Below are 288,358 nucleotides of genomic sequence, written 5' to 3'. Positions count from 1 at the left end.
GCAACTCATTCTGTTGACAATTTTATCCCTATCACTGGGATCCAAGTTCATAGCTCCTTGAAAGTGGATAGGATGGTTAAGGATGCTTATGGAATGATTGCATTTATTAGTAGAGGCATTGAGTTCAAAAGTCAAGAGATTATGTTACAGCTTTATAAATTAGACCACATCTGGACGACTGCATACAATTCCAGTCAACCACTATATGAAGGATGTTGTGGCTTCGGAGAGGGTGCCGAAGTTTACCAGGATGCTACCTAGTTTAGAGAGAATGTGCTATCATGAGAGACTGGATAAACTTGGGTTGTTTTCTCTGGAGTGGCGGAGGCTGACGGGAGATCTAATAGAGGTTTTTAAGTCAGAGAGTCATGGATGTTTGGAATGCACTGCCTGGTATGGTGATAGAGGCAAACACATTGGAGGCTTTTAAGAGTTGTTTGGATGAGCACATGGATGTAAGGAAGATGGAAGGATATGGTCATGGTGTAGGTTGGATGGATGTTTTTGATTTGCTGTTTACCTGGTTCAGCACAACTTTGTGGGTCTAGTGGTCTGGTCCTGTACTGTACTGTTCTATGTTTTAAAGTCCTAGAACTCCCTCCTTGACAACACTTTGAGTGTACCCACAGATGAGGAACTGTAGTGGTTCGAGAAGGCAACTCACCACCACCTTCTCAAGAGGAAGCAGGAATGGGTGAATAAATGCTGGATTTTCTGAATGAATAAAAGAAGAGGCAACACTACCTTCTGCCACAGGGAGCTTGAAAACAAAGCCCTGTGCATTCTTATAGACGGCTTGGAGACCCTTCAAGCCTCTCTGGTGGTTGAAGTCTAGAAAATTGGACAGCAGCAGTATTGGGATAAACATGACTACAGAGTATTCTATTTACTTCTAGAGACAATAGACAGGGACAGAATTAATAGTTACTTAGACAAGTGCAAATTGTTTAGAGAAAGCCAGCATGGAAATATCAAGAACAAATTGTGCTTATCTAACCTGTCCACATTTCCCCTGCTGAGACTGTTCTGTTCCAGATGATGGTTTGTTTCACTAACAAAGAGATTGATTGTAAGCTTGTATGATTAAGTGCCGAAAAGATTGATGAGGAAATTGTCTCTGATGTATGAATAGATTTCCATAAGGACTATGATGGAATGTAGCATTATAGATTAGAGACCATCAATAAATGAGGTTGCAACAGCACAAACACAAAAATGGCTCAGTAGCAAAAGGTTACCTGTAATGGAGGGAAATATGTACCAGTGTCTCCCTGGGATCAGCAAAAATAACCTAAGGCTAAATTTAAGTATATATTAATGACTTGCACTGTATACAGGGCAGGTGGCAGTGTATTTGGGTGAATAGCAACAGACAACAAGAGATTGCAAGTGGGCAGGTGGAATGAGTAAGTAACATGAGAATTGTGGCATAACATTTAGTAGTAATAAACTAGAAGTCACAGTTCCACAGGAATATGTGGGGGCATGATTGATAAAGATTAAAATTAACTGTATTTGTCATATGTAAACCGAAGCTTTGAAACTTATAGTAACATGCATCATTTGTGTCAATGGCCAACACAGTCCAGATTGTCCTGGACAGCCTACAAGTGTCACTATGCTTCTGGCGATTCAGCCATGACTCGCTAAACCAACCTGCATGTCTTTTAGGATGTGGCAGGAAACTGGAACACCCAAAGTAAACCCACATGGTCACGATGAGAATGTACAACCTCCTCACAGAGAGTGGCGGGTATTAAACCCAGGTCACCATTGCTGAAAACATTATGCTAACCACTACACTACCATGCTGTTTACATCAGTTGTTGAAAGTGGGAAGTGAAGAAGGCAATGAGAAAGTAAATAAATACAAGAAAGGGAGAAAATCATGATGCGCCTTTATGAAACCCTTGATCAAACATAAGGAAATTAAGAGGGGCTTTAGAGACTGTGCACTCAAGATATCTAAAAATAATTCCTGAGATGAAGAACTATGGATAAACTGGTGAGATAGGGAGTTAGTTACTTTGAAATAGAGGGTCTGCAAGGGGACATGGCAAAAGTATTGGAAGTCATGGCAATTTGGATATTCAGACACAGGAATGGCAGGATTGTACTGGATATTTACCATATTGTCTAGATTAGAACATTTCCATTAGGAGGTGAGACTGGAATGGGCTAGAGCTGTTTTCTCTGGAGTGGAGGATGATGGGGGTTGCTGATAGAGAGGCACAGCTATCAGGCGGATGGTAAGAAACGTCTCCTCATAGAAAAGGTGCATATAACCAGAGGGAATAGGTTTAAGGCAATGGGTAAGCGGCTTAGGGCGATTTGAGAAATATTGTTTCATTTCAAGTTCAAGGAAATGAAACAACATTCCTCTGGACTGCAGTGCAGCCAAACAAACATATATCACATACAGCACATAAAGCAAAATATTACCATAAATAAGTTAATAAAATATAATTCAGAATGCATGTAGTGCACAGCACAGGTAAATAGTAAACCATACAGTAAACAGCAAACAGCTCATTATCTTAATGACATGACCTCAGTTGTGGCAGTGTATTCATTAGTCTCACAGCCTGAGGGAAGAAGTTGTTACTCAGTCGGGCAGTCCTAGTCCTGATGCTTCTGCACCTCTGTCCTAATAGAAGTGGGTCAAAGAGATTGTTGGATGAGTGGAAAGGACCCTCAACAATGTGTCAGGCCCCTCGTCTCAACGTTCCCAGTAAATGTCACAAATAAGAGGGAAGGAGATCCAGTGATCCTCTCAGCAGTTTTTATGATCCTCTATAGGGTTTTATCTCACCTTACTGCCTGAATGTCTGGTGCAGGCAATTATTCTGTCAAGGTTTATGAAGTATTTTGACGTACTCACATCACTAAGAATTTGAAGGGTGCAGACCAAGTTCTGGGAAATGGGATTTGTCTCAATGGGTGCTTGATGGTCAATATGACCTAGCTGTCCTGTTGTTTCTATGCTCTAAGACTCAAGGCAGAGTAGGGAGAAACTATCATTGATCTAAAGAAGATGGAATGTAGGTACCGGGAGAAGAAACAAATTTTCATGTGGACGGAATTTCAAAAAAGTGATGTCCAGGATCTGGAACGCAATACCATGGGAAATCATTACTGTTCCTCTCCATGTCTTGTGGTGCATCGGATGCCAACCATACCATTTCTTTATCTTTATTTTAAATCATTTGTCTATTTTTACAAGGCCAAGATGCTAGCTTGATGCTTAACCCAGCATAGATGGTAAGTGTGCAAGGACAGCTGGATTCAAACTCAGGACAACTCCCCTCCAAGTCTGGTGCAAGTGCCGCTGCATCATTGGCCATTCAAGTAGAATTGGATAAGGATCTGAAAGGAAAGAATTTGTAGGCTGTGTGGAGAAGGAGTGAGAGAATAGAACATGCATCGTCTTAATGGTTTTAGGGCAGAATAGAGGATTTCTCTGTGGCCAATCAACATTACCTAACAAAAATCTATCTCATGTTGCCTTGGTGTGTGCACAAATGATTCTTCCTTTGATTTTTTATGTGGAAATAATTGGCTGGTGGTCTTCCTCTAGTTTAATCCTGCCAGTAGGAATGGTAGACAATTCTTCAGCATCATAGGGCCTCCTCCAATTTTGAAATGTTCTGCATTCTCTATTGGAGGCCAGATATCATTCTAGAAGGACCAAGTTACTCACAAAGGTTCTAGAATAAATGGGGCATGGAGGTTTAAAGTGGGTAAACTTTGTTAGGAAGTATATCCAGACAAAATTCTTTGATATCTTGTTAAATGTATCCTAAACATGATAGAGTGCAGTTTATGTTCCCTTTTACTCAAATTTCCTTACAGCAGAGAAAGAGGCCATTAAGGTCACAGTAAAGACCTTTCCCTCCTACATGTTCATCAAGTCTTCCCAGTTGATCTTCCCTCCCCTTATGTTGGAGGGAACATACAACAAGTCAATTAAACTATAGGGCAGTTCATTGTTTGAGATGTGGGAGAGCCGTATGAGGTCACAGGAGAACATAAAAACTCCCTACAGCCATCACTGGAGGTCAGGATCAAACCTAAGCCTTTAGAACCATGAAACTGCAAGTCTACAGCAGATGCTAACTTATTGACTCTTCACACAGCCCTGGAACATCCGGACAGCAAAGCTGCATAAATCAGGGTGCTCTTTATCAATTACAGCTCAGCATTTAACACCATCATCCCCTCAAAACTAATCAGTAAATTCCAAGACAACGCTGTTGTGGGCTCTATCAAAATCAGCATACAGGAGGGAGATAGAAAACTTGGCTCAGTAATGTAATAATAATCTCACTAAGACCAAGGAACTGATGGTAGACTTCCTGAGAAGGAAAGCAGAGATCCATTACCCAGCAATCATTGGAGGATCAGAGGTGAAGAGGGTTAGTAACATTAAATTCCCGGGTGCCACTATCTTAGAGGACTTGTCCTGGATCTATCATATAAATATTATTACTAAAAAAGCGTGACTGCACCTCTACTTCCTCAGGAGTCTGCAGAGATTCGGTATGTCAACAAAAACCTTGGAAAACTTCTTTAGCTTTGTGGTGGAAAGTGTGCTAATTGGTTGCATTACAGCCTGGTATGGGAACACCAATACCTTTGAGCAGAAAAACCTACAAAAGATAATGGATTTGTCCCAATACGTCATGGGTAGAACCCTTCCAAACATTGAGCACATCTACATGAAACATTACTGTAGAAAAGCAGCATCCATCATCAAAGATTCTTACCACCCTGGCCATGCTCTTTTCTCACTGCTGCCAACAGGTAGAAGGTACAAGTGCCTCAGGACTCACGGCACCAGGTTCAAGAATGTTTGTTACCCTTCAACTATCAGGCTTTGAACAAAAGAGGGCAGCTATATAGGACCCTGTTCAGACACCACTTGGAGTACTGTGCTCAGTTCTGGTCACTTCACTACAGGAAGGATGTGAAAGTCATAGAAAAGGTGCAAAGGAGATCTGCAAGGATGTTGCCTGGATTGGGGAGCATGCCTTATGAGAATAGGTTGAGTGAATTTGACCTTTCCTCCTTGGAGCAAAGGAGGATGAGAGGTGACTTGATAGAGGTGTAAAAGATGATGAGAGGTATTGATCGTGTGGATAGTCAGAGGCTTTTTCCCAGGGCTGAAGTGGTTGCCACAAGAGGGCACAGGTTAAAGGTGCTGGGGAGTAGGTACAGAGGAGATCTCGGGGGTAAGTTTGTTTACTCAGAGAGTGGTGATTGCGTGGAATGGGCTGGCGCAATGGTGGTGGAGGTGGATACGATAGGGTCATTTAAGAGGCTTTTAGATAGGTGCATAGAGCTTCATAAAGAGACTTTTGGATAGGTACAGGGAGCTTAGAAAAATAGAGGGCTATAGGTAAACCTAGTAATTTCTAAGGTGGGGACACGTTCGACACCCCTTTGTGGGCTGAAGGGCCTGTATTGTGCTGTAGGTTTTCTATGTTTTCTAATTAAGGACTCTGTTATATTGTTATTTCATGCTTGTTATTTATTGCTATTTATTTATTTGCACCATTTGTTTACAGTTTACAGTTACTATTCTATAGGTTTGCTAAGTATGCCCGCAGAGAAATGAAAAATTTCTCAGGGTTGTAAGTGGTGACATGTATGTACTCTGATAATAAATTTTACTTTGAACTTTGATCTCTTGCACCAATGTGCAGCCTTAAATGAGAATGATTATTTTTGTTCTAACTAGTCATTCCATCTGCTGTGTAATTGTTACACCCTAATCACGGAGAGGAAGCATGGAGACTAGATAAAATAGACAGCCAGAGACTTATCCAGAGCAAAACTGGGCAATGCAGCGGCTCTACTGATTGCACCATTTGGCTGCACCAGACTCTGAGGTACAGTGCATTGCAGTGACTTCTTTGTGATATTCACTACAAGTTTAAATGCAGTGAAACATAGAAGGGTTGTGTTCTCAGGGATAGTAGGTAGAAAAGGATAAGGACAAATGGGACTAGCTTACATGGGAATCTTGGTCATATGGACCAGTTGGGCCAAAGGGACTTGAATTCCATGTGGATCAGTAGTTCTTTTCCCCAGAGATGTCCACTACTTCACTCCAAAGATGAATCAATATGGGTTCAAAACAATGCCTTTTATTCATAGTGGAAGAAACTATACCTCACTATCTGTTGATTTTTAAAACAAGCTGGAATAACCAGCTTGTGAATTTGTTGCTGAGATATTCTTCCTATTGTTATCCAGTCGGACAGCAGAGTGTAAAATACTGAGAATTTAACAAGAGTGAACTTGACAAATTAAGTTAGAGATCCAGTCAATCAGGATTCAGTGCCTCATTTATGGGGATTTTTTAGTTTAAATGGAATGGATACATTCCAACAGAAAGAAAGATTCTGGGAAGGGGAGTCAACATCTGTGGTTAACTCTAAAAAAAAGTTAAAATTTGTACAAATAAAAAACAAGTGCAATTCAACAAATTTGAATATCAAAACATCAAAGAATTTCTGAAAGACTAATAAGGAAGTAAATCAAGAGTATAAAATATAAGTTGGCTGGGAATATAAAGGTAAATAGTAGGAATTCTACATATATTTAACAAAATGAGAATTGGGCTTGCAAACATGCAGTATGAATTTATAAATTAGAACCAGGAGTAGGAAACCAGCCTTCAGTTAATTCTGCTGTACAATATCATGTCCCATCCTATTATAATCTACTTGTTGCAATTATGCCTACCCTGCTCACCATTTGCAGATTGAGCATGTATCTGCCTCAATCTTAGACATGTCAAAGGTTTGTGATTGCATGGCTCAGAGGGAAAGGAATTGTAACATAAGCTCTGATATTTAGAGTCATGCTCTGGTCAGCTCCCACTCAGTTCAAGCAGAAAGCCTGTACAGAGCAGCAAATGCAGTGTATTTCCTGTGATCACTGGGGAGTGATTCAGTACATTGGCAGTGATTTGTAGCAGCTACAGTAGGAAAGAAAACCATAAATCTGAAATAAAAATTCTGGAAACACTCAGCTGTTGGGCAGAAAATTAGGCAAAGTCAATAAAACTAAAAAACAGAGCTGTCCCAGAATTTCAGAACAGCCCTTTCTGACATCGCTGTCCTCCATGCCCTTCTCTTTGGTGAATACTGATGTAAAGTACTCATTTAGTACCTCACCCATGTCCTCTGTTCCAGTCATTAGTTCCCTCCTTCATCCTTGAATGGTTCTATCCTCTCTCTTGTTGCTGCCTTGTCATTAATGTACACATAAAAAGTCTTGATTTTCTCTTTAGTTCTACTCTGCAAGGGAATTTCATGGCCCCTTTAACCCTCCTAATTCCCTGTGTAACCTCTCTCTTGCTTCATTTATATTCTTCAAAAACCTTTGTCCAATTTCAGCTTCTGAACCTTACATGCTCCCTTTTAACTTTTAGCTAACTTTTCAACATCTTTGACCATCCAGGGGTCCTGAACCTTGCCATCCTCATCTTTCTTCCTCATAGGAACATGTTGGACCTGATTTCTGACCAACTAGCCTTTGAAATAATGCCCACGTCTTATGTGGACTTGCCCAATTCAAGCTGCACCCATTTTTCTATCCTAGGCTCTTGCCTAATACTGTTGTGATGAGTCCTTTCCCAATTTAGCAATTTCACTCTTATCCAGAATTTACAGACTTGTGATCACTGTTTCCAAAATCTTCCCCACTGTTTCTGATCACTCATTACGGTTTAGTATGGCCCCTTACCTGAAAGGATAATGTACATCCTATCTCAAGAAACCCACCTATTATTTCTTGTCCCATCTAAGCCTCTTGCACTAAGAAGTTGCAGTCAATATTGGGGAAGTTAAGTTAGTCTACTATCTTGTTGCTTTTACATCTTCCCATGATCTGCCAATGTATCTGTTCCTCTGTCTCCTGCTGGCTATTGGCAATCTCATCACAGTGATTAGACCGTATTTATTCTTGAGCTCTAGCTATATTGTCTCATCAGATGAGCCTTCAAGGATATCCTCTCTAAGTATCACTGTGACATTCTTACTGATCGTTACTGGAACTCTCCCTCCTCTCTCACATCCTTCTCTATTGCACCTGAAACATCTGAGTCCTGGAGCACTGAACTGTCAGTTCTGCCCTACTCCCAATTCCTCCACTTGTAGTCCTCTCACTCTCACAATACTTTAAACCCTCTTGAGTGGCACCAGTGAACCTCCGTGGGAGGATATCTGGTTTAGGAGTAAAATACTTTCATGTACTTGTTTCTTTCCCTGGAAGAGAGTCCAGTAAAACATGCATCTGAAACCCTCCCTTTTGTACCAGCTCCTTAGCTCCATTTTACAATACTATTTTTATATTTCTTTCCCAGGATGTCATCCTGATATTACAATCTTAGAAGTTCTGTGTTCTAATGTATTTATTTTAGAGACACAGCAAGGCCCTTCCAGCCCAATGAGTCCATTCCACTCAAGGAACCTACTAACCAATATGGTTTTGTAATGTGAGAATAAATAGAGCATCCGGAGGTCATGCGTGCATTCATGGGGAAAATGTACAAACATCATGGGGGAAATGAACCCAGGTTGCAGGCACTGTAATAATGTTATGCTAACTATTATGTTAGTGTGTCATCTGCACACTCTTTAAATTTTGTTTGCACAATTTCATCTCTAAGTCACTTGAGCCAATATGCAGAATTTGGCTGCTCACCCTGTTATATCTGTGCACAACTACGTATCAATTAAATAAAAGCACGTATGCACGAGATGACTTTAACTGGTGTGGTAACATTGCAGTGAGAGAGAGAACAATGTATATGGGCAGACAATAGATCAACACATAGTACTGGGGTGGGTCATTGCTCTAAAAGGAACAGATCCATACATTACACTTTCTCCCCTTTTAGATTAATGTAACATAAAACTATATATACAAAACATTCAATTTCCCTTTCATAAACCCATATTCCAAATAAACATACTTTCACAATAACAGTCCATAACTCATCTCAGTTCTAAAGGTTCAGTCTTTTTCTTTCAATATAGCACCTCTGAACCTATGCAGAGGCATCGGGTTTGGTAGGTGTCTTATCTAAGACAGCATTCTCGGCTTCTGGTGTCATGTTGTTGTCAGTGACATAGCTTCACTGAGTGATATGTCCAGTGACTGTAATGTATCTGTCTTGTTGGATGTAATCGACTCAGACGTATTCTTCAGTTGAGCATCCAGTATCTGGTCCACATGACGTCTCCACATCTGATCTCCAACATCCACTGTGTACATCAGTGGTCCAATTCTTGCAGCTATCCTACCAGGTGTCCACTTGTCTTCTTGGTAATCATGCGCGGACTTCCTGTCCAATCTTAAAGCTCCTTGCTGCTTCACTTGGCAACTGGCTGAACTCTTTATTCTGTACTTTCCTGTAGAGGTCTGATTTCAGGAGGTCTGTGCAAAATCTCAGATTCCTGCTCAAGAACAGCATTTGCAGGCGTTTGATTTGATGTCGCATGAACAGAGTTCTGATACATGTAAAGTAAGTTGTCCACCTTGTGTTGTAGAGAAATATTTTCCTTGTCCATTGCTTTAATGGACTTCTTGAAGGTTTGGATAAACCTTTCAGCTAACCCTTTTACTGCTGAGTGGTAAGGAGCTGACTTGAAATGTCTGAAGCCATTTGTCTCATCAACAATCTGAATTCTACTGACATGTATTGTGGTCTGTTGTCACTCACAATTTGTTCAGGTAAGCAGTTTCTGGCAAAGATAGTCCTCAGAACAGAGACTTCCCTTTTTGAGGTGGTTGACTTCATTGGTATTACCTCTGACCACTTCAAACGAGCTTCCACAGCAGTCAGAAACATGGAGTTCATGAATGGCCCAGCAAAGTCAATATGCACTCTTTGTCATGGTGACAATGGTCACTCCCATTGGTGTAACAGTGCCTGGGGGAGGGATCTATTGTGATCAAGATGATTTTGTGATATGATACTATGTAGTACTAGGTATGACAGTTCACCTTCGTCAGACTCTATGCTATTTGACTCTGTTTTACATTTGGCAACTTTATACATTTGCTTAGTTTTGTGTTTGAATCTTTTCACTTTCTGCAGACTTTTTCTTTGAACCAAAAGTTATTTCCATCATGGGAGGGTTTGCCATATCAGTAACATCTTTGGCTTTTTGCACCATTCAGGAATATTTTGTGCATTTCACATTCCAGCCTTTTCTGTAGTTCTGCTGCATCCTTTGATGCAGTCTCAAACTATATTGCAATGGTCAATGCCCGTTCTAAGGTCAGGTCTCTTTCCAATAGTAGCCTCTTTTGAGTGCTTTGACTATGCATGCTAAATACATGTCTGTCTGTCCCTTAATGCACCAGTAAGTCCATCTCTACAGTCACAGTACTGGGTAAGTTTGTACAGTTCTGCAATGTATTCAGAAAGACTTTCATCTTTTGACTAGTTCCTTTTGTAAAATCTAAATCTCTTAGCTATTACCAGTGGCTTAGGGATCAAGTGATTTTGTAAAATTGTATCAATTTTGTCAAATGTCTCGCTCGCTGACTTTGCAGGGGTTGCTAAGTTGTGTAGTAGTCTATATATTCTTGGGTCAATTAAGTTAAGAAGTGTAGGAGCTTTCTTTTGCACCACCACGTTGTTCACATTACAATGCAGTTCAACCCTCTCAATATACGTTTCCCAGCCTTTGATAGCACTATTAAATTCAGCAACTTTCCCAACTGAAGCCATCAGCATGTTATTTTCACTTAAAATTCAGCATGTCTTTCACTGTTACTCACAGGTCCTTTGGAGTTCTTGTTTTGTTTAACTCTTGTTGTTTCATCCCATAGCTGTCAGTGCAATTTGTGATATTTCCTGACATTCAGGTTTCTAGCACTGAGGTGGGGTGGGGGGGGGGGGTGTCATTGCTCCAAAAGAAACAGACCCACACATTACACACCCTTCCCTTTCAGAATTTCCTATGCCCATTCAAGACATTTTTGACCCCAGTGTGGCAACACATCATCCTGGAGACTTACTCTTTCTGTGCCTCTGACTAAAGAGCCCACTATCACTGCTGCTAATGCAGATCCTGATGCACCCTGCTGTAGTGTTGCCCTGATCTGTCTGCTGCTACTATTCTCTGAAGAGAGGTTATTCTCCTCAATCCAAAGCAATATGAATGTTTGAGAGAGGGTCGGCCACAGAAGATTGCTGCACTCCCTCTCTGCCTCTCCTGGAGGCCACCAATCTATCTGACTGAACCATTGCTATGACCACCTTCCTGAATCTCCTATTATAAAACCCTGCCTCTTCAGTGAGTTCAATTGCTGCTCCCACTGATCCTTAGAGTCAGACGGACTGGAGCTGTAGCTGGACTCACCTCAGGAAGACACAGTTGTCAGGAACACCTAAAAGGTCCCTAATCTCCCATATCTCACAGGAGGAGCACACCATTACACTGTCTGCCATCCTACCTGCGTAACAACTAGTGAAATCAAGGAAAGGAAAAGGAATCAGCAGGAAAACCTTATTTTATCTCATGGTGCTCACCAACAGCAAGTGTTCACTGATACCCCATGTTCACCTGATGCTTGGTGTTTACTGAAGCCACTCTTTAACCTCAGCAGCAACACTTCTACCTCAGGGCTACCCTTCTCAGAATGGCTGCTCCACCAGATGGTGCCTCCTCCTTTATCAGTGCAGGGTCTCAGAGTGAATGATTACACAATTCCACAGCTGTTCACATTCCATTGTGAACAGTTTCTGCTCCTTTCTGTGCCTCTCTCCAAGCAATTCACTGGAACAAGATCAAATACATTTGACTTCAAACACAATAACATGAAATTTATAAAAATGATAGGATGCAGAACGTAGAACACAAAAACAGAGTACAGGTCCTTTGGCCCACAGTATTGTACCAAGTTATTAACCTATTCTAAGATCAATCTAACCCTTCCTTTCAACATTGCTCTTCATTTCATTTCATTCATGAACCAATCTAAGAGTCTCTAAATGTCCCTAATGCATCTGCCTCTACCATCACTCCTATCAATCTGTGTAAAGAAAACCTATCTCTGACATTCCCCCCAATACTTTCCTCCAATTGCCTAAAATTTATGCCCTCTTATATTAACCACTTTCACCCTAGGACAAGGTCTCTGGCTATCCAATCTATCATCTTACACACCTCTACCAAATCACCTCTCTTCCCTCCTTCACTCCAAACTCTCTGCACCCAGTCTCAACACCCATTCCTGAGGCAGCAACAGAGGTGTTAGTCACAGGGTAAAGCTCTTTCTACACCATCCTGTCACTCACCAGCAAGGCAGAGACAGGGGTTGCCTGGCTTCTCTCAAGACCTATTAAAAGTCTGCAACATGGGTCCCTGCTCTGTTTGCAGATGGTGGTGTCCTGGCTGAGGGAACGGCCCATTCCTGCCTTACCTCATCAGTTGTAGTGTGGCTCAGCTGTGCGGAGCAACTCTGGCTGGGCTCACCGCCACTCAGCTGGAGTTGCTTATTGGATCTCAACTGTAGAATCTTATTAGGGAGCTGGCTCAACTTCAGTTGTTTCACATTGACACCTATAGTCTCTTTCAGAAACACAGGTAGGAGGTATGGGCTGCTTCTCCATTCCCTCCATCTCCTAGCCCTTATCCAGCATTCTGACATGTTGTGCTAGTAATTATTTCCACCTGGAAGTGAGGGGGGTCCCCAGTGGAAGTCCTAGTATGAGGTTTCCTTCACATGTATATTGGGGACCTGGGTGCAGTCTGCTGAACAGAATGTTCCCTGTAATTAATTCATCAATTTGTACATAGATCTCCAAGCCCTGTCGCTTCTGCAGGAAGCAACCATACACCACATATATATGGAGTATGTAAGTGTCCAGAGGAGGTTCAAGACGATGATTCCAGGAATAAAGGGGTTAACAAATAAGGAGCGTTTAGCAACTTTGGGCTGTGGAATTTACAAGAATGCAGGGCATCTCATTGAAACCTACTGAATGCTAAAAGGAAAAGGTAAGATGGATGTGGAGAGGATGTTTCCTGTGGTGAGGGTATCCAGAACTAGAGGGCCCATCCTCAAAACTGAAGGGTGACCTTTTAGAACAGAGGTAAGGAGGAATATTTTTAGCCAGAGTAGTATATCTGTAGAATGCTTTGCCACAGACTGCAGTGGAGGCCAAGTCTGTTGGTATATTTAAGGTGGAAGTTGATAGCTTCCTGATTGATCAGGGCATCAAAGGATACGGCAAGAAAGCAGATGTATGGAGTTGAGTGGGATCTACAATGAGCAATGATGGAATGGCGGAGCAAACTCAATGGAGTGAATGGCCTAATTCTGCTCCTAGGTTTTATGTTTATATCTCAAACTGAATCATGGGACAATTTACATTGACCAATTAAACCACCCGTATGTTTTTGGAGTGTAAGGAGGAGATACAGAGAATCCTTACAGAATGTCCCTGGAGTTGAACTCCAAACTCTGGAACACTCTGAGCTGTAATAATGTCACACTAACTGCTATGCTACAGTGGTCTTAATGTAGTTTGTTACTATCTCTGTGTTTGTTGTAATATTCTAGAATTATAAAGTTGCAATAAACATAAGTTTGTAATAAAACAAAGGGGAGAGGCAGTACAGAATCAATGTTCAAAGCATATATTTATCAAAATATACCACCCTGAGATTTATTTTCTTGCTGGTATTCACAATAAATACAAAGAAACACAATAGAGACATTAAAGTATGTCTCGGGGTCAATAAAGTATGTCTGAAAAACTGTGTGCAACAAAGTTGGGCAAGTAACCAATGTACAACATTCAACAAGCAGTGCAAATACAAATATAAGAAGAAATGATAATAAATAATGAGCAATAAATTGAGTTGAAGAGACTTTGAAACTGAGTCCATAGGTTGAAGGAATAGCTTTGAGTTGGGGTGACTAAAGTTGAGTGAAGTTATCCCCACTACCTCCCGGTTCTAGAGCCTGATGTTTGATGTAGTGTAGCAGTCAGCATGACATTATTACAGCTTGGAGTGTTCCAGAGTTTGCAGTGTAATTCCGATGCCGTTGTGTAAGGAGTCTCTATTCATTCCCCCCACGGAATGTGTGGATTTTCCCTAAGTGCTCCAATTTCCTCCCACAGTCCAAAGACATATCGAGTGGGTCATTGTAAACTGTCCTGTAATTAAGTTTGGATTAATTGGGGTTGTGGAGTTGCTGGGACAGCGGCTTACTCTGCACTGTATCACTAAATAAGTAAAAACTGTTTCTGAGCCTGGAGTATGGGACCTGTGACTCTTGTATCTCCATCCTGATGGCAGCAGTGAGAAGAGAGCTGTGAGAGTGCTGCTTTAGATGTGTTCAGTAGCGGGGAGGACTTTACCCTTGGTGGACTGGGCTGCATCCATTAATTTTTGCAGGCTGCTCTGATCATGGGCATTATGTTAGATGCTTGGACTCCACTCCCCACGTCAGGGTCAGTACTGGTTGGATATGTGATCCTCTGAGTCCAAAGACTCGTATCTGAGCCAGTGTCCAGGTTCAGCATTAAATTCTGCTGATTAAATCATCATTGCTAGATTAGAAAACTAAAGATTGCAATTGCTGCAGAGGGCAGCTGTTGATTAAATAAACAGAGACCAGGCAGGAAGCAGACTTCATTAAAAAAAGCGAAATGACTAAGGAGAAAAACTCAGACAGGATGAATACTCAGTGCTGGAAGATAAGGGGAAATAATAATGATCTTTGAATGTCAAAGCTCGAATTTGGATACATTATTATTAAAGTTATTCTGTACTATTATTTTAAACTACCCAAAGGCAATGACTTCTCCTTTGGTTTCTAATTTGCTCTTGTTCTCATCTCTGAATGGAACAAACTCTGGGTAATCTTGCAACTAATCACCTTGTCGAAGTTGAGCATGAAACTCACCTGGGTGGAGCTCATACTGATTGTTTCTCTTCTGCCCATTTTGTCAGGATTTATAGAAGTCAGTGTTTCCAGTCTGGGGAAGAGAAAGAAGATGATAATCAAGCACCAACCCTGTACAAACATTCTGTGTCAGATTTAATTTGTGCAGCTTAACACTTCGAGTATCAAATTAAATTTTGAACTTGCCAATTCAATGAATTGTTCCTTAAATTCTTGAAAAACATTATAGTAATATATTCTTTTAACATTAAAAGAATAAAACATTTAAATTTAAAGAGTACCTTTAACACAATTTTCAGGAATTCTAAAGTACTTGACAAACCTTCCAGTAAGATGGTGGTGCACTCAGTTGCAGAGGCTTCTATGGAGCTAACCAAATATGTTATAGTCTTTTTTAACCTGTTTTTTTTTATCACAAGTCCCTGCTGGATATTAAGAACTTAAAGTATTACAGGTCTACCCTCGAAGCAAATTGCTTGTTGGTGGAGAAACTGAAGGAGCTGGACTTGGTGCAACTTGTACTGGTGTCTGCATCAGACAGTCCATGCACCAAGGTGGTGTGCAGTCCAACAGCGAGTGATCATCTCAGTTGCTTTTCTTGGAATCACAAGACCCTGTTGGGCATTGTTAATGTGGAATGTGGGAAGTCCAATTCACAAATTTATTGGAGGACAGCAGGGGTGAATGATGGGCAAGCTGCATGGCCCAGATTGTAGTGAGTACAAGGTCTCAAACTGTGGTGTTTCCTGTTTACAGCTGCCCAGAAGAGAGGCGTTGGAGTTGATAGGCTCCACTGGGTTTCTGTGGGTGGTGTGAAGTGATACCCAAGCTGGAGTCGGTGCTACACCTCCAGTGTTTACTTGACAGAAGACAAGCCATATTGCATTTGACGGCAGACTTCTATAACATTCATGAACTCAGTGTCTTATATAGTTTTTGTGGGACTATATTCCACTGACATCTTTATATTGTATGTGCTTGCTATCTTATGTGCTATATGTGCCTTGTGTATGACTGTTGGTAGTGTGTTTTGCCCTGAGTAACATTGTTTCATTTGACTTCATTTGTATTCATGGGTATTCATGTGGAATCAAACAGGGAGTCCATTTGAGTTTATGCAGATGAACTAGAGATTGTCTGAGCATTGCCAATTCAGTAATAGATTCAATGATACATTGAGGGATCATTTAGTTTGTGGAATCTTTCAAGAAAGCATGCAGGAATGGCTTGTAATGTCATAAGTCAGGTGTTGAATCAGGGCATAGACATTGGAGTCCCGGAAACAGGATTAGATGGAACCCAAGGATGGAACGGGATGCAGGCGAGGCAAGGGAAGCAGGACCAGGACAAGGGACTGGGAACAAGGAGCCTGGGGTGGACTCCGAGACTGGACAAGGACCCAGAACCTGGGTTTTGCCTTGGGCTTGGACCCCCAAACTCAGGCGAGGACGTGACAAGGCTTGGCTAGGGACTTGGGGTCAGGGCTTGGGTCGGGGCTTGGCTGGAGACTTGGGGGTCTTGAGGCTTGGCTGGAGGCTGCAGTCCTGGAGCTTGGGGAACACGGAGGCTGGAGCTAGGGGCAGACTAGGAACTGTACATCAACATGGAGCCAGGGCTTATCCTCCAACAAGCCAGGACTCATCTTTAACAGGACACTGACATGAAACAGGACAGTACACAAACATAGAGCTGGGACTTATCCACCAACAAGCTAGGACTCATCTATAACTCCACACCAAGGTGGGGCAGGACCATCCATCGGGTAACAGCAGAACAGCCTGACCTACCCAACAGAGGCAAAGACAAGACAGATTCCCCCCGCAGGGCAATGGCAGAACGGCCTGACTTACCCCACGGAGGCAAGGACAGGAAGAGACAAACACCAAAGAATGGCAGACAGTTCCACCTCTGCATTGGGGTAGCTCCGAGTAGCCATTACAGTCAGCAGCCTTGGCTAGCTTCAGAAACAACCGGATCCCCGCCTAACTCGGAGTGGCTGACAGCCACCCAGCTGGCCCAGGAAACAACTGAATCCCTACCACAATGGCAGCTCCAACTATTGCCAGCAAGGCTCCCAGAAGCCATGGTTCTCCAACACAGCCCCCAAGGATGGCAATAGCCCATTCTAGCCATCTGTGCCATGAGTATTTTAACCAACCAACCACACTCAATGCCAGGGCCACTTATATTCCCAGTTCCAATATGAGCCTCAGGTGTTTCTGGTTAAGTCCAACCACAGCAAGGGACCGCCGGAAAACCCGGATTCCAGAGTCCACGGACTGGACCACAGACTTCGGACTGAACCACCACACCTAACTGAAGCACACTTAGATTTAAAAGAGCAGGTGAAATTACTGTGAAAATGGAAATGAAATGGAAACAACAGACTGCAGCCAGGAATGAAAGTGAGCATGAATAAAATTAAGGCATCTAGATGTTTGCCTGCCTGGTTGAACAAATTGTGTTACTGTTATGGCAGGGGCTCTTATACAGCAGACCAGTGCAGGTTTAAGGTCATAAGAGATAGGAGCAGAATCAGGACATTTAGCCCATTAAGTCTGATCTCAATTTTATCACAGATGATCCATTTTCCCTCTCAGCCCCCTTCTCCCCATAACCCTTCATGCTCTGACCAATCAGGAATCTATCAATCTTTGCCTTAAATATATTGTACCTATTGTGGCAACAGATTCCACAGATTCACCACTGACCTGCTAAAGAAATTCCTCCTCATCTCCATTCTAAAAGGACCCCTCTCCATTCTGAAACTGTGTCCTCTGATCCTAGACTTTCTCGCAATAGGAAACATCCTCTCCACATCCAGTCTATCAAGGCCTTTCACCATTCAATAGGTTTTTAATGAGGTCACCCTTTATACTTCTGAATTGTAGTGAATACAGGCCCAGAACTATCAAGCACTCTTCATATGACAAGCCGTTCAATCCTGGAATCACTTTCATGAATTTCCTTTGAACCATCTCCAGTGCCAGCACATCCTTTTGAAGATACAGGGGCCCAAAATTGCTCACATTACTCTAAGTGAGGCCTCACCAAACTTTTACACCATGTGAGGCATTTAGAATACTTCTTCCTCTTTGGGCTGTATATATCCTGTGCCTTCCGAATTGCTTCTAAAAATTTCAGCTATTGCTGCTCTGTCTTCATCCTTGCCAGTGTTCTTTTCCAGTCAATATTGGCTAACTCCTCTATCATGCCTCTGTAATTCCCTTTACTCCACTGTAATACTGATACATTTGACTTTAGATTCTCTGTCTCAAATTTCATGGTGAATTCCGTCATATTATGACATATTATGATCACTTCCCTAGTGGTTCTTTTACCTTAAGCTCTTTAATCAATTCCGATTACTGCACAACACCCAATCCAGAATAGCTGACCCTCTAGTGCGCTCACACAGGAACTGCTCTAAAAAGCCATCTCACAGGGTTCTAGAAATTCCCCCTCTTGGCATCCAGCCAACCTGATTTTTCCAATCTACATGCATATTAAAATCCCCATGATTATTGCAACATTGCCCTTTTGGCAAGCATTTTCTATGTCCCATTGTAATTTGTAGATCACATCTTTACTACTGTCGGGGATCTGCATACAACTCACATCAAGTCATTTTACTCTTGAGGTTCCTTAGCTCTACCCATAACAATTCCGACTCTCTGTCACCTCTTTCTAATGATTTGATTTCATGTTTTTTACCAACAGAACCACTCCTCTACTTACTTGCCTGTCCTTTTGATACAATGGACATTAAGCTCCCAGCTATAATGTGCTTTTAGGCATGATTCAGTGACGCTTATGACACCATGCATCTGTAATTGTGCTCCAAGTTCTGTATACTGCATGCATTATAACATCTTCTGTGCTGTACTCACTCATTTCAATTTTGTCTGCATTTTAGATTGCTTCTCATCCTGTTGACTGCAATTCAGCCCTATCATCAGCCTCTCATTACCGAGAGTCTCACGACATTGTCTTTGTTTATGTGTTGCCTTGTTCATATTTTTACATTTATGCTGTCTGTATTTCATTTAGCAGTTCTGTAAGAGCAGTCTGTTCTGCTTTCAGCCTGTTTGGGTTATTGTTGAAGATAAGGGATGATGAGGACTGTGATCAATCCAATTAAGATGGTGGAACTGGCGGGAGGTTTTTCTGGTGAGGAACATCAAGGTTAGTCTTGGGGCTTTTGTTCAATGGGGGATGAAGAGAGAAGATGCTGGAGAGAACAGGTCGTAGGATTCAGCCCGGTGCAGGATAGTGATTTGATGAAGCTAGGTTGATTGAGAATCAGTGAATATGGTGAAATGTTGAGCTCCAATGTACACATTTGACTGTTTAATTAAAATGGGCCCTTTTTTTGTTTTTCATTACTAACTCTTTAGTTAAGATTCATAAATATAATTCCTTTGCTCAGATACAGTGTACTGTGAGATTGTTAACTATCTCATCCTCAGCATTATTACTCTGGTTTTCATCCTTCTGCCAAATTAGTTTAAACACTCCCGAACAACCTAGCTCACAGGTTCAGGTGTAACCCATCCTTTTTTTGTGCAGGTCATACCTTCCCCAGAAGAGATCCCAATGATCCACAAATCTGAATCCCTGCCCCCTGCACCAGTTCCTCAGCCACACATTCACCTACCAAATCATCCTATTCTTACCCTCACTAGCAGTAGCACAGGGAGCAATCCAGAGATTACTACCCTGGAGGACCTGTTTTTCAGCTTTTTTTCTAGTTCTCTAAAACCTCTCTTCAGCATCTCCTCACCTTGTCTACAAACGTCATTGGTACCAATATGCACCAAGACTTCTGGCTGCTCACGTTCACTCTGGAGAATGCCATGGACATGATCTGAGAAATCCCTGACCTGGGTGGGCACCAGGAAGGCAACATACCTTCCGGGTCTCTCTATCGTGCCCACAGAATCTTGTCTCTGTTCCTCTAACTAAGGAATCTCCAGAAAATCCAAAAATCTGAGATACAAAGGGATTTTGGAGTCCTTGCTGCAGAACATCCTAAAGATTGACTTGCAGGTAGAGTCAGTGTTGAGAAAGGTAAATACAATTCTAGCATTCAATACAAGAGGCTTACAATACAAGAGCAGGGATGTGATGCTGAGGCTTTATAAGGTATTGACTAGGCCTCACCTTGAGTATAGTGAACAGTTTTGGGCTTCTCATCTAAGAAAAGATGTGCTGATATTGGAAAGGGTTCAAAGGAAGTTCACAAGGTTGATTCCAGGAATGAAAGGACTATCATATGAGGAACATTTGGGAGCTTTGGGTCTGTACTCACTGGAGTTTAGAAGGAGGGGGGGATCTTGTTGAAACCTTTTGAAAGATGAAAAGCATAGACAGAGTACTTTAAAACACAGAAAGCAAAACAACTTAATCTTACAAAATGGAGTATATAAAACAGTTCCACAAAATGGCAGCCTCCATCTCCAAATACATAGCAGGAATAAAGACAATTGACCTGTCTGCTTTTACTGTCCTTGACCCATTTGAGTCTGACAATTTTTCCATATTTTAAATCCACCATGGCCAACAATACTCAAATGGAGAGAGAGAATACCTTACCAGATACTTCACCTGATCTCGCATAAGCCTGATGAGCCAAAGCCCCTGTAAAACTGCACACTCAAAAGAATGGCCACTTCACTTGCAGCTGAATTATTCTTATTGGCCCTTCTAATAAATCTTCTTTTTGAATTCGTTGCTCCTCAACTCAGAGAAATTGCAATGAAACTGTCTTTAAAATCTCAATTGCTGCCCTGATCAAAAAGTAGCTCTTTTTCATCTTTCATTTCCAAGGGGCATGGTACTCAGCTTGGAATGTCGGCAAGTACTGAGCTATTATAGTAATCTAGCAGAAACATCTCTAACCATCTACAATTTTCTTTACAATGAAATTCAGTTTTATCCCAATTGATAAGTTACAGAACCTGGGCCTCTGTACCTCCCTCTGCAAATGGACCCATGACTTCCTAACCGGAAGACCCCAATATGTGCGGATTGGTGATAACAAACAGACAGACAGACAGACATACTTTATTGATCTCAAGGAAACTGGGTTTCGTTACAGCCGCACCAACCAAGAATAGTGAAGAAATATAGCAATATAAAACCATAAATAATTAATTAATAAGTTAATCATGCCAAGTGGAAATAAGTCCAGGATCAGCCTATTGGCACAGGGTGTCTGACACTCTGAGGGAGGAGTTGTAAAGTTTGATGGCCACAAGTAGGAATGACTTCCTATGACGCTCAGTGTTACATCTCGGTGGAATGAGTCTCTGGCTGAATGTACTCCTGTGCCTAACCAGTATATTATGGAGTGGATGGGAGTCATTGTCCAAGATGGCATGCAACTCTTTTCAGATACCACCGTCAGAGAGTCCAATTCCACCACCACAACATCACTGGCCTTATGAATAAGTTTGTTGATTCTGTTGGTGTCTGCTACCCTCAGCCTGCTGCCCCAGCACACAACAGCAAACATGATAGCACTGGCCACCATAGCCTCGTAGAGCATCCTCAGCATCGTCTGGCAGTTGTTAAAGGACCTCAGTCTCCTCAGGAAATAGAGACGGCTCTGATCCTTCTTGTAGACAGCCTCAGTGTTCTTTGACCAGTCCAATATATTGTCAATTCGTATCCCCAGGTATTTGTAATTCTCCATCATGTCCACATTGACCCCTTGGATGGAAACTGGGGTTACCAGTGCCTTAGCCCTCCTCAGGTCCACCACCAGCTCCTTAGTCTTTTTCACATTAAGCTGCAGATGATTCTGCTCGCACCATGTGACAAAGTTTCCCACCGTCACCCTGTACTCAGCCTCATCTCCCTTGCTGATGCATCCAACTATGGCAGAGTCATCAGAAAACTTCTGAAGATGGCAAGATTCTGTGTTGTAGCTGAAGTGCGAGGTGCAGATGGTGAAGAGAAAGGGAGACAGGACAGTCCCTTGCGGAGCCCCAGTGCTGCTGACCACTCTGTCTGACACACAGTGTTGCAAGCGCACGTACTGTGGTCTGCCAGTCAGGTAATCAATAATCCATGGCACCAGGGAAGCATCCACCTGCATCACTGTCAGCTTCTCACCCAGCAGAGTAGGGCGGATGGTGTTGAACGCACTGGAAAAGTCAAAAAACATGACCCTCACAGTGCTCGCCGGCTGACGAGCTCCTCCTTGCTGAGGATCAACTCTGGTGCACCCCAGGGGTGTGTGTGCTTAGCCCACTGCTCTACTCTCTCTATACCCATGATTGTGTAGCTAGGCATAGCTCAGATACCATCCATAAATTTATTGATGATACAAACATTGTTGGTAGAATCTCAGGTGGAGACAAACAGGCGTATAGGAGCAAGATAAGCCAACTAGTGGAATGGTGTCTCAATGTCAGTAAGACAAAAGAGCTGATTGTGGACTTCAGGAAGGTTAAGACAAAGGAACACATACCAATCCTCATCGAGGGATCATAAGTGAAGAGAGTGAGCAGTTTCAAGTTCCTGGGTGTCAAGATCTCTGAGGACCTAACCTGGTCCCAACATATCGATGCAGTTATAAAGAAGGCAAGACAGTGGCTATACTTCATTAGGAATTTGAAGGGATTTGGTATGTCAACAAATACAAATACAAAAACTTCTATAGATGTATGCTGGAGAGTATTCTAACAGGCTGCATCACAGTCTGGTATGGGGGCAGGGCTATTGCACAGGTCCGGAAGAAGCTGCAGAGGGTTGTAAATTTAGTCAGCTCCATCTTGGGAACTAGCCTACAAAGTACCCAGGACATCTTCAAGGAGTGATGACTCAGAAAGGCAGTGTCCATTATTAAGGTGCCCAGCACCCAGGACATACCCTTTTCTCACTGCTACCATCAAGTAGGGGGTACAGAAGACTGAAGGCACATACTCAGCAATTCAGGAACAGCTTCTTCCCCTCTGCCATCTGATTCTGAAATGGACATTGAACCTGTGAACACTACCTTAATTTTTAATATATATTATTTCTGTTTTTGCATGATTTTTAGTCTATTCAATATATGTAGACTGTAACTAAAAACATAGAAAACCTACAGCACAATACAGGCCCTTTAGAGCAAAATGCTGTTCTGAACACATGTATTTACTTTAGAAATTACCCAAGGTTACCCATATTCCTCTGTTTTTCTTAGCTCCATGTTCCTGTCTAGGAGTCTCTTTAAATACCCTATCATATCCGCCTTCACGACTGTCGGTGGCAGCTCATTCCACGCACTCACCACTCTGTGCAAAAAAAATTACCCCTGACATCTCCCCTGTACCTACTGCCAAGAACCTTAAAACTGTGCCTTCTTGTGTTAGCCTTAACTAACTAATTAATTATTATTTTCTTCTTCTATATTATGTATTGTATTGAATTGGTGCTGCTAAGCGAATAAATTTTACGACAGATGCCGTGATAATAATCCTGATTCTGATTCAATCCAAATGACCAACCCTTTATGCTATGTAAATGTCCTTACTTCCTGTACTATCTCTAAAGTTATTCCTTAACACCTTACCTTAGAATCTTGACCATGCTTTGAGGGCTAAATATATCCTGGGACAGTGGTCAAAGTTCCATCTTTGACTTCACCTGATGACCCTGTGATCTCTGTCTCAGAGGCTGATGTTAGGCTGTCCTTAAAGCGAGTGAAACCTTGCAAAGCAGAAAGCCCTGACGGAATACCTGGCAAGGCTCTGAAAACTTGTGCCAACCAACTGGCGGGTGTATTCAAGGACATTTTCAATCCTTACTGTTATGGGTGCAAGTTCCCACTTGCTTTAAAAAGGCAACAATTATACCCATGCCTAAGAAGAATACTGTGGGCTGCCTTAATGACTATCACCCGGTAGCACTCACATCATCTCACATCTACAGTGATGAAATGCTTTGAGAGGTTGGTCATGACTGAACTGGACTTCCGTCTCAGCAAGGACCTGGACCCATTGTAATTTGCCTATTGCCAAATGCAGGATGGCAGATGCTATCTCAGTGGGTCTCCATGCGGCTTCAGAGCACCTGGACAACACAAACACCTGTGTCAGGATGCTGTTCACAATTAGTACCATCATTCCCACAATCCTGATTGAGAAGTTGCAGAACATGCACAATTTTTAATCTATTCAATAGACATATACTGTACAAAGTATAGTGAATAAGATTTAATTATTTATTTATCATTATTTTTTTTTTCTTCTATATTATGTATTGCATTGAACTGCTGCTGCTAAGTTGACAAATCTCACATCACAAGCCAGTGATAAAAAACCTGATTCTGATTCTAATCTTCTGCACTGGACTCTCATTTTGTGACCCCTTTAAAGCATAGCATAGCACTCTGTCAGCCAAGAGTGTATTCAAGATGATGAGTGTATTCAGTGACAACAATGTCATCAGTGGGCTGTTGTGGGCTGCATCAAAGGTGGTGATGAACCAGCATACAGGAAAATTGGGCTGACTGGTGTAATAACAACAATCTCTCACACTATGTTAATAAGACCAAGGAATTGATTGTAGACTTCAGGAGAGGGAAACAAGAGGCCCATGAGCTACTACTCAGAGGTGAAGAGGGTCAGTAACTTTAAATTCCTGTGTATCACTGTCTCAGCAGACCTGTCCTGGACCCATTGTATAAATACAATTGCAAAGAAAGCACAGCAGCACCTCCACTTCCTCAGGAGTCTGGAGATTCAGCAAAAACACGGATGGTAGAGATGGTTGTAAAGAGAGGTTTTGAAAGATTGGCCTTTATAAATCAATGTATTAGGCACAGGATTTTGGATGTTATGTTGAAATTGTATATGACATTGGTGAGGCCTAATTGTGTGCAGTTTTGGTCATCTACTTCCAGGAAAGATGTAAATAAGATTGAAAGTTCTTACGAATATTCAAATCGAACTCAGATTCACCACTTGTTACACTCTCAACACCATCTGTTCCTCTGAAACATTTCACCTTTCACCCATAACCCATGATTTTTAGTTATAGTATCACCCAACCTAATTGGAAAAAGCTGCTTGCTTTTACCTCATCTATACCACACATGATTTTGTATATCTCTATCAAATCTCTCCTCAATCTTGTATGTTCAGGGGAATAAAGTCCTGATCTATTCTCTCTAACTCATGACCAGGCAACATCTTTATAAATTTTCTCTGTAGTCTTTCAGCCGTATTTACATCTTTCCTGAAGATGGGTGACTAAAACTGCACACAATTAGGCCTCACCAATGTCATATACAATTTTGAAATAACATCCCAAATCCTGTGCCTAATACATTGATTTTTAAAGGCCAGTCTTTCAAAACCTCTCTTAACAACCATCTCTACCATCTGTGCTTCTTTTTCATAGACACAGAATTGCCTATCTGTCCCCTAACTATAGAGTCCCCTATTAATGCTGCCATCCTCTTCTGTTCCCTACCTTTCTGAGCCACAGGGCCAGACTCAGTTCCACAAGCATGGCTACTGTTGCTTCTCCCAGGTAGATAACCCGCTCCAACAATACTCAAAATGGAGTACTTATTGTTAAGGGGAATGGCCACAGAGGTGCTCTCTACTCCCTTCCCTCTCTTGACAGTCACCCACTTAGAAACATAGAAAACCTACAGCACAATACAGGCCTTCAGCCCACAAAGCTGTGCAGAACATGTCCCTACCTTAGAACTACCTAGGCTTTACCCATAACCCTCTATTTTTCTAAGCTCCATGTAGCCATCCAGGAGTCTCTTAAAAGACCCTATAGTTTCCGCCTCCACCACCGCCTCTGGCAGCCCATTCCACGCACTCACCATTCTCTGTGTAAAAAACTTATCCCTGACATCTCCTCTGTACCTACTCCCCAGCAGCTTAAACCTGTGTCCTCTTGTGGCAACCATTTCAGCCCTAGGAAAAAGGCTCTGACTATCCACATGCTCAATGCCTCTCATCATCTTATACACCTCTATCAGGTCACCTCTCATCCTCCATCTCTCCAAGGAGGAAAGGCCGAGTTCACTCAACCTATTCTCAATAGGCAAGGCCCCCAATCTAGGCAACATCCTTGTAAGTCTCCTCTGCACCCTTTCTATGGCTTCCAAATCCTTCCTGTAGTGAGGCGACCAGAACTGAGCACAGTACTCCAAGTGAGGTCTGACCAGGGTCCTATATAGCTGCAACATTACCTCTCGGCTCCTAAATTCAATTCCATGATTCATGAAGGCCAATACACCGTATGCCTTCTTAACCACAGAGTCAACTTGTGCAGCAGCTTTGAGTTTCCTATGGACTCGGACCCCAAGATCCCTCTGATCCTTCACACTGCCAAGAGTCCTACCATTAATACTATATTTTGCCATCATATTTGACCTACCATAATGAACCACCTCACACTTATCTGGGTTGAACTCCATCTGCCACTTCTTAGCCTAGTGTTGCGTCCTATCGATGTCCCGCTGTAACCTGTCAATTTTTGCAGGATCTACACTCTGTGGCCACTTTGCTTGGTACGCCTGCATAGGTTTGTCTGGCAGATGGCAGCAGAGACCTCTTCCAAATTCCGCAAATCATCATCAAAAGGTGACGTGCATCAGGAGGTTGTCCAAATAGATGACACAGTGACACCATGAAATGTCAACCAGGACCCTCTCTACTTTGAACGTGGCCAGGACATTATACAGGTGAAACGGCATTACCTGGAAGTGTCACAGCCCTTGACTAGTGGTGGAAGCAGTCTTTGGCTGGGCCTCTGGGGCGAATTCAACCTGCCAGTAACCACTGTGGAGACTGAGAGAGCTGAACCAGTTTGAACCCATGTTGCAGTCTCAGGCCATCATCTATTTGGGGTTGTGGCAAGGAGTCCTTCAGGGTCATGGTGGTCTACATAGAACTGCCACGACCCATTTTTTTTCCTGACCAACACCACTGCAGCTGTCCATGGGATGTTGGAGGGGTCGATAATGCCAGCTGCTGTCAGCTCTTTGATCCTCTGCGCCCAAGCGGATGGGTGGTCATCGTCTGTGTTAACATTGTCCAATGTGTCTGAAGTCCACACCATTCACTGTGTCACTGACACACCACACAGCCCTCACGGTAACAATGACACCGCACACCCCTTACTGTAATACTGACACACCCTAACCCCTCACTGTAAAAGTGACACTGACTCAACCCATACCCTTCATTGTACCACTGACACCCCAAATTCCTCACTGTATCACTCTGACACAACTCACCCTCATTGACATGCCCCAAACCCTTCACTGTATTACCGACACACCCCACTGTAATACTGAAACACCTCAGAACACTCTCGGTAACACTGACACCCCATAAACCTTTCTATAACTCTGACACATCTGTAAAAATAACTCCCAGCATATCCCTCACTGTGACACTGACACACCTCATACCTTTCACTGTGACACTGACACACCCCACCTCCCTCCCACTCAAGCTGACACTCTACACCTTTTTCTATAACACTGACACACACCATACCCCTTAGGGTGACACTGACACGCCATACCCGTTTCTATTACACTGATACTCCCAACACCCCTCACTGTATTACTGACACACTGCATACCCCTCACTGTAACACTGACACACACCACAACTGTCACTGTAACAGTGACACAGCCCACACCTCTCATTTGACACAGTCAGACCCTTTACTGTAACACTGTAATAAACCACAACCAACACAGTGAGACTGACACAACCCACAGACATCACTGTAACACTGACACCCCACACCACTTTCTATAACAGTGACACATTGCACACAACACACTGTAAAAATGACACACAGCATACCCCTCAGTCTAACACTGACATACCCCACACCCCTCACTGTGACACTGACACATTCCACCTCTTCACTATGACACTGACACCCCCACACCACTCACTGTGAAACTGACTCATCACACAGCCCACACTGTAACATTGACACCCTACACCCCATACTATCACACTGACAAACCTCACGCCCATTATTGTAACTCTGACACACACCACACCCTTCACTGGGTAACACTTACACACCCCACAGCCCTCACTGTAACACTGACACATCCCACACCCCTCGCTGTAACACTGACACCCCACACTCCCCGCTGTAGCACTGATATATCCCACACCCCTCACTGTGACACAGACACACCCCACCTCCTTCACTGTGACACTGCCACTTCCCAAATCCCTCACTGTGACTCTGACACACACCACACCATTCACTGTAACACTGGCACACACACACACCCCTCACTGTAACACTGACACCCACACACTTTTCTTTAACCCAGACACATCACACATCCCTCAATGTATCACTCTGACACAACACACCCTTCACTGTAAACGTAACTCCAAGCATACCTCTCAGTGTAACACTGACACACCGCACAGACCTCACTGTGACACTGACACACCCCACCTCTCTCACTGTGACAGTTACACACCTCACACCCCACACTGTAACATTGACGTGCCCCACAACCCACACCATTCACTGTAACACTGACACACAACACATTCCTCACTGTAACACTGACACACCTCACACCCTTCATTGTAACTCTGACACACCCCACAACCCTCACTGTATCACCCTGACACCCCAGATCCCTCACTGTAACACTGACCCTCCCCACATCCCTCACTGTAACACTGACACCCACACACTCTTCTTTAACCCAGACACACCACACATCCCTCAATGTATCATTTTGACACAACACACCCTTCACTGTAAAAGTAACTCCCAGCATACCCCTCAGTGTAACACTGACACACTGCACACACCTCACTGTAACACTGAACACACACCACCTCTCTCACTGTGACCCAGACACACCCCACACTGTAACACTGATGTACCCCACACCCCTCACTGTGACACGGACACACCCCACACCCCTCAATATAACACTGACACCCGACACCTTCTCACTGTAACACTGACATAACACTCACCCTTCACATGTAATACTGACACACCCCTCACACCCCGCTGTAACACTGACGCAACCCACACCCCTCACTGTGACACTGACATACCACGCCCCTTTTTATATCAGTGACACCCCCCACACCACTCACTGAAACAATGACATACCCCATACTCCTCACTGTATCACTTTGGCAAAGTCACACTCCGATTCACCCACAACCCTCACTATAATGCTGACATCCCCACACCTCTCACTGTTATACTCACACCCCACACCTCTTTCTATAACACTGACACACCCCACACCCTTCACTGTAACACTAACACACCCCATACACCTCACTGTATCACCGTGACATAATCACACTCCTCACTGTAACACTGACACCCCACACCCTTCACTGTAACACTGACACCCCACACCCCCTTTATAACAGTAGCAAGAGCAAATCCCTGTCCCTGCCTTTGCAATGTGTTTGGTCTCTCAGTTGATTTAAAGCTACAAAGACATTGTGTACAGGAGGTATTACTGGACGCCTTTGTGTTTCAATTTCAGTATACCCACAGCTGAAGATAGTTTCAGGATTCAGTTATTGAGTAACTCTTTGTAAATTAGGAGTGTCTAGTCACTCTGGCTACACATGCAAAATCTTTCATCAGCTGCCTCTTCCTGTAAAAACACCAAAAAGTGTTGGCAGGAAACTTCCTCCCACATCACACCCAACAGTTCTCTGAGTTGTGCTCAAAGTAATTAAACTGGCTAACTCAATGCTCGGACATGAATGCAGGAAATATGACCAATCTCTTTCCTTGCCACCTGGATAAATCCCATCTTTTCTGGGGTTATTTCAATGGGACACTACCACAAACACATCTTTACCCCCCCCCACCTCCCATAGAGATTGCTCCCTCCACTCTCCCTTGTCCATTCATCCCTTCCCACTAATCTCCCTCCTGTTACTATCCCTGCAAGTGGCAGAAGTGCATCAGTTGCCCATTTACCTGCTCCCTCCATTTAAGGTGACGAATAGTCATTCTCTTGCATTTCTTATACTCCTCAAGTACCTCATTTGTTCCTGCCTGACTATGCCTGCTATGCACCTCCTTTTTCTTAACCAGGGCCTCAATATCTCTCAAAACCAAGCTTCCCTAAACCTGTTATCCTTGCCTCTAATTCTGACAAGAACATACAGTACAAACTCTGTACTCTCAAAATTTCACATTTAAAGGCCTCTGATGCACCATCAATAACTCTCTCTGAGACGTGAAGACGAGATATCGGCTTTTATTGACTGGAAGAAAGAACAGGCAGTAGTTGACCACCATACTACATCCTGGAGACTGAGGGCTGGGTTCAGGCCTCAATCGCCTTTATACCGGGGTCTGTGGGAGGAGCCACAGGAGCAGTCAGCAGGGGGCATGTCCAGACAGGTATATGTAGTTCACCACATTCACCCCCCCCCCGTTGTTTTAAAAGAGAGTCCCCATGGGGCGAAGTTTCTGACAAGTATATTTACAGGTTAAGTCTATCAGGTGGTCGAATCTGTCGCTGTGATCTATGTAGCACTGGCTGTGATTGCACAGGTGCTGGTGGTGATTGCACCGGAGATGGTGGTTGTGCTGGTTCCGGCCTAACTGGAGGTGTCAGCCCACTAGGCATCAGTGATCCCTCATGTGTGTGGCGTTCTCCCTCTCCACCTGTCCATTTCCCTGGGGATTATAACTCGTATATGCCTGGTATATGCGTGTGCGAGGCGCCCGGTATGGGAGTGTTGTGAGGAGTCTGTGTAGGGCACAGTGTGCGCGGTGTCACCTCGGGTACAGGGTTCATAGTCACCATGCAGTGTTCGGGGTAGTGGTTTGCTGCTCCTGCAGGCGCCAGGTCGCGGACGGAGACCGTGTCCTCCCGCCCATCAGGTAAGACCACATAGGCATACTGGGGGTTCACATGTAGAAGGTGAGCCCTCTCGACCAGCGGGGAGTATTTATTGCTCCTCACATGTTTCCGGAGCAGCACTGGCCCTGGGGACGTCAGCCAAGCTGGTAGGGTGGTCCCAGTGGCAGACTTCCTGGGAAAAGAGAATAGGCGCTTGTGAGGGGTAGCATTGGTGGACGTACATAACAGAGAGCGGATAGAGTGGAGTGCCTCAGGGAGGACCTCCTGCCATCGAGAGACCGGCAACCCTTTTGACTTAAGGGCTAAAAGTGTGGCCTTCCACACTGTGGCATTCTCCCTCTCCACCTGTCCATTTCCCCGGGGATTATAACTCGTGGTCCGACTAGTAGCAATGCCCCTAGCCAGCAGGTACTGGCGCAGCTCGTCACTCATAAAGGAGGACTCTCTATCACTGTGGATATAGCAGGGATATCCGAACAGAGTGAAGAGCTGGCGCAGGGCTTTTATGACGGACGTGGTAGTGGTGTCGGGGCAGGGGATGGCAAAGGGGAACCGCGAGTACTCGTCGATAATATTGAGAAAGTAGACAAGGGGGTCCTTAAAGTCAACACTCAGTCGCTCAAAGGGGCAGGTGGCCTTGATAAGTTGCGCATTTTCAGGACGGTAGAAGTGCGGTTTGCACTCAGCGCAGACTTGGCAGTCCCTGGTCATCGTCCTGATGTCCTCAAGGGAGTACGACAGGTTCCGGGCTTTCACGAAATGGTAAAATCGGGTGATCCCCGGATGGCAAAGATGTGCATGGAGGGCGTATAGCTGGTCGAGCTGTGCGCTGGCACACGCTCTCCGGGATAGGGCATCAGGGGGCTCATTGAACCTTCCAGGCCGGTACAGGATATCATAGTTGTAGGTGGAGAGTTCTATTCTCCACCGCAAAATTTTATCATTTTTGATTTTGCCCGGCTGTTGGTTGCTGAACATGAACGCAACTGAGCGCTGGTCGGTCAGCAAGGTGAACCTTTTGCCGGCGAGATAGTACCTCCAGTGCCTAATAGCTTCCACTATGGCCTGGGCTTCTTTCTCCACTGCGGAGTGCCGAATTTCAGAGTCTTGAAGGGTACGAGAAAAGAATGCTACTGGCCTGCCTGCCTGATTGAGGGTAGCAGCAAGCGCGAAATCGGAGGCGTCACTCTCTACTTGGAAGGGAATGATCTCGTCCACCGCATGCATCGTTGCTTTGGCAATGTCCCCTTTAATGCGGCTGAAGGCCGCGCAGGCCTCGGCAGAGAGGGGAAAAGTGGTAGACTTGACCAGGGGGTGGGCCTTGTCTGTGTAATGGGGGACCCATTGGGCGTAATAGGAAAAGAAGCCCAGGCACCGTCTGAGGGCTTTGAGAGTGGTGGGAAGAGGGAGTTCTAACAGGGGGCGCATACGGTCGGGATCAGGGCCAATGACCCCGTTTTCCACGACACACCCAAGGATAGCGAGTTGGGTGGTTCTGAACACACACTTGTCTGTCCCTATTATAAGTAAGGTTCAGGGCCTTGGCCACTTGGAAAAATTGTTGGAGGTTGGCGTTGTGATCCGGCCAGTCGTGACCACAGATGGTGATGTTATCCAGATAGGGAAATGTGGCCTTCAGCTGGCACTGGTCCACCATCCGGTCCATTTCCCTCTGGAAGACAGAGACACCATTTGTGACACCAAATGGGATGCACAGGAAGTGATAGAGCCTGCCGCCTGCCTCGAAGGCGGTGTAGGGGCGGTCCTCTGGGCAGATGGGGAGCTGGTGATAAGCGGATTTCAGATCTATTGTCGAGTACACCTTGTACTGAGCTATCTGGTTGACCATATCCACGATGCGGGGTAGGGGCTACGCGTCAAGCTGCGTGAACCTATTGATGGTTTGACTATAGTCCATGACCATCCTATTTTTCTGCCCGGTCTGAACAACAACCACCTGGGCCCTCCAAGGGCTTGTGCTTGGCTCAATGATCCCCTCTCTGAGCAGCCGCTGCACCTCTGACTGAATGAAGGCCCTGTCCCCCGCGCTGTACCTCCTGCTTTTAGTTACCACAGGTTTACAGTCAGGGTCAGGTTGGCGAACAGCAGTGGGGGAGGGATCTTGAGGGTGGAGAGGCTGCAAGTAGTGTCAGTGGCGCAGCTGTCGGCATGGTGCTGGGTGGGATGTGTGGTTCGGTGTGTGTGTGTGGTCAGTAGCGGGGTATATGGCGAGGTTCCACAAAACTGAGGATTCATCAATAACTCCCTCTGAGACGTGAAGGCAAGATATCGGCTTTTATTGACTGGAAGAAAGAACAAGCAGTAGTTGACCACCATACTACATCCTGGAGACTGAGGGCCGGGCTCAGGCCTCAATCGCCTTTATACCAGGGTCTGTGGGAGGAGCCACAGGAGCAGTCAGCAGGGGGCGTGTCCAGACAGGTATATGTAGTTCACCACCGCCTCCCAGTTACAAAGTACACCCTTCCCAGAAAACAACCTGTCTCAATCGACTCACAAGAGAAAATCTGCAAATCTGGGTAACACACACAAAATGCTGGAGGAACTCAGCAGGCCAGGCAGAATCTAGGAAAAGAATACAGTCAACATTTCAGGCCAAAACCCTTCAGCAGGACTGGAGAAAAAAGCTGAGGAGCAGATTTAAAAGGTGGGGGAGGGGAGAGAGAAACACAAGGCGATGGGTGAAACCTGAAGAGGGAGGGATGAAGTAAAGTGCTGGGAAGAACATAGAACATAGAAGAATACAGCACAGTACAGACCCTTTGGTCCACAATGCTGTGCCAATCCTTAAACCCTGCCTCCCATATAACCCTTGATGCACCATCAATAACTCTCTGAGACGTGAGGCGAGATATTGGCTTTTATTGACTGGAAGAAAGAACAAGCAGCAATTGACCACCATGCTACATCCTGGAGACTGAGAGGCAGGGCTCAGGCCCCAATCGCCTTTATACCGGGGTCTGTGGGAGGAGCCACGATCAGTGGGAGGAGCCACAGGAGCAGTCAGCAGGGCGGGCATGTCCAGACAGGTATATGTAGTTCACCACATTACTACACCTTAAATTCCTCCATATACCTGTCCAGTAGTCTCTTAAATTTCACTAGTGTATCTGCCTCCACCACAGACTCAGGCAGTGCATTCCACGCACCAACCACTCTCTGAGTAAAAAACCTTCCTCAAACATCCCCCCTGAACTTGAGCAGTGGTGCCCTGGGGAAGAGGCGCTGGCAGTCCACTCTATCTATTCCTCTTAATATCTTGTATACCTCTATCATGTCTCCTCTCATCCTCCTTTTCTCCAGAGAGGAAAGTCCTAGCTCCCTTAATCTCTGATCATGATGCACACTCTCTAAACCAGGCAGCATCCTGGTAAACCTCCTCTGTACCCTTTCCAATGCTTCCACATCCTTCCTATAGTGAGGTGACCAGAACTGGATATAGTACTCCAAGTGTGGCCTAACCAGAGTTTTATAGAGCTGCATCATTACCTCGCGACTCTTAAACTCTATCCCTCGACTTATGAAAGCTAACACTTCATAAGCTTTCTTAACTACCCTGTCTACCTGTGAAGCAACTTTCAGGGATCTGTGGACATGTACCCCCAGATCCCTCTGCTCCTCCACACTTCCAAGTATCCTGCCATTTACTTTGTACTCTGCCTTGGAGTTTGTCCTTCCAAACCTCATACTTCTCTGGGCTAACCTCCATCTGCCACTTCTCAGCCCACTTCTGCATCCTATCAATGTCTCTCTGCAATCTTTGACAATCCTCTACACTATCCACAACACCACTGACCTTTGTCTCGTCTGCAAACTTGCCAACCCACCCTTCCACCCCCACATCCAGGTCGTTAATAAAAATTATGAAAAGTAGAGGTCACAGAACTGATCCTTGTGGGACACCACTAGTCACAACCCTCCAATCCAAATGTACTCCCTCCACCACAACCCTCTGCTTTCTGCAGGCAAGCCAATTCTGAATCCACCTGGCCAAACTTCCCCCGGATCCCATGCCTTCTGACTTTCTGAATAAGCCTACTGTGTGAAACCTTGTCAAATGCCTTACTAAAATCCATGTAGATCACATCCACTACACTACCCTCATCTATATGCCTGGTCACCTCCTCAAAGAACTCTATCAGGCTTGTTAGACATGATCTGCCCTTCATGATCTGCCGTGCTGTCTATTCCTGATCAGGCCATGATTCTCTAAATGCCCATAGATCCTATCTCTAAGAATCTTTTCCAACAGCTTTCCCACCACAGATGTAAGGCTCACTGGTCTATAATTACCCAGACTATCCCTACTACCCTTTTTGAACAAGGGGACAACATTCGCCTCCCTCCAATCCTCCAGTACTATTTCTGTGGACAATGAGGACATAAATATCCTATCCAGAGGCTCAGCAATCTCTTCCCTTGCCTTGTGGAGCAGCCTGGGGAATATTCCTTCAGGCCCCGGGGACTTAACTGTCCTAATGTATTTTAACAATTCCAGCACCTCTTCTGCATTAATATCAACAAGCTTCAGAACATCAACCTCACTCATATTGTCCTCACCATCATCAAGTTCCCTCTCATTGGTGAATACTGAAGAGAAGTATTCAATGAGGACCTCCCTCACTTCGACAGCCTCCAGGCACAACTTCCCACCTTTATCTCTAATCGGTCCTATCTTCACTCCTGTCACCCTTTTGTACTTCACATAATTGAAGAATGCCTTGGGGTTTTCCTTTACCCTACCTGCCAAGGCCTTCTCATGCCCCCTTCTTGCTCTCTTCAGCCCCTTCTTAAACTCCTTTCTTGCAACCCTATATTCCTCAATAGACTCATCTGATCCTTGCTTCCTAAACCTCATGTATGCTGCCTTCTTCCCTCTGACTAGATTCTCCACCTCACTTGTCACCCATGGATTCTTCACTCTACCATTCTTTATCTTCCTCAGCGGGACAAATTTATCCCTAACATCCTGCAAAAGATCCCTAAATATTGACCATATGTCCATAGTACATTCCCCTGCAAAAACATGATCCCAATTCACACCTGCAAGTTCTAGCCTTATAGCTTCATAATTTGCCCTTCCCCAATTAAAATTTTTCCTGTCCTCTCTGATTCTATCCTTTTCCATGGTAATGTTAAAGGCCAGGGAGCGGTGGTCACTGTTCCCCAGATGCTCACCCACTGGGAGATCTATGACCTGACCCGGTTTGTTACTTAATACTAGATCTAGTATGGCATTCCCCCAGTCGGCCTGTCAACATACTGTAACAGGAATCCGTACTGGACGCACTTAACAAACTCTGCCCCATCTAAACCATTGGAACTAATCTAGTGCCAATCAATACTAGGGAAGTTAAAGTCACCCATGATAACAATCCTGTTATTTTTGCACCTTTCCAAAATCTGCCTCCCAATCTGCTCCTCGGTATCTCTGCTGCTAGCAGGGGGCCTATAGAATACTTCCAATAGAGTAACTGTTCCCTTCCTGTTCCTAACTTAAACCCATACTGACTCAAAAGAGGATCCTGCTACATTACCCACCCTTTCTGTAGCTGTAATAGTATCCCTGACCAGTAATGCTACCCCTCCTCCCCTTTAACCCCCTCTCTATCCCTTTTAAGCACTGAAATCCAGGAATGTTGAGAATCCATTCTTGCCCTGGTGAAGTTTCTGTAATGGCCACTACATCATAATTCCATGTATGTATCCAAGCTCTCAGTTCATCACCTTTGTTCCTGATGCTTTTTGCATTGAAGTACACACACTTGGCACGTTTATTCTGTTTCTCTTTCCTCAAAGCCTATTTATATGTTAGATCTGGCTTTACTCCATGCACTATACTAGCAGCTCTCGCATGACCTTTATCCTCCTCTACCTCACCATCTGCTCTAACACTCTGGTTCCCCTCCCCCTGCAAATCTAATTTAACCCCCCCCCCCCACCCCGGAGCAGCACTAGCAAACCTTCCTGCAAGGATGTTAGTCCCCCTCCAGTTCAGGTGCAACTCGTCCCATCGGAATAGGTCCCACCTTCCCTGGAAAAAGGCTCATTTGTCCAGAAACATGAAGCCCTCCCTCCTGCACCAACTCCTTAACCACGTATTTAGCTGCATTATCTTCCTATTTCTAGCCTCACTGGCACGTGGCACGGGTATCAATCCTGAGATTGCAACCCTGGAGGTCCTGTCCTTCAACTTTGCACCTAACTCCCTAAATTCTCTTTGCAGGACCTCCTTCTTCCTATCCAAATTATTGGTCCCTACATGGACCATGACATCTGGCGCTCACACTCCCTCTTGAGAATACTGAGAACTCGATCAGAGATATCGCGGACCCTGGCACCAGGGAGGCAACAAACCATCCAGGATTCTCGATCTCTTCCACAGAACCTCTTATCTGTCCCCCTAACTATCGAGTCCCCTATCACTACTGCTCTCCTCTTTTCCCTCCTTCCCTTCTGAGCTGAGGGTCCAGTCTCAGTGCCAAGGATGCAACCTCTGCAACTTGACCCTGGTAGGTCGTCCCCACCAACAGTATCCAAAACGGTATACTTATTTTTGATGGGAGCGGCCACAGGGGTGCTCTGCTCTTCCTGTCTATTCCCCTTCCCTCTCCTGACAGTCACCCAGCTACCTGTCTCCTGACTCTTAGGGGTGACTATCTCCCTGTAACTCCTGTTTAGTTCTGCCTCTGCCTAACAAAAGATCCGAAGTTCATCCAGCTCCAGCTCTAGTTCCCTAATTCGGTTTGTCAGGAGCTGCAGCTGGATGCATCTTTTGCGGGTGTAGTCATCAGGGACAATTGTGCTTGCCCTGAATTCCCACATACTGCAAATGGAGCACTTGACTGCCCTACGTGCTGCCTCCATTACCTACTCCTAAGCTAATTAGATTAATTAAAGGAGCTTACCTGTCTTTACCTCACTGGGAGCCAGCTCGTCCTCAGCCTCTGCTCGCCGAAGCCTCTCGAGCTAAAGCCTCCATACTCTGTCTCCCACTACTCCGTTGCCTGCTACTATGTCGCCCGCTCCATTAATCTGCTTGCTTTTTAAACTCTCCTGCTGCCTCATGGGCTGACTTTCATATGCTTGTGCAGTCGTGCCCCGTTCAAACTACCAAAGAAATGAAGTAAATTGGTGAAAGAGACAAAAGGCCAAGGAAGCTAGAAAAGGGTGGAGGAGCACCAGGGGGAGGCAATAAGCAGGCAAGTAGATAAAGTGAGAGAAGAAAAAGGGGATGGGAAATGGTGAAGAAGAGGTGGGGTGTGGTGGTCATTCCCAAATGCTCGAGAAATCGATGTTCATGCCATCAGGTTGGAGGCTACCCAAACAGAATATAAGGTGTTGTACTGCCAACCTAAGTGTGGTCTCATCACGACAGCAGAGAAGGTCATGGATGGACATATTGGAATGGGAATAGGAAGTGGAATAAAAATGGGTGGCCACTGGGAGATGACACTTTATCTGGCAAATGGAGTTTAGGTTCTCAGCGAAGTGGTCTCCCAATCTACGTCGGGTTTCACCGATATACAGGAAGCCACATCAGGAACACCAGACACAGTATATGACCCCAACAGACTCACAGATGAAGTGTCACCTCACCTGGAAGGACTGTTTGGGGCCCTGAATGATAGTAAGGGAGGAGGTGTAGGGGCAGATGTAGCACTTGTTCTGCTTGCAAGGTTAAATGACAGGAGGGAGATCATTGGGGAGGGACAAATGGACAAGGGAGTCGCAGGAGTGATCCCTGCGGAAAGAAAAAAGTGAGGAGGAGGGAAAGATGTGCCTGGTGGTGGGATCCCTTTGGAGATGCAGAAATTTTAGAGAATTATGTGCTGGACGTGGAGGCTGGTGGGGTAGTTGGTGAGGACAAAAGAAAGCCTATCTTTGCTAGGGCAGCAGGAGGTAGAGTCCCTATCCTCCTGCCATCCTACCAGGGATAGGATTTCTCTTGACCCTATCCTACTCTATCAGGGAAAGGGTTCCTCTTTTCCCCCATTCTCCCGCCTGTGAATCTTTGGGGCTCATATAGCCATATAACAATTATAGCACGAAAACAGGCCATCTCGGCCCTTCTAGTCCGTGCCGACGTTTACACTCACCTAGTTCCACTGGCCCACACTCAGCCCATAACCCTCCATTCCTTTCCTATCCATATACCTATCCAATCTTACTTTAAATGACAATGTCAAACCTGCCTCTACCACTTCTACTGGGAGCTCATTCCACACAGCTACCACTCTCTGAGTAAATAAATTCCCCCTCGTGTTACCCTTAATCTTTTGCCCCCTAACTCTCAAATCATGTCCTCTTGTTTGAATCTCCCCTACTCTCAATGGAAAAAGCCTATTCACGTCAACTTGATCTATCCCCCTCATTATTTTAAATATCTCTATCAAGTCCCCCCTCAACCTTCTACGCTCCAAACAATAAAGACCTAAATTTTTCAACCTTTCCTTGTAACTTAGCTGCTGAAACCCAGGTAACATTCTAAATATACTGTGTTCAATACTCCCAGTGTGGCCTCCTGTATATCGATGACATCCGACGCAGATTGGGAGACTGCTTCACTAAGCACCTGCGCTCTGTCCACCAGAACAAGCGGAATCTCCCAGTGGCCACCTGCTTTAATTCCACTTCCCATTCCATTTTGATATGTCCATCCATGACCTCCTCTTCTGTCATGATGAGGCCACACTTAGGTTGGAGGAACAACACCTTAAATTCCATTTGGGTAGCCTCCAACCTAATGGCATGAACATTGATTTCTCAAGCTTCTGTTAATGCCCCCCATCCCCCTCTCCTTCACCATTTTCCATGCCTCTTTTCCCTCTCTCATGTTTTCTCCTTGTCCACCCATCGTCTCCTTCTGGTGCTCCTCCCCCCTTTGCTTTCTTCCATAGCCTTCTGTCTCTTTCACCAATCAACGTCCCAGCTCTTTACTTCATCTTTCAACCTCCAGGCTTCACCTGTCATGTTGCATTTCTCTCTCCCCTTCCCCCACCTTTTAAACCTGCTCCTCGGCTTTTTTCACCAGTCCTGCTGAAGGTTTTTGTCCCGAAACATCGACTATACTTTTTTTCCTAGATGCTGTCTAGCCTGCTGAGTTCCTCCAGCATTTTGTGCATGTTGCTGTCTCAGTCCACACTTGCCAGAACCTTTCTGAAACTATCAAAATTTGTCACTCTACAATTTAGAATGCCAGCCTGTGGATCAGACCTATCCTTTTCCATAATTACCCTGAAACTAATGGTATTATGATTACTAGATGCAAAGTGTTCCCTTACATAAACTTCTGTTTTATTCCCTAATAGGAGATCTAGTATCACACTCTCTCTAGTTGGGACTTCTATGTACTAATTAAGGAAGCATTCCTGAACACACTTAACAAACACTTTCCCATCCAGCCCTTTTGCAGTATAGGAGTCCCAGTCAATATGTGGAAAGTTAAAATCACATATTATCACAACTTTATGTTTCTTACAACAATCTGTGATGTCTCTATAATTTGCTCCACTAAATCCTGTGGACTGTTGGATGTTCTATAATATAATCCCACTGATATGGTCATACCTTTCTTATTCCTCAGTTCCACCCATAAAGCCTCACTCGAGAAGCTCTCCAGTCTGTCCTGACTGAGCACTGCCATGACATTTTCCCTGACTAGTAATTCCACCGCTCCCTCTTTAATCTCTCCCTCCCTATCATGTCTAAAACAATGGAACCCCGGAACATTGAGCTGCTAGTCCTGCCACTCCTGCAGCCAAGTCTCACTAAGGGCTATAGTGTCATAATTCTACATCCCTAAGCTCATCTGCTTTTCCTACAATACTTATTGCATTGAAATATACACAGCTCAGACATTAGTCCCAGATTGCTCGGCCTTTTGACTCATGACTTTGTATGTAGGCTTAACAACATCTTTCTCCTTAACCACTCTACTATCTGTTCTAGTGTTCTGATTCCCACCTCCCTGCAAATCTAGTTGAGAACCAGCTCCCCCCACCACCCTCCACGTTTGCAGCACCAGCAAATCTTCCCACTAGGATACTGGTCCCCCCTCCAGTTCAGATGCAAACCAACCCTTCTGTATAAGTACTACGTTCCGTGGAAGAGAGCCAATAATCTAAAATTCTCCATCCTACACCATCTCATTAGCCATGTGTTAATCTGCAGGATCTCTTGTTGCTTGGTTTGTCCAACCTTAAGCCTGCTGAGGCTTATAAAAAGCCTTTAGGCTTACCTTAATCCTATCCAGTGTTGATTTCTCATGACCCATCTCAACCTTCTTAATTTCCCCTTTGAGGTTCTTCTTTCACTTTTTATACTCATGATATGTCTCTCTCGTCATTAGTTCCCCATACCTGTCAAATAATTCCTTTTCTCTTTTTATCCAACCCTCAAAATCCCTTGACATCCAGCATTTCCTATGATTATCACCACTGGCTTGTATCCTGACAAGACCACGTTGGCCTTGAACTCTTGTTATTTCTTCTTTGAAAGCTCCCCACTAAGTAGAGCTTGTTACAAATAGACACCTCCAATCTACATTTGTCATGTCCTACCTTCAGGATGTCCTGAAGGTGAAAGGTGAACAGCCAGAGGTCATGGTATATATTGGTACCAATGACATAGGTAGAAAAAGGAAGGATGTCCTGAAAACAGACTACAGGGTGTTAGGAAGGAAGTTGAGAAGCAGGATTTCAAAGGTAGTAATCTCGGGATTACTGTCTGCCATATATTAGTGTGTATAGGAATAGAGTGAGGTGGAGGATGAATGTGTGACTGAGGGATTGGAGCAGAGGGGCAGGGATTCAGATTTCTGGATCACTGGGACCTCTTTTGGGGCAGACGTGACCTATACAAAAAGGACTTGAATCTGAGGGGACCAATATCCTAGCAGGGAGGTTTGCTAAGTCTAAAGGGGAGAGATTAAACTAGATTTGCTGGGGGGGGTGGGGTGAGAACTGAACTGAATAGACCGATGAAATAGAGAAACTTCATAAAAGAAGTAAGAAACTAAGTTGGCTTACAAGTAGAGAAAGCTTGGAGACAGTGTGAGAGGGAGGTGATAGAGAAGGGATGCACTCAGACTGATGATCTGAGACGTGTCTATTTTAATGCAAGAAGCATCAAGAACAAAGCGGATGAGTGTGGATCAGTACTTGGAGCTATGATGTTGTGACCATTACAGAGACTTGGATGGCTCAGGGGCAGGAATGGTTACTTAGAGTGCCAGGTTTTAGATGTTTCAGAAAGGATAGGGAGGGAGGCAAAAGAGGTGGGGGTGTGGTACAGTTGATCAGAGATAGTGTCATGGCTGCAGAAAATGAGGAGTCATGGAGGGATTGTCTACTGAGTCTCTGTGGGTGGAAGTTAGAAACAGGAAGGGATCAAAAACTCTATTGGGTGTTTTTATACACCACCCAATTGTAACAGGGACATCAAGGAGCAGATAGGGAGACAGATTCTGGAAAGGTGTAATAATAACAGGGTTGTCATGGTGGGAGATATTAATTTCCCAGATATTGATTGGCATCTCCCTAGAGCAAGGGGTTTAGATGCGATGGAGTTTGTCAGGTGTGTTCAGGAAGATTTTCTGACACAATATGTAGATAAGCCTACAAGAGGAGAGGCTGTACTTGATCTGGTATTGGGAAATGAACCTGGTCAGGTGTCAGGTCTCTCAATGAGAGAGCATTTTGGAGATGGTGATCACAATTCTATCTCTTTTACCATAGTATTGGGGAGGGATAGGAACGGACAAGTTAGGAAAGTGTTTAATTGGAGTGGAGGGAATATGGAGCTATCAGGCAGGAACTTGGAAGCGTAAATTGGGAACAGATGTTCTCAGGGAAATGTATGGCAGAAATGTGCCAAATATTCAAGGGATACCTGCACAGGTATGTTCCAATGAGACAGGGAAAGGATGGTAGGGTACAGGAACCGTGGTGTACAAAGGCTGATGAACATCTAGTAATGAAGAAAAGAAAAGCTTACGAAATGTTCAAAAAACTAGGTAACGATAGAGATCTAGAAGATTGTAAGACTAGCAGGAAGGAGCATAAGAATGAAATTAGGAGAGCCAGAAGGTGCCATGAGAAGGCCTAGGCGAGCAGGATTAAGGAAAACCCCAAGGCATTCTACAAGTATGTGAAGAGGATAAGACGTGAGAGAATAGGACCAATCAAGTGTGACAGTGGAAAAGTGTGTATGGAACTGGAGGAGATAGCAGAGATACTTAATGACTACTTTACTTCAGTATTCACTACGGAAAAGGATCTTAGCAATTGTGGGGATGATTTACAACAGATTGAAAAGCTTGAGCATTAAGAAAGAGGATGTGCTGGAGGTTTTGGAAAGTATCAAGTTGGATAAGTCTCCGGGACTGGACAAGGTGTACCCCTGGCTACTGTGGGAGGTGAGGGAGGAGATTGCTGAGCCTCTAGCAATGATCTTTGCATCATCAATGGGGATGGGCAAGGTTCTAGAGGATTGGAGGGTTGCAGATGTTGTTCCATTATTCAGGAAGGGGAGTAGAGATAGCCCAGGAAATTACAGGAGTCTTACTTCAGTGGTTGGTAAGTTCATGGAAAAGATCCTGAGAGGTAGGATTTATGAACATTTGGAGAGGCATAATATGATTAGGAATAGTCAACGGCAGGTCGTGCTTTACAAGCTTGATGGAAATTTTTGAGGATGTGACAAGTTTTTTATGCAGAGAGCGGTGAATGCATGGAAGGGCTGCCGGCAACAGTGGTGGAGGCGAATACAATAGTGTCTTTTCAGAGACTCCTGAATAGGTACATGGAGCCTAGGAAAATAGAGGGCTATGGGTAACCCTAGATAATTTCTAAGTAAGTACATGCTTGGCACAGCATTGTGGGCCAAAGGGTCTATATTGTGCTGTAGGTTTTCTGTTTCTATGTTTCTACCTTGAAATTGCCCTGTTTCAGCCCTTTTCTATCATCCATCTGCTTTACTATAATCATCTTCAATTATATGGAATTTGTCGTTATATTTAAATGACTCCTCTCTGACACTCTGTCCACTTAACCAGATACTCCTTCCCTTGCTGGTCTGCTTAGGTCTATTTTCAACTCTAACTTGTTGGAGAATTCCTGAGAGGAGATCACCAGTGAGACCTAATGCTAAGGTTCTGCTCACCATAATGGAAAAGCCTGATGAAAGATTTTGCTTCAAGGCTTCCTCAGCAGTGTCCACGTCACTAGGAGTGCTAACAGGAGGAGACTATTTTCCACTCGTGGAATGAAGGCATTGGAAATATTCAGTATTGTAGAGAGAGTGAAGCAGTTATTGTGTTGAGTCAATGACCCTAGAAGACCAACATTTCAAATGTCTGGACATCTGACCATTAACAAATGAAATATGAATAATGAAATCTGTAGGTCAGCACAGTAGGAGAGACCAGTGATTAATCAAAATGAGTTTACACACAAAAATAAAAACAGAAGTTTGCTGAGAAAAAGAAAAACTTGTAAAGACTCATAAATTTCATGAGTAAGGGAGGTGATTTGACAACATGGCTGGGCAGAATAATTCACTCCAGGTAGAATATGTTAGAAGGTTGTTGTAACTGGTGGCTGATGTAACATGGACGACCATGTATCTGACAGAAGAATCATAGACTAGCAACTATGGCTGTCATGATAACTTAATGGAATTTGTTCAGCCAAGGGTCCCCGGCCTCTTACTGTAGCTCGCATTTCCCATGAGGTTGTAATATCCAGAGAAGTAAGAGTACCATGTGACTACCTTACACCTGGAATACACCAAGAAACATCATTTCCCATTGCATTGTGAATTTCTTGTCCCTGTCCAATCTATCAATTAGAGGGATGGATTTTATCAAACCCAGATCGATAGATTGATAAATGTAACACACTCAAAATGCTGGAGGAATTCAACAGGCTAGGCAGCATCTATGGAAAAAGTACAGTCGATGTTTCAGGCTGAGACCTTTCAGCTTGGATTTCCAGACCCTACAGATTTTCTCTTGTTTGTGAGTAGATAGATATAGTGGCAATAGAATAGTTACATCACTGTTTCATGCAATTCTCTTATCACATTCAACTCTGACTGGAGCACTTGTAAGAGGTGTTGAAACCGAGGAACCCAAATCAATGTACTAAACAAATTAAGGAGAGATCCCTCAATTGGGGATGACTCATCCAAGTGGGATATTGGCAAGGATATTAAATTCTTCCATTCATTAGGATTCTGTTCCATACATTGGTCATGATAAAACTATTCATTGGATTGTTAATTAAAAACGATCTTGTGGTGAAAATGGTGCATGCAAAAATTTTGTTGGCATTATGGTACAATGTAGCCCCTTAATTCTTTAAACAACTCCCTGCCCCCAAAAAAGATGATTATTTTTAAGGCCAAATGAATCAATAAATGATATTTTACAACCCGAAAGCAATGAAATGTTTTCCACAGGACATATCTCAAGCTGGCTTGGTGCCACCTATACTGGTTGCAAGAACACATGATATTGGATGATACGTCCTGAGATCCTCGCAGACCTGATGTACAATGGTTACAATAGCAATACTATTAGAAATGATGTTATTTTTCAATTCTCTTTTTAAAATATTAATATTAATAATTTTTGAACAAGCTTTTACTGCTAAGGAAGGTTGACTAAAAAGTATGTTAAGCTGGGAGGATCAACAAGCATACATTTTCAATGCTGTTTAACTCTATAACTTTACAAATCATTCTACAATGAAAGCATCACAGGTTCCTTGTTCAGATGCAAAACAGCGCATCAACTAATTAATGGCGATAAGATCAATATGAAGCCTAGGAGATGGTGAATCATCAAGTGATGTGCACAGTCACTGTGCTGTAAGCTCTGGTAGATGTATGCTGTATGATGTGGACTGGAAGCATTTACAGCAAATGTTTCCAATTTTGGACATTTGTCCACTACCAGCATAACAAAATAAAACCCAAAATGTCTTCACTTGAGCATAGTAATCAGTGGTGAGATGTGCATTATATGAATTGTTTGTCATTTCCTGGATGTTCTGGATGTGTTAACTCTGGTTATGCTTCAGAAAACATGTAATTTTTGTTGGCAGCACTTTAAGATATCCCGTGAGTTTGCAAGCTGCTGTGGAAATGCAAATGTGTCCTACTCCAAGAGTTGGCTTTCATCTGTTTCTGACTGAGTTTTGTGGTGTACTTTCTACTTAACAATGAGTAGGACATGGCACTGTAATTCCACAGAATATCCACAGATGTTTCCTAAAAGTGTAGAGGAGAAAATTCTGATACCATAAGACTATAAGACATAGGAATTCAGCCATTCAGCTTACTGAGTCTGCTCCGTTATTCCTTGTTTATTATTTCCATTCTCCTTACTTCTCTCTGCAACCTTTGACACCATGACTAATCATGAATCTATCAATGTCATTAAAGACACCCAATGACCTCACTTCCACAGTCACCTGTGTCAACAAATTCTACAAATGCAGTACCTCTGGCTGAAAAACTTCTTCCTTATCTCCATTCTAAATGGACATCCTCCTATTCTGAGGTTGTGCCCTTTGGTCCTGGAGTCCCCCACGATAGGAAACATCCACAACCACTCTATCTTGGCCTTTCAACATTCAGTAGATTTCAATCAGATCCCCTTTTATTCTTCAAAATTCTAATGAGTACGGGCCCAGAGCCATCAAATTCTCCTCGCATGAAAAGCCTTTCATTCCTGGAAGCCTTTTCTTGAATCCCCTTTTAACCCTCTCCAATGTTAGCACATCTTTTTTTTGATAAGGGGCCCAAAACTCCTCACAATATCCTGTGAGGCTTCACCTCAGCATTACATCCTTGTTTTTTATATTCTAGTCCTCTCAGAATGAATGCTAATTTGCATTTCCCTTCCTCACCACTGACTCAACCTGCAAGTTAACCTTTAGGGAATTCTCCATGAGTATTCCCAAATACAATTGCACCTTGATTTTTGAATTTTATCCCCATTTAGAAAGTATTCTAGTTTTTTTATTCCTTTTACCAAGTTGCTTGACCATATACTTCCTGATATTGTATTCCAGTTGCTGCTACTTTGCCCATTTTCCCAAACTTTCCCTGCAGCCACCTTGCTTCCTCAATATTACGTGCCCTTGCTCCTACCTTCATATCTTCCACAAACCTGGCCACAAAGTCATCAATTGCATCATCAAATTCATTGATGTACAACATACAAAGAAGTGATCCCAACACCGACTCTTACGGAACACCACTAGTCACTGGCAGCCAATCAGAAAAGGCTCTCTTTAATGACAAGAGGCCAAAATTTCTTATCCAAAATGCAGAATAATGGTTTGATACATGCTAGATGAGCTGAAGGACCTGTTTCTGTACTGAAGTGTTCTACAACTCTTACTCTGTGGATATCCACATTCAATTGAATTGAGATTTAACGGATTCATTAAAAGGTGATGCCTTAAAAAGGTGGCTTCCATCATTAATGACCTCTTCTACCCAGGATATGCTCATATATAGTGGATTCCGGGACAACTCTTAAAGAAAAAGAAACTAATCACGGAAATAATCTCTTTGTTTATTTGGGTCACTATGCTACTTAATTATGACAGGAGACTGCTGGAGAACTGTTTTTAACTAGCATCAGGGGCAAGCACTTATTTGATCATAATACACCATGCTTAGAGCAAACAGTTTTTAAATAGTGTCAGTTGTGCGCACTTATGTTCAAAAAGCAGTGATTTTTGACACTGACCATTGACAGGAAATAGGCATTAAGAACTGTTCTGCACCTGTGGTTTCAAGCATTCATGCTTGGAGATCCCAGAAATGGCTGGGAATGAAAATGGAAGTATTTCATGACTTCAATAAGTTAGGAAATATGAAAAATTTGAAGGTATCAACAATCATCATGAATGTTACAATGAAAAAGAAGACTTTTAGTATGCAGTCGTCGATAGCATTGCATGAAGGCTAATTGTTGTTTACACCAAATTTTGTTCATTTACAATCAATCAAATGCACATGGCATCCTCCTTCAAAAATATTTAAAACTGATGTATAGTTTTATAGCACAGGAGTAGTATTGATAGTGTTATAATTTATACATACATACATACAGTGCCTATAAAAATTATTCACCCACCTTGGAAGTTTTCATATTTTATTGTTGTACAACATTGCAACATTGAATCACAGTGGATTTAATTTGGCTGTTTTGACACTGATCAATAGAAAAGACTCTTTCATGTCAAAGTGAAAACAAATTTCTACAACATACATGGAGATCATGAGTGAACAGCCCTTTACAAATCCAGCCACAGATTTTCAATTGGATTGAGGTATGAACTCTAACTTGGCCACTCCTGGACTTTAACTTTGTTGTTTTTAAACCATTCCTGTGCTTTATACTTGGGGTCATTGTTTTGCTGGAAAACAAATCTCAAGTCACAATTCTCTTGTAGACTGCATCAGGTTTCCCTGTATTTTGCTGCATTAATTTGACCCTCTACCTTCACAAGCCTTGCAGCACTTGCTGCAGTGAGACTCCCCTACAGCATGATGCAGTCACCATCATGCTTCATGGTAGGAATGTGTGTTTTTGATGATATGCGGTGTTTAGCTTATGCCAAACATAGCGTTTAGTCTGATGACCAAAAAGCTCAAATTTGGTTTAATCAGACCATAGAAGCTTCTTCCAGCTGACTTCAAACCCTCTGCATGCCTTCTGAGAAACTTCAGCTGAGATTTCATGTGAGTTGTTTTTCAACAGTGGTCTTCTCTTTGTCACTCTCCCATAAATCTGCAATGAGAGAAGTACACAGGCAACAGTTGTTGCACGTGCACTCTCTCCCATCTCAGGCACTGTAGCTTGTTACTCCTCCAGAGTTGTCATAAGTCTTTTGGTGGCCTGCCTCACTACTCTCCTTCTAGCATGGTCACTCAATTTTTGAGGATGACCTGATCTAGGCATGTTTACAGCTGTGTCATATTCTTTCCATGTTTTGATGATTGATATAGTTGTTCTCCAAGAGGTATTCTGTGACTTGGAAATTTTCTTGTATCCATCTCGCGATTTGTGCTTTTCAATAACCTTTTCATGGAGTTGCTTGGAGTGTTCTTTTGTCTTCATGGTGTAGTTTTTGCCAGGATACTAACTCACCAGCAGTTGGATCTTTCAGATACAGGTGTATTTTAACTATTGTCAATTGAAATACTTTGACTGCACACAGGTCTCAAAAAAGAGATCTCTGTTTAACTAATTATGTGACTTCTAAAACCAATTAGCTGCACCAGTGATGATTTGGCATGTCATATTAAAGGGGGGACTTATTTTCACTTTGAGACAAAAGTCTTTTTCTATCGATTATATCAAAATGCCACATTAAATCCACTGTGGTTCAATATTGTAAAACAATAAAACATGAAAACTTTCAAGGGGGGTGAATACTTTTTATAGGCACTGTATATTATTGTAATTCATAATGTAGTATTTTATGTATTGCATTGTACTGCTACCACAAAACAACTCATTTCATGACTTATATTAGTGATAATAAACCTGATTCTGATGATGACATCTAATACAATGGCCAACACCATGATACCCCTGCCTCTCTCTTTCTCATTTATAAAGGTTAATAAGTGAGGCTCTACTGGGTCCACTGGATATGTGCCATATGAAGTGTGATTACCTCAGATAAGTGCAAAGTGATGTATCTTGGGCAGTTCATGCACAGCTGTGACATGACACAAAATGAACAAACATACGCAGATGCACAGTGAATGACAGGACCCTATATACTTTACAGAATGGAGAGATCAAGAGGAACAGGTGCATGTAGCTCCCTGAAAGTTGAGATACAATGTGGTGAAGAAGGTGTATGGAGTACTTGCTTTCATCAGAAGGGCACCGAGTACAAGAGTTGGGATTTCATGTTACAGTCATATAAGACATTGGTGTGACTGTACCTGGAATATCGTGTGCGGTTCTGGTTGTCACACAATAGCAAAAATATGATTCAGCTGATGAGGGTGCAGATAAGTTACATAGAAAGAAACGTAGAAATTTAGAAAAACCTACAGCACGATACAGACCCTTCAGCCCACAAAGCTGAACATGTCCTTACCTTACAAATTACCTAGGGTTACCCATAGCTCTCTATTTTTCTGAGCTCTATGTACCTGTCCAGGAGTCTCTTAAAAGACCCCATCATATCTGCCTCCACCACCGTCGCCGACAGCCCATTCCATGCACTCACCACTCTCTGTGTAAAAAACTTACCCCTAACATCTCATCTATACCTACTTCCAAGCACCTTAAAATTGTGCCCTCTCTCGCTAGCCATTCCAGCCCTGGGAAAAAGCCTCTGTCTGTCCACACGATCAGTGCCTCTCATCATCTTATACACTTCTATCAGGTCACCTCTCATTCTCCACCTTCCAAGGAAAAAAGGCCAAGTTCACTTAACCTGTTTTCATAAGTTATGCTCCCCAATCCAGGCAACATCCTTGTAAATCTCCTCTGCACCCTTTCTATGGTTTCCACATCCTTCCGATAGTGAGACGACCAGAACTGAGCACAGTATTCCAAGTGGGGTCTGACCAGGGTCCTGTATAGCTGCAACATTATCTCTCAGCTCATAAACTCAATCACATGTTTGATGAAGGCTGGGTTGATCTCCATCCGCCATTTCTCAGCCCAGTTTTGCATCCTATCAATGTCTCGCTGTAACCTCTGACAGTGCTCCACACAATCCACAACACACCCAACCTTTATGTCATCAGCAAATTTACTAACCCATCCCTCCACTTCTTCATCCAGGTCACATAAAAATCACGAGGAGTAGGGGTCCCAGAACAGATCCCTGAGACATACCACTGGTCACTGCCTTCATGCAGAATATGACCCGTCTATAACCACTCTTTGCTTTCTGTGGGCAAGCCAGTTCTCAATGCACAAAGCAATGTCCCCTTGGATCCCATGCCTCCTTACTTTCTCAATAAGCCTTGCATGGGGTACCTTATCAAATGCCTTGCTGAAATCCATATACATTATATCTGCTGTGCTACTTTCATCAATGTGAACACCCTCAAAAAATTCAATCGTGACCTGCCTTTGACAAAGCCATGCTAACTATTACTAATCACATTATGTCTCTCTAAATGTTCATAAATCCTGCCTCTCAGGATCTTCTCCATCAACTTACCAACCACTGGTCTATAATTTCCTGGGCTATCTCTACTCCCTTTCTTGAATAATGGGACAACATCCGCAATCCTCCAATCCTCCGGAACCTCTCCCGTCCCCATTGATGATGCAAAGATCATCACCAGAGGTTCAGCAATCTCCTCCCTCGCCTCCCAGAGTAGCCTGGGGTACATCTCATCCAGTCCTGGTGATTTATTCAACTTGATGCTTTCCAAAAGCTCCAGCACATCCTTTTTCTTAATACCTACATGCTCAAGCTTTTCAGTCCACTGTAAGTCAATCGCCAATATCCTTTTCCACAGTGATTACTGAAGCAAAGTAGTCATTAAGTACCTCTGCTATCTCCTCCAGTTCCATACACACTTTTCCACTGTCACACTTGATTGGTCCTATGCTCTCATGTCTTATCCTTTTATTCTTCACATACTTGTAGAATGCCTTGGGTTTTCCTTAATCCTGCCCACCAAGGCCTTCTCATGGCCCCTTCTGGCTCTCCTAATTTCTTTCTTAAGCTCCTTTGGGCTAGCCTCATAACCTTCTAGATCTCTATCATTATCTAGTTTTCTGAACCTTTCGTAAGCTCTTCTTTTCTCCTTGACTAGATTTTCAACAGCCTTTGCACACCACGGTTCCTGTAGACTAACGTCCTTTCCTTGTCTCATTGGCACGTACCTATGCAGAACTTCACACAAATATCCCTTGAACATTTGCCACATCTCTTCCATGCATTTCCCTGAGAACATCTGTTCCCAATTTATGCTTCCAAGTTCCTGCCTGATAGCCTCATATTTCTCCTTACTCCAATTAAGCGCTTTCCTTACTTGTCTGTTCCTATCCCTCTTCAATGCCATGGTAAAGAAGATAGAATTGTGATCATTATCTCAAAATGCTCTCCCACTGAAAGATCTGACACCTGACCAGGTTCATTTCCCAATACCAGATCAAGTACAGCCTCTCCTCTTGTAAGCTTATCTACATATTGTGTCAAGAAACCATGTTGAACACACCTAACAAACCAAACCCCTCACTCTAGGGACATGCCAATTGATATTTGGGAAATCAAAATCTCCCACTATGACAGCCCTGTTATTATTACACCTTTCCAGAATCTGTTTCCCTATCTGCTCCTCGATGTCCCTGTTACTACTGGTTGGTCTATAAAAAAAACACCCAGTAGAGTTATTGATCCCTTCCCACAGAGACTCCGTAGACAATCCCTCCATGTCTTCTTCCTTTTCTGCAGCTGTGACACTATCTCTGATCAATAGTGCCATGCCCCCACCCCTTTTGCCTCCCACCCTGTCCTTCCTGAAACTTCTAAAGCCTGGCACTCATTCCTGCCCCTGAGCCATCCAAGTCTCTGTAATGGCCCCAACATCATCGCTCCCAGTACTGATCCATGCCCTAAGCTAATCTGCTTTTGTTCATGATACTCCTTGCATTGAAGTAGACGCATCTCAAACCATTGGTCTGAGCGCATCCCTTCTCTATCATCTGCCTATCCTCCCTCTTGCGCTGTCTCCAAGCTTTCTCTATTTGTGAGCCAACCGTCTCTTCCTCTGTCTATTCAGTTTGGTTCCCACCCCCCAGCAATCCTAGTTTAAACTCTCCCCAGTAGCCTTACATTAAGCAGTTGCCAGTGTGGAAATTGTGGGGAGGCTAGGGTTAAGTTAGTGAGCTTTCAGAGATAGTGTGTAGACTGTGAAACTCAGCCACACTGAGTGTGAGACCTGAGAGACAATCTTCTCTGTGTACAGCCTGAGAGCCAGGGGCCCATGTACACCAGGAAAACCAAGACAAGGATACAAGTGAAGTATTGGAAAGCACGCACACTAACGATTGGACAATTGTCTTACCAGCACAAGGGTCTAATTGGCCATTAATGTTTGGGTTTTATTGGTTTTTAGCACCTGAAGAATGTATTGTGATTGGTACTTACTATGCAGATACTGAATTGGAAAGTGCATAAACATAAGAGATCCTGCAGATGGTGGAAATCTTGAGTAACACACACAAAATAGTGGAGGAACTCAGCAAGTTTGGCAGAATGTACAGAGAAGAATAAATAGTCGATGCTTCATGGTAAGACCCATCCTCTGGACTGAAAAGTAAGAGTTCAGAAGTCATAATAAGAAGGTGGTGGAAAGGGGGAGCTGGCAGGTGTTGGGTGAGACCAGGTGAGAGAGAAGGTGGTTGGGTGTGGGAGAGACTGAGAAGTAAGAATCTGAAAGGTGATATGTGAAAGAGGAAAAGATAGAAGAAGGAACCTAATAGGAGAGGGCAACTAGAAGGAAATGATGGACAGGTAAGGAAAATGGTTCAGAGAGTAAACAAATTGGGGAATAGAAAATTTGAGAAGTGGAGGGGGGCAAGTAATGACAGGAAGTTTGAGAAACTGATGTTCATGCCACCAGGTTGGCGACTACTCAAATGGAAAATAACATGTGGCTCCTCCACACTGAGTTTGGACATATCATGTCAGGATTGCAGAAAGAAAACCATGGACCAACATGTCAGAATAGGAATGCAAAGTCAAATGAAAATTGGTGGTCACTGGGAATCCTGTCTTTTGCAGTGGACAGAACCAAGACACTTAACAAAGCAGTCCCCCAATCTATGTCAGCTCTCATTGATAAAGAGGAGGCTGCACTGGGAACACCGGATACAGATGATGACCCCAAAAGATTTACAAGTTAAATCACTAACATGAGAAAACCTGCAGATGCTGAAAATCTAAAGCAACACTTACAAAATACTGGAGGAGGTGATAGTTGATGTTTTGGGCTGAGACCCTTTATCAGGACTGGAAAGGAAGGGATGAAGTCAGAGTAAGAAGGTAGGGGGAAGGGTTGGAAGAAGGAGAAGGTAGCAGGTGAAGAGTGAAAGCGGAAGGAGAGAGGTGAAGTAAAGAGCTGGGAAGCTGATTAGTGAAAGAGATAAAGGGTTGGAGAAGTGGAAATCTGATAGCAGATAACAGAAGACCATGGAAGAAAGGGAAGGGGGGGGGGAGAACTAGAGGGAGGTGATGGGCAGGTAAGGTGAGAGAGGGAAATAGGAATGGGGAATGGTGGGTGTGGGATGGAGGAATTACTGGAAATTCAAGGAATTGATGTTCATGCTACCAGGTTGGAGGCTACCCAGATAGAATATAAGGTGTTGCTTCTCCAAGCTGAGCGTAGCTTCATTGTGGCAGCAGAGGAGGCCATGGACTGACATGTCGGAATGGGAAGTAGAACTGAAATGGGCAGCAACTGGGAGATCCCGCTTTTTGTGGCAGACAGAGTGAAGGTGCTTGGTGAGGGAGATCAGTGGGGAGGAATGCGTGGATAAGGAATTCATATAGAGCATGACCCCTGCTGAAACTGTAGAAGGAGTAAGGGAACAATGTGTTTAGTGAATCTATATTGGTTCACATCAATATACAGGAGGCCATACCGGGAGCACTGGATATAGCAAATGACCACAACAGACTCACAGGTGAAGTGTGGCCTCACCTAGAAGAAATTATCGGTGCCCTGAATGGTGTTGAGGGTGGAGGTGCAGGGGCAGGTGTGGCACTTGGTCCACTTTTAAGGATAAATGCCAGGAGGGAGATCAGTGGGAAGAGACGAGTGGACTAGAGAGGCGCGTAGGGAAGTGATCCCTGTGGAAAGTAGGGAGTGGGGCATAGGGATTTCTTGAAATTCTGGTAATTGCCCCTCTCACAGCATTCCCCATTTGTGTTTCCCTCACTTATCTTAACTCCTTACCTGCTTATTACCTCTCTCTGGTGCACCTCCCCTTCCCTTTCTTCCATGTTCTTCTGTCCTCTCCTATCAAATTCCTCCTTCTCCAGTTCTTTAACTCTTTCACCAATCAACTTCCCAGCTTCACTTCCCCCATCTTCTTCCTTTGTTTTCCAGTCCTGATGAAGGATCTCAGCCTGCAGCATCAACTGGATATTTATTTCCATAGATGCTCCCTGTCCTGCTGAGTTCCTCCAGTATTTTGCATCTCACAAGTTAAATGCTGCCTCATCAGGAATGACTGTTTGAGGTCCAGAGCAGTGGTGTGGGAGGAGATGTAAGGACATATGTAGCACTTGTCACGTTTGCAGGTATAAGTACAAGGAGGGACATCAGTGGGGAGGAATGCACGGACAAGTAAGTCATGTAGAGCGTGACTGCTGCAGAAACTGGAGAAGGAGTGAGGGAACAATTTGTTTATTGGTAGAATCTGGTTGAAGATGGCGGAAGTTATGGAGAACGATGTACTCAATACAGACTCATGTGGTGGTAGGTGCAAGTGGAACCGTATCCCTGTAATGGCAACGGGAAGATGGGATGAGGGCATTTGTTGGGAAATTGAGGACACGTGGGTGAGGACAGAATTGATGGTGATGAAAGGAAATCGCTTTCTTTGGAAGAAAAAGTGGACATCTCAGATGGTCAAGAATGGACAGAAAGGCAGAAGAAATGAAATTATCCACCACACACACAAAATGGTGGAGGAACTCAGTAGGCCAGACAGCATCTATGGAAAAGAGTGCAGTCGACATTACAGGCCGAGACCCTTTGGCAGGACTGGAGAAAAAATGATGAGGAGTAGATTTAAAAGATGGGGGGAGGGGAGAGAGAAATACAAGGTGATCGGCGAAACCTGAAAGGGGAGGATGAAACATAGACACATAGAAAACTTACAGCACAATACAGACACTTCAGCCCACAATTCTGTGCCAAGTATGTACTTACTTAGGAATTACCCAATGTTACCCATAAGACCATAAGAGATAGGAGCAGAAGTCGGCCATTTGGCCCATTGAGTCTGGTATGTCATTCAATCATGGGCTGATCCAATTCTTCCAGTCATCTCCACTTCCCTGCCTTCATCCCATACCCTTTGATGCCCTGGCTAATCAAGAATCTATCTGTTTCTGCCTTAAATACACCCAGTGACTTAGCCTCCACAGCCGCTCATGGCAACAAATTCCACAGATTTACCACCCTCTGACTAAAGTAATTTCTCTGCATCTCAAGTTCTAAATGGTCGTGCCCCCTTGTCCTAGAATCCCTTACCATGGGAAATAACTGCCATATCTAATCTGTTCAGGCCTTTTAACATTTGGAATGTTTCTCTGAGATCGCCCCTCAATCTCCTGAACTCCAGGGAATACAGCCTAAGAGCTGCCAGACGTTCCTCATACTGTAACCCTTTCATTCCTGGAATCATTCTTATGAATCTTCTCTGAACCCTCTCCAATGTCAGTATATCCTTTCTAAAATAAGGAGCCCAAAACTGCAGACAGTACTCCAAGTGTGGTCTCATGAGTGGCGTATAGAGCCACCGTATCACATTTCTGCTCTTATATTCTATACCTCTAGAAATGAACGTCAACTTTGCATTCGTCTTCCTCACAATCGACTCAACCTGGAGGTTAACCTTTAGGGTATCTTGCACAAGGACTCCCAAGTCCCTTTGCATCTCTGCATTTTGAATTCTTTCTAAATAATAGTCTGCCCATTTATTTCTTCCACCAAGTGCATGTTCATACACTTTCCAACATTGTATTTTATTTGCCACTTCTTTGCCCATTCTCCTCAACTACCTAAGTCCCTCTGCAGGCTTGCTGTTTCCTCAACACTACCCACTCCTCCACTTGCCTTTGTATCATTGACAAATTTAGCCACAAATCCATTAATACCTTAGTCCATTGACATACATCGTAAAAAGCAGCAGTCCCTGTGGAACTCCACTGGTAACCGGCAGCCAGCCAGAATAGGATCCCTTTATTTCCACTCTGTTTTCTGCCCACCAGCCAATGCTCCACCCATGCTAATAACTCCCCTGTAATTCCATGGGCTCTTATCTTGCTAAGGAGCCTCATGTGTGGCATCTTGTCAAAGGCCTTCTGAAAATCCAAGTACACCATCTCCTTTGTCTACCCTACTTGTAGTTTCCTCAAAGAATTGCAGTATGTTTGTCAGGCAGGATTTTCCTTTCAGGAAACCATGCTGGCTTTGGCCTATCTTGTCATGTGCCTCCAGGTACTCCATAATCTCATCCCTAACAATCGATTCCAACAACTTCCCAACCACTGATGTCAGGCTAACAGGTCTATAGTTTCCTTTCTGCTGTCTTCCACCCTTCTTAAATAGCGGAATAACATTTGCAATTTTCCAGTCAACTGGTACAATGGCAGAATCTATCGATTCTTGAAAGATCATCGTGAATGCCTCTGCAATCTCTCCAGCTACTTCCTTCAGAACCTAAGGGTGCATTCCATCACGTCCAGGAGATTTATCCACCCTCAGACCATTAAGCTTCCTGAGCACCTTCTCAGTCGTAACCCATAGCTCTCTATTTTTCTAAGCTCCATGTACCTATCCAGGGGTTTCTTAAAAGACCCTGTCATATCCACCTCCACCACCATCGCTGGCACCCCATTCCATGCACTCACTGCTGTCTGCGCAAACAATTTAGCCCTGACATCTCCTCTGTACCTGCTGCCAAGCACCTTAAAACTGTGCTCTCTCATGTTAGCCATTTCAGCCTTGGGAAAAGCCTCTGCCTATCCACATGATCAGTGCCTCTCATCATCTTATACACCTTTATCAGGTCACCTCTCATCCTCTACTGCTCCAAGGAGAAAAGCAAAAAGCTGGGAAGTTGGTTGGTGAAAGAGATACAGGGCTGGTGAAAGGGGGGTGTCTGATGGAAGAGGTCAGAAGGCCATGAAAGAAAGAAAATGGAGGAGGAGTGCCAGAGGGAAGCAATGGGCAGGCAAGAAGATAGGTGAGAGAGGGAAAAGCAAACCAGAAGATTTTCTCTTGTTTGTGATTAAATTATCTGCCAGTTAGCTTACTTCAATGGTTGGAAGGTTCAATTCATTCAAATGGTTGTTTGAATTCTATTATTCAGGATGAGCATTTGGAGTACCCGAAGACAAAGTCAGCCTGGTTTTCTAAACAGAAAATCTGCTGGAATTCTTTGAGGAAACAACAAGCAGGATAGACAGAGCAAAGCTAGCGGATGTTGTTTATTTGGATATTCAGAAGGCTTTTGACAAGGTGCTGAATATTAGGCTGCTTAACAAGATAAAAGCCCATGGTATTACAGGATAGATACTAGCACAGATAAAAGATTGGCTGACTGGCAGAAGGCAAAGAGTGAGAATAAAGGGAACCTTTTCTGGTTGGCTGCTAGTGACTAGTAGTGTGCCACAGGGGTTGGCGTTGGGACTGTTCCTTTTCATGTTATTCATCAATGATAAAGGTACAGACTATTTTCTAAATGGGAAGAACATTCAAAAATCAGAGGTGCCAGAGGTTTAACTTGCAGGTTTAGTTGGTGGTAAGGAAGGCAAGTACAATGGGAAAGTTGGAATGCATATCGGTGAGATGCAACAATAGACAATAGGCGTAGAAGTAGGCCATTCGGCCCTTCAAGCCAGCACCGCCATTTAATGTGATCATGGCTGATCATCCACAATCAGTATCCCCTTCCTGCATTCTCCCCATATCCCTTGACTACGCTATCTTTAAGAGATCTATCTAACTCTTTCTTGAAAGCATCCAGAGAATTGGCCTCCACTACCTTCTGAGGCAGAGCATTCCATAGATCTACAACTCACTGGGTGAAAATGTTTTTCCTGAACTCCGTTCTAAATGCCCTACCCTTCCCCCAACATCCCAACGTAGATTGGGAGACCGCTTCGCCGAGACCTACGTTCCATCTGCCAGAAAAAGCAGGATCTCCCAGTGGTCACCAATTTTAATTCCACTTCCCATTTCTATTTTTACACTGACTTAGTTAAATATGCTCTTGCTTCAGATGTAGCCACAGAGCATGAATGGAAGCCATGAAGGCAGAAAGGTATAAAGGGAGACATTCTAGAGAGCTGGTTTCAGCAAAGACACCAATGACTGGGGAAAAGATGAGCTGGGCACAAGGTGAGAAATTTAGATACAGGGATTAACTATTATAAGTTCATTGTTTACAATGTTGTTTTAAGATTTAAAAGACAATTTATCAATAAAACACTTTATTTAATTAGATACATTCTGCTGGCAATATCAAAAGCACTGAGGTAAGGCAATATTGCAGAGCTAAAGTGATCTAAACAACTAATACTACAGCATCGTTGGTGGGATGGAGCTCTGAGATTCATCTTGTCAGGTTAGACCTGGAGCTGGTTACAGAGAGGTGCAGCATGGTGTCCAGTGAACTGAAAGGGGAAAAGCAAAATGCTGCAGAGTGCCATTAATGCTGAGCTGTTTGGGCAGCATGCATGGACCATTAATATTCAGGCCAACCACTGTTAGGATTTGTACTTGTTTGTGACAGTGATATCACTGGCAATGCCAACTTTCATTATATGGAACTGAGGGGCAGTTACACACACACATTAGTGAGCTTGGGGGCACAAATAGTCTAACCAGAAGAAAGGAAATTTGTAAATTTGATGGGGTTTAGTGAAAAGCTGGAGGATCCATTGTTATCATCACTGGGATCAAACTCTTACTGAATCATTTGATCTTAATTTCGACCATTGCTGTAGCAGTGGTGGGATTTGAACTGCTGTATCTGGATTAGTGGTGCAGAACTCCACTACCTCAGGAAGTAAATCCCTGCACTGCTGTATTCCTGTCTCTCTAATAGGGTAACAAGCGAGGTGAGTCCAATTGCACCAAAGTTTAAAAAATATATGTTTTGACAGAGAATAATTCACTGGGTGAACGGAAAATGGTGTTTATGAGATCGCAACCACAGGCATGATAATCTTTACAGCCTCCTACTCTTCAGTAACAATTCTAAGAGATGTGAATGAATGAAGAGATGAATATGTTTCTCTATGTGTTGGTACATTGGCCTTGAAGAGGCAGGGATTTGGGAAATAAAAAAATCCCATGTTTAAGTTCCAGAGGGCAGCAATTGCTAAAGCAAGAGGTTTTAAAAATTATTTTGCATTCACTTCAGCATGAACTCAGAAACACTTCACAAAGGTTGCAGCTCCTCCAGTTCTGTGCTGCAAAATGCTGCAGATCCCAAATTTACTGGAGCTCCTCAGACTAACTTTGTTTGATTTTTCTTGTGTGGGTTCATGCAAATGGCAGGGAGATGGGCTTGAGGTGTAGACAGATGATAAGCAGTGTGCTGAGACCACAGGTCTCAGATGAAGAAGCAGAAAGTTGTTTAAGTCTTTGCAAATTAATTGTCAGGCAATCACGAACCAAAATCCATAGATAATAGAAACTTGGGTTGAACAATGGGTTAAAACAATATTTTTTCTCTGGTCAATGAACAATGAATGGATATTAACAGTCCAAGCTTATGTCATTACAAAATAAACTTCCTTGACTTAAATTTTACAAAAACTATTGGAAGTATTATACTCGACAGAACTTGAGAGGATATATTTTATCAGTGACTGATGCCCACAAATTCACTCATAGGTTGCAGAGGTGCCAACTTGAGAGGAGGAGGAAGGCTGGAACGAATCAGCAAATGACGAGTACTTTGATACCTTCAGGAAGTTGCAGACGTTTACAAACCACACTCGATACTCACTTCTCACCTAAACCAGCAGAGCAGAAGATGGATAAGGAATGTGCAAAACATATTCTCATCATAACATAGACTGTCTAGTATTGCAGTTGTCTTATGGATGGGACATACACATGGCCATCATGGGGACATCATTCCTGTTCACGCACATAGTCAGTGCTGGGACACATGGTGCTTGTGGGACACACGGTTCCTATTGCACACATGGTCAGTGCTGGGACACAGTCCCTCTTACCCACATGGTTTCTCTTACTCATACATTCTATACTGGGAAATTAATAGGAATACAGTGAATGTAGGAGCAGGATTTAACCATTTGACCTTTGGAGCTACTTGTCAGTCCAATGCCTTATGATGCTTTGAGCCTCACCTGCTTGTTGATGACACAGTGCAGAATGAAGATGAATGTTCCCTGGAAGCTGTTGAGGATTGTGAAGATATATGCCAGTGCAATGGTTCTCCTTTGGAAATGGAAAACTCCAAAAATCCAGGCAGAGCCCAGAAACACCAACTGAGCAATTGCCGTTATGACAAACACTCTACACAGGAAAATAGAAAATACCATCATGAATAGCCACTAACCAACTGTGAGCACAGAGTGAGAGGGAGGTGGGGTAAGAAATGGGGAGGGGTTGGGGTGGGGTGGGAGAGTAATTGGCAATGCATAGAAGAAAGGTACACATCTGGATATAAGATTTTAGACAGGCATGATGTTTGGGATGTGAACTTTAGGAGGGCTGAACATGATTTTCTGCAGGTGGAAGTGTGGTTGTTTCAAGGATCATTAGCAATTTTGAGCTTGTACGGACATTTTGGGTCCAATACCAGTCTTTGAGGAATGTAGCCAATGCTTTGATAGAGATGGGGCAGGTGAGACTGTGTATGTGGGTGAACATAGTGTGGGACTGTGTAAGACATTTACGAGTGGGCATAGTGTTGGAAGGGGAAGGGAAGTATGTGTGCAGGTAGGCACAGCATGGAACAGGGTAAGGCATTCTGTGTGTATGTGGGCACATTGTTGGAAAGTGTGGGACAAGGCAAGGCAGTGTGTGAATAGGTGAGCACAGTGTAAGACAGGATAAAGAAATAAACAGGTCGGGCAGCATCCGTTGAAACGAGCAGTCAACGGATGCTGCCCGACCTGCTGAGTTCCTCCAGCATGTTTGTATGTGTTGATTTGACCACAGCATCTGCAGTGTACTTTGTGTTTAGGATAAAGAAATGTGTGTGCAGGTGGGCACTGTGCGGAACAGTGTGGGAAAGGTGAAGCCAGTTTGTGCTGGTGGGCATGACGTGAGACAAGGTAAGACATGTGGGTGTTCACAGTGTGGGACAGGATAAGGTAGAATGTGTGGGTCAGCACAGAGCAGGACAAGATAAGACAGTATTTGGTTGGATTGGTCCTGTGTGGGACAGAGGACAGTGCCAGTGTGAGGGTTTAGCTCACTGTGAAGAAGTGGTAGGTGGAGTATTGTGACAGATTGGGAGAACTGGTGTGAGAGGATTTGAATGGCCCACAAGTTCAAGTGTGTGATGTTGGGTGTGTGGCAGGAATGTGTGGGTGGCAGTTGTGTGTGGGAGATGTGAGGTGGGTGTTGAGAATCTGTGAAGGATTGAGTGGGTGGGAGAGTCTGTTGAAGGCGGGTTGGCGGGAGCATGTGTTGGGAAAGAGGAGACCATGGGGGGGTAGGTGAGGGGGGATCGGGGCACATGGTGGAAGCCGTGTGGAGGGGGAGGGGTGGGGGAGGCCGTACTTGAGGGGTGGGAGTCAAGGAGAGACCGGGGAGGGGAGGCGAGTGGAGACTGCAGGGTGGTATTTGAGGGGCATGTACTGGAAATGGAAGGGTGTGCACATGTGCACATTGTAGGCAGGAGAGATTACCTTAGTTAGACATTTGATTGCTAATGCAATTAGTTCAGCATAACATTGTGGGCCTAAGGGCCTTTTCCAGTGTTGTTTTGTTCTATGTTATATGCGTTGTGGGTTGAAAGAGCATTTGTGGTCTGAGTTTCTCCTGTACAGGTTGAATGTGGCAGGAATCCATTGGGCTAAATATTAATGTAAGCCAGGCTCTGCTGAAATCTCCACATACGACATTTAATATTTGAAACATGATTGAGCAATACTGATTGAACTTAGTACCTGACTTTCTGTAAGACTGTTAAATCTGGACTGAGGGAATGGAATTTCTGAATCAGTTTCCATATTGTCACAATGAGGAAAATAAGATTTACCTAGGAAGCATCAAGAAATAATGGTGATCAGTTAGTTGACTGTATGTTGCTATTTTTGTGTCCACATGCTTGTGTGTCTGCATGGATATACTAGTGTCTATGTGAATAAGAATCTAAGTACTTCTACCCCATTCCCTTTCTTCATGGTCAAACCTCCCTCTACACTGTGCTTGGTCATTGAGCAACCCAGAATGGATACAGTCTCTTTCACCATAAGACATAGGAGCAGAATTAACCAAATTGGCCCAATGAGTCTGCTCTGCCATTCCATCATCCCCCATTCTCCTGCTTTCTCCACATAACCTTTGATGCCCTTATTAATTTGGATCCTATCAACCTCAGGTTTAGATATACCTTATGACTTGGCATTAATAGCCGTCTGTGGCAATGAATTCTGCAGATTTGCCACCCTCAAGTTCAAGAAACTTTTCCTCACCTCTTTTAAAGAGATGCTCCTCTATTCTGACATTGTGCTTTCTGGTTCCAGACTCACTCACTAGAGAAAACATTCTCTCCACATCCACTCTATTTAGGTATTTCAATATTCAATAGGTTTAAATGAGATCCCGCATCATTCTTCTAATCTGCAGTGAGTACAGCCCCAGAACCACCAAATGTTCCTCATACTTTGAACCTTCCAGTCCCAGAATCATTCTCGTTAACCTATTGGATGCTCTCCAATACTCCAGTACTATCACATCTTTTCTTAGTTAAGGTGCCCAAAACTGCTCACAATACTTGAAGTGTAGTCTGACCAATGACTATAAAGTCTCAGGATTACATCCTAGATTTTGCATTCTAGTCCTCTCGAAATTAATGCTATAATTGCATTGCCTTCCTAATCATCAACTGAACTTGTAAGTTAATGTTAGAGAGTCCTGCATGAGGATTTTTGTCCCAAGTCCCTTTGCATCTCTGATTTCTGAAATTCCTTCCCACTTAGAAAATAGTCCATGCCTTTATTCCTTCTACCAAAGTGCATGACCATACACTTCCTTGCACTATATTCCAACTGCCACATTTTTGTCCATTGTCCCAATCTATGCATTTCCTTCTGCAGACTCCTTGCTTCACTAACGCTACCTGTGCATCAACCTATCTTGGTATTATCCACAAACTTGGCCACAAAGCATCAATTCTGTCTTCTAAACTGTTGACATAAAATGTGAAATGAAGTGGACCCAATACTGACCCCCCCAGAGTCACATGTGGCTGTGGAGGCCAAGTCATTGGGTGTATTTAAGGCAGAGATAGATAGGTTTTTGATTACCAGGATGTCAAAGGATATGGAGTGAAAGCAGGGGAATGGGGATGACTGGAAGAGCTGGATCAGCCCATGATTGAATGGCAGAGCAGACTCGATGGGCTGAATGGCCTACCTGCTCCTATATCGTATGGTCTTATGCAGCCAATCAGAAAACCCCTTTATCCTGACTCTTTGCCTCCTGACAGTCAACCAATCTTTGATCTATTCTATATCTTTTCTGTAATTCCATGGGCTCTTATCTTGTTTATCAGCCTCATGTGCAGCACCTTGTCAAAGACCTTCTGAAACTCCAAGTAAGCATCATCCATTGACTCTCTTTTGTCTATCTTGGCTGTTACTTTCTTAAAGAATTCCAACAGATTTGTTTGGCTAGATTTCCCCTCACGAAAACTATGCTGAGTTTGGCCTATTATCATGTGCCCCCAAGTACCCTGAAATCCCATGCTTCATAATGAACCCAAACATCTTCCCAACCAACCTCTGAGGCCAAGCTAACTGGACAATAATTTCCTTTCTTTTGCCTCCCTTCCTTCTTAAAGAGTGGAGTGGCATTTGCAATTTTCCAGCACTCTGGAACCATTCCAGAATCACATGCTTGAAAGTTCACTACTCATGCATCCACAATCTCTTCAGCTCTTTCAGAGTGTAGTCAATCTGACTCAGACGACTTTTCTGCCTTTAGGACTTTCAGCTTCCTGAGCATCTTCTCCTTAGTAATAGCAACTATACTTTTGCTGCCTGACCCTCTCAAACTCCTGCTGGTGTCTTCCTCAGTGAAGACTGATACAAAGTACTTAAGTTTGTCCACTGTTTCTTTGTACTCCATTGCTACCTGTCCAGGGTCATTTTCCAGTGATCCATTATCCATAAGACCATAAGAAGCAGAAGTAGGCTATTCCACCCATCGAGTCTGTTCCGCCATTTAATCATGGGCTGATTCAATTCTTCCAGTCATCCCCACTCTCCTGCCTTCATCCCATACTCTTTGATGCCCTGGCTAATCAAGAACCTATCTCTGCCTTATCCACTCTTGCCTCTCTTTTACTCTTTATGTATCTGAAAATCTTATGGTATCCTCTTATATTATTGGCTAGTTTACCTTCATATTTATTTTTTTTCTTTCTTTCTTGCTTTTTAGTTGCTTTCTGTTAATTTTTAAAAGCTTCTCAATCCTCTAGCCTTCCATTATTTTTTGTTATTTTATATGCCATCTGTTTTGCTTTTACGCTGTCTTTGACTTTCCTTGTCAGCCACAGCAGCCTGAACTTATTAGAATACTTCTTTGGGATGTATCTGACTGGAGCCTTCTGAATTGCTCCCTGAAACTTCAGCCAACCCTGCTTTGCCATCATCCCTGTTAGGGTCCCTTTCCAATCAATTTTGTCCAGTTCCTCTTTCACACTTCTGTAATTCACTTTATTCCACTGTTATACTGACGCATCTGATTTTAGCTTCTCCCTCTCAAATTGCAGGGTGAATTCTACCATATTATGATCACTGCCTGCTAAGGGTTCCTTTACCTTAATCTTCCAGATTATATCTGTTCATTGCACAACACCCAATGGTGAAGGGGGAAGGTTTTCATGTTTGGGGCAAACAGTCAATGCTGACCATGGTACCCAGCCAGCTAGTCTCAGTTTCCCTAGCCAATTCCTCATGTGACCTGGTGTAATAATATGAACACATAATTAGCAGGAATAGGCCATTTGGTTCTTTAAGCTTGCCCTACCATTCAGTAGGGCAATACCAGATTTCAGATCCTCTCCTTGTCAATTCCCATTGTGCTTTTCAGAAGTTTATTTACTTCCTTTTCAGATACCCTCAATGATACAGCCTTCACATCTCTTTGGGGCAAAAAATTCCAGAGATCCCATATCCTCTGAGAGAAGTTCAGTTTTAATCAACCAACCCCTTCATAACTATAACCCCTCATTCAAATTTCCATCACTGGAAACATATCGCCTTGCCTCCCCAAGCACCACCATGCCATCAAGGATCTTTTAAACATTTCACAATTCTCTAAGCTCTAAAGAGTATAGATTTAACTTCCTTAGTCACTTAGGAGAGAGCAAATGTCACAGCAATTCATCAAGCAAATCTCTTTGGGATTGCCTCCAATATCAGGTACACCTTTTCTGAAATAAGTGGACCCAAAATGCGCATATGACTCCAAGTAATTTAAATGCAGATTCTTGTTAGGAGCTCTTGCTACAGAGTTACCACCTTTACAGTTTGGCAAATTTAACAACACTTACCAGGAAGATGATACACATGGGAGCCACAAAACTCCAACGAAATCCCTTCTCCATTGTCAGCCAACAGCTGAGAGGGAAAGTAAGTACAATTAGAAACATAGAAAACCTTCAGCATAATACAGACCCTTTGTCCCACAAAGCTGTGCCGAATATGTCCTTACCTTATAACTACCTAGGCTAGCTAACTCATAGCCCTCTATTTTTCTAAGCCCATCTGTCCATCCAGGAATCTCTTAAAAGACCCTATCATTTCCACCTCCACCACCACCCCCAGCAGCCCATTCCACACACTCACCACTCTCTGTGTAAAAAACTTACCCCTAGCATCTTGTGTGCCTACTTCCAAGCACTGTAAAACTGTGCCCTCTCCTGCTAACCATTTCAGCCCTGGAAAAAAGCCTTTTGCTATCCACATGATCAATGCCTCTCATTGTCTTGTACACCTCTAATCCTCCGTTGCTTCAAGGAGAAAAGGCTTGAGTTCACTCAACCTATTTTCATAAGGCATGCTCCCCAATCCAGGCAACATCTGACCAGGGTCCTATATAGATGCAGTGGTGTGCCTCAGGGATCTGTTCTGAGACCCTTACTCTTTGTGATTTTTATAAATGGCCTGGATGAGGAAGTGGAGGGATGGGTTAGTAAGTTTGCTGATGACACAAAGGTTGGAGGTGTTGTGGCTAGTGTGGAGGGCTGTCAGAGGTTACAGCGGGACATTGATAGGATGCAAAACTGGGCTGAGAAATGACAGATGGAGTTCAACCAAGATAAGTGTGAAGTGGTTTATTTTGGTAGGTCAAATATGATGGTATTGTTACGCCTGTGCCCAACTCTGAGGGGTCGAAGGGTCCCAAAGCAGCCCCCTCCATTTTGAGAATCGCAAGATTGCTATTAATTCAGGTCAGGAGACCCAGGAAATGAGAGAGAGACGTTTGGAATGTCTTGGCCCCTCGGCGATACAAAGCTACGGGAAACGGCCATTGTCTCTTGGAGATGGAATTGTGTATTAAGTACTGTGCTTCGTGGAAGCCCTCAGGCAACGTGGGCTGGTTGGGGGATGGCATCATTCCACCCTGATTGACATCTGAGACCCCGTGAGTGGGGATAAATGAGGGTCTGTGGGAACAGCCCCTCAGACGCACCAGAAGAAACGCTAGAAATCCTGTAACAGCGTAATAGCGAAAGCTGGTGGAAAGCCACGTGCGTCCTTTTCCATTTGCCTCAGAATTGGTGGGCCTTGCCACAGAAGAACGGCTTTAGCTAACAACAAAGGAGAAATCAGCCCCAACGACTCTCGAAGGATTGACATCATAAAAGGAATGGGCAAGTTTTAATTCGTCTCTCCTTCCAACAGCTTGAATGAACTTGAGTGACTTTTAGATTTCCATCAGACAATACATTATCCCCTAGACAATGATAGAGCTATTTCTTATTGATTATTATTATACCCACGCTTTTAGATTTAGTATTGACGACGTATATTATCTGTATGTTTGCATCAATGTTATTTTTGTGTATTTTTATCAATAAATACTGTTAAAAATAGTACCATCAGACTTCAACGGACCTCTCTATCTTTGCTGGTAAGTAACCCAGTTACGGGGTACGTAACAATTGGGGGGCTCATCCGGGATTTGACACCAAATTGGGAGGTCAGTGAATCGGGCTTGTAAGTCCAAACTTGGATCTGGTTACGCGGGTAGCCAGACAGGAAACCAACAAAGATGGACGTGGGTGAATTTATAGAAAACCCGACTCTGGAGGTGCTAGAGGCGGCCACCAAATCAGACTTGATAAATATGGTGAAGGAGTTAAACCTCGCAGAGGTGAGGTTGTCAATGAAAAAGCGGGAGGTGCAAAGGGCCGTAACTCAGTATTATATTGAGAAGAATGTGTTTGCAGCTGAGGTATTGGAAAATATCCCTGAAAAGGTACCAGCTAGTGGGACGGCTCAGTTAGAGTTGGAGAAATTAAGGTTGGAACATGAAATTAAATTAAAGCAGATGGAAGCAGCTGAGAAAGAAAAGGAAAGAGCCGACAAACAAAGGGAGCAGGCGCTCCAGCTAAAGGAGTTAGAGGTGAAACGGGAGCATGAGCTCCAGCTAAAGGGGTTAGAGGTGAAAAAAAGAGCAGGACTGAGCTGAGAAGCAAAGAGAGCATGAAATTCAGTTAAAACAGCTGGAAGCAGCTGAAAAAGAGAAAAAAAGAGCCGAGAAGGAGAGGGAGGCAGAGAAACAGAGGAAACATGACTTGGAGATGGAGAAGTTAAGGCAAGAGCGAAGAGATCAAGGGTCAAACTGAGAGGAGCGGTTTAATGTTAGTCGGGAGTTGAGGTTAGTACCTCCGTTCAAGGAGACGGATGTTGATAGTTATTTCTTGCATTTTGAAAAGGTGGCAGTGAATCAGAAGTGGCCCAAAGAGCAGTGGGTGGCGTTGTTACAAAGTGTGTTAAAAGGGAAGGCACAACGAGCATATGCGGCGTTGTCCATGGAGGAGGGAGAAGCGGAGAATTATGCTGAAGTAAAGGAGGCCATTCTCCGGATTTACGAATTGGTACCTGAGGCATATAGACAAAAGTTTAGAAATTTAAAGAAAGGGTGGAATCAGACGTATACCGAGTTTGCCTATGAGAAGGGTGTGCTCTTGGATCGCTGGTGCACAGCAGAAATAGTGGGAGAGGATTTTTGGTGTTTCAGGGAGTTAATTCTGATTGAGGAATTTAAAAGTGGTGTTTCGGAGGATATCCAGACGTATTTGAATGAGAAGCCGAATAAGTCCATCTCCGAATTTGCTAGGTTCACAGATGAATATGCCCTAACCCACAAGACAAAGTTTTCCTCCAATAAAAGTTCCCAGAGAGACCGTAGGAATGATAGAGAAAGCCCGCCGGCTGAGGCAGAGGTCCCGCCAGGAGCTAGTGGTAAGGTTGGGGAGGGGAGGCAAGACGGCCAGAGGTTTCCGGGCTTGACCTGTTTTAATTGTGGAAAGGAGGGACATATTGCATCTAGGTGCTTTGCTCCGAGGAAGGAGACAGGAAAAGGGAAAGCAGCAGTCCCTATCGGATGTGCCGTGGTAATCAGTAAATCGACAAGAGATCCCTGGGTAGACAGAGTACGAGAAGGGTCTGAGACTTCTATGTCAAAGAGAACCGTGTCTGTGAGAGAGGGAGATCCACCGGTTCCCGTGCGGATCTGGAGAGACACGGGCGCTGAACTGTCATTGATTAGCAGTAAGGTACTAGATTTTGGTCGCAAGACGGGAATGGTAGCTGTGAAAGGAACGGAAATGGTGCCCTTGCATAGGATCATTATGAACTGTGAGCTAGTCTCTGGACCAGTTGAAATGGGGGTGCAATCCGAATTCCCGAGAACTGACGCGGACGTCCTTCTGGGTAATGATTTAGCCGGTGGTAAGGTTTGGTCAGCAATGACGCTGATGCGACCGCCTGTGAGTGTTGAGGCCCCGCCCCTAGATTCAAAGATCTATCCCGCATGCGTGATCACTCGCAGCCTGTCGAGAAAGGCAGCTGAGAACGAGAGCAGTTTAAATCCGGCCGGTATCGAGTTGGCCGAGACGTTTTTACCGACCCTGTACCACGAGGGTTTAGAGGGTGGTGAAACTAAAAGTACTAAAGTGAAAGAGAGTAAGGGAGAGGAGGTAGACCTGCCCTTAGCGAGGAGAAAAGTTCTAGAGGCACGAAATAAAGATGAGAAACAGATAAAGCTGTTAAAAGGTCCAGGGTTGGACATGGATGATCTGTCTGGTTTGGCAGAACTGTTTGAAGAAGTGGAAAATTCTAAAGGTGTCCCCGATAATGAAATGAGGGCAGTCCTAGATGAAAAGGGTGCCCTTACCTTGAAGAAGTCTGCTGGGTTGGCAGATGGGGTTGTTTCAGCCTGCGGGGGTGAGTTTACTCCAGAAGGGAGTTGCCCAGAGAGTAGCTGGGAGAATCAGGGGAATTTTGAATTTGGACCGGGTACGGGTATCGAAAGCCTGGAAGAGGCAAATGTCCCGTTTGAGTGTGTCCAAGATGTGGATGCACGTGGTACTGAACCTAGTAATGGAGCTCAGAAAAAGTTTGAGGTATTTGATTCAGTTGAAAAGGAATGCAGTCCTTGTGGGTCAGATGGGCTTGGTTCAGTGGAAGAAGGGTAATAGTGGGAAGTGAGAGTTCCCAGGTGTTTGTGCTCGAAGGTGTGTTAAAAGTTAGTGAGGAGATCAAAGGTGGTGGGGCGAATATTATTATAGAAGGAAAAGGGGACTGTGTAGTTCCCAAATTGAATGAAGAAAATTTAAAGGCTGGACTGATATCAGAAGCAGCAACCAGGCTACAGAGACAATGGTTCGGTACCACAAAGTCTGTGAATCAATTACAGGTTGAGTTGGAAGGTAAAGGGGCCCCACACGCTATTGTTATTCCAGAGTGTGGTGTAAAAAGGCAGAATTTGAAATGCTGTTTGAGCAAAGAGTTTAAACTGAAAACTAATGGCCTGAAGAGAAAACTAGCAACTTGCGTAAAATTAAAGAATTGGGTGGAAATTCGGGAAATGGTCTAAGTCTGGAACACATTGTTGATAAAATAACTCCTATGAAAGGAGCGGATGAAAGCCTATTTCGCCAGGGTGCACAAGCTCCCCACGTGGGAATTAACTGGAAAAGAGGCGAGGGTTAATGGGGACGCCATTTTTAAATAGCAGAAGCCGGTTTTAAGGGATTTCGACAAAGCATGTGAATAATAAAAGACAACCCCCATGGAAGCCTGCCTGTTAAGTTTGAAAGTAACATAAAGATTAGTATTTGCATGAACTTTGTAGTATACCCGTAAGCTAAGATCACAACCCTTTAGTTTTTGCTTGCTAAAGAAAAATAAGAACTAAAAATAGGTGGTTATTAAATTGAAGTCTGATGCTACAAGACTTTAGTAAGGTACAAGATGTTAAGATATTAAAGGCAGTGACAATGTAATCGTTAACTGTTTAGATACTGAATTGAATGTATAACTGTATTACTCTGTAGTAAAAGAAAAAAACCTTTTGTATTGTGTTAGATTCTAAAATCCTGTAAGACTCTGTATTACTTCATTTTTACTGATGGTAAAAACGTGTTGAAGAAAGGGGGTGTTACGCCTGTGCCCAACTCTGAGGGATCGAAGGGTCCCAAAGCAGCCCCCTCCTTTTTGAGAATCGCAAGATGGCTATTAATTCAGGTCAGGAGACCCAGGAAATGAGAGAGAGACGTTTGGAATGTCTTGGCCCCTCGGCGATACAAAGCTACGGGAAACGGCCATTGTCTCTTGGAGATGGAATTGTGTATTGAGTACTGTGCTTCATGGAAGCCCTCAGGCAACGTGGGCTGGTTGGGGGATGGCATCATTCCACCCTGATTGACATCTGAGACCCCGAGAGTGGGGATAAAAGAGGGTCTGTAGGAACAGCCCCTCAGACGCACCAGAAGAAACGCTAGAAATCCTGTAACAGCGTAATAGCGAAAGCCAGTGGAAAGCCATGTGCGTCCTTTTCCATTTGCCTCAGTATTGGTGGGCCTTGCCACAGAAGAACAGCTTTAGCTAACAACAAAGGAGAAATCAACCCCAACGACTCTCAAAGGATTGACATCATAAAAGGAACGGGCAAGTTTTAATCCATTTCTCCCTCCAACCAAAAGCTGCAGCTTGAATGAACTTGAGTGACTTTTAGATTTCCATCGGACAATACATTATCCCCTAGACAACGATAGAGCTATTTCTTATTGATTATTATTATACCCGCGCTTTTAGATTTAGTATTGACGACGTATATTATCTGTATTTTGCATCGATGTTATTTTTGTGTATTTTTATCAATAAATACTGTTAAAAATAGTACCATCAGACTTCAACGGACCTCTCTATCTTTGCTGGTAAGTGACCCAGTTACGGGGTACGTAACAGTATAATGATATATAGTATTAATGATAAAACTCTTGGCAGTGTAGAGGATCAGAGGGATCTTGGGGTCTGAGTCCAAAGGACGCTCAAAGCAGCTGCGCAGGTTGACCCTGTGGTTAAGAAGGCAAACGGTGCATTGTCCTTCATTAAACATGGAATTGAATTTAGGAGCCAAGAGCTAATGTTGCAGCTATATAGGATCCTGGTCAGACCCCACTTGGAGTATATTGGAGTATAAAAGTTGCATTGTTTGTTGTGTAACCAAAACTATGCAGTCAGCTTTGATGTAGATTATGTAGTCTGAGTTTGCTATTTGCTATGCATGTATCCAATTTAGTAGGAGAATGAAATCTTAAGAATGTAGAAGACAATGGTGTGTTAATGAGAGGTAGCTAAGAGATGTAGATTAGAACATGATTAAGTCAATAGGTGGAACCAATAGTGGCGGATGTACTTGTGATACGCAACTGTAGACCGATTGGATATGCTTATGCAACTAAAACAGGAGATTGCTATAAAAAATGCTATGTACAAGGATCGGTGGGCAATCAGCGACTAGCTCAATGACTGTCTCAGCTTTGATTTGCAAATTAAAGTTTAACCCTTCTTGAAGAATCTTCTGCGTCTCCTGGTCGTTTGTGGGGCATGAGAAACCTCGACAAGTACTGTGCTCAGTTCTTGTCGCCTCACTACAGAAAGGATGTGGAAGCCATATAAAGGGTGTAGAGGAGATTTACAAGGATGTTGCCTGGATTGGGGAGCATACCTTATGAAAACAGTTTGAGTGAACTTGGCCTTTTCTCCTTGGAGCGACAGAAGATGAAAGGTGACCTGATAGAGGTGTACTAGATGATGAGAGGCATTGACCGTGTGGATAGTCAGAGGCTTTTTCCCAGGGCTGAAGTGGCTGCCACAAGAGGGCACAGGTTTAAGGTGCTGGGAAGTAGGTACAGAGGAGATGTCAGGGGTAAGTTTTTTATGCAGAGAGGTGTGAGTGCATGAAATGGGCTTCTGGCAATGGTGGTGGAGGCGGATACGATAAGGTCTTTTAAGAGATAGGTATATGGAGCTTAGAAAAATAGAGGGCTATGGGTAACCCTGGTGATTTCTAAGGCAGGGACATGTTCAGCACAGCTTTGTGGGATGAAAGGCCTGTATTGTGCTGTAGGTTTTCTATGTTTCTAACATTAACTCTCGGCTCTTAAGCTCAATCCCATGATTGATGAAAGCCAATGCACCATATGCGTTCTTAACCACAGAGTCAACCTGTGTAGCAGCTTTGAGTGTCCTGTGGATTCAGACCCCAAAATCCCTCTGATCCTCCACACAGCCAAGAGTCTTGCCATTAATGCTATATTCTGCCATCATATTTGACCTACCAAAGTGAATTACCTCACACTTATCTGCGTTGAACTCCATCTGTCACTTCTCAGCCCAGTTATGCATCCTATCAATGTCCCATTGTAACCTCTGACAGCCCTCCACACTATCCACAACACCCCCAACCTTTGTGTCATCAGCATATTTACTAACCCATCCCTCCACTTCCTCATCCAGGTCATTTATAAAAATCACAAAGAGTAGGGGTCCCAGAACAGATCCTCGAGGCACACCACTGGTCACTGGCCTCCATGTAGAATTTGACTCGTCTACAACCACTCTTTGCCTTCTGTGAGCAAGCCAGTTCTGGATCCAGTTATATAAAAAAAAAACAGCTTCTGTCTCTTTCTTCTTTCCTACTGACCAGGTCCAAATCTGTGGCTTGCAAGTGTTTGAAGTTCAAAGAACATTTACTATCAAAGTATGCAAACTGTACACAACTGAGATTTATCTCCTTACAGCCAGTCATAAAGCAAAGAAATCCAATAGAGCCCATTAAAGATAAAAGGACTCACTGCTCTCTGGTTCCGTAGCCTTCCGGGTACACTGCTGCAGAAAGAATGACGATCAGAGCTGGAGTGCCATAGGCAATGGGGTAGGTGTATTTCCCATGAAGACTCTGGGCCTGAAAGACCTTTATCACCATCAGGTAGAGTTGGAATCCTTCTAGAAGCATCCACATAAAACTTGCCAGGAAAAGGTAATGCAGGACCCCAGCAATGGCAGCACACACACCCTGGGGATAGAGAGTCCTTTCAGTGCCACAGACACTTACAGATTCCGCTGTCATGTACACTGTAGCCCTGTCATTTGACGTTGGGAGCCCCCAGCCCACCACACATCTATAGTGGTACCAGGTGGAACAGGGGACAAAGATCCACAACTTTTGCCTGTTGTGAGACATCATTTTCATCTGGGAGTCAGGGTCATTAACAACTTCAGACTGGAACTCAGTTCAACATCAGCCCATTGGATCAACAAGGCCCAACATAAAAAGATCTCCTGAAGAAATCATAACACACAACTTACATTTCCCCATAAAATTCTGTCACATTGTCCTGCTGGAAAAGGGTGTCCTGTATTGGGGAAGGGATTGTTGCCCTGTAATGGTGAAGTGACCAGTGCCTGTAAACATAATGGTGCTTGAGAGAGGTGTCCTGTAATGGTGAAGGGGGGATTTGTCCTCTAACAGTGAATGGATATGTGCTCTATGACAGTGGAAGGTGGACAAGGTTTGAAGTACAGAGGAGTGCCAGGACTGAATGGGAGAATGACTAACCCAGTGGGCCAGTTACACCGTAGTCCACTGCAGTCCTCACCCAATCCTCAATGATGATCTGAATGAAATAAAGCAGCTTTACCTCAGCATTGTGCTGGGTTACTGCATCAAAGAACACAGAACAGCACAGATATAGGCCCTTCAGCCACCATGTCTGCACTCATTCTCTGAACCACCAATGCCACAGTGGTGCAGCAGTTGGCAAGATGATACTACAGCTTGTGGAGTTCTGGAGTTTGGAGTTTGATTCTGTCACCATTTGTAAGGAGTCTCTATACATTGGGTTTTTGCTGGGTGCTCCTGTTTCCTCCCACACGTCACAGGTAGGATAATTGGTCATTTCAAGATTAGGTTCAGATTAATGAGGGTGGTGGGGTTGCTGGAGCAGTGTGGCTCGATGGGCCGGAAGGGCCTACTCTCTGGTACATTGCTGAATAACTAACTAATAGAGAACACTGTGTTGGCACGTGGCCTAGTGGACAAGGCATCGGACTAGTAACCTGAAGGTCACTGGTTCGAGCCTCAGCTGAGGCAGCATGTTTGTGTCCTTGAGCAAGGCACTTAACAACACATTGCTCTGTGATGACACCGGTGCCAAGCTGCATGGGTCCTAGTGCCCTTCCCTTGGACAACATCAGTGGCATGGAGAGGGGAAGGCCTGCAGCTTGGGCAACTGCCGGTCTCCCATACAACCCTGCCCAGGCCTGCGCCCTGGAAAAACCTTCCAAGGCGCAAATCCATGGTCTCATGAGACTAACAGATGCCTTAAAAAAAAGAAGAGAACACTAACATGTGATAGTGGACAAATTAATTGTTGATATTTTTCTATCATTTCCTTAATACTGATCCCAGCAAATAAGAAGCTTAAAGCCACCATCCCATCCTTGGATTTTGCAAAGTCTATGTTTCTTAATAATTGGGATTGAAGTTCTGCAATTTTGGGAAAGAAGCTCAAAATTCATCTCAAAAGCCCATCATAAGCTTAAGTATAAAAGTCCATGCGCTCGATGTTATGAGATCACTGCAGTAGTATTTAGTGCAGACAGTCAACACCATGCCTGAGGAATCTGTTATTCATCAAGAGGCTTGGCCTCTGGTTGTTACCTTGTTTTCGGTTTTGGATATTCCGATGAGGAACAGCAGTTCTGCCAGGAATAGACAGAGGCAGAGGTGGGTGTGGATGGTGGTTCGTGAGCTCTGGATAGCCCGGCACATGATGAATGTGATGATTGCTGTTAACAGTGCCACCAGTGAGATCATGAGGCCTATGTAAGTAATGATGGTAAGAGCAGGACCCTGCAGAGACAGGAGAGGTGATCAGTCCAAAGTAGAAAGGAGGCAGAATTCACTGGTAATTATGTCAAAGGGTCGCATAGAAATCAAGAAACTGTATGCAAGTACAGGCCATTTGGCCCATCAAACCTGCTCCATCATCTAATATAATCACAGCAGATCATCTATCTGATTGTCAGTTCCTCTCTCTCATTTCCACTGATTTCCTGTGTGTCCAGTTATTCTAGAACTAACTAGTTAATCATCAAGCTAAGGTAGTTAGATCAAAGCTGGTTCTCTTTACAGAATTTTTCCTTCTATCAGAAACGTGCCCATGTATCAGATTAGATACATGGTTAGAACACATCAACCTGTCTATTCCACACTCAGTTTTGAATGTAGTGTAGTGTAGATAGGCAGAATAGAGAGGTCATATAATGAATTAGCACAGGTCCTGCAGGGAGCAATGGATGGAATGCTAAAATCTGCAGGTGAAATAATATGAAGTAACAGAAAATGCTAGAAATTCATAGCTGATCAGACAGCATCTGTGGAGATGCCTTCCTTATACATTGATACCTTCCATCAGAACTGCCCACCTTGATAAAATCAGAAAGTCAACCGTTCTGAAATTCTGAGTTCAGTATTGAGACTCAGTGTAGTAAAAGCTTCCACTGGCCTTCACTGGAACAATGCAATACCCAATGGGAGAGAAGGTCATTCTGGGAGAGGGATGGAGAATTAAAGGTGAGGGTTACCCTTCAAAGGTTCATTTATTATCATAGTATGTTTGCAGTATACAACTCTGAGATTCTTCATTGCCAGATAGCCACAAAACAAGGAAAAACCATAGAAGTCTGTTCAGAGAGAAAGAGTAAAATCCACAAAAAAAAAAGAATGGCAACATGATCATCAATCCACAAAGCCCCCACCCCAGTACAAAATGCAGCAAAAACATTGGCCCCAGAACCTCCCTCCTCCTGTACTAGATGCAGACTAAATGGAGATGTTGTGTTCCACTAGGACAATATATAGTGATCTCATTGGAATGTATGAACTTTAGACTGGGTTTCACAAGGCAGGTGGTGTATTTGATTGGCGACATTTCAGCAGAACTAGGATAAGTTCAGAAACAAGCAGGCTTTAGGTTGAAGGGGATGAAGGAGATGTAGTTGTTTCAACCCATAAAGTTGACTGCTTTATTCTCTATTCTCTGTGATTCCTGTGCCCACTCGCAATGTTACAGGTCTCCAATTTCAATCTGGCAACAAAACTTATCTTCCAGTGGGCACAAAATAGATCTCAGGTTCAACAATTTCTGAGCATGGCTTTTTTCCACCAGAATCAGAACGGGCAGTGAAAAACAGAAAATACAATCTGTTCATGTCTGCTCCACCATCCAATTTAGTCCCTGTATTCTCTCTATATCCCTGTCCTTACAGTTTTATGGCCACCTCCTTTTTAAATATTTATACATCCTTGGCCTTCACTGCTTTTAGTGGTGGAGAATTCCACAGACCCACCATCCTTTGGGTGAAGAACCTCCTCTTGATCTCAGCTCTAAATATCCTATCCCATAAAGTGCAGCTGTAACCTCCAGTTCTGAGATTCCTTGTCACTGGGAACATCCTTCTTACATCCACTTTGTCTCCTCCCACTTCTTCCGATACCCTCTAATCCATCAAAGCTTCAAATGGAAGAATGGGAGGAACACCCAGTAAATTCAGTAGGGTTAGACCCCAGGACATACAGAGGGTGCAGACTCCAGTAGGGAGTGGATCCCAGCATACAAGGGAGCAGATCCAGCAGGTCCAGTGAGAACAGCACATAACAATAAAACAAGTCCGTGAAATCCGAAACTTAAAAAAAAACAAAACTACTGTAAGCATCGAGCTGATCAAGGCAGCATCCATAGAAAGAGAAGTTAATGTTTCTGAGACCCTCATCAGAACTAGGAAAGAGAGTAAACGTTAGTCTATGGTGGCAGAGAATGTGGGGATGGAGTGGATAGAACAAATGGAATGTCTGGTTGCTATCAGATTGGGCAAAAACATATGGGAAGCCCAAAGGGAACAGAATGAATGTGCAGAATCCACTAGCTCTAGCAGAGCACAGCACCTGCCACTTTCAGTACAGAACAAAACCAGCAAAGTAAGGACACAGAGCAAATGCTAGTGTCCAGATGAAGGGTCACAACACAAAATGGTGACTGTTATTTGCCTCTACAGATGCTGCCTGGTCCGTTGAATTCATCGAGCACCTTGTGTAAGATCAGGACAGAAAAACACTATCATCAGAGAAAGCATCCTCTCTGGATGAATCATGGTCTGGTATGAAACCTCAGAGAATTGTGGGCAGTTCAGCACATCACGAATACCAGCCTCACCTCAATGACGCAAACATGAGGAAATCTGCAGATGCTGGAAATTCAAGCAACACACACAAAATGCTAGTGGAACGCAGCAGGCCAGGCAGCATCTATAGGAAGAAACACTGTCAATGTTTCGGGCCGAGACCCTTCATCAGGACTAACTGAAAGAAAAGATAGTAAGAGATTTGAAAGTGGGAGTGGGAGGGGGAAATATCAAATTTCAATTCCAAGAGCTCACGAGGGACAGCCTGTATTATTAAACAGGCCCACCAGGAGACAGTGCTCAGCTGGTTCAGTACAGAGCACACAACAGCTACAGATGCTAGAATATGGAGCAACAATCTGCTGAAGGAACTCAGTGAGAGTCGGAGCAGGAGTGTGGCGGGTGCCATTTAGATTTTTTCTTCTTCTCATCGGAGAGGCAGGACTGCGCAGACATGTGACATTGGGCAGTGAAGCGCAGAAGATTTAAAAGGAGCACTGCCTTATACAGCAGGCAGTGGAGTGAGCCAGGAGCAGAGTGAAGGCTTAAGGGCTTTGGCTCAATGGGCTTAGATGGAAATGGGCGAGACGAGGTAGGTTTAGTTTTCAGTTTTTCCTGTTATTTGAGGAAAGGGGAAGTATGAGTGTGAGGGCAGCTTGTTGCTCTCGGTGTCGGATGTGGGAGGTCCTGGAGTCTCCTAGCCTCCTGGATGTCCACATCTGTGCCAGGTGTGCCGAGCTGCAGCTCCTAAGGGACCATGTTAGGGAACTGGAGCTGCAGCTCGATGACCTTCATCTGGTCAGGGAGAGTGAGGAGATGATAGAGAGGAGTTACAGGCAGGTGGTCACACCCAGGCCACGGGAGGCAGACAAGTGGGTCACGGTTAGGAGGGGGAAGAGGAAGAGTCAGGTACTAGACAGTACCCCAGTGGCTGTACCCATTCACAATAAGTACTCCTGTTTGAGTACTGTTGGGGGGGACAGCCTATCTGGGGGAAGCAACAGTGGCCATGCCTCCGGCAAATAGTCTGGCCCTGTAGGGAAAGGAAGAGGAAGGCAGTAGTAATAGGGGACTCTATAGTTAATGGGTCTGTGGACGCAGTCAGGAGACCCGGATGGTAGTTTGTCTCCCTGGTGCCAGGGTCTGGGATGTTTCTGATCTCGTCCAAGATATCCTGAAGTGGGAGGGTGAGGAGCCAGAGGTCGTGGTACATATAGGTACCAATGACATAGGTAGGAAAAAGGAAGAGGTCCTGAAAGGAGAATATAGGGAGCTAGGAAGGGAGTTAAGAAGAAGAACCAGAAAGGTAGTAAACACAGGATTACTGCCTGTGCCATGCGACAGTGAGAGTAGGAATGGAATGAAGAGGAGGATAAATGTGTGGCTGAGGGATAGGAGCAGGGGGCAGGGATTCAAGTTTCTGGATTATTTGGACCTCTTTTGGGGCAGGTGCAACCTGCACAAAAAGGACCTGCACTTGAATCCTAAGGGGACCAATATCCTGGCAGGGAGATTTGCGAAGGCTACTGGGAAGACTTTAAACTAGAATGGTTGGGGGGTGGGAATCAAATTGAAGAGACTAGAAGAGAGGAGGTTAGTTCACAAATAGAGAAAGCTAGTAGACAGAGTGTGAGGGAGGATAGGCAGGTGACAGAGAAGGGGAGTCCTCAGACCGAAGATGTAGGGAAGAAGGAAGAAAAAGATAATAAAGTTGTTTGCACCGTTAGGGATAAACAGAGAGTAAGAGGTGGAGAGTTCCTTAAATGCATCTATTTTAATGCTAGGAGCATTATAAGAAAGGTGGATGAGCTTAGAGCATGGATTGATACCTGAAAATATGTTGTTGTAGCTATTAGTGAAACATGGTTGCAGGAGGGGTGTGAATAGCAACTAAATATTCCTGGATCTCGTTGCTTCAGGTGTGATAGAATTGGAGGGACAAGAGGGGGAGGTGTTGCATTGCTTGCCAGAGAAATATTATAGCGGTGCTTAGGCAGGATAGATTAGAGGGCTCGTCTAGGGAGACTATCTGGGTGGAATTGAAGAATAGGAAAGGTGTAGTAACACTTATAGGGGTGTATTCTAGACCACCTAATGGGGAGCAAATTTGTAAGGAGATAGCAGATATTTCTAGTAAGCACAAGATTGTGATTGTGGGAGCTTTTAATTTTCCACACATAGACTGGGTCAATTCTGTAAAAGGGCTGGATGGTTTGGGGTTTGTAAAATGTGTGCAGGATAGTTTTTTGCAGCAATACATAGAGGTACCAACTAGAGAAGGGGCAGTGTTGGATCTCTTGTTAGGGAATGAAATAGGTCAGGTGACGGAGGTATGTGTTGGGGAACACTTTGAGTCCAGTGATCACAATGCCAGTAGTTTCAATATAATTATGGAGAAGGATAGGTCTGGACCCAGGGTTGAGATTTTAGATTGGAGAAAGGCTAACTTTGAGGAGATGCAAAAGAATTTAAAAGGAGTGGATTGGGACAATTTGTTTTATGGGAAGGATGTAATAGAGAAATGGAGGTCATTTGAAGGAGAAATTTTGAGGGTACGGAATCTTTATGTTCCTGTTAGGTTGAAAGGAAAGATTAAAAGTTTGAGAGAGCCATGGTTTTCAAGGGATATTGGAAACTTGGTTCGGAAAAAGAGAGAGATCTACAATAAATATAAGAAGCATGGAGTAAATGAGCTGCTCGAGGAATATATAGAATGTAACAAGAATCTTAAGAAAGAAATTAGAAAAGATAAAAGAAGATATGAGGTTGCTTCGGCAAGTAAGGTGAAAATAAATCCAAAGGGTCTCTACAATTATATTAATACCAAAAAGATAGTGAGAAATAAAATTGGTCCCTTAGAGAATCAGAGTGGACAGCTATGTGCGGAGCAAAAAGAGATGGGGGAGATTTCGAACAATTTCTTTTCTTTGGTATTCACTAAGGAGAAGGATATTGAATTGCGTAAGGTAAGGGAAACAAATAGGGTAGTTATGGAAACTCTGATGATTAAAGAGGAGGTAGTACTGGCACTTTAAAGAATATAAAATTGGATAAGTCTCCAGGTCCTGACAGGATATTCCCTGGAACCTTGAGGGAAGTTAGTGTAAAAATAGCAGGGGCTCTGACAGAAATATTTCAAATGTCATTAGAAACGGGGATGGTGCCGAAGGATTGGCATATTGCTTATGTTGTTTCATTGTTTAAAAAGGGTTCCAAGAGTAAACCTAGCAATTATAGGCCTGTAAGTTTGACGTCAGTTGTGCGTAAATTAATGGAAAGTATTCTTAGAGATGGTATATATAACTATCTGGATAGACAGAGTCTGATTAGGAACAGTCAACATGGATTTGTGCGTGGAAGGTCATGTTTGAGAAATCTTATTGAATTTTTTGAAGAGGTTCCTAGGAAAGTTGACGAGGGTAAAGCAATGGATGTTTCCTATATGGACTTCAGTAAGGCCTTTGACAAGGTTCCACATGGAAGATGGAGTTAGCAAGGTTCAATCATTAGGTATTAATATTGAAGTAGTAAAATGGATTCAACAGTGGCTGGATGGGAGATGCCAGAAAGTAGTGGTGGATAACTGTTTGTCAGGTTGGAGGCCGGTGACAGTGGTTCGCCTCAGGGGTCTGTACTGGGTTCAATGTTGTTTGTCATATACATTAATGATCTGGATGATGGAGTGTTAAATTGGGTTAGTAAGTATGCAGATGATACTAAGATAGGTGGCGTTGTGGATAATGAAGTAGGTTTTCAAAGCTTGCAGAGAGATTTAGGCCAATTAGAAGAGTGGGCTGAAAGATGGCAGATGGAGTTTAATGCTGATAAGTGTGAGGTGCTACATTTTGGTAGGACTAATCAAAATAGGATAGACATGGTAAATGGTAGGGCATTGAGGATTGCAGTAGAACAGAGTTATCTAGGAGTAATGGTGCATAGTTCCCTGAAGGTGGAATCTCATGTGGATAGGGTGGTGAAGAAAGCTTTTGGTATGCTGGCCTTTATAAATCAAAGCATTGAGTATAGGAGTTAGGATGTAATGTTAAAATTGTACATGGCATTGGTAAGGCCGAATTTGGAGTATTGTGTACAGTTCTGGTCACCGAATTATAGGAAAGATGTCAACAAAATAAAGAGAGTACAGAGGAGATTTACTAGAATGTTACTTGGGTTTCAGCATCTAAGTTACAGAGAAAGGTTGAACAAGTTAGGTCTTTATTCTTTGGAGCGTAGAAGGTTGAGGGGGGATAGAGGTACTTAAAATTATGGGGGGATAGATAGAGCTGACGTGGATAGGTTTTTTGCATTGAGAGTAGGGGAGATTCAAACAAGAGGACATGAGATGAGAGTTATGAGGCAAAAGTTTAGGGGTAACACGACGGGGAGCTTTTTTACTCAGAGAATGGTAGCTGTGTGGAACGAGCTTCCAGTAGAAGTGGTAGAGGCAGGTTCGATTTTGTCATTTTAAAAAAATTGGATAGGTATATGGACAGGAAAAGAATGGAGGGTTCTGGCTGAGTGTCAGTGGGACTAGGTGAGAGTAAGCATTCGGCACAGACTAGAAGGGCCGAGATGGCCTGTTTCCATGCTGTAATTGTTATATGGTTATATGGGTATACGGATCAAGCAACATCTGTGTGAGGAAAGGTACAATTGTTTCTGTTGGAGGTTCTGGTAATTGGGAGTTGTGGAGAGGGTTTTGTTTTGAGGCTCCTTTCCTCTGAAAGACAGTCATTGACCCATTCAACTCCACCAGCAGACATATGTCCAGCAAGAAGCAGTTCCCAGCAGAGCAGGGAGGAAGCAGCAGTGGTCTTGTCTAGTTTGAGGGGGACAGACAGGAAATCCAGCAGGTTCTTTAGGAGGCAATAGTCAAAAATCAGAAGGGGAAGATTGCAGCAACTCTGTTCAAGTTGAAGTTTATTGTCGACTGACTGTACATATAGGCTGTCGGCTGAATGTTGTGAGCAAAGTGGATGAGCTTAGAAGGTTGGTCAGTACTTGGAGCTATGATGTAGTGGCCATTACAGAGTCTTGGATGGCTCAGGGACAGGAATGATTACTTCAAGTGCCAGGTTTTAGATGTTTCAGAAAAGACAGGGAGGGAGGCAAAAGTGGTGGGGGTGTGGCACTGTCGATCAGAGATATTGTCATGGTTGCAGAAAAAGTGGATGCCATGGAGGGATTGTCTACGGAGTCTCTGTGGGTGGAGGTTCGGAACAGGAAGGGGTCAATAACTTTACTGGGTGTTTTTTATAGGCCACCCAATGGTAACAGGGATATCGAGGAGCAGATAGGGAAACAGATCCTGGAACGGTGTAATAATAACATAGTTGTCGTGATGGGACATGTTAATTTCCCAAATATCGATTGGCATCTTCCTAGAGCAAGGGGTTTAGATGGGGTTGAGTTTGTTAGGTATGCTCAGGAAGGATTCTTGACACAATATGTAGATAAGCCTACAAGAGGAGAGGCTGCATTTGATTTGGTACTGGGAAATGAACCTGGTCAGGTGTCAGATCTCTCAGTGGGAGAGCATTTTGGAGATAGTGATCATAATTCTATCTCCATTACAATAGCATTGGAGAGAGATAGGAACAGACAAGTTAGAAAAGCGTTTAATTGGAATAAGGGGAATTATGAGGCTATCAGGCAGGAAATTGGAAGCTTAAATTGGAAACAGATGTTCTCAGGGAAAAGTACAGAAGAAATGAGGCAAATATTCAGGGGAGTTCTGCATAGGTACATTCCAATGAGACAGGGAAGTTATGGTAGGGTATAAGAACTGTGGTGTACAAAGGCTGTAATAAATCTAGTCAAGAAGAAAGAAAAGCTTACAAAAGGTTCAGAGAGCTAGGTAATGTTAGAGATCTAGGAGGTTATAAGGCTAATAGGAACGAGCTTAAGAAGGAAATTAGGAGAGACAGAAGGGGCCATAAGAAGGCCTTGGCGGGCAGGATTAAGGAAAGCCCCAAGGCATTCTACAAGTATGTGAAGAGCAAGAGGATAAGACGTGAAAGAATAGGACCTATCAAGTATGACAGTGGGAAAGTGTGTATGGTTCAAAATGTATGCAAAACAGGTAAGCTGTAAACAGTATCAGTGAAGAGTATCCTAACCTATGATGAGACATCATTGGTGACAGGGTATTCATTAGACTCACAGCTTTAGGGAAGAAGGTGTTACCCAGTCTAGCATTTCTAGTCCTGATGCTTTAGTACCTCCTTCCTCACAGTTGGTCAGAGATTGTAGATGGGTGGCAGGGTGCTTTGGGTCCTTCGTATGCAATGCTGGCATAAATAGGGAAGGGAGACCCTAGTGATCCTCTTGGTGGTACTAACTGTTTTTGTAGGGTCTTGTGGTCTGAAGCTTTGCAGCTTACGTACCACACGATGATGCAGCCAGACAGGACACTCTCAATGGTGCTCTTGTAGAAAGTTGTTAGAGTGTTGTGGGTCGAGGTTAGCTCATCGTTATGTGCACACAGAGGAACTTTGTACTCTTCACTCTCTGCACAGTTGAGCCATTGATATGGAATGGAGGGTGGTCAACCTGTGCCTTCCTGAAGTCCACAATCATCACTTGTCCACATTGAGACTCCTGTTGTTGTTCTCACACCATTTGACAGGACTCCCCACTTTCCTCTCTGTATGCTGGCTCTTTGTTGTTGTTGATGAGACAACCACTATTGTATCATCAACAAATTGGATGATGTTATTTGAGCTGAAACCAGCAGTGCAGTCATGAGTCAGCAGCGTGAATCACAGCAGGCTGAACACACAGCCCTGGGAGGCATCAGTGCTCAGCATGATGAAACTTGAGATGTTGCTGCCAACTTGAACTGACTGGGATCTTTATGTTTAAAAAGTCTAAGATCCAGTTGCAGAGAGGGGTCCAATCACAAACAAGAGAAAAGCTGCAGGTGCTGGAAATCCAAGTAACACACACAAGATGCTGGAGGAGCACAGCAGTCCAGTCCTGCTGAAGGGTCTTGGCCTGAAATTTCAACTGTCCTCTTTTCCATAAATGCTGTCTAGCCTACTGAGTTCCTGCATTTTGTGTGTTTTACTTGCAGAGAGGGGTGTTGAGTCCCAATGAGGGCAATTTACCCACCACCCTTGAGAGATGGTTAGATTAAACACTGAGCGAAGTTAATGAACTGCATTCTAGCATCGTATTCTTTTTGGTTCAGGACAAATGGAGGGCAAGGCTATGGCATTATCAGTGCATTAGTTTGAGCAGTAAGCAAACTGGATGGGTCTAGCTGCTCAAAACATTTCACAACTGTGAAGTCAGTGTCACTGGGTAGAATTGTTGAGACTATTTAATGCTGCACTCTTGGGCACTGGAATGATGGTGGCTGCCTTGGAGGCTGCAGAGAGAGTGGACTTTTCAAAGAGATGTTAAAGAAGTTTGTTAAGAACACTGTCAACTGTTCCATAGTCCCTTTGCATCTGCCCAGGTATGTTGTCCACCCCTGTAGCTTTGCTTGGGTTTACCCTGCTTAGGATCCTTCTCATGTTGGCTGCCGCTAGAAGGGGTGCCTGATCCTTGGGGAAAGGGCGCTTTCCTCAATGTTACGTATACTGTTTAATACATCAAATCATGTATAGAAGTCATTCTGGTGATCGAGAAAGGAGGCATCGCTGTTGTTGATGCAGAGGGTGAATTTATAATCAGTTATGTTTTGAATACCCTGCCACATGTGCCGTGATCCCTGTTGTCACAGAGGGGTCTGTGGATTTTCCGTGTGTACTCACACTTCGCCTCCCCGATGGACTAAGAGAGCATGGCTCTTGCCGACCTAAGAGACGTTCTTTTTTCTGATCTGAAGGCAGTGTCCCAGTCTTCAAGTAATGATGAATCTCTGCAGTCAGCTATTATTTCTGGCTTTCCCTGGCATTGTAATGTTTAATCATGGTAATGCCCTCAATGCAATTTCTTATGTAACCAGTTGTACTCTGTGTTTGAGAACAGTGATCATATTCATCCTGTAGAACACAATGCAGCAGGGACAAACACCAATTTAGTTCAATGTGTTGTAATACCCAGAATTTTCAGCAGAGAGTTTTCTGCTGGCCCTCCAGAGCCACCACTGCAGGACGTACTGGTCCTGCAGAGGCGGGCTGGGCCAATGGGCTGCTGGGTTCAGGAAGGCAGTTCACCATTCCCTGAGCACAAATCCTTAATCTTGCACTCACTCCACAGATGGACCCTCTGACACACCCCCACCTCTACCTCTGGCCCACCCTGACACTGCAGCAGCCTCTCACCTCCACCTTGTAAAGAGCAACCAGCACAGCAAAGTTACTCAGGTGCCTGCAGTTACAGAGTGTGTGGGAATGATTGGAGGACATCTTCTCACAGCCAGTGGTTGACCAGAAAACCCTGCCCTGGCTCTTACGCAGGAAGACACAGACCGTGTAATCATCGACGTCATCTACCTACAAAAGGACAGTCAACAGATTGCAATCAACTGATGATAACAGCACAAAATGAAATTTTCCATCTACACCAATGCAGGTAAACTCTCTGCTCCTTACTTCAGTATACAGACAACACTGGAGAGCTTTTGGAAACACACAATCTTACTGTTACCCTCACTGTAACATGACACACCCAATGCCCCTAGGTTAACATTGACAACCCACACCATTCACTGGAGCACCAATCCACCCCACATCCTCACTGTAACATGACACATCCCAGACCCTTCACTGTAACACTTACACACTCCACACCCCTCACTCTGATACACTGCCCACAATAACATTTATTTCACAGATCTCTTTACGGACAATGATAACAACTTGGATCCCTTTGATTTTTAAACCTCTTTGTTTTTGATGATAAATGTGACGTTGTCAAGTCTTTGGTTGGAGGTGGTCATTATAGCCATCAGCAGGTTTGAATTCAGCTCCAAATGCTCCTTCCCAAACTTCTTATTCTCCATTTCCAGCTCTTTCACATTCAGTAATGCCCCCATCTTTGTGCAGACAACAAAAGAAACAGCTGCAAATTCTGTTGGGAGACAGGATTGGTGGTGTTACATGAAGTGATAAAATTTGTACCTGACGAAAGAGAAAGCTGAGAAGAACTTGGTGAATTTGAAGGGAGCTGTTGCGTCTGCTGGTAGAGACATAAAACACAGAGCAATACAGCTCAGGACAGCGAAACAGGCCCTTTGGCTCACGAAGTTGTTTCAACATTTTAAACTAGTCTGAGATCAATCTGACCTTTCCCTCTACACAGCCTTTGAATATTCTTTCATCAATTCACAAATCTAAGCTTCACTTAGATGTCCCTTATGTATTACACCCAACAATCTCTATGTAAGAAAACCTACCTTTGGCATCTCCCCTGTACTTTCCTCCAAACACCTTGAAGTTATGCACCCTTGTTTTAGTCATTTATGCCCTGGAAAAAGGTCTCTAACTGTCCACTCTATCTATATGGCTTACCACCTTGATTATTTTTGTCAAGCCATCTTTCATCTGCTTTCGCTCAAAAGATAAAAACCCTAGTTTGCTCAACCTTTCCTCTCAAGATATGCTCTCCAATCCAGGCAGCATCCTGGTAAATCTCCTCTGTGCCCTCTTTAAACCTTCCACATCTTTCCTACAATAAGGTGATCAGACCTGAATACTCCAAATGTGGTCTAACCTGGGTTTTATAGAGCTGCAACATTATCTCCCGGCTCTTAAACTTAGTCCCCTAATTAATTAGATGGCGGCGTGACGCAGCTTGCAGCAGCCACTCCGGAGCTGATTATCTGTTATTTGTGAAGTGGGGTGCCGTGCGCAATCATAATCGATTGAAAACGGACGTGGGAGCACGGAGGAACATTGGGAAATCTCCAGGAAGACCTTCTTCGTTGCTGCTGCTCCTGTGAGGTCCGGGACTCTGCTGGGAAGAACAGACCCCCAGTCCTCGGGGTCGCGTTGCCGATGGCCATTGGCGGGGCCGTCTTAATACGCTCGGCAGAGGATGGTGCTCAGAGAAGCTGTGCCGGTGGGAATGGTCGTCGGCTCGGAGGTTCAACGGACTCGGAGTCCGCTGCGGTCAGGTCACTTTCGGTGTGTGCTGCGTCTGCAAGGCTGGTTTCGACAGAGCTTTCATTGTGTGCTGCGTCTGCGAGGCTGAGTTGGGCGGCGCCGTGGAAGTCCATAGCGGGGGTATTCCCTTCTGTCGCCGGCATGGGATGGCGAGTCTGTCGGGACCCTGGGGACTTGTGGAAACTGTGTGGTGATTTCTTTTGAACTTATAGACCTTTAACATCTTTGGACTATTTTTACTGTGCCCATAGTCTGTTTTTTTTTTATCAATTATGCTATTGTTTGCACTGTTGTAACTATATGTTGTAACTATGTGGTTTTGTGCAGGTCTTGTAGCTTTAGTTTTTGGTCTTGTTTGTCTGGTAGATTTGGAGCTCCTTTCCAGGGAACGCGCTAAGACGGTAGCGCAATATTAATACGCAGCAGCCTCTCCGGACTCTGGATTGGGGATTGCCAAACGTTATGTGGATTTTCTAGTGTAGTCTGTTTTGTCATATGCTTTTGTGATATCATTCTGGAGGAACGTTGTCTCATTTTTTAACTGCATTGCATTTGTGGTTTCTAAATGACAATAAACTGAATCTGAATCTGAATCTAAATTAATGCCAACACACCATACACCTTATCAACTTGAGAGCAACTATTTGGAATGATGGACCTAGACCCCAACAACCATTTGTTCCTCAGCACTGCAAAGAATTCTTAGCAAATGGATCCTGTAGGAGAATTATGAGGGACTAGTGGGTGTATTTTGGCACAGCAGATCATGTTGCATCACAGTTCCAGCAACTGTAGTTCAATCTAGATCTCATTTGCTGACTTGCATGTTCTCCCAGTGATGATGTAAATTTCCTCAGGTGTGCCAGTTTCCTCCTACATCTCAAAGATGTACCCAGTGGTAGGTTAAAAGGAATCAGAGAGTGGTTGTGAAAAGTTGTTTCCAATTTGGAAGCCAGTAGCTAGTGATGTGCCACAGAAATAGTTGCTAAGTCCTCTGTTGTTTGGTTACATATCAACAATTTGGATGAGAATTTAAGTGCTGGACTTAATAATTTTATAGATGACAGCTGAAATAGGCAGTGTAGTGGACAATTAAAAAGGTGATTTAAGATTGTAACCAGATTAGATCAACTGGGGAACTGGGTAAAAGAATGGGACATTGAGTTCTACGCAGTAAAGTGTGATGTGATGCATTCTGAGAAGTTAATCCACACCTGCAGAGTGTTTTCGGACAGAGAGACCTAGGCTACAAAAATATAGTGCCCTGAAAGTGGTGACAGAGGCAGACAAAGTGAAGAAAGTATAGTGCAAGTCTGCATTTGTCAAATAGGAAATGAGTTGGGACAACATGTTAACGGACAGTGGTAAGAAATTCAGTGGCAAAATACTATAGGAAGGATGCTGTTAAGCTTTAAGAAATATTTATGATGTTGAAGTGTTATAAGACAAGGTTGGGCAGGCTAGGACTTTGGTCCTTGGAGTGTAGAAGATTGGAGGTGGTGATATAATAGACGAGAATTAAACATGAGGGACATTGATAATGTGAACACATTTGGTCTTTTTCCCAGCACAGGGGAACATGATACTAGAAGGAATAAGCTTAAGGTGACAGGGGAAAGATTTAAAAGGGACTTGAAGGGCAACTTTCTTTGGAATTTGTTACAACAGGCAACTGTAGAGGCCAGGTCATTAGGTGTATTTAAGGTAGAGATTGATAGGTTCTTGATTGGACATGGTTATAGGGAGAAGGCCAGAAAATGGGGTTTAGGAGGGGTAAAAAAAGGATCAGCCATGATTGAATGTTGGAGCAGACTTGATGAGCCAAATGACTGAATGTGCCTAATGGTCTTATGGTTAACTTCTTCACACAGAAGGTACTGTGTATATGAGACGGGATGCCAGAGAAGGTGGTTGAAGCAGCTACTGTAGTAAAATTCAAAACGCATTTGGATAAGTATATGAAAAGTCGTAGTTTAGAGGGGTATGCACAAAATGCAGGACTAATTTATTGGTCACCATGGCTAGCATGGACTAGTTTTGGATTTTGGGTTGAAGTGCCTGTTTCTGTGCTGTATTAGTCTATTTTCAGCCTGCTCAGTCTCTCCTTATAAATTAAGGCCTTCAATCCTGGTAACATCCTTGTGAATCCTTCCTTTCCCCTCTAATTTAGAGTTATAGAGAGAGTAATCTATACCTCTCTTTATGAGCCTATCTCCCTATGATGCCACTTTCAAGGAATTATTGGTCTCTCATCCCAAATCACTCTGTTCGACCACAGTCCTCAGTGCCCTACTACTCTTACTCTGGTTTGTCGTCCCAAAGTTTAACACCTCACGCTTGTCTGCATTAAATTCCATCTGTCATCTTTCAGCCCGTTTTACCAGCCTGTCCAGATGCCATTGCAAACTTTGATAGTCTTCCTCACTGTTCATGACACCCCCAATCTTGGTGTCATCTGCAACTCTGCTGATCAATTTTAGTACATTATTATCCAGATCATTGAAATTGATGACAGACAATGGACTCAGTTCCAATTTCTCCAGTGCATCACTAGTGGCAGGGCTGCAGTCAGAGAAGCAACCATTTTCTCCCACTTTCTAGCTTCTCCAGTGAAGTAAGTGTCTAAGCCAGTATACTAACTTGTCTTGAATGCCAACAGACTGAAACTTCTTGATCAACTTTTCTGGTAACTTGGTCAGAAAAAATCCTCTAAAATTGGCTAGATGACTGACCACACAAAACATGTTTACTATCCCTAATCAGTCCCAGTTTTTCCAAATATTGAAATACTTATACAGTATATTCAGACCCTTAGAATACTTTCCAGTAACTTTCCCACTACTGATGTCAGGTTCACTGGTCTATCATTTCCTGGCTTATTCTAAGAGCCTTTCTTAAACAATGCAGCAACATTAGCTGTTCTCCAATTCTTCAGCTGCAATCAATACAGAGGAAATTTTCAAAAAAACTAATGAGTGATATCCTGTTGTCACAAAGCCTTGGTTAAAAGTCCATTGTAGGCTCTGAGTGAGTCCGTCCTCAAATTCACTTCTCACAGAGAGAGCTGACCTTACCATAGTTATATTTCGACTCCTTTGTTTCCCAGTGGAATTCCATCTGATTTTGTTTTGCCAATAGTGTCACAGTTCCGTTGACTCTGGTGACTTTATTTCTAAGAATTTTGACTTGAAGGCCTGAAATAGAATGTAAATAACTGAAATCATTTAGAATGGCTGATTGTTGCTTAGTGGCTGCATCTTTTAGATGCTCAGTAGAATTTCTTAGGGTAATCTCCACTAGGACAAGCCAATTGTGCTGACATTTATGCTCTGTTTAAGCCTTCTCCTCTATCACTCCGTCCAGGGACAGGGCTCATTCATTAGAGGTTGACAATAATGATCTATGTTTATACAGCACTATCAACATGTATAAATATATGAAGCAACATTTGACACTACACTCTTTAGAAATATTACAATACATGAGGCCATTCAGCACATTGTCCATGTGCCAAATGAGAACGAGTTCTCCTGCCTAATCCTGCCTCCTACTTGTGAGTCTTACTCTGAAGGTCCAGCTCATGAGTACATCCAAGCGTTTACATGCGATGATTTGCTCAGTCTCTTCATACCATATAATCATATAACAATTACAGCACGGAAACAGGCCATCTTGGCCCTTCTAGTCTGTGCCGAACGCTTACTCTCTCCTAGTCCCACCGACACTCAGCCCATAACCCTCCATTCCTTTCCTGTCCATATACCTATACAATTTTTTTTTTAAATAACAAAATCGAACCTGCCTCTACCACTTCTACTGGAGGCTCGTTCCACACAGTTACCACTCTCTGACTAAAGAAGTTCCCTCTCATGTTACCCCTAAACTTTTGCCCTTTAACTCTTAACTCATGTTCTCTTGTTTGAATCTCCCCTACTCTCAATGGAAAGCCTATCCACGTCAACTCTGTCTATCCCTCTCATAATTTTAAATACCTCTACCAAGTCCCCTCAACCTCTACGCTCCAAAGAATAAAGACCAAACTTGTTCAACCTTTCTCTGTAACTTAGGTGCTGAAACCCAAGTAACATTCTCGTAAATCTCCTCTGTACTCTCTCTAATTTGTTGACATCTTTCCTATAATTCGGTGACCAGAACTGTACACAGTACTCCAATTTTGGCCTCACCAGTGCCTTGTACAATTTTAACATTATATCCCAACTCCTGTACTCAGTGCTCTGATTTATAAGGGCCAGCATACCAAAAGCTTTCTTCACCACATGAGATTCCACCTTCAGGGAACTATGCACCATTATTCCTAGATCACTCTGTTCTACTGCAATCCTCAATGCCCTACCATTTACCATGTATGTTCTATTTTGATTATTCCTACCAAAAGTAGCACCTCACACTTATCAGCATTAACTCCATCTGCCATCTTTCAGCCCACTCTTCTAACTGACCTAAATCTCTCTGCAAGCTTTGAAAACCTACTTCATTATCCACAACGCCACCTATCTTAGTAACATCTGCATACTTACTAATCCAATTTACCACCCCATCATCCAGATCATTAATGTATATGACATGCAACGTTGGACCCAGTACAGATACCTGAGGCACACCACTAGTCACCGGCCTCCAACCTGACAAACAGTTATCCACCACTACTCTCTGGCATCTCCCATCCAGCCACTATTGAATCCATTTTACAACTTCAATATTAATACCTAACAATTGAACCTTCCTAACTAACCTTCCGTGTGGAACCTTGTTAAAGGCCTTACTGAAGTCCATATAGACAACATCCACTGCCTTACCCTCGTCAACTTTCCTATTAACCTCTTCAAAAAAATTCAATAAGATTTGTCAAACATGACCTTCCATGCACAAATCCATGTTGACTGCTCCTAATCAGACACTGTCTATCCAGATAATTATATATACCATCTCTAAGAATAGTTTCCATTAATTTACCCACCACTGATGTCAAACTTACATGCTGATAATTGCTAGGTTTACTCTTAGAACCCTTTTTAAACAATGGAACTACATGAGCAGTACGCCAATCCTCCGGCAGCATCCCCGTTTCTAATGACATTTGAAATATTTCTGTCAGAGCCCCTGCTATTTCTACACTAACTTCCCTCAGGGTCCTGGGGAAAATCCTCTCAGGACCCAGGGACTTATCCACTTTTATATTCTTTAAAAGCTCTAGTACTTTCTCTTCTTTAATCATCATACCTACCCTACTTGTTTCCCTTACCTTACACCGTGGGTTTTAGGTCCTATCACCCTCTAGGCAAGAACCATTTTCAACCCCTGCCCTTTAATCCCTCTACCAGTTGATTTAAATCCTTGACCCCCAGTTTTTGACCAAACATTTTCTACTTACTCTGTCTCAGCCAGGCATGATCTTGTACAAATCAACTAGTTATTTCTTTGCCTTCTTTTGGTTTCATATGCTGACTATCCCCTGGATGAAGAAGTTGCCTTTCAGGTTCGTGTCAAATTTCTCCCCTTTAATCTGAAACCTATGCCCTCTACCACCTGATTCCCCAAAAGTCTAAGAGCATTCAAAGGAATAAAATCATATGACCCCACCATGATGTTATTCACCTCTATAAGAACACCACTCAGTGTCCTGAACTCCAATGAATAAAGTCCTAACCTGCTCAACCTCTCTCTTTAACTCAGTCCCTTGAGTCCCAGAACCACCCTTTAAACTCTATTCGGCTTAAAAGGATCATTCCTGTAGCTATTATGAGGGTTGGTAGTTTAACTGCTTGTTTAGCTTGGTGAGGAAATGGAAGAAACCCAACCTTATATCTAATTGGTGTGAGAAGGGGATCAAAGCTCGGTCCTTTGTGGACCCTAAAGTCTCAGGCTAATGGATTTTACCAAAGGATCAGCTCATCACAAGGATGAAGCCATTGGTAAATACAAGAAATTCTGCAGATGCTGCAAATCCAAAGGATCATGCACAAAATGCTGGAGAAACTCAGCAGGGCTGTCAGCATCTATGGAAATGAGCAAACAGTTGATGTTTCAGGCTTTTTTGCACCTTAAGGGTATTGGCCTGAAACATCAAATGTTTATTTCTGTAGATACTTCCTGACCTGAGCTCCTCCAGCATTTTGTGTTTATTGCTCTGAATTTCCAGCAAATGCAGAATCATTTGTTTATATCTAGCTTAGAACCTGTGATGGTCTGCAAGTTACAAAGTTGGCTCAGTGGATTACATATCTGATGGGACCTACCTAGACTATCCATCGTTAAGTTGTATTTCTCCATGTCCATGTTTACCACAGCCATCTCTATGGAACTCTCCAGAGAATACATCAGGAGCGAGGCAGCATCTGTGCGTTGACCCTCCTCCATTTTCTCCCACTTGTTGTCTTCTGTGATCTGGTTGATTCTACCTAACACATTCTGTAAGAAAGAAGCTGGGCATAAGCTGAAACTGGTTCAGCACACACGAGAAGCTGAGGGAACTCAGCTGATTGTGGCTTTGGTGTGGAACACACTGAATGACTGGAGAAATTGCAGAAGAACAAGACCACTGTGAATGTTTTCCTCACTCTGCACTATCACACAGGCTGAATATGCACCGATCTCATGCTGGATTATAACATAAGAACATAAGAAATAGGAGCAAGAGTAGGCCATCTGGCCTGTCAAGCCTGCTCTACCATTCAATAAGATCATGGTTGTTCTGACCATTGGCTCATCTCCATCTACCTGCTTTTTCTGCATAACCCATAATTCCCCTACTATGCAAAAATCTATCCAACCTGGTCTTAAATATATTTACTGAGGCAGCCTCCACTGCTTCATTGGGCACAAATACACAAAATGCTGGAGGACCTCAACTCAGCAAGTTAGGCAACATCAACAGAGGGGAATAATCAGTCAATGACTTTTGTATGTTGATGATCTACAAACGTTTGTAATTCTAGAAGTAGTGGAAGGGTCAAGTTGCATCTACACCCAGTTCACAAGTATGGACTGAAGTATAAGACAGTGTCTGGACTCTCCTATGTTTGGCACCACTTATCCAAAGACAGCTGGAGTAGTGGAGGGTGCTCAACCCAGAAATTACAGGTTATTTGAGTATCCAAGTAGCAGGAATGGAGTGTGAGGGGTCAGTGACAATGAGTTGGCTCAAAAGTTGATTGACCAGTCCTGTCACTATATTCTGATCCAGAGCTTCTGCCTTTTGACAACTCCATGAATTCAAGGTGTCCCAGCATTCAGTCAAGGAGCCCTACAGCTGGCACCAGGCACAGCAACCCAACAATCAGGAATGGACACAACAGAGAATCTTCTACCTTGGACATCGTGTGCTAGGAAAGCTACTACGGACTTGGAGATATCCAGTATGGTCTTATCAATATAAGAGGTTAAATTATAATTACACAAGGGGTTGCATTAATGAAGATTTGATGGACTAGGCATGATCTGATACAGTGTCACACTGTTGGTTTTGGTGAGGATCGTGTGCAGTTATGGAACTGTTACTTTAAAATCAGATGGCAGGCCAAAATAACGCATCCAGTGCAAGGTCATTTATTGTACGCCCGAGGTTAAAAAAATTAGAAAAAGAAGTGCAAAAATATTCAAGAGCAAATGTGGCAAAAATGGCAAAAGAGAAAATAATGATATATACCATCAGACCTTTAGGGCTACATCTCTAAAACATCAGACTGAACCTGCACAATCCCCTCCACACTATACACTAAAATGGACCTTTAAGTAAGGATCTCCTTATACTAGGAGAAAAGCCATAATTCATTCTTTGTAATGCAGGGGAGTTGTCACCATTAGCTGGAAAATTATCCAAAATAAAATAAATAAAAGAGAAATACACATCCCTCTTCAAAATCACCACTGTTTGCAAATACATCTATTACAATGAGATCACAATGGCACTGATCAACAAATCAATCAATAACTAAATATTTTCCTGGAGCAAGAACTCTCCCCTGTCTCCCAACATGAACTCTTCCACTGAGCCAGCACTGAGCATGCGCAACCACAAACAAGTTGGGTCACCTCCCTGAAACAGGAAGCAGCAACAAACCGAACGAGTCAGAGAATTCCATTGTCCTGAAGTGTACTAGAACAAACAAAAACAGTTTATGCTGCACGTTAGCCCAACATATGCACCCGATAAGCGTAACGTCAGGAGTGAGAATTACCGGACTACCGGGGGTGGAAGAAATTACTTGTGGCAAACCCCGCTTTGTCACATACAGGCTACCAAGATGCTTGGTGGAACAAGTGGAATAGCTCTGGAGAATCAGGGGTGAGAATATAAGAGCAGAATTGGGCCATTTGGCCCATCAGGTCTGTCTCTGCTTCATTATTTCATCATGACTGATCTATTTTCACACACAGCCCCAATCTCCTGCCTTTTCCCCATATCTCTTCATGCCCTGACTAAATCAAGAGTCTATTAACCTCTACCTTAAATATACCCAATGACTTTGCCTCCACAGCCATCTGTGGCAACGAATTCCACAGATTCACCACTCATTGTCTAAAAAATTCCTCATCTCCATTCAAAATGAATGACCCTCTTTTATCAGGCTGTATCCTCTGGTCTTAGACTTCCTCACCATAGGAAACATCCTCTCCGCATCACTCTATCAATGCCTATGACCATCCAATAGGTTTCAATGAGGCTACCTCTCATTCTTCTGAATTCCAGGGAGTTGAGGCCCAGAGCCATCAAATGCTCCTCATCTGGTAAGTTTTTAATCCTGGAATCAATTTCCTGAAGCTTCTTTGAAGCCTCTCCAATGTCAGCACATCCCTTCTAATATAGAGCTCAAAGGGGGCATGAGAAGGCCTTGGCATGTAGGATTAAGTAGAACCCCAAGGCGTTCTATGCATATGTGAATAATAGGAGGATGACGAGAATGAAGGTGGGACCGCTAAAGGATAAAGAGGGCAACATGTGCCTGGAGGCGGAGGAGGTTGGGGAGGTCCTAAATGAATACTTTGCTTCAGTATTCACAAGTGAAAAGGATCTTGATCAGGATGGGGTCAAAGTAGAGCGGGCCTGTGTGCTGGACAATGTGGAGATTAGGGAAGAAGAAGTGCTAGATCTTCTTAAAAACATTAAGATTGATAAATCCCCTGGGCCGGATATGATACACCCCAGGTTGTTGTGGGAATTGAGAGAAGAGATCGCAGGAGCATTAGCCATGATCTTTGAATCCTCTTTGGCTGCAGAGGAAGTGCCGGAGGACTGGAGAATGGCAAATGTAGTTCCCTTGTTTAAAAAAGGTAATAGGGAGAAACCTGGGAACTATATACTGGTGAGTCTTACGTCAGTGGTATGCAAACTACTGGAAAGGATTCTTAAGGATAGGATCTATGAGCATTTGGAGAAGTACGGTCTACTCATGGATAGACAACATGGCTTTGTGAAGGGAAGATCATGCCTCACGAGCCTGATTGAGTTTTTTGAGGAGGTAACAAAAGAAATTGATGAGGGTAGGGCAGTGGATGTGGTCTACATGGACTTTAGCAAAGCATTTGACAAGGTCCCTCATGAGAGACTCATCTAGAAAGTCATGAGGCATGGGATAGGTGGAACCTTGGCTATTTGGATAAAAAATTGGCTTAAAGGAAGAAAGCAGAGGGTAGTTGTAGAAGGGAAGTATTCTGCCTGGAGGTTGGTGACTAGTGGAGTGCCGCAGGGATCTGTCCTGAGATCCCTGCTATTTGTGATTTTTATAAATGACCTGGATGTAGAGATGGAAGGATGGGTGAGTAAGTCTGCGGATGACATGAAGATTGGAGGAGTTGTGGATGGAGCTATAGGTGGTCGAAGGTTACAAGAGGACATAGACAGGCTGCAGAGTTGGGCAGAAAAATGGCAGATGGAGTTCAATCCGGACAAGTGTGAGGTGATGCATTTTGGAAGGACAAACCAGAAGACTGAGTACAGGATTAATGGTCAGTTACTTAAGAGTGTGGATGAACGAAGGGACTTTGGGGGTTCAAATCCATACATCCCTCAAGGTCACTGCACAGGTTGATAGGGTGGTTAAGAAGGCCTATGGGATGCTAGGCTTCATTAACAGGGGGATTGAGTTCAAGAGTAGAGAGGTCATGTTGCAACTCTACAAACCTCTGGTGAGACCGCACTTAGAGTATTGTGTTCAGTTCTGGTCACCACATTATAGAAAGGATGTGGAAGCTATAGAGAGGGTGCAGAGGAGATTTACCAGGATGTTGCCTGGATTGGAGAACAAGTCATATGAAGCAAGGTTAGCAGAGCTGGGACTTTTCTCTTTGGAGTGTAGAAGAATGAGAGGGGACTTGATAGAGGTCTACAAGATTATGAGAGGCATAGATAGGGTGGATAGTCTGTACTTGTTTCCCAGGGCACCAATAGCAAACACCAGAGGGCATATGTAGAAAATTAAGGGAGGGAAGTTTAGGGGAGACATCAGGGGTAAGTTTTTTACACAGAGGGTTGTGAGTGCCTGGAATGACTTGCCAGGGATGGTGGTGGAGGCTAAAACATTAGGGGTATTTAAGAGCCTCTTGGACAGGCACATGGATGAAAGAAAAATGGAGGGTTATGGGGTAGTGTGGGTTTAGTACTTTTTTTAAGGATTATATGGGTCATCACAACATGGAGGGCTGAAGGGCCTGTACTGTGCTGTAGTGTTCTGTGGTTCTATAAGGGGCCTAAACCATACTCCAAGTGAGACCTCACTACTGCTTTACAAATGTTCAACATTACATCCTTGCTTTTGTATTCTGGTCTTCTCAAAATTAATGCTAATATTGCATTTGCCTTCCTCACCACCAATCTAACCTACAAACTAACCTTTAGGAAATCCTGCATGAGGACTCCCAAGTTCCTTTGCATCTCATATTTTTGAATTTTCTCTCCATTTCAAAAGTAGCCTGCACTTTTTTCCTTCTGCCAAGGTGCATGATCATACACTTCCTACACTGTATACCATCTATGTCTTTGCCCATTCTCCTAATCAGTCTAAGTCCTTCTGTAGCTTCTTTGCTTCTTCAAAGGTATCTGACTTTCCTCCTATCTTCATATCTTCTGCAAACATGGCCACAAAGCCATTAACTCCATCATCAAAATCATTGACATATAAAGTAAAAAGAAGTGGTCCCTGCACTGACTAACAAGACTAACTGCCCTGTGGTTTCTTGCATCTGTCTCACTTCTTGAAGAGTGGAGTAACATCTGTAATTTTTCAGTCTTCTGCAATCATTCCAGAATCAACTGATTCATAAAAGATTATTACTATTGCCTCCATAAGCTCTTCAGCCACCGCTTTCAGAACCTTGGGGTGTAGACCATCTAGTCCATGTGACTTATCTACTTTCAGACCTTTCAGTTTCCCAAGAACCTTTTCCCTAGTAATGAAAACTTCAAGCTCTTCTGCACCCTGACACTCACAAACTTCTGCCGTACTGCTAGTGTTTTCCACAGCGAAGACTGAAGCAAAATACTTATTCAGTTCATTCACCATTTCCTTCCAGCAGTCCAATATCTACTCTCACCTCTCTTATACTTGTTATGCATCTGAAGAAACTTTTGGTATCTTCTTTAATATTATGGGCTAGCTTATCTTCATATTCCCTCTTTTCTTCCTTTATGACTTTTTAAGTTGCCTTCTGTTGGATTTTAAAAACTTCCCAATCTACTACCTTCCCAATACTTTTTGCTCCATTATTTGCCCATCTCTATGGATTTTATGTTGCCATTCTTAGCTATAGTTGCATCATTCTGCCTTTAGATTACTTCTTCTTTGAGAAGTATATGTCCTGTGCCTACCAAATTGCCCTCAGAAATTCCAGCCATTACTGTTCTACTGGCATCCCTGTTAGTGTTCCATTCCAATCAATTTTGGCCAGGTGCTCTCTCATGCCTCTGTACTCATTCCCTTTACTCCACTGTAATTTGACATTAGCTTCTCCTTCTCAAATTTCAGGGTGAATTCTACCATGTTATGATCACTGGCACCTAAGAGTTCCTTTATCTTAACTCCCCAGTCAATTTTGGTTCATTTCACAATTCATAATAGCTGATCCTCTCGTGGACTCAACCATGAGCTGCACTAAAAAGCCATCTCAAAGACATTCTAAAAATTATCCTCTCTTGGGATCCAGTACCATTCTGATTTTCTCAATCTATCTGCATATTGAAATGTCCTGTGACTATCATAACATTGCCATTTTGACATGCATTTTCTATTTCCCATTGTAATTTGTAGACCACAACTTTACCACTGTTTGGGGGTCTGTATATAACTTACATCCAGGTCTTTTTACACTTGCAGTTTCTTAGCTTTACCCACAACAATTCTACACCTTCCAATCCTATAACACCTCTTTCGAATGATTTGATTTCACTTTCTTTTTTTACCAACAGACCCTCCCCCTCTGCCTACCTGCCTGTCCTTTCAACGTGTTGTGTGTCCTTGGACGTTAAGCCCGCAACTATAATCTTTCAGCCACAATTCAGTGATGCCCACAATGCCATACATGCCAATCTGTAACTGTTCTAGAAGTTCATCTAGGGCATGTCTTCAAATACAACAGCTTCAGTCCTGTATTCACCCTGTACGATTTTATCCACCTTTTACATTGTAACTTATCCTGTTGACTACAATTTTCCCTTATCATCAGCCTCTTCTTGCTATCTGGCTCACTACACACCACTTCTATTTGTAAATTTCCCCATCCTCAGCATTGTCACTCTGGTTTCCATCCAATCACATTCGGAATCCTCTCCATAGAGCTGATAGGGTTTGGGTCAGGAGCAACATTTAAATCTGAGACTTTTGTAACTCTAAGTGTTAAGGCACACTGGATAAGGACACAACTCAGAGATCAGCCAGGATCTTATTGGAAGATAGAATGGAATAGCTTCCTCTTCTTCCTGTGATCCTGCTCCATTGTGGGAAAGAGACCGAGTGAAGGGTGGTAACTGAAAGAAACAGCAGTTTTAGCAGGGGGTTGATTAACCAGAACAGCCAAGGACAGGCTTTTGTCTAACTCACCGGCAGAAATAGATTACTGGAGCCATTCCTCTTGTAATTGTTGCAATTCTTATTGATAAAGGAGGACAAATTATAGAGAGCAGGAAATGCCACACTGTAATTTACGCTTTGATTATTCTGTGAATGAAATGCAAAAGAAGGATTAAGTCTAAGATTAAGTATATTATAGATTGTTGCTGCTGAGGTAGCTGTGGTTTAGATGTCCACTGAGAGGACATTTTCATTCCATCCTTTAAAAAGTCTTTGCAAGGCAAACTGGGGAAAGACTTAAAGAAGCCAAGACAAAGGTGACAAGTTACACTTGAACACTGGGATTGGCCAGTTGTTTCTGTGTATTAGAGAGGAGAGGGAGGGAGAGGGGAAGAGGGGTTGTGCAAAGGCTTAAGGTGAAAGGGGGAAAGAGGTGAAGGAAGGGCCAGAGAGATATGAAAATACAGACACCTGAGGTTGTTTGCATGGAGTTTGCCCATTCTCCCTGTGACCATAGGAATTTTCTTCCAAATTCTTTGGTCCCCACCACATCTCAAAGATGGGCAGGTTGTAAGGTTAATTTTCAAGAAGTTTTTTGAAATCTAGACATGGTATTTACATATATCATTTCCTGTCAATATGTCATTAGCTTGGCTCAACATCAATCAGCAATTCAGTGCAGATTTTACAGTTTATTTGCCATCAAGAATGTATGCTATGTGCAATTTGAATGAACTGGTTAATCACCTGAAGTCCTATTGACAGAAGGTAATCCACTGTAAATACCTGGCTTGGTAATAGGAGGCAAACACGAGGAAATCTGCAGATGCTGGAAATTCAAGCAACACACACAAAATGCTGGTGGAACGCAGCAGGCCAGGCAGCATCTATAGGGAGAAACACTGTCAACGTTTCGGGCCGAGACCCTTCATCAGGACTAACTGAAGGGAAAGATAGTAAGAGGGGGAAGGGGAGGGGAAAATACAAAATGATAGGAGAAGACCAGAGGGGGTGGGGTGAAGCTGAGAGCCAGAAAGGTGATTGGCAAAAGGGATACAGAACTAGAGAAGGGAAAGGATCACGGGACGGGAGGCCTAGGGAGAAAGAAAGGGGGAGGGGAGCACCAGAGGGAGATGGAGAACAGACAGAGTAATGGGCAGAGAGAGAGAAAAAAAAGGAGGGGGGAAAAACTAAATATATCAGGGATGGGGTAAGAAGGGGAGGAGGGCATTAACGGAAGTTAGAGAAGTCAATGTTCATGCCATCAGGTTTGAGGCTACCCAGCCGGTATATAAGGTGTTGTTCCTCCAACCTGAGTATAGCTTCATCTTGACAGTAGAGGAGGCCATGGATAGACATATCAGAACGGGAATGGGACGTGGAATTAAAATGTGTGGCCACTGGGAGATCCTGCTTTCCCTGGCGGACAGAGCGTAGGTGTTCAGCGAAACGGTCTCCCAGTCTGCGTTGGGTCTCACCAATATATAGAAGGCCACACCGGGAGCACCGGACACAGTATACTGCACCAGCCGACTCACAGGTGAAGTGTTGCCTCACCTGGAAGGACTGTCTGGGGCCCTAAATGGTGGTGAGGGAGGAGGTGTAAGGGCAGGTGTAGCACTTGTTCCGCTTACAAGGATAAGTGCCGTGAGGGAGATCGGTGGGAAGGGATGGGGGTTACGAATAGACAAGGGAGTCGCAGAGGGAGCGATCCCTGCTGAAAGCAGAAAGGGGGGGGGGGAGGGAAAGATGGTGAAATCCCGTTGGAGGTGGTGGAAGTTACGGAGTCTTATATGTTGGACCCGGAGGCTGGTGGGGTGGTAGGTGAGGACAAGGGGAACCCTATCACTAGTGGGGTGGCAGGTGGATGTGGTGAGAGCAGATGTGCATGAAATGGGAGAGATGTGTTTGAGAGCAGAGTTGATGGTGGAAGAAGGGAAGCCCCTTTGTTTAAAAAAGGAAGACATCTCCTTCATCCTGGAATGAAAAGCCTCATCCTGAGAGCAGATGTGGCGGAGATGGAGGAATTGCGAGAAGCAGATAGCATTTTTGCAAGAGACAGGGTGGGAAGAGGAATAGTCCAGGTAGCTGTGAGAGTCTGTAGGCTTGTAGTAGATATCAGTAGATAAGCCATCTCCAGAGATGGAGACAGAAAGATCAAGAAAGGGGAGGGAGGTGTCAGAAATGGACCAGGTAAATTTGAGGGCAGGGTGAAAGTTGGAGGCAAAGGTAATGAAGTCAACGAGCTCAGCACGCGTGCAGGAGGCAGCGCCAATGCAGTTGTCAATGTAGCGAAGGAAAAGAGGGGGACGGATACCCATATAGGCTTGGAACATGGACTGTTCCACAAAGCCAACAAAAAGGCAAGCATAACTGGGACCCATACGGGTGCCCATGGCTACACCCTTGGTTTGGAGGAAGTGGGAGGAGCCAAAGAAGAAATTATTGAGAGTAAGAACTAATTCTGCTAGATGGAGGAGAGTGGTGGTAGAGGGAAATTGGTTAGGTCTGGAATCCAAAAAGAAGCGGAGAGCTTTGAGACCTTCCTGGTGGGGGATGGAGGTATATAGGGACTGGACAGCCATGGTGAAAATAAGGCAGTGGGGGCCAGGGAACTTAACATCATTGAAAAAATTCAAAGCGTGAGAAATGTCATGAACATAGGTGGGGAGGGATTGAACAAGGGGGGATAAAACAGTGTCAAGGTATGCAGAAATGAGTTCAGTGGGGCAGGAGCAAGCTGAGACAATAGGTCTACCTGGACAGGCAGGTTTGTGGATCTTGGGTAGGAGGTAGAAACAGGAAGTGCGGGGTGTGGGAACGATGAGGTTGGTGGCAGTGGATGGGAGATCCCCAGAGCTGATAAGGTTGGTGATGGTATAGGGGATAGTGGCCTGGTGCTGGAGGCAAAGGTCAGAGTCATAGAACACTACAGCACAGAAACGGGCCCTTTGACTTATCTAGTCCATGCCAAACTGTTCTTTCTCATCCCATTGACCTGCACCTGGAATATAGCCCTTTTTTCCATGTACCTATGCAAATATTCCTTAAATGTTGAAATCAAATTTCCATCCACCTTTTCTGCTAGCAGCTTGTTCTGCACTCTCACCACTGTGAAGATCCCCCTCATGTATCCCTTAAATATTTCACCTTTCAACTTTAATCCATGATCTCTAGTTCTAGTCTCACCCAACCTCGATAGAAAAAGTCTGCATGCATTTTCCCTATCTACACCCCTCAATTTTGTATACCTGTAGCAAATATCCTCTCATTCTGATATGCTTTCAGGAATAAAGACCTAATCAGTTCAACCTTTCCCTAATTTAGGTCCTCACGTTATGATAACATTCTTGTAAATTTTCTCCAGTAACCCAGTGATCAGGAACAAGCATGACAGAGTCTTCTACCTTGAACACGATGTGTTAAGAAAGTTGCTATGGACCTGGAGATGTCCAATATGGTCTTACCAATATAAAACGGCATAAAAGGTTAAATTAGAATTACACAATGGGCTGCATTCATGGAGTTTGGATGGACTAGGCATGATATGATACAGGCTATCAAAATACTAGGTCAAACTATTAGACCAGATATTTGGCAGGTAGTCTCACTCCTGGAGACTCAAACAACAACACACACAAAATGCTGGTGGAACACAGCAGGCCAGGCAGCATCTATAGGGAGAAATGCTGTCGACGTTTCAGGCCGAGACCCTTCGTCAGGACCCTGTTAGCGCTTCTGCCTATAGATGCTGCCTGGCCTGTTGTGTTCCATCAGCATTTTGTGTGTGTTGTTGTTTGAATTTCCGGCATCTGCAGATTTCCTCTTGTTTGCCCTGGAGACTCAGATGGGTTACATGTGCAAACATGGATTCAGTTCTGTTAGGAGTTAAAAACTGAACCCCCTCTTCACACACATGCTGATCCAGATTCAGAATCCTCTCCACAATGAGGCTGGGACAGGAGTTAATTTAAATCTAAGACAATGTTGTTAATTGTAAGAATTAAAGGCACACAGGACAAGGATACGAGTCATAGATCAGCCATGATCTTGGAAGATGCACAGAATAGCTTCCTCTTCCTGTGCAGGGCCCAACTCTGTTTTCCTGCTCCATCCTGGGTAAGAGCTTGAGGAGAGGATGGCAATTGAAGGAAACTGCAGTGTGAGCTGCAGTTGATTAATCTAGGCATTTGGAGAGACATCATGGATTAGACTAGTCAGCATGGCTTGGTGTGTGGGAGGTCATAAGAACATGTCTTACAAACTTGACTGCTTTTTTGATGAGGTGACCAAGAAGGTTGAAAACAGAATCAGGTTTATTATCACCGGCATGTGATGTGAAATTTGAAGCAGCAGTTCAATGCAATACATAATCTAGCAGAGAGAGAGAGAAAAATAATAAATAAAATAAAACATTATAATTAATAAACAAGTAAATCAATTACGTATATTGAATAGATTTTTTAAAATGTGCAAAAACAGAAATATTGTATATTTGAAAAGTGAGGTAGTGTCCAAAACTTCAATGTTTATTTAGGAATCGGATGGCAGAGGGGAAGAAGCTGTTACTGAATCGCTGAGTGTGTGCCTTCAGGCTTCTGTATCTCCTATCTGATGGTAAAAGGGAGAAAAGGGCATTCCCTGGGTGCTGGAGGTCCTTGATAATGGACGCTACCTTTGTGAGACACCGCTCCCTAAAGATTGTAGGCTAGTACCCAAGATGGAGCTGACTAGATTTAGAACCTTCTGCAGCTTCTTTCAGTCCTGTGCAATAGCCCCTCCATACCAGACATATGGACTTGGATAAGGCTTTTGATAAAGTTCCACATGCTAGACTGTTTTGGAATGTTAGATTGCATGGGGTCCAGTGTGGGCTGGTTATTGGATATACAATTAGCTTGATGGTAGAAAGCAGGTGACTTTAGAAAGTTGTTCTTGGACCGGAGGCTGTGACAAGTGGTGCCTCAGGAGTTGGTGCTGAGCCCAGTGCTATCTGTCATTAGAAACATAGAAAACCTACAGCACAATACAGACCCTTCGGCCCACAAAGCTGTGCCGAGCATGTCCTTAGCTTAGAAATTACCTAGGGTTACCCATAGCTTGATATGTGGCATATGAAGTGTGATTACCTCAGATAAGTGCAAACTGATGTATCTTAGTCAGTTCATACACAGATGTGATATGGCATATAATGAACAAACATACACAGATGCACAGTGAATGACAGGACCCTGGGTACTTTGCAGACTGGAGAGATCTAGAGGAGTAGGTGCATGTAGCTCCCTCGCAGTTGAGATACAATGTGGTGAAGAAGGTGTATGGAACACTTGCTTTCATCAGAAGGGCACCAAGTACAAGAGTTGGGGTATGTTACAGTCATACAAGACATTGGCATGACTGTGCCTGGGATATCACATGCAATTCTGGTTGTCATACAGTACCAAAAATGTGATTCAACTGATGAAGGTGCAGATAAGTTACATAGAAAGAAACATAGAAAAAACTACAGCACAGATCAGGCACTACTGCCCACAAAGCTGTACTGAACATGTCCTTTCCTTAGAAATGACTTAGGGTTACCCATAGTCCTCTATTTTTCAGAGCTCCATGTACTTGTCTAAGAGTCTTTTAAAGGAATCTATCATATCCCTCTCCACCACTGTCGCAGGCAGCCCATTCCACGCACTCACCAATCTCTGTGTAAAAAATTTAACCCTGACATCTCCTCTGTTCCTACTTCCAAGCACTGTAAAACTGTGAACTCTCATGCTAGCCATTCCAACCCTGGGAAAAAGCCTCTAACTATCCACACAATCAGTGCCCTCATCATCTTATACACCTCTATCTGGTCACCTCTCATCCTCCGCGCTCCAAAGTGAAAAGGCTGAGTTCACTCAACCTATTCTCGTAAGGCATGCTCCCCAATCCAGGCAACATCCTTGTAAATCTTCTCTGCACTCTTTCTATGGTTTCCCCATCCTTCCTATAGTGAGGTGACCAGAAATGAGCAGAGTACTCCAAGTGGGGTCTGACCAGGGATCTATATAGCTGCAACATTACCTCTCGGCTCCTAAACTGAGGATTGATGAAGGCTGGGTTGAACTCCATCTGCCACTTCTCAGCCCAGTATTGCATCCTATGAATGTCTTGCTGTAACCTCTGACAGCCCTCCATACTATCCACAACACCCCCAACCTTTATGTCATCAGCAAATTTACTAACCCATCCCTCCACTTCTTCATCCAGGTCATTTATAAAAATCACGAAGAGTAGGGGTCACAGAACAGATCCCTGAGGCACACTACTGGTGACCGACCTCCATGCAGAATATGACCCGTCTACAATCACTCTTTGCCTCTGTGGGCAAGCCAGTTCTGGATCCACAAAGCAATGTCCCCTTGAATCCTATGCCTCCTTCCTTTCTCAATAAGTCTTGCAAGGGGTACCTTATCAAATGCTTTGCTGAAATCCATACACTACATCTACTGCTCTACTTTCATCAATGTGTTTAGTCACATCTTCAAAAAATTCAATCAGGCTTGGAAGGCACGACCTGCCCTTGACAAAGCCATGCTGACTATTCCTAATCATATTAGGCCTCTCCAAATGTTCATAAATCCTGCCTCTCAGGATCTTCTCCATCAACTTACCAACCACTGAAGTAAGACTCACTGGTCTATAATTTTCTGGGCTATCTCTACTCCCTTTCTTGAATAATGGGACAACACCCACAACCCTCCAATCCTCCGGAACCTTGCCCGTTCCCATTGATAATGCAAAGATCATCGCTAAAGGCTCAGCAATCTCCTCCCTTGTCTCCCACAGTAGCCTGGGGTATATCTTGTCCAGTCCCGGTGACTTATCCAACTTGATGCTTTCCAAAAGCTCCAGCACATCCTTTTTCTTAATACCTACATGCTCAAGCTTTTCAGTCCACTGTAAGTCAATCGCCAAGATCCTTTTCCACAATGAATACCGAAGCAAAGTATTCATTAAATATTTCTGCTATCTCTTCCAGTTCCATACACACTTTTCACTGTCACACTTGATTGGTCCTATTCTCTCACGTCTTGTCCTCTTATTCTTCACCTACTTGTAGAATGCCTTGGGGTTTTCCTTAATCCTGTCCACCAAGGCCTTCTCATGGACCCTTTTGGTTCTCCTAATTTCTTTCTTAATCTGCTTCCTGCAAGCCTTATAATCTTCTAGACTTATATCATTACAAAGCTTTTTGAACCTTTTGTAAGCTCTTCTTTTCTTGTCTAGATTTACAACATCCTTTGTACACCATGGTTCCTGTAGACTATCATCTTTTCTCTGTCTCATTGGAACATACCTATGAAGAACTCCACGCAAATATCCCCTGAACATTTGCCACATTTCTTCCGTACATTTCCCTGAGAACATCTGTTCCCAATTTATGCTTCCATGTTCCTGATAGCCTCATATATCCCCTTACTCCAATTAAACACTTTCCTAACTTGTCTGTTCCTCCAATGCTATTGTAAAGAAGATAGAATTGTGATCACTGTCTTTAAAATGCTCTCTCACTGAGGGATCTGACACCTGACCAGGTTCATTTCCCAATACCAGATCAAGTACAGCCTCTCCTCTTGTAGGCTTGTCTACATATTGTGTCAAGAAACCTTCCTGAACACACCTAACAAACTCCACCCTATCTAACCCCCTCACTCAAGGGACATGCCAATCAATATTTGGGAAATTAAAATCTCCCGCCATGACAACCCTGTTATTATTACACCTTTCCAGAATCTGTCTCCCTATCTGCTACTCAATGTCCCCCTGTTACTATTGGTTGGTCTATAAAAAACAACCAGTAGAGTTATTGACCCCTTCCTGTTCCTAACTTCTACCCACAGAGACTTTGTACACAATCCCTCCATGTCTTCCTCCTTTTCTGCAGCCATGACACCATCTCTGATCAGCACTACCATGCCCCCACCTCTTTTACCTCCCTCCCTGTCTTTTCTGAAATATCTAAAGCCTGGCATTCAAAGTAACCATTCCTGTCCCTGAGCTCTCCAAGTCTCTGTAATGTTCACAACATCATAGAGTCAACAATTTAGATAATAATGTATAGGTGTGGGTTTGTAAATTTACAGTTTCTAAAATAGGTGGATAAAAGAAAGAGACAACTTTCAGGCAGTAAAATCTCAGCATAGAAAGAATTGGAAGAGAGCAGGGAATCAGTCACAAGGAGCTGAGGGGACTTCTGTGTGCTAACATTTCCAGGAGTCAGTTTGAGAGTGATCGGGAACAACTGTTATGTGGTGAGGGTCAGGATCATTAATGGAAAACTGCTGTCCAGCTAACAGACACAAGTCAATGATGGTCAAAGGTCTCAAAGTTAACTTTCAGGGCTTTTAGATTATGTCGGTGTTTATCCTAGCATAGAAAGGTGAGCAATATTAAACCTGAGCTACCTGTTGCTGAGAACAGATTTATTGCATGAGAATGCTTGTTTTCTTAATCAATTAACTAATAAGAATAAGGCACTGGTTGTGAAGTTACCACAGCTGAACCATCATTAACAGGTACCAGGAATAATTTAACTCTATCAGGAACAATTGGGAAAGTGAAAAATATTGTTGTTTATTTTAGGGGATTCAAATACAAAAGCTGAGAATCTACTTCTCTACTAAGACCACATCTAGAATATTACACTGCTTTCCTTATTCAAGGTTAATGCATTTGGACTTCACATCCACAGATCTCTCAAAGTTTCCGCACAAGTTAAGAAGTGTGGTTAAGTAGATCTCTGAGGAGGAATTTCACTACTAGTTGAGTTGCTAGACGGTCTGCTCTTGTGTCTGCAGGAGTTTAAAAAAGTGAAAGAGGAAATGACTGAAGTGTGGATATGTGGGACTTTTGGCAGGGTGGATGTTGAGAGGAAGATAGCATTTAGAATATAGAACAGTACAACACAGTGTAGGCCAATGATATTGTGTCACCCTTTTAACCAGCTCTAAAATAAATCGAACTTTCAAACAGATCTCTAATTTTCTTTTATCCATGTGCTAACTTGGGATTCTTTTAAATGTAATTAATATATCTGCCTCTACAACCATACCTGACAGCATGTTACACACACCTATCACTCTCTTGAATGTGTTCTCATTTAGGCAGCATCCTGTCAAATCTCCTCTGCAGAGGAGATTTCTGTGGTGAGCAGAACTGAACAAGTCTGGTCTAAACATAGTTTTATAGAGCTGCATCATTACCTTGTGGCTCTTGAACTTAATCCCCTCCTAATAACACCTTCTTCACCATATTATCAACTTGTGCAGTAACTTTGAGGGATCTATGGATGTGAATCTCAAAAGGGATTTTATAAGGCATTTGACAAGTCCCTCATAGGATACTCATCCAGAAGACCAAGATGCATGGGATCCATGGTGAATTGGCCATTTGGATTCAGAACTAGCTTGCCCATAAAATCACAAGTTAGCGGTTGAAAGGACTTATTCCAGTTGGAAGCCCGTCATTAGTGGTGTTCCATAGGTAGCTGTACTGGGACCTCTGCTGTTATTGATGTATATAAATTATCTGGATGAAAATGTTAATAGCTGGGTTAGTAAGTTGGCAAATAACTTGAAGATTGGTGGTGTTGTCAATAGCACAGAAGATTGGAATAGGATATAGCGGGATATTGATTAGTTGCAGACATAGGCAGAGAAATGGCAGATGGAGTTTAATCCGGCCAAATGAAGTACTGCACCTTGGTAGGTCAAATGAAAAGAGGCAGTACAATGTTAAGGGCAAAAACTTAATAGTGTTGAAGAGCAGAGCGATCTTGGGGTACAAGTTCATAGCTCCCAGAAAGTGGCTACACAAGTTGATAGGATGAATAAAGGGTAAATGGCATGTTTACTTTAATTGGCCCAGGGACTGAGTTCAAAAGTCAGGATGTTCAGCTTTATAAAACTTTATCTAGGCTGTATCTGGAGTGTTCCACACGTTTCTTGTTGCCCATTATAGGATGGATGCTGAGGCATTGGAGAGGGTGCAGAAAAAGTTTACCAGTATGTTGCCTGGATAAGTAGGCGTGTGCTCTAACAAGAGGTTGGATAAATGTGGGTTGTTTTTTCTGGAGTGGTGGAGGCTGATGGGAGATCTGATAGATGTTTTTAAGATTATGAGAGGCATAGATAGAGTAGACAAACAGTACTTTTTTCGAAGGGTTGACATGTCTAATAGCAGCAGGCATGCATTAAGGTGAGAGGGGTTAATTTTAAAGCGGATGTGAGGGGAAAGTTTTTTTTGCACAGAGTGGTGGGTACCTGGAATGTACTGCCTGGGGTTGTGATTGCAACAGAAGCAGAAACTTTTAAGAAACATTTAGATAGGCACATCAATTTAAGGAAAATAGATGGATAAGGAAATTGTGTAGGCAGAAGAGATTAGTTACCGAATTGCTTACATATTTTAATTGGTTCTACACAACACTGTGGGCTAAAGGGCCTGTTCCAGTATGTAAATGTGCTCTTTGGGGTTGTGCAGGGAGCTGGAGAGTATTAGGATCCAAAGGTTTTAGAGCACCTGAGCTGGTTAATTGTTATTTAGGGAGAGTCATAAATCACACAGAGTTCCTTGTATTTTATTCTCGAATGATTCACTGTTTGTAATCTATGCTCCTGGTGCTTTCTTTTTAAACTTGTTAAGTTTATTTTGATAGGCTTGAGGATCCTGTGTTACTTGTACGGTATAAGTGGTCACCCAATGAGCTCTAACCAGAGAGTCCTAGTTTTGAGAATGTTATGTTTCGCATTGTCGCTTAGCCAAGCCACCAGTTTTCTTTTGGAATTCTTATGAATAAATTCTGGTCACTCTCTCTACATCAGAGTTTCTTTCCTCCACACTTGGATCCTGCCATTGCCAGTGCATGCTGTAACACTGTGCTGTCCTGTTCAATGTTCTATGTTCTATCCTTCCATCCTCCACTCTGTTAAGAATACTGCCATTAACTCTGTACTCTGCCTTCAAGACCTTCCAAAGTGAATCACTTCACACTTTTCCAGATTGAACTCCTTCTGTCACTTCTTAGTCCAGCCCTGCATCCTATCAATATATGATAGCAATGTATGAATATCTTTGAGGTTGATTGATAAACATTGGAGTGTGATAAGGGTGTAGAATTAGTACAAACTGAACAGCCTCCTTATGACTTGAAATGCTGAGCTGTAACTTCCTTCTGATTCATATCTTTGTTTGAATGATCTGAACAAATCAGAGATACAGTGGTCACTTACCAAGAACTGTTTACTTCTCTCTGTGGTTGTGATGTTTTTGACTTCTGGGCAATCTAGTTCTGCAAAGTAAACAGAATCCAACAACAAATCAGCTGATGTTGTCCTGTTAAAGACCCCACCACTCCAAGCAGCGAAGGCAACTGAAACCAGAGTTAAATTTCCTGGGACCGAGTTCAATAATATTGTGGCGTAATTACAAATTAGCTAGCTGGCAGTATAGTGGCATCAGTACTGGACTTCGAGGCAAATGGTCCCGGGTTTGAAACTGGCTGGCTGTTTGCATGGTTTCCAGCTGTGCTAGTTGAGTGTTGAGCTAGCAACTAGGCCTCGTAAAAAACAGACAAATGCTAAAGAAACGGCAAAAAAAAAATGCTGCCTGATGTGCCACAAGGTGCAAAAAGGAACAACATAATTACAAGTTCTACCTCAGCAGCCAAAAATTTTTAAAATTGATTAGTTCTCAAGTATACAAGCTGCCATCAGGAAAAGGATTTATGAAATTACAATATTATTAAAAATAACCCCTCTGAGGAAGTGCTGTTCTTATCTGGTCTGACCCAGGTGTGAGTCCCACTGCACAGAAATGTGGTCAGGGCTTCTAGGATGGACTTTAAATACTGGCATTGTTGGTGATGGCCTTGTTTATAACAAGCAAAATCACCTGGATATTCCTGTTTCTGGACTCAATGCTCCTCAAGCCATCAACACTGGTGGAGAATTGGTCCCAGAGAAGGAGATCAATGGAGAGAGAAGAAATTTTAATAGCTTGGGTTGTTCCTTTTGAAAGGAAGATAAAGGCAGCTTCTGTGAAGACCTTCATTGGGGATTTGAAGGGAGAATGAGGAGGGGAGTGATGCACCATCAATAACTCTCTGCGACGTGAGGCGAGATATTGGCTTTTATTGACTGGAAGAAAGAACAAGCAGCAATTGACCACCATGCTACATCCTGGAGACTGAGAGCCAGGGTTCAGGCCCCAATCGCCTTTATACCAGGGTCTGTGGGAGGAGCCACGGTCAGTGGGAGGAGCCACAGGAACAGTCAGCGGGGGGGGGGGGGGGGGTGGCGTGTCCAGACAGGTATATGTAGTTCACCACAGGGAGTCAGAAAAATTCAAAGTACATTGAACTTTTGGGGAAGAGAGTAAGACTAGCTGTGTTTCATTTCACACCTCCTAGGCATTGTTACTTTGTAATGTAACTACAGGTGTCTGTTATTACTCTGTACAGGATGTGTGACCATCTCCAGATCTCAGCCTTTGAGGATGAAACTTCAACCACAGGATGAATAACCATATAACAATTACAGCACAGAAACAGGCCATCTCGGCCCTTCTAGTCCGTGCCGACGCTTACACTCACCTAGTCCCACTGGCCCGCACTCAGCCCATAACCCTCCATTCTTATCCTGTCCATATACCTATCCAATTTTACTTTAAATGACAATACCGAACCTGCCTCTACCACTTCTACTGGAAGCTCATTCCACACAGCTACCACGCTCTGAGTAAAGAAATTCCCCCTCATGTTACCCTAAATCTCAAATCATGTCCTCTTGTTTGAATCTCCCCTACTCTCAATGGAAGAAGTCAACTTGATCTATCCCCCTCATTATTTTAAATACCTCTCTCAAGTCCCCCCTCAACCTTCTACGGTCCAAAGAATAAAGACCTAACTTGTTCAGCCTTTCCCTGTAAGTTAGGTGCTGAAACCCAGGTAACATTCTAGTAAATCTTCTCTGTACTCTCTCTATTTTGTTGATATCTTTCCTATAATTTGGTGACTAGAACTGTACACAATACTCCAAATTCAGCCTTACCAATGCCTTGTACAATTTTAACATTACATCCCAACTCCCATACTCAATGCTCTGATTTATAAAGGCCAGCATACTTACTCTAACAATATATAATAATAATAGTACTCTAAAGGTAGTCTATCTCAACTTTTGCAACACTAGTTTAGGGCAGTTTGAAAGGTGCACAACAATGGGGCAGTTGGGACTTCATGGGCGAGAGATGGTTGCAGAAAATTAGTCCAACAAATGTCAAGGCCCATTCTAGTTTGCCACTAGCACTTTAATTCTGTTACTGCCTGATCGGACATGGATGAACATTTTGGTCTAATTGGTTACCCAGACACGGTTTGTCAGAAGCCTCCTTTTCTTTAGTGCAGATGCATTGGTAGTCGTTATTTAGAGAGAGGCAGTGTGCCATATTACCACATATATTTCTTTCACTGCAATAATTTTTACCTGTAAGAAAAAGAAAAGGTGAATAGCACATATTCCTGAACATATCCCATATAATTAATTAATGTGCTAAATACAAGCTGGTATTTTCCCAGGTGCTTCCATCATTGGATATTTGTTGTCAAGCACAACATTGATGGATTGCTGGGGTTTGGAGGTTCAGACTCATAGTATATTTTCCTTATGAAATGAATTTATAAATGTGGTCAAATTGGTAAACATGGTTTTGTGGATAGTGTAGAAAGTTATAGAAGGTTACAACCAGTCACTGATAGGATGGATTTTAGTAAGGTTTTTGACAAAATTCCTCATGGTAGACCCATTGAGAAAATCAGGAGGCATGCTATCCAGAAAAATTTTGCTATATGGATTCAGAATTGGCTTGCCCACAGTAGGCAGAAGGTTAGACCAGAAGACCATAAGATATAGGTGCAGAATTAGGCCATTCAGCCCATTAAGTCTGCTCTGCCATTGCACCATGGCTGATCCCGGATCCTACTCAACCCCATACAGCTGTCTTCCTGCCATATCCCTTGATGTCCTGACTGATCAGTAAATAATCAACTTCCGCCTTAAATATACCCACAGACTTGGCCACCACCGCAGTCTGTGGCAGAGCATTCTCTGGCTAAAAAAGTTCCTCTTTACTCTGTTCTAAAGGTTTCCCCCTCAATTTTGAGGCTATGCCCTCTAGTTCTGGTTAACCCTGCCACAGGAAACATTCTCTCCACATCCACTACATCTAGTCCTTTCAACATTTGGTAGGTTTCAATGAGATCCCTGCGCATTCTTCTAAATTCCAGTGAGTACGGGCCTAAAGCTACCAAGCGCTCTGCATATGTTAACTCCTTTATACCTGGAATCATCTTCATGATGACCTCTGGATTTTCTCCAATGACAATACATCATTTCTGAGATAGGAGACAGAAAACTGCTACAATACTCTGAGTGTGGCCTAACTAGTGTCTTATAAAGCCTAGGCGTTATCTCCTTATTTATATACAGGTGTCCCCTGCTTTACAAATGTTCACTTTACGCCACTTCACTTTTACAAAAGACCTACATTAGTTATCTGTTTTTGTATTACAAAGAGGATCTTCACTTTTACAAAATTTTTTCCCATATAAGTTAATGGTTCTTTGCTTTACACCATTTCGGCTTAAGAAAGGTTTTATAGAAACGCTCTACCTTTGTAAAGGGAGGGACACCTGTATTCTATTCCCTTTGAAATAAATGACATTTTATTTGTCTTTTTTTTATCACAGACTCAGCCTGTAACTGAACCTTCTGGAGTTATGCATGAGGACTCCCAAGTCTTTTACCTAAATATATTATCATACATTTCCCAAAACTGTATTCCATCTGCCACATTCTTGCCCATTCTTCCAAATTGTTTAAGTCCTGCTACAATTGCATTGTTTCATCAGCACTACCTACCCTTCCACCTATCTTCGTATCATCCACAAACTTTGCCACAAAGCCATCAATTCCATTATCCAAATCATTGACAAACAATATGAAAAGTAGCAATGCCAATACTGACCCTTCAGGAACAGTACTAGTCACTGACAGCCAACCAGAAAAGGCTGCTTTTATTCCCACTGACTTCCTCCTGCCTGTCAGCCATTCCTCTATCCATGCCAGTATCTTTCCTGTAATGCCATTGGATTTTATCTTGTTCAGCAGCCTCATGTGTGTCACCTTATCAAACGCCTTCTGAAAATTCAAGTAAATGACATCTACTGCCTTTCCTTTGTCCATCCTGCTTGTACCTTCCTTGAAGAACTCTAACAGATTGGTCTGGCAAGATTTCCCTTTACAGAAACCATGCTGACTTGACTTACTTTGTCATTAGTCTCCAAATATTCAAAAACCTCATCCTTAATAGTAGGCTCCAATACTTTTCCAACCTCTGAAGTCAGACTATCTGGCCTATCATTTCCTTTCTTTTGCTTTCCTCCCTTCTTAAAGAGTGCAGTGACATTTGCAATCTTCCGGTCCTCCAGGACCATGCCAGAATCAAGTGATTATTGAAAGATCAAGACCAACACATCTGTTATCTCTTCAGCAACCTCTTTCAGGACTTTGGGATGTAGTTTACTTGGCCCAGGTGACTTATCTACCTTAAGACCTATGAGTTTGCTTAGCACTTTTTTCTTTGTAATAGCAACTCCCCGCTCCTACTCTCTGCCACTCACAGACTCCTGGTACACTGTATCAGTCTTCACTGTGGAAGACACTAGCAAAGTACCCATTCAGTTCATCTGCCATTTCTTTGTCCCCCTGTTACTACCTCACCAGCATCATTTTCCAGTGGTCCAATAGCAACTCTCACATCCCTTTTACTCTTTATATAACTGAAAAAAACTTTTGTTATCTTGCTTGATATTATTGGCTAGCCTGCCCTCAGATTTCATCTTTTCCCTTCATATAGCTTCTTCAACGCCCTTTGTTGGATTTTAAAAGCTTCCTAATCATCCAACTTCCCACTTATTTTTGCTACCTTATATGCTCTTTTCTTGGCTTTTATGCACTCCTTTATTTCTTTTGTCAGCATAGTTGCCTACCCTGCCATTTGAGAATTTCCTCCTCTGTGGGATGTATCATTCCTGCGCCCTGTGAACCAGAAACTTCAGTCATCTCTTCTCTGCCATCATCCCTGTCAGTATCCTCCTCCAATCTACCTGGGAAAGCTCCTCTCTCATGTCTCTGTAATTCCCCTTTTTTCCATTGTGATACAGATACATGTGAGTTATGCTTCTCCCTCTCAAATTGTAGTATGATCACTATCTCCTAAGTGTTCCTTTATGCTAAACTCCCTAATAAGATCTGGGTTATTACACAACATCCAATGTAGGATAACCTTTCCCCAGGAAGGTTCAAGCACAAGCTGCTCTAAAAAGTCAACTCATAGGCATTCAACAAATTCCCTCTCTTGCAATCCGACACTAACCTGATTTTCCCATTCTCTTACATATTGAAGTCCCCCATTACAACTGTGTCATTGCCCTTATTACATGCCTTTTAATGCACCCTTTGCAATCTCAACCCCGCATCTTAACTATTATTTGGAGGCCTATATATGACTCCCGTAATGGCTTTTTTACTCTAGCAATTTCTTAACTCTACCCACAAAGATTCAACATTCTCTGACCCTATGTCACCTCTTTCTGAAGGTGTAACTCCCTCTCTTACCAACAGAGCCACACCACCACCTATGCTTTCCTGTCAGTCTTTTTGATACAAAGTATATCTTTTGATCTTAAGTTCCCAACTATGGCCTTCTTTCAGCCACAACTCTGTGAGGCCCACAACAGCATACTGACCAATCTGTAATTACGCTATGAGTTCATCCTCCTTACTCTGAATGCTACGTGCATTTAAATACAGCACCTTCAGACCTGCATTCTGACACCCTTTTGTGGTACAATTTAACTCTTCGCTCTGTCTACATGTGTATCCAATCAATGACTCATCCTTCCTTACATTCATGTTACATCCATCATCTTCTTGTAAACCTGCTGGCTCATCCTCAGCTCTATCCTACTGGTTCCCATCCACAGGCCATATTATTTTAATATAAAAGTTGCAGTGGGTGAAGCATATATTGTCTGAAAGCCAGTGATCAGTAGCGTTTTATTTATCTGAATTAAGCACCATCTGCTATTCCTTGGCTCACTAGCACAATTGAACAATATCTTAGACAACTTTCTTCAATGTTGGAGGATGGTATTGTGGTTCTGCACTTACGGATTAGACTTGCGTTTATGGACTGTGGACTCTTTCAGACATGGTTTTTTATATTCTGAGTTTTTTATCACCTGTTCCTTTTCCATTTTGTTGTGCGAGAGGAGGGTGTTTGGAGGTTGATGCTTTGTTAGCTTTTTTGTGTGGGGAGGGGCTTTGGGGGGTTGACTTTCCATTTCCATTTTGTGTGCGGGGAGGGGGGTTTTTGAGAGTTGATGATTGGGATGCCATTCTTTTTTGCGGGGTGGGGGTGTCGGTTTGATGTTTCCCTCTGAATGACTTCATGTCCTTTCTTTGTTTATTGGCTATCTGGAGGAGACAAATTTCAGAGTTGTATGCTTTGACAGTAAACAAACCTTTGAACCTTTGTATCCAGATGGCTAGTTTACCCTGAAACCCTAGTGATCTAATTATCATTTTCTGTAACATGACATGGAATTAAAAGTATATTGGAGTGTTAGCAGAAATTTACACATGATAAAGTCTGGAAAATCCACTGATCAATAATTACAGAAGTCCAGAGAGTGTTGCATTATGGGAATTTTAATGAATATGTGGATTGTGTGGGAGCTTAGGCTTGACATTTAGAATCTGCTATGATTTACTGAAAATCAGGTTTCAGGGGCTGTATTAATTTCTCCTATTCTTGTTTATTTTAGACAATCCCATGGGATTAAGGATAGGTTGCACTTGAATCTGAGGGGAACCAAAATCCTGGCAGGAAGGTTTGCTAAGGCTGTTGGGGAGAGTTTAAACTAGAATTGCTGGGGGTGGGAACCAATCTAAAGAGACGGAGGAAAGGGGGTGTTTGGCTCACATATAGAAAAAGATTGGAGTCAGTGCGAGAGGGAGGATAGGCAGATGATAGAAAAGGGATACGCTCAGACCAATGGCTTGAGATGTTTCTATTTTAATGCAATAAGCATCATGAACAAAGCTTAGAGCATGGATCAGTACTTGGAGCTATGATGTTGTGGCCATTACAGAGACTTGGATGACTCAGGGGCAGGAATGGTTACTTAGAATGCCAGGTTTTAGATGTTTCAGAAGGACAGGGAGACAGGCAAAAGAGATGGGGGCATGGCACTGCTGATCGGAGATAGCGTCACAGCTGCAGAAAAGAAAGTCATGGAGGGAATGTATACTGAGTCTCTGTGGGTGGAAGTTAGAAACAGGAAGGGGTCAATAACACTACTGGTTGTTTTTTGTAGAGCACCCAATAGTAACAGGGACATTAAAGAGCAGATAGGGAGACAGATTCTGGAAAGCATCAAGTTGAATAAGTCTCTGGGACCAGATGAGATGTACCCCGGGCTATTGTGGGTGGCGAGGGGGGAGATTGCTGAACCTCTGGTAATGAGTTTTGCATCATCAATGGGGATGGGGGAGGTTGCGGAGAATTGAAGGGTTGCAGATGTTGTTCCCTTAATGAAGAAAGGGAGTAGAGGTAGCCCAGGAAATTATAGACCAGTGAGTTTTCATTCAGTGGTTGGTAAGTTGATAGAAAAGATCCTGAGAGGCAGGATTTATGAAGATTTAAAGAGGCATAATATGATTAGGAATAGCCAGCATGGCTTTGTCAAGGGTAGGTTGCGCTTTATGAGCCTGACTGAATTTTTTGAGGATGTGACTAAACACATTGATGAAGGTAGAGCAGTAGATGTAGTGTATATGGATTTCAGAAAGGCATTTGATAAGGCTTATTGAGAAAGTAAGGAGGCAGGTGATCCAAGGGGACATTGCTTTGTGGATCCAGAATTGGCTTGCTCAAAGAAGGCAAAGAGTGGTTGAAGATGGGTTATATTCTTCACCGAGGTCGGTGACCAGTGGAGTGCCTCAGGGATCTGTTCTGGGACCCCTTCTCTTCGTGATTTTGGTAAATGACCTGGATGAGGAAGTGGAGGGATGGGTTAGTAAATTTGCTGTTGACACAAAGGTTGGGGGAGTTGTGGATAGTGTGGAGGGTTGTCAGAGATTACAGCGGGACTTCGATAGGATGCAAAACTGGATAAAAGAAGTGGCAGATGGAGTTCAACCCAGATAAGTGGGTAATGAACCAGAGGTGATTAGAGAGAGTGAGGTGAAGGAACCCTTTGGAGGCAGTGATCATAACATGATTGAATTCACTGTGAAATTTGAGAAATTACCGAAATCGGATGTGTCGGTATTTCAGTGGAGTAAAGGAAATTACAGTGCATGAGAGAGGAACTGGCCAAAGTTGACTGGAAAGGGACACTAGCGGGAAGGACGGCAGAGCAGCAATGGCTGGAGTTTATGCGAGAAGTGAGGAAAGTGCAAGACAGATATATTCCAAAAAAAGAAGAAATTTTCGAATGGAAAAAGGATGCAACTGTGGCTGACAAGAGAAGTCAAAGCCAAGGTTAAAGCAAAGGAGCTTTACAAGGAAGCAAAAATTAGTGGGAAGACAGAGGATTGGGAAGTTTTTAAAAGTTTACTAAAGGAAACTAAGAAGGTCATTAAGAGGGAAAAGATGAACTATGAAAGGAAGCAAGCAAATAATATCAAAGAGGATACTAAAAACTTTTTCAAGTATATAAAGTGTAAGAGACAGGTGAGAGTAGATATAGGACCGACAAAAAATGATTTTGAGAAATTGTAATGGGAGATAAGGAGATGGCAGAGGAACTGAACGAGTATTTTGCACCAGTCTTCACTGAGGAAGACATCAGCAGTATACCGGACACTCAAGGGTGTCAGGGAAGAGAAGTGTGCACAGTCACAATTGAGACAGAGAAAGTACTCAGGAAGCTGAATAGTCTAAGGGTAGATAAATCTCCTGGACCAGATGGAATGCACCCTCGTGTTCTGAAGGAAGTAGCTGTGGAAATTGTGGAGGCATTAGCAATGATCTTTCAAAAATCAATAGGTTCTGGCATGGTTCCGGAGGACTGGGAGATTGCAAATGTCATTCCGCTGTTTAAAAAGGGGGCAAGGAAGCAAAAAGGAAGTTATAGACCTGTTAGCTTGACATCAGTAGTTGGGAAGTTGTTGTAGTCGATTGTCAAGGATGAGGTTATGGAGTACCTGGAGGCATATGACAAGATAGGCAGAACTCAGCATGGTTTCCTTAATGGAAAATCCTGCCTGACAAACCTAGTGCAATTTTTTGAGGAAACTACAAGTGGGCTAGACAAGGGACACAAAGTACACTGCAGATGCTGTGGTCAAGTCAACACATACAAACAAGCTGGATAAACTCAGTAGGTCGGGCAGCATCCGTTGAAATGAGCAGTCAATGTTTCAGTCCTGACGAAGAGTTTCTGCCCGAAACATTGACTGCTCATTTCAATGGATGCTGCGCAACCTGCTGAGTTCATCCAGCTTGTTTATACATGTTGGCTAGAGATGGGAGATGCAGTGGATGCTGTGTATTGGGGTTTTTAGAAGGCCTTTGACAAGGTGCCGCACATGAGGCTGCTAAACAAGATAAGAGCCCATGGAATTACGGGAAAGTTACATATGTGGATAGAGCATTGGCTGATTGGCAGGAAACAGAGAGTGGGAATAAAGGGATCCCATTCTGGTTGGCTGCCGGTTACCAGTGGTGTTCCACAAGGGTCCGTGCTGGGACCACTTCTCTTTACGTTGTATATCAACAATTTGGATTATGGAATAGATGGCTTTGTGGCTAAATTTGTTGATGATACAAAGATAGGTGGAGGGGCCAGAAGTGCTGAGGAAACAGAGATTCTGCAGAGAGATTTGGATAGATTGGGAGAATGGGCAAAGAAGTGGCAAATGAAATACAATGTTGGAAAGTGTATGGTCATGCACTTTGGTAGAAGAAATAAATGGGCAGACTATTATTTAAATGGGGAGATAATTCAAAGTTCTGAGATGCAACGGGACTTGGGAATCCTCGTGCAGGACACTCTTAAGGTTAACCTCCAGGTTGAGTCGGTGGTGAAGAAGATGAATGCAATGTTGGCATTCGTTTCTAAAGGAATAGAGTATAGGAGCAGGGATGTGATGTTGAGGCTCTATAAGGCACTGGTAATACCTCACCTGGAGTACTGTGTGCAGTTTTGGGCTCCTTATTTAAGAAAGGATGTGTTGACGTTGGAGAGGGTTCAGAGAAGATTCACTGGTGTGATTCCGGGAATGAGAGGGTTAACATATGAGGAACATTTGATCGCTCTTGGACTGTACTCCTTGGAGTTTAGAAGAATGACGGGGGACCTCATAGAAACATTTTGAATGTTGAAAGGCATTGACAGTGTGGATGTGGCAAAGTTATTTCTCATGGTGGGGAGTCTAGTACGAGAGGACATGACTTGAGGATTGCAGGGTGCCCATTCAGAACAGAGATGCAAAGAAATTTTTTTAGCCAGAGGGTGGTGAATCTGTGGAATTTGTTGCCACGGGCAGCAGTGGAGACCAAGTCATTGGGTGTATTTAAGGCAGAGATTGATAGGTATCTGAGTAGTCAGGGCATCAAAGGTTATGGAGAGAAGGTGGGGGAGTGGAACTAAATGGGAGAATGGATCAGCTCATGATAAAATGGCAGAGCAGACTCGATGGGCCAAATGGCCAACTTCTGTTCCTTTGTCTTATGGTCTAAGTGTGAGGTGGTTCATTTTGGTAGGTCAAGTATGATGGCAGAATATAGTATTAATGGTCAGACTCTTGGCAGTGTGGAGGTTTAGAGGGATCTTGTGGTCAGAGTCCATAGGACACCTAAAGCTGCTGTGCAGGTTGACTCTGTGGTTAAGAAGGCACACGGTGCATTGGCCTTCTTCAACCGTGGGACTAAGTTTATGGAGCCGAGAGGTAATATTACAGCTATATGGGACCCTGGTCAGACCTCATTTGCAGTACTGTGCTCAGTTCTGGACACCTCACTACTGGAAGGATGTGGAAACTATAGACAGGGTTGAAAGGAGATTTAGAAGGATGTTGCCTGGATTGGGGAGCTTTCCTTATGAGAATAGGTTGCCAAGAAATTTCTTGGCCTTTTTTGCTTGGAGTGACAGAGGATGAGAGGTGACCTGATAGAGGTTTATAAGAGACTTCTGGATAGGTACATGGAGCTTAGAAAATTAGAGGGTTATGGGTAACCCTAGGTGATTTTTAAAGTAAGTGCATATTCAACACATCATTGTGGACCAAAGGGCCTAAATTGTGCTGTCGTTTTTCTATGTTTCTATGTTCTAAGGACAAGTTGCTTTGACTCCTGTCTTTACTGAGATGACTGTGCCCAAATTTGGGCCCACTGCTCAGCATCATGATGAGCATGATTTGTTCATCAGATTTGAGATGTCCTATTCATGCACTCATTGTAGAGAATCTGAGAGGTAGGTGACTTTTTCAAGGCAGCTCCTCTGTCTGTGTGATTGAAAAATCTGCACAAGCCTGCTGGGATGGTAAAACTTGTGATTTGATGGGACACAGTCTTAGTTAGTTAAACAATTCCTGTGTTCTTATTTTTGTGCAGCAATCATCAAATGTTGTATGCAGACCATTTAAGAAATTTCTTGGCAAGCTACGTGTCCTAAGTTTCAAGCCTTTTACTATGAGCGTCACATCACTTGTCTCCCAAGCTTAAGATAATTGGCAATACTATAGGTATTGGGAAGTCAGCAATAATAACTGGTTAGTAATACTACATAGGTACTGGGATGGTGACCCAGCAGGATGCTAAATGTACTTCTACAAAGGAAAGACATGAGAGTGAAGGTGTTTCATTCTAGAGCAACAAACCAGCTGATGGAGGAACTCATTGAGTCAGCCAGTATCCATGGAGGCAGAAGATAGTTGACAGTTTGGCTTACAAACCTGCATTGGGACTGAGACCATAGAGGGGAAATATCCATATAAAGAAGTGAGGGGGGGGGGGTGTGAGGTAGGAGCTTGCAAGCAATAGGTGGAACCAGATGACCACAAAACCGGTAAGTTGGATATCTGCATTTAGAATTTACCAACATCACTTGAAAAGTATAAATTTTGATATATTCTGTATTATAGAAACATTATTTTCAAGTATAACTAAGTAAATGCTTATACTTACGATTGTTTTCAAATTGCTGAAAAGTCCCTTGTTTGCTCAAGATGGTACAGATATATAAAACTGTCAGGGAGAAAATTCCATATTAGGCACATTCAATCCAATGATTTCCATGGACCCTATATGCACTCAAATACATGTTAAATTAAGCAGCAATCAATAAAAGCTTTTTTTTTGAGATTCTCTTCCCATTTCATCAAGTAACACTCATGTCTGTTGAGAGACCATCTTCAATCATTAATCTTTGGTGTCAAAGTCAGAGCTTTAAAAGAACTGTACCTTTGACAAACAACAAACATGTATTAGTTGGATTTATTATGAATTCTAATAATGATGGCAATTAATTTTCAACATTTCTAACCAAATTCTGCCAGGGAGTGTTTACTTTTCTGCCAACCCAAGTTGTTTACTAGAGATTAGCTTTATTTGTCACAGGTATATCAGAACATTAATCAAAAGTATCAGTATAAATCAAATCAGCAAGGATTGTGCTAGATAGCTTGCAAGTGTTGCCATATTTCTTGTGCTAATATCGTTAACACATTAATATCATTAACACTAACTGTACATCTCTTTGGAATGTGGGAGGAAACCCACATGATCACCGGCAGAATGTACAAACTCCTTACAGCCAGCTGAAGGAATCAAGCCCTGGTCTTACAGTTGGCACTATAAGGCATGGCACTAACCACTACACTAACGTGTCACCCTCAGTCTCCATCAGTCAGTGATCATGAAAACAATTATCTCATTTATTTCAGCCAAGATGGACGGAATGAATTCTAGAGAGCTTTCCAGTTGGTGGAAGGGAATTCTGCCTAAGCAGGTCTTTGCACTGAATCAATGTCACTGGAAAAAGCAAGTCTGCAGCTTGAGGGTTATCAGGCTGGGTACCTGATTCATCTGTACCTTTCTAACAGAGTTGCACAGGGTAAGCTCCTGAATATTTGTGTTAGGTTTTGAAAACCCACTGAAGCACACACAAAATGCTTTAAGAACTCAGCAGGTCAGGCAGCTTCCACAGAAATGAATAAACTATTTACAGGAATGATGACCCTTCCTTCCTGATCAAGGGTCTTGGCCTGAATTGTTGACTATTTCTTCTCCTCCATAGATCTGCCTGACCTGCTGAGTTCCTCAAGAATTTTGTATGTGTTTCTCTGGACTGGCTTGATACATGACTCTATATCCACTTTTGTGATTGTCTCAGCAAACCACATCTGTGTTAAAACAGAGAAGGCATGAAATAGAACTGACCATCAAGCATTGACTGGAGCATAGCAGAGTTGGCCCTGCAAAATCCCTTTACTAACATTTGTGAATGTGTTTTGACTGAGAGAGCTGCCCCATAAGGTTGCCAAGCAACATTATGATGCTGCCATCCTCACAGAATCATACCTTCCAGACAATGTGATGCTTTCATGTTGAGGATACCCTCCATCAATTCTTGTAACACTATAGCCATGATAAATGGGAGGACAGATCCGACAACTCAAGACTCAACTCAAAATAAATGTAAAGTGAACTTAAGCAACTTTAAGGGACTTCAGTTTCACCAGGGTTCCCTTATGCAAAATTCAAATGTTATCTAAAGAGCAGTCTTTTCCACCTCACACCTGGTGTTTAGGCTATTTGATCTCAAGTCAAGTCAAGTCAACTTTTATTGTCATTTCGACCATAACTGCTGGTACAGTGCATAGTAAAAATGAGACAACGTTTTTCAGGACCATGGTTTACATGACACAGTACAAAAAACTAGACTGAACTATGTAATAAAAAAAACAGATAAAGCTATACTAGGCTACAGACCTACACTGGACTGCATAAAGTGCACAAAAACAGTACCGGCATTACATTAAATAATAAGCAGGACAGTAGGGCAAGGTGTCAGTCCAGGCTTTGGGTATTGAGGAGTCTGATAGCTTGGGGGAAGAAACTGTTATATAGTCTGGTTGTGAGAGCCCAAATGCTTCGGAGCCTTTTCCCAGACAGCAGGAGGGAGAAGAGATTGTATGAGGGGTGTATGAGGTCCTTCATAATACTGTTTCCTTTGCGGATGCAACGTGTAGTGTAAATGTCCGTGATGGCGGGAAGAGAGACCCCGATGATCTTCTCAGCTGACCACTATCCGCTGCAGGGTTTTGCGATCTGAGATGGTGCAATTTCCGAACCAGGCAGTGATGCAGTTGCTCAGGACGCTCTCAATACAACCCCTGTAGAATGTGATGAGGATGGGGGGTGGGAGATGGACTTCCCTCAGCATTTGCAAAAAGTAGAGATGCTGCTGGGCTTTCTTTGCTATGGAGCTGGTGTTGAGGGACCAGGTGAGATTTCGATAGAGGTTCTGTTGAGGTATGAGTGTATTGATTTTGGCTTTTGTGAAAGAATTCCCCTATTGACAGTGGTTTCTATCACTTGGCTGATAATTAGACTGCTGCAGCTTTAGCTGGCATTAACCTTCAGCTGAGTTTCCAGCATATCTATCTACACTTTTGACTGGATAAGAGTGGTTTCCCTGAAACCCCTTTTTACCAGGCAACTCTAGAGATGTGGCTCATTAGCCCCCTGTTAAAAGCCACTGGACTCAGTAGTGAGAAAACCATCTTTCTCAAACTACTATCACAAACAAGAGAAAATCTGCAAATGCTGGAAATCCAAGCAACACACATGAAATGCTAAAGGAATTCAGCAGGCCAGGCAGCATCGATGAAAAAGAGTACAGTCAACATATCGGGCCAAGACCCTTCAGTAGGACTGGTCAAGGGTGTCGGCCCAAAATGTCGGCTGTACTTTTCTATAGTTGCTGCCTGGCCTGCTGAGTTCCTCCAGCATTTTGTGTGTGTTTCTCAAACTCCATATGTCTAGTGCTGGTATGACTTGGGTCCCACCAAAACTGTGAAGTTGGAAAATCTTGATCACCCCAAACCCTGATCTGTGCAAATACTGTGTAAGTACTACCCCAATGCAATTAGCCATTGGCAAGAAATACTAGATTGTACTTTGCATACAATTATAAAGAAAATATATTTACAAATTTCAGCTTTGTCGAACAGTTAGTAGGAAAAAAGGGGAAAAAATAAAAAGGGCCCATTACAGTTAACCCAGTCCAAATGAGCACAAGCTGAAGCTCATCTGTAAAGCACACACCACCTTCTGAATGTTGCTCAAAATCCATCTCAAACGGGCTCCCCTATGGGAATATTGGTCTTTCCTGACGGACCCTTGTCCTGAAACGTCGACAGTGCTTCTCCTTATAGATGCTGCCTGGCCTACTGTGTTCCACCAGCATTTTGTGTGTGTTGCTTGAATTTCCAGCATCTGCAGATTTCCTCGTGTTTGTTTATTAGTTGAGGCATGTTCAAGTATTGGGAAATTATATTGCAGCTTTATAAAACTTTAGTTAGCTCAATCAGGAGTGTAGCATTCTTTTCAGGTATCCCCACTACAGGAAGAATGTAAAAGCTTTGGACAGAGTACAGATGAGGTTTATCAGGATGTTGTTGGATTAGTCATAACATGAGGTTGGTCAAATTTGAGTTGTTTTCTCTGAAGTAACTTACCTATCATCCTATGTTAAAATTCCTCTGTCTTATTTTCTTAATCCCCTCATCTCTGAGAACTTATTGTTCTTCTGGTTCTGGCCTGCATTCATTCTTCACTTTAGCCTACTACTGGCAATTGTTCCTTCAGGCACTGAGCTCTGGAGTTCTATTACAGACCTTTCTCCAGCATCCTCTCTCCCTTTGGGACATAGTTGATCTCTGTTAGCTAAATGACACTTTTAGAATGAGTACTTTAACATCTTGACATTCATTGAGTCTTTTTGTTTTATCTAATATCTTTTGTCTTCCCCATATTTAATTTTTATTACTTCAGAACCCCCTTTTGCTAACTCCTTTCAATCCAGTGACATTGTGCTTTTGTCTTTTGAGCTTTGTGCAAACTGTGCAGACATTCTCAGTCCATTGCAAACTTTCCCCACTCCTCACCTTTAATTCTTCCATTGCCCACAATTAATAGCCAATCAGATAACTTTAACAAATTTGACTTACCCAGTAAGCCAGTCAGCCATACTTCCTTCATGACTACTCTGCAGGCATCCAGACTTAACTACACAAATTCTTTAACATTTGAGTGTTATCATAGCAGAGGAAGGAAACAGAAATTGTAGTGCAACAACTTCCTTCTAGAAAGGCAGATAATATGTTAACCTCCATAGCAAGAGGATTTGAGCATGAGAATAAAGATAAATTTCTGGATCTTACAGCCTGAGGAAGACAGGGACATAACATTTAAGAAATTCCCAGATGACCATTTGAATTGCCAAACTCAAAGGTGATAGTTTAAGTGTTATGGTAAATGTGATCAGTGTAGGTGGGTGGGGCAATGCAGTTGGAGTTGTTTCTCTGACTCCATCTTGTAACAATTATATGGGACCTTGTGAGACTGCATCTGGAGTAATGGGTACAATTTGTTCTCCTAACTGTAGCCAAGTGCATTCAACAAGAACCACGAAGCTCATGGTGAACCAACAAATGACCTACTTGCAGTTCAGTTATTGTGAGGACTTCATTGTTTACTGCTGATCTTTTCAAACAGGATGCAAGCTGGAAGGAAACTCCTAAAGTATTTGTTTTTGAAAAGGTTAACATTTTATTTCAACCTGTGTCACATGACAATATCACCAAGTAGTGCAGCCTACAGAACTCATCCCTGGCCCATATAAATAAATGGGAAAGAGCTCAACAGAGCATCCATGACTGGAAATGGAATAGTTTAGGAACTATCAGCCAGTGTTGGGACATATTGGCATCAATGATAAGTAGACATTTTAGGGAGGTAGGTAGAAAGCTGAGAAACAGGACCTCCAGGGTAGTCATCTCTGGATTGTTGCCTGTGCCACATCCCAGTGAGGGTAAGAATAGGATATTTTGGCAGATGAATGTGTGGCTGAGGAACTGGTGCAGGGGTTAGGGGATTAGATTAATGGATCATTGGGATCTCTTCTGGGGAAGGTATATTATACAAAAGGGACTGGTTACACCTGAACTGGAGGGGGGCCAATATCCTTGTGGGTAGGTTGGCTAGAGTTGTTTGGGTGGGTTTAAACTAATTTGAGAGTGGGGTGGGAAAGGAAGTGATAGTGCTGAAGATAAGGCAGCTGGTTTACCAACAGAGGTTATGTGTAGGGTTGTCAGGACACTGGAGCAGGGATCCAATCGCAGACCTAGTACTGTGCACACATGGTGATATTAATTGAGTAACAAATCCTGAGGTGCAAACAAAGTTGGCGTCCAAGTTCAGGCAGAGATCAAAACATCCAGAAAAATCCAAAAACCAGAATTGGGAACCAGGCAGAGTCGATATTCAGACAGAGTACAGATACAAATGCTGGAAATGTTCAGGAAAACTCACTGGCACAATCTGGCAACAAACAGGTGAAAACACAGGACTGAAATACACTGAGCAATAAACAGAGAGGCAGATGATAGGTGGAGACACAGATGGCAGCAATACAGGTAATAATGAGAAACAGATGAGAGACGGAGTACTCAGTAATACAGGAGCCGGAGTAGAGCAGGAATGGGGACATGAGCACATGGCAATACAAAACCACAGACTGACAGCTAGTGGGAAACGTACAAAAAGACAGAGTTCAACTGGAGGTACTGACAAGGGCAAAAATTGGAGGCAATAGGATGAGTTGCAATGTAAAAGGCAGACAAAATTGAAAAGAGTGAAACAGGACTAAAGGTGTTATATCCGAATGCGTGTAGTATACGGAATAAGGTCAATGAACTTGTAGCACAATTTCAGACTGGCACGAATGATGTTGTAGGCACCACTGAATCATGGCTAAAAGAAGATTATAGTGGGGAGCTTAATGTCCAAGAATACATATTGTATTAAAAGGATAATTGAATTTTACAATTGAATTTAGGAGCCGAGAGGTAATGTTGCAGCTATATAGGACCCTGGTCAGACCCCACTTAGAGTACTGTGCTCAGTTCTGGTCGCCTCATGATAGGAAGGATGTGGAAGCCATAGAAAGGGTGCAGAGGAGATTTACAAAGATGTTGCCTGGTTTGGGGAGCATGCCTTATGAGAACAGGTTGAGTGAACTTGGCCTTTTTTCCTTGGAGCGACGGAGGATGAGAGGTGACCTGATAGGGGTGTATAAGATGATGAGAGGCATTGATCATGTGGATAGTCAGAGGCTTTTTCCCAGGGCTGAAATGGTTACCACAAGAGGACACAGGTTTAAGGTGCTGGGGAGTAGGTACTGAGGAGATGTCAGGGGTAAGTTTTTTACTCAGAGGGTAGTGAGTGTGTGGAGTGGGATGCCGGCAACGGTGGTGGAGGTGGATACGATAGGGTCTTTTAAGAGACTTTTGGATAGGTACATGGAGCTTAGAAAAATAGAGGGCTATAGGTAAGCCTAGTAATTTCTAAGTTAGGGACATGTTCGACACAACTTTGTGGGCCGAAGGGCCTGTATTGTGCTGTAGGTTTTCTATGTTTCTATGATAGGTAGGGAGCGATCCCTGCAGAAAGCAGAAAAGAGAGGGGGAAGGGAAAGATGTGCTTGGTAGTAGGATCTGCCCTCACCCCATCCGCCCGCCACCCCACTCGGGATAGGGTTCCCCTTGTCCTCACCTACCACCCCACCAGCTTCCAGGTCCAACGTATAATTCTCCGTAACTTCCGCCACCTCCAACGGGATCCTACTACCAAGCACATCTTTCCCTCCCCCCCTCTTTCTGCTTTCCGCAGGGATCGCTCCCTACGCGACTCCCTTGTCCACTCATTCCCCGCCCCCCCCCCCATCCCTTCCCACCGATCTCCCTCCTGGCACTTATTCTTGTAAGCGGAACAAGTGCTACACCTGCCCTTACACTTGGTCACTTTCATGGTCACTTACATCTATTGTCCCAATTCCACAGGTGTTTATTTTGTCTTTGCCTTTTCCAAATGTTATGAAATAGTCTATTCTTGTATATACAGAATGGGGAGCAGAATAATGAGTGTAATCCCTTCTGTCAGGGAAAAGGTCCCTCCATATATCAATTAAACCAACATCGTCAAAAAGTGTATTGACTTTCTTATGTAGAGATTTTGTTTCATAGGTTTTTCTATTGGAAGAGTCTAAGTTTGGTTGTAATTGTAAATTTAACAGGCAAGGTTGTGTACTTGGATTTTCAGAAGGCCTTTGATGAGGTGTCACATATGAGACTGCTTAACAAGCTACTACCCCTTGGAAAGATTCTAGCATGGACAAAGTCATGGCTGATTAGTAGGAGGCAAAGACTGGGAATAAAGGCAGCCTTCTCTGGTTGGCTGCTGTTGACTTTTGGTTCCACTGGGGTCGGTGTTGGGACTAATTATTTTTAAGTTATTTATCAATGATTTGGATGATGGAATTGATGGGTTTGCAGATGATACGGAGGTAGGTGGAGGGATATGTAGTTTTTTGGAAATAGGCTACAGAAGGACTTAGACAGATTAGGAGAATGGGCAAAGGAATGGCAGATGGGAAAAAGTGTTGGGAAGTGTATGGTCATTCATTTTGGTAGAGGAAATGAAAGGGTTGACTATTTTCTAAATGGAGAGAAAACATAAAAATCTGAAGCATAAAGGGATTTGGGAATCTTTGTGCAGGATTCCCTAAAGATTAGTTTGCAGTTTGAGTCTGTGGTGAGGATGTGATGTTAGGATTATTTTAGGAGGACTGGAATATAAAAGCAAGGATGTAATGTTGAAACTTTATAAAGCACTGGTGAGGCCTCACTTGGAGTATTGAGAGCAGTTTTGAGCCCCTTATTGTAGATAGAATGTGCTGAAACTGGAGAGGATTTGAAGGAGGTTCATCAAAATTACTCCAGGATTGAATGGCTTGTCATATGAAAACCTTTTCATTGCTCTGGGCCTATATTCACTGGAATTCAGAAGAATAAGAGGTGACCTAATTGAAACCTGTCGTATGGTGAAAGGTCTTGATAAAGTAGATGTGGAGAGGATGTTTCCAATGGTGGGAGAATCTAAGACCAGAGGACACAGCTTCAGAATAGAGGGGCATGCTTTTAGAATGGAGTTGAGGAGGAATTTCTTTAACCAGAGAGTAATGAATCTGTGGAATTTGTTGCCACAGGCAGCTGTGGAGGCCAAGTCTTTATGTATACTTAAGGCAGAGGTTGATGTATTCTTGATTGGTCAGGGCATGAAGGGATATGGGGGGAAAACAGGAGATTGGGGCTGAGAGGAAAATTGGTTCAGCCATGATGAAATGGTGGAGCAGAAGCGATGGACAAAATTCTGCTCCTATAGCTTATGGTCTGTATATGATAAATTGAGCTACAGCTACCCATGAAATTCAAAATGAAGCATTGGGGACAGAGAACTGTGTCCCTGGGAGAGCTTTTAGAAAGGGAAAGGAAGGCAATGGTAAGAATTTAAAGTTGAAAACTTATTAAGCCAGGATGCATTTAGGTTGTTTGTGATGGTATGACAGAACTTCCTCAGATATCATCTCTTCTGCAAACTTGTTTATGATGAAAGTTTGAAGCAAAGTATTGAAATAATTGCAGCAGCGATACAGGATGACCTCTAACTCCTTCCCCATTTGACCACAGAGTTCACTCTCTGCCATTTGTGATTTTATGACTAGACAATACTTCATTTTATTTTCCATTGAGAGGATAGCTTACTTGAACTAATTTTCAGGATCTGGACATCATTGGTAGAGCACAACATGAATTACCCTTCTGAGCCATCGCCTTTAAATGCCAAAGTCTCTCTTGAAGTTATATAAAATGTTGGTAGGGTCTAATTTGGAGGGTTATGTGCACTTTTGGTCACCTACCTACAGGAAAGATGTAAGCAAGGATGAAAGAGTACAGAGAAACTTTTACAAGGATGTTGTCGGGTCCAGAGGACCTGAGCTATAAGGAAAGATGAGTAGGTTAGGGCTGTATTCTTTAGAATGTAGAAGACTGAGAAGAAATTTGATAGATGTATACAAAATTATGAGGGGTATAGATAGCATAAGTGCAAATAGGCTTTTTCCACAGAGGTTGAGTGCGACTACAACCAGAGGTTATGGATTAAGGGTGAAAAGTGAGAAGTTTAAGGGGAACATGAGGATTCTTCACTCAGAGGATTATGAGAGCGTGGAATGAGCTGTCAGCACAAGTGGTCCTTGTGGCCTCAGTTTCAACATTTAAGAGAAGTTTGGAGATGTACATGGATAGTATAGATATGAGTGCTATGATCCCGGTGCAGGTCATTGGGAGTAGGCAGTTTAAATAGTTTTCAGAATGGACAATGGACTGAAGGGCGTGTTTCTCTATGACTTTTTAAATTAGACATATTGGAATGGTGGAGCAGACTTGAAGGGCTTAATATCCCGCTTTTGTCAATAATTCAGATAAAAATTCACAAATCCTTATTACCAGTGATGTACTGTTGACAGATCATTAAAGGTTGAACAAGTTAGGTCTTTATTCTTTGGAGCGTAGAAGATTGAACAAGTTAGGTCTTTATTCTTTGGAGCATAGAAGATTGAGGGGGGACTTGATAGAGGTATTTAAAATTATGAGGGGGATAGATAGAGTTGATGTAGATAGGCTTTTTTTCCATTGAGAATAGGGGAGATTCAAACAAGATGACATGAGTTGAGAGTTAAGGGGCAAAAGTTTAGGGGTAATATGAGGGGGAACTTCTTTGCTCAGAGAGTGGTAGTCTGTGGAACGAGCTTCCAGTAGAAATGGTAGAGGCAGGTTTGATTTTGTCATTAAAAAAAAATTGGATAGGTATATGGACAAGAAAGGAATGGAGGGTTATGGGCTGAGTGCAGGTAGGTGGGACTAGGTGAGAGTAAGCGATCGGCACGGACTAGAAGGGCTGAGCTGGCCTGTTTCCGTGCTGTAATTGTTATATGGCTTTATGGGTTAAGATTTACAGGGAGAAGCCAGAGGAATTTAGTTAAAAAAAAATCACCCATGATTCACTGGACTAAATAGCCTAAATCTGCTCTTATAGCTGATTGTCTTATATAAGGTGTATTGAAGGATGAGTCCAGAAACGTGCAGCTCCATGTATCTGTAAAATAGTGAAGAGACTGCATGCACCACTTTTCATTTGAAAAAGGAAGACTAAGGATTGAATTAATACTGTAAAGGTTTTTAACATCATGAAATGGTAGGAGGAGAGAATGGGAAAGAGGGGCACAACTCCAGACTCAAGTTTGTTGATGACACCGCCGTCATAGGCTGAAATAAAGGTGGTGGTGAATCAGGATATAGGAGGGAGATTAAAAATTTGGCTGAGTGGTGCCATAACAATGATCTCTTACTCAATGTCAGCAAGACCAAGGAGCTGATTATTGATTACAGGAAGAGGAAACCAGAAGTCCAGAGAGTGGTGAGTGCATGGAATGGGCTGCCAGCAACGGTGGTGGAGGCAGATATAATAGGGTCTTTTAAGAGATTCCTGGATAGATACATGGAGGTTAGAAAAATAGGAGGCTATGGGTAACCCTGGGTAATTTCTAAGGTATAGACATGTTCGGCACAGCTTTGTGGGCTGAAGGGCCTGTATTGTGCTGTATGTTTTCTATGTTTCTAAGCAGCAGTGCTGCCAGTGACACACCACTGGTCACAAGTCTCCAGTCGAAGAAAACAACTCCCACAACCATTCCAGGTCTCCTTCCACCACCAATTTTATTCCTGGTTGACTTGCTTGCCCTTGATGCCACATGATCTCACTTTCTGCACTCTGTGTGAAATGCGTTCAGAGGACCCATAGTGTTTTGTAGCCATTATGTTTGTGAATACAAAACGAGTTCCTTCCTCTGTGTGCTGTTTAGCAGGAAGTTGGGTGTGTTTGATCCTTTGTGCTTTAATCTATGATACTTTGCATAACTATCAGATCTCAGCTCAGCACACATACTCTGCACAATAGAGCATTATTTGCAAAGTGTCAAAACAATTTGCATTTCTGTAGCACTTCTGCATGTTAAACTATCCAATAAGACCACACATTTTATTTTACACTATGTCACGGAAAGAGAAGCTGGAATCAATGACAAATAGTTTGAATTGAAGTAGCAGCTGGAGAAATGGCACGAGAATTCCCGAAGAATTGAAGGGAGTACTTGTGCACAAATGCCATTGCAGGAGAGGATGGCAAAGGTTAAAGAGAATAGCAGAAGTGTAGGCAGAGGTGGAGGTTTTGGTGATGGATAAAAGGATCAAACTTCAGGAGTTTCCTCAGTGAAGGCCTGTACTGCCTCAACACCTCAGATATCTGTTTCCAGTCCACCACTGTTTAATACAGCTTACATTGCATTTCCCCGAATGAGACTGTTTACTCCTCTTTTCCTTTTTTACTAACTATACAAAATCTACAGAGTTTTGATAACTACCAACAGCATAATCTTCCTCCAATACTAATTCCACATGTGAGCCTTTATTTCCTGAAACCATCAGCATTTAATGCAATTCAGAAAGCACTGCAGTTGGCTGGATGTTCCTGTGGGCATATTCAGATTATGGCAGATATAATTGCTGCCCTGCACAATCCCCAGTCAGAGTCACAGAGCACTACAGCACAGTGACAGGCTCTTTGGTTCATCTAGTCCATATTGGCCTGATCTCTTCCCTAGTCCATCCACCTGCATCGAAATATATCCTTCCAAGAACTCCCACCCATGAATTTCTTTTAGATGTTACAATAGAACTTAGACAATAGACAATAGGTGCAGAAGTAGACCATTCGGCCCTTCGAGCCTGCACCGCCATTTTGAGATCATGGCTGATCATCTACTATCAATACCCGGTTCCTGCCTTGTCCCCATATCCCTTGATTCCCCTATCCATAAGATACCTATCTAGCTCCTTCTTGAAAGCATCCAGAGAATTGGCCTCCATTACCTTCCGAGGCAGTGCATTCCAGACCCCCACAACACTCTGGGAGAAGAAGTTTTTCCTTAACTCTGTCCTAAATGACCTACCCCTTATTCTCAAACCATGCCCTCTGGTACTGGACTCTCCCAGCATCTGGAACATATTTCCTGCCTCTATCTTGTCCAATCCCTTAATAATCTTATATGTTTCAATCAGATCCCCTCTCAATCTCCTTAATTCCAGCGTGTACAAGCCCAGTCTCTCTAACCTCTCTGCGTAAGACAGTCCAGACATCCCAGGAATTAACCTCGTGAATCTACGCTGCACTTCCTCTACAGCCAGGATGTCCTTCCTTAACCCTGGAGACCAAAACTGTACACAATACTCCAGGTGTGGTCTCACCAGGGCTCTGTACAAATGCAAGAGGATTTCCTTGCTCTTGTACTCAATTCCCTTTGTAATAAAGGCCAACATTCCATTAGCCTTCTTCACTGCCTGCTGCACTTGCTCATTCACCTTCAGTGATTGATGAACAAGGACTCCGAGATCTCTTTGTATTACTCCCGTACCCAACTCTATACCGTTCAAATAATAATCTGCCTTCCTGTTCTTACTCCCAAAGTGGATAACCTCACACTTATTCACATTAAACGCCATCTGCCAAGTATCTGCCCACTCACCCAGCCTATCCAAGTCACCCTGAATTCTCCTAACATCCTCATCACATGTCACACTGCCACCCAGCTTAGTATCATCAGCAAATTTGCTGATGTTATTTTCTATGCCTTCATCCAAATTGTTAACGTAAATGGTAAACAGCTGTGGTCCCAATACCGAGCCCTGTGGCACCCCACTAGTCACCACCTGCCATTCCGAGAAACACCCATTCACCGCTACCCTTTGCTTTCTATCTGCCAACCAGTTTTCTATCCATGTCAATGCCTTCCCCCCGATGCCCTGAGCTTTGATTTTACCCACCAATCTTCTATGTGGGACCTTATCAAATGCCTTCTGAAAATCGAGGTACACTACATCCACTGGATCTCCCCCGTTTAACTTCCTGGTTACATCCTCGAAAAACTCCAACAGATTAGTCAAGCATGATTTACCCTTGGTAAATCCATGCTGGCTCGGCCCAATCCTATCACTGCTATCTAGATATGCCACTATTTCATCCTTAATAATGGACTCGAGCATCTTTCCCACCACCGATGTCAGGCTGACAGGTCGATAGTTCTCTGTTTTCTCCCTCCCTCCTTTCTTAAAAAGTGGGATAACATTAGCCATTCTCCAATCCTCAGGAACTGATCCTGAATCTAAGGAACATTGGAAAATGATTACCAATGCATCCGCAATTTCCAGGGCCACCTCCTTTAGTACCCTAGGGTGCAGACCATCTGGACCTGGGGATTTGTTGGCTTTCAGTCCCATCAGTCTTCTCATCACCGTTTCCTTCCGAATGTCAATCTGTTTCATTTCCTCTGTTACCCTATGTCCTTGGCCCATTCATACATCTGGGAGATTGCTTGTGTCTTCCTTAGTGAAAACAGATCTAAAGTACTCATTAAATTCTTCTGCCATTTCTCTGTTTCCCATAACAATTTCACCCAATTCATTCTTCAAGGGCCCAACGTTGTTCTTAACTATCTTCTTTCTCTTCACATACCTAAAAAAGCTTTTGCTATCTTCCTTTATATTCCTGGCTAGCTTGCATTCGTACCTCATTTTTTCTCCCCGTATTGTCTTTTTAGTTAAGTTCTGTTGTTCCTTAAAAAATTCCCAATCATCTGTCCTCCCACTCACCTTAGCTCTGGCATATTTCCTTTTTTTAAATGCTATGCAGTCTCTGACTTCCTTTGTCAACCACTGAGGCCCCTTTCCCCCCTTTGATTCCTTCCTTCTCTGGGGGATAAACTGATTTTGCACCTTGTGCATTATTCCCAAGAATACCTGCCATTGCTGTTCCACTGTCTTTTCTGCTAGGCTATCCGTCCAGTCAACTTTGGCCAGCTCCTCCCTCATGGCTTCATAGTTTCCCCTGTTCATCTGCAACACCGACACCTCCGAGCTGCCCTTATCCTTCTCAAATTGCAGATAAAAGCTTATCATATTGTGATCACTACCTCCTAATGGCTCCTTTACTGCGAGATCACTTATCAAATCCTGTTCATTACATAACACTAAATCCAGAATAGTCTTGTCCCTGGTCGGCTCTCATACAAGTTGTTCCAAGAATGCATCCCGTAGGCACTCTACAAACTCCCTATCCTGTGGTCCAGCACCAACCTGATTCTCCCAGTTCACCTGCATGTTGAAATCCCCCATAACTACTGCGACATTACCTTTGCCACATGCCAATGTTAGCTCCCTATTCAACTTGCACCCAATATCCATGCTACTGTTTGGTGGCCTGTAGACAACACCCATTTGGGTCCTTTTTCCCTTACTGTTCCTCAGTTCTATCCACACAGACTCTACTTCTCCTGACCCTATGTCCCCCCTTGCAAAGGACTGAATCTCATTCCTCACCAACAGGGCCACCCCACCCCCTCTGCCCACGTTTCTGTCCCTACGATAGCACGTATACCCTTGTACATTCATTTCCCAGGTCTGATCTCCCTGCAGCCATGTCTCCGTTATCCCAACAACATCATAGTTACCCATTCGCACCTGGGCTTCAAGCTCATCCACCTTATTCCTGACACTTCGTGCATTCAGATATAGAATTTTTAACCCATTTCTCCTCTCTCTGTTTGAATCGCTGCCTATTGTGCTTAACCCAGCTCCCCGAACTCCCATCGGGCTATACGCCCCTAGAATTTTGTTGTCCTTCCTAATTTTACTTATTCTTTCAACACATTTAACTCCATGTTCCGTCAGACCATCCCTCTGTACACGAGTCCTCCTTATCACTTGTTCCAACCCACCTTCCTCTACTACACACTTAATATTCCGGAACCGTGTAGTCCCCACCTGTCCTTTATTCTTCCTCTCGCTATCCTCTCTCACATTCTGGATCCCTGCCCCCTGCAAATTTAGTTTAAACCCCCCCCAAGAAGCTCTAGCAAACTTCCCTGTAAGAATGTTAGTACCGCTCCAGTTCAGGTGTAAACCGTCCCTTTGGAACAGATCCCACCTTCCCTGGAACAAGGCCCAATTATCTACAAACCTGAAGCCCTCCCTCCTGCACCATCCTCTCAGCCACGTATTAATCTTTATAATCCTGTTCCTTGCCTCACTCGCATGTGGCACAGGTAGCAATCCTGAGATTGTTACCCTGGAGGTCCTGCTCTTCAGCTTCGCACCTAACTCCCTGAACTCCCTACGCAGGACCCCCTCACTCATCCTACCCACGTCATTGGTCCCTACATGGACCACAACATCTGGATTCTTGCCCTCCCTCTCGAGAATAACCTGCACCTGATCTGAGATGTCTCGGACCCCGCACCAGGGAAGCAACATACCATCCGAGACTCCCGATCTTCCCCACAAAATCTCCTATCCGCCCCCCTGACTATAGAATCCCCTATCACTACCGCTCTCTTCTCTTCCCTCCTCCCCTTCCTAGTCGCGGGTCCAACCTCAGTGCCAGAGACAGGACCACTGCAGCTTGTTCCTGGTAGGTCATCCCCACCAACAGTATCCAAAACGGTATACTTATTTTTTATGGGAACGGCCACAGGGGTGCTCTTCTCTCTCTGTCTGCTCCCCCGCCTCTCTTGACTGTCACCCATTTGCCTACCTCCTGCCTCCCGATAACTCTTTTCTATCTCTGCCTCTGCCTCCCGAATGATCCGTAATTCATCCAGCTCCTGCTCCAATTCCCTAACTCGGTCTGATAGGAGCTGCAGCTGGATGCACCTATTGCAGGTGTGGTCATCAGGGACAACTGTGTTGACGCTGACCTCCCACATACTGCATACGGAGCACACCACTGCTCTAACCGTCTCCCCCAATACCTGATCCCAGATTAGTCAGAATAAATGAAAAGCAGGCTTCTTGCCGAAGTCTTCTTGTGCCGAAGCCTGCTGAGCCAAAGCCCAGCACTCTGCTCCTGCGCACTCCGCTGCTCGCACCGACACTGCCCGCTCCTGAAAGTGGGCCGCTTTTTGCACACTTGCACTATCCTCAGATTGAATTTCTCGCTCAAATTCCCCTTAAGTATTTTATCTTTCACCCTTAACCCATGACCTCTAGTTCTTGTCTCACTCAAACTCAGTTGCATTCACTCTATCTATACCCTTTATAATTTTGTATGCCTCTAAAAGCTCTTCCATCATATGCCTACATTCCAAGGAATAAAACACTAATCTATTCAACCTTTTCCTACAACTCGGGTCCTAAAGGCAATTTTTTCAAGCTTAGTGATATGCTGCTTTATGAAGCCAATGTGCTAAAAGCTCTTTGTACATTTCTATCTAACTGTGATTCTATTTTCAAGGCATTATGTATCTATATTCCTGGTTATTTTGCTCTGTGAACCCTATCATTCATTGTATAAATCTTACCCTGGTTTGTCCTCTCAAATCTTAGGGCACACATAGAATACTGTATTCTAATTTGAAACAGGACACGTTGGTATTAGAGGTAGTCCTAAAGAGATCCACAAAGCTAATCTGTGGGATGTGAAGAATGACATATTGCAAGTGACTGAACAAATTATATATTCAATGGATTTTAAAGAATGAGGGTTATCTTATTGAAAACAAAGTGAGATTCTTAGCAGCATGATAAATGAGAACCCTGAATAAGGGGATGTTATTGCAAGATTAGAGAATAGCCATCTAAAACTGAGATGTGTAGAAACAACTTCTTACACAAGTTGGTAAATCCTTGTTTCAGATGATTGTAGAGATTGGATCTTTTTGATCTTTTAGATCTTTTTGGAAGAGCTGGGAACTTGAGGGATATGGATAGCTGACAGAGACAAAATGAAGCTGAAAGCAAATCAGTTATTATCATATTGAATGCTGGGACTGAGTGGCCTACTCATGCTCCTATTTTCTATATTCTTAACTTCAAAGAGATCCTCTTATACTCAGGACTCAAACAAAAGTGCTGGTCATTGATTGCAGGAATGGGAGTGCTGCACATGCTCTTATTTACAGTTCTGTGCAAAAGTTTTAGGTATATATATATATATAGGTATAAATCATAATGATATGTATTGCACTATACTGTTGCCATAAGAAATAAAAACTAATTTCATGACATATGTAAGTGATGATACACCTGATTTTGATATGGGTCTCTATTGTGCACCAAAAGTAGGAAGGGGACCTGGAGTAGGAAATCATGGGAAAAGAGGAAGGGAGAAGGGAGGAAGCAGAAAGTACCAGAGAAACCTTGCCTGGTGTCTCAGGGCTGGGTTTGTCTGCACCTGCACCACCCTCTTGCCCCTGGCATTCCTTCTCTGCCACCTGTCCCACAATTCTCCCATGGTGTTCCACCCTCACCATTCCCAACATCTTCTGCTCCTGCCGGATTTGAGAGCTTCATATTCCTAGGTGTGAACATACAGCCTACATCAAACCACGTAGATATCACTAATATCTCTGCTTCATCAGGACGCTAAATAAATTTGGAATGTTCCCTTCATCTCTTACCAATTGTTATTGATGCACCATAGAAAGCATTCTGTCTGCATGCATAATAGGTTGATATGGCAACTTCTTTGCACATGACCACACAAACCTGCAGAGCACGTCACGGCAACAAGTTTCCCCTCTATGAACTCTGGTTATACTTCTCACTGCGTCAATAAAGCAGCCAGTATAATCAAAGATTTCATCCACCCTGCACATTCTCTCTTCTTCCCTATTCCATAGGGCAGAAGATACAAAAGATTGAAGGCACATACCACCAGGCTCAAGAACAGCTTCTATCATACTGTTATCAGACTCCTGAATGTACTTGATGTACAAAAATAGGGACTCTTGGTCTTAGAATCTACCTTGTTATGATTAGTGGGCAAAATTAGAGCTTATGGATTAGGGGTAGGATACTAACATGGATAGAAAATTGGTTGGCAGATAGGAAACAAAGAGTAGGTCCTTTTCAGAATGGCAAGCAGTGACCAGAGGGGTACCGCAAGGCTTGGTGCTGGGACCGCAACTATTTACAATATACATTAATGATTTAGATGAAGGGATTAAAAGTAACATTAGCAAATTTGCAGATGACACAAAGCTGGGTGGCAGTGTGAAATATGAGGAGGATGTTAGGAGAATGCAGGGTGACTTGGACAGGTTGGGTGAGTGGGCAGATGCATGGCAGATGCAGTTTAATGTGGATAAATGAGAGGTTATCGACTTTGGTGGCAAGAACAGGAAGAAAGATTACTATCTGAACGGTGTCAAGTTAGGAAAAGGGAAAAGTACAACAAGATCTAGGTGTCCTTGTTCATCAGTCACGGAAAGTAAGCATGCAGGTACAGCAGGCAGTGAAGAAAGCTAATGGCATGTTGGCCTTAATAACAAGGGGAGTTGAGTATAGGAGAAAAGAGGTCCTTCTGCAGTTGTACAGGGCCCTGGTGAGACTACACCTGGAGTATTGTGCTCAGTTTTGGTCTCCAAATTTGAGGAAGAACATTCTTGCTATTGAGGGAGTGCAGCGTAGGTTCACGAGGCTGATTCCCAGGGTGGCAGGATTGTCATATGTTGAAAGATTGGAACGACTGGGCTTGTATACATTGGAATTTAGAAGGAGGAGAGGGGACCTGATTGAAACATATAAGATTATTAATGGATTGGACACGCTAGAGGCAGGAAACATATTCCCGATGTTGGGGGAGTCCAGAACCAAAGGCCACAGTTTAAGAATAAGGGGTAGGCCATTTAGAACGGAGTTCAGGAAAAACTTTTTCACCCAGAGAGTTGTGGATCTATGGAATGCTTTGCCTCAGAAGGCAGTGGAGGCCAATTCTCTGGATGCCTTCAAGAAAGAGTTAGATAGAGCTCTTAAAGATAGCAGAGTCAAGGGATATGGGGAGAAGGCAGGAACGGGGTACAGATTGTGGATGATCAGCCATGATCACATTGAATGGTGGTGCTGGCTCGAAGAGCTGAATAGCCTACTCCTGCACCTATCATCTATCGTCTATAATCATTCATCTGCACCATACTCTTTTGGTAGTTCTTAAACTTTATTCTGTAATTGTTATTGTTCTACCTTATTCTAGCTCAATGGACTATGTAATGTACAGTATACAACGCAATCTTTTCACTGGATCTCTGCATTTGTGACAATAGTAAACCAAGGCCAAGACGTTCTTCTAAGGTCAGTACATCCTTTCTTGCAAAAGGAAGTAAGCCAGTATGCTGTCCTCCAGCTGTGCTTTTTTCAAACCCTGTGCAGCCACAAAATTTCAAACACAAGGAAATCTGCAGATGCTGGAAATTCAAGCGACACACACAAAATGCTGGTGAAGGGTCTCGGCCCGAAACGTTGATTATAGGTGCTGCCTGGCCTGCTGTGTTCCACTAGCATTTTGTATGTGTTGCAGCCACAAAATTTGACCTCTAGCTCTCCTGTAAAAATAAACAATATTCTATTTGCATTTTAAGAGTGATAATCAGATTTGTATCGTAGTTCAGGAAGGGACACAATTCACGCAAACATTTTGCATGTAACCTTATAAACTCTATGATGCTGATAACCCTCTATCCCCTTTGCTGTTGTATAATTCCAAACCAATATTGTATTAGTGAATAAACAATGTCATCTGATCCACCTGTCAATTAAAATCACAATCTATCAAAGGAATCTCAAACCCACATATTTGTATTCCTCTTCCTTTAGCTAGTTCCTAGGAAAGACTTAGCTGAGTTTAAAGAGGAACATAGTCATTGCTGGAGGTGTTGTGCTGTAGTGCATAATAGAGCAGCGGAAAGAAACAATGAGATTTCTCACTACTTACTTCATTCTGGGTAAGTTTGACAGTTCTGCTGTTAGTTTGATGAATTAACAAAAATGTTAAAAGTAGGAGAAAGAAAATAGAAAACTGAGAAAGGTCTTGAAATACTTTGACAATTTTGACTGTAGATGAAATGCTTGATTTAGGGTTGAGTGGTGGTTCACTTACTTAGAAAAGCAGATGCATAGGAAAGGGATGGGGGCTATCAATAATTAGTTTAAATTGGCATCAAGGATGGCACAAACATGTCATCTGAAGGGTCTATTCTTGAGCTCTACTGTTCTTTGTTCTATGATTAGTCTTCTGTGTTCAAATCTCCCTATGGCAGCAGGACATTTTGAATTCAAGTGATTAAATAAATCAAGAATTGAGTAAAGAAGGTAAACTCAGCAATGGTGTCACAGGGTTATTAAAAGAGTATATCCATCTTGTAAACACGAGGAAATGTGATGAAGGGTCACGTCCTGACAAAGGGTCTCAGCCGGAAACGTCGACTGTGCTTCTCCTTATAGATGCAGCCTGGCCTGCTGTGTTCCACCAGCATTTTGTGTGTGTTATTTGAATATCCATCTTGTAGCAGGGGATATGTTCCCATAACTGCTCTTTAGGTAACTGTAGAAACACTAATGCGGTTAACTCCTAACTGATTCCATTTTCCAGTGGATGTTGTTTACTTGGATTTTCAAAAGGCCTTTAATGAGGTGCTGCACATGAGGCTATTTAATAAGATAAGACCCCAAGGTATTATAGCAAAGATACTAGCATAAATAGAAGATTGGCTAACTGGCAAGAGGCAAAGAATTTGAATAAACTCAGGAGGACTTCAGGAGGGCATGGAGCGACCACTCCCCGCTGAACATCGACGGCTGCTCGGTAGAGATCGTTAAGAGCACCAAATTACTTGGAGTTCACCTGGCGGAGAATCTCACCTGGTCCCTCAACACCAGCTCCATAGCAAAGAAAGCTCAGCAGCGTCTCTACTTTCTGTGAAGACTGAGGAACGTCCATCTCCCACCCCCCCCATCCTGATCACATTCTACAGGGGTTGTATTGAGAGCATCCTGAGCAGCTGCATCACTGCCTGGTTCAGAAATTGCACCATCTCGGATCGCAAGACCCTGCAGCGGATAGTGAGGTCAGCTGAGAAGATCACTGGAGTCTCTCTTCCCACCATTACGGACATTTACACTACACGCTGCATCTGCAAAGCAAACAGCATTATGAAGGACCCCACAAACCCCTCATACAAACTCTTCTCCCTCCTGCCGTCTGGGAAAAGGCACCGAAGCATTTGGGCTCTCACAATCAGACTATGAAACAGTTTCTTCCCCCAATCTATCAGACTCAATATCCAGAGCCTGGACTGACACCTTACTGCCCTATTGTACTGTATATTATTTATTGTAATGCCTGCACTGTTTTGTGCACTTTATGCAGTCCTGGGTAGGTCTGTAGTCTAGTGTAGTTTTTTTTTCTGTGTTGTTTTTTATGTAGCTCAGTCTAGTTTTTGTACTGTGTCATGTAACATCATGGTCCTGAAAAAACATTGTCTCATTTTTACTATGTACTGTACCAGCAGTTATGGTCGAAATGACAATTTAAGTGACTTGACTTGACTTGACTAAAGGGGGGCCTTTCTGGTTGGCTGGGAGAGACTAGTGGTGTGTTGCAGGATTTGATTTTGGGACCATTTCTTTTTACATTTTATGTCAATGATTTGGATGAAGAAATTGATGGCTTTGTGGCCAAGTTTGCAGGCAATATAAGGATAGGTGGAGGGGCAGGTAGCAGTGAGGAAGCACTGAGTCTGCAGAAGGACTTAGACAGATTGAGACAATGGGCATAAGTGTGTCAGATGGAATATAATGTAGGGAAATGTATAGTCATGCATATTGGTAGGAGGAATAAAGGCATAGACTATTTTCTAAGCAAGCAGAAAATTAGAAATGCAAAAGATTTGCGAGTTCTCGTGCATGATTCCCTGAAGATTAACTTGCAGTTTGAGTTGGTGGTAAGGAAGGGAAATGAAATGTTTGCATTAATTTCAAGAGGACTAGAATATAAGAGCAAGGCTGTCAAGCTGAGACTATATAAGGCTTGGTCGGAAGCAGTTAGAGTATTGTGAGCAGTTTTGGGCCCCTCTTCTAAGAAAAGATGTGCTAGCATTGGAGAGGGCCCAGAGGTGGTTCACAATAATGTTTCCAGAATGAAAGATCTCATAGAAAACTATTGAATATTGAAAGGCCTAGATAGAGTGGATGTGGAGAGGATGTTCCTTATAGTGGGGGAGTCTAAGACCAGAGGGCACAGCCTCAGAACAGAGGTTGTTCCATTTAGATCAGAGATGAAGAGGAATTTCTTTAGCCAGAGGAGTATATTTAATGAAGAAGTTGATAGGTTTCTGATTAGTCAGTGTATTAATAGTTTTCAATAAGTATATTTAATGTCAGAGAAATGTGTACAATACACATCCTAAAATGTTTATAGGCAAGAGAATGGGATTGAGAGGAATAATAGAATAGCCATGTTGAAATGGTGGAGCAGAGTTAATAGACCAAATGGTCTAATTCTGCTCCTATGTTTCAGGACCTTATGGTCTAAGGGTGAGTGTTGGCACTACAGCAAAGTCCACATCCTGTTAGCAAGTGGAAGAGAAGAAACAGGTTATATTAGACAAATCAGCCCATGCCAACCATGGTGCCCACCCATCTGGTCCTAATTTCCTGCAATCATCCCATATCTATCTAAGCCCCATATCGAAATGTTTCTTATTAATATTAATGTACTTGGTTCAACCTTTTCCTCTGGCAGCTTATTCCATATACTCACCCTTTTAAATATTTCCCCTTTCACCCTAAATCTATGCCCCTAGTTCTCCTACCCTGGGGAAAAGAGTGCTAATATCCACCCATCTTATTTAACAGTTTTTAAACGCTTCTATTGGGTTTGCCTCTACAACTACCCGAGAGCGTGCATTCCAGGCACTCACCACTCCGTATTTAAAAAAAACTTGCCCTGTACATCTCAATTGAACTTATCCCCTCTTACATTAAATGCATGTGTTCTGGTAATAAAAGTTCAAAGTTCAAACAAAATTTATTATCAAAATACATATATGTACATTTTCTTGTAGGCATTCACAGTAAATATAAATAAATACAATAGAACCAATGATAAAACACATACAACAAAGATGGACAAACACCAATGTGTAAAAGACAACAAATTGTGCAAATACAAAAGATAACAATAAGGAAGTAATACCCTGAGAACCCTGAGAAGTTGGAGAGTCCTTAAAAATGAGTCCATAGGTTGTGGAATCAGTTCAGGTTTAGGGTGAGTGAAGTTATCTATGCTGGTTCAAGAGCCTGATGTTTGAACTGTTCTGAACTTGGTGGTGTGGGATTTGAGTCTCCTGTACCTCCTTCCTGATGGCAGTAGTGAAAAGAGATCATAGCCTGATGGTGGGTGTCCTTGATGATGGCTGCTGCTTTCCTGTGGCAGTGCTCCTTTTAAATATGCTCAATGGTGGGGAGGGCTTTGCCTCAGCTGGACAAGACTGTACCCACTACTTTTTGTAGGTCTTTCCATTCAAAGGCATTGGTGTTCCCATACCAGACCATGATGCAGACACTCTAAAGAAGCTTTTCAAAGTACTATTTGACATGCTAAATCTGTACAAACTTCTAAGAGAGTAGAGGCTCTGTTGTGCCTTCCTTGTAATGGAACTTAGGTGCTGGACACAGGACAATTCCTCTGAAATTATCAACATGAGAAAGTTAAGACATTTCAACCCTGGGATAAAAATATACTGTACTGTATATCTGCCAACTTTCTAACTCAGTCATCTATATTTTTATCAATCTGATTTGCATAAATGACAAATAGCAGAGGTCTCAGTATGGATCCCTGTGGAACAGGCCACCAGCTTGAATAAATCTCATTGACTACTATTGTATGACTTCTATGGACAAGCCAATTCTGAATCCTAATGGCCAATTACTGTGGATCCTAAGAATCTTCTCCAGTAACTTCCCTACCACTGATGTGAGACTCACCGATTTATAGTTTCCCTTCTTGAATAATAAAACAATATTAGCTAGTCTCCAGTCCTCCAGAACTTCACCTGTGGCTAAAGAAGACAAGAAGATATTCATCAAGGCCTCATAAATCTTTCAACTCTTGCTTCTCTAACAACCTGGTGTATATCCAATGAGGCCCTAGGGAGTTATCCACCTTAACGATTTTTAAGAAATCCCACACTACGTCCTTCTTTATCTCAAAATACCCTAACAAATTAACATGTTCCACACTGATCTCCCTATCTTCCACATCCTTCTCTTTGGTAAATGCAGCACATTCCCTCCATATATCCTTGAGGGTCCTCCCCACTCCTCACTGCCTTCCTGACTTTTCTAATTCTCATATGTCCTTTTCTGGCTTCTTTATAATTCTCAAGGGCTCTGTTTGATCATGGCTTCTGAAACCTTACAGAACTTTCTTTTTCTACAGGGCTGATTTAATCACCTATCTTGACATTCAAGTTTCCCTGCCTTGCCTCCTTCGTCCTTTCTTTTCATTGGAAAATATCTGTCCTGTACTCTATGCAGTTGGTCCGTAAACAGCTTCATATGCTAGATGTGCAGTTCTCAATTATCTGTCTAGTTCCTCCATAATTTTCTTTTAATTTGCCCTGCTCCAATTTAATAGTCTCCTTCAAGGTCCATATTTATCCTTAGCTATAGTTGTCTTAAAACTTCCAGAGTTGTGATCACTGTGATTTACTCTTTTAGTTACCTTTTCAAAAACCTCAAAAAGATTAATCAAACACAACATCCTTTGCACGTGGCCATGCTGACTCCTCCAAAATGTTGACAGATCAAGTTAATCAGAATTCTCTCCGCAGAGAAGATGACCAACCTATAGTTCTCTTGCATATCGTTGCTACACTTCTTAAATAATGGAATTAAATTAGCCACCTTCTAGTCTTCAGACAATGGTGGCTAGCAATGAAGCAAATCTATCCACAATGGCCTCAGTTATTTCTTCTATGGCCTTCCACTAATCCTAAAAATGCACTTGTTCAGGCTCAGGGAATTCAACAACCTTAGTGCACTATAAGGTTGCAAGGACCTCTTCCATGGTAATATGAACATCCCTACTTGTTTTCCTCGCCTCTTGAGCAACCATCATTTTTCCTCAGTAAATATCAAGGGAGGAATATTCATTAAAAATGCCCCCATCTCCTGTGGCTCAAGACATAGGTGGCCCTGCTGATCTCTCTCTCATCATCATCAGGTGCCATGTTGTATGACGTGAGAGATCATGGTCTATGACCATGATTGTTCTTTGCAAATTTTTCTATAGAAATAGTTTGCCATTGCCTTCTTCTGGGCAGTGTCTTTACAAGACGAGTAACCACAGCCCCATTATCAATACTCTTTGAAGTTTTTTGCCTGGCATTAATGGCACATAACCAGGACTTGTGATATGCGTCAGCTGCTCATACAACCATTTGCCACCTGCTCCTATGACTTCACATGGTCCTGATTGGGAGCTAAGGAGGTGCTACACCTTGCTCAAAGGTGACTTGCAGGCTAGCAGAGGAAAGGAATGCCTTACACTTCCTTTGGTAGAGACTTATCTCCACTCCACCACCCTAACCCCCTTCCTTAGCCACCCTTATAGTCTTAATATTCTAAAGAACCTCTTGGGATTTTCCTTAATCTTTCATAGCTTCTCTTTGCTCTCCTAATTTCCCTCTTGTGTATTCTTAATCTTTTTATGGTTATCAAGAGATTCATCTATCTCCAACCTCCTACACCTGATGTATTCTTTTTCTTTTCTAGAGCCTCAATATCTCTCATCTGCCAGAGTTCTCAAAACTTGCTAGTTTTACTCTTCACCCTAACAGGAGCATGCTGTTCCTGGACTCTTGATATCACCCTCTTAAAAGCCTTCTGCTGGCCATTTGTTTCTTTCCCTCCAAACAGGCTCATACAATTTACATCTGCTATATCCTTTCCTAGTTCCCCCAAAGTTAGCCCTGCTTCATTTTATCCTGTGCTCGAGGCTGGGAATGAGGGAGGATGCTATTGCTGGCTCTTATCCTGCCAGTGCTTTGGTATATTTCATTGCTTTGATTCACCCACTGCAGGTTTTGAGCACCAGGTTTCAGAAGCATGCAGGAGGACAAGAAACAGAAAATAGAAACAAGCTATTTGGCGCTTGGGGTCTGTCACCCGAAAAAAGACTCATTTATTCAAACACTCTGGTCTCTATTGGTAACCAAGGGTCACTGTGGTGCATTAGATAATAAATTATTTGCCAGGGTTGAGCCTTTTCTCAGACATCCAAAGGTGGATTGACAACAATGATAAATCTCATCACTGATAATTCTTTTTTGCTGAGGTAAGCCTCCCAAGATATGGAAAGTGAAGCAAATTTTCTTGTCTCCTGTCATGGATCTTTAATGTTGGACAGAAGTATAATGCGGCAGGTACAGATTGGTAGAGGGCCTTTATTTAATTCATGACTCAAACTATGTGATCATCCCAACATCTTCTCATGTCTTTCTCACTGCATTGTTGAAACTTTCCTCCAAGTCTCCTGCTTGAGTTGACCATATCCGCAGGATTTATGATAAATTGTTCAGTCTTTACCAGGTCCACTCCAGAAGTGCAAAGGTGGTACAGGAAAAGGAAGACTATATTCATATACAGGCATACTCGGAGGCTGACCTCCAAGTCACTGTAAACTTGTTATGGAAGTATATCTGAGCATCACCAAGGCATATATCATATATATGTTTTGTATTGAACATTTACATAACTGTTTTGTACTTTTTATATCGTGGCTCATCCCCAGTGTGTGTATCATGTTGACACACAAGTGTACCTGCTTTTTAATGTTTTTTTGCTTCACTTTGAGTCACGCTGATGACAAGGGCACTGGCTTGCTTTGTGGACTAACTCTGAATTGCTTTGATTTCAGGTCTGCTCTGTTGCATTATCTACAATCATTTGGAAAACAAAGGCAGAGCAAGTGAGTTGCAATTTGTAAAGAAGACTCTATTTATTTGTACACAGATCATAGAACCATTGTGTCATACAGCATGGAAACAGACCCTCTGGTCCAGCAAGTCCATTCCACCAAAGATGCCCATTTAATCTCGTCCTTTAGTACACATTTGGAAACATAGCTCTCTAAACTTTTGTTATCCATATACCTGTCCAACTATCTTTTAAAAGTTGCTATTGTACCCATCCAACCAATTCCCTGATAGTTTGTCCCATACATATATCAGTATCTGTGTTTAAAAAAAATAGTTCAAGTCCCTATTAAGTATTTCCCCTTCACCTTCAAACTATACCTACTAGGCTGGGCTTTTTCCCAACGTTAGGGAACAGACTTGAGTGCATATGGCCTATCTATACCCCTCATGATTTCATACAACTTTATATCTTCCATACTACAAGGAATAAAGTCCCAACCTTTACTATTAACTTAGTCCCTCAAGGCCTAGCAACATCCTTGTAAATCTGTTTCAGGTTAAATAACATCTTCCCAATAAAAACTGAAATTTACAGGAACATTTCTGAGGATGGGAGATTTTAGCATCAGGGTTGGACCAGAGGAAATCTGTGGTACGGAGGCTGAAATTTGATTGAGTGGACCAAACATGACAGGTTTAGTGAGGAGAAAGAGAGGGAAAGTGTTCAGAGGGATAGTCTGGGTGAGAGTTAGTGTGGGTGAGGTTTTTGTTGCTAGTCAACTGATTAAAAGACTAATGTTACAGACTGTCATAGGTGAGATCTGCATACTAGGGGAGGATGGGAATAATAAGTTGAGAGCTGGGTGATCAGTGGAGATTGTGTTCAGTGAGTTCTGGATGGGTGGCCAGTGAAGGCAGAGGTTAGTGAGTTGTTGGTGGGTGGTCAGTGGTCGGTGAAAATTGTTTGGTGTTTGGTGTGGGTGATCAGTGGAAGTTAGGTCAGACAAGGCCATGGTCATAAGGTTGACAACGAATGGTCTTTGGTCATTGCAGTCAGTAAGTTGGGCTGCCAGTGTCAGTGGTGGTTGTGGTCAGTGAGTTAGGCAGTGGGTGGCTGGTGGAAAATGTGGTCAGTAACTAGAACAGTGGGAGGTCATTAGGTATTGTGGTCAGTTTCTTGGGCAGTTAGTTCAGTGGATTCTGTTGCTAGTCAGCTGGGCAGGGTGGGTAAGTGAATGTTGTGGTCAGTGAGTTGGACAACGCGTGATAATTGGAGGCTATGCTTTATTAGTTGGGCATTGTGTGGTCAGTGGAGGCTGGGCTCAGTGAGCTGGGTGGTTGTTCAACAGAGGCTGTGGTCAGTGAGTTGGGACAGTGGGAGATCAGTGGAGTTTATGGTCAGTGAGTTGTACAGTGTGTGGTCAATGAGATGGGTAGTAGGTGGTCAAGGAGTGGGGCTGTCTATGGTCAGTGGAAGGCATGGTCAGCATTGGTTGGCGAGTGGTCAGAGGAGTGTGTGGTCAGTGACTTAGGCAGTGTAAGGTCTGTGAGTTGTACAGTGGGTGGTCAGTCAGTTGTACAGTGGGAGTTCAGTGAGATGTACAGTGGGTGGTCAGTGAATTCAGCAGTGGGTAGTCAGTGAGTTGGAAACTATGTTGTCAGTGAGTTGGACAGTGTGTGGTCATTGAGTTGGGCAGTGGGAAGTCAGTGGAGCTGTGGTTTGTAATGTGGGCAGTGTGTGGTTTGTGCTGCTTGTGGTTAGTGAGGAGGGCAGTGGGTAGTCAGTGACTTGGGCAGTGTGTGTTCAGTGACTTGGGCAGTGTGCGTTCAGTGAGTTGGGCAGGGGGTGGTCAGTGAGTTGGGTAGTGGAAGGTCAGTGAGCTGTACAGTGGGTGTTCAGTGAGTTGTACAATGGGTGTAGAGTGAGTTGTATAGTGGTGTTCAGTGTGTTGTACTGTGGGTGTTCAGTAAGTTGTACACTGGGTGGCCGGTGAATTCAGCAGTGGGAAGTCAGTGAGTTAGGCTGCAGAATGTCAGTGAGTTGGACAGTGGGTGGTCAGTGAGTTGGACAGTGGGAAGTCAGTGAGTTGTACAGTGGGTGGTCAGTGAATTCAGCAGTGAGTTGGGAACTGTGCGGTCAGTGAGTTGGACAGCGGAATGTCAGTGAGTTGGACAGTGAGTGGTCATTGAGTTGGGCAATGGGAAGCCAGTAGAGGCTGTAGTCTGTAATGTGGGCAGTGTATGGTTCATGGTGCTTGTGGTCAGTGAGGTGGGTAGTGGTGGTCAGTGAGTTGGACAGTGTGTGATCATTGAGTTGGGCAGTGGAAGGTTATTGGATGCTGCTGTCAGGGAATTCAACAGTGTATTCAGTGGATTCTGTTGTCATTGAGCTGTGCTTGGGTGGCCAGTGGATGCTATAGTCACTATGGTCAGTGAAATGAACAATGGTTTGTGGATGCTGAGGTCAATGATTTGAGGTAGTCAGTGGAAGTTGTGATCAGTGATTTAGGTCAGGGGATGCTGTGGTCAGATAGTTGAGCAGTGGGTAGTCTGTTGCACCCACTCAACTGCCCAGTGACTGGGCAGTGGGTGTTCAAAGGAGGCTGTGGTCAGAGTTGGGCCTTGGGCAGTCAGTGGAGGTTGTGGTCAGTGAGTTGGGCAGTGTGAATGTGGTCATTTAGTTGGGCAGTGAGTGGTCATCAGTGGTTTTGGACAGTGGGTGGTCTATGGAGGCTGTAGTCAGTGAGTTGAGCAGTTAATAATCAGTGGATTCTGGGGCTAATGAGCTGTGCAGTGGGTGGTCAGCTGATGCTGTGTCAGTAAGTTGGGCAGTGAGTGGATTGGGGAGCATGTGTTATGAGAATAGGTTGAGTGAACTCGGCCTTTTCTCCTTGGAGCAGCGGAGGATGAGAGGTGACCTGATGGAGGTGTATAAAATGATGAGAGGCATTGATTGTGTAGATAGTCAGAGGCTTTTTCCCAGGGCTGAAATGGCTAACATGAGAGGCACAGTTTTAAGGTGCTTGGAAGTAGGTGCAGAGGAAATGTCAGGGGTAAGGTTTTTATGCAGAGAATGGTGAGTGTGTGGAATGGACTGCCGGCAACGGTGGTGAAGGCGGATACAATAGGGTCTTTTAAGAGACCCCTGGATAGGTACATAGAACTTAGAAAAATAGAGGGCTGTGGGTAACCCTAGGTAATCTCTAAAGTAAGTACATGTTCATCATAGCATTGTGGGCTGAAGGTCTTGTATTGTGCTGTAGATTTTTTAATGTTTCTATGTACTTGCGGTTAGTGAGTTGGGAAGAGGGTGGTCAGTGAAGGCTGTGCTCAGTGGATTCTGTAGCTAATCAGCTGATGGTAAATAGATGCTGTGGTCAGTGAATTGGGCATTAGATTGTCAATGGCATTTGAGGTCAGAGAGCTGGGCAGTGTGTGGTCAGTATGAAGTGTGGTCTTTGAGTTGGGCAGTGTGATCAGTGACTTGGGCAGGGGGTAGTTTTTGGATGTTGTGGTCAGTGAGTTCTGCAGTTGGTTTTCAATGAATGCTGTGGCTAACAAGCTGGGCAGTGAGTGGTCAGTATAGACTAAGGTCAATGAGTTAGGCGGTGGGTGGTAAGTTGATGTTGACGTAAGTGAGCTGGGGAGTGGGTGGTCAGTGGCCACTAACTGATGATCTGAACTGATTTTATTTCTCTTTAAGGTGTGGGAGCATCTGGATCTTGTTGCAGATTATTTGTAAGTCTTTAGTTTTTAATGTAAATTGCAAGCAAAAATCAGTCTGATGTTGGACTGATGCTGGAAAAAGGACAACTTTACAAACAAACATCACAGTCTACAGAGCCCAGGTTGCTGGCTGCTGGCTCAAGAGATATGATTTGCAAAGTGAAGTGACCATGTGACATTCTGGTCTGCATCAGCTAAATGTAAGACAATGCGGTAATAGCCCAGATGCTGCTTGGCCTGCTGAGTTCCTCCAGCATTTTGTGTGTGTTACCTTGATTTCCAGCATCTTCAGATTTTCTCTTGAGAATGACAAAAAGGCAGGGCAAGAGAAAGAAGGGCAAGAGAAAGAAATCATTCCTCAAACTTTGTTTTCTGCAACAGGTGACTTATTCTTCTGCAACTTGTTGCTATGTTCTTTCAGTTCATAAGAACTGTGCCTGTGTTTAGAAAACTCATAGTTTTAAAAACTTTCATATTTCAGAAGTATTTTATAAATCAGAAATCCTCTGTGAGCTTTAAATGTGTGTTATGAACTATTTGTCTAAATATAAACATGTTAAAGCTACTTTGTCAGCTGGACAACTCTCCTTCTGGGTTGGAAGAGGGAGCCCACCATCCACCACTCAAACAATAAGTTTTGGCTGTTAGACATCACAGAGTTTAATGGCTTTGTGCCCAAGGTTACAGACAATGCAAAAGATAGGAAGAGGAGCAGATAATGTTGGGGAAACAGGGAGTCTGCAGAAGATCTTAGACAGATTGGGGGAATGGGCAAAGAAGTGGCAAATTGAACATAATGTAGGGAAGTGTATGGTCATGCAATTTGGTAAGAGGATTAAAGACATTGACTATTTTCTAAACAGGAAGAAAATTCAGAAATCAGAGGTTGAATTGATAGTAAGGAAGGCAAATGCAATGTTAGCACTTACTTTGATTGGACTAGAATATAAAAGCAAGGATGCAATGTCAAGGCTTTATAAGGCAGTAGTCAGTCTGTACTTGGAGTATTATAAGCAGTTTTGGGCTCTTTATTTAAGAAATGATGTGCTGGTATTAGCAAGGGTCCAGATAAGATTTGTGAGAGTAATTCTAGTAATTAATGAATTTACCTATGAGGAGCATTTGAAGGCCCTGGTTCTGTACTTGCTAGAATTTAGAGGAATAAGGGTGATCTCATTGAAAGCTATCAAATATTGAAAGACCTAGATAGAGTAGATATGGAGAGTATGTTTTGTATAGTGGGACCAGAGGGCCCAGTCTCAGAACAGAGAACAGAGCTAAGGAGTAATTTCTTTAGACAGAGGATAGTGGAATCTGCAGAATCCATTTCCACAGATGGCTGTGGAGGCCAAGTTATTGGGTATATTTAAAGAAGAGGGTGATAGGTTCTTGATTAGTAACTGTGTCAAAGGTTACATGGAGAAGGCAGGAGAATGGGGTTGAGAGGAATACTAAATTGTGTATGTGGACATTTGACAAGGTCCTGCACGGGATGCTGATCGAGAAAGTTCAGTCACTCAGCGTTCAGGATGAAGTAGTAAATTGGTTTAGGCATTGGCTAAACCATTGGAAGAAGACAGTGTGATCATAGAGGGTTTTCTCTTTGACTGGAGGGTTATGACTAGTGGTGAGCTGCAGGAATCGCGGCTGGGTCCTTTGTTGTTTGTCATCTATATCAGTGATATTGATGACAATGTACTTAAAGTAAATCTGCAAATGACACCAAGGTTACAGATGTAGTGGACAGTGAGGAAGGATTTCATGGTTTGCATGAGCTGGAAAAATAGGTTGAGAAATGGCAGATGGAATTTAATGCAAACAAGTGCGAAGTTTTGTACTTCGGTAGGACCAAACAGGGTAGGTCTTACACAGTGAATGACAGGGCACTGAGGAGTGTGGTAGAACAAAGGAATCTGGTAATGCCACTACGTAGTTTGTTGAAAGTGGCATCACAGATAGATAAGGTCTAAAGAAAGCTTTTGGCACATTATCCTTAATTAATTAATGTACATATTGAGTGCTGAAGATAGGATGTTATGTTGAAGTTATATAAAATGTTGGTAAGGCCTAATTTGGAGTATTGTGTGCAGTTTTAGGCACTCACCTACAGGAAAGATGTAAGCAAGGTTGAAAGAGTGCAGAGAAATTTTTACAAGGAGGACCTGCGCTATCAGGAAAGATAAGTAGGTTAGGGCTGTATTCTTTAGAATGTAGAAGATTGAGAAGAAATTTGATAGAGGTATACAAAATTATGAGGGGTATAGATAGCATAAGTACAAACAAGCTTTTTCCATAGAGGTTGAGTGCGACTACAACCCAAGGTCATGGATTAAGGGTGAAAGGTGAGAAGTTTAAGGCGAGCATGAGGGGAATCTTCTTCACTCAGAGGATTATGAGTGTGTGGAATGAGCTGCCAGCACAAGTGGTCCATGTGACCTCAATTTCAACATTTAAGAGAAGCTTGGAGATGTACATGAATAGTATAGATATGAGTGCTATGGTCCTGGCGCAGGTCATTGGGAATAGGCAGTTTAAATAGTTTTCTGAATGGACTAGATGGACTGAAGGGTGTGTTTCTCTATGACTTTTTAAATTAGACATAATGGAATGGTACAGCAGACTTGAAGGGCTTAATGGCCGAATTCTGCTTCCAGGTCTTAAGGTCAGAGACTATACAGGGAAGTAAATTAGTTTTGAACAGTAAGCTAATACAGTATAACCTCCTTATATTGAGGGTACCTATAGATACTTATATCCCATAATGCTTAGAATCTTCTTTTGAATTTAGGGCTTTGCAGACAGTGAACCCAGTACCATCACAGTATGCCATTGCTAATGCATGTCAGGTGATCTGAGTGTATGACAGCACTAACACTAACACAGAGAATAGCGTGTGAGAATAGCTGACAAACTTTAAAATGAACCTACAGATTGTTTTCATTAAATTAATGAAATTTCATTGATGTCTTTTGTCTTAACAGGTTGGTTGTCACAATTTGATGAATTCTACAGCTTTTGTCTGTAATTCAGGTAAAAATTCACAAATCCTTATTACCAGTGATGTACAGTTGACAGATCATTAAAGGGTTAAGATTTACAGGGAGAAGCCGGAAGAATTTAGTTTAAAATGTTACGTACCCCGTAACTGGGTGTCTTACCAGCAAAGATAAAAGTGTCCGTTGGAGTCTGGTGATACTATTTTCAACAGTTTTTATTAGTAAAAATATACAAAAATAATATCAATGCAAGTATACAGATAATATACATCAGCAATACTAATCCTAAAAGTGTGGGTATAATAATAATCAATAAGAAACAAGCTCTATCGTTGTCTAGGGGGATAATGAGTTGTCAGATGGAAATATAAAGTTCAGTTCAGTTCATGCAGGCTGCGGTAGTTGTTGGTCGCTGTGTTTCAATTGTTGGAGAGAGAGAGAGAAAATGTGTAAACAGTAACAGCTATTATCTTACCAACCTTCCTTTACGATCTTGATCCGTCGGTGCGTTGTTGTTGTGGCCATTCACGTATGACCCCTCCGTCCTTTAGCTAGACCGTTCTTCCGTGGTGGACTCGTCACCCAGGCAAGGGTGGACACACACACAAGCCCCCACCGGTCTCGCTACAAAACACTGTGAGTTAAAATTTACCGACCCTTCGTTCGGTCTCCGATCTCCCACCCTGACTCGTGGGGGTTCTGATGCTCACTAGCATTTCTCCTGGTGCATCTGAGGGGTGTTACCCCAGACCTCACTGTTATCCCCACTCACGGGGTCTCAGGTGTCAATCAGGTTAGGATGATGTAACCCATCAAACCAGCCCACTCTGGTTGCCCCCTGAGGGATTTCAATGAATAGAACAGTACCAAGTAAACAATCCTTCTCCAAAAGACAATAGCAGTAATCAATGGTAATCCTACTTTTGTTAGTAGGAGCCATTCCACCATGGGGTACCTTTTAGCTGTGTCTCTCTCTCATTAACTTTCATGAGCTGTTATCAATAACAACTGCCCTGGCAGCTTTCCTTTGTCTCTCTTACTTCCTTGGTAGCAGCATCGAAATAGTAGCGATTTGCGATTCTACAAAAGGGGGGGGGGCATGGGCGACTCTGCACCCTTCTGCCCATCAGGGTTGTTCATCCTTCGTAACAAAAAAAATCACCCATGATTCATTGGGCTAAATGGCCTAACTCTGCTCTTATAGCTGATTGTTTTATATAAGGTGTATTGAAGGATGAGTCCAGAAATGTGCAGCTTCATGTATCTGTAAATTAGTGAAGAGACTGCATGCACCACTTTTCATTTGAAAAAGGAAGGCTAAGGATTGAATTAATACTGTAAAGGTTTTTAACATCATGAAATGGTAGGAGGAGAGAATGGGAAAGAGGGGCACAACTCCAGATTCAAGTTTGTTGATGACACCGCCGTTATAGGCTGAATTAAAGATGGTGGTGAATCAGGATATAGGAGGGAGATTAAAAATCTGGCTGAGTGGTGCCATAACAATGACCTCTTACTCAATGTCAGCAAGACCAAGGAGCTGATTATTGATTACAGGAAGAGGAAACCAGAAGTCCATGAGCTACTCTTCATTGGAGGATCAAGGGTGGAGAGTTTCAGCAACTTTAAGTTCCTCAATATTATTTCTGTCCTGGGCTCAGCACTAAGTACAATTACGAAGAAAGCATAACAGTGCCCTTCTTCCTCAGAAGTATGTGAAGATTCAGCATGACATCTAAAACATTGACAAATTTCTATAGATGTGCATGTATATTGACTGGCTGCACCATGACCTGATATGGAAACACCAATGCCCTTGAACAGAAAATTCTACAAAAATAGTGAATACAGCCCAAACCATCACGGGTAAAGCCCTGCCCACCCCGGACCACATCCACACAAAACGTTGCCGAAAGAAAGAGGCATCCATCATCAGGGACCCCCAGCATCCAAGTCATGCTTTCTCCTTGCTGCTGCCATCAGGAAGAAGGTATTGGAGACTTAGAACTCACAGCACCAGATTCAGGAACAGTTATTACCCCTCTACCATCAGGCTCTTGAATCAAAAGAGATAACTTCACTCAACTTCACTTGCCCCATCGCTGAACTGTTCCCACAATCTATGGACTCACTTTCAAGGACTTTTCATCCCATGTTCTCAATCTTCAATGTTTTTTCTTTCTTCCTTTTTGTATTTGGACAGATGGTTTTCTTTTGCACACTGACTGAACTCCCAAGTTGGTGCAGTCTTCCATTGATTCTATTCTAATTATTATTCTGCTATGAATTTGTTTAGTATGCTCACAAGAAAATGAATTTCAGGGTCTTATATGTTGACATATATGTACTTTGATGATGAATTTTCTTTGAATTTTGAACTTTGAACTTAGTTGTTGGGAAAATCATTACTGAACATCATTCACTTTCAAGTCTAATAATGAAATCGGACAGGGAATGAAGGAACTTCTTCTGCAAGAAAGTGACATGAGTGTGGGAGAGGTGAAAGAGAATAATATAGTATTTAGATAGAGGCTGGACAAGGACATTAAAGTGAAATGGGTGAAATGAGGGTGAAATGTTGGGAGACTTAGAGAACGAAAGACTAGAGGAGGCATGAGGAGGGATATACTTTTAGATAGGTACATGGAGCTTAGTAAAATAGAGGGCTATAGGTGTCACGCCGTGGGGACAAGGATGCTGGGGAAGGACCCACAAGCAGGACACAAACACGTCTTTCTTAGGTACAATGAAATAGCGTTTATTACTCGCCACACAGAAGATCAGAAAATCGAGGACAAAGAGGAACACAAACCTCAGACTAGGGACTAGAATCGCCGCGGACCTGGGACTTGGAAACTGGGAACTGGGATCGCCGCGGCCATGACTTGGACAGCGGGAACACGGACAGTCGCGGACCTCGGACTTGGACGGGGAGAACACGGATAGCCGCAGACCTTGGACTTGGACAGGGGGACCTTGATTCACCGCTGCCAGACACTTGGATACCAGGGATCGCTGCAGCCAGAAACGTGGACACCAAAACACAGGACAAGGAAACTTGAACCAGGACTCCTCCTTCAGATCAGGCATCGAGCCGGGACTCTTCGAGGGGTCAACACGGACAACGGGCAGGAGCATCGAGTCAGGACTCCGCCTTCCACTCAGGCACCGAGCTGGGACTTCTTCAAAGGGTAGACATGGGCAACGGACAGGAACATCGAGTCAGGACTCCGCCTTCCTCTCAGGCACCGAGCCGGGACTCTTCTCCAGAGTAGACACAGACAATGGGCATGAATGCCGAGTCAGGACTCCACCTTCAAATCACCCCTGGTAGATTGACCTTGCCCGGACCCACTCTGGTGACGGAAGGTGAATTGCTGGTACTCCGATGCGGGCTGTATCACTCTGGCTTGTCATAACGGCAGCGGTGGCAACTTGCAAAGGCTTCTTTAACGCTCTCGCCCCGAACGGCTAAAGCCAGGGGCTTATAAGCTGCCGGTTCGGGTCGAGGGTAGATTACCTTGATTGCCAAGGTCAAGGGAAGTGTGAAACGGAATTAGAAGGGAACAAGGAGTCAATGGTCTGGATCGCAACCTAACTAAATTTAAAGGGGAACCGATCCGGACTATGACAATAGGTAACACTAGTAATTTCTAAGTGGCGCACTATCAATTACTCCATATGACTGGAAATAGAGTAAATACTGAAAGGCTTTTATTAACAGTAAAATGGATCCATGTCCATGCTGTATATCTGTCCTGGACTGTGGGAGGAGCAGTGATACAATCACCTTTATTCAGGGGTTTGTGGGAGGAGCCACATGAGCAGTCAGCAGAGGGGCGTGTCTAGGCATGTCCGGACTGATAACTCAGTTACAACCTATATACATGGTTTACCACATTCACCCCTCCTTTTAAAAAAGAGAGTCCCGCGGGGTGAAGTGACTGACAATATTTAAGACAAGTATATTTACAGGTCAAGCCTATCAGGCAGTCGAGTCTGTCGCTGTGATTTATGTAGCACCGGTGGGGATTGCACCGGTGATGGTGGTTGTGCTGGCTCCGGTCTGACTTGTGGTGCCAGCCCGTTAGGCATGGGTAATCCCTCGTGCATGTGCGATGCGCCTGGTATGGGAGTGTCGTGTGGTGTCTGTGTAGGGCTTCGAGTGCATGGTGTCTCGTGGGTATGTATATCAGTGGGTATGGGGTTAATAATCAACATGGAGTGTTCAGGGTAGGAGCCTGATGCTCCTGCGGGCGCCAGGTCGTGAATGGAGACCGTGTCCTCCTGCCCATCAGGTAAAACCATGTAGGCATACTGGGGTTTTGCATGAAGTAGATGAACCCTCTCAACCATTTTTTGCTCCTCGCATGTTTCCAGAGCAGCACCGGCCCTGGGGACATCAGCCAAGTCCTGGTGGTCGACTTCCTGGGAAAAGAAAAGAGTTGCTCATGAGGGCTGGCATTGGTGGACATGCATGACAGGGAGTGGATGGAGTGGAGTGCCTCGGGAAGGACCTCCTGCCAGCGAGAGACTGGCGGTCCCTTTGACCTGAGGGCTAAGAGTGTGGCCTTCCACACCATGGCATTCTCCTTCTCCACCTGTCTATTCCCCCAGGGATTATAGCTTGTGATCCTACTAGTTGCAATATCCCTAGCCAGCAGGTATTGGCGCAGCTCGTCACTCATAAACGAGGACCCTCTGTCACTGTGGATATAGCATGGGTATCCAAACAGAGTGAAGAGCTTGCTCAGGGCTTTTATGACTGACGTGGTAGTGGTATTGGGGCAGGGGATGGCGAAGGGGAACCACGAGTACTCATTGATTACGTTAAGAAAGTACACATTGCGGTTGGTGGAGGGAAGGGGGCCCTTAAAGTTGACACTCAGTCACTCAAAGGGGCGGGTGGCCTTGATTAGTTGTGCCTTTTCGTGTCAATAGAATTGTGGTTTGCACTCTGCGCAGACTTGGCAGTCCCTGATCATCGTCCTGATCTCCTCGAGGGTGTAAGGCAGGTTCCGGGCTTTCACGAAGTGGAGAAGCCGGGTGACCCCCGGGTGGCGAAGATCTGCTTGTAGTGCGTATAGCCGGTCAATCTGTGCGCTGGCACACGTTCCCCGGGATAGGGCATCGGAGGGCTCATTGAGCTTCCCAGGCCTGTACATGATGTCATAGTTGTAGGTGGAGAGTTCGATTCTCCACCTCAAAATTTTATCATTTTTGATTTTGCCCCACTGTTTTTTGCTAAACATGAATGCGACTGAGTGCTGGTCGGTCAGCAGGGTGAACTTTTTGCCGGCAAGATATTGCCTCCAGTGCCTAATAGCTCCCACTATGGCCTGGGCTTCTTTCTCCACCGTGGAGTGCCGAATTTCAGGGCCTTGAAGGGTATGGGAGATGAACACCACCGGTCTTCCCACCTGGTTGAGGGTAGCAGCCAGCGCGAAGTCGGAGGCGTCACTCTCCACTTGGAAGGGAATGGCCTTGTCCACCACAAGGCATTGCTGCTTTGGCAATGTCCCCTTTGATGCGGCTGAAGGCTGTGCTGGCCTCGGCTGAGAGGGGAAATGTGGTGGACTTGACCAGGGGGCAGGCCTTGTCTGCGTAGTTAGGGACCCATTGGGCATAATAGGAAAAGAGGCTCAGGCACCTTTTAAGGGCTCTGAAGATGTTGGGAAGAGGGAGTTCCAACAGGGGGCGCATACATTCGGAGTCAGGGCCAATGACTCTGTTCTTCACGACACACCCAAGGATAGCAAGTAGGGTGTTTCCGAACACACACTTGTCCTTATTATAGTTAAGATTGAAAGCTTTGGCCGCTTGTAAAAATTTTCAGAGGTTGTTGTCATGATCCTGCCGGTCGTGACCACAGATGGTCATGTTATCCAGATATGGGAACGTGGCCTTCAGATGGCACTGGTCCACCATCCAGTCCATTTCCCTCTGGAAGACAGATACACCACTCGTGACACCGAAGTGGACATGCAGGAAGTGATAAAGTGTGCCTTCTGCCTCAAAGGCGGTGTAAGGGTGGTCCTCCGGTCAGATGGGGAGCAGATGTTAAGCTGATTTTAGGTCTAGCATCGAGTACACCTTGTACTGTGCTATCTGATTGACTATATCCGCGATGCGGGGTAGAGGGTACGCGTCAAGCTGTGTGAACCTATTGATGGTCTGGCTATAGTCCACGACCATCCTATTTTTCTCTCCATTCTGAATAACAACCATTTGGGCCCTCCAAGGACTTGTGCTTGGCTCAATGATCCCTTCCCTGAGCAGCTACTGCACCTCCGACTTAATGAAGGCTCTGCCCCGTGCTGTACCTCCTGCTTTTAGTTGCCACAGGTTTATAGTTGGGGTCAGGTTGGTGAACAGCGGTGGGGGAGGGATCTTGAGGGTGGAGAGGCCACAAGTGGTGTCTGCTGGCTGTTGGCATGGTGTTGGGTGGGATGTGTGGGTCGGTGTGTGTGGGTGGTCAGCAGCGGGTTATATGATGTATTCCTACAGAACTGAGGATTTCCAACAGTGATTGGTGGGAGGGGCCCATCATACTCCATTGTCATGCTTTTCAGGTGGCTCTGGAAGTCGAGCCCCAATAGCACAGGGGCACACAGTTGAGGCATGACCAGTAATGTGAAGTCTCGATATTCTGTGCCCTGCACCACTAGCGTCACTACACAACCCACCCCGAATGTCTGTTATATGCGACCCAGAAGCCATGGTGACCCTCTGGCTTACTGGCCGTGTCACAAGTCCGCAACGCTGCACCGTGTCCGGTTGGATAAAACTCTCCATGCTGCCCATGTCAAACAGGCAGCTTGTCCTGCGCCCCTCCACCAGGATGTCCATCACTGACCTTGCAAGCTGGTGGGGAGCGCTTTGGTCGAGGGTGACGGAGGCCAGAGTTGAATCGCTGTCTTGATCCGGCGTGGTGGGGTGCCTAGTAAGCACCCATGGGTTGTAGGCGGTGCAAGGTGGTGCCGACCAAGATGGCTGCCCCCATGTCTCGCACATGGTGGCGGTGTGCAGGCAAAATGGCGATGGCCAAGATGGCGACCCTCATGCCTCGCACGCGGTGCTGCTCGATCCCGCTCGCGGTTTGGACTTACAGGCCTTGGTGAAGTGGTCCTTCTTTCCGCAGCTGGAGCAGGTAGCTTCTCGGGCCAGGAAGCGTTTTCGGTGGTGCTTCTCGAGACCGCAGAAGTAACACTTCGCGGACTCGCGACTGGCAGCAGCCGTGGTGGATTCGCCGGCGGGTTGCGGGGTCTGTACCGTTCACGGTGATCGGGAGATTGGGATTGGAGATTGGGAGATTGCGTGCCTGGAGAGTTTCAGAGTTGTACAGAGCAGCCTCCAGTGTGTCGGCCAGCCCAATCGCTGAATGTAAGGTAAGATTGGTGTGTTCCTGCAGCCGCTTGCGTACATACACTGACCTGGTTCCCGTGACGAAGGCATCTCTTACTAGAAGCTCCGCATGCTGTTCGACCATCAGCCTCTGACAATCGCAGGCCCGCACGAGTGTCTGTAGGGCCTGGACAAACTCAGCGCTTGACTCTCTGGGCCACTGCTGCTACATCGCTAAGCGATGTCGTGCACAGATGGTGTTTACCAGCCACAGGTATTATCTTCTGAGGGCACTCATTGCGCGGTCGTAGCTCGGCTGGTCTCTAATCATTGAATAGACCCGTGGACTGACCCTGGAGAGGAGAACTCTGTGCATTGTGGCAGGCTCAGTCACTTCAATCTCCTCCAGGTATGATTCGAAGCAGGCTAGCCAGAGTTCAAAAGCGTTTCTGGCCTCAGGTGTTTGCGGGTCGAGGTCTAACTTGTTGGGTCTCAGGACGTGTTCCATGCCTTAAAATTACTGTTAATAAAATTGATGCACTATCAATTATTCCAAAAGACTGGAAATAGAGTAAGTACTGAAAGGCTTTTATTAAAAGTAAAATGGATCCATGTCCATTCTGTATATCTGTCCTGGACTGTGGGAGGAGCAGTGATACAATCACCTTTATTCAGGGGTCTGTGGGAGGAGCCACAGGAGCAGTCAGCAGAGCAGCATGTCCAGGCACGTCCGGACAGATAACCCAGTTACAACCTATATACATGGTTTACCACACTAAGGTAGGGACATGTTCGGCACAACTTTGTGGGCCGAAGGGCCTGCATTGTGCTGTAGGTTTTCTATGTTTCTATAAACATCCATATAAACTGAATGGCCTGTTTCTGTGCTACATATCCATTGTCATCTAATTTTATTTGTTATTGTGTACTAGTAGCTATGATTATCTAATAGTAGTTAACTTCTAATCTTGATACTTCCCTCTCTCTGAAAACCTAACATTTGATCAATGTGACATTGGCTGCTGGTATGAAAGTTTGCTGTATGAGCGAGACAAAACCAAATGGGTCTGTAGTCTTGAGTAAAGTGAGGGAGTGTGTGGGGTCTCTCTCTCTCTCTCTCTCTCTCTCTTCATATCTTGCGAACATGAAGGTCTTTCAGCCCATGATGTGCCAGTCTCTTAACCTACTCCAAGATCAATCTAACCCTCTCTTCTCACATAGTCCTACATTTTTCTATCATCCATGTGCCCCTCTAAGAACCTTTTAAATATTCCAAATGTTTCTGCCTCTGCCACAACCCACAGCATTGTGTCTATGTAGTTTTTATGGGATTTGTGTAGCTGTAGGGGGTGGTGTATATTTATATTGTATGTATGTATACATATACTAATAGCCCATTAATGATTATATGGTGACAATTGTGTTTCAGCTTATCCTAATAATACTCAAGTAAATGTCACAAGCACTGGAAAAGTGAGTATTCAACTGGACATGAGCAAATTGGAAATACAGCTGAGTGAGAATGAATGGTGCAAAGGTAAGAGTGTGTTATGCATTGGGCACTAAACTTTCTCATTGACATTTTCAATCTCTTTTCACTGGAAATTCTGTGGTGTCACAACAGGTAATTGTCATTTGATTAGAGGAATGGGAAATAGATGATGTGAATAGAAAAATAATTTTTGCCAAGGCTGGGAAATCACTGGAGAAGGGGTTGGAACCCAGAAGATGACAAACACAAAAGATTCTGCAGATGCTGTAAATCTAGAACAGCACACATAAAATTTTGGGGGAACTCAGCTGGTCAAGCAGCATCAATGGAAATGAGTAAACAGCTGATGTTTCAGACCGAGACCCTTCATCGGGACTGGTGGCAAGTTTTGACCTGAAATAGCGACGTTTTATTGTCCTCCATAGATGATTGCTGACTTACTGAGTTCCTCCAGCAGTTTGTGTGTATTGCTCAAGGAAAATTCATTTCAGGACAATCACTCAGAATGACAAAACAAGGATGTACAGAGATGATAATTCTCCCCTGCACCCCTTACTGTAGACAGGCCCTTTAATAAACATGCTGCAGAATGATGGTCCATGCTTATGTAAATTGCATGAATAAAGTAAAGATGGTGAATAGGTGCTAGTCATGTTTGTAGGCTGATGCTTTGCATGCATACTTGTCATACATGTGTGGGAGCACACTGGTATTCTTACATTCAGTTCACATATATCATGAAAGTGATTGGATTTCCAATAAAATTAGATAGTGTGGTGCATAAAATATTGAGGTATACTTAGCATTTCACGAGAAAGTTAGTTCCATGCTTTGATGTTCTGAAGGGAAACCTGAACCACATTGGGATGAATGATTCTTATTAGGCAGCAAACTCAGGATGTTTCCCTTTCAAGCATCATATTGAGTGGAGTAGAGCATTCTGTTTTTTGTCTTCACATCATTCCTTATGCCAAGTGCTGTGGTGTGATAAAGAGGAATAGATATAACACATATGTCCCACTATTAAGAAGTATTGTAGTTAAATACATTTTGCATCCATTTCTAGACTTGCCTACAGTACCTTTGTTCCATTCCATTTATCCGTGAAGGAACAGGTAATTTTGGTCCAGCTGGCTCTTGCCCTTTGGGTCCTTGAAGATAAGCTTCATGCTGATTGGATGGATGGAGCTTATAACCTATCGACAAACCAAAATTTTGCCTACTGGAATCCATATGCCACACCATAGAGGCTTTGCACAAATTACACAAAGGCTTACATTAAAGAGATAATGTCAGGCAATTACATTAAAGAGATAATCCAGGCAATTGGGACTTATTCGGGTATGCAACATGGTCAGCATGGACAAGTTGGTCCAAAGGGCTGGCTTCTGTACTATTTACTCTATGTTCTTATCTATGAGCATGGAATATAGGCTAGTATAACATGATGTTAATAAAATCTCTTCTGTCTGCACATGATCCATTGAGACCCTCTGTTGGTCAAGGTTGACCACGGACATTGTGTCCTGGTTGTGTATGTGATATGCAAGCCAGTACACAAACCAGGGATATGGAGAACAAGTTGTTGCACATGCAGCAGAATCCCCCTTTCCACGTAGATGAAGAATCCAAAGGAATGGCAGAGACTGATACAGTTTGGCATCAGTGGCATTGCAGGAATTGCCAGTCAGAGTTTAATTCAATGTAGGACTGCCTTAGGGACTCCAGCTCCAGATTTTTCCTTGGGTTTATACCCGAAGCCTTTCCCATGAGTGGGTATAGTCGCAGTGCAGGGGAGGTTTGAGGTCAGAGTATTTCTTCTTGTTGATGTGTTTCCAACTACAGTTGACAAGCCCCATCTGCCCAAAGCAACTCATTTTAAGGCACCAGAAACCCTCCCTTTCCCCCTTTTCCTGTCAGTAGAAATGATTCTACCAGGAAGCCACATGTGAAGTCCAGGAGCTGGACTTGGTTGTCAGAGGCTATTTGAGATGCACATTAGGAAGAGCATTTAATAGGTAGTGGGAACTTATCTCCAATACTTCCCCCACTATGACAACCTATAGGAACCTGATCCATATCCCTGCATTTTCTATATGTTTATGTGTCTGTCCAACAACCTTTTATCACATCTGCTTCCATTTTCCCAGGTAGAAATGTTGAATATTAACTTTAAGGTGGTGGGGTCCTAAGTTTAAAGGAAGAGTGCAGGACAATTTTTTTTACACAGATAGTGTTGGGTGCCTGGAATGCACTGCTTGGTGTGGTGGAGGAGGAAGATATGATAGTGGCATTCAAGAAACTTTTAGATAGCCACATCAAAAAGCAAGGAATGGAGGAATATAAATTATGTCCAGACAGAAGGGATTAAAAAAAAAATTTGGCATCATGTTCTGCACAGACATTGCTGACCAAGGACCTGTTCCTGTGTTGTACAGTTTATGTTCTCTGTTTTATGTTCAATCTCCAGACAATTTTATTTCATATCAAGAGTTGCTGTTGATACAAAATATCCAAAATTAAAGATTAGAGAGAAGTGAATTATTTCCTCATGTATGCCTACAGCACAAGGACCATACCTTAAAATCAAGACTAGCTTGACCAAGATCAGAGTCAGAAAATAATCCTTTACCAAAAGGGCAGTGGAAATGTATAATGCTCTGCCAGAGCTGCAGAGGGTGGGCAGCATTGAAACAAGGATTCCTAGAATTTGTTAGCCAAGAGGAAAATTAAGCTTATGAGATGTGACTAGGTGAAGATAGGATCCAGATCAGCCATGTGAATGATGAGATAAGGTTCTGGGAGCTGAATTGTTTCCAGTTTCTATCTTTCTTGGGCCTGGATTTTAGTTATTACTGTGATCTTACTTTTCAGGGTTGGCTATAAGGAACCATTAGATACTTAAACATTCTGAAGCTATGTACTGCATTTTCTTTCACTGGTTCAAAGCATGATACAACTTTATCAATTAATGTGAAATGGAAGAATAACCGATATTTTCAAACTCTTTCTATGTGCAGAGAATACAAGTGTTATTTTTGTCAAGTGGAGAAAATGGGGGATCACTAACATATTGTACCAAAACAATGGAACAAGATACACCTTCCCAGTAGCCTCTGAACTGGTGACAGTCAAAATTGCCAATGCATCAGAAAATATTTTTACTCAACCAATCAACATAACTTTCAACAAGGTTGGTTTTTTTTTGTCTAATACAGAGGAAATGTTATTAACTTGACCATGAGAGACCACAGGCTGTTCCAGTGCATGGGCAGTTAGAGAGGGCAATAAATATTGGACAGCAACACTCATATTGAGAAAATGAATGATTATCTTCAAAATGATTTGTGGCATTTAGTAGAGCTGGTGTTAATCTGTGACCTCACCCAATTACTCTGCCTGTAACCAAAATCTCTCTGGTAAACATAATGTAAGGTTATTGAGCGCCCTTAAACTGGGGAACTGTGCTTCTCCACAGCTGATAGAGGAACAAGGGCCAAGAATTCCATGGTTAACCACTCCTCATTTGCCTGTTCTAAACAGAGCAGAAGAGGCTGGGGCATTATGGATGTACAGTGGGAGGGGTGTCACATTAGGAGGGGTGTAGGCCACTTGGACTCTCCAGCTTCTTTCCCAATTTATAAGATCCTTGCTGAGCGGATCCTCTTGTAGCCAAACTCCATTTTCCAATCTATTCACAGTGACTTTTCACCTCTTACTTACCATCTACCACTGCCTTCAAAATACTCAGAAGAACAACAGTACTATGAATAGAGCTATTGACTCTTAGCACCAGCAACACATGTTCAAGCCTGACCTTGGGTGCTGTCTGTGTGGAGATTGCATGCTTCTCCTGCGATCATGTGGATTTCCTATGGGTAACCCTGTTTTCTCCAACATCCCAAATATATGGAGGTTAGAAGTTTGTGTTGTTCGTCCTTCGGAGTCGAAGACGACCACGACTTCTGTCAGGTGGAGGGTTTGTGACTGTGGGTCCGGAGGTGACAGGTGAGGCCAATCCGGGCCCTGAAAGCTTGCCCACATGTGGGATACATGAGGGTAGGTGCTGCAGTGGAAGTGGAGGTAGCTCGAGCCTTGCGCGCAGCGCGTTTCCTCTGAGACTCTACGGTGCGTCTGATTTCTGCTGCATACGCTCCTTTAGTGGTCCTGCTCCACCAGGTTGGGCGGTCCAGAGCAAGTGATTCCCAGCTACTGAGATTGATGTTGAGGTCTTTGAGGGACACTTTGAGGCAGTCTTTGAAACGTTTCTTCTGCCCTCTGACTGAGCGCTTGCCCTGGCTCAGCTCTCCATACAGCAGCTGTTTTAGTAGTCGACTGTCAGACATCCTGATGACATGGCCAGCCCATCTGGCTTGGGCTTTCTGTAGGAGGATGTAGACGCTGTGGGTGCTAGCCCGCTCCAGGACCTCCGTGTCTGGGACTTTGTCCTGCCATCATACGTGGAGAAGTCTGCGGAGGCAGCTCAAGTGGAAGTGGTTGAGCTGTTTAGCGTGTCTGCTGTAGACAGTCCAGGTCTCGCTGGCATAGAGGAGGGTGGTGAGAACCACTGCTCGGTAGACCTTCAGCTTGGTGGTAAGGCTGAGTCCTCTCCGCTCCCATACATTCTCACGGAGTCTCCCAAAGGCGGCACTGGCTTTGGCAATTCTGTTGCTGATCTCTGCATCTATGTTCACCGCTCGTGATAGAGTACTGTCCAGATAACTAAAGCTGTCGACTGCCAGTAGCTTCTGCCCCTTTACTGTGATGTGTGGTTCCTGGTAGGGCTTTCCGGGTGCGGGCTGGTACATAACTTCGGTCTTTTTGGTGCTGATTGTAAGTCCGAAGTTGTCACAGGCTCGTGAGAGGCAGTCCATTTCTCGCTGCATCTTCTGCTCTGTGCTGGCGTTGAGGGTGCAATCATCGGCGAATAAGAGATCTCTGACGACGGTCTCCTTTACCTTTGTAACAGCCTGTAGACGCCAGAGGTTGAATAGCCCACCGCCAGTCCTGTATCTGACATGTATACCATCCTGACAATCGCGGAAGGCATCAGTCAGCATAGCAGAGAAGACCATGCTAAAGAGTGTAGGGGCGAGAACGCATCCTTGCTTCACACCGTTCGTCACTGGGAAGGCTTCTGACTCATCACCATCATCCAAAACTTTCACTATCTTGCCATCGTGGAACTGCCGAACAATCGTGATGAACCTGCTAGGGCAGCCAAACTTCTCCATTATCTTCCATAAGCCATCTCTGCTGACCATATCAAATGCCTTGGTCAGATCGATGAAGGTCATAAAGAGGTCGCTGTGCTGATCTTGACATTTTTCCTGGAGTTGGCATGAAGCAAATATCATGTCGACAGTTCCACGCTCTGCACGGAAGCCACACTGGCTTTCTGGGAGGAGACCTTGCTCAAGATGTTGGAGAAGGCGATTAAGCAGGACGCGAGCCAAGATCTTCCCAGCTATGGACAGGAGGGAGATGCCTCGGTGATTGTCACAAGACTGGCGGTTGCCTTTCCTCTTGTAGATGTGGACTATGCTGGCATCCTTCAACTGTTGCGGGACCATTCCTTCGTTCCACATAGACTGGAAGAGCTCAGTCAGCTTCTGCATCATGAATGGGCCTCCTGCTTTATAGACTTCAGCAGGGATTGCATCTGATCCTGGTGCTTTGCTACAAGAAAGTTGCCTGATGGCTTTTGTGACTTTTTCTTCTGTGGGGAGGTTGTCAAGGTCCAGGTTGATCTCCACCTGAGGTAGGCGAGCAATGGCCTCATCATTGATTTCGGCAGGGCAGTTGAGGACCTGGTTGAAGTGTTCAGCCCATCTCTCCAAAATCTGCTTTTGCTCTGTCAGCAGCCAAATCCCATCTGCACAGAGGAGGGTGGAGGAGCCACTGAGGTCCATACACAGCCTTCAAAGCGTCGTAGAAACACTTGGTGTCGTGACTGTCTGCGTAGCCCTGGATCTCATCGGCCTTATTGCTGAACCAGACATCCTGCATCTCACGGAGTTTCTTCTGCACTTTCCATCTTGCACTGGCGAAGGCATCTATCTTTGCTTGTGATGTGGGATCGTTCTGGTGTGCTCTGAACAGTTGGTGTTTCTCTGACAACAGTGCCTGTATCTCCTCGTCGTTCTCATCGAACCAGTCTTGATGCCTACGGATTGCTGATCCGAGGTGTTCGAGAGCGGTAGAGTAGACTGCATCTCTGAACGCCGTCCACTGCTCTTCAATGCTGGTGTGGTCATCCTGGGGTGTGTCAAGCAGCCTGCTATCTAGGTCTTCACGAAATTCTTCTGCAACTACGCTGCTCTTCAGCTTGGAGACATTGAGCCTCTTTGCAGTCTTCTGACCTTGGGGTCTTCTCACAGGCAGGATGCGAAGTTTAAACTTGGACACTATAAGTCGATAATCCATCCAGCAGACGGCACCACACATGGCCTTTGTCACTCTCACGTCTTGCCAGTCCCTCTTTCTGGTGATGACATAGTCAATCAGATGCCAGTGCCTAGAGCGTGGATGCATCCAAGATGTCTTGTTATGGGTAGAGAGGCGGAATAGGGTGTTGGTGATGACAAGGCCATGCGTAGCGCATGTCTTGAGGAGCAGCAGGCCATTGCTGTTACACTTGCCAATACCATGTCTTCCAAGAATCCCTTCCCAGGTCTGGTAATCTGTCCCCACTCTGGCGTTAAAGACCCCGAGGACAATAAGCTTCTCTGACTGTGGGACTGCTGCTATGAGGGCGTCAAGTTCTTCATAGAACTTATCTTTGATGTCATCTGGGTTGGTCATCGTTGGGGCATATGCGCTGATTAGCGTTGCACTCCTCTTATTGCCAAGTGGGAGCCGAAGCGTCATCAGGCGATCGTTGATGCTCTCTGGAAGCTTGGCAAGTTTACGAGCGAGGTGGGATCGGATGGCAAATCCAACGCCAGCCTCTCGTCGTTCAGTGCTGCTGCGACCACTCCAGAAGAAGGTGTACCCACCACCACGTTCTGTAAACTGGCCCTTGTCTGCTAGGTGTGTTTCGCTGAGTGCTGCAATGTCCGTGTTATAGCAGGCTAGTTCTTTGGTGACCAGTGCTGTTCTTCTTTCTGGTCTGACAGCCTTGGTGATGTCAAGCAAAGTTCGCACGTTCCACGTGCTAAGGTTGAGCACCTTCACTTTCGTCTTCTTTGTAGTTCGACCGCTGAGTGGGATCCCCGCCAGCTGCAGTGTGCTGGCCAGGGTAAGATGAAGCAGGCTATGTTTGATGCACCTTTTCTAACCCCTTCCTCCATAGGGGTGAGCAGAGCGATTCCTAAAGAGGACTGCTCAGACACCCAGGGGGCTGCCGAGTTCCACTGCTGCTTCATTCCAGCGGAGAATGCAGGTTTGTGACTACAGCTTCCAGTGTATCCACACCTGCTGCTTTGCCACTCGCCCATCGCCACAGGACTTGAAGTTTTTTAGCAAAATGGGTTTGGAATCGTGACTTGCGCTTGACTTGGATTAAAGTGAGGGAGAGTTGCGCAAATCGTCAGCCTCACTCTCTTGTCCCGACCTATCTGTATCCAGTTGCAAGACAGAGTCGAGACAGCTGGAGATAAGTCGGGATGCAGTGGATGGCCAGCAGTGTCCTACGTGTCTCACCGTGCCCTGATTGTGCTCCACAACGCTTTGCTGGGTCCGCCTTTCTACTCGTTGGACCGCCAAGTGGTGGTCTCCTCCATGTAGTCCGCCAAATTCAGTCTTTGCATGCGTAGGTAGACAAGCCCTAACTCACCGAGGGTTTGAGGCCCATCAGCTGCCCTCACCAGGTTTTGCCAGCCAGTCGAAGCCGTTGCCCGGGGTGTGGCCGCTGTTGCATGCAAACAGCTACGAGGAACCACTGGTGAGAGCTGAGTGTCAGGTGAGGACCAATGCGGACAAACTACTCAGAAGAGTACGACGTGTTCCCCGTCAGAGGTACTACCTCTCCCTGACACCCCATACACCCCATAGAAGTTTAATTGACCATTGTAAATTGTCTATAGAGTAAAGGTGAGGGATAGAATATGAGGGCAGTTGAAGAGAATGTGGGGAGAATAATAATATAAAAGGATTGATTGGAATAAGTATTTAATGGCTGGTGTAATGATGGGCATCTATTTCTGTATTGTGTTTCTCTTGAATTTCAAAAGACATTTATGGGCCAAATGCAAATAGGGCTAGATTGGATGGAACAAGTTGGGCCAAATGGACTTTTTCTGTGCTGTTTGAATCTACAATTCTGTTTCCATCATTCTTTCAGGAAGAGCAATCCAAAGGATTGGGACTCAGTCAAAGGATAAAGTATCTGTCTTATCCTGGGTCCATTTGAGCCTCTGATTTTTGAGTTTGCTCCCCACTTGGAGAATGGTCTGCACCTTTGTACTTTCTGCTAAAGTGCATGGCCATACATGAGAGGACATTTCCTATAATGGAGGAGTCTAGGACCAGTGAGCTCAGTTTCAGAATACAAGGGCGTCCCTTCAGACTGAAGATGAGGAGAAATTTATTTAGCCAGAAGGTGGTGAATTGGTGGAATTCTTTACCACAGACAGCTGTGGAGTATATTTAAAGTGACGGTGTAGGAAAACTTAATTGGTGGAAATGTTCATAATTCACAACCACCGACAATAAGTTGGGGTCTGACTTGATGATATAATTACGCTAGGATTTTTTAGTGCACTTTTGTGTTTAGGTTTTGGAGTTCAATAAAATATTTTACAGGTTTCATTAAACTTAAAATACCTCACTGTAGCGGTGTGCTACACGCAGCGCAGAAATAATGACACATAGTCGGTGAGCTGCAGTTGCAAAAGAGGTTTATTCAAACTTTGCGGCCTCGCTTTAAAGCCTTCCTGTATGCTGTAGCATATTCACAGTCCCGTCTTGCGTGCAGGCTTTTCCCCTTGCTGGTGAAAAAGGCCTGGCACCCTCTTTGGGACTGGCCTCAATGCCGGCGCGCACCACTTTGTGAGCCGGTTCGAGTGCGCTGGGAAGTGGGTCGCCACATAACCCCACCCCCCCCCCCCCAGAAATGACGATACAACCCCAATGTCCTCAGTCTGGGCCGGACTCTGTTTGGAAGGTCTGCCTCCGTGCTGCGGTGCCTGAATCTCGACCGGCTGTGCCAAGTCCACATGGGCCGGTTTGAGTCGGTCCACCGTGAAAACCTCCTCTTTCCCCCCAATGTCCAGCACGAATGTGGACCCGTTGTTTCTGATCACCGTAAATAGCCCCTCGTAGGGCCGCTGTAGCGGTGCCTGATGTCCGCCCCGTTGTACAAAAGCGAACTTACAGTTTTGCAGATCTGCAGGTCGGGTTCTGTCCATGCTGTGAAGTGGGTATGGGGGCCAGGTTACCGAGCCTTTCATGTAGTCTGCCTAGGACTGGCGCGGGTTCTTCCTCTTGCCCCCTTGGGGCCGGTATGAACTCTCCTGGGACGACCAGGGGTGCGCCGTACACCAACTCGGCCGACGAGGTGTACAGATCCTCCTTGGGCGCCGTGCGGATTACGAGCAGGACCCAGGGAAGCTCGTCCACCCAGTTAGGCCCTTTGAGGCGGGCCATGAGAGCCGACTTCAGGTGACGGTGGAAACGCTCCACTAGTTCGTTCGCCTGTGGGTGGTAGGCAGTTGTGTGGTGCAGCTGTGTCCCCAAAAGGCTGGCCATAGCTGACCACAGGCTGGAGGTGAACTGGGCGCCTCTGTCGGAGGTAATGTGGGCCGGTACACCAAAGCAAGATACCCAGGTTGCAATCAGTGCTCGGGCGCAGGATTCGGAGGTGGTGTCGGTGAGGAGGACCGCCTCTGGCCATCTTGTGAACCGGTCCACAATAGTCAGGAGGTGCCGCGCTCCCCGCGACACTGGCAGGGGGCCCACGATATCCACATTAATGTGGTCGAAACGCCAGCGGGTGAGGTGGAACTGCTGTGGCAGGGCTTTGGCTGCACCTTGGCTGTTTGGCAGTGCATGCACGTTTTGGCCCATGCACTGACCTGCTTGTGGAGTCCATGCCAAACGAACCTGTTGGCTACCATCCGGACGGTTGACCTGATGTATGGGTGTGCTAAGTTGTGAATGGAGTTGAAAATGCGCCGCCGCCAGGCTGCCAGGATGACGGGGCGGGGTTGGCCGGTGGTGACGTCACAGAGTAGGGTCCTCTCACCTGGGCCTACGGGGCCAGAACCAATGGGAAATCCACCAGGACTCTGGTGAAGTTGTTGTCGGACAGCATGATGGAGTCTAGGTGTGGGGCCAGCAACTGGGCTTCACCCAGGGAGATCGTTTGAAAGGTCTCGGCGTGGACCAGTCTCTTCCTTGGCAGGTCGACCAGTAGGCTGTGAGCTCATAAAAAATCCGCCCCCAGGAGCGGTTGGGCTACGACGGCCAGTGTGAAGTCTCACGTGAACCGGCTGGAGCCAAACTGTAGCTGCACCGTACGGGTGCCGTAGGTCCTTACTGTGCTGCCGTTCGCGGCCCTCAGGGTGGGACCTGGTTCTCCGTTGCAGGTGTCGTAACTCGTCGGAGGTAAGACGCTGATCTCGGCTCCGGTGTCGACCAAAAAGCGGCGTCCCAACTGCTTGTCCCAGACATACAGGAGGCTATCCCGATGGCCAGCCGCCGTAGCCATCAGCGGCAGCTGGCCCTGGCGTTTCCCGGGTACTTGCAGGGCGGGCTACAGTGGCAGGCTTCTGCGCCCCACCACTGGTGGTAGTTAGTGGGCTCTGCGGTTGTGCCTGGTCTGGTCTGCTGCTGGGAGCGTGGCCTGGTGATCTGTGCAACGGACGCCCCACTCTCCTTCTTGGCTTTCCACAACACGTCCGCCCGGGCTGCCACCTTCCGGGGGTCGCTGAAATCCACGTCGGACAGCAGCAGGCGTATGTCCTCAGGCAGCTGCTCCAGGAATGCCTGCTCAAACATGAGGCAGGGCTTGTGTCCTCTGGCCAGGGACAGCATCTCGTTCATCAAAGCCGACAGTGGCCTGTCCTCCAAACCATCCAGGTGCAGTAAGCGGGCAGCTCGCTCGTGCCGTGAGAGTCCGAAAGTCCTTATGAGCAGAGCTTTGAATTCTGTGTATTTGCCGTCCTCCAGGGGTGAACTCCTCAACCTGGGCAGCTGTCTCCTGGTCAAGGGAGCCCACCACGTAGTAGTAACGTGTGGCATCCGAGGTTATCTGCCGAATGTGGAATTGGGCTTCTGCTTGCTGGAACCATAGGTGAGGTCACAATGTCCAGAAGCTTGACAGTTTTAACGAAACTGCATGAACAGATGCGACGTCGTTCATCTCCGGTCCAAATATCGTTTAGGCCGTCGGGGTCAACAATTGTAGTGGTGTGCTACACGCAGCGCTGAAATAATGACACGTAGTCGGTGAGCTGCAGTTGCAAAAGAGGTTTATTCAAACTTCGCGGCCTCGCTTTAAAGCCTTCCTGTATGCTGTAGCATATTCACAGTCCCGTCTTGCGTGCAGGCTTTTCCCCTTGCTGGTGAAAAAGGCCTGGCACCCTCTTTGGGACTGGCCTCAATGCCGGCGCGCACCACTTTGTGAGCCGGTTCGAGTGCGCTGGGAAGTGGGTCGCCACATAACCCCACCCCCCCCCCCCCCAGAAATGACGATACAACCCCAATGTCCTCAGTCTGGGCCGGACTCTGTTTGGAAGGTCTGCCTCCGTGCTGCGGTGCCTGAATCTCGACCGGCTGTGCCAAGTCCACATGGGCCGGTTTGAGTCGGTCCACCGTGAAAACCTCCTCTTTCCCCCCAATGTCCAGCACGAATGTGGACCCGTTGTTTCTGATCACCGTAAATAGCCCCTCGTAGGGCCGCTGTAGCGGTGCCTGATGTCCGCCCCGTTGTACAAAAGCGAACTTACAGTTTTGCAGATCTGCAGGTCGGGTTCTGTCCATGCTGTGAAGTGGGTATGGGGGCCAGGTTACCGAGCCTTTCATGTAGTCTGCCTAGGACTGGCGCGGGTTCTTCCTCTTGCCCCCTTGGGGCCGGTATGAACTCTCCTGGGACGACCAGGGGTGCGCCGTACACCAACTCGGCCGACGAGGTGTACAGATCCTCCTTGGGCGCCGTGCGGATTACGAGCAGGACCCAGGGAAGCTCGTCCACCCAGTTAGGCCCTTTGAGGCGGGCCATGAGAGCCGACTTCAGGTGACGGTGGAAACGCTCCACTAGTTCGTTCGCCTGTGGGTGGTAGGCAGTTGTGTGGTGCAGCTGTGTCCCCAAAAGGCTGGCCATAGCTGACCACAGGCTGGAGGTGAACTGGGCGCCTCTGTCGGAGGTAATGTGGGCCGGTACACCAAAGCAAGATACCCAGGTTGCAATCAGTGCTCGGGCGCAGGATTCGGAGGTGGTGTCGGTGAGGAGGACCGCCTCTGGCCATCTTGTGAACCGGTCCACAATAGTCAGGAGGTGCCGCGCTCCCCGCGACACTGGCAGGGGGCCCACGATATCCACATTAATGTGGTCGAAACGCCAGCGGGTGAGGTGGAACTGCTGTGGCAGGGCTTTGGCTGCACCTTGGCTGTTTGGCAGTGCATGCACGTTTTGGCCCATGCACTGACCTGCTTGTGGAGTCCATGCCAAACGAACCTGTTGGCTACCATCCGGACGGTTGACCTGATGTATGGGTGTGCTAAGTTGTGAATGGAGTTGAAAATGCGCCGCCGCCAGGCTGCCAGGATGACGGGGCGGGGTTGGCCGGTGGTGACGTCACAGAGTAGGGTCCTCTCACCTGGGCCTACGGGGCCAGAACCAATGGGAAATCCACCAGGACTCTGGTGAAGTTGTTGTCGGACAGCATGATGGAGTCTAGGTGTGGGGCCAGCAACTGGGCTTCACCCAGGGAGATCGTTTGAAAGGTCTCGGCGTGGACCAGTCTCTTCCTTGGCAGGTCGACCAGTAGGCTGTGAGCTCATAAAAAATCCGCCCCCAGGAGCGGTTGGGCTACGACGGCCAGTGTGAAGTCTCACGTGAACCGGCTGGAGCCAAACTGTAGCTGCACCGTACGGGTGCCGTAGGTCCTTACTGTGCTGCCGTTCGCGGCCCTCAGGGTGGGACCTGGTTCTCCGTTGCAGGTGTCGTAACTCGTCGGAGGTAAGACGCTGATCTCGGCTCCGGTGTCGACCAAAAAGCGGCGTCCCGACTGCTTGTCCCAGACATACAGGAGGCTATCCCGATGGCCAGCCGCCGTAGCCATCAGCGGCAGCTGGCCCTGGCGTTTCCCGGGTACTTGCAGGGCGGGCTACAGTGGCAGGCTTCTGCGCCCCACCACTGGTGGTAGTTAGTGGGCTCTGCGGTTGTGCCTGGTCTGGTCTGCTGCTGGGAGCGTGGCCTGGTGATCTGTGCAACGGACGCCCCACTCTCCTTCTTGGCTTTCCACAACACGTCCGCCCGGGCTGCCACCTTCCGGGGGTCGCTGAAATCCACGTCGGACAGCAGCAGGCGTATGTCCTCAGGCAGCTGCTCCAGGAATGCCTGCTCAAACATGAGGCAGGGCTTGTGTCCTCTGGCCAGGGACAGCATCTCGTTCATCAAAGCCGACAGTGGCCTGTCCTCCAAACCATCCAGGTGCAGTAAGCGGGCAGCTCGCTCGTGCCGTGAGAGTCCGAAAGTCCTTATGAGCAGAGCTTTGAATTCTGTGTATTTGCCGTCCTCCAGGGGTGAACTCCTCAACCTGGGCAGCTGTCTCCTGGTCAAGGGAGCCCACCACGTAGTAGTAACGTGTGGCATCCGAGGTTATCTGCCGAATGTGGAATTGGGCTTCTGCTTGCTGGAACCATAGGTGAGGTCACAATGTCCAGAAGCTTGACAGTTTTAACGAAACTGCATGAACAGATGCGACGTCGTTCATCTCCGGTCCAAATATCGTTTAGGCCGTCGGGGTCAACAATTGTAGTGGTGTGCTACACGCAGCGCTGAAATAATGACACGTAGTCGGTGAGCTGCAGTTGCAAAAGAGGTTTATTCAAACTTCGCGGCCTCGCTTTAAAGCCTTCCTGTTCCCGCCCTCCCCGGGCGGGAATGTTTTCTATTCATATATTCATATTCATATATATATTCATATAATGCATATTCACAGTCCCGTCCCGCGCGTGGGCTTTTCCCCTTGCTGGTGAAGAAGGCCTGGCGCCCTCTTTGGGACTGGCCTCAATTCCGGCACGCGCCGCTTTGTGAGCCGGTTCGAGTGCGCTGGGAAGTGGGTCGTCACATCACTTCATTTTATTTACAAAAACCTGCATTGGTGATCTGATGCTCTCGGACAATTCCAGAGTTATTGAACATGTCGGCCAATGCAGTCACTTAGAAACTGCTGGAGTTTTGGGAGCAAAATGCCATTGCTTGGTTTGTACAAGCTGAGGTCCAGTTTTCTCTGTGAGAAATCTCCACAGATAACATCTATGTGGTAGTGTCACTCAGCGGTTCCATGCCAGTGAGAGTGCTTGAAAACCCACCTGAACACGATAAATACTGATTGCTGAAAACCCACCTTTTACCGACTTTTGAACTATTGGAGTCTAAGCGTGCCAAACAACTGCCAATCTCGGTGATGCTTGTCCCTCAGAGCTAATGGACCCGATGCTACCTCTCCTGGGAAATCACCATCCTTGTTTTATTTTTTAAAGAATTCTTCATGTAACAAATGCCTGATTCAATTTGCATAGCCCTCACTAATGCACCCATCAAGGACTATAGGAAGCTTCCTAAATGGGTGATAGTCTACATTTAGAGAGGCAGTGACCTTGTTGGTCAACTTCTCCCCTCCCAATATTTCACGCATCTTCTCATCGTGGTAGACTGTACCACCAGATGGCCAGAGGTTTCCCCTAGCATCAATGATGCCTGCAGATGTGGCTTGGGCATTCATCAGCACCCGAGTTGCTCAGTTTGGCACTTCATCTTTGATCTTTCCTCTGACCATGGTCCCCAATTCATATCAAATCTCTGGGCTCTGATGGTCTAGAACCTTGGCATTAGGCTAAATCACCCACAGTTCAATGGCTGATATGAACGGTTTCACTGCTCCTTAAAGGCTGCTTTGAGGGTTTCCCTGACTGATGATATGATTGTCTCCCATGAGTCCTGTTGCAGCTCAGAACAGCTCCAATAGAGGACCTTGGTCATCCATGGCATACAGACAAGTGCCAGGTGATTTCAGTTCTCATGCCATGACTGCCTGGTCAACCTTTCAACAGCGTTCCACCCTCCTCATTAAATTCAATTCCTTTCCACCTAGTCCCATAAGACCATAATAAGACGTAAGAGTAGAATTAGGCCATTTGGCCCATTGAGTCTTCTCTGCCATTCAATCATGGCTGTTCCTTTCTTTTCCCCACCTCAGCCCCACTCTTTGGGATTCTCCTTGTAATCTTTGATGCTGTAGCCAATTAAGAACCTATCAATCTCCGCCTTAAATACACCCAAAGACATGGCGTCCATTGCTGCCTGTGGTAATAAATTCCACAAATTCACTACCATCTTGCTAAAGGAATTTCTCTGCATCTCTTGTTTAAATGGACACTCCTCTATCCTGAAGCTGTGCCCACTTGCCGTAGAATTCCTGACCAGGGGAACCATCCTTTCCGTATCTGCTCTGTCTAGACCTTTCAGCATTCAAAAGATTTCAATGAGATCACCTCTGATCCTTCTAAATTCCAGTGAGTACAGACCCAGTGCCATCAAATTTTCCTCATAACTTCTTCTTTTCCTGGAATCAACCTTGTGGACCTCCTCTGAACCCTCTCCAATGCCAACTCATCTTTTCCATAAGTCATAGGAGCAAAATTAGGCCAGCTGGCTCATCTTCTTCGATAAGGAGTCCAAAACTATTCACAATACTCAAGGTGAGGTCTCATCAGTGTCTTAAAAGGCCTCAGTATCACATCCCTGTTCTTAAATTCTAGACTTCTTTAAATGAAAGCTAACATTGCATTTGTCTTGCTCACCAACAACCTAACCTGCATCCCATTATCCAGTATAGCACTCTTGGTTTTCTGTTGACCCTACATTCTGCCTCTTTTGTTTTCATCCACCATGATGCATACCAACATCCCCTTAGGCCCTATGGAATGGGGAGAAAAGACTTTTATAATACATAAGAGGGGTAAACCTGAATGTATTTTGGTAGATCTCCTTAAACTGGCCCACCAAGATTTGAAGGATCCCACTACCGTGCCCCTACCATCGTAAAATGATCATGAGCATGTCAACACACCTCTGGATGAGCCAGAGGCACCTGCTGTCTCACCACTCTTGGAACAGAGGACCTGAGCTGGGTGGCTTGTCTGAGCTCTGGACAGGCTCATGATGCCAGTTTTAGTGAATTCTGGATGGGCCTGTGTCGGGTAGTGTAATTACCGTAGATTCCGGACTACAGAGCGCACCTGATTAAAAGCCGCTGGCTCTAATTTTAGAAAGAAAATCAATTTTTTACTTGTACAGGCCGCACCGGATTTTAGGTTGCACCGGATTTTCGGCCGCACCGGATTTCCGGCCGCAGGTGTCCCACGTTGTAATATGAGATATTTACACAGAAAGATATTACACGTGAGGATTTTTTAACTTTTAATTAAATCCATATGGTAACATAAACAAATACATATTGCAAATGCTTTTTTTCGAACCGTGCCTGTAACGCGGCTACTTTTAAATATACGTTGCGTATACTTTTTTACTGAACAACATTCCAATATCTCCTAACGACTGGTAAAAAATATATATACTGCAGCCTACCAGGAAAAGTTATTGATCGCCTTTAACTTAAAAGCAGCGTTTTGGCTCCGCCGCTTGCCCCCGTCGTCCCGTTTATCGCAAACCGGCATTTTTCCCACAAGACGCGGCGAAACCGGGTGTGACGTCATAGCATCCCGCGATGTAGTACAGAAAACAAATATAGTTAAAACTCTTCTAACTTTAACTAGAAAATGAATTACTAAGTGAAAATATTATAAACTAAATAACTGCCATAAAGGCAGCACAATGCTTTTCTTCGAGTGTTTTCCATGTTGATGAGGGTGAGTACAAATGACTGATTTACAATAATTTAATTGTGAAAGTGCGCTTGATTTATCGTACAATTTCATTGGACCTCTGTGAACTACTCATCAATTTTATTGGTCTACTGTTACGAGGCAAAATGTTTTTGGCGGCATGAAAAAAAATAATGCATTAGCCGCTCCGTATTAAAGGCCGCAGAGTTCAAAGCTGTTCAAAATGTGGGAAAAAAGTAGCGGCTTAAAATCCGGAATCTACGGTAGTAGAAATGTACATAATTTACAAACACCGACATTGGGTTGGGATTTCACATTAAGAAGCTGGTCTGACGTAATGATATAATTATGTAAGCACGCTTTTGTAATTTTGTTTTGGAGTTCAATAAAATATGTTATGGGTTTCACTAAACATAAAATGTCTCACTTTGTTTTATTTGTGAAAATCTACAAAGGTTGATAGGTTCTTGATTATTAAAGGCATAACAAGTTACAGGATGAAGGCAGGAGAATAGGGGTCGAGGGGTTATAAATCAGCCATAAAATAATGGTGGAGAAGACTTGATAGGCTAAATGGCCTAATTCTGATCTCATGATGGATATACACCATCAGACCATATAACATGAATACCCTTACTTTAATCAGTAATCACTGCTTCTGGATTCTGCCTTGAGCAACATCCTCTCAATGTCCAGCTTTTGAAGATCTTTCAAGATCTTACTGTTCTAATTAAGCACCCTCTCAATCTCCTAATTCAAGTGGATCAAATGCTAGCCAGTCCAATGTTTCATAAACTCACCCTACCCCAGATGTCAGTCTAGTAATTTATTTTCTGAAGTGGCCTTAATGTATCCTTCCTTACATGAATAGACAAGTTCTGCCTACAAAACTCTAACCAACTTCAACCAAAACTCCAATGGCAGTGGTTGTGAATTATGCATATTTCTACTAATTATGCTACCTGACACAAGCCCATCCAGAATGTCCCACCAAGTCCTTTATGACTGAAGGACAACCTGCCTACTTTGTACTTAAGTTCCTTGGAAATCAATAACAATCTTCTGGTTTTCATTATGATCTACTGTCTTGTATGCCAGCCTTCTATGACTGATGCACTGGAACAACTGAAACATCTGTATTGCAGATCTCTGTGTCTTTCACCATTTAGATACATGATGTCTTTATTCTGCCAAAATGAACAACTTCACATTTCCCCACTTTATCTTACATTTGTCAGAATTAAACTTCACAGAAATGTTTTGCTTCACTGTTTTTGTCTGCAATTCTTAGATCAACAGAAGCATATTTTTTTACTGTGCACCTAATTGTGTTTTGGACAGAATTCGATGGGCGACAATTTTGTTTGTGCCTACTTGGTCATAGAAAATTGCACTGCTATGTGGTCTTCAGACAACAGTTCTATGTTGGAAAATGGTACATCCATTACTTGCTCCTACAGTCAATCCTCCACATTCACTGTACTGCAGAGAATCGCTTCATTGGAGGTACTGTCAATTTCTCTTGAATGAGTGCAAGACATTTTTCATAATACAAATTCAAATTTTAAATAGATGTAAGAGCTTTGGTTCATTATGTTCATGCAGTTAGGCCCACTCTGCCATTCTTACTGCATTTATCTGCAACGTTTTCTTTCCTTTACAAATATTTAACCAATTCTTTGCTGTTGATACAATGTTGAAAAATTGAATAGTGGTATGAAATGTGGAAGAATGCAAAGAGGCTTCAAGAGGGTATAGCCACAATCAGGACATGAGAGATGGAGCATAATGTAGAACAATGAGTGATTGTCCATTTTAGTAGAGAGAAAAATAAGAAAAGCAGAAATTTGTTAATTATGAGAAGTTGAAAGTATTGGTTATCTCTGAAAACTAGCTGTTCTATATATAAAAGGTAATGCAAAGGTACAGCAATTAATTAAGAAAGCAAGTTGTATGTATTTTTTTTGCATGAGGATTTGATGCACAAGTAAGATGGTGTCTATGGGACTTTCGTGGAAACTGAACTGAAGAGACGGAGGAAGGGGCGGTTGGCTCACAAGTAGAGAAAGCTTGAAGGCAGCGTGAGAGGGAGAATAGGCAGGTGATAGAGAAGGGATGCACTCAGACTGATGGTTTGAGATGTGTCTATTTTAATGCAAGAAGCATCATGAACAAAGCGGCTGAGCTCAGAGTGTGGCTCAGTACTTGGAGCTATGATGTTGTGGCCATTAGAGAGACTTGGATTGTTCAAGGGCAGGAAAGATTACTTAGAATGCCAGGCTTAGATGTTTCAGAAAGTACAGGAAGAGAGGCAAAAGAGTCTGGTATGGGACAGGGGGGTACTACACAGGACTGAAAGAAGTTGCAGAGGGTTGCAAATTTAGTCAGCTCCATCTTGCATACTAGCTTACAAAATACCCGGGACAGCTTCAAGGAGCAGTGTCTCAGAAAAGGAGCGTCTATTATTAAGGACCTCCAGCACCCAGAGCATGTCCTTTTCTCACTGTTACCATCAGGTAGGAGGTACAGAAGCCTGAAGGCACACACTCAGTGATTCAGGAACAGCTTTTGTTCCTCTGCCATCCAATTCCTAAATGGACATTGAACCCTTGAACACTACCTCAGTTTTTTTAATATACAGTATCTCTCTTTTCACATGTTTAAAAAAAAATCTATTCAATGTACATAATTGATTTACTTATCTATTTATTATTTTTCTCTCTGCTAGCTTATGTATTGCATTGAACTGCTGCTGCTAAGTTAACAAATTTCACGTCACATGCCGGTGATAATAAACCTGATTCTGATTCTGATTCTGAGTGGAATGGGCTGCTGGCGATGGTGGTGGAGGTAGATACGATAGGGTGTTTTAAGAGATTCCTGGATAGGTACATGGAGCTTAGAAAAATAGAGGGCTATGGGCAACCCTAGGTAATTTCTAAGGTAGGGACATGTTCGGCACAGCTTTGTGGGCCAAAGGGCCTGTATTGTGCTGTAGGTTTTCTCTGTTTCTATCTTTCTATGTATCTGCATATGTTGAGCTTTGGATAGCTGTACCTGATCTGTGTTCAGCTTTGGACAGCTGCATTTGTTCTGTGGTGAGTTTTGGACAGTTGTATCTGCTCCGTGCTGAGCTTTAGACAGTTATATCTGCATCATGGTCAGCTTTGGACAGTTGTATCTGTTCTGTGGTGAGCTTTGGATAACTGTATCTGCTCTGTGGTGAGTATTGAAAGTTGTATCTGCTCTTTGGTGAGCTTTGGACAAAGGTATCTGCTCCATGGTGAGTTTTGGACAGATGTTTTATGATAAGTTCTAAAGTACATGTTTGGCACGGCATCATAGGCCGAAGGGCCTGCATTGTGCTGTAGGTTTTTTAGGTTTCTATGTTTCTATGGTGGGACTGCACCAGAAATACCATATCCAGCCAGGTAACTCTGCCTAAGGAATATAAGGAGGTCACCATGCTCAACTGATTGGTTCCAAGGTTGGTTTGTTTTTATCTGTGATTAGTAGAAATGCACATATGCTCCCTTGATTCAAGACCCTACACTGTTTAATGTAATTTAGAGTACACAAGTGTAAAGGAGAATAAAATAATTATAACTCTGGATCCAATGCAACACAACAATAGTAAATCACACAATAATAATAAAAATTCAATAAGTATTAGTAAAATAAGTATAAGTAAAATACATTGCTTGTATGTCCATAAATTGACGCTAGGCACAGGAGTGTTTGTATATAAAGTGACTCTGATGGAAAATGATAAATGGTTGGGGGTACGGAGGGATGGGTTAGTGGGTGGAGGTGTTGATCAGGTGAGGTGTTGATGAGGTGTTGATCAGATTTACTCCTTCGAGAAAGTAACTGCTTTTGAGTATGGTAGTCCTGGCATATAGGCTATGTAGCCTCCTCCCTGATGGGAATGGGACAAAAAATCAATGAACAGGGTTGTTAGGGACTTTTATGATGTTACTGGACATTCTCCAGCACCTCTCTTGATATATGTCCTTGATGGTGGTCTCTTTGTATCATAAAAGTGCTTGGTGGGTTTGAATACCTCAGAGGGTTAATGAGAGGAATTTCTCTAACTTACTGTCAAATTTGCTAGTTAATGAAACTATGGAGCTTGAAAACTATATTGAATTAGCGCTATAAAATTGCCTGACATGACTTCCTACCTGAAGGAAGATGCTAAGAGGCAGTGAGCAAAATTCACCAAAGAACAGATACAACTGTCCAAAGCTCACTACAGAGCATATGCAACAGTCTAAAGCACACCGCAAAGCCGATACAACTGTCCAAAGTTCACCTCAGAGCAGATAAAACCGTCCGAAACTCACCATGAAAGAGAATCAACTGTCCAATGCTCACCAGGGAGCAGATAAAACTGTCCAGAGCTCACAAGGGAGCAGATACAACAGTCAAAGCTCACCATGATGCAGATACAACTGTTCAAAACTCACCACAGAGCAGACACAACAGTCTAAAGCTCATTGCAGAGCAGATACATCTGTCCAAAGCATACCATATGCAGATGCATTTGTTCAAACCTCATCACCGAGCAGATACAACTGTACAAACCTCAGCACAGAACAGATACAGCTGTCAACTGCACAAAACTCACCACAGAACAGATACAACTGTCCAAACCTCACCTTGGAGCTGGTACAACTGTACAAAACTCACCACAGAACAGATACAACCGTCCAAACCTCACCTCGGAGCAGGTATAACTGTACAAAACTCACCACAGAACAGATACAACTGTTCAAACCTCACCTCAGAGCAGGTATAACTGTACAAAACTCACCACAGAACAGATACAACTGTTCAAACCTCACCTCAGAGCAGGTATAACTGTACAAAACTCACCACAGAACAGATACAACTGTTTAAAGCTCACCACAGAGCAGATACATCTATCCAAACCTCACCATGGAGCAGATACAATTGTACAAAACTCACCACGGAACAGATACTACTGTCCAAAGCTCACTGCAGTGCAGATGCAGCCAAACCTCACCACAGAGCAGATGCAGCTGTCCAAAGCTCAACACAGATCAGGTACAGCTGTCCAAAGCCCACCATATACAGATACTTAGAAAGATAGAAACATAGAAACCCTACAGCACAATACAGGCCGTTTGGCCCACAAAGCTATGCCAAACAAGTCCTTACCTTAGAAATTACCTAAGGTTGCCCATAGCCCTCTATTTTTTAAAACTTCATGTACCTATCCAGGAATCTCTTAAAACACCCTATCGTATCCACCTCCACCACCATTGCGAGCAGCCCATTCCACACACTCACAACTCTCTGAGTAAAAAACTTACCCCGACATCTCCTCTGTACCTACTCCCCAGCATCTTAAAACTGTGCCATCTTGTGCTAGTCATTTCAGTCCTGGGAAAAGCCTCTGACTATCCACACAATCAATGCCTCTCATCATCTTATACACCTCTATCAGGTCACCTGTCATCCTCCGTCATTCCAAGGAGGAAAGACTGAGTTCACTCTACCTATTCTCATAAGGCATACTCCCCAATCCAGGCAACATCCTTGTAAATCTCCTCTGCACCCTTTCTATGGTTTCCAAATCCTGAGCACAGAACTCCAAGAGGGGTCTCACCAGGGTTCTATATAGCTGTAACATTACCTCTCAGTTCTTGAACTCAATCCCATGGTTGATGAAGGCCAATACACCATATACCTTCTTAACCTGTGCAGCAGCTTTGAGTGTCCTATGGACTCGGACCCCAAGATCCCTCTGATCCACCACACTGCCAAGAGTCTTACCATTAATACTATATTCTGCCATCATATTTGACCTACCAAAATGAGCCACATCACATTTATCTGGGTTGAACTCCATCTGCCACTTTTCAGCCCAATTTTGCATCCTATCAATGTCCCACTGTAACCTCTGACAGCCCTCCACACTATCCACCACACCTCCGACCTTTGTGTCATCAGCAAATTTACTAACCCATCTCTCCACCTCCTCATCCAGGTCATTTATAAAAATCGCAAAGAGTAGCGACCCTGAACAGATCCCTGAGGCACACCACTGGTCACTGACCTCCATGCAGAATATGACCCATCTACAACTACTCTTTGCCTTCTGTGGCAAGCCAGTTCTGGATCCACAAAGCAATGTCCCCTTGGATCCCATGCCTCATTACTTTCTTAATAAGCCTTGCACGGTGTACCTTATCAAATGCCTTGCTCAAATCCATATATACTACATCTACTGCTCTTCCTTCATCAATGTGTTTAGTCATATCCTCAAAAAATTCAATCAGGCTCATAAGGCACGACCTTCCCTTGACAAAGCCTAGCTGACTATTCTTAATCATATTATGCTTCTCCAAATGTTCATAAATCCAGCCTCTCAGGATCTTCTCCATCAACTTACTAACCACTGAAGTAAGACTTACTGGTCTATCATTTCTTGGGCGATCTCTACTCCCTTTCTTGAATAAGGGAACAACATTCTCAACCCTCCAACTGTGTAAGGCTCACCACGTAGCAGATATAGCTGTCCAAAGCTCACCATGATGCAGATACAACCGCCCAAAACTCACTACAGAACAGATACAACTGTCCAAAACTCACCATGGAGATGATAAAATTGTCCAAAGCTCACCACAGTTCAGATATAGCTGTCCAAAGCTCACTACAGCGCAGGTGTAGCTGTCCAAAGCTCACCACAGAGCAGATACAGCTGTCCAAAGCTCACCACAAAGCAGATACAATTGTGCAAAATTCACCATGGAACAGATACAACTGTTCAAAGCTCAGCATGATGCAGATACAGCTGTCCACAGCTCACCATGGAGCATATACAGCTGTCCAGAGCTCACTATGGAGGAGAATCAGCTGTCCGAAACTCAACATGGAACAGACACAGTTGTCCAAAGCTCACCATGGAGCAGATACAGCTGTCCAACACTCACCGTGGAACAGATACACCTATCCAAAACTCACTACAGAACAGAGACAACTGTCCAAAACTCACTACGGAACAGATACATCTGTCCAAAACTCACTACAGAACAGATACTACTGTCCACCACTCACCATGGAACAGATACAGCTGTTCAAAGCTCACCATCAAGCAGATACAGCTGTCCAACACTCACCATGGAGCAGATACAGCTGTCAAAAGCAGAAGATTTCCAGGCAAATCAACTGACTAAAGCAGAAGAGAAACAGATTTTACCCTTGGTGCTGAGATGGATGTTGCAAGTGAATCAGATAAGGAAAAAGTCATGATTTTATTAGATCCATATGTGAGATAATTGTATCATATCGAAATGCCTTTGAAACGACACCCTGGAGAGGGAGTTAGATGCATTGCAGCCCAAATTGACGTGAATGGGTTAACTGTTAACCATACATTATATGCAGCAATTTTGCTTTTATTAACGGAGCTAAAGCTGTTAACAGATTGTCCAATCACAAACAAGAGAAAATCTGCAGATGCTGGAAATTCAAGCAACACTCACAAGATGCTGACAGACTCAGGAGGCCAGGCAGCATCTATGAAAAAGAGTAAACAGTCGATGTTTTGGGCTGACACCCTTTATCAGATCTGGAAAAAAAGATGAGGAGTCAGAGTAAGAAAGTGATGAAGGGTCTAGGTCCGAAAGATCGACTGTACTCTTTTCCACTGATACTTCCTGGCCTGCTGAGTTCATTTTGTGTGTTGTTAAAGGATGGTTGCAGTTTCCCTGATTTGAATGACTCACTTGTCAGAGACTGGAATATTTATGGAATTCAAGACTCCAGCCAGAGAGAACATCTGATGTCAGTTAACTTTGAAAGTATATGCAGATGTGCAAATCTGTGACCCCATCATAGGGCTGCCTATAAAATACTGATGGCCAACAGCATGGAACAAATTGTTGGCTAGGCATACTTGGAGTATTGTCTGCAAATCTAGTTATCACACTAGAATGTGATTGTACTGGAGAAAGTGCATAAAACATTCACAGGAATATTAGCTAGATTGGAGACTTGAGTTATAAGGAACAATTGGATAAGTTGGGACTGTTTTCCCTGGAGAGAAGGACTTTGAGAGTGACACTATAGATGAAAGGCTTGGATAGAGTGGATGTGGAGAAGATGCTCTCTCTGGTGGGAGAGTCTAAGACCAGAGTACACAGCCTCAAAATAGAGGGGTGTCCTTTTAGAATGGAAGTGAGGAGGAATTTCTTTAGCAGGGAGTGGTGAATTTGTGGAATTCTTTGCCACAGGCAGCTGTGAAGGCCATGCCTTTCTGTATATTTAAGGCAGAGGTTGATAGATTCTTGATTGGTCAGGGCATGAAGGAAAAAGGGGAAAAGGAAGGAGATCGGGAATGAGAGGAAAATTAGATCAGCCATGATGAAATGGTGGAGCAGACTTAATGAGCCAAATTGCTTAATTCTGCTCCTATATCTTTGTCCGCCTTTTATGTTGCCATCCATCCTGTTGACTGCAATTTTTCCCTATCAGGAGCATTTCCTCACTATATGTTGCCTCTGTTTATAACCAGCTATCCCATCTTCAGCACTATTATCTGCCTTTCCTATAATACTTTGTGCATTGAAATATATGTAGCTCAGGACATGCTCAATCTTTTGATTTCTAACTTTGCCTGAGGGTTTACCAACATCTGCCTCCAAAACCTCTCCACTAACTCTTCCACCACTCTGGTTCCCACCATATAAACTCTAGTTTATACCACACAGTGCAGCATTAACAAACCTTCCTGCTAGGATATTAGTCCCCCTCCAGTTCAGCTGCAAACCATCCTTTCTATATTAAACCTAAATGCCAAGAGAGAGACATTGAAGCAGGCCAACAGTTCACTGACTTTAATGAGAACAGTTGTAGAATTTAAAGGAGAAGAAAATCAATAAATGCTAGGCCAATTGGGCTGTTACCTAACTCTCTCAAACTGAAAGTTAAATGCCAACATTGTGGCTGGAAGCAATAACTAAGTACTAAATGAATACTTCTCTTTTACAGCGTCTCACAAAATGTTAGTGCTCTTTCCCGGACAGGTACTCAGGTAAACAGGGAAAATAAACGTTGCTGTACTTTTGGTCAAGTCTCAGCAAAACTAGAACAAAAGCCATTGTAAGTAAACAGTACTTACCTAAACCTGTTCCACAGCCCATCTGCATGGCAGCACAGACCTCACAGCAGAGTCTGTGGTTGTGACACTCTATCTTCCTCCATCCCACCTTCCCTGAATACCTCAACCCTCCCCTTTCCTCTGGTGCTATTAACTCTCTTCCCCCCCTCTGATCCTATCTTTAATCCTTGCTCTGTCTTCCCCATTTTGTCCTCAGCAAGGGTCTTACCTTCGTCAACATCTCAGTGAGGTCTGTGCTCACAGAAACACTAAGCTCTTCTTCTGTCGCCTCTATTTCTGAGCTCACTTCTTTGGCAAGAATTCCACACTCTGCACTGATGACTTCTTTTCCCGTCTCCAGCCCTCCTGCTCTTCTTGGACAAATCTCTCTGGTTCTGTCACTGCTCTAGATTTTTTTCATCTCGAATTTTTGACAAGACATCAACCATCTGGACTTTAGCACTCCTCTATCCTCCTTGAAATTTACCCCCTCTGAACACACTGCCTCCACTCTCTCTGCAGCAATGCCAACCTTATCATCAAACCTGCAGACGAAGGAGTAAGGGGTGCAGTTGTAGTATGGCACTCTGACCTCTGACTTGCTGAGGTCAGGTGGCAACTCTCAGATACCTCTTCATACATACCCTCTGAAGAGGACCTCACTCCAGATCATCAGAAAACTGTTTCCAACACTATCTCTGATCTCATCAACTCTAGAGAACTCTCATTGGCTGCCACCAAACTCATAGTTCTCTGACCCCAGACTGCTCAATTCTGTCCCCTAACCAAATTCCACAAACCTAATTGTCTGAGTAGGCCCATTGTCTCTGCTTGCTCCTGCCTCACTTAACTCATGTCCTCATATCTCAACTCTATTCTGTCACCTTTGGTTCAGACCCTTCCCACCTACATCCACGACACTTCTCATATTCTCAATTTCCTCACTAACTTTCAATTCCCTGGTGCTGACCATCTCATTTTCTCCATGGATGTCCAGTCCCTATACACTTCTCCCCTTCATCATCTTAAAGCTCTCTGCTTCTTTCTCAATAAAATAACCAATCAGTTCCTCTCCAGCACCACAGAGTGCTGGTCACAGTGCTGGCAGAACTGGTCTTTGCTCTCAGCAATTTTTTCTTTGGCTCTTCCCACTTTCTCCAGACTTTCTCCAGTTGGTAGCCATGGGCCCCAACTATGCCCACCTTTTTGTTGTTCCAAACCTTTCCCAGTGATGCTCCCAAACTTTTCTTCTGCTCCATTGACAACTGCATTGGTGCTGCTTCATGCACCCATGCTGAACTCTAAAATTTCATGAACTTTGCTTCTAACTTTCACCCTGCCCTTTAATCCACTTGGTCCATTACAGACACCTCCCTCCCATTTTTGAGCTCTCTGAGACAAAGTGCTGACTGACAACTTTTATGAACCTGCCAATTCCCATGGTTATCTTGACTCTTTCCACCCTATCTCCTATAAAAATGCTATTCCCTTTTCTCAGTTCCTTTGTTCCACTTTATTTGTTCCCAGGATGCAGCTTTCCTTTCCAGGACATTAGAGATATCCTCCTCCATCAAAGAACGAGGTTTCCTTTCCTCCATCATTAATGCTGCCTTCACCTCCATTTCCTGAACATCTGTGCTCACCCCATCTTCCCACACCTTAAAAGAAATTCCTCTTGTTCTTATCTACCACCCCATGAGTATCTGTATCCAACACATCATTCTCTGCAACCTCTTTCAGCTCCAAAAGGATCTTATCACCAAACATATCTTTATCTTCCTAACCCCCCTCGGGTTTTGACAGGGATCACTCCCTCCATGATTTACTTGGCTATTTGTCCCTCCCTACTAATTTCCCTCCTGGTACTTATCCCTGCAACTGACCAAAGTGCTACACCTGCCTATTCACATCCTTTCTCATCTCTATTCAGGGCCCCAAACAGTTCTTCTGGTAGAATGCCTGTGTGTGACTTTGCTTAACATGAGGAAACTGATGTACAGGCAGCAACCACATGATTCTTGCCAGATCAGTGTTAGAGTCCAGTCCCATGGCATGCAAGGTGAACGGTGACCCTTCACTGCACTCTGCCTTCACTGCCATTGTGATATGTCATCATCTTTCACCAGCTCTTTGGCTCGAACCACCCCCTTGACCTTACCACTATAAATGGCACTATCAGGAGCTATGCATCAAATGGCTAAACTCCAGACAGCATCAGTCTTGGGATTTCAGGGACTCACAATCCTCTCCACCATGACAAGGTGGCAATCCTTGGAAAAGACATCTGCGATATTGTGACTGGAGAAGGAGAAATGGGGAAAAACCAGTGTTAGAGGGTGGCTGAATGCTGAGAACCCCAAAGAATAAACATTGATATTCATGCTGAAGGAAGCGCCCTCTGTCGGTCATTTGCCTATTGATATGTCAGATCCAGCAAAAGGCAGGGCAGTGAAGGAGAAGCCAATCCTAGAAGGTACTCCACAAATGGAAATGCTTTCTCAGATTGATCCCTTTAACTAAAATATTATTAATTAACAGAAAATTTCAGTAGAAGTCAACAGGTGAGGCAGCTTCTGTGTAGAGAGATACAATAAATGTTTCAGGTCTAGGATACTTTATTGGTAATGAAGGCAACGTTTGCGTGACCTGCTAAATGTTTTGAACATTTTCTGCTTTTTTGAGGATTAGATAGAGTCGACAGCCAGCATCTATCTTGCAGGTCAGCAATGGCTAATTCCAGAAGACATTCTTATAAAGTGATTGGAAGTAAGTTTACTGGAGATATCAATGGTAAGCTTTTTACACAAGTCTAAGAATGGCAAGTGCCTGGAATACACTACCTGGTGAGGTGGTTAAGGCTGAATCATTAGGGGCATTTAAGAGACTCTTAGATAGGCACATGGATGAAGGAAAAAAGGAGAGTTATGTGCTGCGCAGGAGAGAAGGGTTACGTTGATCATGAAGTAGGGGCCCATACTGTACTGTTCTATGTTTTATTTCAGGTGTCCAGAATTTGTCGTTTTTATTTATTTTCGGCTTAGTAATTTGTTGTTGAATAATGTGCCAAAGAATAAAGGAGGGTTTAAGTATGTAATATTCAGCTGAGATGTCTTTACAAGGTTGACTGCTCAGTGGCTCCTTTTACTTAAAGCCTTCTGCAAACAATGATCTGTGTGATGAGTGTAAGTGGTGATAAATGTCAGTCTGTCAGTGAGTGGGTCTAATAGATCCAATGCAAGAAACAAATGACCACCTTAATCTTTTCTTTCCACAGAAAATTGGTGAAATAGCAACAACATTTCATCAAAAAACCAGTATGGAACAAACTACTACAGAGAGTTTGAAGACAATGGAAAATTTAATACAGAACGCATCACGTGACATTGTTAAGATTAAAGAAGCAAGGCTAAGAACTGAACAGCTAGGTAATCTCGGTAGACTGTATTGGGGGTTTGGTTTAGGAAGAGGTCTTCTATTATTATTTTGCTTTTTACAACCACACTTCTCCCAAAGCAGTTTGAAACCAATAAAGGCAAAGCAAGCAGCAAAGACTGTGGTAAATCATCAACATAAGAGATTCCGCAGATGCTGGAAATTCAGAGTAACACCCACAAAATGCTGGAGGAACTCAGCAGATTAGGCAATATCCATGGAGGGGAATTAACAGTCAACATATCGGGCCGAGATCCTTCATAAGGACTGGATAGGAAGGGGGAAGAAGCCAGAATAAGGAAGTCGGGGAAGGGGAAGGAATGCATCTGGCAGATGATAGGTGATACAAGTAAGGGGGAAGAGTGGCAGAATGTCAGTTGTGGAAGCACAGGGCATTCATGATCCACTGTGCATCTACTCAGCAGCTCACAGTCTTGACAAGTTCAGTACTCCTGTGCAATATGCAACTACTGGAACACTCCTGGTTCACTGAATACTGACCAATACTGAGTATGGTAGTTGTACAGGAGCCTGGTGTCTCTCCAGCATTCAGAGTGTACAGGTACTGTAGGTCCGAGGGCAGCCAGGGTCAATATAAGTTTGAATAGTGACCTTGCAGCAGTGTGTAACACCTGTGTAGTGCTCTTCTTATCTCATGTAACTGGTTGCCACTCACTTTATGAGAAAACCAAATTGCATAGTACTACACTAGGTGCTCATAGGCCATCAGAAGCTTTAGATATCAGAAGGAGGCAGTGAATAGAAAACATACACTTCTGGAGGCAAGTTTTGTTTATAAAAAAAAAGATATACAAAATATTTACATGAGTAAGATGAATTCGAAATTCCAACATTCTGCTTAGGTTCTAAATCTCAGATATCAACAAAAACCAAATTCCTGGTTAGTTAGAATCAGTGATATTCATTAGAACTTCAATTTCTCTAACTAATTACATCTAGTGTTACTCCCTATTTAAAGATTTACAGACTAACCTTTCCCTTTTCATTTTCCTAGTTAGTTAGAAAACTAATTGAATTCCTATTCTTAAGTATTATGGTTAACTTTGGTTTTAGTTCAAGTCAATATATCAGTATATGTGATTTAATAGAACTAGTTCCCAGTAACATGGTAAAAATCTTGGATACTCACCTCTGCTGATATTATCTCGTTACAGCTGCTGCTTGTCATATCTGTAGCTTCAATAGATCTTTTTTCACCATCACCTTTCCTCCAGTGTTTTCACCCTAAGGTTTTCAAGTAAGGTTGAGATACTCACTACTAATTCCACTTTTAACAATTTATGTCTTTAGTTTCTCATAGTTTGCTGTGTTTCTCTCACTTTCCCATGCTGTGTCAGCCATGCCTCGTGCTCACATAGCTTTTCATCCTCCAAGTTCTTTTTTTTTAAAATTCAGTAAACCTCATTTTCATCCCGCCACAGGCGAAACTTTCTAACATTATATCTTTGGGTTTAATTAACCTGGGTTACACCCTCCCCCTTTGAATTTATTCAAGTCCCTTTCCATATTTCTACAGGTTGCACTATAATGGGTTTGGAATGTTCAACATATGTGACATCTGGAAGAAACTGCAATGGTGACTGTTCATTCTTAGTACTCTTACGAGTTGTGTACTTGCAAACAGGGACAGGAGAAAGTTGTTCATTGTCCTCAGAAAGAAGAAATCCAATGGAGAGCAATAGATATCTATGCAGTGTTTGTATGGGCCAGGACTGTTTCTCAGGGCGTATCTTGTAAACAGGCAGATGTAGCTTGGCTCACCACTACATAAACTATATCTTCCCATTTATTGGCAAGTTTGTTTTCACTTTGTATGTGCACATTCCTTACTAGCACTGGGTCTCCTTTCAATTCTGAAGCTGTGTCACATTGTCATATCTGGTCTTGTTTTGGTCTGCCATTTTCTATGAGTTCCCCATGGCTATTTTGAAGCTTTTCTCAAGATGAGATTTCAAATTTTGTACATACTGAGATTGTGATGTACCATGTTTGTCTTTCAATGGTAGTCCAAAAACTAAGTCAACTGGAAGTCTGTGTTGTTGTCCGAACATCCATTGATATGGACTAAAGCAGGTTGTCTTGTTCCTGGTATAATTATAAGCCTAGACTAGGGGTTTCACAAATTCTCGCCAGCAACTTTTCTATTTCATCTCCAGAGTTCCCAACATACTTAAGAGGGTCCTGTTAAACATCTTGACAGGGTTTCCTCGGGGATGATAATGATGTAGTTCTTACTTTTTGAATTCCAGCTATCTCACACAATTCTTGAATCAAATGGGGATTGGAAGTTAGGCCCTCTAATCGCTGTGTAGGTGTTCAGCATAACCATAATGCTCCCATAGGCACTTTGCAACCGTCTTGGCTTTTTAGTTAGGTGTAGGAACAGCCAAAGCATATTTAGTGAAATGATCAGTTATTACTAACACGTCTTTTGTGTTACTTTGATTGGTTTCTAATGTAAGAAAGTCCATGCAGACCAGCTGCAAGGATCAAGTATTCACAATATTCATTAACAGAACAGCTTTCTCAGGCAGGACTTCATTCTTACACATCGACCACATGTTTTAATCTTGTGTTCCTCATCAGCAGCTATCTTAGGGCAATAAGACAATTTCTGACTAAATCTAGGGTACGATCAATCCATATGACCGAAGTCATCGTGAAGAGTCTTAAGTACCTCACATTGAAACTTTACAGGTAAAACAAGCTGGTTTGTTGTTTTATCTCTGGTTAATCTTTTCCTGTAGATAATTCCATCTTTTAGCTCTGGACGATCCCATTCTCTGAGAAGGTAGGGTAATCTGGGGATTGTGTTTCTCACTGAAGTGGATGGTTTTTCTCCAGTTTCCATCTGCTTGTTGACTTCCCTTATGCAAGAAACTGCTAACTGCGAGTCTGTAATCACAGCATCAGAAAGATGAGAAATGACTGGTAATCCCCGACACTGATCTTCTTGTGTGTAACTGTCAGGTATAATTCTTGAATGCATCATTAATGATCGAATATTTGTGGTAGGTTCTGTTTGTTGAATAAGCCGACTTTCACATACTGCTTGCAAAACGTCAGCGCTAACTTCAACCACATCACCTGAGTTCACCAGATGATTTTCAGTAAACTTCAAGATGTGTTCCTGCTCTTTCTGGGACTTTGTTTCACCGAGCAAGACCTTGGAGCTTTTGGGACATGCTTTGCCAACATCAGTCCTCATTTGTCCTGCAACAGATATTGCTTCTAGTTTAAAATAGGCTCAGAAGTACCATAATATGACTATCACTCATTTTGTCTCTTTTCAAGCTGTCTTCTCTTTCCTGCTACTAATGCCGGATTGAGTTCATGGCAGCAGGAGCTGGCTATGTGCCCATCTTTGTCACATTTAAAACAGTACCAAGGTTTTGATTTGACACTTGGCTGTTTGTTAGTGGTTATAAGACTCTAGTTTACCTTTTGTGTCAGCCTTTCCATTTGGTGGCATATCATTTGCTGTCTTAGAGCTCATTTTTACCTTCTGCTGTTTCATAGTTTGTAGAGTAGCTAGTTGATTTCGAAGCTCAGCAATTAATTTAGTCAGTTGAGAAGTAACTGAAATTATCTGTGCTACATCGTCTTCTTTATAGGCACCTGTGGTCCGAGGCTGTATAATGGCACTATTTCACATGCTGCTTCATGGTTGTGGTTCTGGAAGCATACTTGTCTTCCTTGGTGCATAGAAAGGTTGATAGTTTGATAAACAATGGCGTGTTTTGTATTTTTTCTGTTCCAGTTGCAGCTCTAACATTTGGGAATGGTCCCAACATCCCCTACAAAACTGCTTTAGGAGATGCTTGTTAGCCTTAGTTTCAGCAACTCTGTCTCACTTTACGGTCAGTGTCAATGCTACCTGTAGCTGCTGTAGGAAGGCAGATGGTTTTTCACCTGTAAATTTGGCGAATAACTCATTACAGTCTTCCATGGTAGCAAAAGCTGAATCTAGGAGTTATACGAAAATAGCAGATGAAACTCCAGGGCTTATTGACTTGATGATGTCAGAAGCTGGTGGAAGAATACTTTCAGGTATTTTCCATGTTCTATGGAATTTGATGGAGCAGTTCAACACTAGCACTCCTCATTAGGTGGACGAGGAGCTCTACCAGAAAAAGTTGGAGCCTTACTGCCACCATAAGCCATCAAGTCATTACTGCACACAATGTGCTCTAATACAACTCTTTGAATACCTGGAGGAATAGATCACTGGGAGAGATCACTGGCTTCCTGCACACATGTTGAGCTCGTTGACTTAATTAACTTTGCCTCCAACTTTCACCCTGCCCTCATATTTACCTGGTCCATTTCCGACACCTCCCTCCCCTTTCTTGATCTTTCTGTGTCTATCTCTGGAGATGGCGTATCTACTGATATCTATTATAAGCCTATGGACTCTCACAGCTACCTGGACTATTCCTCTTCCCACCCTGTCTCTTGCAAAAATGCCATCTCCTTCTCGCAATTCCTCCATCTCCACCGCATCTGCTCTCAGGATGAGGCTTTTCATTCCAGGACAAAGGAGATGTCTTCCTTTTTTAAACCTTCCTCCACCATCAACTCTGCTCTCAAATGCATCTCTCCCATTTCATGCACATCTGCTCTCACCCCATCCGCCCGCCACCCCACTAGTGATAGGGTTCCCCTTGTCCTCACCTACCACCCCACCAGCCTCCGGGTCCAACATATAAGACTCCGTAACTTTTGCCACCTCCAATGGGATTCCACCATCTTTCCCTCCCCCCCTTTCTGCTTTCAGCAGGGATCACTCCCTCTGCGACTCCCTTGTCTATTCGTAACCCCCATTCCTTCCCACCGATCTCCCTCACGGCACTTACCCTTGTAAGCGGAACAAGTGCTACACCTGCCCTTACACTTCCTCCCTCACCACTATTCAGGGCCCCAGACAGTCCTTCCAGGTGAGGCGACACTTCACCTGTGAGTCGGCCGGTGTGGTATATTGTGTCCTGTTTTCCCGGTGCGGCCTTTTATATATTGGTGAGACCCGATGCAGACTGGGAGGCTGTTTCACTGAACACCTACACTCTGTCCGCCAGAGAGAGCAGGATCTCCCAGTTGCCACACATTTTAATTCCACATCCCAGTCCCATTCTGATATGTCTATCCATGGCCTCCTCTACTGTCAAGATGAAGCCACACTCAGGTTGGAGGAACAACACCTTATATTCCGTCTAGGTAGCCTCCAACCTGATGGCATGAACATTGATTTCTCTAACTTCCGTTGCCCCCCTCCCATTCTTACCCCATCCTTTATTTATCTATCTATTTATTTATTTATTTATCTATCTATCGATCTATCCATTTATTTATTTGTTTGTTTATTTCCTTTTTCTTCTTCTTTTCTCTCTTTTTTTCTCTCTCTGTCCCTCTCACAATCACTCCTTGCCTCCTCTCCCTCTGGTGCTCCCCTCCCCCTTTCTTTCTCCCTAGGCCTCCTGTCCCATGATCCTTTCCCTTCTGCAGCTGTGTATCCCTTTTGCTCATCAACTTTCCAGCTCTTGCCTTCATCCCTCCCCCTCCTGTCTTCTCCTATCATTCCGGATCTCCCCCTCCCCCTCCCACTTTCAAATCTCTTACTATCACTTCTTTCAGTTAGTCCTGCTGAAGGGTCTCAGCCCGAAACGTCGATTGTATTTCTTCCTATTCTGTACTGCTGCCTGACCTGCTGCATTCCACCAGCATTTTGTGTGTTACTGGGAGAGAGGGATGCCTTTACTGCAACTCCATTAGTTTGTATTACAGGGATTGAGTTATTCTGAATAGCAGCTAGAGTTGTTTCTGGCTGGTTAGTAGCAGAGGGGTCTGCTCTGAATTGAAGAGTTGTGGTCTTGTTACATTCACCTTCAGCAGCTTGAACAGTGACTGTTTCCCTATTCTCGATAGTAAGGGTTTCACTGACTGGGTTAATACCTTTCTCAGGATTTTGTCATAATCTTTCCCACTGTGTCTTTTCCAACTTTCTGAGTGTAAACACTAGCTAAAGTAACTACTTGGTAGCAAACCTTTTGGTCACCACTTGCCTGTTGAGTGTATTGTAGCAAGGGCTGGAGATAGAAACACAGAAACACGGAAAACCTACAGCAGTATACAGGCCCTTCAGCCCATAAAGCTGTGCCGAACATGCCTTTACCTTAGAAATTAACTGGGGTTATCCATAGCCCTCTATTTTTCGAAGCCATCCAGGAGTCTCTTAAAAGACTCTATCATATCTGCCTCCACCACCGTTGCCGGCAGCCCATTCCACACACTCACCACTCTCTGCATCAATAACTTATCCCTGACATCTCATCTGTACCTACTTCCAAGCACCTTAAAACTGTGCCCTCTCATGTTAGCCATTTCAGCCCTGGGAAAAAGCCTCTGATTGTCCACATGATCAATGCCTCTCATCATCTTGTACACCTCTATCAGGTCACCTCTCATCCTCTCTGGCTCCAAGGAGAAAAGTCCAAGTTCACTCAACCTGTTCTCATAAGGCATGCTCTCCAGTTCAGGCAACATCCTTGTAAATCTCCTCTGCACCCTTTCCATGGTTTCCACATCCTTCCTGTAGTGAGGAGACCAGAACTGAGCACAGTACTCCAAGTGGGGTCTGACTATAGCTGCAACATTACCTCTCGGCTCTTAAACTCAATCCCACGATTGATGAAGACCAATGCACCATATGCCTTCTTAACCACAGAGTCAACCTGCACAGCAGTAGATCTTGTATGGCAGAAACAAAATTGTACTCTACTATGAGGGACTTAGGAAATTCTTCACTGGGGTCAGTTAGAGGAATAATTCTGGCAACTGAGCCAAATTCTTTTAGAAAGTCTAGTATTTTCTCATCTGTTCCTGTTCCTGTTACACCACTGACTGAAATAGCATTTGGGATTTTGGCACCCTTTTCTTCTATGACTTCCATTTTTTTTCATTGTAGGTCTTAATTGAAGAAATGATTTTGAACAATAAGATTCTTTTAGTGTTCTGTATACTAATCAGTGTGTTATGGTTATCTAATACACTGTCTCCTGGTTGGCTGGGGAAGTTTTATGTAACACCTGTGTAGTGATCGTCTTATCTCATGTGACTGGTTGCTGCACTCTTTATGATTTAAAAAAATTACTTAGGTGCTAGTAGGCCATCAGAAGTTCTAGATATTGGAAGGAGGCAGTGAATAGAAAGCATACACTTCTGGAGGTCAGTTTTGTTTATATAAAAATAATCACGATATAGGAAATATTTACACGAGTAACAACAATTCAAAATTCCAACATTCTGCTTAGGTTCCAAATCTCAGATATCAACAAAAACCAAATTTCTGTTCACTTAGAATCAGTGATATTCATTAGAATAACCACTGTTACTCCAATTTCTCTAATTAATCACAACTAGTGTTATTCCCTATTTAAAGGCTTACCGACTAACCTTTCCCTTTTTGTTTTCCTAGTTAGTTTGAAAACTAATTGAATTCCTATTCTTAAGTACTATGGTTAACTTTAGTTTCAGTTCAAGTCAGTATATCTACAAATTGAAATTCAAAAGTTATGTATCTATTCACTGCTTAACTCCTTTTACAATTCTCCAACATCATAACTTTTAAATAAAGTAAATCTCATTCAGTAACTTAACAAAGTCTTTAAAAAATAAACAGTTCTTGCATAAATTTGGATAAAAAATTGGCTTAAAGGAAGAAAGCAGAGGGTAGTTGTGGAAGGAAAGTATTCTGCCTGGAGGTTGGTGACTAGTGGAGTGCCGCAGGGATCTGTCCTGGGACCCCTGCTATTTGTGATATTTATAAATGACCTGGATGTAGAGGTGGTATAGATGTAGAGGATGTATGGTTCAAATCCATACATCCCTCAAGGTCACTGCGCAGGTTGATAGGGTAGTTAAGAAGGCCTATGGGTTGCTAGGCTTCATTAACAGGGGAATTGAGTTCAAGAGTAGAGACGTCATGTTGCAACTCTACAAATCTCTGGTGAGACCGCACTTAGAGTATTGTGTTCCATTCTGGTCACCTCATTATTGGAAGGATGTGGAAGCTATGGAGAGGGTGCAGAGGAGATTTACCAGGATGTTGCCTGGATTGGAGAACAAGTCATATGAAGCAAGGTTAGCAGAGCTGGGACTTTTCTCTTTGGAGCGTAGAAGAATGAGAGGGGACTTGATAGAGGTCTACAAGATTATGAGAGGCATAGATAGGGTGGATAGTCAGTACCTGTTTCCCAGGGCAAACACCAGAGGGCATAGGTACAAAATTATGGGAGGGAAGTTTAGGGGGGACATCAGGGGTAAGTTTTTTACACAGAGGTTTGTGAGTGCCTGGAATGACTTGCCAGGGATGGTGGTGGAGGCTAAAACATTAGGGGTATTTAAGAGCCTTTTGGACAGGCACATGGATGAAAGAAAAATGGAGGGTTATGGGGTAGTGTGGATTTAGTACTTTTTTTTTAAGGATTATATGCGTCGGCACAATATGGAGGGCTGAAGGGCCTGTACTGTGCTGTAGTGTTCTATGGTTCTATGGTTGCAGAAAATCAAATTCAAATCCTTCGAATTAAAATATACATCCAAATGTATTAAATCCTCTACACCATGAGACATTTTGTTCCCGCGTCGGTTCTTCAGTTTGGGTGGCTCACCATCTTGTTTCTTCATTCGTTGGATGAAATAGTTATATAAAAAAAAACTGACCATATTCCTTGGTATGATTTAACAGAACTAATTCCCGGTTATAGGGTAGAGATTTTGGACACTCATCTCTGCTGATATTATCTTGTTACAGCTGCAGCTTCAACAGATCTTTTGTCACCATTGTCTGTCCTCCAGGGGTTCCACCCTGAGGTTTTCAAGTAAGGTAGAGATATTCACTACCAATTCAACTTTTAACAGTTTATATCTTTAGTTTCTAATAGTTTGCTGCATTTCTCTCACTTTCCCATGCTGCATCAGTCACACCTTCTTTTCGCATAGCTTTTCTTCCCTAAAGTTCACTGTTTTTTAAATTCAGTAAACCTTGATTTCATCCTTCCACAGGTGGAGCTTTCTAACATTACATCTTTGGGTTTAATTAACCTGGTTACAAGTAGGTAAGGAAGAATAAATTAAAATGCATGTTACAGTTAAACCTACAGGAACACACAGTTATTTTCAAAGTTTTTATGTTCTTAGAAGATTTATTGAAAAAATATGTTCTAAAATTTTGACCTGCTTCCTTGAGTTACTTTTAAATATTTCAAAATGACAAGAATGACAGGCAGGTGCGTATCTACGGAAAACAGCGCCTATGGCAAGCACTGAAATTGCGCCCCTGTCCAAACATCTCACACCCATCTTTCAGATAACTTTACCATAATATCAGCTCAAAAATACAAGTCAAGCTCATTAATCTTTCAATTAACAAATTATGGCACTAGATGAAAATTATAACTGTACCTTTCACTGATGTAAATTGGTCTATGATGTGATCAAAGTCAGTTTTTTCAGTTTCTTCTCTTTCTACACTCAGCAGAGCAAGATCACAGAGTCGGCCTTGACCCATGGAGGTTCTCAAATATGAAAATATTAGTTTTAACTTGCTGAATGATCTCTCACAGCTGGCGATGGAAACTGCGATTCTGAATAGCATTATCTGAATAGCAATGCGAAGATTGGGGAAGACGCTTTCATCTCCGTACTGAACAATAAATTCAAGAAGATCTTCAGGTCTTGATATTTTCATGTTGACCTGCCTAATCCCAGCATACAGACCGCTCATCAGGCACTCCAGACCAGTTCAGAAGCGGGTGAAAACCTGGCCAGTAGGAGCTATCTCTGTTCTTCAAGACTGCTTTGAGCACACTGACTGGCACATGTTCAGGGAGGCTGCAACCGATGGTGACTCTACCAACTTAGAGGAGTACACAGCATCAGTGACCAGCTACATCAACAAGTACATTGATGATGTTACTCTGACCAAGACCATCACTATACACGCTAACCAGAAGCCATGGATGAGCACAGAGGCGTGTGCGCTGCTGAGGACCCATGACTCCGCCTTCAGAGCAGGTGACAAGGCAGCTCTAAAAACAGCAAGGGCCAAACTGTCCCGGGCCATCAGAGGGGCAAAGCGTGCACACGCCCAGCAAATTCATCGCCACTTCCAGGACAGTGGCGACACGCGGCACATGTAGAAGGGCATCCAGGACATCACCTGACTGTGTGGGTGATGCCTCCCTCCCAGATGCGTTGAATAACTTTGAGGCGGAAAGTGACGTGGCAGCGAGGAAGTCCACCCCTCCTACAAATGGCCAGGTGTTGTGTCTCACCGTGGCCAATGTGAAAGAACCCAGTGCAGGGTCAACCCACGGAAGGCTGCAGGACCAGACAACATTCCTGGTAGAGTGCTCAGAGGATGTACAGACCAGCTAGCAGATGTTCTCACTGACATATTCAACATCTCCCTGAGCAGCGCCACCGTACCAACGTGCTTCAAGGATGCCACCATCGTCCCCGTGCCGAAGAAGTCTTCAGTGTCCTGCCTCAATGACTACCGTCCCGTTGCACTCACATCCATCATCATGAAGTGTTTCTAGAGGCTCGTCATGAGGCATATCAAGACCCTGCTGCCACCCTCACTGGACCCCCTGCAGTTTGCGTACTGTCCCAGCCGCTCAACAGACAACGCCATTGCCATTAACTTCCACCTGGCCCTAACCCACCTGGACAAAAAAAACACATATGTTAAAATGCTGTTCATAGACTTCAGTTCAGCATTCAACATAATCATACCTCAGAAACTGGTTGGAAAGCTGACCCTACTGGGCCTGAACACCTCCCTCTGCAACTGGATCCTGGACTTCCTGACTGGGAGACCTCAGTCAGTCTGGATTGGGAGCAGCGTCTCTAACACCATCACACTGAGCACGGGGGCCCCCCAGGGCTGTGTGCTCAGTCCACTGCTGTTCACTCTGCTGACCCACGACTGTGCTGCAACACACAGCTCGAACCACATCATTAAGTTCGCCGTGGTGGGTCTCATCAGCAAGAACGATGAGTCAGCTTACAGAGAGGAGGTGCAGCGGCTAACAGACTGGTGCAGAGCCACCAACCTGTCTCTGAATGTGAACAAAACAAAAGAGATGGTTGTTGACTTCAGGAGGGCACAGAGCAACCACTCCCTGCTTAAGATTGATGGCTCCTCGGTAGAGATCGTTAAGAGTACCAAATTTCTTGGTGTTCACCTGGCGGAGAATCTCACCTGGTCCCTCAACACCAGCTCCATAACAAAGAAAGCCCAGCAGCGTCTCTACTTTCTGCGAAGGCTGAGGAAAGTCCATCTCCCAGCCCCATCCTCATCACATTCTACAGCGGTTGTATTGAGAGCATCCTGAGCAGCTGTATCACTGCCTGATTCGGAAATTGCACCATCTCAGATCGCAAGACCTTGCAGCGGATAGTGAGGTCAGCTGAGAAGATCATCGGGGTCTCTCTTCACGCCATCACGAATATTTACACTACACTCTGCATCCACAAAGCAAACAGCATTATGAAGGGCCCCATGCACCCTCATACAAACTCTTCTCCCTCCTGCCATCTGGGAAAAAGCACCAAAGTATTTGGGCTCACACGACCAGACTATGTAACAGTTTCTTCCCCAAAGCTATCAGACACCTCAATACCCAGAGCCTGAACTGACACCTTACTGCCCTATTGTCCTGTTTATTATTTATTGTAATGCCTGCACTGTTTTGTGCACTTTATGCAGTCCTGGGTAGGTCTGCAGTCTAGTGTAGTTGTTTTTTTTCTCTCTGTGTTGTTTTTTACGTAGTTCAGTCTAGTTTTTGTGCTGTGTCATGTAACACCATGGTCCTGAAAAAACATTGTCTCATTTTTACTATGTATTGTACCGGCAGTTATGGTCGAAGTGACTTGACTTGCCTTGACTTGATCTGGATGAAACCAAGGAAGGGCTCTCTAATACAACAGATGAAAAATGCAGTATTTTTAGAAGGGGAATAGACCAGCCATGAGCGAGTCACTTCCTCATCACGACCATTTCCCAATTTCCTCTTGAACCAAGTTTTGTTCATTGTGTGGTTATTTGTTGGTAGGAAAGGCCCTCACTGTTCCGGAAGTACTTCGAACCCAGCTTTATTATTACTGTTCTCAACACATCAGGCAGAATTGTTTTTCTAGTATCCTTGTCGAACTTTAGAAGTCCAGTGTCATGCTGTTCAATCATTTCTGCTATGACAGTTTGAGGCTCTTTGACACCATCCAGTTCACTAGGTTCAGTGTCATCAGGTTCAATCTCATCAGGTAAAATATCGTCAATAAACTCAACATCACCACCACCACCATCGTCTTCCCCTCCTGTCACATCCACATTCTCTGTGGCAGCCTCACTCTTAATCTCGTCATACTCGGATTTATCTGACTTGACTTCCTCCTCGGCTTGTGACGCATTTGTACTTGATCCACCTTCAGATTCTAACAAACTTGTAGCAGGTGCAGGCAACTCCATGGAACGTGTCGAACTACTTGTTCTGGGCTTTTCAAAGAAGGGCATGAAGAACTTGCTCGACTTCTTGGCTTCCTCTGCCTCCAACTTCCATTGCTGAAATAAGGCCATCCTAGTGCTTTTCACCCATGATAATCAAAGACAGATCATACATCTGAAAAAAATTCTATTATCATTATCCGAGGATGGCTTGTCTGACTTTAATAGAAACTGCTCAGTGGCGTCCTCCTTTAAGTGGCACCCAGGGCACATGCCATACCTGCCATACCTTAAGTATGCCACTGATGACAGGCACCATTCAGAAATAATGGAGAAATGTGTGAAATTATGGTACAGGAAGAGGCCATTGGCCCATCTTGCCTGGAGAGCCATAAAACCCCCACATATCTATAGCCCTGTTTGCTGTGATCCTTTAATGTTGCATTAAATAATTAATGTCTGCAGTTAAGGTTTCTGCCTCCACCAACTGGAAACATAGAGCACTACAGCACAGGAACAAGACATTCAGCCAATCTAATCTGTACCAAATTGTTATTCTGCCTAATTCCTTCAATCTACACCCGGATCATAGCGCTCCATAGATATCCCTCGAGACCAAACTTCTCTTAAATGTTGAAATAAAACTGAATCTTCTATTTCCACTGGCCACTTATTGCACACTTGCACTATCCTGTGAGTGAAGAGGATACTCAAGAGAGAGTTAGATAGAGCTCTTATAGATAGCAGGGTCAAGGGATATGGGGAGAGGGCAGGAACAGGGTACTGATTGTGTATGATCAGCCATGATCACAGTGAATGGTGGTGTTGGCTAGAAGGGCCAAATGGCCTACTCCTACACCAACTGTCTATTGTCTATTGAAGACACTCCTCCACAAGTTCCCTTTATATATTTCATTAATCACAGTGCGAGTCTCAGGCACACAGTGTGCAGGTAAATTCAAAAGAAGCACGCACAAATACAAGGCATTTTTAATAGATCCATTAAGGTAAATAAGGTGACCCTCATGAAGGTGCATGTTTTATCTTGACTTCGTTTCAGCCTTAGTCCAAACGCAGACGAAAGAACAGACCTCCAGAGGTGAAATGTTTGCCTTAAATAACTGTTCTCTACATCACGGCAGCATTTGATCAAATGTGGCACTAAGAAGCCCTGGACAGGAGTCGATGGGAATCAGGGAATCCTCCCTTCCCCCTTGCTGGTTTGAATTATACAGCAACACACCACAGTAGAAGATAGTTGTAATGGTTGGAGTTCAATTATATCTGTCAAAAACAACTCCACAGGAGTTCCTTAGGATAGAGTCCTAGTCCAATCACCCTCAGCTGCTTCATCGGTAATACAATCAGAAGTAGGGATGTTGGCTTACTTCAACAATGTTCAACAATGTTTGGAATCCTCAGGTAATGAAGTAGTCTGCATCTAAATGGAATGACAGACAGACAGACAGACATACTTTATTGATCCCGAGGGAAATTGGGTTTCATTACAGTCGCACCAACCAAGAATAGTGTAGAAATATAGCAATATAAAACCATAAATAATTAAGTAATAATAAGTAAATAATGCCAAGTGGAAATTAGTCCAGGACCAGCCTATTGGCTCAGGGTGTCTGACACTCCAAGGGAGGAGTTGTAAAGTTTGAGACCTGGACAATATCCAGGCTGGGCTAATAGGTGACGAATTATATTCATACCACATGACAATATCCAACAGCAGAAAATCTAGCTCTTATCCCATAAGATGACAAAGGCATTACCATCACTGAATCCCCTCTATCAAATTCCTGGAGGTTACCATTGACTGGAACCTGAACTTGTGCAGCCATGTATACAAAGTATATGTCAGGGGCTAAGAATCCCATGGTGAGTAACTCACCTCCAAATTCCCCAATACCTGTCCACTACCTACAAGATTGTGTCAGGAGTGTGATGCAACAGTCCCTACTTGACTGGGTGAGAGCAGCTCAATCGACACCACACAAGACTCAGCAAACCACTTGACAAGCTCCCCAGCCACAGCTGTTCACTCACTCCATCACCAATGCACAGTAGCAGCAGTCTATATCATCTATAGAATGCATTGCAGCAACTCACCAAGACTCCTTACACAGCACCTTCCAAACCCACCACCTCTACTAGCTGAAATGATAAGGGCAGCAAATTCAGAGGGAATACCACTTTCCTTAGAAATGGCCACAAACCACACTGACTTCGAAATATATCAGCATTCCTTCACCGCTGCTGGGTGAATACCTTAAAACTCCTTAGCACATTGTGAGTATACCCCACACTTCAAGGACTACAGCAGCTCAAGAAGGAAGCTCACCACTATTTTCTTGAGGGCAACAGGGCACTTAAGTTCTGGATAAACATGTGAAGGCCACATTCCCTGCGTAAGAATTTTTTAAATCAGAAAGTTTGTGGTATGTGATTCCACAGGTAATTGTCAAGGCAATTAGACTCTTCCAAAAAAAAACATGATAATAGAATAAGAGCAGAGGCTAACAAAATAAGGCAGAGGTTGAGATGAAGGATGTGGTGGAGGATGAGATTCATATAAAGTATTTTCAGTGTCTGAGTTGAGGGTCACTTCCTTCCACTACAGCTCTGCAGGATCTGAGCTAGCTAGTGAACCAGACTTTATCTACAGTCCTGATGTAGAGTTTTGATCTAAAATATTGACAGTTTTTTTCCCCCCACAGATGGCACTCAACCTGATGATTTCCTCTAACAGGTTGTTTCTTGCTTCAAACTCTGCCAAGATGGCCTAGGAATTATCGTGCAGGGCTTCTGGATGATTTCTTACTGTGTCATTACCATTCACATCATGGCTGATGGCTGCATGCAGTGCCCTGTAGCATCAGTTTTTCTCTAGTTATTTCAAAGTTGGAGACATCCTCAGAATTATTTGTAGCTTCAGGAATCCCGTTCTTCCCTATTTATACCTGCTCCCAGGGCCCCAGCAGGACAGGGAGACCACCTACACTCCTGTAATGTTCTTTCTAAAGTGGCAGAGACACAAATAATGTTATCATTAGGATTAGATCAGCTTGGTAGGCACAAAAATATGATTGGAGAAAATATGGTAGAAAATGAAATAAATGTGATGAGGACCCTTTTCTGCAGATAGTAAATGAAACGGTGTTTGTCTCAAATAGTCTCTTGCACTATTGACCAGCCATTTAGAATGTGAAGGATCTCATAGCAAGAGGAATAAATTATGAAATGTTATAAACCAGAGAAGGTTTAGTACAGAAGCAGATGAAATTTATGAACACTGATGAAGTGAGTGCATTTAGGCATAGACTGCAAAAGAGGAATTGATACTGTTGATGGGATAAATTTTATAGCCTAGCTGCAACTCTACTCTATTATGTATTATTGAGCACAAAATCCACTAACTCTATCTGAATTTTCTTTTCAGAAGTTGTTATTCAAGCTTATCCCATTGAAAAGTTGCCAAATTCAACAGCAAAATTATCAACAGAATCTGCGAGCATTGAACTAATGTGGGAAGCTATTAAAGGCGAGAACCCAACTGGTAATATTGAATTCTCTTCTACAGGTTGAATGTCTGTTAGTAAAGGTTCTGTTCTCAATAAAGGGCAATTCCCTTCTATTTGGCCATTCCCTATTAGAATGTTCCGATTTGAAGACCATTTGAGAAAGTCACTAATAAATTTGTGATTAAATTCTGGAGAAGAAACTCCATCTAGTAATGGTGAGAATGAGGTGTTCACTCCACACATATAGCTCAGAAGTATTTAAAGTAAGTTAGTTGGTCATACTAGGGAGAAAAGACTAAAGGTTAATTAAATAGGAAATAGGGTATGTAAAATCTTCCTTGAGGTAATTATTCTGGAATACATCTGTAAAATCAGATGTTGTTTTTGAATTTTTGGCTTCTATATCAGATTAGTTAAATGGATTCCCGGAGGAAATTCATGGACTACATAAAGAGATGGTCCCAGAACCCATGTTACTGTCAGAGGGATAAATTGTATCCACATGTTCCTTGCCATATATTCCTTACTTTTATGTGGTCTATGGAATAGGATCAACAAAACCATATTTCCAAAATAGTAGTTATGAAGCTACATCAGTGTTTATGTCAGTTGTGAAAAATATGTGCTGTTAACTAGAGGCAAAATTTATTTCATTACATCCCAGGGACAGTTCCTAACTGAATTAATTGAGAAAAGTGGTGGTAAAGTGAAATGATCCAAGCATGCATTGAGTCGTCCTATAAACCTTGATAAGGTCCCTAGTTAAGTTCTCTTTTACTTCACTGAGGTCATCCTTTTTTTGGGCCTGTCCATTTCCCTCCATCTTCATCAATTCTTCTCCCTCAGGAAGTCTCTTAAATTCCATGACAATGTCCTTGCTTGTTGCCTCAGGCTGCAAAGCTGTCCACCACCTAACAGCCTATCCTTCACGTACTTAATTTTTGTCTTGTGTCCACCTGAGATTTGACACTTTCTCCACAGAGAGCAGGGACTGGTAGGCCTCATTCGGGTATATAGTGACTATATCTGGAACAAATGTTGGCTGCTTGAAGATTATCAGCTCAGTCAAGCTACAAACACTGCCGCACATCAGTGGGGGGGGGGGGGGAGTGCAAATTATCTGAAAGCATTTTCAGGAGATCAGCTGGCTCTGAAGTGGCAAATGATCGAATTATAGTGTGACTACAGGTGAGACAGGTAGAGGGTTCCAGAGGATAGTTTCAGAGAAGACTCAGCCCTGTTTCTTGCTTACAGGTACAAAGTTCTTACTCCCTGTGTTGCCAAGACTTTGGGCTGCAAGATAGATATGCATGTTGTCCCTAGCCCTGTAGCACAGGAAGCCATTAAAGAGAGAGCAGGAAAGAGAAACATAATAGTCATAATGGATAATATTGTTAGGAGAACAGACACTGTTCTCTAAAGCTAGAGTTCTAAAGGCATGTTGCCTTCTTGGTGTCAAAGTTGAGGGCATTAAATTTGTAGGGAATAGTGAGGCTGGCCATGTACAAAGAGGTGAATTTGTGGGCTAGCATTATAACTGGTGGAGACTTGATAGACCAAAGAGCTTGTTCCTGAAGCAAAGGCTTTTCCCTATGTTCTTTATTTCTTCTGGGCTGGAGTAGGAAAGGATCCAGATGTCATGGTCTATGAAGGCACTCACCACATGGGTAAAGATAGAGGAGGTTCAATTGTGGGATTACAAGGAACTCAGGGCAAAACTTGAAAAAGCAGAAACACAAGGTAGATAACCTCTAGATTATTATCTGTGTATGAGCCATGTTTAAATTGGCCAAGGGTAAATAAGCTTTAATGTATGGCTGATAGTGTGGTGTGGCAGAGTTGGGTACTGACTCATGAGATTCTGGGGAAGGAGAGAGTTGTTCCATTGGGAGAGGCGTCACCTGAATTGTGGTGGCAGCAGTGTCCTGGCAAATCATCCAAATAGAGTTGTAGAAAGGAATTTAAACTAAATATTAGAGAGAGGCCACATCACTGTGGAGGAAACTGCAAACATCGCTCAGATAATAGATGAGCTAACTTCAAACAACAAGCAGGATTGTAAAAATCCCAATCACAAGGGAGAAAATATTAGAGAAACGAATGGGGCTAAAGGCAGACAAGTGGTCAGGACCCAAAGGCCTACACCCATGAATTTTAAAGGAAGTGGCTGCAGAGTGGAACCATTGGTTGGGATTTTTCAAAAGTCACTAAATTCCAGAAGGTACCTGGAAAACTGCTAATGGCACTCCTTTGTTCAAAATAGCAGGAAGACAGAAGATGAGGTACTACAGCCCAGTTAATTAACATTTATCATTGAAAAAGTCCACAGATCAATAATCACAGAGGAAATAACTAATCATTTAAGAAAGCAGAACAAAATCAAATATAGTTTAAGTAAATTATGTTTGATAAATTTGCTGAAAAATTTTGAGGATGTGATAAGGGAGGGAAAATCAGAGTTGGGAGTAATTGGTCCCCTTCAGGAGAGAAAGATGTAGGTAGAAGGGTGACCCTGTATCAATTCCTGGAGGCAGGAACAGTATGTTAGGTTTCCATGCTTATTGATGATCCAAAGGTTGGAGGAAGAGTATCAGAGTTTGAGGATATAGTACTTTTCAGATTGAGGGATATAGATTATTGTCTAGATGCAGAGTGACTGAGTGAAGCTCAGAGGAATTTATGCATACAAATGCAATAAACACAAGTTATTATGCAGGGGAAAAATAGTTTTAAAAAAGCACACACAGTAAGTTGGCCTTTATTGCAAAGGGTTTGGATTTGGTTTTTTCCCAGTTGTACAGAGTTTTGGTGAAGCCATACCTGGAATACTACATATAGTTTTAATCCCCTTACATCGAAAGGATGTTCTCTTTGATAATTGCTTGGGTGCCCAGGATGAGAATGTTGTCCTATCAAGAGAGGTGGACAGTTGACCTTTGAATTCCTTGGAGTTTAGACAAAAGAGGAGTGACATTTATTTCAAACATATAAAATTCTAAGGAAGCTTGTCAAAGCAGATGTTGAGATGTTTTCACATGTGGAAATGTGATATACATATACAAAGGGGATATAGCTACAAAGTAAGGGGCTGGGCATTTAAAACTGAGGTTTCTTCTCTTAGAGGGTAGTGAAACTTGAAATCCATCTCAGGGTGGTGGAGGCCAGATTATTTGATATCCTTAAGGTGAAGATAGATAAATATTTGAAAGATTGAGAAATTGAGGGTGATTGAGAGCTGGCACAAAGGAGAGATGAGGGCAGTGTGAAATAGGCATGATCATTTTGAATGATGGGTCAGGTTTGAGAGGCTGAGTGGCCTACTTCTACTCCAGTGTTCTTGTATTTTTATAGTTCCTTGTGAGGTGAAGTTGTTCTCTCATGCCTGTCTATCTAATTGTTACCTGATACACAGAAGTTGTTTGCATTGGTATCGTCATCCTCAAAGGCTCTCAATCAGGACTGGACACCGGTTACTTGTCAACGAAACCTGAAGTAAAATCAAGACTGGCTTCCGATGTGCTGACAGTGAGCATTAGTGGCATGAAAACAGGAAATCTCTCATCTCCCATCATTTTCAGCTTAAATTTGGCTCAGGTTGGTGCGTCTCTCATTGTGAAAGGTCACTTAAATTCAGATTGTCAAATACAATGAGCATTTTTAATCTTATTTCTCTGAGAAATATCAATGTTTAGGAATATTACATTACAGTATTTAGTAACTGCAGCAAACACTCCAGAAATGAAATTGAAATAAAGGTTAAAGTTGTCTCTACACTGTTCAATTCAACCCTTTCAGAATAGTGACAGCACAGTTTAGTACTGAGCAAATTTGTCTGTAGACCCCCCATTAAAATCTCCGGGGAAGGGAAAAGACCATAAGACCATAAGATACAGGAGCAGAATTAAGCCATTCAGCTCAACGAGTCTGCCGTTCTATCATGGCTGACCCCAGATCCCACTCAATCTCATACACCTATCTTCTCTCCACATCTTTTGATGTCTTGACCAATCAGGAAACGATCAACTTCCGCCTTAAATATACCAACGAACTTGGCCTCCACCACAAACTGTGGCAGAGCATTCTACAGATTCACTACTCTCTGGCTAAAACAATTCCTCCTTACCTCTGTGCTAAAAGATCACCCTTCAATTGTGAGGCTGTGCCCTCTGTTCTGGATACTCCCACTATAGTAAATATCCTTTCCACATCCACCCTATTTGTCCTTTCAACATTCGATGTTTCAATAAGATCCTCCCATATTCTGCTAAATTCCAGGGAATGCAAGCCCAAAGCTGCCAAATGCTCCTCATATGTTAACCCCTTCATTCCTGGAATCATCCTCACGAACTTCTTCTGGACTCTGTCCAATGACAATATATCCTTTCTGAGACATGGGGCCCAAAACTGTATGGGGACCAAGAGGATACAATTAGAATCACACAATCTGCTTCAAATATACTTGGCTTCAATCCCACATCTCATGGTTAATTCTTAATGCTATCAGGACACTTGGGGATGGGCAGTAAGTGCTGTCTTCCAGATCTACCATTGTTGTAAACTACTCTTCCTTCTAAACTTCTCTTATCCGTCCAAATGTTTGCGGCGCTGGAGGCTCATGGCAGGAAGAGTTTTTCTTCCTTCTACCATCTGCGTGAGATGATGGTCTATTCGGGACTTTGAGACTTTTTTTTTACCATGCCCATGGTCTGCTCTTTATCAAATTATGGTATTGCTTCGCACTGTCGTAACTATATGTTATAATTATGTGGTTTTTGTCAGTCTTGGTTTTTCTTGTGTTTCTGTGATATCATACTGGAGGAACATTGTATCATTTCTTAATGCATGCATTACTAAATGACAATAAATGAGGACTGAGTGTCCTCATAATCTAAAAAAAAATGTCTACTTCTGGTGGCACCATTAAGAAGGTGATTTGTACAAGCAGCTCCAATGGAAACCGTCATTCCAGTTTTAGATAGCTAGAGCTGAAATGAACACCTTCAGCCATGGACAATACAGTAAGCAACATCGTTTTAAGATGTTTAAACAAATCTATTACTACTCAAAGTCACGCTGGATTAAATGTTTGTTTAAGCAAAAGAGGGTTCTGACTTCCACTACCGACTAACCACAGAGTAAGATTGCTGTACCAGAGGGTTATCAGGGACTATTGTCTTTTTTTGTTTGTTGAGACTTGGATATCTCCCACCATTCCAAATGCAGCAATACAGCTTGCTGGCTTCATGATTCACTGCTAAGATAGGACTGGTGACTCTTCCAAAAACAGAGGAAGTGGAGTATGTGATGCACCATCAATAACTCACGCTGAGACTTAGGAAGTGAGATATCGGCTTTTATTGACTGGAAGAATAAACAGCACTACATCCTGGGGAAAATGAGGGAGAGCAGCAGCCCACAGTCGCCTTTATACAGGGGTCTGTGGGAGGAGCCACAGGAGCAGTCAGCAGGGTCTGTGGGTGGAGCCACAGGAGCAGTCAGACAGGTATATCTAGTTCACCACAGTATGCTTTATGATTAACTAACTCCTCATGGAGCACAAATGTGGCAGTTCTGTTCCAGTCTTGCTCACCCAACCTGAAACATGTTGCGATCAAGTATCATCCATTTTATCACTATAGGGGTTTTAAGTCATCGTCTTAGTAGTCATCATCCTGCAGGATTTTAACCAGGCCAGAAAGAGTCTCTTAAGTATCACTTGTGGAACCAGAGGAGCCAACATACTGACCACTGTTATACTACCATTAAGAGCACTTACCATACCATCCCATTACCACAATTTGGAAAGTCTGATCATCTGGCTGTACTCCTACTCCCTGAGTATAGGCAGAGTCTGAAAACTGCAGCACCAGTAATAAGGAGCAAGAGAATATGTCAAGGGTGGTGGAGGAGCACTTACAGGACTGCTTTGAGTTGGTGGACTGGACAGTATTCATGGATTCATCTTTGAATGAATATGCAACAGATACTTCATTAAAACCTATGTGGATGAGTGTATGACTATGACAACATACCTGAATCGAAAGTTGTGGATGAACCCGGAGAATTTGAGTCTGCTGCAGGCTACATCTGTGGCATTGAAGTCTGGTGATCCAGGACTGTACAAGAAGGCCAGATACAACTTATGGAAGGCTAGCTCAAGGGTAAAAGAACAATTATAATTGAGGTTAGAGGCAGAATCAGAGGCACATCTAATCTAGTAGGGTTTGCAGGCCATTACTTCCTGCAAAATGAAACCTAATGTCAGGAATGACGGTGCTGCACCTCAGATGAGCTCAATGCCTTTTTTGCATGGTTTGAAAGGGAGAATAAAACTACAGGTATGAGAATTCCTGAAGCATCTGGTGACCCTGGAATCTGTCTGAGTCCAACATCAGAACGTCTTTCAAGAGGGTGGACCCTCACAAGGCACCAGTCCCTGATGGTGTACCTGGTAGAGCTCTGAAAGCCTGTACCCAACCAACTGACAGGTTGCTCAAAGACATTTTCAATCTCTCTTGCTACAGTCAGAAGTTCCGACCTGGTTCAATGAGTAATAATCATACCAGTAGACAAGAAGAGCAGGGTGATCTGCCTTAATGACTATTGTTCAGTAGCAATCACATCTAAGGTGATGAAGTGCTTTGAGAGGCTGGTTATAGCTAAATTCAGTTCCTGCTTAAGCAAGGGCCTGGATGCACTGCAGTTTGGCAGTTAGGTCTACAGCAGATGCTGTTTCCTTGGCTCTTCACATGGTCTTGAATCACCTAGACAATACTAATACTTACATCAGGCTGTTTTTTTTTATTGACTACAGTTCAGGGTTTTTGACACAATCATTCCGACAGCTCAGATCAAAAATCTTCAACACCTGGACCTCTGTACCTCCCTTTGTAACTGGATCCTCAACTTCCTCTCTGGAAGACCACATAATGGGTGGATCAGAAATAACAAATCCACTGCTCAACTCTCTCTACACCCATGACTGTGTGGCTAGGCATTGCTGAAATGTCATCTCTAAATTTGCTGACAACACACTTAGTGTTGGCAGAATTTCAGACGGTGATGAGAAGATGTATGGGAACAAGAGAGATCAACTGGCTGAGTTCAGTAAGACTAAAGACTTGATTCTGGACTTCAGAAAATGTAAGATGAGGGAACACACACCAGTGCTCATCGAGGAATCAGAATTGGAAAGGGTTAACAATTTGAAGTTCCTGGGAGTTAGTTAGTTCTCTAAGGAGATATCCTAGGCCCAACATATTGTTACAGTAACAAAGAAGGCACGACAGCGGCTATATTTCATTAGAAGCTTGATATGTCACCAAAGACACTCACAAATTTCTACAGAAGTACCATGGAGAGCATTCTAACTGGTTGCATTACTGTCTGGTATGGGGGGAGGAGTGGGGAAAGGGAGGTGAGGGCACCACTGCACAGGATTGAAATAGGCTGCAGAAAGTTGTAAACTTTGAAGCATCACTCCTTGAAGCTGGGGAGGGCAGTGTCCATGGTGGAGCTGACAAAGCTCCAATAGTGGGCACCTATCATGAAGGATTCCCATCACACATGACATAAATCCATAAACTATAAGACATAGAGGTAGAATTAGGCTCTTGGACCTATCAAGCCTGCTCCACCATTTCATCATGGCTGATCCATTTTTCCTCTCAGCCCCAATCTCATGCCTTACCCCAGTATCCCTTCATGACCTGACCAATCAAGAATCTATCAACCTCTGCCTTATTCAGAAATCTGATGACATACCCTTTCAAACAAATATGGCAGGGGAATGGGAACCAGTATAACAGAGCTAAGAATGATCCAGCAGCTTTATAAAGTAGATGATGGGTGTAACATTAATGTAATGATGGACAAGCCAATGACTGGGTACAAATACAGACAGAGCAAAGAGTTAAATTATATCACAGAGGCAAAATTCAAAAAGGAATTTGTTTAATGCCTATGAGATGGCTACTTAGAGCAACTTGTACATGAGCCTACATGGGGAAAGGCTGTCTTAGATTGGGTATTGTGTAATATCCCAGACCTTTCTAGAGAGCTTAACGTAAAGGAACCCTTAGGAAGCAGTGATCATAATATGATTGAAGTCATATAGCAACTTGAGAGTGAGAAGCATAAGTCACATGTATCAGTATTGCAGTGGAATAAAGGGAATTAAAGAGGCATGAGAGAGGAGCTTGTCCAGGTGGATGGAAGGGTTTACTGGTGGGGATGATGGCAGAGCAGAGATGGCTGAAGTTTCTGGGAATAGTTCACAAGGCACAGAATAGATATGTCCCACAGAAGAAGTTCTCAAATGGCAGGGATAGGCAATCGTGGCTGACAAGGGAAGTTAAGAACTGCATAAAAGCCAAGGAATGGGAATATAAGGTTGCAAAAGTGAGTAGGAAGTTGGATGACTGGGACAATTTTAAAATCCAACAAAAGACAACTAAGAACTACAAGTTTCTGTAAGCTTGGAAGAATAGGCAAAAATGTGACAGACGGAATACAGTGTTGGGAAATGTATGATAATGCATTTTAGTAAAAGGAACAATAGTGTGGACTATTATATAAGTGGGGAGAAGGTTTAAATATCAGAGGTACAGAGGGACTTAGGAGTCTTTGTGCAAGACTCCCAGAAGGTTAATTTACAGGTTGAGTCTGTGGCTAAGAAGGCAAATGCAATATTGCCTTTTATTTCAAGGGGAATAGAATATAAACGCAAGGAGATAATGCTGAGGCTTTATAAGACACTAATCAGGCCACACTTGAGTATTGTCAACAGTTTTGGGACCCCATATTTCAGAAAGGATGTGTTGCCATTGGAGAGAGTCCAGAGGAGGTTCATGAGGGTGATTCCAGGAATTAAGGGGTTAACATATGAGGAGTGTTTGGCAGATTTGGGCCTGTACTCACTGGAATTTAAAAGAATGCAGGGGGAGTTGAAGGCAGTTATATACAGACCCCCAAATAGTAGTAAGGATGTGGTCTACAAATTACAATGGGAGATAGAAAGCAGGTAATTGGGGCTGAGAGGAGTAATGGATCAGCCGTGATGAAATAGCAGAGCAGATTCAATGGGCCGAATGGCATACTCCTGCACCTACTGTCTATTGTCTATTGGGCCAAATGGCCTAATTCTGCTCCTATATCTTATAGTCTTATGGTTTAGAAAGATGAGGTTTGTGTACCTTGCCTGAATGACAAGACGATCCAAATAGCAGCAGTATCTTTACATAAAGACCAATGAGAATACAAAGAATCAGGCTTTAGTGCTGACAACCAACAGCCTACTTTACTTTTATACAGAACAACAGTTCACTAATGTAAGACCAGGTGAAGGGTCTCATCCCAAAACTTTGATTATCCATCCCCCCCCCCACCCCCACAGATGTTGCCTGAACTCCAGCATTTTGTGTGTTGCTTCAGATTCCAAAATCTGATTTTCTGGTTTCTACACTAGTACTCTACTGTTCCGTTCTGGACTGAACTGGCTCAAGATACAATGTCTGCTGAACAGATCACACGGTCCTCCCAACTCCACACCATGCCCCCCTTGCTTGCTCCCAAACTTCACAGACTGAGAATAATTGCAAAAGCTACTTTTTTTTTTCTCTTATTGTGTGTTGCCAGCTGCATCTGTGTCTTTAAACCAACATGATGCTTCAAGATGGTGGTGCGACACAGTTTGCAGCGGCCTCTCTGGAGTTGATATCTGTTATTTGTCAAGCGGGGTGCCGTGCACAATCCTAATCTGATGAAAAGCAGACGTGGGAGCACGGAGGAACATCTGGAAATCTCCAGGAAGGCCTTCTTCATTGCTGCTGCTGTTGTGAGGTCTGGGTCTTTGCTGGGAAGAACAGGCCCCCAGTCCTCAGGGTCACATGCCAGTGGCTGGTGGCGGGGGCATCGTAGTGCGCTCGGCAGAGGATAGTGCTCAGAGAGGCTGTGCTGGAGGGGATGGTGGGAGCTCGGAGGTTCGACAGACTCGGAGTTCCCTGCGGTCAGGGCGCTTTCTCTCTGTGCTGCGTCTGTGAGGCTGGGTCTGGTGGTGCTTTCATTGTGTGCTGCATCTGCGAGTCTGAGTCCGGCAGCACCGTTGAAGTCCATAGCGGGGGTATTCCCTTCTGCCGCTTGTGTGGGATGCGTCTATTGGGACCCTGACGACTTGTGGAAACTGTGTGGTGGTTTCTTTCAAATTTATAGTCTTTTAACATCTTTGGACTATTTTTACCATGCCCATGGTCTGTTTTTTTTTATCAATTATGGTATTGTTTGCACTGTTGTAACTATATGTTGTAACTATGTGGTTTTGTGTAGGTCTTGTAGCTTTAGTTTTTGGTTTGTTGGGTGGTAGAGTTGGTCTCCTGACTTGGTGTGTTTGAGTAGTCTTGTTTTGTCTGGTGGATTTGGAGCTCCTTTCCAGGGAACGCGCTAAGATGGTAGCACGATATTAATACGCAGCAGCCGCTCCGGACTCTGGATTTGGGGATTGCCAAATGTTATGTTGATTTTCTGGTGTAGTCTGTTTTGTCATGTGCTTTTGTGATATTATTCTGGAGGAACGTTGTTTCATTTTTTAACTGCATTGCAGTTGTGGTTTCTAAATGACAATAAACCAAAACTCAATTCAATTTTAGGACACAGAACAGGAATATGCGCTTTGGCCACAATGTCTGCCGATGCCAATTAAAACCAATTTCTTCTGCCTGCTCATTGTCCATATCCCTCCATGTTCACATATCTGTCTAAATGTTTCCTAAGCATGAGCATCATATCTAGCCCCACCACCTCTCTGGGCAGCCCATTCCAGGCACTCACCTCTCTCAGGGTGCACAACTTGCCCCACAATCTCCTTTAAATTATCTCCCTCTTAACATAAAACTATTCCCTCTATGATTTAACATTACTGCACTGGGGAAAAAAGACTCCAATTGTCTGCCCTGTCTACATGGCTCATAATTTTATAAATCCCTATCAGGTCACACCAGAAACTCCAGTGAAAACATCCAGGTTTGTCCATTATCTTCTAATGACTAATGCCTTCCTATCCAGGCTGAGAGAAAAAAAACCTATTTTATTTGGAAAGAGCCAGGGAACAGAGGTTGTATTTTGGTTTATAGGGTGGGAGGAGGTTGACTAGGTAGAAAGACAGCCAGAGACCCTGAGACAATCAACTGCTTTAAAGTGACACAATATTCAATTTTGTAATGTAAGTAGTTCAGAACTAATTATTCAATAGTGACACTTATAAAATGCAGAAGGAAATCAGATCAGGCAGCATCTATGGAAAAGAATAAACTGTTAATGTTTCAGGCCAAGATCATTCATCAGGATTGGACAGGAAGGGGGTAGGAGCCAAAAGTGTGTTTATAATTATTCAATAATCTTCTCTTCCTTTCTTGCAGAAGAAAGCGGCATCTGAAATTTCAACATGTGTGTTCTGGGAACACAAGGGCGAAGGCAAGGAGAATGGATGGAATACTGCTGGCTGTAATGTTCATGAAACTTTGCCACAAAATACAATATGCAGTTGCACACATCTGACCAGCTTTGCCGTTTTGCTTTCCCAAGCTCCAATCCCGGTACAGACTATAGTTGATTAAAGTACTAACTGAAACAGATTGCTCTGGGTAAACCAATTTGGAATGTGAAAGAAAAAGCAGGTTGAGAAATACAGGATCACATCATTTGGGGTCTATTGAATGGGCTTGAGAGTCATTACTCTCCCCATTTGTATACCTGAGATCACATTGAGAAAAGTAGGGATCAGACCTAGGACAGTGTGTACCTAGAGTTGCAGCTTTCTTCATTGAACTAATCAGGTGTTAGCAACATGAGTCGAGGGATAGAATTTGACTCCAGTGAGGCATTACATTGTCAAATGTGGTGAGGCACCCCAGTAGCGAAGGCCTGCATGTTTCCAGCTGTGCTCAATAGGAGCTTTCTCCTTGTTAGATCTGAATTAGTGGGTCAAAGCTTGCTTCCAATTTATGTACAGTGAATGCTTCCTCCATATAATATACACTTCTCTTAAAAGCACTTTGCAAGGATATTTAAGGGGATCAGGAGATAGAGCCATGTTGCATTTCAAGGGAGTTTGGGAAACAGAGCACCAGTATTAAAGTATATAAAGGTGTTTTTTAAAAAAATCCATCGATAATGAATATTGATAAACCTTAGACAGCAGACTCCAGTCATGAGTGCAGTTCCCTTTTAAGAAAACTGAACTGGGGACATCATACCAGTCTACAATTCCCAATTGGGAATTCTACAATTGGGATTTCCACTCCCAACTATCCTCCCGACTATCCTGCTGGTGAGTGCATAGTCTCTTGAAAATGTAATTGAAGACATCTTAGAAAGTTTGCTATGTATTCTGTTTTATGGAAAAGTGGCTCACACCCACAATTTTGGATGCTATTCTCCTCAAAGACAGGACAACTCGGACAACTCAGTCTTTTAAAGGCAGAGGAGGTGGAGTATACTTCAGGATTTGCTCATCGTCATGTGCAGTCATGGCAGTTCTGTTTCAGTCCTGCCCGACCTGGAGCATCAAGAGGTCAAATGTTGTCCATTTTATCGGCTGGGGAAGTTTTCTGGAGTCATCCTGGTAGCACCCCAGGCCAATATCAGGCAGGCATTGGAGGAACTGAGCATCATAATCAGCAGAACAAAACTGCACTCTGATACCTTCCCTATAATTGCAGGAGATCTCAATCATTTTGAAGATGGCTGTCAACATCTACACATCTTTGAATCATCTATCATTTTTGAATCTGAATGAATACACCACAGTTGTCACTGACTTCATCAAGATCTGTGTGGATGAGTGTATAGCTTCAAGAACATACCGGACATACCCAACCCAAAAGCCATGGATGACTATACAAAAAAAATTCAGGTACTACCTACCGAAGGCTACTTTAAGAGCAAAATAACAATTTTGGTTGAGGTTAGAGATGGAATCAGATGCATGTCAGCTCTGGCAGGGTTTGCAGGTTCCTACGAAGTGAAAACTAACATCATGAATGGTTGCGATGCTTCATTCCCAGATGAGCTCAATGCCTTTTGTGCAGGACTTGAAAGAGAGACTAAATCTACATCTGCGTGGTTCCCTGCAGCATCTGGGACCCTACAATCTGTCTCGGAGGTCAACATCAGAACATCCTTCAAAAGGGTGAGCCCCAGCAAGAAGTCAGACCCTGGTGGTGTACCTGATAGGGCTCTGAAAACCTGTGCCAGCCAACTGCCAGGACTGTTCAAAGTCATCTTCAATCTCTCACTACTGCAGTCAGAAGTTCCCACCTGTTTCAAAAGAGTGACAATCATATCAGTGCCCAGGAAGAGTAGGCTGATCTGAATCAATGACTGTGGATCAGAGGCACACATTTCTACTGTGATGAAATGCTTTGAGAGGTTAGTCAAGGCCAAATCATCTCCTGCCTAAGCAAGGACTTGGACCCACTATGTCCACTGTAGACCTACTGAGGTGATAAGCAAAATGCAATCTCACTGGCTCTCCACTCAGTTTTGGCTCACCTGGACAATAGTAATAGAACATAGAAATCTACAGCACATTACAGGCCCTTTGGCCCACAATGTTATGCCGACCATGTAACCGACTCGAGAAACTACCTAGAATTTTCCTACCGCATAGCCCTCTATTGTTCTAAGCTCCATAGAAGAGTCCATCTAAGAGTCTCTAAAAGACCCTATTGTTTCTGCCTCTACCACCATCGCTGGTATTGCATTCCACGCACCCACCACTCTCTCTGTGGAAAAACTTACCTCTGACATCCCGTATGCACCTCCTTCCAAGCACCTTAAAACTATGCTCCCTTCATGTTAGCTATTTCAGCCCTCAGAAAAAGCCTCTAGCTATCAGCACAATCAATGCCTCTAATCATCTTCTATGCCTCTATCAGGACATCTCTCACCCTCCATTGCTCTATGGAGAAAAGGCCAACTTCACTCAACCTATTGTCATACGGAAAGCTCTCCATCCAGGCAATGTCTGTGTAAATCTCCTTTGCACTCATTCTATGGCATAGGTGTCAAACACAAGGACCGCGGGCCATATCCGGCACGGCGTACAATTATATCCAGCCCGTGAGATCATTTTAGATAGATCTATTATTTTAATTATTAATGGCCCGGCAATATGAAGCACTGATAATACACAAACTACAGATCCCATAATGCAGCACAACAGCTGCCGATAGGCTACCCGGGAACATTCCCGCGTCAAGCGTCTGTTGCTGTATACAACGCTATTCTGAAGTCAAAGCTAACCCCTAACAATGGCGAAGAGAAAAGTGAAGGCATTTCAAGTGAAGCTGCTCTTATGAGAGACACAAATGAGAGTGCAACTTGCCTCATTTTCCCTGTTGCCAAGTAATGTTGAACCAGGTCGGCGCAATGATGTTCCCAAATGCGCACTTTGCTGATAAACTGAGCGCACTTCACACTGAGTTCGCACGGTGCTTTGGTGACTTTGAAGCACAAAAAATTAATTTCGAGCTGCTTTGCAACCCATTTGCCGTCGACGTGGAAACTGCACCTGTACAGATTCAGATGGAGCTGATAGAGCTGCAGTGTAATGGGACACTAAAGGCAAAGTACGACACTGTACAGTTTATTCGCTCCATTCCTGAAGCAATGCCTCAGCTCCGTCTACATGCGGCTTGAACCTTGTGCATGTTTGGTAGCACATATCTGTGTGAGAAGCTTTTCTCAGTGATGAAGATTAACAAAACATCACACAGGAGTCGTCTCACTGATGAACACCTGCAGTCCATCCTGAGAATCTCCACAACACAGAACCTTACACCAAACCTAAATGAACTTATGAACTTATTGCCAAGAAAAGATGCCAAGCATCCAGCTCTGACAAAATGGCATAAGAGCAAAGAAAACTGAGTGTTTTGATTTGTTGTTGTTTTAACTTTTGCTGAAAAGCACAAATTTTGTTTATATTTTCAGGATTTTTTTGCAGTATGCTCATATTTCTAACTTGTATAATACTGACAGGAGATATTTTTATGGAGAGCAAAATATTTAAGTTATTTAAAGTTTTAGTTTATTTTTTCTGGAATAATATTCCTGTCTGTTTTTATTCATATTTATGTTCAAAAAATGTTTAGTTTTAGTGTGTTCAATAAATGTTTATCCTGTTCGGCCCGCGACCTAAAGTGTGCTTTGAGTTTTGGCCCCATGTGCAATTGAGTTCGACACCTCTGCTCTATGGTATCCACATTCTTCCTGTGGTGAAGTGACAAGAACTGTACACAGTACTCCATGTGGGGTCTAACTAAGGTCTTTTATGGCTGTAACATTACCTCACAGCTTTTGAACACAATTCCATTGCTGATGAAGGCCAACACACCATACTCCTTCTTAACAACACTCATCCTGTGTAGCAACCTTTGGTGTCCTATGAACATGGATGCTAAGATCTCCCTGATCTTCCACGTTGCCAAAAGTCTTACTATTAATATTATATTCTGCCTTCAAATTTAACCTACCAAAATGAACCACTTCACACTTATCTGGGTTGAGCACCATCTGCCACTTCTCAGTCCAGTTCTGTAGCCTATCAATGCCCTGACAACCCTCCAGACTATACACAACATCCCCAACTTTTGTGTCATCAGCAAATTTACTTACCCACCCTTCTACTTCCTCATCCAGGTCATTTATAAAAATCACAGAGGAGGGGTCCCAGAACAGATCCCTGCAGAACACCACTGGTCACCGACCTCCATTTAGGATACAAACCATTTACAATCACCCTTTGCCTTCTGTGAGCAAGCCAATTCTGGATCCACAAAGCAAGGTCTCCTTGGATCCCATGCCCCCTTACTTTCTGAAAGAGCCTTGTATGTGGAACCTTATCAAATGCCTTACTGAAATCCACATACACTACATCCACCGCTCTATCTTCATCAATGTGTTTTGTTACACCCTCAAAGAATTCAATCAGGCTCGTAAAGCACAACCTGCCCTTGACAAAGCCATGCGGACTATCCCTAATCAAATTATGTCTCTCCAAATGCTCATAAATCCTGCCTGTCAGGATTTTCTCCAGCAACTTATCCACCACTGAAGTAAGACTCACTGGTCTATAATTTCCTGGATTAATTCTCCTCCCTTTCTTGAACAAGCAAACAACATTTGCAACCCTCCAATTCTCTGATACTTCTCCTGGCCCTATTGATGATGCAAAGATTATCACCAGAGGCTCAGCAATCTTCTCCCTCACTTTCCACAGTAGCATAGGGTATATCATTTCTGGACCTGGAGCCTTATTTAACTTAATGCTTTTCAAAAGCTCCAGCACATCCTCTTTCTCAATGTCTGTACGTTCAAGCATTTTAGTCCACTGTAAGTCATCCCCACAACTGCCAAACTCTTTTTCCCTAATGAATACTGAAACAAAGTATTCATTAAGTACCACTTCCGACTCCATGCGTACGTTTCCACTATCACACCTGATTTGTCCTATTCTCCTACGGCCCATCCTCTGGCTCATCACATACTTGTAGAACGTCTTGATGATTTCCTTAATCCTGCTTGCAAGGCCTTCTCATAGCCCTTCTAGCTCTCCTAATTTCATTCTTAAGCTCCTTCCCAGCAATCTTGTAATTTTCTAGTACTTTAACAGTACCTTGTTTCTTGAACCTTTTGTAGACTTTTCTTCTTAACAAGATTTTCCACATCCTTTGTACACCATGGTTCTTTTACCCTACCATCCTTTCCCTGCCTCAATGGAACATACCTACAAAGAATGCCATGCAAATGTTCCCTGAATCTTTGCTACATTTGCGCTGTGCATTTCCCTCTTTCTGCCTAATAGAATCATATCCAAATTAAATGTATTCCCAAGTTGTCTGCTCCTATCCCTCTCCAGCACTTTGGTAAAGGAGATAGAGTTGTGATCACTACCTGTTCCACTGCGAGATCTGACCGCAGACCAGGCTCATTTCCCAATACCAGATCAAGTACAGCCTCTCTTCTAGTCTGCTTATCTACATTGTGTGCCAGGAAACCTTTCTGAAAAAAACCCACTTCATCCAAACCCTTTGCTTGAAGGAGACACCAGTCAATATTAGGAAAGTTAAAATCACCCATCACAACAACCCTCTTATTATTGCACTGTTACACAATCTGCTTCTCTATCTGCTCCTTGATGTCTCTGTTACAATGGGGAGGGGGGTGCCTTTAAAATCACCCAGTGGAGTTATTGCCCCCTTCCTGTTTTTGACTTCCACCCACATTGACTCAGTAGATAATCCCACCATGACTTCCTCCTTTTCTGCAGCCACAATACTATCCCTGATTAGCAATGCCATGCCCCCACCTCTTTTGCTTCCCTCCCTGTCCTTTTTGAAACACCTAAAGCCCAGCACACTCAGCAGCCCTTCCTGCCCCTGAGGCATCCAAGTCTCTGTAATGCCCACAACGTCATAGTTGCACGTATTGATCCAGACTCTAAGTTCATCTGTCCTGTTTATGACACTCCTTGCATTAAAATAGACACATCTCAAACAATCTGGCTGAGGGCATCTTTATCATCTGCCTATCCTTCCTCACATACTCCTTGCAAGCTGTCTCTACTTGTGTGCTGACCAGCCCATCCTCTGCTTCTTCACTTTGGTTCCCACCCACCTGCAAATCTAATTTAAACTCTCCCCAATAGCATCAATAAACCTCCCTCTCAGGATATTGGTTCCCCTCCGGTTCAGGTGCAACCTGTCCCACTTGCAGAGGTTACCCCTTCCCCAGAAAAGGTTCCAGTGATCCAAGAACTTGAAACCCTGCCCCCTGCACCCTCTCCTCAGCCACTCATTCATCTGCGCTATCTTCCCGTCCTGACCCTCCCTAGCTCATGGCACCGGGAGTAAACCAGAGATTACCACCTTGGATGTCCTGCTCTTCAGGTTCCTTCCTAACCTCCTTAACTTACTGAGCAGGACCTCTACCCCTCTCCTGCCTACATCATTGGTACCAATATGTACCATGACCTTCGGCAGCTCACCCGTCCCTTCAAGAATATTCTGCAACCGCTCAGAGACATCCTGGACCCTAACATCTGAAAGGCAACACACTAGCCTGGCATCTCTTTTGCTGCTGCAGGATCTCATATCTGTCCCCCTAACTATCGAGTTACTATTGCTCCACCTGAGCTCACCTTACTCAGAGCCAACCACAGTGCTATTGGTCTGGCTACTACTGCCTTGCCCAGATAGGTCATCCTCCTCAGCAGTATCCAAAGCGGTATACCTGTTGCTCAAGGGAATGGCCACGGGGGACCCTGCACTGACTTCTTTCTCTCTTTACCTCTCTGTATTCACCCATCTACTCCCTGAATTTTGCACTCTGGGTGTAACCACCTGCTCCAAATCTTATCTGTCAATTGCTCTGCCTCCCAGATGATCCCTAGTTCATCCAATAGCTCCAACTCCTTAATGCATTCTTTCAGGAGCTGCAGTTGGTTGCACTTCCTACAGGTAGTCATCAGGGAGATCATCAGGTTCCATGAATTCCCACATCCTACAGGAGGAGCATTCCACTGCCATCTCTGCCAACCTATGGGCAACCAAGACCAAATCAGAAATAATGGAAGGAAAAACTACTCTTCTTGCCTGTTTCCATGACATCAGCCTCTTCTTATCGCTGCCTCTTGAGTCAAAGCCTTTAAATTCGCACTCTGACTCTATCCCCCACTCCGATGATGGCTGCTTCAATGATGGCCACTCTGCTTGACCCCATCTCTTTAATGGTTTAAAAAAAAAAGAAAAACCCCCACGCTAGGAGAAAGAAGTCACTGTGTTTGGCAGTGTTTGGCCTGCCTTCTGCTGCCACCAATGCCTCTGACACTTCACAAGTCTGCGCACTAATATCTATATCAAGCTACTGTTTATTGATTACTGCTCAGTGTTCAATACAATCATACCCTCAGTTCTAATCAACAAGCTCTATACCCCAAGCCTCTGTACCTCCCTTAACAACCAGATCCTTGACTTCCTTGCTGGAAGACCACAGTTGGTGTGAGTTGGAAATAACCTCCTCCTTGTTGACAGTCAAAACTGGGGCACCTCAAAGATGCATGCTTTGCCCACTGCTCTACTCTCTCTCTACATCCATGATTGTATAGTGGCTATATATTTGTATTTATTGATTGTAATTTGTAGTTTTTATTATTATAATTTGCAATGTCTGCCGCAAAACAACAGATTTCATAACATATGCCAGTGATATTAAACCTGTTTCTTATTTACTGAACATTGTGATTTGCAAATAATCGGATAGTGGGTTTTCATTGCATGCTTATGCAGGTAAAATATATTGTCATATCTTACAATGTCCTAGAATTTTGCAAGGCATGGGAATGAGCAGATGATATGATCCTGCATATCATTTGATAAGTTTTGCTTTTTGATTGGTGTAGCATAAGTGGAGTAATTTGGATTATCAGATATTTCAATACATATTGTTTTTTCTCTTTCTTACCAAGGTTGCTGATAGGAAGAATCTGGAATTAATCACATATGTTGGAGTGTCATTGTCAGTTTTCTGTCTCCTGCTCTCAGTCATCATCTTCCTCTATTGTCGTTCCATCCGAAGCATTCGAATTACAATTCACACACATCTGTGCCTGAGTATGCTGCTGGCAGAATCCCTGTTTCTTGTAAACAGTTCAAAAATTAAAAATGAGGTAAGCTCACAAAATTGCATTACAGTGGGCAGCTGAGACTCAACAGATATTAAAAATCAAACAAACAGTAACTAACTGGAAATTTGCAGTACAATAGAACAAGCTGACAGACCTCAAGTCAGTGAAAGAGATACAGAGCTGATGTTTCAGATAAATATACACATACATACACTCACATACAACATCCAATAAATAGTAAATTTTAAATTGTCCTATTGTCCCATTCAGGCATAAAGATTTAATCACTGTGGATGATTTCTTACTCTTGTAGGATGATTACCGGTACATCTTTTCTGACTTTGCTGGGCAGGTGAGATGTGGCTGTGAAACAATCTCAGGTTGTGGGGCCTCCTCCGTGGTGATTGTTGGAGTTTACTCTGAAAAACAGGAAGTGGTTCTGACAGCTCTGGGCACTTTCTTCTCTAACAGTTGACCCTGCTCTCCTTAACTGATCAATTTGTTGTCTTCAGATGACATCAGATGCAATCTTCATTGTGTAGGAGAGTGATCCAGTTCTGTTCTTAATCGTTTAAAGTACCCACTTTTGATCACCTCTGCAGTCCTGCAACAGGACTATTTGTCCAGGAATGAAATAGTTGGAGAGCCCTCAATTTGTTTCAGCTGTTTGTCCAACTTATTCCTTTTGAGAATGGGTTTGAGGAGATCGAACCATGAGCAAAAGAGGTGACCCAGAGAACACATATCTGGTGAATTGTTGGTTGTAGAGTGCATTGTATTGCGATATGCAAGGAGCAAATTGTCAAACTTCTGATTCAGTGTCACTGTACTGTGTTCTGGGGACATTGCTCACAATGGGTTTTTTAGACTCTGGACGAATCTTTCTGCTGAGCTATTTGTTGCTGGATGGCATAATGCAGATGTAATATGTCTTATTCCATTCATTTTCAGGAATGATTGAAACTGTTCCACAACAAATTGTGGTCCATTATCACTGACAAAGTGTTCTGCAATACTAGTCCTTGAGAAGAAGCTTCTTAACATGTTAACAGTGTACAAAGTTATTGGGAACACTTCCAGCTTTGTAGCTGCATCTATACTAATAAGAAATTTGTGTTCATGCATGGTCTGGCAAAATCTGCAAGAGTCCTCAGGGACTGAGAGGTGCTGGTCTTGGCATCTTCTGGACATGTTGGCATCCTGAGCAGCCAATGACAAGCTGCTGGACCTGCTGATCAATCCCAGGTGATCAGACAAAGCTTTCAGCCAATGCTTTCATCTTCACCATGCCTAGATGTTTGGCATGTAGCTCCTCCAACACTTTAGCTTTCAGCTTGAGTGCTACAAAAACTCTCAATCATCACATAAAACAATACCTGCCAGGAGCAAGTTCATCCCGACACTGGGGATAGTGGATTTCTAATACATATTCCTGACATTGTGGGTGGCCATGTAGTCCTGAGACACTGTGGTGTCATTTCTGATTGCCCTTTGGATCATCTCTACTGTAATAGGAAGTCTTTCGATTTGCATTAGAGAGAATAAGTTTAGAGGAGTGTCTTCTCTAGTAACTTCTTTTCTAAGGGCAAACGGGACAATCCATCAGAATTTCCATCATTTGTTGTCCTCCTGAATTCGATCTTATAATTCTTTCTTCCAAGAAACGGAGCCCATCTCTGCATTCCTGCAGCTGTTCCATTCATGGAACACCCTTCTGTAGATTGAAAATGGACACTAGTGGTGGATAATCAGAAATGAGGGTAAATTCTCTCCCATAGAAGTACCGATTGAAAGATTTTATATCCCAAACCAGTCTCAAGGTCAATCTGTGTGTAGGTTTTCTCTGCATCGGTAAGAAAATGTGATGCAAGGTCTGTGGGACGATGAGACATGATTACACCTGTACCATAAGGCGAGGCATCAGAGGCAAGCTTCACTGCACATTATCGATCATAATGTGTGAGTACAGTGTCTGGCATCACAATTTCCTTTACCTTTTGGAAAGTCACCTCACACTGCTTTGTCTACTGCCATTTCTTCCTGATCTGTAGCAATTAGTTCAAGGGATGGAGCACTGTAGCTAGGTTTGACAGGAGCTTGGATTTTGACAAATCTCAAAAAAAGTCCACAACTGTGACACATACTTTGACCTTGGAGCGTTCACCACTGCTTGAATTTTCTCAGCATACATGTGCAATACTTGTGCATCAATAGTGTAACCATGATACATAATGCTTGGTTTAAAGAATCCACACTTGTTGCATTGTGCTGAGCCCATAATCTTCTAATCATTTAACGCTGTCTAGAGATTTTGGAGATGCTCCTTGTCATCCTCAAGATAACTATGATGTCATCCAGGTAACACTGACTGCCTGGCAGTCTTGCAGCACCTGATCATCACCATCTGTAGGTGGGCTTCATCTAAGTCCACTTTGCAAAAGTGATTTCCTCTAGAAAGCTTTGCAAAGATATCCTCTATCCCAGCAAGAAGGCATTGATCTACTTCCAATACTGCATTGATGGTGACCTTAAAATCACCACAGATTCTGACAGATCTATCCATCTTGGCTAATGGGACCACTGGCATCCCATGAGTCCACTCAATCTTGGAAATAATTCCTTCAGTCTCTATGCAAGCTAGGCAACTGGCTACAAGGAACCAGATGGGCTTTATAAAACTTAGTGTGGCATTTACATTTAACGTTATTTTACCCTTGATATGTTTTCCAATGCTATTCTAGAACACCACTGTGGCATCATCAGCATCTTTCTTAATTCACTTTTAGTTGACTTTATTGCAGGGGATGTGACATTCAAGTGGTAGGTGGATTTCCAGTCAAATCTCAGCAAATCAATGCTGGTCCTTGTGCTTTTACATCAGCCAAAACGCCCCAGTGTATTTCACTGTTTCAAATGTCATTCCCTCAGGATTGATCTTTTCTCAAGTATTGGATATCTGCAGGCATCAGTTCAGTATATTTGAAATATTGTTCAAACTCATTTTGTGCAATGACAGAAAAAACAGCTGAACCAGTGTTTTTACTTCAAGTCAAGTCAAGTCACTTTTTATTGTCATTTCAACCATAAACTGCTGGTACAGTACACAGTAAAAACAAAACAACGTTCATCCAGGACCATGGTGCCACATGAAACAACACAAAACTACACTAAACTACAGCCCTACACAGGACTACATAAAGTACACAAAACAGTGCAGGGCAGTACAATAATTAATTAACAAACAAGAGCTTCCTGTAGAAGTAGTAGAGGCCAGTTCAGTTGTGTCATTTAAGCTAAAATTGGATAGGTATATGGACAGGAAAGGAGTGGAGGGTTATGGGCTGAGTGCGGGTAGGTGGGACTAGGTGAGATTAAGAGTTCGGCACGGACTAGGAGGGCCGGAATGGCCTGTTTCCGTGCTGTGATTGTTATATGGTTATATACAATAGGCACAGTAGAGGACAGATTTCAAATTAATAATAAATGATGTAGATGCCAGTCTAGACTCTGGGTATTGAGGAGTCTGATGGCTTGGGGGAAGAAACTGTTGCACAGTCTGGTCATGAGAGCCTGAATGCTTCGACCTTTTGCCAGATGGCAGGAGAGAGAAGAGTTTGTATGAGCAGTGCGTGGGGTCCTTCACAATGCTGTTAGCTTTGCGGGTGCAGCATGTGGTGTAAATGTCTGTAATGGCGGGAAGAGAGACCCCAATGATCTTAGCTGACCTCACTATCCACTGCAGAGTTAATTTGCTGTTTACTTCTTATATAAGACATATTGCTTATCTCATGTTAGTTTTTACATTGTAAATCTTAAGTCTATGTAGTCCTGTGCCACTTCCATCATTATCAGATTTTTCATCAACAGCATGCAGTTTAGTTCTCTTTTTGTCTGACTGACATGTTCTTTTGTATGTGTCCTACTTTGTTGCATTTTCTGCAAGTTTTCCCCTTAAATCTACATTGGTTTGGAGTATGAGGTCCCTTGCCACAACAATGACACAATTTTGAGGAGGGATCCCATCTGATCTACTGGAATATTTTGATAAGGGTTGTGCAGTTATATATTGTCTCCCTGGTCCTTATTAGGGCCTTTGACTAGGTTTTACATGGGAAACCTATCCTTGATTGGGTCAAAGCCAAGAGATCAGGGCAATGTAGCAAATTGATTGGAGACAGAGGGTAGTGGCCAAGGGTTGTCTTTGCCATTGTGTTTGTGACTAGTGGTGTACCACAGGAATGTTGGAGTCAAAGAGCCTGTTCCTGTGCTGTACTGTTCTATGTTTATGATGTGAATCTAGGAGGTAGGATCTGTAAGTCTGCAGGTAGTGTTATAGTGACAGGATATATTGATCAGTTGATAGGATAGGCAGAACAATGGATGATGGAATTTAATTCTGCCAGAAGAGATAATAGGAAATCTTGCCCCATAGCAGAGGCTAAAGCTAGAAGGCATGGGTTTAAGGTAGGAAAATTGGAGTGAATTTGATTTTTATTTTCACTAAGAAGGTGATGGAAACCAGGAGTTCACTGTCTGTGGAGGTGGAGGAGACAGAGACTCTCAGCATCTAGGTGAGGAGCTGATGTTTCAAAGCAAACATTGCTACAGACCAGGCTGGAAAATGAAATTCGTAAAGATGTGAATTTGATGGTCAGGGCATAAGTGCTTGTATATCTCTGTAATTCTAAGTGAATTGACTGAAGGATAGCAATGTTATTAGGGACTGAGAGAGAGCGTGAAATTACAAAGGGAAAATCAATGCAGAAAGATGAAAATTTTATCTGAATATGGAACATCACCCATTTTGGGCCAGAAGCTGTTGTGATGGGTAAACATGTTGTGACATGTTATTGGCACAGGGCAGTGTCTCAAGACAGAGGTGATACAGTATAAACACGAGGAAATCTGCAGATGCTGGAAATTCAAACAACACACACAAAATGCTGGTGGAACACAGCAGGCCAGGCAGCATCTGTAGGAAGAAGCACTGTCGACATTTTGGGCCAAGACCCTTCGTCAGGACTAACTGAAAGGAGAGATACTAAGAGATTTGAAAGTAGTGGGGGGAGGGAGAAATGCAAAATGATAGGAGTCTTCCTTTTTTAAACAAAGGGGCTTCCCTTCTTCCACCATCAACTCTGCTCTCAAACGCATCTCTCCCATTTCCCGCACATCTGCCCTCACCCCATCCGCCCGCCACCCCACTCGGGATAGGGTTCCCTTGTCCTCACCTACCACCCCACCAGCCTCCAGGTCCAACATATAATTCTCCGTAACTTCTGCCACCTCCAACGGGATCCTACTACCAAGCACATCTTTCCCTCCCCCCCATTCTGCTTTCCACAGGGATTGCTCCCTACGCGACTCCCTTGTCCACTCGTCCCCCCCATCCCACCGATCTCCCTCCCGGCACTTATCCTTGTAAGCGGAACAAGTGCTACACCTACCCTTACACTTCCTCCCTCACCGCCATTCAGGGCCCCAGACAGTCCTTCCAGGTGAGGCGACACTTCACCTGTGAGTCGGCTGGTGCGGTATACTGCATCCGGTGCTACCGGTGTGGCCTTTTATATATTGGTGAGACCTGACGCAGACTGGGAGACCGTTTCGCTGAGCACCTATGCTCGGTCCACCAGAGAAAGCAGGATCGCCCAGTGACCACACATTTTAATTCCACGTCCCATTCCCATTCTGATATGTCTATCCACGGCCTCCTCTACTGTCAAGATGAATCCACACTCAGGTTGGAGGAACAACACCTTATATACCGGCTGGGTAGCCTCCAACCTGATGGCATGACCATTGACTTCTTAACTTCTGTTAATGCCCCTCCTCCCCTTCCTACCCCATCCCTGATATATTTAGTTGTTTGTTTTTTTTCTCTCTCTCCGCCCATCACCCTGCCTGTTCTCCCTCTGGTGCTCCCCCCCTCCCCCTTTCTTTCTCCTGAGGGCTCCCATCCCATGATCCTTTCCCTTCTCCAGCTCTGTATCACTTTCGCCAATCACCTTTCCAGCTCTTAGCTTCATCCCACCCCCTCCGGTCTTCTCCTATCATTTTGCATTTCCCCTCCCCCCACTACTTTCAAATCTCTTAGTATCTCTCCTTTCAGTTAGTCCTGATGAAGGGTCTTGACCCGAAACATTGACAGTGCTTCTTCCTATAGATGCTGCCTGGCCTGCTGTGTTCCACCAGCATTTTGTGTGTGTAGTTTGTGATACGGTACAGAGTGTTAGAGACTACTCATGTTGTGATGGGGATGGAAAGCTCATAAAGAAACTTGGTACCTCAACATGGAGAAAAAATGGCATAGATCATAGAGACAAAATCTAAATTGCTGAGGATAGATGAGTATCAGGTTTGCTTTTGACCGGATACATATAATTCAGGGTCAGAGATAAAATGGCCAGTGGGGAAAGAGACAAAAGGACAAAGTCTCCCTGTTGATGTATACATAGAAGAATGTACTACCAGGAGAGGTAGGAAGAGGGATGTGATCAACAATTCAGCAGATACCAGGGATTAAGTGTCCAAATGGCTAAGCTATTGGTTCAGGTCTGGATTATTGTTTTGTTAACATCTCACCAGAGCAGTCTATTTCTATTTAAGTCAGTCTTATTGCCATCACCACTGGATTGCTATAAAAAAAGCGAGTATTGGTTCATTAATGTCTACCAGGAAAACTACAGTTCTTATCTTGTTTATGTGACTCCAGACCCACCAAGTGGAGCAATCTGTTCAGAGTCACAGAGGGATGGACAATAAATGCTGTGATTGCCAGTGAGCCCACATCACTTGTATGGATTAACAGCGAAAAAGGCTAAGATCTGGTACGGTTGATTAAAATTAATAACACATGGTGTCCTGACTATGTATTTGGAATGTGTATGTTTTTACAGGTGGCATGCAAGATTGTGGCCATATGTCTCCACTACCTGTTCCTGGTCTGTTTTGCTTGGATGCTTCTGGAAGGAATTCAGCTTTATTTCATGGTAGTAAAGGTCTTCCATTCAAGAAGTCTTCAGAAGAAGTATCTCTTCCTGGTCGGCTATGGGACTCCTCTTATCATTGTCATTGTCACAGTGGCCTGCAACATTGATGCTTATCAATCACCTAAGTAAGTACAGTATGGAGTTTCTACCCTCAACAACATTTTTCCTTATTTCAATTATGCCTCTAAAATGATCCTTTTATTTGATTGCTGTATCTTACTAAAAAGTTTGAAAACAGAAAATTCTAAAGTAGTCAATCAGTTAGTGTGGATCTTTTCTTTCCTGCCATCCTAACATCCACTTGTGGTACCGAGTTTGTGAACTCTGCTCGAATGATCTCTACAACTGAATCACTGTCATTTCTTCACTGGAATGACAAAGTGATGGTGGTGTGTCTTGTCAAAGCTGGTCTTTAGCAAATGCTGCAGTGGACATCATCACAATGATGTACCACAAAGCGTCTGCCCTTCCAAGAACAGGAATGCACCAGCCAGGATATGCCCTCATACCACACTTTCCCCTTTAAAGAGGGGAAGGTGAATAAAAACTTACTTTGAAGATTTATATAATAACTCATTGCGAGGTTTAAAATTTCCTTGAGTTTAGTTACAATTAAAAATACAAGTTTGTAAATTTGGTTATCATTTCAAGAATTTATACTGTAAATATGCAAAAGAATGAATTGCAATTGTTTATTTTCTGTATATCTTCTTGTTTTCCCTTTGTACTATATCTTCACTTCCTGCTTGCACCTTGCTGCACGCTGTCTGACTGTGCTGCTGGAATCTCATCAGCTCTCTGAATAGAGCAAACTTGTAATGTGGTTACCACCTAATGAAGGATCTTGACTCAAAACATCAACTATTTGTTCCTCTACCTGATGTTACCTGACTTACAAAATTCTGGAGGAACTCAGCGTGTTTTGCTCTGGATAACCAGCACCTGCAGAATCTCTTGTGTTTTAATGGTTACCAGCAGCTGTGCACAGCTGCCCAGGATACTTCTGTTTATAAGAGGCAACAAATCAGAATTCCTTACTACTTGCTCTTAGCCATGAGCTAGGCCCAGCACTATCCAAGTGCAGCAGCCAGTAAACAGCTAACATAACTCCTGTGCATGATGAGGCCACTTCCCTGAAAGCACTGTCTATTTTTTTTTAGCCTTCCTGTTAATATCATCTCCTGCCCAATCACCATACTCTCACTCATCCTATAGAAACTCTTCCGATATCCATAGTAACCCAACTCACCCTATATTAATCCCAAACCTTTCATCAGTGACCCTACCCTCCATACAATAACCCTGACCATCTCTGCAATAACTTCGCCCTTTTTGTCAGTAATCTTGCCCTCCCTACCATGAGCTCACTCATCTCCACAGTAGCCCCACCCCTTTCATCAGTAACCCTACTCATCTCCACAATAACTCCTCCACTTTCACCAGTAACCCTGCCCTCCATACAGTAACCATGCCCATCTCTGCAAGAACTCCACCCCCATCACCACATTAACGTTGCACCCTGCATTAATCTCTCCCCTCTCAATAATAATCCCACCCATCTCCAAACAAAGCCCTGGCTGTAGTAACATATTGGTGCCATTACAAAGGTACAATAACAGCTATATTTCATTAGAGGTTTGAGGAGACTTAGTATGTCACCACACACTCTCGCATATTTTGACAAGTACACCATGGAGAGCATTCTAACTGGTTGCTCACTGTCTGGTATGAAAAGGCCACTGGACAGGATTGGGAAAAGCTGCAGAAATTTGTGAATTCAGCCAGCTCCATCATAGGCACTATCTTCCCCAGCGCTGAGGATATCTTCAAAAGACAATATCTTAAAAAGGTGACCCCTATGGCCCAACCCATACCCTCTTCTCATTGCTACCATCAAGGAGGAGTTACAGGATCCTGAAGACACACACTCAACATGTTAGAAACATCTTATTCCCTTCCTCAATTAGATTTCTGAATGCACAATGAACTTATGAGCACTACTTCACTATTTTTGCGTTATTTTTGTATACATTATTTAACTTAATATATTTCTTATTCTAATTTATAGGTTTATTTATTACTGCTACTGCTGCCAAACAGCAAATTTCAAAACATATACATGTGATATTGAATCTAATTCTGTTTCCCCCTTGCTAAAATATCATCCACCCACACTCAGCATATTCCCACCCCACTACATTGTAACTCCCCTTTTATCCAGATTTGGATAATATGGAGACCAGTTCTTTGGATAACCATTGCAAATGGCCTGACCTGATCTCAAGGCCATATTCTGAACCTTCTCAAAGCACAATGGGAAGCTGCAGTTCTGTCACTTCCTAGTCTGCGAACTTCTACATATGCTATCTGCACTCTTCTCTTGACATGTGTTGATTCCCTTTCGAACAGAGACATGTCCTTAGAACAGAAATGAGGAAAGTTTCTTAAGGCAGAGGATGGTGATTCATTGTCAGTTGGCTGTGAAGACCTAATCATTGCTTATATATTACAATGGGAGATAGAAAAGGCATGCAATGTTAGATTGGGAAACTCAAATTGATGCTAGATCCCAAGAGAAGGTATTTGTAAAATGCCTGTGAGATGGATTTTCACAGTAGCTTGTGGTTGGGACCACCAGGAGAAAGGCAATTCCTGGATTGGGTGTTGTGTAATGAACCAGATTTACTTAGGGAGCTTAAGGTAAGTAACTTATATGAGGCAGTGACCACAATATTATAGATTTCACCCAGCAGTTTGAGAGGGAGGTGAAGTCATACTATCAGATTTTCAGTGGAGTTAAAGGGATTAGAGGCATGAGAAAGGAGCTGGCCAAAGTTCATTGGAATGGGACAATAAATGAGATGACAGTAGAATAACAATGGCTGGGGCTTCTGGTGCAATTTGGAAGGCAAAGGATAGAAGCAGCACAAAGATAAAGAAGTATTCTAAAGAGAGGATGAGGCAACTGTGGCTGACAAGGTAAGTCAAAGACAGCATATAAGCAAAAAAGAGGATATATAATGTAGCAAAGATTAGTGAGAAGTTAGAGAATTAGGTAGTTTTTAAAAAACCAACAGATGACATCTAAAAACCATAAGGATGAAATGAAGAATATCACCAAGACCAAGGAGATGGTGGTGGACTTTAGGAGATCTAGGCCTCATATGGAGCCAGTGATCATTAATGGAGAATGTGTGGAGCAGGTTAAGACCTACAAGTATCTGGGAGTACAGTTAGACGAGAAGCTAGACTGTACTGCCAACACAGATGCCTTGTGCAGGAAGGCACAGAGTCGACTGTACTTCCTAAGAAGGTTGGCGTCATTCAATGTCTGTAGTGAGATGCTGAAGATGTTCTATAGGTCAGTTGTGGAGAGCGCCCTCTTCTTTGTGGTGGCGTGTTGGGGAGGAAGCATTAAGAAGAGGGACGCCTCACGTCTTAATAAGCTGGTAAGGAAGGCGGGCTCTGTCGTGGGCAAAGTACTGGAGAGTTTAACATCGGTAGCTGAGCGAAGGGCGCTGAGTAGGCTACGGTCAATTATGGATAACTCTGAACATCCTCTACATAGCACCATCCAGAGACAGAGAAGCAGTTTCAGCGACAGGTTACTATCGATGCAATGCTCCTCAGACAGGATGAAGAGGTCAATACTCCCCAATGCCATTAGGCTTTACAATTCTACCGCCAGGACTTAAGAACTTTTTAAAAGCTATTATTAATGCTTTTTGAGATAGTGATTTAGATGCATATCATATTTTTTTTTACCGAGTTAAGTATTGTATGTAATCAGTTTTGCTACAACAAGTGTATGGGACATTGGAAAAAAGTTGAATTTCCCCATGGGGATGAATAAAGTATCTATCTATTTATCTATCTAATAGCTAGCCAATAATGTACAGATACCATATTTTCTCCAGATATATAAAGAATAAGACAGAGGTGAGAGTGGATATCATTTTGCTGGAAAAAGATGCTGAAAGGTAGTAATGGAGAAGAAAGAAATAGCAGGCAAACTTTTCAAGTATTTTGTGTCAGTCTTCTCTGTGTATGATACTAGCAGTAGGCCAGAAATTTGACAGTGTCGGGGGCAGAAGTGAGTGTAGTTGCTACTACAAAGGAGAAGATACTTGAAGCTGAAAGATTTGAAGGTACATTAGTCACCCAGACTACTTGGACTACACCCCAGCACTCTGAAAGAGGTAGCTGAAGAGATTGTAGAGGCATTAGTAATGATCTTTCAAGAATCACTAGATTCTGGAATGCTTTCAGAGGACTGAAAAATAGCAGATGTTACTCCATTCTTTAAAAAGGGATGGAGGCGGAAGAGATAGGCCAGTTAGCCTGACTTTAGTGTTTCAGAAGATGTTGGAATCCACTAGTAAGGATGAGGCTCATCATAAGGTAGGCTGAAGTCACCATGGTTTCCTTAAGGAGAAATTTTGCCTGACAAATATGTTGGAATTCTTGGAGGAAATAACAGGCAAAATAGGCAAACAAAAACCAGTGAATGTTGTTTATATGGATTTTCAGAAGACCTTTGACAAGGTACCAGACATGAGGTTGCTTAACAAGATAAGAGCCATGGCATTATCTTGTTAAGATATTAGCATGGATAGAAGGCAAACACGAGGAAATCTGCAGATGCTGGAAATTAAAGCAACACACGCAAAATGCTGATGGAATGCAGCAGGCCAGGCAGCATCTATAGGGAGAAGCACAGTCAATGTTTTGGGCCGAGACCCTTCGTCAGGACTAACTGAAAGGAAAGATAGTAAGAGATTTGAAAGTAGGAGGGGGAGGGGAAAATGTGAAATGATAGGTGAAGACCGGAGGGGGTGGGGTGAAGCTGAGAGCCAGAAAGGTGATTGGCAAAAGGGATACAGAACTAGAGAAGGGAAAGGATCATGGGACGGGAGGCCTAGGGAGAAAGAAAGGGGGAGGGGAGCACCAGAGGGAGATTGAGAACAGGCAGAGTGATGGGCAGAGAGAGAAAGAAAAACAATGGAGGGGAAAAAAACAAAAAACTAAATATATTAGGGATGGGTTAAGAAGGGGAGGAGGGGCATTAATGGAAGTTAGAGAAGTCAATGTTCATGCCATCAGGTTGGAGGCTACCCAGCCGGTATACAAGGTGTTGTTCCTCCAACCTGAGCGTGGCTTCATCTTGACAGTAGAGGAGGCCATGGATAGACATATCAGAATGGGAATGGGACGTGGAATTAAAGTGTGTGGCCACTGGGAGATCCTGCTTTCTCTGGTGGACCGAGCGTAGGTGTTCAGCGAAACGGTCTCCCAGTCTGCGTCAGGTCTCACCAATATATAAAAGGCCACACCGGGAGCACCGGATGCAGTATACCTGTCAGGAACGCGGCCGGATGGACCCAAACGCAGGACACAGACACTGAAGTACTAGGGGGAGGACAGGATGGGGATGCTATGGCATTTAAGGGTAGAGCTGGGGTTCAGGTAGATAGACTGTCGCGGAGCGAGCTCCCGGAGTTCAGCCAGGCAGGGCGGAGCGGGCTCCCGGAATTCAGCCAGGCAGGGCAGAGCGGGCTCCCGGAGTTCAGCCAGGCAGGGCGGAGCGGGCTCTCGGAGTTCGAGTTCAGGCAGGTCCCCGGGGTTCAGGCAGGCAGGTCTAGGTGGCTAGATAAGCTGGTGGAGAGCCCTTCCAGGCAGAAACACCGGAGACCTGGGCACGACGTGGACCCCTAGGCAGGTGCGGGGCACAATCCCAGGGTTCGGGCGGAAGAGGAGGATGGGGCAGAACCCCTGCCGGGCAGCGGCAGACCGGCTGGGCCTGCCCGACGAAGGCAAGGGGTAGGAACGGGCATAGGTCCAGGGTGACCAACACAACAGCCATGATAGTGGGAAAATCAGGAACGGCCGGCAGACAGCGCGACCGCGCGAACAAAACAAACGAGTGGAGAAGTGGGACCAGCGCATGGGAAGAAAGGTGGGGGAGAGGACCAACCTGGCAATACTGGTACAGGGCAGAGAAGCACAATGAGGAGTAGATCTGAGCTCGGGCAGGATAACAGAATGCGGAGAAGAGTTCGGAGCCAGCGGAGAACAGGAAACGAAACAAAACAACCACCCACCTGGTCCCACTCCCAAGGCCCCTTATAAGCACCTGCAGTTCAATGAGTCACAGGTGTGCCTCCTTGAGCCAGGAGGGTCCTAACTAGTTCACGGGTGATGGGAGGGACAACTGCAGGACCCAGAGTCCAGAGCCCTCGGACCGGATCGAGACCCGGAACGCGGATTCTGGACCGGACTGGACCCTGACAATACCACACCAGCCGACTCACAGGTGAAGTGTCACCTCACCTGGAATAACTGTCTGGGGCCCTGAATGGTGGTGAGGGAGGAAGTGTAAGGGCAGGTGTAGCACCTGTTCCGCTTGCAAGGATTCAAGGGCCATGATTCTAATCTCTTACTATCTTTCCTTTCAGTTAGTCCTGACGAAGGGTCTCAGCCCAAAACATCGACAGTGCTTCTCCCTATAGATGCTGCCTGGCCTGCTGCGTTCCACCAGCATTTTGTGTGTGTAGCATGAATAGAAAATTGACTGGCAGGCAGGAGGCAAAGAGTAATAATTAAAAAGAGCCTCTTCTGGTTCACTGCTGATGACTAATGGTATTCTGCAGGTGTCAGTATTGGGACTTCTTTTGATGTTAAATATCAACAATTTGGATGATGAAATTGATGGCTTTGTGACCAAGTCTGATACAAGTATTGGTGGAGGGGCAGTTGAGTTGAGGAAGCAGGGAGTCTTCAGAAGGACTTAGACAGATTGGGCACATATGCAAAAAAGTGGCAAGTGAAATATAGTGTTGTAGAAGAAATAAAGGTGTTAAATATTTTCTAAAGGGGGAGAAAATTCAAAAATCAGAGGTGCAAAGGGATATGGGAGTCCTTTTGCAGGACTCCTTAGAGATTAACTTGCAGGTTAAGTAAGAGGTAGTATTTATTTCAAAAGGACCAGAATATAAGAGCAAAGATATGATGTTGAGGCTTTATAAAACATAATAAGCCTGTACTTAAAGTATTGTCAGCAGTTTTAGGCCCCATATTTAGGCCAGCATGGTGGCATAGTGGTTAGCACAATGCTTTACAGTAGTAGTGACCTGGGTTCAATCCTGCCACTACCTGTAAAGAGTTTGTATGTTCTCCCCATGACCGCATGAGTTTCTTCCGTGTGCTTTGGTTTGCTGAGCAGCACAACTCAAGGGGACCGGAATGGCCTATTCCACGCTGTATTTCAAACAATTTTTAAAAACGTGCTGACATTGAGGGTCCAGAATGGAAAGGTTAATCTGTGAGGACCTCTGTTGGATTTGAACTGATACTCGATGGAGTGAGGAGGCAATCATTGAAACCTATTGAATATTGAAAGTCCTAGAGAGAGTGTGGCTATGTCCACACCAGACCAGATAATCTGTAACCAAAGCTTTTTTCTCTTCGTTTTGACCCTCCATCCACACTGAAACGACATTTTCCTCCCCCAAAAAAGCTTTTCTAAAACGCTGGAGGGTGTGTGTAAATTTGAAAACGCCGATAGGGCAGAGTAGGGTAACCGGGGATTTTTTAAAAATGCTGTCATGACATACTGGAACAGATAGTGGCAGCAGCGCGGCATTTCATTGTTTTCTTGAATGCAACCCCCACACAACCTAACAATTTTAGAACAGATAGCAATGAGACTGAAGCCAGAAGAGTTAGAAATGTACTCACCAAATACTTTGACCCATAACTTACTGACTAAATAAGTATACTCACTTTGCCCTGTTTTCTGTCCTTGCTTGTATGAAGGTGGTTTACCTATTCATGCAAGTACTTCTCTGACAATAGGTGTGTAACAGCCTAATATAACATTGTATGGAAATACAAGATAACACTGATGCAGACATGTTTTATACATTTAACAAAGTGCTTTATTAATGTAACAGAGTTAGTTAGTTTTTTAATATTCATCGACAGCCGGGTCATACTGTTCGTGAACTCCCTGTCAGTTGCCTCCATACGCTCCAGTATTTGTTTTTTTTTTAGTTTTAAGTCCTCCTGCGTGAGAGACAACAGCTGTCTGTCATTTGGGAATTTCCTTTTAAGTTTTTCTAGTCTGTAATTGCACAAATGCGCACTTTCACAGCGAGATTCGACACCAAACATGTTGCTTGTTTTCTGTAGATGTGTCCTGCGCATGCCCAGTGGGAGGAGATTCGCCCAAGTATCCATTTTAATGTGGACGAAGGTATTTTCAAAAACACTTGGTGTGGACGCCTATCATTTTTACGCAAAACCGGCGTTTTCAAAATTATCCGGTCTAGTGTGGATGTAGCCTAAATATGAAGAAGATCTTCCCTAATATGAGCGAGTCTAGGGCACACAGCTTCAAAATAGAGAGACGTCCATTTAGAATGAGAAGTGAAGGAATTTCTTTAGCCAGAGAGTAGTGAATCTGTGGAATTCATTATTATGGATTACTGTCAAGGCCAAGTCATTGAGTATATTTAAAGTGGATGTTGAGAAGTTCCTGATAAGTCAACAAGTCAGAGGTTACAGGATGAAGGCAGAATAATGAGGTTGAGAGGGATAATTAATCAGCCATGATGGAATGGTGGAGCAGACTTTATGGGCTTGATTTACTTGCTTATTCATTATTATGTTTTATTTTATTTATTATTATTATTTCCTTTTCTCTCTCTGCTAGATTATGTATTGCATTGAACTGCTGCTGCTAAGTTAACAAATTTCACATCACACACCAGTGACAATAAACCTCATTCTGATTCTATGTCTTATGGTCTTATGATCATATATTTTTCCTGCAGCTACTGTTATTCATCCTGCCATTGGACACCCATTACCCAGTGGTTGCAAAGTGCTTGTCACAGAATCTACTCCTGGAGAAACTGTCCTCAGTGTACTTTTTGCCTTTGCCTGTCTCATAGATGTAATCTTAGCATATCTGTGCACTGATATGCACTTGTCAGACTCTCCTTTACCCTCCCTTTGATAGTATGACCTGTCTTCTTCACAGTTGGAGATTTTAGGTGATTCTGCCATACATGGGAGTTAAAAAATGGAGCAGCTGCCAGCAGCATTAGACTTGGCCCATGTCACAAAAGGATTTAATGCTTGCAGCCTAAAGACATGCTGGTTGTCATGTCTAACTAATAAGCACTATTCTCTCACTGAACTGACCTGTAAGGAACTTCCAGCATTCTTTGTTTTACATCATTCTGCCATCTGAGATGAATTCTCCTTTTACTTGAGATAAATCCTAGCTCTTTCATCAGAGCCACACTCTGAGTTACTGAAACAAGTTTCTCTTTCTCCTCTATCTTTACACACTAGTGGATGCAGCTTTTTAGCTGCCTAAGTCATGCTCCAATGCTTCACCCACATTGAAGTCAAGTGATAGTTTCCATTTCTTTTCAGCATATGATATTTCATACCTTGGTTTTCTATTAGCCTTGTTTTGGTCACCAAAAACTATCAGTATTTTATTTAATTGTTTTAAATCTGAATTGTTTACCTTGCTCCAGACTTTACACATCTTTGTAAGTGAGAAGATGAAATGTTATCGTATGGTTGTGGTCATAATCAGATTACCTACGATCATTATTATAGAGTCATCCAGCACAGAAACAAACTTTTCAGCCTGACCAAGTCCATGTTGACTATTTTGTTTCTATCCACATGAATTCATTTTTCTGCATCCATCTTTGCCCTAATGATTCAACTGCTTTAGACTTGAACACTTGAATGATTGGTAGAAAGTTAATATGGAATATTTCTTTTACAGTGAGTTGAAGTGGAAAATGTTGGTTCCAAGTGTTTTCTTGCAACCACCACCTAACATTTCCAGTTTGTGATATGGACTTTTATAAAGGCCATTTTTCCCCTGGACCACATGCATCTTGCCTCTCATAGAGTCCACAACACTTCTCTGCAGTTTATACATAATCAGTAGTTACTGTTCATCCACACGAGATTCTACAGATGCTGGAAATTTTGAGCAGCAGATACAAAATGCTGGAGGAACTCAACAGGTCAGGCATCATCTATAAAGGGGAATAAATAGTCTATGTTTTGTAATGAGATCCATTATCAGTCACTGTTCATGAGTACCTCCATTGTGTTCCTATGGATATCTCAGTGCTTTTCTGAACAGTCTGCTGTGTACCTACTCATTGCAAGGTCCTGATAATTTATTTTAATAGTAGTTCAGAATGAACTGTCTTTTGTCGTATCATCATCAGTACTATAGATCCCTTTCACCAAGTGTTCCTTTGATTTGTTAGCTTTCCTGGAATTCCAGCACCTTGGCTGTTCCCCGTGGGAATATATCCATACTCCAAGTAATCCCTGGAGTGCAGTTCTTTGTCAGGCATGTTATACTTGTTTCTATAGATGTTCTATTTAATTGCATTAATGGGCAGACAGAAGCACTGGTTTTTCCTGGCATCATATAATTTTTCTAACATGAGGGAATTTACTTCTGTGATCTGCATCAGAACCCAACACCATTGCCATGATATTGGCTTAGGTTTTCTCTCCCTCACAGCCCAACCAGATCCCACAACTCTGCCATTACCAACACATCACAGACAAAGAAACATAATAATTCTCTAACTTTCCTTCAACCCATTGACCCTGTTTCAACCTATCACAGATATTCCTTTGCCCTATCTTCCCACCTTCTTTGTCACTTAGGGCATGTTACGTACACACAATGGTTTAAACAAACCAACAGCAATAGACCATGCCTGGAGTCTGGTTTTGATGCTGAAAACCACTATTTATTAGTAACCACTTAATATAGTAACTTAAACCAGGTAAATCAAAAGTTAGCAGTGTTACATATACAGTGTATGTAAATATAATTCCCAAACTTGTTTAAGCTCGAGTGGCAAGATTTAAATTCTTACAATGGTAATGTTCAATGCACGGAGTTGGTGGGGGGAGAGAGGCATCTGTATGCCAAGGTGAAATCCACCAAAAGAGAAGAACGAACAAACAGATGTCGTTGGTCTTCTGTCGTCGGACTCCAAATCCACTCTCGAGTTAACCAAACGTAACTTATCACAAAGGGTACCGTTTTCAAGGGAAAACTACCACCCAGGCAAGGGTAAACACACTGGTAGCCTCCACGGGGTCAGCCCTTCTACACACCGTGATAGCTACTGATCGATTCTCCTGATCGATCCTCAACCCACCCTTGTGGGTACTCGAAAGTTCCATCCAGTGACTCTTCTGTGACTGGTGATCTTCCATGGTCGGTTCCAGCTGTGTGTCTGACTGTGTGCAAAAGTGTCCTTGTATAAGTCTAAACACACTGTAAGCTTATGTAAACATCAACTGTCCATCATATAACTCAAACTCTCTCTCCATAGTAACCCAGAAGCAGGCAGCAGTACTGTAGTCAGTTTCTCTCTCTCTTGCTCTCTCTCTTTTAAAGACACAGTCCATGTCCATCACAGGGGGTTTCAGACTCTTAATCTATCTTCATAGATGCCACCTTACCTATTTTCTTTTTTGTAATTTATTTTTTATTGAAGTTCATCATCAAACAAACATTTTCATAAGATGTATTTCAGACACTGTACATATATATCATATAATCATATATATCACAAATCTCCACAATGTATTTATCTGAGGTATACACTTATAGAAAAGAGCGGAAAGAAAAAACAAGCAAAAGGAAAGAACTATGTACAAGTAGGGAGTGATCTTTTTTTTTTACAACATATTCATTGATTTGTGAGAATAAAATGAGGCCTATGAGACATTATGTAGTTAGACCATTTTTCCCAGTATGAATCAAATTGTTCCAGCTTATGATTAACAGATGCTGTTATCTTCTCCATTTTGTAAATGTCCATTGTAAATTCCATCCATGCATTTAAAGTTGGGCTCTCCTGTGATAACCATTTCCTAGTAAGAGTCTTTTTACCAGCCACCAACTGTATATTCATTAAATATTTTTCTCTTTTCAACCATTCTTGAGGTATATATCCAAAATATATGGTCTTACTCTCTAAGGGTATTTCACATTTAAAGATGTCTTGTAGGGCATTGTGTATCCCCCTCCAATAATTTTTGATAACAGGGCAGTCCCAAAAAATATGATAATGATTTGCATTTTTATTTCCACAATTTCTCCAGCAAACAGGGAGGGAGCAAACATATCATAATGGGATTTCTGAGAGTGTGTAATAAAATATCTTATCAAGTTTTTCTATCCAAACTCCCTCCATTTCTGTGAACTGGTACACTTCCATTGATACCTCCATATTATTGTCCATTCTTCCACAGATATAATTATCCCTCCTTCCTTCTCCCATTTTGTTTTAATGTATGAAGTCGAATGTGTTTTAAGATTTGACAACCCGTAATACATGCTTGAAATGATTCTATTACCATTATCTGAATTATATGCTTTTCTAAATAGCTCTATCAAGCATGTACTTGCCTTGGTTACATTTTTAACTGTCTCATTAACATATTGTCGCATCTGTAACTATCGATAAAAATCTTGTTTTTCTAATAAGTGTTTCTCTCTAAGCATTTCAAAACTGAACAGTGTTCCTTCTTTCATTATGCTGCAAAGAACTGTTATTCCTTTAGCTGCCCAGTCCTTAAATCTAGCATCCAATTTATTTGGTGTAAAATCCGAGTCATATGCACATCATTTAAGAATTGCAATATCTCCCTCTAGATTATATTCTTTTATAGTAGTTTTCCATATTTTAAGAGTCAATTTCACCCATGGGTTATCAATAGTATTTATATACCTTTGCAGGTTGTTATCAGCCAAAATTGCTTGTATAGGGATGGGAAGTACCCGCTCCTCAATGTTTTTCCATTGAGCGTCATATGATGGGTTGCACCAACATATCACAGCTCTCAACTGTGTTGCAAAATAATAATCTGTAAGAGAAGGTAGGCCCCATCCACCCTTTTCCTTTGCTAACTGCAAAGTTTTGAGACAAACTCTAGGCCTTTTACCCTGCCAAATATACCTTGATAACATCTTGTTCCATTCATTGAATTGATTTTGATTCATCTCTATTGGTAGGGTCTGAAAGAGATATAACAGTCTGGGCAGAATATTCATTTTAATAGACTCAATCCTTGAACTGAGACTGAAAAAAAGAATCAGGTTCCATCTTGCCATATCTTCCTTAATTTTTTTATATAAAGGCTGATAATTACATTCTGATAATTTTGCCAAATCTTTTGACTTAACGAAATATTTGAAAGACTCTGTGTGCCATGCCCAGGGATATCTACTTTCAATTTCTCTTGGTGGGCTATAGTAATATGAAAGTAATTGGGTTTTATCTATGTTGATCTTGTATCCTGATAATTGACCATATTGTTCAAAGGATTGCATCAATTTAGGTAAGGAGTATGTTGGTTGCCCTAGATAGATCAAAATGTCATCCGCATAACAGGCCAATTTATGCTCTGTCCCTTTAATAGTAATTCCCCTGATATCTTCATTTTAGATAGATAGATAGATAATTTATTCATCCCCATGGGGAAATTCAACTTTTTTTTCCAATGTCCCATACACTTGTTGTAGCAAAACTAATTACATACAATACTTAACTCAGTAAAAAATATGATATGCATCTAAATCACTATCTCAAAAAGCATTAATAATAGCTTTTAACAAGTTCTTAAGTCCTGGCGGTAGAATTGTAAAGCCTAATGGCATTGGGGAGTATTGACCTCTTCATCCTGTCTGAGGAGCATTGCATCGATAGTAACCTGTCGCTGAAACTGCTTCTCTGTCTCTGGATGGTGCTATGTAGAGGATGTTCAGAGTTATCCATAATTGACCGTAGCCTACTCAGCGCCCTTCGCTCAGCTACCGATGTTAAACCCTCCAGTACTTTGCCCACGACAGAGCCCGCCTTCCTTACCAGCTTATTAAGACGTGAGGCGTCCCTCTTCTTAACAGGGGCGCCGCAGGGAACCGTACTCTCTCCGGTCCTGTTCACCCTGTACACATCAGACTTCCAATATAACTCGGAGTCCTGCCATGTGCAGAAGTTCGCTGATGACACGGCCATAGTGGGGTGTGTCAGGAATGGACAGGAGGAGGAGTATAGGAAACTGATACAGGACTTTGTGATATGGTGCAACTCAAACTACCTGCGTCTCAATATCACCAAGACCAAGGAGATGGTGGTGGACTTTAGGAGATCTAGGCCTCATATGGAGCCAGTGATCATTAATGGAGAATGTGTGGAGCAGGTTAAGACCTACAAGTATCTGGGAGTACAGTTAGACGAGAAGCTAGACTGGACTGCCAACACAGATGCCTTGTGCAGGAAGGCACAGAGTCGACTGTACTTCCTAAGAAGGTTGGCGTCATTCAATGTCTGTAGTGAGATGCTGAAGATGTTCTATAGGTCAGTTGTGGAGAGCCTTCTTTGTGAAAGGTTCCAGATATAATGCGAAGAGTAGCGATGACCATGCACAACCCTGTCTCGTGCCCCTTTCTAGGGTAAGACTATTTGATAAATATCCATTGATTTTAATCCTAGCAGTAGGATCATCATATAGTGTCTGCATAGTTTTAATAATTGGGTCTTGGAAACCAAATCTATGTAAAACTCTGTAAAGAAAATTCCAATTAACTGAATCAAATACCTTTTCAGCGTCCACGTTTATCACTATTGCTTCGATTTTATTTTTTTGTATATGATCCATAATGTGAAGTGTCCTTCATATATTGTCTTGTGTCTGGCGTTGTCGTATAAAACCTGTCTGATCGTTACATATCAGTATGGGTAGAAACTCCTCTAATCGTTTGGCCATGATGGAGGTAAATAATCTATAATCTACATTAAGAATGGATATTGGTCTAAATGACCCACATTCCATTTTATCCTTGCCTTCTTTCGGTATAGCTGAGATTATTGCTTCCTTCCAACTGGGTGGCATTTGTGCCTTTTTTAAAGCCCAGTTCAGTGTGGGGAGTAAAACAGAAATTAACTCATTTTTAAATTCTTTGTACCACTTTGCCTTATACCCATCTGATCCTGATGACTTGCTTATTTTAAGCCTACTAATTGCAGCTTTTAATTCAACTTCAGTTATGTCAGCAGTCATCGTTCTATTTTGTTCTTCACTTAAAGTGGGTAACCCTAGAGAATTCAAGAAGGTGTCAATTTGGGTTATGCTTCCGCCTGGAACTTTGGAATATAGAGTTTCGTAGAACACTTCAAAAGCTTCTTGAATTTCACTTAGCTTATTTTTTTAATCATTTTTGTTCTTGGGTCCCTAATTGTATGAATTGTATTTTCTGCTATCTTTTTTTTTCAGTTTCCACGCCAGTATTTCAATAGATTTGGATTTACTTTCATAATGTCTCTGTTTCAGAAACATTAATTTTTTCCTGATTTCTTGCATAGCCAAACTATTAATTTCATTCCTAATTCTTTTAATTTCCCCTAATGTATCCTGTGCCAAATTCAATTTGTGTTTTTCTCTAGTTCCTTCAGCCTATTTTGTAATTCCTCTAATGTTTTATTCCTTATTTTTTTCTTATATGAAGATATCGCTATAATTTTCCCTCTTAAGACAGCTTTCAGAGTATCCCATAAAATGGGAGGAGAAACCTCCCCATTATCATTACATTCTAAGTAGAGACCAATTTCTTTTTAAATTTGTTCCTTAAAGTACAGATCATTGAGTAGACTTGAATTTATTTTCCAAATAGTATTCTTTGGTTGTAGGTCAAAATCAACAGATAAATATATAGGTGCATGGTCACTTACATCTATTGTCCCAATTCCACAGGTGTTTATTTTGTCTTTTTCAAATGTTATGAAATAGTCTATTCTTGTATACACAGAATGGGGAGCAGAATAATGAGTGTAATCCCTTCTGTCGGGGAAAAGGTCCCTCCATATATCAATTAAACCAACATCCTCAAAAAGTGTATTAACTTTCTTATGTAAGGATTTTGTTTCATAGGTTTTTCTATTGGAAGAGTCTAAGTTTGGTTGTAATTGTAAATTTAAGTCTCCCCCACATATCAGGAGACCTTCTGTTTCTGCTACCATGATATCAGTAATTTTCTGAAAATAACCAATATCACTTCCCGGGGGTGCGTATATATTCAATAGAGTAACTGAATTTCCGTCTATATTTCCCCTTACCAGAATATATCTGCCCTCTTTATCTCCCATTTCGAATACTTTTTCTAAAATTAGCTTACTTGAGATAAGAATAGCAACTCCTCTCCTATGTCCTGATTTATATGAGGAGAAAAACAAATTAGTGAAGCCCATTCTCTTTAGGTTTCTATGCTGATTATCACTTAAATGAGTTTCCTGTAAATATACTACATGGGTTTGTTCTTTTTTCCATTTTGGATAAAATTCTCTTACATTTGATTGGATTTAATAGCCCATTGACATTAAAAGAAATGAATTTTACTTTGTCCTTATCCATCTGTATTTATCTGTCAATGTATCATTGAAATTAGCAGAATACAACTTAATCGATCTACTCCCTGAACAAAAAAGAACCAAGAAATGCAAATGATAACAAACATAGCAACGAATGTGTGATTCCAAGGCTGAGGTCTCTAGTAGATGACCCTGCATTGAGCTAGAGGAAATGTCTAGCTGTGGGGGAATAACCCCTCCTCCTTGTGAGTTGAGGGCCTCCATTGCAGTATTCATAAAAGTCAGTGAACAAATCCATTACACAGAAAAGATTTCCCTGTGTACTCCTCCTATATATATATATATGCACACACACACACACATATATATATTACATACATACACATATATGCACACATATATATATATATTCTCATTTTGGTGGGGACAAAGGAATAAGTGAGCAAATAAAGAATAACAACTAAATAATATAAAATCCACATTATAGTATTTCTCGAGATATATATAGACTTCTACTTTTGCTTCCGTTTAGCTTCTCAACATTTTTAAAGTCAGCCAAACCTTATGGATCTTCTGGAAAGGGTGAGGACTGTCTTTGGGAAACTCCCAGTTTCTTCCTGATATACTTCTCTCGGCCTCCTCCCATCCCCTGCCTTCTCGATTCTCGCACTATTTCCCAAGCGGAGCGGGATAATTCCTCTGCCAGGCTTTCCCTCGGTTTGATCACACTGACGGGCAACCCTTTGGCCTTCATGTCTGTAGTTGCCTCTTCCACTGTCTGGTACAACTGCGTCCTGTCTCCATAAAACACTCGAAGTTTAGCAGGGTACGGAGTTTGAAATCTAATCTTTTTTTGCTTTAGTACACGCTTTACTTCAGAGTATTCTTTACGTTTCTGCAGGACTGCAGGGGGGGGGGTAAATCTTGGTCAAAATATATTAATTTATTGCCTAAAAATACCCTCTTCTTACCCCAGGCCCTTTGTAGAATCTTCGCCTTGGTACTGTACCGAAGGAATTTAATTACTATTGAGTGTGGCTTATCTTGGGTAGGTTTCGGGACTAGCGCACGATGCGTTCTCTCGATTTCCAGCTCCAGAGTCGAGGGAAGCTCCATCGCGTCCCACAGCAACTTTCCGACAAACTCTATCATAGACAAGCCCTCCGCTCCTTTGGGAACATTGTATATTCTGATATTTTTCTGCCATGATCTTCCCTCCAAGTCAAGCAGTTTACCTTCTTGGTGATTTAATATTTTTATTGTCTTACTCAGTATCCGTTCCACGTTTTGAATGCAATCTTCCACCTTCTCAATTCGAGTCTCTGCCACTGCTATTTTTTGATTGACATTGGTGAGCTCTGACTTAATATCATGTAGCTGCTGCTTTATATCTTTCTGGAACTCCCTTGTCTCTTTCAGAATTTTCGATCATATTCGCCACTTCGCCTGAACGAGGCCCAGCATCCGCCTCACTAGTCGGGTAGGAGAGCCGCTCGCTGCACTCTTCTCGGCTGCAGACTCTGCAGTGTCGCTTTTTTTATTTCCACTCTTTTTCCCCATTCTTGCCCCTCTTTTCAGTTCAAATATTTTTTGAAAAATACTATATTTGATGGGTTAACGGGGCTTAATACACGTTTTTCCGGAGGAGCTAGTGACTTAAGCTGCCATTCTCGACGATGACGTCACCGCAAACCCACCTTACCTATTTTCAATGTATCAGGTCAAAATATCCATCAGTAGTCTGGAGGAATGTTGTTTCATTTGATTTTGTATATGTACAATCAGAACACAATCAACCTGAAATTGAACTTGATATCCAGCAGGGCCAAACAAACTATTGGTTGTGACGTGTGAGTTGAATTGAATTGACTTGCATCCATCACATACATAAGGAGTAAGAATCTTTATGTTACACCTCTGTCTAAATGTGCAATGTGGTCAAGGAAAAGGGTTCTTTGGATACAAAAAAGACTTTATTAGTGACAGTGGGTATGGTGTGTCGCAAAGATACCATTCAAATGATGTGCAATTTTCCAAAAAATGTGTGCATTAAGCTACAAGGCCAAGTTAAGGTCAATAGTTAATATTGCAGTTAATAGTGTGAGTATCCCACCAGCTCATTGGTCCACAACACGCAGATTTATTTTTGCATGTGGTGTCAAAATGTGTTCAGCATATCACATGATTTTACAGCATACATCAAGAGACCTCTGAATGTGTGTATATATGCGCACTTGCGTACACAACATACGAAGTACATGGGTGAAACTTCGAGAAGTGTATGCTTGAAAGGTAATGTGTGATGTTTTCGTTAAAACTCACTACACAAGGTATACAATATAACATTATGCAAGAGAATGTTTCAATCAGGATTTCAATGAGGAAAAGGTAAGAAAATACTCCAGGAAAGTTAAGGACAGTGAAATCCTTCTGCAGCTTGTACCGTTGTCTGGAGCAATCAACCACAAACTTTGTAGTGCAATTAAGTACTTCAATGAATTCCACTTTATCTAGTCATTTTAATTTTTTTCTCTCTTCTTCAAGTTGCTGGTTGAACCTCAAATCTGGATTCATCTTTGCTTTTATTGGACCAGTCTGTGCTATTATCGGAGTAAGTTCAAAACTGGCACTGTGAAATAAGATTGGAATTGGTCTGTTCTTGTCATATGTACTGAGATGCGGTGAAAGGTTTGTCTTCCATATTGTTCAAATGGATCAGATCATGAAACAACAGTGTATTGAGGTAGTACAAGGTTAAAAACAATGACAATTTGGAATAAAGTATACCAGTTACAGAGAAAGTGCACAGCAGGTAAACAATGAGTATCAAGATCATTACAAGGTAGATTGTAAGATCAAAAACCTATCTTATTGTACAATGGAACCATTTAACAATCTTATTACAGAAGGGGAGAAGCTGTCCTTGAGCCTGGTGGTACAGACCTGCAGGCTTTTGTATCTTCTGCCCAATGGGAAAGGAAGGAATAGTGAATCACTGGGGTGGGTGGGGTCTGGCTGCTTTATTGAGGCAGTGAGGTTAAGACAGATTCCACAAAGGAATTGCATTAAAAAAAAAATTGGATAGGTATATGGACAGGAAAGGAATGGAAGGAAATGGGCTGAGTGCAAGTCATGGGACTAGGTTTGGCACGAACTAGAAGGGCCGAGATGGCCTGTTTCCGTGCTATAATTGTTATATGGTTATATGAAAGAAGAGTCTAGCTTCCATGATGTCCATAGCTCTTAGCATTCTCTTGCAGTCACATGCAGAACAATTGTCATACCAATCTGTTATGCAACGACAGGATGCTTTCTGTGGGTGTATTGGTAAGGGTCAATGGGTCATGCCGAATTTCTTTAGCCTTATTAGGATGTAGAGGCATGGGTGAGCTTTCTTGGTCATGTTGTTTATGTTGTTGAACAAGGACAAGTGATGATCACTCCTGGAACAATGAAGCTCTCAACATCAGTGCAATTGGTGTAAGCAAGAGCATGTGCATCATCTGCTTTGTGGCCAATGACCAGCTTTTTCATTTTTCTGACATTGAGGGAAACATTGTCATGACACCATGTTACAAAGTTCTATCTTCTCCTGTACCCCAACTCATTAATTGAGAATCAGACAACCACATTGATATCATCCACAAACTTGTAGATAAGTTAGAGCAGAATCTGGCCATACAATCTTGAGTGTAAAGGGAGTAGAAGAGACAACTTTGTGGAACAACAGTGTTTAGAACAATTGTGGTGCAGGTGTCGATGCCTATCTTTACTGACTTAAATCTGTTGTAAATCTTTACCATCATTGCAACTACAATATGAAGTTGGTAATCCTTAATGAAGTCCATCAGAGTTATTCCACTCCTTGGAGCTTCTTTCCCTTAAGGCTCCTTCCATTCTGGGAAGACAGAAACTCTTCTTATGTGCTGTAGCCTGTCATTCTCTACCCTGCTCCTTTTACAAACATGGTCTCCTCTTTTACTTATTTAGCAACTGCATGAAATAGGCCCTTCTGGCCCTTTGAAAACACTTAGCAAGCACAACTAAACACCAGTCTAATCATGGGGTAATTTACAATGACCAATTAGCCTATTAACCAGTACATCTTCAGACTGCAGGACAAAATCAGGGCATCCAGAAGAAGCCCTCAAATTCCATGGAGATGATGTTCAGACTCCTTATAGATGATGTCGGTATTGAACACCAAACTCAGACATCCTGAGCTGAAAAATTTCATGCAAACCACTATACTACTGTTGACTGCAAAAAGCCTCCTTTCGCTGTGTGTGATTTGTTTCCTTAGCATTATGCACTTTTGGTCTCCTTCATCCAGGCACAAGACCCTCCTCTCCAGTGGGGGATGAACAGACACTGAGAACAGAAGACCCTTGTGCCACTGGTAATCTTTTCCAGAAATGCCCCAATCCTATATTTTCCTGCTCCCACCCAAATAAAATCTAACTCTATAACCACAAGAAACACAGGGAAGGATGGAAGGACTTAACAAATGAGGCAGCATCCAAGGACTGAGAGAAGTATTTGAAGTTCAGCAAGTGGTGGTGGAGAGATGACCATATCCGAAATGGAGATTAGACACTAAGTTTGTCAGCAAACTGGCAGTTAGACAGGGAAAATAAAAAGATGTTGAATAGTGGTGGGGTTCCCCAGTTCTAAGTTACTTAGATTCATAGAGAGAAAGATTCTTACAGTATAGAAGCAGAACCTTTAGCCCTTTGAGTCCATTCCCCCATCAACCACCTAATTAACATTAACACTACAAAATTCCATTTTAATTCTCCCTTCATTCCCATCAATTCTCTCCAGTTATGACCAGTCACCCACATACTAGGGATAATTTACAGTGGCAAATATACCCTCCCCCTCCCTAATCAGAACATCTTTGGCTGTGGGATGAAACCAGAGCACTTGGAGGATACAAATTCAGGACTGAATCAAGTTAATGATAGTCACGTGGATCACATTTCTTCTGCATTCTGATGTTTGGACAGCAGTTGAACCTCTTGGCCATGTCTGCATGCTTTTATTAATATCACAAGCTGTACCTGTTTAGCACTTCACCTGAAAACAAAAGTGTGACTTTTCAGTAGATTTAAAACAAAATTATGGCTGTTTGTGGCATCCTGCTATACTTTAATTAGCTGTTGATTTTTTGATTTACAATATCCATCCAATTACATGTAGTTACACTCAGTGGCCACTTTATTATGTACAAGACATAATGAAGTTGCCACTGAGTGCATTTTGCATGATGTAGAATTCTGCAGATATTCTTGATGTTGAGGAAATGCAATTGATATGTTTATTTAACTAGTAAACAGGCAGCAATGTTTAATGTTGAAAACTAATTTTCATTTTTCGATTTGTAGTTGAATTCAATTTTCTTCATTATTACCATATGGAAATTGGCTGATAAATTTTCAATGCTCAACTTGGACGTTCCATACTATAAGAAAATGAGGTAATTAACAACTTTACTTGTTAATTGAACTTACTTGAACTTTACTTGTTCACAAGCCATTGTCACTGAATTAATTGGATTTCACTGACTTGGACAGATTGGGAGAATGGGCAAAGAAGTGGCAGATGAAATACAATGCAGGGAAGCTTATGGTCATGCACTTTGTTAGAAGGAATAAATTCTTAGACTGTTTTTAAAATGGGAAGCAAATTCGGAAATTAGAGGTGTAGGATTCCCTGAAGGTTAAATTGCAGTTTGAGTTGGTGTTAAGAAGACAAATGCAATGTTAGCACTTATTTAAAGAGGGTGTTACTATTAAAGCAAGGCTATAATTCTGAGACTCTGACAGTGGTCAAATCACATTTGGGGCATTATGAGGTGTTTTTGGCGCCTTATCTAAGGAAGGAAGTGTTGGTATTGGAGGGAGTCCAGGGGAAGTTTAGAAGAATGAGCCCAGGAATGAAAGGGTTAATATATGAGATGCGTTTGATGGCTCTGGTCCTGTACAGGAGTACCATAGAATGTGCCGTGACCAGTTGCATCAGCGCCTGGTATGGGAATTGCAAGGCATCTGACTGCAAGTCCGCACAAAGGGTTCTGAAAACTGGTCAGAGGATCATCAAGGTTTCTCTCCCACCCATTAAAGATACTTAACAGGGTATTAGTATTGTTAATAATCCCTCCCATCCATCCAACAAACTCTTAGATCCCTAACATCAGGCAGAAGGTTCTGTAGCATTGGGGGAAGAACTGCTAGAACGGAAACAACTTCTTCCACCAGGCCATAAGGCTATTGAATTCTCTGCCACCAACCAGATCTCATCATGTATGAAGCATCAGTAGCATTATACTGTTTACTTTTTAAGTTGTATCATATATACACACCTTATTATTTGTTAATTTGTTTGTGATAATATCGCTTTATGTATTACGTGTATGAATTATAAGTTTGTGTTGTACATCTTGGTCCAGATGAACGTTGTTTCATTTGTCAGTATAGATGTGTACAGTTGAATGACAATAACTGAATATGACCTGACTTGTACTTGCTGGAGGTCAGAAGAATAAGGGGGAGGGGATCTCATTGAAATCTATCCAAAATTGACTAGCGAAGATAGTGTTGACATGGAGGGCATGCTTGCAATAGTGTGAAAGTCAAGGACCACAAGACATAGCCTCAGAATGACAAGGACATCCCTTTAGAACAGAGATGAGGAAGAATTTCTTTAGCCAGAAGGAAGTGAATCTGTGGAATTCATTGCCACAGATGCCTGTGGAGGTGAAGTCTTTGGGTATATTTAAAGCAAAGATTGATAAGTTCTTGATTAATAAGGATGTCAGAAGTTACAAGGAGAAGAGAAGAATGGGATTGAGAGGGAAAGTAAATCAGCCATGATCAATTGGTGGAGCAGACTTGATGGTCCAAATTACTTAATTCTGCTCCTATGACTTATTCTTTTATGGATTTCAAGCAAGAATAACTGCGATTTTTTAAAAAAAATAAGCAGATGTGGAGGCCAAGCCTTTATGTATACTTAAGGCAAAGATTGATAGATTCTTGATTGGTTAGAGCATGAAGGGATACAGGGAGAAGTCAGGAGACTAGGGCTGAGGGGAAAATGGATGAGCCATGATGAAATGACCAAGCAGACTCGATGGGCCAAATAGCCCAATGTTGCTCCTATATCTTATGGTCTTATGGTTTAAAAATGCAGCCCCGAAACCAGCAAAACATAAATAAAGGAATGCATACCAAATTCTGGAGGAACTCAGCAAAGAAAGAAAGAGAGACACAGAAATGTGGATTAATTTTCTTCTAATTTATAACAAGGAAGTAAATTTCACCATACATATCTATTCATTAAATAGCAAGCAGCTGACATTTTACACACATGAAAGCTAACCTCAGCATTCACATAAAGCCTGAAAGGCTATGTTGAAGATGTATTTGTTTGTGTTTGGGACAGACAGTAATGCGTTGTGTCCATGACTCCTGAGAGACTTAGTGAAAGGTTCATGGGCATCTACAATGAGACAAAGATAGATAGATAGATAGATAGATACTTTATTCATCCCCATGGGGAAATTCAACTTTTTTTCCAATGTCCCATACACTTGTTGTAGCAAAACTAATTACATACAATACTTAACTCAGTAAAAAATATGATATGCATCTAAATCACTATCTCAAAAAGCATTAATAATAGCTTTTAAAAAGTTCTTAAGTCCTGGCGGTAGAATTGTAAAGCCTAATGGCATTGGGGAGTATTGACCTCTTCATCCTGTCTGAGGAGCATTTTTTAAAGAGCTGTTTTTAAAACAGCATTTGGCACAGGGTGGTTGGTGGGGTTGGGGAGAGACACATTGAAAGTCTAAGCCAGGACATTGAGATCAGGATAAGAGGAACGATTGATGAATGTACCCTACCTAGGGCTGAAGTCCACTAAATGGTTCAGGGCAGCAATCATAGGAAACAGGAAAGGATATGAATGAAGCAGACATGAAGAATACAGTGCATTAGCGAAGGAAGGTATCTGGCACCATTGTAACATAGACAAAATGGAATACCCTAAATTAAATTTATGCAAGAGGTCCCAAAGAACTAATTGACTAAATTGGTCATTCACATCTGACTGGCTGTCAATCATCTGTCACCATATTATTATGTTATATATTCTGAACTGCCCACTTGAAAAGTTTGATGTCATCAACGCTCTAGTCAGTGAGTAGTTTTTCATTATAACATAAATAATGTTGTTCACAATGCCATCTACCATGTTGCAGCAAAAAAGTTGTTCCGGGGTTATCTTAGTTAGCTGTGATTTAATGCTTAGTGAAATTAGATTCTAGAGGAACTTTTGAAGCATTGTTACTGCTATAATGTAGGATGTGGGATACAGCTGACTCTACCCTACTGACCTCACTGACCTTTGTTGCATACAAAGCTAGGCAGGGAGTTAAGCACCTTCTTAAAATATTACCTGAGCTGGAAGGTAAAATCAGGGATTTTAAATGTGCAAACTTTGTGAAGAGATATTGCTATATCAAAGCAAATAAAGAGTGGATGGATGGAAATGGATGTGTGGTTCAAGTCGAATTCCAAATTAACATGCACTGGGAATGATGCAAATAAACAAAATGAATGGGAAGTAATGTCTGAACAAAACAAATTGCATACAAAATGAGCAGTGCCTCTAGAGGCAGAACACTTACAGAGTTCAACAGAGTAGTGGACAAATAACTTGATTCACCATAGTTAGCTAAGAGATAAAAAGAGATGAAAGCATAAAGGGGAACTGGCCTGCTCTGATTTGAAATATAGAAGCTCTCCATTCCACCCAGAAAGGGCAGAGAGAAGCTTGGTTCATCCAAAGATGGATAGTCACAAGGAATGACAAGCCAGGGTTTATGTTGAAGGCATTAAGTCAGTGGGAGGCTACTGATCTGAACCTCAATAGTATTTCGCACCTAGAGAGGAGAAATTGTGTCTGCGATATTCAATATCTTAATGAAAATTTTCTTTTTGCAGATCATTCATGTGTACAGCAATTGGCCAGCTTATACTTTTGGGTGGTACATGGATCTTTGGCATGTTACATTTCAATGAAGAGACTGTCGTCATGGCTTACATCTTCACTGTAATTAACAGTTTCCAAGGGTTTTTCATTCTCATCCTGCACTGTCTCTTAAACAAACAGGTAAGGTTCATTGAAAATATGTCAGTGTATTTAAGTTAAACCGGTGACTCTGCCAAGTCTCAGAGCTGCCTGGGAGCTGAGGTTCCAGCCGGGACTACAATCTTTGCTCTATTACGCTAATGTACACTGCCTCTGGAAATGGGAGCCATAGTGACAGAACAGATAGAAGACCCATTGTGGAGAAAGATGTTGATAAGCCTACATACAAAGTCAAACAGATATGATGGGACTAATGTTCTGAGCTGCATATATTTCAATGCAATGAGCTTGGGGCATGAATCAGCAAGTGGCCTTGTGCTACCATAGCCATTAGTGAGGGGTAGGACTGGCAGTACAAAGTTCCAGGATTCTGTTGTTTTAGATGTGTTTAAGTGGGAGGAACTAAAGGGGCATTACTAATCAGGGAAAATTTCACATCCAGTGCTTAGTCAGGACAGACTGGAGAGTTCATCTAGAGAGGCTTTATGGGTAGAACTGAGGAATAAGAAAGGTGTAACGACTTTAATGGGACTATATTATAGACCACGCAACATGTTATGGAATTTAGAGGAACAAATTTGCAGGGAGATCGTAGACTGTTACAAGAAGCATAATTTGTGATAGCAGCAGATTTTAAATTTCCACATATTGACTGGGACTCCCATACTGTAAAAGGACTAAAAGGAAACAGTCTGTCAAATGTGTTCAATGAAGTTTCCTTAATTAGTACATCAAATTCCAAATGAGAGAGAGTGCAATACTAGATCTCCTATCAACAAATGAGGCAGGGCATATGACAGAAGTGTGTGTAAGGCAACACTTTGCATCTCGTGATTATAAAGCAATTAGTTTCAAGGTCATTATATTAAAGGATTGGTCTGGTCCTCAGTTGGGACTCTAAATCGGAGAAAAGCCAATTTTTATGGTATCAGAAAAGATCTGGCAAGTGTTGTTTGGGTCAAATTGTTATCTGGCAAAGGTATACTTGGTAAGTAGGAAGCCTACAAAGTACAGAGTTTAAATGTTCTTGTCAGAATAAAAGACAAGGATAACAGGTATAGCGAATCTTGGTTTTCAAGAAATATTGAGGCCCAGTTTAAGATAAAGAAGGAGTTGCATAGCAGGTATAGACAGGCAGAAACAAATGAGGTACTTGACGAATATAAGAAATACAAGGAAACACTTAAGGCAGAAATCAGGAGGTCTTAAAGAAGATATGTGATTACTCTAGCAGACAAGATGAAAAAGAATCCTGTGGATTTCTATTGATGTATTAAGAGCAAATAGATAAACAAGGGACAAAATTAGTCCTCCGGAACATGAGTGGTAATCTATGCATGTTGCTGAAAGGGGTGGGGAAGATCTTAAATGAATTATATGATCTGTATTTACTTGGGAGATGGAGTCTATAGATGTGAGGCAATGCAGCAGTGAGTTCATGGACCCTATACAGATTACAGAAGAGGAGGTGTTTGCTGTCTAAGGCAAATTAGGGTGGATAAATAATCTGCACCAGACAGTATGTTCCCTTGGGTCCTACAGAAATTACAGGGGTGCTAGCAGATATTTTTAAAACATCCTCAGCTATTGATAATTTACCAGAGGATTGGAGGATAGATAATGGTGTTCCGCTGTTTAAGAAAGGCTCTAAGAATATACCTGAAAATTGTAGGCCAGTGAGCCTGACATCCATAGTAGAAAAGTTACTGAGGGTATTCTAAGGGACAGGATAAGTAAACATTTGGTTAGGCAGGCCTGATTAGGGACAGTTAACATGCCTTTGTGCTTGGTAAGTCATGTCTAACCAATCTTGTATATTTCCTGAGGAAGCTACCAGGAAAGTTAATTTTACAAGGTTCCACATGGGAGTTTGATCAAGAAAGTTCAGCCACTTGGCCTTCAAAATGAGGTAGTAAATTGGATTCAGGATTGGCTATGTGGAAGAAGACTAAGTGTGGTTGTGGTTGGTTATTCCTTTGCCAGGGCTTCTGTGACTTGTAGCATACTGCAGGGATCTGTGCCGCGTCTGTTGTCATTTGTCACCTATATCAACAATCTGTATGATAATGTGGATGATTGGATCAGCAGATCTGTGGGTGACACAAAGACTGGGGATGTAGTAGACGGTGAAGAAGTTTATCAAAGCTTGTAGTGGGATCTGGACCAAATGGTTCAAAAGGTTAATTTTAATATCAAAGAATATATACAGTATACAACCTGAAATTCTACTCTTCAAAGACATCCACGAAACAAGAAACCCCAAAGAATGAATGATAGGAATATCAGAACCCCAAAGCCCACCCTAAACTCCCACACATAAGCAGCAGCAGAAGCATTGACCCTCCCTATCCCCTTCCTCCCACTTGCACCAGCTGAAACACCCCCCCCCCCACCATGCAATGATATAGAGTCCATAAGACCAGAAGATATAGGAGCAGAAGTCGGCCATTCAGCTCATCAAGTCTGCTCTTCCATTCAATCATGGGCTGATCCAATTCTTCCAGTCATCCTCACTCCCTTTGATGCCCTGGCTAATCAAGAACCTTTCTGCCTCTGCCTTAAATACACCCAATGACTTGGCTTCCACTGGTGCTCATGGCAACAAATTCCACAGATTTATCACCCTCTGACATAAATAATTTCTCCGCATCTCTGTTCTAAATGGGCGCACTTCAATCCTGAAGTCGTTGCTTCTTGTTCTAGAATCCCCTACCATGGGAAATAACTTTACCATATCTAATCTGTTTAGGCCTTTTAACATTTGGAATGTTTCTATGAGATCCCCCCTCATTCTCTTGAACTCCATGGAATACAGCCCAAGAGCTGCCAGAGGTTCCTCATACAGTAACCCTTTCATCCCTGGAATCATTCTCGTGAATATTCTCTGAACCCTCTCCAATGTCAGTATATTCATTCTAAAGATAGGTGACGTTGTGGATAATGAAGTAGGTTTTCAAAGCTTGTGGAGAGATTTAGGCCAGTTAGAAGAGTGGGCTGAAAGATGGCAGATGGAGTTTAATGCTGATAAGTGTGAGGTGCTACATTTTGGTAGGAATAATCAAAATAGGACATACATGGTAAATAGTAGGGCATTGAGGAATTCAGTAGAACAGAGTGATCTAGGAATAATGATGCATAGTTTCCTGAAGGTGGAATCTCATGTGGATAGGGTGGTGAAGAAAGCTTTTGATATGCTAGCCTTTATAAATCAGAGCGTTGAGTATAGGAGTTGGGATGTAATGTTAAAATTACAACTCAAGGGTTCATTCCATCAGGTCCAGGAGATTTATCCACCCTCAGATTATTAAGCTTCCTGAGCACCTTCTCAGTCGTAATTTTCATTACACAGTCTTCACTTCCCTGACACTCTTGTATGTCTGGTATACTGCAGATGTCTTTCACTGTGAAGGCTGATGCAAAATACGCATTCAGTTCCTTTGCCATCTCTGCACCTCTTGTTACAATATCTCCAGCATCATTCTTTTACCATTGACTCTCTTTTACCCTTTATGTACTTAGAAAAGCTTTTAGTATCTTCTTTGATATTAGTCACCAGCTTCCTATCAGACTTAATCTTTTCCTTCTGAATGACCTTTTAAGTTTCCTACTGCAAGTTTTTAAAAGCTCCTTAATCTTCTGTCTTCCCACTAGCTCTGGCTTGCTTGTATGCCCTCTCTTTTGCTTTTACTTTGGCTCTGACTTCACTTGTCAGCCACAGTTTGAAAATTTCTTCGTATTTAGAATATATCTGTCTTGCACTTCCCTTATTTTTTCGCAGAAACTCCAGCTATTCTGCTCTGCTGTCCTTCCTGCAAATGACCCTTTCCAGTCAACTTTGGCCTGTTCCCCTCTCATGCCATTGTAATTTCCTTTATCCCACTGAAATACTGACACATTGGATTTTATTTTTTCCAGCTCAAATTTCAATGTGAACTCGATCATATTCTGATCACTGTTACCTGAGGGTTCCTTAACCTTAAGCTCTCTTATCACCACCCGATCATTGCACAACACCCAATCCAGCACAGCTGATCCCCTAGTGGACTCAACAACAAGTTGTTCTAAAAAGCCATTCCTTAGACATTCTACAAACTCTCTTGTGTCTTTTCCCAATCCACTTTCATGTTCAAATCCCCAACGATTATCATGACATTGCCCTTCTGACACGTCTTTTGTATCTCCTGTTGTAATTTGTAATACACATCCTGGCTGCTGTTTGGAGGCCTGTATACAACTGCCATTAGAGTCCTTTTACTCTTGCCATTTCTTAACTCAACCCATAGAGACTAAACACCTTCCAATCCTATGTCATCTCTTCCCAATGATTTAATATTATTTCTTATACACAGAACCACACCATCCCCTCTGCCTGCTAACCTATCTTTCTGATACACTATATCCTTGGATGTTCAGCTTCCAGTAGCAGACAAGTTTCAGAGATGGCCACAACGTTATATTTGTCAATCTGTAGCTGAATTTTAAGATTTCAAGAGTCCATCAAAACTACAGTCCATAACCCAGCACTTCAGTATCTCAGACAGGCTTTCTCTCACCATGAAGGGAGAGAGGGAGATGGGTCCTGCAATAACAAGAGCAGGAGACCAATGACTCACTGTCCTGTTGTTACAATCTTCCATGTTGCTTCGCTAAGCCTCACTGCTTGGGGACCATCAGGCTCTCACCCTCCATCAAAAGGGAGAGAGAGGGGGACCTTCTTCACACAGCAGTACTGGCTGTCTTGATGCTTCAGTCTCCCATGATGCTTCAGTCAACAAAATCGTTGAGGAATCAGGTCAGCCACGGGGCTGCCTCCTGGAGGTGCAAGAATTCCTGGCTGCTCCTGGAGATTTTGAAGTGCTAGGCTGCACCCGGGTGCAAAAACCCACTGTTAGCGGAGAATCGTAGTTTGAACTGTAGATTACTGACTCTGACTGTAGATCCCAGCCACCTTGAAGTGAAAAGAAAGACATAAGAAAAGAAAAATAATCTGTTTCACAAATGGTCTGGAAGAAGTCACCTGGGTCTACTAAAACCTTTTGTTCCATCATTCCTTGCTCCTCCCCAGCTGGAGACATGGAAGATATAACTTAATGCTGACCAGTGTAAGATGTTGCACTTTGGGAGGACCAGCCAGGGTAGGTCTTAAATGGTGAGTGGTGGGGCTCTGAGGAGTGCACTAGAACAGAGGGATACAGATCCAAAATTCCTTGAAAGTGGCATCCCAGGTAGAGATGGTTGTAAAGAGAGGTTCTGAAAGATTGGCCTTTATAAATCAATATATTGAACACAGGATTTGGGATGTTATGTCAAAATTCTATAAGTTCTGGTCGCCTACCTACAAGAAAGACGTAAATAAGATTGAAAGAGTGCAGAGAAAATTTATAAGGATGTTACCTGGTCATGAGTTAGAGAGACAGTTTGCATAGGTTAGCACTTAATTCCCCTGAAAATACAAGATTGAGGAGAGATTTGAAAGAGAAATACATAAAATCATGAGTGATATAGATGGAGGCAAAAGAGGTAAAAGGCTTTTTCCAATTAGGTTGGGTGATACTACAACTAGAAATCATGGGTTACGGGTGAAAGATGAAATGTTTAAGGGGAACGGAGGGTGCTGAGAGTGTAATAAGCTGCCAGCACAAGTGGTGGATGCAAGTTTGATTATAATATTTATAAGAAATGTGGATAGGGACATGGAAGGGAAGGGTATGGAGGGTTATGGCCTGGGTACAGCTCAATGAGACTAGGCAGACTAATGGTTTGGCACAGACTAGTTGGGTCAAAAGGCCTGTTTCGGTTCTGAGCTGGTATATAAAATGATGAGAAGCCTAGATAGGACAGTTAGCTAGAAACTGTTTTTCTTTGGTAGGGACATCTAAATTTTTAAAGGGATAGGGAGGTGAATTAAAGGGGATCTGCGATGGAAGTGCTTTACACAGAGTAGACAGAGGTGAATGGGCTAGGGACAGTTACCACATTTAAGAGGCATCTGAAAGATACATGGCATAGAGGGAAGTGGTATTAATGCAGCTAGGTGAGATTTGTATGAATAGGCATGATGATTGGCATAGACAGGATGGTCAGAAGGGTCTTTACCTGTGCTGTATCAATCTGACACATGGATGGAAAATGCAACATTTATAATAAAGGTGACAACCCCAGCTCCAAACCTCAAAGTAAAATTTATTATCTGAGTACATATGTGTCACCACAAACAGATCTGAGATTCTTCTTCCTGCGGACATACTTAGCAAATCCATTGAACGGTAACTGTAAGCAGGATGAATGAACAACAAACTGTGCAAATGCAAGTATAAACAAAACGCAATAAATAATGAGGATGCAATAAAAAGATAAAGAGTCCTTAAAGTGAAAGCATTAGTTTTCACAACACCAGAAATAGAATGAGTATATTTATCCAGTTTTGTTCAAGAGTCTGATGGCTGAGGGGTAGTAACTGTTCTTGAACCTGATGGAGCCAGTACTGAGGCACTTCTATCTTCTATCTGATGGCAGCAGCGAGAAAAGAACATGACCTGGGTGGTGAGGATCTTTGATGATAGATGCTGCTTTACATGGCAACATTTCATGTAGACATGCTCAGTGGTTGAGAGGGTTTTACCAGTGATGTACTAGCTGAATCCACTACCTTTTGTAGGATTTTCCACTCAAAGGAATTGATGTTCCCATACCAGGCCATAATGCAGCCAGTCAGCAACCTTTCCACCACACACTGATAGAAATTTGCCAGGGTTTTTGATGACATGCCAAATCTTTGCAGACTCCTGAGGAAGTAGAAGCACTGTCATGCTTTGCAATTATAGTTATATGATGCGTCCAGGATAAGTCCTCTGAGATAGTGACACCCAAGAATTTAAAGTTACTGACCCTCTCCACCTCTGATCCTCTGAGTACTGGCTCACAGACTGGCTCTTGTTTCCCTCTCCTGGTCTACAGTCAGTTTTTTGGTCTTATTAACATTGAGTGAGAGGTTTTTTGTTATTACACCACTCAGCCAAATTTTCAATCTCCTTCCTGTATGCTGATTCATTGCCACCTTTGATGCAGCTCACAACAGCCCATTGATGACATTGTTGTCTCTGAGACAGCTGGTCATCATTACAGGTTCCACTTCATCATCCTGAATGCACTCTTGGCTGATGGAGTGTGATGCTATGCTTTAAAGGGGTCACAAAGTGAGAGTCCAGTGCATGAAAAGAAGATGAAAATTTGCCCACTGTCGCAAGCAATATTTAACACTCAACCCATGGTGAAAATTCTACGGTTAAGTGTTAGTGAATAACTTTATGGATAGTACAGGAAATGGGGTTGTTTATGTAACATTTGTGTAGCACCCGTCTTATCATGTGTGACTAGTCGCCGCACTCTTTGAGAAAATCGAATTACACTAGGCGCTAGTTAGCCATCAGAAGAATCCAGGTATTAGAAGGAGGCAGTGAATAGAAACCACATACTTCTGGAGATAAGTTTTAGTTATAAGAAAAAAAACTATGTACAAAATATTTATGAGCAAGAATTTCAAAATTCTAGCATTCTGTTTAGGTCCCAAATCTTAGATATCAAACCACAACAAATTCCTTTTTAATTTGAATCAGTGAAATCCTTTTAATATTCTAATCTCTCTAACTAATTAGATCTAGTGTTATTCCCTACTTAAAAGTTTACAGACTAATCTTTCCTTTTTACCTATTCCTAATTAGTTAGAAAACCAAATATAATTCCTATTCTCAAGAATTATAGTTAACTTCAGTTTCAGTTCCAGGCAGTATATCTACGTTTAAATTCAAATTCAAAAATTATATATACACAGTTTAACTCCTTTCATGACAATTCTCCAACATCACCACTTTTAAACAAAGTAAATCTCATTCAGTAACATCAAAGTCTTTGCAAAAATAATCAGTTCTTGCAGAAAATCAAATTTAGATTCTTCGAATGAAAATAAACTTGTACATCCAACCGTATTAAATCCTCTGCATCATTACACATTTCGTCCCGCGCTGGTTTGTCATCTTGGGTGGCTCACCGTCTTCATTCTTGGTTCACTGAATGAAATAGTTGATCATCCACAGAAAGTCAATTCACAAACTTGTACAAAAACTTGACCAAATGCCTTGGTATGATATTGCAGAACTAATTCCCGACTACACAGTAAGGACTTTGGACACTCTTCTCTGCTGATATTGTCTCATTAAAGCTGCTGTGTGTTATAGCTGTAGCTTCAATAGATCTTTTATCGCTATTGTCTCTCCTCCAGGGGTTTCACCCAGAGGTTTTCAAGTTAGCAGGGTAAAGAAACTCACTACTAATTCCACTCTTAACACTTCACGTCTTCAGTTCGTAATTGTTGCTTAGTTTCTTTCCTGTCCATGGCTGTGTCCAGCCTGCCCCACCCTCATATAGTGCTTTTTTTTCAAATTCTTTTTTTTAATCGGTAAACCTCATTTTCATCTCTCTGCAGGTAGTGCATTCTAACAATACATCTTTGAGTTTAATTGACCTGGGTTATATTTACATAGCAAAAAAGGTTGGTCACTTGGACCGGGATAAGAATGGATTTCATTGTACAGAAGATTGTAGGTGGTTAGAGATGTTTCTGTTAGGTTGCTATAATAGCACAGTGCTTGCCTACATTCCAAGCTGAGTACCATGTCCCTTGTAAATGAAAGATGAAAAAGAGCTGCTTTTTGATCAGGGCAGCATCTGAGATTTTAAAGACAGTTTTGTGGCAATTTCTCTGAGTTGAGGATCAACCAATTCAAAAAGGGGATTCATTAGACGGGGCCAATAAGAATAATTCAACTGTAAGAGGAGCGACTATTCCTTTGAGTGTGCCAGTATTTAAAGTGTCTGTGGCTCATCAGGCTTTGGCGAGATCATGCGTGGTTGAGGTAGATTGTCTAATAAGTTACACTCTTTGTTCTTATTTGTTCATTCCACATCCATTAGTTCATAGTATAGTAAGAATAGCTCAAGGGGTAGTATTTTCTACTCTGTGTGGGATGTGGAAAGTCTGGAAGATCTCTGAGATAAGCACATCTGCAGCAGGTGCACCGATTGCAGCTCCTGAGTGAATATATTAAAGAACTAGAGCTGCAGCTTAATGATCTTCAACTCATACCAGTGAATGAGGAGGTGATAGACAGGAGCTACAGGTTGATAGTTACTACTAAGATGGATAACTGGGTGATAGTCAGGAGAAGAAGGGGAAACACATAGCCAGTGCAGAGTACACCTTTGTGTGTTCCTGTCAATAATAAGTGTACAACTTTAGATACTATTAAAGGGGAATGATCTACTGGGGGAGGGGGGTTGGGACAGTGACCAGGTCAGAGTCTGGTGCTGTGGCTCAGAAGAGCAGAGAGGTGAAGAGGACTGCAGTGTTGATAGGAGTTTGCTTAGTCAGAGAAACAGAGATGAGGTTCTGTGGGCGTGGTAGAGACATCCAGATTGTATGTTATGTCCCTGGTACCAGAATCAGAGCTATCTCAGATCATGTCCATGACATTCTCAAGGGCAAGGCTGAACATCCAGAAGTCTTGGTATATATTGGCACCAATGACATGGGTAGACAAGGTGAGGATGTCCTAAAGAGAGGTTTTAGGAACAAGGTAGAAAGCTGAGAAACAGAACCTCCAGGATAGTAATCTCTGAATTGCTGCCTGTGCTACATGACAGTAGGGGAATGAGAAGGATGATTTGACAGGTGAATGCATGGCTGAGGAACTGGTGCAGGGGGCAGGAGTTCAGATTTACGGATCGTTGGAATCTATTCTGGGGAAGGAATGACCTATACAAAAGAGAAGGGGTACACCTGAACTTGAGGGGGTCCTATATCCTCGCATGCATTTTTGTTTGGGTGCGTTTAAACTTATTTTGCAGGGGGTTGGGAGCTGTATTGATAATGCTGAAGATGAGGTAGATGGTTTACAAACAGAGGCAACGTGTAGTAAGACTCCTAGCAAGGAGAGGCTGATGACGCAGTCAAGAGGATGAGTTGCAATGTAAAAGACAGACAAAATTGAAAAGACTGAATATAGGCCTCAGAGTGTTATTTTTGAACATGCACAGTTTGTGGCATAAGCTCGGTGAACTTATAGCACAGTTACAGATTGGCATGTATAATGTTATAGGCACCACTGACTCATGGCTAAAAGAAGATTATAGTTGGGAGCTTAATGTCCAAGAATACACATTGTTTCAAAAGGATAGGCAGGAAGGCAGAGGGGGTGACGTGACTCTTGGTAAATCATTAGAAAGAGGTGACATACAGTCAGAAGGTGTTGAATCATTGTGAATAGAGCTAAGGAAAACAAAGGGGGAAAAGACCCTGATAGTAGTTGTATACAGACCCTCAAATGGTACTAAGGATGTGGTCTACAAGTTACAACAGGAGGTAGAAAATACATCCCAAAAGGGCAATTTTACAATAGTTGTGGGGGATTTCACTATGCCGGTATATTGGAAAAATCAGTTTGGTTTGGGATTCCAAGAGGAGGAATATTTAGAATGCTTATGAGATGGCTTTTTAAAGCAGCTTGCAGTTGAGTCCACCAGAATATCAGCTATTCTGGATTGTATGTTGTGTAATGAACTGGAGTTGATCAAAGAGCCTAAGGTAAAAGAACCCTTTGGGGAAAGTGATCATAATATGTTTGAATTCACCCTGAAATTTGAGAAGAGGAAGCTAAAATGAGATATATCAGTATTACAGTGGAGTAAAGGAAATTACAGAAGCATGAGAGAGGAGTTCGCTAGAACTGATTGGAGAAGAACACTAGCAGGAATAACGGCAGAGCAGCAATGATGGAATTTCTGGATGCAATTCAGAAGGCATGGAATATATACATACCAAAGAGGAAGAGTATTCTAAAGGCAAGATGACACATCGATGGCTAACAACAAAAGTCAAAGCCAATGTAAAAGCTAAAGAAAGAGCATATATTAGAGCAAAAAATTAATGGGGTTAGAGGATTTGGAAGCTTTTAAATATCAACAGAAGGCAACTAAAAAGTCATTAAGAAGGTAAAGGTAGAATCCGAAAGTATGCTAGCCAATAATATTAAAGAGGATACCAAAAGTTTTTTTCAGATACAGGATGTGTAAAAGAAAGGCAAAATGATATTGGACCACTGGAAAATGATGCTGGAAAATAGTAGTGGTGGGTGACAAGGAAATGGTGGATGAACTAAATAAGTATTTTGCATCAATCTTCACTGTGGAAGACACTAGCAGTATGGTGGAAGTTCCAGGTGTCAGGGGTCATGAAGTGTGTGATGTTAACATGACAGGTGAAGCTTCTTGAGAAACAGGAAGTTCTGAAGATAGGTAAGTCACCTAGATGGTTTACACCCCAGGGTTCAGAAAGAGATGGCTGAAGCGATTGTGGAGATGTTAGTAATGATCTTTCAGGAATGACATTATTTGGAATGGTTCCAGAAGACTGGAAATTTGCAAATGTCACCCCACTCTTCAAGAAGGGACAGAAGCAGAAGAAAGGAAACTTCTGGTCATTTTATGCTGACCTCAGTGTGGGAAGATGTGTTCGAGTCAATTGTTAAGAATATTTTTTTGGGATACCTGTAGCAAATGACAAAGGAGTCAGCATGGTTTCCTCAAAAGAAAACTTTCGAATTTTTCGAACTTTCGACTGACAAATCTTTCGAATTCTTTGCAGAAGAAACAAGCAGGAGAATCAGTTAATGTTGTGTACTTGGATTTTCAGAAGGCCTTGGACGAAGAGTCACACATGAGGCTGCTTAACAAGCATGGTATTACAGGAAAGATTCTAGCATGGATAAAGCAGTGGATGATTGACAGGAGGCAAAGACTGGGAATAAAGAGAGCCTTTTCTAGTTGGCTGTTAGTGACACATGGTGTTCCACAGAATATTGTGTTAGGATCGATGCTTTTTACTTTGGATGATGGACTTGATGGCTTTGTTGCAAAGTTTGCAGACAATATAGAGATTGGTGGGGGGAGGGGGAATAGGAAGGCTACAGAAGGAATTTGATAGATTAGGAGAATGGGCAAAGAAGTGGCCAGTGGAATATAGTGTCAGAAAGTGTATGGTCATGCACTTTGGTAGAAGAAATGAAAGGGTTGACTATATTCCAAATGGAGAGAAAATACAAAAAAACGAAGTGCAAAGGGACTTTGTAGTCCTTGTGCAGGATTCCCTAATGATTAATTGACCACTTTGGGGCCCCTTATCGTACAAAGGATATGCTGAAACTGGAGAGGGTTCAAAGGAAATTCATGAAGATGATTCTAGAAATAAGCAGCTTGTCATATGAAGAGCATTTAATGGCTCCGGGCCTGTATCATTCAGAATCAGTTTTAATATCACCAGCATGTGACATGAAATTTGCTAACTTAGCAGCAGCAGTACAATGCAATACATAATATAGAAGGAAAAACTATATAATAATAAATAAATCAATAAATCAATTACAGTATATTTATATTGAATAGATTAAAAATTGTGCAAAAACAAAAATACTATATATTTAAAAAACTGAGGCAGTGTCCAAGGGTTCAATGTCCATTTGGGATTCAGATGGCAGAGGGGAAGAAGCTGTCCCTGAATCCCTGAATTGCTGAGTGTGTGCCTTCAAGCTTCTGTACCTCCTACCTGATGGTAACAGTCACATGCTCTAGGTGCTGAAGATCCTTAATAATGGATGCTCCTTTTCTGAGACACTGCTCCTTGAAGCTGTCCCGGGTATTTTGTAAGCTAGTATGCAAGATGGAGCTGACTAAATTTGCAACCCTCTGCAACTTCTTTCTGTCCTGTGCAGTACCCCGCTGTCCCATACCTGACAGTGATGCAGCATTCTGACAGGCTCTCCACAGTACATCCATAGAAATTTTAGAGTGCATTTGTTGACATAACCAAATTTCTTCAAATTTCTACTGATGTATAGCTGCTTTCTTACCTTTTTTATAACTGCATTGATATTTTGGGACCAGGTTTGATCCTCAGTGATCTTAATACCCAGCAACTTGTCAAAAAAATAGAGAGAGTACAGAGAAGATTTACTAGAATGTTACCTGGGTTTCAGCACCGAAGTTACAGGGAAAGGTTGAACAAATTAGGTCTTTATTCTTTGGAGCGTAAAAGGTTGAGGAGGGACTTGATAGAGGTATTTAAAATCATGAGGGGGATAGATAGAGTTGAGGTGGATAGGCTTTTTCCATTGAGAGTAGGGGAGATTCAAACAAGAGGACTTGAGTTGAGAGTTAGGGGGCAAGAGTTTAAGGGTAACATGAGGAGGAATTTCTTTACTCAGACAGTGGTAGCTGTGTGGAACGAGCTTCCAGTAGAAGTGGTAGAGGCAGGTTCGGTATTGTCATTTAAAGTAAAATTGGATAGGTATATGGACAGGAAAGGAATGGAGGGTTATGGGCTGAGTGCGGGTCAGTGGGACTAGGTGAGAGTAAGCATTTGGAACGGACTAGAAGAGCCAAGATGGCCTGTTTCTGTGCTGTAATTGTTATATGGTTATTAACTTGAAACTGCTCACTCTCTCCACTTCTGATTCACTGGATATTCTTGTATTCCCTGGAAATCAGACGAATGAGGGGTAATCTAATTAAAACCTATTGAATGGTAAAAGGCCTTGATAGAGTCTATGTGGAGAGGATATTTCTTATGGTGTGAATGTCTAAAACTAGAGGGGACAGCCTCAGAATAGAGGGGTGTTTTTTTTAGAACAGGGATGAGGTGAAATTTTTTTAGTCAGAGAGTGGTGAATTTGTGGAATTCATTGCTGTGGGCAGCTGTGGAGGCCAAGTCTTTATGCACATTTAAGGCAGAGGCTAATAGAATCTTGATTGGTCAGGGCATGAACGGATACAGGGAGAAGGAAGGAGATTGGGGCTAAGAGGAAAAATGAATCAGCCGTGATGAAATAGTGGAGCAGATCTGATGGGCCAAATAGCCTAATTCTGCTCCTATATCTTATGGTCTTATGATGTCCAGGGAATGGTAATTCATACTGGCACTGAACCAACATGTGAAGGTGCTGGAAGGGATGGTAACCTGAGTGTGGGGTAAGTGGTGGGGTGAAGACCAAAGTTATATTTGTGGAATGTGAGTCCAATACGCTACAGAGAATTGATATTGGCTGTGTTGAGACCTTTCAGCATCAACACTTTTTAATTTTTTGCCTTCTCTCAACAGGTTCGCACAGAGTTATGGAACCGTCTTAGCAATATCTCAACAAGCATGAGTGTTGACACCAGGAAGGGCACTAACTGGAAGGTGAGGGTTGTGGACACCAGTAATAGATACTGCAGTCAGTAGATCAGTGAAGGGGAGAGGGAGCGAAGCTAGGGAGGAGGGCCAATGTTTAGAGGGTTTTACATGTTGGCAGAAAAGTGAGGTGTATACTAGGCAGAAAGACTTCTATTTGTGAGGATATTCTGGATGAATAAATTTTTGTGATTTTTGTGATTGGTCTGTGTTCTGCTGGGATGTTCTGTGAAGCTTCTGTGACATTGACTACACTGGAAGCACAGACTAAACTCCACAAAGGTTGCCGTTGCTAGTGGAGATATTCATTCTCATTTCACTGCCCTCTCACCCCACCCCCCACCCCGGCCCATTCCTGCCTCCTCTTCGCACTGTCCTCTGCAGCAAGTTGGTAAATTGTCATCCAGTGGCTTTTCTCAGAGATAGACTTCTCTAACATTCTTCCACTTAGCAGTATACATCACAGCTGGGAATGTTTCAGTCTTCAAACGATTCAACAAATATTTTATGATACTATCAGCTCCTGGTGTCATGTGAACTGTTTTATTGTGATCAAATCAAGGTCCATAGAAGGCAGAGTCAGCCCTTTGATAAATTTTCCTCTTTATTTCATTTCAGGGCTTGCAGAATTCACAAGAATCCAACAACTTCAAATCAACTACAAACATCGTTACTTGTAGCTGAGAGTCCAAAGTTCTCTTTGGCTTCTTGCTTTGATTTAACTACCCTTCCCATTTTACCCTTGTATCTTGAGCTATTGCAACTTCACTACACTTAAGCAGAGCTTGTGTCATCTAGCCTTTCTCACTTTCTACTGTGTCCACTTTTAACTCTGGTCTCTTCAGTCTTCTCCTTAACATCGACTGCCATACCAACAGTTCAACTCTGGGAAATAATTAGTCTTTGACTGATAGTCACAGTTACCTTCTCCCTTTACAGTTACAGTACTCCCTTCTGCCATCCTCTTCAATGCAGGCAAAATCATGATAGAGGCAAATTCTTTGAACTAATCCTCCCTAATCATTCTAACCTCCTCTACCCAAGCTCAACCTTCCACTACACAGAGTACTCTCCACAGCAATCATCCTGTACACAAACTAAGCTTTCCTCTCACATGTGCATTATCCTTGCTGTCCACTAGAAGATTATCTCCAAAATTACTTTATTGAAACATATAATACTCTACCTTAAACCCAAACACTTGCAGACCCCATAACTCATCCCAACCTTACAGAAACCATAGTCCTACCTTCTTAGATTAACTTTTTAATTTCCATTCTATTCTATCCCATCCCATCTGTTTTTATATCCCTTCTTTATCAAAACCTGTATCTTCCTTTGCTCCACCACCAATTGTTTCTACCCCAACATTATTGGAGATAAGATCTTCTGACTTTAACCTGGAGTCCTCAGATGAATGAGAGTGGTCCCCTGATATATGCAAAGGTGAACCAATTGAGCAATCAAGATTTGATTTTTGTTTACCACATTGTTCTGTGTGGGGCTTTGTGCACAAATTAACTGCCATTTACTTGATATTACAATATTAGATAATCTGAAAATATTCTTTAATGACATTGCAATATCCAGCAGTTCCAAACAATTCTACATAATGCAATTTGCAGAACCATGGAGGTTTGCAGAACCACAGGAATTCATTCGAGCTATCATGTTCTTGTATTCCCCTACAGTTGCAGAAACAATACAATGCCAGTTTAGCTCAAAGTCAACATCAATGCCCATTAGTACACTATGGTATAAACTGGCTAGTACAGAGGAATATCAGGAAATTGAAGGAGTGTAAGGCACTTCTCCCACCACTCTGAGGATCTTGAGTTGGTAGTTATATTCTGATGTATCAAACTGTTTGGACCTCCTGTAACAATTTAAAATTGTGCAGCCAAACCCAAACTGTGATGTTGCATAGCACTATTTTTGAGTTGAAGGCAAGTAGTTATTAATGATATAAATACAGACATTTTTATTAATATGATCACCTTTGTGTTTTTATTTACATAGCTAATTAACATAGATTAGACTAAAATATGAGAGATGTTGATTTTAATATTTTTCATTTTAAAATACAGTAGGATTTGATTATATATTCTATTATTATTGCTATTAATCTTTTGAACTGCTAAAGTGAACAAAGCTATAACCTTGTGTTCGAGAAATTCCTGTTAAATGTACCTTGTTAGTCTCATCTCATTCTATGGTTAGTAGCTTTCAAATAAAGCAGGATTTCTGCTAATGCTCAGAATATTTACTCCATGTATCTCTTCTCATTCTTTGCTGAAAATTACTAAATGGGTTTTTCACTCAATAATGATGCTCCATTACGTATGGAATGGTCTGGGCAAGCAATGGCTGACTGGACTTGGGAGGGATTTGCCTGGGAGAGTGTTAATGGCCAAACGCTGTAATAATGGGCACTATTTATATTCATAGAACCATTGCCTAGTTTGTTTAATTTGAGAAATTGTAGTATCATCATAATACATGAAGGCAAGAAGCAGTAGGTGGTGTTGGTTACTTGAATTGACCACAATTATATCTTCCATCAGATGTGTGAATGCTGCTTCTGTTCTTAAGGTGTTCGGTGATAATATATTTTATCAGTATCCATCAGACAAGATCTGAAATTATTTGCCTCTCAAGTTAACAATTGTGTGGTTAATAAAAAGCATGGAGATCCTGTTGTCTGGCTAATAACTAACTTTCAACTAGCACTGTAGATCATAGAATTCTACAGCACAGAATCATGTCCTTTCAGCCCATCTCTTTCATACCAACTATGATTTACAGTACATGGATTCAATTTAAAGCATAGAAAACCTAAAAAATCTACAGCACAATACACGCCTTTTGGCCCACAATGCTGTGCTGAACATGTGCTGTGCTGAACTTTAGAAATTACCTACTATATACCTAAATAGCCCACTAATTTTCTAAGCTCCATGTACCTAACTAGGAGTCTCTTAAAAGACCATTTTGTTTCCGCCTCCACCACTGTTTCTGGCAGCCTATTCCATACACTCACCACTCTCTGTGTAAAAAAACTTACCCCTGACATCTCCTCTGTACCTGCTTCCAAGCACCTTAAAACTGCACTCTCTCGTGTTAGCCATTTCAACCCTGGGAAAAAGCTTCTGACTATCCATATGATCAATGCCTTTTATCATCAGTTACCTGCATTAGGTCTATATCTATCACTCCGATCTTATCTAAGAACCTTCCAGGTACCCTTTAAACATTGTAATTGTACCTACTTCCACCACCTACTCTGGCAGCTCATTCTAGATGTACAATGATCTGGAGGTGATATGGTTAAGGAAACCTTATGGAACAGTGATCGCAATATGATCTTGTTCACTCTAAAATTTGAGAAGGATAAACTAAGTTTCAATGTGTCAGTATTTCAGTAGACAATAGGTGTAGAAGTAGACCATTCGGCCCTTCGAGCCTGCACCGCCATTTTGAGATCATGGCTGATCAATTTCTATCAATACCCGGTTCCTGCCTTGTCCCCATATCCCTTGATTCCCCTGTCCATAAGATACCTATCTAGCTCCTTCTTGAAAGCATCCAGTGAATTGGCCTCCACTACCTTCCGAGGCAGTGCATTCCAGACCCCCACAACTCTCTGGGAGAAGAAGTTTTTCCTTAACTCTGTCCTAAATGACCTACCCCTTATTCTCAAACCATGCCCTCTGGTACTGGACTCTCCCAGCATCTGAAACATATTTCCTGCCTCTGTCTTGTCCAATCCCTTAATAATCTTATATGTGTAACCCTCTGGGTCGCCTCAGGCTCGCTCAGCTCGTTCTCGTCTAGGGGGAGCAGCCTTCAGCCCCGCCAAACTGGGTAATCAGCTGGTGTGGATGCTGTGTGATGTCCCCGCCTCGCCCAAAAACAGACAGTACACCATATGCGATTAAATGAGTACAATTTATAAAGGTTACGATAACTAAGTGATTAATAACGATACAGTATATATGAAGGAAAAACAATAAAGAAAAGGCGCCAAACTTATCAAAGTCCAAACCATTTCGTGCACAACTGTTGGAGCTCAATTACTGAAGTCTTCTGGCCACCATTCGATCCCCTCCGAACTCCTCGACTCGCAGCTTAGGACCACCCGAAGTGGTCAACCCGAAGTGGTCAAAGCACATCTAGCTTTATCTCCTCTCCTCGGAGTACCTCCTGGCCTTGGACCCCCCCCTTGGGGTCCATTCCTCGCCCAGCTTACAGCATCGCGTCCTCTCTCTCTCAACCCCTTGCGCTGATCTCCCCAAAAGCCCGCCAACAGTAGCTTACAGACTCAGAAGAAAGAACAACATTAATCCCAATTGGTTTACAAAGGAATACAATTCTCGTTATCAGTAAATTTTAACCCAAACAAGCTTCCTGCACTCTCTCACAACAAAGAAGCATTCCTGCTTTTAACAAAACAAAGAAGCCATTTTGATTACATACACTGTAACAAAGAAAAAAGAAGAAACCCCCTTTACATATGTTTCAATCAGATCCCCTCTCAATCTCCTTAATTCCAGCGTGTACAAGCCCAGTTTCTCTAACCTCTCTGCGTAAGACAGTCCAGACATCCCAGGAATTAACCTCGTGAATCTACGCTGCACTTCCTCTACAGCCAGGATGTCCTTCCTTAACCCTGGAGACCAAAACTGTACACAATACTCCAGGTGTGGTCTCACCAGGGCTCTGTACAAATGCAAGAGGATTTCCTTGCTCTTGTACTCAATTCCCTTTGTAATAAAGGCCAACATTCCATTAGACTTCTTCACTGCCTGCTGCACTTGCTCATTCACCTTCAGTGACTGATGAACAAGGACTCCGAGATCTCTTTGTATTTCTCCCTTACCCAACTCTACACCGTTCAGATAATAATCTGCCTTCCTGTTCTTACTCCCAAAGTGGATAACCTCACACTTATTCACATTAAACGCCATCTGCCAAGTATCTGCCCACTCACCCAGCCTATCCAAGTCACCCTGAATTCTCCTAACATCCTCATCACATGTCACACTGCCACCCAGCTTAGTATCATCAGCAAATTTGCTGATGTTATTTTCTATACCTTCATCCAAATTGTTAACGTAAATGGTAAACAGCTGTGGTCCCAATACCGAGCCCTGTGGCACCCCACTAGCCACCACCAGCCATTCCGAGAAACACCCATTCACCGCTACCCTTTGCTTTCTATCTGCCAACCAGTTTTCTATCCATGTCAATGCCTTCCCCCCGATGCCCTGAGCTTTGATTTTACCCACCAATCTTCTATGTGGGACCTTATCAAATGCCTTCTGAAAATCGAGGTACACTACATCCACTGGATCTCCCCCGTTTAACTTCCTGGTTACATCCTCGAAAAACTCCAACAGATTAGCCAAGCATGATTTACCCTTGGTAAATCCATGCTGGCTCGGCCCAATCCTATCACTGCTATCTAGATATGCCACTATTTCATCCTTAATAATGGACTCTAGCATCTTTCCCACCACCGATGTCAGGCTGACAGGTCGATAGTTCTCTGTTTTCTCCCTCCCTCCTTTCTTAAAAAGGTGGGATAACATTAGCCATTCTCCAATCCTCAGGGACTGATCCTGAATCTAAGGAACATTGGAAAATGATTACCAATGCATCCGCAATTTCCAGGGCCACCTACTTTAGTACCCTAGGGTGCAGACCATCTGGACCTGGGGATTTGTCGGCCTTCAGTCCCATCAGTCTTCTCATCACCGTTTCCTTCTGAATGTCAATCTGTTTCATTTCCTCTGTTACCCTATGTCCTTGGCCCATCCATACATCTGGGAGATTGCTTGTGTCTTCCTTAGTGAAAACAGATCTAAAGTACTCATTAAATTCTTCTGCCATTTCTCTATTTCCCATAACAATTTCACCCAATTCATTCTTCAAGGGCCCAACATTGTTCTTAACTATCTTCTTTCTCTTCACATACCTAAAAAAGCTTTTGCTATCTTCCTTTATATTCCTGGCTAGCTTGCGTTCGTACCTCATTTTTTCTCCCCGTATTGTCTTTTTAGTTAAGTTCTGTTGTTCCTTAAACACTTCCCAATCATCTGTCCTCCCACTCACCTTAGCTCTGTCATATTTCCTTTTTTTTAATGCTATGCAATCTCTGACTTCCTTTGTCAACCACTGTGGCCCCTTTCCCCCCTTTGAATCCTTCCTTCTCTGGGGGATGAACTGATTTTGCACCTTGTGCATTATTCCCAAGAATACCTGCCATTGCTGTTCCACTGTCTTTTCTGCTAGGCTATCTGTCCAGTCAACTTTGGCCAGCTCCTCCCTCATGGCTCCATAGTTTCCCCTGTTCATCTGCAACACTGACACCTCCGAACTGCCCTTATCCTTCTCAAATTGCAGATAAAAGCTTATCATATTGTGATCACTACCTCCTAATGGCTCCTTTACTGCAAGATCGCTTATCAAATCCTGTTCATTACATAACACTAAATCCAGAATAGTCTTGTCCCTGGTCGGCTCTCGTACAAGCTGTTCCAAGAATGCATCCCGTAGGCACTCTACAAACTCCCTATCCTGTGGTCCAGCACCAGCCTGATTCTCCCAGTTCACCTGCGGGCACCTTTCATTGGAATAAAAGAAATTACAATGGCATGAGAGGGGAACTGGCCAAATTTGACTGGAAAGGGACTCTAGCAGGAAGGACAGCAGAGCAGCAATGGCTGGAATTTCTGCAAAAAATGGAGGAAGTGCAAGACATATTCCAAAGAAGAAGAAACTTTTGAATGAAAGAAGGACACTACCATGGCTGATGAGTGAATTCAGAGCCAAAGTAAAAGGAAAAGAGAGAGTATACAAAGAAGCCAGAGCTAATGGGAAGATAGAGGATTGGGAGCTTTTAAAAACTCACAGAAGGAAACTAGGAAGGTCATTAGGAAGGAAAAGATGAATTATGAAAGGAAGCTGGTCACTAATATCAAAGAAGATACTAAAAGCTTTTTTTAAGTATATAAAGGGTAAAAGAGAGTTGAGGGTAGATATAGGACCAATAGAAAATGATGCTGGAGAGATTGAAATGAGAGACATTGAGATGGCAGAGGAACTGAATGCGTATTTTGCATCAGTCTTCACAGTGGAAACATCTGCAGTATACTGGACATTCAGGAGTGTCAGGGAAGTGAATTATGTGCCGTGAATATTACGACTGAGAAGGTGCTCAAGAAGCTTAATGGTCTGAGGGTAGATAAATCTCATGGACATGATGGAATGCACCCTTGGGTTCTGAAGGAAGTAGCTGGAGAGGTTAAGTAGGTTTTAACAATGATCTTTCAAGAATCGATAGATTCTGGCATTGTACCAGATGACTGGAAAATTGCAAATGTTACTCCGCTATTTAAGATGGGTGGGAGGTAGTAGGAAGGAAACTATAGACCTGTTAGCCTGATATCAGTGGTTGGGAAGTAGTTGAAGTCGATTATTAGAGATGAGATTACGAACTACCTGATGGCACATGACAAGATAGGCCAAAGCCAGCATGGTTTCCTGAAAGGAAAATCCTGCCCGACTAACCTACTGCAATTTTTTTTGGAAATTACGAATAGGGTAGTCAAAAGAAATGCAGTAGCTGTGCTGTACTTGGATTTTGAGAAGGCCTTTGACATGGTGCTGTACATGAGTTAAGAGCCCATGGAATTACAGGGGAGTTACTAGCATGGATGGGGTATTGGCTGATTGGCAGAAAACAGAGAGTTGGAATAAAGGGATCCTATTCTGGCTGGCTGTTGTTCACCAGTGGAGTTGGGACCGCTGCTTTTTATGATGTATGTCAATGATTTGGAGTATGGGATTAAAGGATTTGTGGCTAAATTTGCCGATAATAGACAATAGGTACAGGAGTAGGCCATTCGGCCCTTAGAGCCAGCACCGCCATTCAATATGATCATGGCTGATCATCAACAATCAGTAACCCATTCCTGCCTTCTCCCCATGTCCCTTGACTCCGCTATCTTTGAGCTCTATCTAACTCTTTCTTGAAAGCATCCAGAGAATTGGCTTCCACTGCCTTCTGAGGCAGAGCATTCCATAGATCCACAACTCTCTGGGTGAAAAAGTTTTTCCTGAACTCTGTTCTAAATGGCCTACCCCTTATTCTTAAACTGTGGCCTCTGGTTCTGGACTCCCCCAACATCGGGAACATGTTTCCTGCCTTTAGTGTGTCCAATCCCTTAATAGTCTTATATGTTTCAATCAGATCTCCTCTTCTCATCCTTCTAAATTCCAGTGTATACAATCCCAGTCACTCCAATCTTTCAACATATGACAGTCCCAGGAATCAACCTCATGAACCTATGCTGCACTCCCTCAATAGCAAGAATGTCCTTCCTCAAATTTGGAGACCAAAACTGAACACAATACTCCAGGTGTGGTCTCACCAGGGCCCTGTACAACTGCAGAAGGACCTCTTTGCTCCTATACTCAACTCCCCTTGTTATGAAGGCCAACATGCCATTAGCTTTCTTCACTGCCTGCTGTACCTGCATGCTTACTTTCAGTGACTGATGAACAAGGACACCTAGATCCCATTGTACTTCCCCTTTTCCTAACTTGACACCATTCAGATAGTAATCTGCCTTCCTGTTTTTGCCACCAAAGTGGATAACCTCACATTTATCTACATTAAACTGCATCTGCCATTAATCTGCCCACTCACCCAACCTGTCCAAGTCACTCTGCATTCTCCTAACATCCTCTTCATATTTCACACTGCCACCCAGCTTTGTGTCATCTGCAAATTTGCTAATGTTACTTTTAATCCCTTCATCTAAATCATTAATGTATATTGTAAATAGCTGCGGTCACA

At 43.2% G+C, this 288,358-nt stretch overlaps 2 protein-coding genes across 6 annotated transcripts; one reads left to right on the top strand and one right to left on the bottom strand.

Annotated features, from left to right (window-relative positions):
- Positions 1-59,129: 59,129 nt before the first annotated feature.
- On the bottom strand, positions 59,130-129,045 carry LOC140740069 (adhesion G protein-coupled receptor E5-like). Of its 3 annotated transcripts, none has more exons than XM_073068933.1 (15): positions 128,998-129,045; positions 124,949-125,008; positions 115,057-115,176; positions 112,924-112,982; positions 101,684-101,800; positions 94,889-95,060; positions 91,706-91,825; positions 87,410-87,597; positions 86,850-87,020; positions 76,055-76,246; positions 74,187-74,407; positions 66,366-66,432; positions 62,752-62,843; positions 60,979-61,147; positions 59,130-60,618 (listed from the first exon to the last, which is right to left on the bottom strand). In XM_073068933.1, exons 1-15 carry the CDS (start codon positions 129,026-129,028, stop codon positions 60,487-60,489), a joined length of 1,911 nt encoding a protein of 636 aa, XP_072925034.1. In that variant the 5' UTR covers positions 129,029-129,045; the 3' UTR covers positions 59,130-60,486. The 3 variants fall into 3 exon arrangements, with proteins under 3 accessions (XP_072925034.1, XP_072925035.1, XP_072925036.1); XM_073068934.1 differs by having other exon boundaries at positions 115,144-115,176; XM_073068935.1 differs by lacking the exon at positions 115,057-115,176.
- Positions 96,734-281,761, top strand: LOC140740068 (adhesion G protein-coupled receptor E5-like). 3 transcript variants are annotated; one of them, XM_073068932.1, is made up of 19 exons: positions 96,734-96,936; positions 144,029-144,126; positions 151,757-151,807; positions 155,461-155,495; positions 158,465-158,513; positions 167,253-167,360; positions 170,336-170,508; positions 185,673-185,837; positions 196,736-196,886; positions 212,865-212,981; positions 216,359-216,540; positions 224,358-224,534; positions 232,469-232,669; positions 239,527-239,744; positions 258,606-258,672; positions 261,449-261,540; positions 265,070-265,238; positions 279,424-279,504; positions 280,114-281,761. In XM_073068932.1, exons 5-19 carry the CDS (start codon positions 158,483-158,485, stop codon positions 280,177-280,179), a joined length of 1,998 nt encoding a protein of 665 aa, XP_072925033.1. In that variant the 5' UTR covers positions 96,734-96,936; positions 144,029-144,126; positions 151,757-151,807; positions 155,461-155,495; positions 158,465-158,482; the 3' UTR covers positions 280,180-281,761. The 3 variants fall into 3 exon arrangements, with proteins under 3 accessions (XP_072925033.1, XP_072925031.1, XP_072925032.1); XM_073068930.1 differs by lacking the exons at positions 96,734-96,936; positions 144,029-144,126 and adding an exon at positions 125,787-125,876; XM_073068931.1 differs by lacking the exons at positions 96,734-96,936; positions 144,029-144,126 and adding an exon at positions 144,687-144,776.
- Positions 281,762-288,358: the final 6,597 nt, after the last annotated feature.

Source organism: Hemitrygon akajei, chromosome 16, assembly GCF_048418815.1.
Source record: "Hemitrygon akajei chromosome 16, sHemAka1.3, whole genome shotgun sequence".
In the NCBI taxonomy this organism is placed as follows: Eukaryota; Metazoa; Chordata; class Chondrichthyes; order Myliobatiformes; family Dasyatidae; genus Hemitrygon; species Hemitrygon akajei.
Note: the sequence above shows the minus strand (reverse complement) of the source record. Positions and strands in the feature narration are given on the sequence as shown.

Bases quoted from the DNA above. Each gene is read 5' to 3' on its own strand.
- LOC140740068 (XM_073068930.1), top strand. From the start codon at position 125,789: ATGTCACTGGAAAAAGCAAGTCTGCAGCTTGAGGGTTATCAGGCTGGG. The intron at 125,877-151,756 runs GTAAGCTCCTGA...CTTTGATTTCAG, and splicing joins TTCTAACAGAGTTGCACAGG to GTCTGCTCTGTTGCATTATC. The intron at 216,541-224,357 runs GTTGGTGCGTCT...CCTTTCTTGCAG, and splicing joins TCAGCTTAAATTTGGCTCAG to AAGAAAGCGGCATCTGAAAT.
- LOC140740069 (XM_073068933.1), bottom strand. From the start codon at position 129,028: ATGAAGGAAGTATGGCTGACTGGCTTACTGG. The intron at 87,021-87,409 runs GTTTAAAAATCA...GTCCTTTTGTAG, and splicing joins TTATCATCAAAAACAAAGAG to GTAGATGACGTCGATGATTA. The intron at 74,408-76,054 runs GTAACAACCAGA...CTCTATCCCCAG, and splicing joins TATCCAAAACCGAAAACAAG to GGTGTGTGTGCTGCCATTGC.